Source organism: Eschrichtius robustus, chromosome 10 (assembly GCF_028021215.1).
Source record: "Eschrichtius robustus isolate mEscRob2 chromosome 10, mEscRob2.pri, whole genome shotgun sequence".
Taxonomy (NCBI): domain Eukaryota; kingdom Metazoa; phylum Chordata; class Mammalia; order Artiodactyla; family Eschrichtiidae; genus Eschrichtius; species Eschrichtius robustus.
The window spans coordinates 93554471-93842828 of NC_090833.1; the positions used below are offsets into that span (position 1 = coordinate 93554471).

The 288358-nt window shown below is 41.4% G+C and overlaps 5 protein-coding genes across 9 annotated transcripts; 2 read left to right on the top strand and 3 right to left on the bottom strand.

Moving 5' to 3' along the window:
• Positions 1 to 11090: 11090 nt before the first annotated feature.
• Positions 11091 to 18667, bottom strand: LOC137770988 (NUT family member 2G-like). Its single transcript, XM_068554014.1, has 7 exons — positions 18652 to 18667; positions 15981 to 16695; positions 14898 to 15026; positions 13678 to 13850; positions 12929 to 13224; positions 12407 to 12523; positions 11091 to 11885 (listed from the first exon to the last, which is right to left on the bottom strand). Exons 1-7 carry the CDS (start codon positions 18665 to 18667, stop codon positions 11091 to 11093), a joined length of 2241 nt encoding a protein of 746 aa, XP_068410115.1.
• A 3926-nt stretch (positions 18668 to 22593) lies between these two features.
• LOC137770365 (contactin-associated protein-like 3B) lies at positions 22594 to 187383 on the top strand. Of its 5 annotated transcripts, XR_011075167.1 has the most exons (7): positions 38329 to 46593; positions 71668 to 71737; positions 77888 to 78003; positions 136065 to 136258; positions 177708 to 177812; positions 178653 to 178782; positions 186120 to 187383. XR_011075167.1 is itself a non-coding variant. In XM_068553014.1 (4 exons), the coding sequence occupies exons 2-4, from the start codon at positions 26691 to 26693 to the stop codon at positions 177747 to 177749; spliced, it is 351 nt and encodes a 116-aa protein (XP_068409115.1). In that variant the 5' UTR covers positions 22594 to 22645; positions 26660 to 26690; the 3' UTR covers positions 177750 to 177899. The 5 variants fall into 5 exon arrangements, 1 of the variants encoding a protein (XP_068409115.1); XR_011075166.1 differs by lacking the exons at positions 38329 to 46593; positions 71668 to 71737; positions 77888 to 78003 and adding exons at positions 22594 to 22645; positions 26660 to 26805; XR_011075169.1 differs by lacking the exons at positions 136065 to 136258; positions 177708 to 177812; positions 178653 to 178782; positions 186120 to 187383 and adding exons at positions 84174 to 84265; positions 85725 to 85855.
• Positions 187384 to 192099: 4716 nt separating this feature from the next.
• LOC137770989 (NUT family member 2G-like) lies at positions 192100 to 199657 on the bottom strand. The gene is made up of 7 exons (XM_068554016.1): positions 199642 to 199657; positions 196972 to 197686; positions 195889 to 196017; positions 194671 to 194843; positions 193921 to 194216; positions 193410 to 193526; positions 192100 to 192888 (listed from the first exon to the last, which is right to left on the bottom strand). Exons 1-7 carry the CDS (start codon positions 199655 to 199657, stop codon positions 192100 to 192102), a joined length of 2235 nt encoding a protein of 744 aa, XP_068410117.1.
• A 63005-nt stretch (positions 199658 to 262662) lies between these two features.
• On the bottom strand, positions 262663 to 263157 carry LOC137770990 (uncharacterized protein FLJ37310-like). The gene has a single exon (XM_068554017.1). The coding sequence runs from the start codon at positions 263155 to 263157 to the stop codon at positions 262663 to 262665; it is 495 nt and encodes a 164-aa protein (XP_068410118.1).
• Positions 262943 to 270647, top strand: LOC137770349 (cyclin-dependent kinase 20-like). The gene is made up of 5 exons (XM_068552997.1): positions 262943 to 263193; positions 263678 to 263787; positions 265915 to 266103; positions 268028 to 268180; positions 269896 to 270647. The coding sequence occupies exons 1-5, from the start codon at positions 263184 to 263186 to the stop codon at positions 270271 to 270273; spliced, it is 840 nt and encodes a 279-aa protein (XP_068409098.1). The 5' UTR covers positions 262943 to 263183; the 3' UTR covers positions 270274 to 270647.
• Positions 270648 to 288358: the final 17711 nt, after the last annotated feature.

The window sequence follows — 288358 nt, forward strand, 5'->3', positions numbered from 1 at the left end:
TAGAAGAACTAAAGAACAAACAAACAGAGATGAACAACACAATAACTGAAATGAAAAATACACTGGAAGGAATCAGTAACAGAATAACTGAGGCAGAAGAACGAATAAGTGATCTGGAAGACAAAATGGTGGAAATAACTCCTGAGGAGCAGAATAAAGAAAAAAGGATGAACAGAATTGAAGACAATCTCAGAGACATCTGGGACAACACTAAACGTACCAACATTCTAATTATACTGGTCCCAGAAGAAGAGAAAAGGAAAGGGTCTGAGAAGATATTGCAGAGATTATAGTTGAAAACTTCCCTAACATGGGAAAGGAAAAGGCCCTGGGTTGGGGGGCGGGGGGCTGGGCCTAGGCTCAGTGCGACCAGAAGGGGCCTTGTCGTGTGGAGCATCAGGCCTGGGATCTGCAGGCTCCCCGAGGCCCACTGGGTGGGGGGAAATGCAGGCCGCATTTCCTTCTGGTCCTCCAATCCCCTGAGGGTCTCTCCCTGTCCCTGTTGTTCCCCTCGTTGTGAATGGGCCCCTCTGTGCATGGGAATCCCTCCCCTCCTCCAGCTGCCCCTCAGGGGCACCAGTCCCATCTGGCCTCCACTTCTCCTTCCCCTTCCCTCCCCCCATGTCCTACTGCGTCACTCAGGGGTTCCTCCAGTCCTCATAGGTGTCCGAGGTCCCCCACCAACACCTGGTAGGTGTCCTAGTTGTGAGGAGACGCCAACTCTGCATCCTCCTACTCTGCCACCTTGACTCCAGCCCCCCAGCTTTTTTTCTGATGGAGATTTCCTTGAAGTCTAGGAGCTGAAATAATAAATAAAAACATGTAAAAAGAGGGAACAGCCACCACCAATTACGGCAGATTGGCTCTGTGCTGGGGTCCTTGTTCACCACTTAGCTAGGCTTGCTCTGAGCCTAGGGATTAGCCTGAGGTGAAAGCTTGAGGTCTTCTCAGGACTTTTCTGAGCATGTCATGCCTGGTCCTGCATGTGGCTTTCTAAATTCCCCTGCATACAGGCTGCTTTGAAAGTCCTAATTTCCCAAATAGTCTCACTTCCAGCTTCTACCTTGGGCTTTAAATGGTCTATTATATTTCTCCACCCAGAACCTCTTGACCCAGGCATCTGTTCATTTAGAGTTGCCTTGTAGCTTTACAAGTAGCACCTGCCATTTTTCTGTGTTCTGTGTTATGCAAAACAGACAAGAGCATCTTGCTTCAGGCTTTCAGGCTTTCGGTTTTCCCCCTGACAGGTTGGAATAGTGGTACACAATAATTTGTAAATAAGGTCTACTCTGCTCCAACCAGTTGGAATCGGAGAACTGGAAACCAGGCTGCTGCTGGCTCAAGACTAAGACCACTGTTATGTTGGGAGGAGTGGAACAAGAGTAGGTAAATGGCCAGAAAACTTTCCTATCTCTTTGGAGATGATTTTTTCCAATTGGGCATTTGCTTGGTTGTGGAAACCTTTGATGATTTTCCAGAGCTCTTACAGAGTCGGTTTAGAAGCTTCTGATCGGTTTTTGTTTTGAATGTTTCTGTAAGGAAACGAGAGTTTGAAACTTCCTAGACCATCATTTTGCTGCCATCTTTCTTCCTTTAACTTTTGATATAAATTTTAGAATAAGCTTGTCTATTGTGACCAAAAAAAACCTGTTGGGAGTTGATAGGAATTGCATTTAAACCTACAGATCAATTTGTGAAGAATTAATATTTTACCATATTGAGTCTTCCAATCCATGAAAATAATATGCCTCTGTACTTTTTTTTTTTACCACTTGTTTAATTGTTTTCATCAGAGTTTTCTAGGTTTCATTATACAGATCTACATTTTTTAAGCATTTATATTAAACATCTCATTTTGAAGGCAGTTATTGTATACATTTATTTATTTATATTTATTTGTAGCACTTTTTATTTTTCTTAAACTGAGGTATAACTGACATACAACATTATATTAGTTTCACGTGGACACCATAATGATTCAATATTTCTATATGTTGCAAAATTACGACCACAATAAGTCTAGTTAACATCCACCATCATATATTGTTACAATTTTTTTCTTGTGATAAGAACTTTTAAGATCTATTCTCTTAGAAACTTTCAAATATGCAGTACAGTATTTTTAACCAGAGTTGCCGTGTTTTACATTACATCCACATGATTTATAATATTTATTTTATAACTGGAAGTTTGTATGTTTTGACTACCTTCAGCCTTTTTGCCCACCTTCCTCACGCCCCACTTCCAGCAACCACCAAACTGTTCCCTGTATCTGTGAGTCTGTTTTGTTTGTTTTTCATTATTCCATATATGTGAGATCATACAGTATTTGTTTTTCTGTGTGTGACTTATTTTGCTTAGCATAACACCCTCAAGGTCTATCCATGCTGTCACAAGTGGCAAGATTTTATTCTTCTTTATGACTGAATAATATTCCATTTTATATATATATATATATATATATATATATATACACACACACATATATATATATATATATACACACACACATATATATATATACACACACACACACACACACACACATATATATATATATCTCACATTTTCTTTATCCATTTATTCATCACTGGACATTTTGGTTGTTTCCATAGTTCGGCTATTGTAAATAATGCTGCAATGAACATAGGGTTGCATATATCTTTTCAAGTTAGCGTTTTTATTTTCGTTGGCTAAATATCCTGAAGTGGAATTGCTGAATTATATGGTAGTTCTATTTTTAATTTTTGAGGAAACTCCATGCTGTTTTCCATAATGGCTACACAAATTTACATTCCCACAAGCAGTGCACAAAGTTTCCCTTTTCTCCCTATCCTTGCTAACACTTCTTATTTCTTCGCTTTTGATAATAGCCATTCTAACAGGTATAAGGTGATACCTCATTGTGGTTTTGATTTGCAATTTCTTGATGACTAATGATGTTGAGCATCTTTTTGTGTACCTGTTAGCCAATTGTATATCGTCTCTGGACAATGTCTTTTCCGATCCTCTGCTTATTTTTTAATTGGAATTTCTTTGTTTGTTTTTGAGTTGTATGAATTCTTTACATGCTTTGGATATTAACCCCTCCCCTTATTGGATAGATGATTTGCAAATATTTTCTCCTATTCACTAGGTTGCCTTTTCACTCTATTGATGGTTTCCTTTGCTGTGCAGAAGCTATTTAGTTTGATGTACTTCCACTTGTTTATTTTTGCTTTAGTTGCCTTTGCTTTTGGTGTCAAATCCCAAAAAGAAAAAACAAAAATCATTGACAAGATTGATGTTAAGGAACTTACTGCCTATGTTTTATTCTAGGAGTTTTTATGGTTTCAGGTCTTACATTCAAGTCTTTAATCCATTTTGAGTTGAATTTGTGTATGGTGTAAGATACTGGTCCAGTTTCATTTTTTGTATGTGGCTGTCCAGTTTTCCTAACACCATTTATTGAAGAGACTGTCCTTTATCTATTGTATACTCTTGGCTCCTTTGTCGTAAATTCATTGACCATATATGAATGGGTTTATTTCTGGGCTTGCTATCTTTTTCATTGATATGTGCCTCCCTTTATACCAATACTATACTGTTTTGATTACTATAGCTTTGTAATATAGTTTGAAATCAGGGAGCATGCATTTTCCAGCTTTCTTCTTCTTTCTCAAGATTTTCAGGGCCTTTTGTGGTTCCATACAAATTTTAGAATTGTTTGTTCTGTTTCTGTGAAAAATGTCACTGGAATTTTGATTGAGTTTTATTGAATCTGTAGATTGTTTGGGGAGTATGGACATTTTAATAATATCAATTCTTCCAATACATGAGCATGGGGTATCTTTGTGTCTTCTTCAATTTATTTCATCAATGTCTTATAGTTTCAGTGTACAGGTCTTTCACTTCCTTGGTTAAATTTATTCTTATTTTATTCTTTATGATACAATTGTAAATGGGATTGTTTTCTTAACTTCTCTTTTGGTTAGTTTGTTATTAGTGTGTAGAAATGTGACATACTTCTGTATAATGATTTTATATCCTGCAAATTTACTAAATTCATTTATTAGTTCTGACAGTTTTTCGATGGAGTCTTTAGGGTTTTCTATATATTGTGTCATGTCATCTGCAAATAGTAACCGTTTTACTTCTTTCTTCCCAGTTTGGATGCCTTTTATTTCTTTTCCTTGCATAATTGCCCTGGCTAGGACTTTAGTGGTCGTCTTTGTCTTGTTTCTGATCTTAGAGGAAAAGCTTTCAGCTTTTCACTGTTGAATATGATGTTATTTGTGGGCTTGTCATATATGGTCTTTATTATGTTGAGGTATGCTCCCTCTATACCCACTTCATTGAGAGTTTTTATAATAAATTGATGTTGAGTTTTCTCAAAAGTCTTTCTGCATCTATTGAGAGGAGCATATGAGTTTCATTCTTCAAGTCGTTAATGTGGTATATCACATTGATTGATTTGCAGATATTGAACCATCCTTGCATCCTAGGAATAAATCTCACTGGATCATGTTATATGACCATTTTACTATATTGTGGAATTTGTTGTTTACTCTCCACATGTTTGTGAATTTTCCAGTTTTCTTTTTGTAATCAATTTCTAGTTTCATACCATTGTAGTCAGAAAAGGAGCTTGATATAATTTAAATCTTCTTCAATTTGTTAAGATTTGGTTTTAGCTTTACATATGATCTATCCTGGAGAATGTTCCATGTGTACTTGAGAAGAATGTATATTCTGTTGCTTTTGGATGGAATGTTATATATATATGCTAAATCCATCTGATCTAACATGTCATTTAAAGCCAATCTTTCTTTATTGATTTTCTGTGTGGATGATATATGTGTTGATGTAAGTACGATACTCAAGTCCCGTACTATTATGGTATTGCTATTTTTCCTTTGAGGCCTATTAATATTTGCTTTATTTATTTAGGTGCTCCTATGTTGGATGCATAAATATTTACAAATGTTATATACTCTTATTGGATTGACCCTTTTATCCATATGTAATGTGAATTACAAGAATTGTCTCTTGTTACAGTCTTTGTTTTAAAGTCTATTTTTTTCTGATATAATTATAGATAGCTACCCCAGCTTTCTTTTGGTTTCCATTTGCATGGAATATCATTTTCCATCCCTTCAATTTCAGTCTGTGTGTGTCTTTAGCTCTGAAGTGAGTTTCTTATAGGCCACATATAGATGGGTCTTCTTTTTTAATCCATTCAGCCACCCTATGTCTTTTGATTGAAGCCTTTAGTCCATTTACATTTAAAATAATTATTGATAAGTATGTATGTATTGCCATCTTGTTAATTGTTTCCTGGCTATTTTGTGATTTCTCTGTTCCTTTCTTCTCTTGCTCTCTTCCTTAGCGGCTTAATGACTTTCTTTAGTTGTATGTTTAGATTCCTTTCTTGTTATCTTTTGTGCATCTACTCTAGGTTTTTGCTTGGTGGTTACCATGAAGCTCACATATAACAACTTATATTTTTAACAGTCTATTTTAAGTTGATAACAACTTAAGTTTGAATGCATTCTATAGGTCAAAGTTTTTACTCCTCCCTCCTAACATTTTATGTTTTTGATGACATATTTTACATGTTTTTATGTTGTATATCCCTTAACTAATTATTTTAATTATAAGTCTTTTTACGAGTTTTGTCTTTTAACCTTCATACAGCTTTATAATTCATTAATCCACTACCTTTACTATACACACTTACCTTTACTGGTGAGATTTACACTTTCATGTGTTTTCCTGTTACTAATTAGCGCCCTTTCTTTTCAGCTTAAAGAAGTTCTTTTAACAATTCTTGTAAGGCTGAGTTAGTGGTGATGAACTCCTTTAATGTTTAATCATCTGGAAAACTCTTTTATCTCTCCTTCAGTTCTGAATATAACTGGGTGAAGTATTTGCTGGGTGAAGTATTCTTGGTTGGAAAGATTTTTCTTTCAGCACTTTGAGTATATTGTGCCACTCCCTTCTGAGCTGTAACATATCTGCTAAAAAATCTGATGATAGTCTTATGGAAGTTCTTTTGTATGTAACAAGTTGTATTTCTCTTGGTGATTTTAAGATTCCCTTGTTATCTTTAACTTTGACATTTTAATTTTAATATTTCTTGGTATGGATCTCTTTAGGTTGATCTGCTTTGGAGCTCTCTGGGCTTCCTGTATCTGGATGTCTGTTTCTTTCCCCAGGTCAGGAAAAGCTTTCAGATATTATTTCTACAAATGTTTTCTGCCCCTTGTTCTCTTCTCCTTCTGGAGTTCCTATAAGGTGAATGTTATTCCATTTGATGTGCCATAAATCCCTTAAGCTATATTAATTATTTTCATTCTTTTTTCTTCCTTATTCTCTGATTGGATGAGTTCCTCTGACCTGTCTTTGAGTTCACCTATTCTTTCTTGTGCTTCATCTACTGTATTTCTAAGTTCAGTTATTGCGTTCTCCAGTTCTGTGACTTCTATTTGGAACTTTCTTATATCTTCTATTTCTTTGTTGAAGTTCTCACTGTTTTCATCCATTTTCCTTCTGAGTTCAGTGAGCACTTTTATGACCATAACTTTGAACTCTTTATCAAGTAAATTACTTATGTTCATTTCATTAAGATTTTTTCCTGAGGTTTTATCTTGTTCTTTTTTTGGAGTATAGTCCTCTCTTTCTTCATTTTGCTTGACTCTCTGTGTTGGTTTCTAGGCATTAAGTGAAATAGTCACATCTCCCAGTCTTGAAGAGCTGTATGACAGATGAACCTTGTCATTTAACGCTGTCTACTCTTGGTTGCCTCTCAAACCTTTGTGATTGTCTAAGCAGTTTATTTTTAATAGACTTGGCACACCCTCCCAGCAGTTGAGGGTGTGCCAAGACCAGTGAGCATCCCAAACTGGAGGATCTCAGTCAGCACCTAGATTCAGGTTGATAGGAAGCCAGACAATTTGGTAACAGCTTTTAAAGAATGCAAATATATTCAGTCCTGTGAGATTGCAAGTGTAAGCCTTGCTGGGCCCCAGAAGCAAGCAATCTGAAGATATCCCCTGGGGAGCAGTCACAAGAAAACAGGGCTTCAGATAAGTGTACAAGCTCCATTCTGGGAGATACCAGTGAACTGTAGTAAGGCAGAGTGAGGGTGGAAAGATGGTACACCCAGCTTACCTTCCTTGAGAGCACATGCGTAGCCTCTAGATGTGTGCTGAACCTGAAGCCTGCTCTTAAGTCTTGTCCCTACTAGCAAATAGGCCTTTTTCATGTAAAGGCTGGGACTGTGTCTCAGTCTGATGTGTAGTGGTACATCCTGGGGGTGGTATCCTGCCAAGAACTGTCTCTCCAATTGTTACAGTCCCATGGGATGCAGGAAAGAGATCCCTCCTGGCCTCCAGAGCCAGGTGATCAAGGAGCATCCCCTGAGTGGAGGCCACAAAAGTGGGATCTCCCGTCTTGGAGATTCTGGCTCTCTGGAGCACATCAGAAGGAAAGTGTGAAGATGATGCTTACTGGCTGGAGTGAGGCGGTGGGAAGAGTGCAAAGATGACACCATCTGAATAAAGGGGAAAAGGGAAAAGAAAAAAAGAAAAAGAAGAAGAAGAAAAAAATATATATATAGCAAGACAGAGGAAGAGCAGGGAAGAAGGAGCCAGCTGGCTGGAGCACAAAGTTGTCACCTGCAGGAAAGGAAAAAGGGGGGAAAAGATGGCACCTTTCAGCTTTATCAAGGCAGAGAGAGAGCAGGAAGATGGCACCCGCCAGCCTCTGTCCCTGGGGAGTATTCCAGCAGGCCCCTGTTCCTCAGATTAATGCTTTAAAATTGGGAAGTGAGTCTCTTTCACAAAAAGTCAGAGTGCTTTTCAAAGGGCTGCTTCTGCACTTGGCCCTGGGGCAGGTGAGTCTGTGCACAGGCCCTTTAAGAGCTGTTCCTCAGTCCACCACAGCCCTGTGGGTCTCATGGGATGTGCCTTGTTGGTCTTCAAAGTCAGATGTTTTGGGGGTCTATCTCTCAGGTGCCAGCCTTAAAAGTTGGAGTGCCCAATGTGGGGTCCAAACCCTTCACCTCTCAGGGAGAAGCTCCAGGTTTTGAGCTCCTTCCTGATTGTGTGTCTCCACACCAGGGATGGGATTTATGGAAAAATTGTGTCTCAGCCTTTCCTACCTGTTTTGATGTGGTTTCCCTCTGGTTTTCCTGATGTGAAGGGGTCGCTCCACCATCTTTTAGTTTTTTTCAGAGGAAAGTTTTCCATATGTAGCTGTAGATTTGGTGCGTTTGTGGGAGGAGGTGGGTTGAGGATCTTCCTATGTTGCCACCTTGAACTGGAACCTATTTACTATGTTTTAAATTTTGGTTTTCAATTGTTCAGTTTGTTACTAGTATATGGAAATATGATCAATGTTGTGTATTAATGTTTACGTATAGATCTTATATTCTGAGATCCTGCTACAGCAATTTATTGTAATTTATTATGAGTTTTCTTATACATTCCTTGGAATTTTCTATGTAGACAATTATGTCATCTGTAAATAATGATAATTATATTTCTTCTTTTCTAATATGTATGCCTCTTTTTTCCTTTTCTTGCTGTACTACACTAACTAGAATCTAAAGTACTACATTGAAAACTAAGAGATGAGAGTGGACATTCTAACCTTGTTTTTGAACTCAGGGAAAAACATTCATTCTTTCACCATTTCATGTGATGTTAGAAGTAGGTTTTTTGTAGAGGTTCTTTATTAGGTTGAGGTAGTGACCTTCTATTCCTAGTTTTCTGAGCATTTTTAATATGAATGGGTGTTGAATTTCGTTAACTGCCTTTTCTGTATTAATTGGTGTGACAGTATGTGTTCCTTTAGACTCAATATGGTAGATTACATTGATGAATTTTTACCATTGAACCAGGCTTGCATCCCTGGAATAAATTCCACTTGGTCATAGTCTGTTATTCATGTGGATTCTGATGGTAGGTATTCTTGTGGATTTCTTCTAGTAGGGTAAATTACGGTTCCCCAAAAAGGTCCGTGTTTAACCCCTCCTATGACAATATGTGAATGTCACCTTGTATGGAAAAAAGGACTTTGCAGCTGTGACCAAGTAAAAAATCTTGAGATGAAGAGATTATCATAAATTTTCTGGGTGGGCTATATACAAACACAAAGATTTGTATAGGAGGGACACAGGAAGAGTCAGAGTTGGAGAGACCATGTGATGAGGGAAGCAGAGATTAAAGTGATGCACTTTGAAGATGGAAGAAGGGACTAATTCCAAGGAATGCAGGCAGCCTCTAGAAGACAGAAAGGGAAAGGAAACAGATTCTCCTGTAGGGCTTCAAAAGGAACAAGCCCGGAGACACCTTGACTAATAGACTACTGAGCTGCAAAAACTTTCTTTCACAAAGGGTCAAGGAGGGCTGGGAGCACATATGTGCTGCCCACCTGGACAGAGGAGGACCTGTGAGGCTGACCTACAGATTAGTGGAGGTGGAGAGACATGAGCCCCTTTCTTCTCCAAGCTCTTTGCAGGGTCCAGCAGAGAGCCATGCCACCTGTGAAAGCCTGCGGCCCCAGTTTTGCATGCTGATGGTGTAGGGGTCATGTTCAGGGAGTCCCTGTTGTCCTAACCCCTGCCTGGGTCCTGGGGAAGGAATCAGAACTCAGAACCTGGAGAAGAGCCTTTGGCCAGCAGGGAACGGGGGTGAGGCCCGGGGCAGGTCTACAAAAGATCAGAGCATCTGAGTGCTTTAGGAGGAAGGGGCTTCAGAGGTGGGCCAGCACAGGCTGTGACGGAAGCTAAGCAGACTGGGAGGGGGGGCAGTTCGGGGAGATAGCAGGGGTCTGCTCCCTGCCCTCATTGTTTGCTCGTCTCACCCTTATGAGCGGGCCATTTCCCCTGCTCTGATGATTCAAAGTCTCTGCCGGCAACCGCAGGACGGTGACTGAGGCCTCCACACTCCTCAGCATGGATGCCAGCTCCCACCCAGATCTGGGGCCACAGACACCTCTCCCCCACCCCTGCTGCCCCTGTGAGCAAGCTGTTCTTGCGAAACACGGTCATAGTTTGTCAGGAGGAACTGTTTTCTATGGGAATACAAATCAGTGTTGATACCAATACACACACATGTCCAGCCATGGGTGGAAAGGGAAGGGACAGTAGTTCTGGGGTGTCCTTGCACACCCCTAGGCCCCTAAGGCCAGTCCCCACAGCCACAGCCAGATGGGTCCTCCTCCCTCAGTTGAACGAGATGCAGCTGCACAGAAATCCCACAAGTTCCGCAAAGGGGCCCAACTGTCGTTTCCCTTAGACACACCTGCAACAGGTGCCCCATGAATTTCCCCGCGCCCATTCCCCTTGTTGCATCCTCACTGGGATTGAGAGGTAGCTGCCTCAACCGCTCTCCACATTGCCATAATCCCAGTGGGACTAGAGAACGCTCCCGCTATGACGAGGCAGACAGTCCTGTCCCCATGGCCAAGACTTTTCCTCTCTGGTCAGGCCACCCACACAGGAAACCCTGGATGAGCGGAGGGTCACCCCAGCGCCATCGCCTGGCCACTTCAGGGAAGCAGAGAGCAGCTCCATAAAGACAAGGGCCGTCTCCAGGCTCCGTCCTAGAAACTGGTTAGTGTCCAGAGGGCTGAGAGGCACAAAAGCAGCTCTCCCTCCCCAGACGGTTCCGGGATGCAGAAGATGCTACAGATGCCCCAGAAGGCCCCTAGCCAAGCAGGCTTCAGAGAAGCGGATGATGAGGGGGTCCCTGGGGAAAGTGAGAGCTGTGCGTTCCCAGGGGCAGCCTGAGGAGTCCTTGTCTATGTGGAGGAAAGGTTTGGCCACCTGGAGATCCATAGCTCCTGTGACCTCCCTCACCCTTCCTTCCTCTCAGGATCGCTCTCTGTGGAGCAGCTCCACACGAAGAAGATGACAGTGGCCTGAGAGCATTTCCCACCAAAACTATCTTTATTCACAATTTTCATACATCACTCCAAAGGTCCTGCCCACACCCACCTCCCCCACCTCCCTAACCCCCCACAATCCCAGGATCAGCACTGGGGTGAGGAGGAGCCCCTAGGCTCCCCTGGGGGCCGCCCTGGAGGGCCGGCCCAGCTGTTCCCTACTGGCTGCAGTGCTTCCTCTTCTTCTTCCTCCTCTTCCCTGTGACAAACGGGTCACGCTTTCTCTTTCTCGGCTGTGAGGGGCGAGCCAGCCCCAGAGCCAAGGCTGGCCTCGCAGAGACCCCGTGGCCAGCCCCGGGGATGGGCAGCTTCTCAGCAGCGGCTGGGCGCCCACACAGAGCCCGCTTCCTCGACTTGGGAGCGGCTGGTGGAGCTGGGCTGGGGCCTCTTCTCTGAGGGGAGGGGGCCTGGGGAGCACTCTGGGCCCCCCAACCTCCAGGGGAGGCCAGGCCTGAGGCAGGGGCAGGACTCTGGGACAGCCCGCAAGGCGGCAGGCTCTGCGGAGAGGCCAAGAGGGAGGCCAGGCTGGGGAGCGCCTCCTCGTCCTCCCTGGACGCGTCCCTGGGCCCTCGGGCCTCCGCAACAGGAGACGCCTCTCTGAGAACAGACGCATCCCTGGGTCCCAGTAGAGGGCCAGTGCGCCTTTGACCCTGGGGAGGGGAGGGCCGTCCGGCCCGGAATGGAGAGACCTCCTGACGTCCTCGACAGGGACCAAAGACTCTGAGCACGAACGGGCCAGTGTCTGTTCGGATGGGCCTATGAAGAGCCTCAACATCAATCTCTGGTGGGCAGGCTTCATCACTGACCCCTCGATGGCGGTCTTGGTCGTGCCTCTGGGCACCTTGGCCGGCGTGGGACTCAGAAGGACTTGAGCCCATTCCGGGTGCACTGTGGCTCGGGGCTGCCGGCCCACCCTCGTCCTCTTTCAAGGCCAGGAGTCGTTTCTGCACCAGCTGGTAGGAGGGAGGAGGACAGTGACGGCTCCACGCGCACGTGTGAGAGGAGGAGCACTGGGCAGTGGGACAATGGCCCTGGGGGGGAGGAGGGGACGGGTGACCCCAGGACTAGACTCCAAATCCAGACACGGTGGCATTCCTGCCATCCTCCTGCACCTTATTCCCAGCTGTGTGTCCTTCCCTCCACTCCCGGCTCCCCATCCTCTCCTTCCTATCACCCTGCGCTGCACCCACCCCAGAGAGGGCCCTTCCCCATGCCAGGCCTCCGAGGCAGGGAAGGGATGGACAGAGCCATGTGGGCCTCCTGCTCTGGGGCCCTACCTCTCCCCTGCTCACTGGGGTCCCTCCATGCCCTGGTCTTCCTAGGTGTCCCTTGTCTCCCCTGTTCTACCTGCGATCCCTCCCTCCTCTGGCTCCCCTGGGCCACCTGGTTTCCCCTGTCCCCTGGATCCCCTGGGGTCCCCCCTCCCCTGGAGTCCCCTGGCTCCCCAAGTGTCCCTCTCTCTCCCCTGGCTCACTTCTTCAGGGGTGAGTCCTTCCTGCTGCTTCAGCTCCTCAGCAAGGGCCAAGAGATCCAGCTGTGGGTCTGGGGAAAACAATTCTGCCGGGAATCGAGGATGAATGACTGCCTCCACCTCGGACAGAAAGAAGAGGCTGTGAGCATCCTTGGCCAGGAGTGGCCTGTGACACAAGAAGACCAGGAGGGAAAGGGAAAAGCAGAGACCCACCCCCACTCTCCTCCACAAGGCGGGGATGGTCAGCACACACACACACACACACACACACACACACACAAACATGCACATACACAGTCACACACAAAAGAGCACATATACAGATGCACATACACAGACACACAAAGGAATACACACAGACACAAACATATACACACATACACCTGCGTAAACCTCCCCTAACACCAGGCTCAGGAACAAGGAGCTGAGCTTAAGTCCCATCGGCCTGAGCAGAACCCAGATCTTGGGTGCTGAGAGTTCCATGCCCTGGCATCTTGTAGACCCCAGGCTCCAGGCCCAGCCTACCTTGGTGACAGAGTGTTCCCGGGAACGCAGCTCGTCAGTGTAGCTCAAGAGACACAGGTCCAAGTAGGTGTCGTCCTCTTCCTGCTTCAGCTCATTTCCGTCCTTTCCACATTCTGCATGTGACTTGCCCGTGGCTGAGTGGACGTGCCCCACCAGCGCCTCCATCCTGTCCACATACTCCCTCACAGTCTCAGGGGGAATCTCCTTGGGCGCCTTGGGCTCCGGGGGCCACTGGGATCTGTGTGGCTTCGGGTGCGAGGGCTGGGCCCTGGGGCCGGACATCCTGGGAGCACAGGCTGAGGCAGAGCAGGAGGAAGGGAAGGAAGGTGAGGGACTCCCGGTCCACCTCCTGACCACCGAGCGCACGTTGGTGAGGGCATTGTCTGGGGGACATTGATGTGGGTGTGGGAGGGGTCGGGACCATCTGAAGCCTCATGCACAGTTGGAGAGGGGAGGTAAGGGGGTCATCTAAGAGAGTCACAAGTAAGGAAGTGGGGAACCTCCAATTTTCTAAGGGTCTCCCCATCAAGCCCACTTCTTAGGCAGACTTCGTGTGGGGTCCTTTGACAGGGAGGTGTGAGAGGAGTTACAAAACTGACCAAGTCAATACCCCGTAGTGACAAGGGGCAGCTGAGACCCCACCCCCCCACCCCCCGCCTCGGTGGCTGTTTTGGTTGAAAGACCAATGCCCCTGTCTTGAAGGAAAAGGATCCACATGGGGACAGTGGCCAACCCTAGGTCCCTGTTACCTGTGCCTTCAACTCCAGTGGGAACCTGGGTGCCTGGCTGAAGGCCCACTTTCGGGGCTGGGGGCCCCTGAGGATCCAGCTTCGGTGGGGCTGGAGGAGGCAGGTCCTGCGCACACTGCATCCACTGCAAATGCTGAATGTGCATCTCCTCCTCGGCCGCAAATTCCATGAACCTGGGGGGTGACGGAGGCACAGGCCACCCTGAGAAAAAGGCCTGGGTTCTGGAGCCCAACAAAGGCAGCCAAGAATGAGGCATTGGGAGAGGATGTGCCTTGGGGCCGTCAAGGCCCTGTGAGGTGCTGTCCACAGCAGAGAGCTGCTCCTGGAAGTGATAACAAGATCTGGGACCCTTCCTGCCTCACCAGCACTGGAGGGCATTCAACAGCATAGACCCAGGTCGCTGAATTGAACCAGGTCAACGGGACACATGGCTGACCCAGGGGGCACCCTCCTCATGCCCCCCGTCTCCATCCAGAACCACATGAAGGGCTGACAGCCAGAGGCTGGAACAGGCATGTGTTCCCCACAGGGGTCCTTGCCCGAATTCAGGACCCTGGGCTAGGACTGAGCCTCCTGGAACATAGACCTGGAGACAGGGCCCAGGAGAGGCTGGACGATGTGGATGCTGAGCTTAGAGGAGAGGCCTTCCCTTCCTCTGAGAGGAGCTCGTTTGTTTGGTTTTGTTTCTTAAACCAAGGGGATTACCATGGAACAAACACTGGAAGGGCCGGAGACCCCTGGGCTGATGGCAGCTGGCTTCCCCAGCCTCTTGAGGGAAGCCAGGGTACCCACTCAGGCCACTGTTTGTAAGGAGAGGGGGTCCCAAGTTTATGTTAGTGGCCGCCAGCCACCCACCACTAAGGAAGCAGCAGGCTGGCGGGTGGAGCTCTTTCCCCGGCCCAGCCCATATGGCCGGAGTTGGACCCCTACTGGACTCACAGCTTCACCCTGCCCCGTCCTGAGACCTTCATGTCAAGGCAAGGGTAGGTCAAAATCAGGGGAAGGCAGAGCTCCTGGTGGAGGAAGGACAGAAGTCTCAAACTCTCAAGGTGAGGGATGGGTTTCTGGGGGACAGTAGGGCCCCTGGGCTGCGGGGACCCTGTGCTGGGTGACAGCCCTTCTCCTCTGTCCTCTCTGATGAGCACCCCCACGGCCAGACCCTGCCCTCACCCGCTCGCCTCACCCTCCACGCAGCCCCTGGGCCCAGGACGCTGACTCACTTTTCCGCCCTCTCGTAGTAGATCATCCGGTCAAGGTTGCTTCTGCACCGCCATTCCTGCACGGCCCTCCACAGTCCCTCCTCCTGCGTCATGGTGGGCTTCAGGCGGGCCAGGGATCGAAGCACTGGGCTGTAAGCACTCGGGGTCAGTCTCCGGGCCCAGCCCAGCCCCCACCTGCCTGACCCCACCCGCCAATGTGGACCACACATCACTCAACACAGCATGACTGAGCAACAGGAGGGTGAGAGGCGGGTGTCTGGGAGGGCAAAGACAAGCCTTCCCGGCCACTGCTGTCACCGCCTCACACTCACTCAAGGATGACCATCCACTCCCAGGCTAGAGCTGGGACATTGTGCCTTGGGGAGCTCTTTTCCTCCTCAAGGCTGCATTTTCATAATAAAAATCACTATCATCAATGAGGCGTGGCATGTGCCAAGCAATCTGCTCACACTTCATAGATTAGCCCAAGGAGTCTTCTGCACAGTCCCCTGAGTGAAGTGTAATTGTCCCCTTTTTACGAGGGACTGGAGGTTTAGGATGGAAATGCCTGCCAGGCTCACAACTCTAGTGGGAGAGAGCCCACGCCCTTAGGAGAGCTCTACCATCACCCTGTTCCTAGTGGAATTCTCCACAACGAAGTGGAGGCATGCATAAAGCGCTCTCCTGGGCCCCGCGCTCCTCCCCCTCCTCTGAAGTGACCTCCCCTGGCCATGTACGCTCAAGTCCTGTATGAAAGGAGACGGCACCACAGGAGAGTGCGGCATCCACTCCTTGGCTCCTCACCTTACACCACGACCCTCTCTGACTGCAAGTCTTCAGTCCGTATTACCATGAGAATCATGGAAGAGCAAGCTGGCCAGACTCACAGGGTGGTGGGGCCCGTTGAGATAGGGCACGTTTCAGTCCTGATGTCACGGACTGGCAGGCCCACCCATGTGACCGACAATGTGCCTTCTCATAGCATGGACATCGCCCTCACACCTTCCTTCCAGTATCCCTAGAAACCTAACGTGCGAGTCCATCGCCAGTTCCTCTTTATCTAAAAGCTCCCATAAGCTCAGGACCCCCTGAGCGTTCACTCACATGAGAAAGCAGGAAAAAGCTTCTGCATCAGGACTCAGGCGAAAGTGTCTCCGGGCCAGGGGCTTGAAGCACTGCCAACGTCGGAAGTTACTGTACTCTCTCTGGGTGTTAGAGGAGCCATCCTGCGAGGCGTTGGGCTGGTTGGTGGCCAGGCGGCCCTCCCTGGAAGTGCCATGTGGCCATGGCCCAGAGTTCACTGGGCGAATGATAGGGGCCAGCTGGGCAGCTGGTGGTGGAGATTGAGGAGGAAAGCATGGGGTCCAGCCTCCCTTGCCAGCCTGACTAACTCCAACAGCTGAAGCAGTCACAACGGTCCCCATCACAGGAGTTGCTATGAATACGGGTGCAGGACATGCAGCACTCCTGCTGAGGGCCCCTGGAGCGCTCCAGTTGAGGGGGGCCTGAGTAACGACAAAGGTCTGAGTCTGGGGGGCCTCCACTGTCCTCCCTTGTGACCTGACTTGGACAGTGAGGTTGCAAGCCCCAGGGGCACTGGGGCCACGGCCACCATTAGCCACCATAGGCATCCTGGGGAAAGCTGGCAGCAGCAGCCTGCTGCCAGGAGGGAATGCTGGGGTGATGGGACGTGGCAGGTGCTGCTGCCAGGGTGGCCGGTGCTGGGCTCCAGGAATGGGTGGAGGGAAGGGCACTGCCGTGAAAGTAGACAAGGAGGCACCGGGGTTCATGGTCACATCCGTTCCCAGCACTGGAGATGCTGTTGAGGAAAAGGAAAGGAGTGAATGGAGGAGGAGAATGGGCAAGTGGGACTGAGGCTTTCTGTGGCATCAGAGTGTAAATCTCCACAGGTGAGGGACACTTGGACAAGGGAAACTGTGCAGCGTGCAAATGTCTTCAAGTGATTTTCATGCCCTGACCTCCAGTTGAGAATTATTCCACTGGTGACCCCGCGCCCATCCACCAAGGTCCCTGACCCCTGTCTGCCGAGAAGAAATCGCCTCAGCAAGCACTGACTTGGAGAGCCTCCCTAAGGCACCCCCTGACACCTAAGCCTCACAGGCTGTCTCCCAAGATCTGGAACTGTGTGGACATCCGCTCTGTGAGAAATGCCCCTCAGCCGGCGTACTAGCAGGTAGGGACCTTCTCCAAGGTAAGTTCTAGGCACCCAAAGGCCCTTTGTGGACAGGTATTGTGTAAAATATTAGGGCCCCACCTCCTCCTCAGTCCTCCTTTTCCTGATGCTCAGTAGAAATCCCCTCTTTCTTTCCTAGCCTCACAAAACAAAACAAAATGCTGGAAAATATCTCTCTAATGGAATCCGGATACAAACCCATAACACTGGCCCAGAATGCACCTGCATCTCAGAACAACCCACAGCAGACACGTAACATGGGCCAGGTCCTGCCACCCCCTCCCCAGTGCCCAGAGTCACTGTCATCACTCAGGAGTTCTGATCCTAGGAGGCGGGGGTGGGGGGGGGTGGTGTGTGAGAAGTAGGCGTGTGTCCCTTAGATTCTGTCATTTCACAGCCAGTGATGGCTGCAGAGGATTAAACAAGGGCCAGGGAATTGTCATGTTACATTGGTCGTGGGAGTACAGACCGCCTGTGGTCCTTCCCCTTCCAGCTCCCAATAACGGAAAGACAATCTGAGAAGCAGGCATAAGGCAGTTGCCATGGCGATCAAATTGCCTGGAACACATCCCTGTTCAGGAGAACAAGGTACACAAAACGATGCACCTAATTAATCAGAACAGGTGTCATAGGACGTGTAATAATAACACAGAAGATCTTCTTCCTGCCCCTGGGCTACACTCCTTCCCCCTTTAAAAGAGGAAGCAGCCTTCACACACATTCCACCCGAAACAACCCCACTCCACATCTGTCCCCTGTCCATGAAGGAGTGACAGGAAATATGAACAAACTCTTCCTCTCAAGGCAGCCTGAGGGTCCACCATGAGAAACTGGATGAGATGAAGTAAGTCTGAAGAACTGCGATTCCACAAAAGGAAGAACAATTCAGAGCAACTCAGGAACCTGAGCCCTCTCTTGGCTGAAGTTACACGGTTGCCCATCCCCTGTTGAATCCAAAGCAACAGTTGCCTGAACTGAGATGTGAGCTCTGGGCTGGGAGGAGTGGACGCGGTGTGGGCTGCGGCAGTTAGAGTAACCTCCTGCCTAGCTCTCGGAGAGGACACTTCACTGCAGGTGTGGCCACACACAGCCCCACTGAACAGTTTTCTCACCAAGACCATCTCTCCCCACGGCCCCCTTAGATACAGCATGCTCCTGTTCAAATCCCTTAGAAAGATATGGTGAGGCAAGCTTCAGGTGCCTCAGGAACACAAGACACGTCTAGGCTTTCCTCATGACCCTCCCTGTGTCACCACCAGGACATCACACACATCCTTACACACACGTTTCAAAGTGGCTTGTCTCCCTTCTAGAAAGAATCAACCTGCCTGCTGCCATCCTTTCTCCATAGCCAGGGCAATTCCTCTTGATCCACCTCCAATGACCCCTCCTCCCCAGTGCAGTCTCAGGTTTCTTCAGGCTCCCCAGTCTCCCCAGGTGAAATGTCCTCGTGTGTCCAGTGCTCTCTTCTCCCTCTACTTCAGTCCAACTGTGTGCCCACCGTGAAGTGTCACGTGTGAACCCGAAGGATGTGAGGGATGGCAGGGTCTCTGAGAACACACCCCCAGCCTATAGGCTTACCTCCTTCTGAAGCCATCCTGCAGGCTTGGGCACGGACTACTGCTGCCTGGTAGCCTCAATGAGAAAAGTCAAGACCAGGACCCAGAGAGTGACCTGCTTCAACAGACGCTCAGGATCCAACTGAAGGAGGGGCAGGTTTGAAACATAACAGTAGAATGTGGCTGAAACATTCTGCAGTGGGGGAGGGGCAGAGGGCACGTGGGTCTGGGTAGGGTGGGGGTGGGGAGACATTCCACGAGGGCTCTGGCAGGTAGGCAAGAACCGGAAGTTCCTTCCACCTCACACAGTGGCAACACAATTGGCGTGTGCCTCTTTACGCAGTTGATAGACTGTTTTTTTGATTCACGGCACCGAGGTTGGACTTGACGGTCCCTTCCTTTCACTTCTTTTTCCATCAACCTAGTTTTGTGTCCCTCAACACACTCTGCTTCCTACCTGGCTCTTGACTTACTTCAACAGAGACTAGACTTTCTGAACAAAATTCAGAACTGTTAGTCTGATAAACACTTGGGTATTTATGGCCACATGGAACTGAGTATTTGAAATTAGGATTGTCTCAGCAGATCCAGTGTCTTTGACTGCTGTATGTACATCACTCCTAAGGGAGCGGTCCTTGTGCTCCAACCAACATCCAGCAGGACCAGCCTTACTAATGATCCTTTGTGCTGGGAAGCCCCCGTCCATCAAAAAACCGTCATGCAGCCCCCATGTCCAAGACCAGAATTCACTAAATGTCTTTCTCAGAGTATTCCATGGTTGTAAAAGATTTAGTTTTTTACCTTTTAAATGATTTTAGTATAATATTTTAAGCGAGCAACACCTTCTCATGGTTCCAAATTAAATTGTGCAAAATGGAATATGCAGTGGCGAGTCCTCCTCCCACCTCTTTCCCCTGTCAACCCAATCCTCTTTCCCGGAGGAAACCAGTGTTATCTCTTTCACTAAAATCTTCCCAGAGATACGTCATGCAACTAAAAACGAAGGCAATCTGTTTTCAGTTTTTAAAATGCCTTCATTTTTTTTCTAGTTGAAAATTCATATATGTTCCAATATATCTGAGGATATTTCCAATGATTGTCTTTGTACGGGTATCGTGGCTCCTCTGTTTCTGCACTCGATTCCTAGAACAAGACTTTCTAGTCTCTTAAATTTCAAAGCACCTGAAAGAATAGGGTGGCTCGATCTAGTAAAGAAAAGTAACAAATGCCTAACTGAATTTGACTTTTGAATTTCACATAAACAATGAATTCATTTTCAGTACAACTTTGTCCCATGCAACATTTTGGACATAGTTTTACTGCAAATTCTTTCCCTGTTTATCTGAAATTTACATTTAACTCGAAGTCTGTATTTTATCTGGCAACACTACCAAAAAATCAGAACATACTAAGCTATTATCAGTTACTCATCCTTATGAGAAAGAGAACTTGGAGTGATGAGACTCAAGTGTGCACCTTGGCTCCAACAGAAAACACAACTGTAAACATACACAAAATCTGCAGGCTCTTTGGATGAAATGGATTTGGAAGAGCCATCATATAGTACCGAACATCTTGGCTTAGTAGGGGTAAGGACAGAAGTAAGGAACAAGAAGGCAGAAAATCTTCTTCTCTTTCCTTATGTTAAAGGGACTAAACATCCTAGAGCCCTGGTTTTTCTAGGTGTTAAAAGTCCACTACTCATGAGATGGATGTGCACCTTGACACAATGCCAAGAGTTTATCCACCAGTGTCCAATCCCCATTCAGACAAGCCCACTTCCATCTAAATGCTAGCCTGCAAGCCCTGCTTACAAGTTTGTTAATTTCCTGTCTGCATTACATACACTTGCTCTTTACAATCTAGGCTCATCGTTGCATATGGCCCCATCTGCATGGGAATCATGGTAGCATTCCTTTTACAAAACTTGTTTGATTATTATTTTCATATTGAGAATCCATGTCAGTCAGTTTACCACTATCAAAATGATATGAAAGAGTATTCGTGTTTTGTGTTGTGAGAAGAGAGGACTGTTAGGAAACTTGTCAAGGGAGATGAAGGCTGAAAACCTCAGAGGATGGCAACCAAATCTCTTGGGAGACGAGATTCTCTCACTGCGGTAGCTGCAGTAGAACTCCAACTGATTGTGGGGTGTTGGGGAAGGAAACAGAGGTTTAGAAGGACTGTTCCACAGTGTGAAAAAGACTCCTGTTGGTGCTTAAGAAGTTCCTTGCCCCTTGTCAGGAAAAACTGACTCAGAAGAAGGTGAGAAGATAAGGTGAGACTATTTCAAGCAACATCATGGTGAAACTTTATATCTAAAGAAACTTTAGACATAAAGTTTCTAAATGAACTTTCTATCTAAAGAAACTCCTGTTGGGGACTGAAACAAATAAACAGTTTGGGAATATCGCTCAGTACTGGAGCTTCTACAATGAAGGAAAACTCATATGATTTTCAACCAATAACTTCACACTAGAGGGATAGTGAGGCAAAATATTGTACCCAGGCACTCGAGAAAGGCAGGCTTCCTTGTTGCTTCCTCCCTTTGTTCAGTCATTCAACCAATTATTTACAAGATTCTCACTCATAATTCTGATACAGTATTTGAAGGACTCTTCTTAAGGCCACTGATACAAAAATTGCACTGTGCAAAAATTAGCCAGTCCCAATTCTGCAATCACTTTTGTAATACTTCAAAATCCTACACCCCAGGGACAGTGATAATCAAATTAGCCCAAATGTAATTTGGGAAGACCAGTCACAGAAGGGAGTATCTAAAAGTCCTTTGGATCATGATCTCTGACTATTCCTGCACAGAGGCTGCGGGCAGGCATTGACTACTGAGAAAAAACAACTCTGGACATGCATCACAAGCCTCAGAAGACAGTTCATCTTCCACTCAATCACGAAACATTAAAGAAACGAAGCGATACCATGTTTGTGTCTTGTGGAGTTTTCAAGTCTGTGCACTTGGAGGCGCTTAGTGCTGTTAGATGTGAGGGGTCTTCAGAGGCATCCTGTTGAGTGAGAAATGCTCTAATCTTGCAATTGACCAGAAAGAGGATCTGATGATTGAAGTTTCTTTGGGAAGTATTACAAAGTCAGGTCAGTAAGTTGATCCCGCTACTATTTTTGTTGTTGTTGTTGTTTTTAATGCCAACTGAAAGTCTGCAAGATATTACAAAAAAGGAGGGAGGGAAAGGAAAATTGTTCCCATACTACCTGCTGTGTTGAAATTGGCCCAGATTGTCCACTCTCTCTCAAAGTTATTTAAAAAAAAAAAAACCGTACAAAGGAAACACCTGTGAATCAACATTTATTGAAAAACCTCCATGTATTAAATACACTGAGAAAAAATATTCTAGTAGAGTAAATGCGTTTGGAAAAACTCTAGGAACGGAGTCAGGAGACAGTATCTTAAGACTGTTTCCCAGGTCTGAATTCTTTGCTAGAATTGTTCTTTAACGGAAACTTCAGGCTTGCTAGGAAAAAGGACCTACTGTTTTTTGAAAGGCATAAACAAGAACCAAGGAACTGCAGTCCAAAGGGCATGAAAGCACTTGCCCCAATTTGAGGCTACTGTGCTTAGAGGGGAGCTCTCCAGAACTCTTTGTAGCTAAGTGCCTGGGTTTCACGTGTGCAGTAGAAAAATCACGAGTGCACATCTCACAAGAGCTGGTTTTAAGAAGAGACCAGCACGAAAGTTCCCGGCGAGAAGCGTCGCCAGAGACGCTCCGCAGCGTGCCCGACACTCCACCTCTCTCCTCTCTGGCAGAGAGCTGCAGGACCAGATGCCCGCGTGCCCCGCGCCTGCACGCCTGCGCACGCCCACTGGGGCGAGGCTCTCGGGCACGCGGACCGCCGTCCTCCCACGGCTCCTGGCGTCTGTTGGGGCAGTCGGCTCCGGAAGAGAGGAGCGCATGCGCAAGCGCGGAGGGTGGGGCCTCAACGGCCGTCCGGCGGGGGCGGGGCCTGTCATGGCGGCCTCGAGAGTCAATTCCAGGAACCCTGAGGTAAGGGGTACGGGGACTTTTCACCCCTCAGGTGTCACCGCTCTGTGCTGGTGTTCACCCTGTGGGTTATTTGTGCCCTTGTCTGTGTACGGAGACTCCCCACAATGTGGATTCACGCCCCCATAGAGCTCGATTCCCTTGAGGGGTTTACCCCAGGGTTATTGGGGAGCCGGCTGCATGAAGGGTTCAGTGATTGCGGGGCCTACCGTCGGGGGGAAATAGTGTGTGTGAGCTATTAAACAGGTGCCCAGGTGCCGTTCTAGGCTGCGCGTTCTGAAGAGTACAAAAGCTAGAGGGACGTACTTGCGAGTTGAAAACCCTCATCTGGTGCCAAAGGTGTAGCTCAGGTGATTGGAAAATGAGTGAAGATCGAAGGAACACACTCATGGTTTCACTAGTGTCTTCCTTCTTATAAAAACATCAATCACCACCTATGTTCAAACTGCATTCTTTTGTCAGTGATGGGAGCAAGTTTGCTGAATGTGGTAATAAACATGTATTTGTAGTCTGATGTCAAATCATGATTGATTTGCAAGCATAGATGGGGTCTGTACATATTTAATTGGTTGGTGGGAATCTGATATGTAGTCAAATGTGTGGGTTGGTTTTGTCTGTGGATGTTTGTGTCTGAAGGGAGGTCATGCCTGTGTTTTTGTGAGAGTGTGTAAGAGTGAGTGTTGTACTTGGAGGGTGTTGAGATGTGACGCAGGCATACTCAAGGAGTTGGTGGGTAGGTGTTTGTAGTTAGGTGTTTGGCGAATATGTTTACATGTGTTTTTTTCACCCATGAATTTGGGGATTTATGTGTGTCTAATGGTGGATTTGGAAGGATTATCTGCATATGCATAAGGGCAATGTCAGGAAAAGTAGTGGTGTATATTACTTTGGGTGTCCAGTCTGTTTATTTTGTATATTTGGGGAATGTAGGATGATCATTTGTGTATTCAGGGCATGTTGTATGGTTATGGGGTGTTTGTGTGTGTGCATTTTCAGGAGCTGTCTATATTTGGATGTGTAGAGGGCAAGTCTGTGACTATTTTCTGGGACTGGTGGATGTTGTATATGTAGGTATGTCGTGTTTGTATGATTCTGTATTCTGCAAGATGGCAGAGTTAATTCTGTGTGAGAGGTTGGGAATGTGGGGTTATGTATATGCCAGTAGTGTGGTACTGTATGTGTATTTGGAACAAAGGGCATATAGGATGATATTATTGCATATTTGTAGTGTTCTGGGTAATTGTGGTTGCATTTGGGACTTGTGGAGAGTTATGTGTTAAATGAGTTTGTGTGTGTATTCAAGGGGCATGGCCACTTGGAGGAATATTTGCTGAGGTTGTGCATTTGTAATTTTCAGTAGGAGCCTCTGAAGCTTATGTATTTTGGGAAGTGAGTATATGTGTATCTGATAAAGAGGTGGGGTTCTATGTTTCTACAGGGAAGTTGGACAATTGCATTTCTGTGTATTAGAAATATGTGATATGGGTATTTGTTAGAACTTGCATATGTGTGAGCTGGCTCCTAATAGCTAGGGATAATTTGATATATGGAAGTTGTTTCATAAATGGTTTGCTGGAGACACTTCCATGTATCTTACTTGTGTATTCTAATCTGTGTGTGTGTCCATCATCAGGTTCATGCATTATCAAAGTTTGTTCATAAGGTATGGAGTTGTTAGGAGTATTCAAAGTGTATTTCTTTGGAGATTGCAGGGTGTTTATACATGTGTTTGGTAGGAGTAAGAGGTGGTCTGTCTATATATTCAGGGTGAGGGTAGAAATATATATATATATAAACACCCCCCCACACATATACAGTTTATATGTTGGGGTAGTGGTGGGGAGCTTGTATTCTGGAGAGGTAGCATAATGTATAGTGTTTGGGAGGGGATCTGTATGTTCAGGGCTTGGGAATATTTGCATGGGTGTGTCCATAGGTGTGTGAGAATTGTGTATGTATATTAGTAAGACTGCAGAGGTTGTCGGTGTTTTTCTGTTTTGAGTGTGTCTGAGCATTTGGGGTGTATAGTCATGAGTAGTTTGTGGGTGTGTGTATTTGTGATTTGTGAGTATATCAGGAGGCTTAGAGTCCTCTATGTGTCTATTTCCAAATGTAATGCCTGAAGAATTTAGTGGTGTTGCTTGTTTGTGTGTTCTCAGTATTAGTGAGGTGGACTTATATGTACAGTTGACCCTTGAACAACACACGTTTGAACCACACGGGTCCACTTATAGTGGATTTTTTTTCCAGTAAATACTACAGGACTACTACACGATCCATGGATGCAGAACCACTGCATGGAGGGTTGGCGCCCTAACCCCCAAGTTGTTCAAGGGTCAGCTGTATTTGATAAGAATAGGTTATTTGTGGCTGTGTGTGTTTTTGAGTTCCTGGGGCTTCTGGGGTATGTATTCTGGGGGATGTGAGAGTTTAGTTTGTGTGTTTGGAAACCAGTAGACGGTGTAGGTTATGTGTGTGTGCAGGAATCCTGGAGTATATGTATTTTAGGGCTGTGGGATTGCATATGGGTCTTTTTTGGGTTGCCCATGAGACAGTTGTGTACTTGGTGAGCCTGTGTGTTTAGGTACTCAGTGTGTACATCTGGATGGCATATTGGTTGCACGTGTTTGTTTTCAGGCCCATGTTGTGTGTGTATATATAGTTGTGAGAGTGGAATGTGAATATTCAGGGTGAGTAAGGTTTTGTCTGTAAAAATTTAGGTAGTAAGAGGTAGTCTGTTTGTGTATTTATTCAGGGTGAGGGTAGAAATGTACGTGTGTGTTCAGGATATATATATATATATATATATGTATATGTATATGTACAAACACATATGTGTATGTGGTATCCTTTTGGTTATATATCTGTGATGGGAGTTGAGGGTTCTACTTGGGGTGTAAGTGGATTGTGTGCACAAATTCATAGGAAAAGGTATGGGATGTGCTGGAACTGGTTCATACTATCCTGGGATAGTCAATGGTGCATATCTCTTCCCAGCTCTGTGTTCAGTGATGTCAGGTGGGTAGCTTGAAATTGGTCATGCTGGGAATATTTATACCACGTAGATAGCATAGGTGAAGTCTTTCCCACCTTTCTCGGAGAGTTTTTTAGCACTTACCAGCACACCACTGATGTGCGTGTTTGGATGTATGTATGTATGAAGCAAGAATATTTGGGCATCGGTGGGTACGTATGGGACACCCATGTGAATTGTGAGTGGGGCATCTGGGGCTATGGGCCCCTGTATATGTGCATTGACCCTGGTAATTGTGAATCATTGCATTGCTTCTATCAGGTTGGTCTGTTCTTTAGGGCCAAAGAATCCTGATAAATGTTGTTGATTCCTAGTAGAAATCATGCAGATGGATACAGGAGTGTCTGTACCTTAGGCAGGTGGACACTCCTTCAGCATTTGTGTGGTCCTAGCATCTGGGTCCCTAGAAGGGGGGGCCTGGTGGACAGATGGCCATGCAGAGCAGAACCTTCACAGGTGTGTTGTTGGCATGACAGGCAGCAGTCAGAAAGTCACGGGGCTTCCTGGATAGGCGGTCAGATGACCAAGGGCTCTCTCCCAGGAAAATACCCTGAGAATCAGTTGGACAGCTACAGGTGTTACTGGCTCTTCTGGGGCACAGCTGACGTGCAAGGACACCCTCCACATGGGGTCCAGAGCCACGTGTCCCTGAGCCCAACTGCCCCAGGGTGGTGGGAACTGTTGCGTATCAGGCTGGTCAACTGTATCACTAGGTCTCAACCAACCTGTCTCCATGGAAACCTAAGTCCTCAGGGATAGGCAGGACCTCTAGGGATCAGTGAGCTGACAAGGACAGAGGTGAGGAGGCTTTGTCCCTGAGGGAGAGTTGGGGACTGAGACCTGGAGAGCCTGGGGAGTCCCACTCTGAGGAGATATGGCTCTGATGTTCCCAAACCCTTTAGACATGTTCTCTGTTCTTTTCTGAAGGCTCATGATGCTTCTAGCAGTGGGAAGCTTATCTCAGTTTCATGTTTCTCTGATAGGATGAACTGACCCTTTTATTCACTATTCCACATGGAGCTGCAAACCCATCAGATGAACCCACGTGATCATTGTGGCCACCAGCTGACCCCACAGCCACCTTGTGCCTCCCTTGGACCCACCCAGGAATTTCTGCGCCTTCTTTATGGTGAGTCTTGTGGCCTTTTCTCCCTCATTGTGAATCCTCCTGCCAATAAAACATGCTGTGAATGTTAACAAAAGGAAACCTCAACTAGAACTGGAGTCTGGAAGGCCCGTAGAGGGAGCTCTCATGCCGTGTCACTCATCGTCAATTACCCCAAGAGGAAGAGGTCATTTACTGACCCCAAACAGGAAGTGCAACCACTTTACTACCCCAGCTGGAGGAGGGAAGACTTCCTTCCTGGCCAGCAACAGGAAATAGAAAATAGAAATAGCTAATAGAAAATTCCGCAGTTTAGCCAATGAGAAGCCATTGTCACCTGAAGTTTCACTTTCCTCCAGTGAACTTTCATTTTTTCCCTTGATGATGACTTTCTTTCCTTGTCCCACCCTCTTTACTTTAAAAGCCTTCTGGGACTTTCCTGGTGGTCCAGGGGCTAAGACTCTGCTCTTCCAATGCACGGGGCATGGGTTCGATCCCTGGTCGGGGAACTAAGATTTCCACATGCCATGTGGCGTGGCCAAAAAACAAAAAGCCTTCCATGTTGTGTAACCCGTTGGAGTATCTCCCTTTCTATCAGATGAGATGCTGCCTGATTCATGAATCGTTTAATAAAGCCAATTTATTCAAACTTCAAAGTAAATCTTCAAATTTACTCAGTTAAATTTTGTTTTTTAATACATTGGTGGCATTCAGAGGTGGCCACTAACAGTTGAATATGTATCCCTCCAGAAATGTTCTGTATAAAAATATGTATGTGCACTTTTCTAAAATCCACTCTTATGATTCCTCTTGCTAACAGGATGATTTTATGATTAAATGCTTATCTTTTTAAAAAGAAAAAGATAAATATATTGGTGGCAGTGATGGGATCTGAAGCAAATTTCTGATAACATTTGGGACAAAGAGAAACAGGTGTGGTGCCCACAACTGCTTTGAGTTCACTGTCTTTCTTGCCATTCCTGAAGGTTGTTGGTAAGCTCCTCTTGGTTTGAGCTTCATTCTCTTTGATTGAGTTTGTGCTCGCAATCTAATTGGCTTTCCTTTACAGGGCAGGTCAGTTTGGCTGGTAGAGGATTCTCCCTGAGGCCGAACCCCTAGCCTTTCAGATGGAAATTCCCAGGACACAGTAACATCTCTTGGTTATTGCCAGTATATTTTTGAGTGGTAAACCCTAGCCCCTAATTTTGTTCCCTGGATTCCACATTGGGCACTGCTGGCAGTGTAGTCTGCACTTCCCCATCTGTTTGGCATCAGCCCTCAGTTTCCATGCTTGGAACTGGTGGTGGCGGCTATAGTTCTCCATTTTGTTAGGCATCAGTTTGCAGTCCCCATTCCTTGGGATTTGCTGGTTGGATCTTTTTCCTCAGTCCAAGGATCCCTGGGAATTGGTGGTGGTGCATACCAGGCCTTCTTTTGGCCAGGACATAGTAACATCTCTTTGTTACTGATGATATATTAAGGCGCAGTTCTTTTGTGTGTTCTTTTGGATTGACAAAGGCTAGCTAAGGAAATGAGATCCTTTATCACCAAAGAGTTGAGAATGCCAGCTTCTGGCACACCTGCTTATTTTATTTTTGAGAACTATGGTCCTGGAGGCTGTAGATATTTAGAAAGATGGCAAAATTATACTAATATTGATCTAGAATTACAATGGTCATTGTGGGGAATGTTCCAGTTAGACAAGATTGTTCACTTGAGGAAAACACTGGAGAGCAAGGGTTCCCAAATTGGACAGGGAGAATGAGATGCCTGCTTTAATTGGTATGTAAAAGTTTACAGAAGGTTTCAAGATTCCAACATAGCTTCGTTTAGAGCTATGTTGGAACAGAAAGCTAATGAAAAATTAAAGAGACAAAAGGTACCTGAAACAAAAGACCATAGGACGGATGTGACTGCAGATTTAACTCCTACTGTCCCCCCCTTTCCTTTTTCACCTGAGTACTCTTGTTTTACTCATTTTCTGTCTGAAATACTTTTCTATTCCCAAGAGAATATTTAACAATTGCCATTTAAAGTAAAACTAGCTGAGGTTGCAGGTGAGCCCCCTCAGGTGTCCTTTACCCCTTGGTCAAAGACTGAACTGAGAGCTATAGTCAAAGAATTCTCTAAACCTAGGGAGGAACTCCCAACAATTTTTGAAGAATTTAGAGTCACTGTCACGGCCTATGTCCCCAAACTGCTAGATCTTTATCCGCTTGTACACATGTTGGTAGGACTGGGGGAAGCCCCAGAATGGACGCGGGAAGCAAAATGACATAATCCCTAGGATGATATTCAAGATCCTCAACCTAAAAAGGCTTGCAGAATAACAACTAACCTTTTATAAGCTATTCCTAAAATCTTCCCTGCTCACACTTGGTCTATTATTAATTGGCCTAATAATGATTGGCCTGTTATTCACTCATACAAACAAAAGAGGGGTGAATCTGTGGAAGACTTTAGAGCCAGTTTGTAGGCTCTCTTTTTACAGCATTTGGGGTTGCAAGCAACAAAAAGGCCACTCAGCCTACTTTAACTGCCCTCTTTGTAAATGGATTATCTTCTGAGATTAGTGGATTGATAAAAGGGCAGAAAATAGGCTGGGAGGCTGTAGGCCTGACTGAACTCCTGACTATAGCTGAGCATTTTGAAAGGACCTTGGAGCAAGATTACAAACAGAAATCCACCAAGCTCATAGCCTTACAGTTACAACAGCTCTAAGGCAAGAGACACAAAATAACACCTAGGCCTCCCCCCATTACAACCTCCTAGGGGTCCATGATCAATTCGATGACCCAAAGTTGATGTTTCATTTGTAATCAGTGAGGACACTAGAAAATAAGGTGTCCTCAAAGGTCCTATGCAAACTCTTCACAAATGCTCTCATATCTGTCTTAAAGGGAGGGCCCCCCCCATGACCCTCTCCCCTAGTTGGCAGAACTCCAGAGGTTCTCTGGGAAACTATTACTAGCAATTACCTTAAACAGCCCAGAGGAAAATAGAATGAAAATTGATGAAAAACTGCCAAATTTTAGTTGATACTGGAGCTATGCTTTCTACTTTAAACCCCACTCTCATATTTTACTTTGAAATCTGCATTAAACCCTAACCCTAACTGTAAACATAATTACCTAACCCTTTAACACCCTAGCCCTAGCCCTAACCAGAGCTGTGCTTTCTACTCTAAAGCCCACCCTCAAAGAACAACAGGTCCCTCTGAGTCAAGAGGATGTTTCCATAGTGGGAGTACCTAATAAAGTTCAGAGAGAATTTTTATCTCAACCAAGATTCCTTTTTGCTATGCAATATAGCCCCAGTTAATCTATTCGGTAGAGATCTCTTTTCTAACTTAAAAGGGCCAGTACATTTTGCCTCCAGTGGAGATCTCACCTTAAAATTTCCTGATCAACCTGAACCTGATTATTTATGTTCCTTACAATCTGTCCTGGACATAAAAGAGGAAGTTCAGCAAAAGTTCTCTAATTTGGTGGAGATGCCTGCAAATTTGGGGGCTACTTCTGACAGTGTTAACATCAGAAGAAGAAAAAAAATGCAAACCTATAAAGATTCAGATAGATGTAGCTAAACCTCTCCCTAGGTTTCCTCAACAACTATTAAAGCCTGCGGTCATACAAGGTCTCACACCTATTGTAGAAAACTTAATTTCCCGGGAGGTAGTCACTCCTGTACTCGTCCCTGCAGCATGCCAATCTTGCCTGGTTGGAAACCTGGCAGGATGGCGATTTGTCCAGGACTTGGGAGCTGTTAATAAAAATAGTTATTCCCTGTTTTCCTGTTGTTCCAAACCTAGCCACCCTTCTGTCACAAGATTCAACTGACTTGGAATGGTGTACTGTTGGAGACCTTTGTTCACCTTTCTTCAGCATCCCGGAGACCCAACAGCCAATATCTATCTGCCTTTACTTGGAACAATCAACAATATACCTGCACTTTTATGCCTCAAGTGTTCACTGGGACCCCTTCTTTTTTCTCCCAAGTACCTCACCAAGATTTAAGTACTCTCTAGTTCCCTGAGAAATCAACCTTTTTACCATATGGAGATAACCTCCTGCTGTACTCAGCTACTGTAAAGATTCCATAAGGCATGCATAAAAGATTCCATTTATTTGCTGCAACAGTTAGCTGAGAAAGAACACAAAGGAAAAATTACAGTGATCTCTAGACACTGTTCATTACCTAGGACATAATCTAAGCACTGAAGGAATTCAGCTATCTCCAGAGAGAGTTAGGCTGATACAGGAACTTCCTAGACTCACAACTAAGTGCTAGCATTGTGGATTTCTAGGTTTAGCTGGTTATTATTGCAAGCTCTGGGTTCCAAATTTTTCACTGTTACCTCTTCCACTCTATGAACTTATTAAAGATTTAGTTCCTGAATCCTTTGCTTGGGAAGATAAACATAAGCAGGCTTTTCCGAGGCTAAAACAAGCACTGCAAGAGCTGCCTGCCTTAGGGTTACCCAAATGATCAGGTTCAGGTTGATCCGGAAACTTTAAGGTGAGATCTCCACTGGAGGCAAAATATATTAGCCCTTTTAAGTTAGCAAAGAGATCTCTACCTAATAGATTAACTTTAGGTTATTCAAAACCTTTTACTTGATTTGTGCATGAATGGCATAATCAGGCCCCGCGGAACTATGTGAGCATGGTAGTAAACATAGGCCTTTTGCCTATTATAGCATGCAACTTGAGTCAGTTGCTTATGCCTATCTCAGTTGTCTTAAGGTTATAGCCACAACTGCAAATTTAGTGGAAGCCTTGGCAGATTTGACTCTAGAAAATGAAGTTTATTTGCAAACTCCACACATTGTCCACAGTCTTCTTAACTCTGAATTGACAGCATTTCACTGCAAGTGTCACTAGATTCACTTCCTGTGAAATCCTGCTTTCACCACCTAATCTTTATCTTAAACTTTACAACGTTCTCAATCCTGCTACACTACTACCTCTGTCTCACAAAGGTGAGGGCCATGACTGCACTGTAACAGTGTCCCATGGGAATTCCCTGGTAGGCCATCGCTTAGGACTCCGAGCTTCCACTGCAGGGAGCGCGGGTTCGATCTCTGGTCGAGGAACTAAGATCCCACAAGCCACGTGGTGCAGCCCAAAACAAAAACAAACACAAAAACAAAACAAACAAACAGAAAACAATGTCCCATTTTGTGACACCGTGTCCTGAGTAAAGATGTTACCAAGTCCAAGCTTGCTGTGCTTGCCGCACGACAGGCCAATAAATCGGAGATGAGGTGTTGAGGCAAGGAATATGACTTTATTCGGAAAGCCAGCAGACCGAGGAGGTGGCGGACTAAAGTCTCAAAATAACCATCTTATCGGGGTTTGGATGCCAGTTTCTTTTATAGCACAGAGATGGGGAGGAGATGAGGAGGTAAAGTAAAAGGGCCATAAGTTTTGCGAATATCCCCTGGAATGGCCAGCCTCAGGGAGGGGATGTGTTAATTTCTTCTTAATTGCAGCCATCCACAGGTGGACAGAGTCCGTATGTTTCCCTGAACAAAGGCACTTTGGTTTAACGTTCAGGCAGAGGAACAGGGTTCCCCGAGGCAGGCCATTCTGTACAGACAGTATCCTTTTAGTGAACAAAAGCAGCGGAAGGCAAAGGTTAAAGTCAAAATAACAGATCCAACGTGTAGTCAGATTTGGCTCCTCCCTGTTCCAATTCCCTACTGTCAATGTCCATTCCACAGTCTTGTGGAAAAAGGGGTGACGGCCCTTCTAATTGCTTCGTCAGATGGAACTTTCCGGGAGTGTCCACCATCGGTGCCAGTGTTCCAAACATTGTTTTTTTTTTTTTGTTCCTCTCTGGAAAGTGTCTCCTTTACACCTGTAGCCTTAAAAAAATATTCTCAGCCTAAAAATTGAGAGTTATGATCTATTTGACGGGAATTTTGAGAGCTCCAAGCCTGGGAAGCAACATCTCAAGTTAAGGAATTTGGCAGTTTTCTATGTATGGGAAGATGCAAGAGTCTGGGCTCACTGAAATCATTCATTTGATATGTACCTCAGCTACCCGGGGCCTGTATCCTATATTCTCATATCCTGAGTTTCGTCAGGGCTCACCGGCTCACGTTGGAGGGCTGCAATCGCTAATGACTGATGTGTCAGGCAATATTCCATTTCTCAGATCCTCTCCTCTTGGTCAGGATTTTGACCAATATTTGGGAGACATTTCAGGATCAAATTTTGTCCCACGGTGCTGGGAGGCTTATCCCAGGTCAGGGGAGAATTCTTGATATGCCACTCCAGGTGCTAGTTTTTGGACTAGGCCCTATTGATAATTAAAGATCCTCTGGATCCTCTATCTAATTATGACCCAGGAGACATTTTCCCTTGTTGCTTCCTCCCATACCTAGAATCACACTATTACAATTATTTTATGTGATAAATGTGATCTATTTCCTCAAGATGTTTAGCCATAGAAGTATTGTTGGAGGCCTGGTTACATACTGGGTACTGTAAGAGACACCAATCTTATAAAATAGACAGGATATAACTAATGCAGCTAGTAACGTTAACAAAGACACAGTGCAGCAGGGAGACACAAAGAGCAAACAATCTGGAAACAAAGAACAATGATCAGTATAACTACTTGTAATCCAATTGCAATAGCGAGCGACCAGAGGTACCATAACTGAGTTAGTGAGTCATCCGCTGTTTCAGTGTACCAGCAGTGCACACTTAGACATGCACGGCTTAATCTTTGAGACAGGCATACGCTACTGGCAGGATCAACCAGGTAGAGAGAAAAAGATAAATGTTTCAATTCTGCTTACAAGGGTATAATTTAACAAATTACTGTAAGTCATAATTAGTTTAAGGGGAGACTTTTGCTTACACCTGGAAAACACAGATTCAAAACAGTCATTTTTCAGATAGAAACCATACAAATTATAACCATAGTCACCAGTTTACCCAGTTATGTGCAACTAATCGTTTTTGTTAACAGCTTTATGAAGCCATCAGGTTTCCCATTAGAATTCTTCAAGATCTTACCCAGTTCACCTTTATGGTCTGAAAACCAGAAACTTGTATTTATCCGAAGGTCCCTTCTATAAATCTTCTTGAAGAGGAAGCATTTTTGCAAAGGCATCAGAGTGAAACCATAACTGTGTACAATGACGAAAGACTTAAGAAGGCACTTTTTTTTTTTGGGGGGTGTGTAATTCAGATTTTATTGCGTATTATGTCATTCCATACAACTTTAGGTAAACACGTTGAGAAAATATACTGGGAGTATTAAACAGATGATGGCAATATTGATGAAAATGTTCAAGTGTTATACATAAGGTAGTTAAGAGGCACCGCTGCCACCATCATCCCCCCCCCCCCGAAATTTGTACATTTCGTATAAAAAGAGTAAAAATAGTTCATTGGCATTTAACTAGCATTATTCCTTGTAATCTATGAACCACGATATGCCTGAATAACTTCAGAATCTTCAGAGCAAAACAAAGCATTTTCTTCCACTAGCAGACATAGCAGTTTCAGTTTCTTTAAAAAACAAGCAAACAAATCAGCACAACAAAATCTATACACACAACCCCAAAACAAAAAAGTTGGCATATTCCAGTGGTCCGGAATTTTGACCTTTCTATCGCATTAATTCAAGAAATAAAATGTGATTCAGCATTTTAAAATGAGACAAGCTTCTTCACCATAGTTATACTTACTTTATAATTGAAACGATTTAACTGAAGCCAATGTTAACCCAGCAAAAACCATGGCTAGAACTCAAACTGCTCTTTTGATAAAGAAACTTCTTTAAAAGTTAACTATTCTTTAAAAACTCAGACCCGAGCTGCACAGGTGTAATTGAGGAACCAACAACTGACTCTTCCAGAAACCACAGCAGCAGTTCTAAGTGTTTTTGAAGCTGGGGAGTATATACAGAATCACTGTAAACGGCACATACACATCAGTAACTTCCTGCTAAAACAGCATTTGAAAGACTTCTATGTCTATTTTTACAAAGATGAGTGGGCTGAGACATACATTTGGCTACTTGAAAAGAAACAAAGAGAAGGCACGTTTAAATCTGATTACGATGCAGTTGACAAAGTAACGTGGTTACTGCGGTGACATGCAACACTTTCCGATAATAAAGAGAATTCTGACTGGTAACATTTTACCAGGACATACCAGATTTTAGGAACTCCATATAATCTGTAGAATACCTGTATCATTTGGCATACAATGTAACCTAAGAAGATTTATTGCTTATTTGACAACACTTCCCGTGTAATTCAACATACCAAGTCAACCGAATTAGTTAATATCTCTCTTTGGGATGTTTCAGGGGCCCTTTGAAGCACCCCAAAGTTAGCTAGAGGTCAAAGGAACTTCATTATAATTTGATTTGGGAAGTTTTGTTTATATAACATTTTATTTATTTATTTATTTATGGCTGTGTTGGGTCTTCATTTCTGTGCGAGGGCTTTCTCTAGTTGCGGCAAGTGGGGGCCACTCTTCATCGCGGTGCGCAGGCCTCTCACTATTGCGGCCTCTCTTGTTGCGGAGCACAGGCTCCAGAGCGCAGGCTCAGCAATTGTGGCTCACGGGCCTAGTTGCTCCGCGGCATGTGGGATCTTCCCAGACCAGGGCTCGAACCCGTGTCCCCTGCATTGGCAGGCAGATTCTCAACCACTGCGCCAACAGGGAAGCCCGATTTGGGAAGTTTTGTCCGAAAAATAAGAAAAGGGTTTAAAACAGTCAGATAGGATCACGTGTCACTGTGAAACAATAGTTATTCAGTTAGCCAAAGTAACAATAAAAGATTTCAAAGGCAAGTACAGAACAGATCTCTTAAAAGGTAGAAAAACTTAAAATCTGGTATCAAAGGCAGTCCAAAATCTTAAGAAACCTTGTCTTCTTAACAGAGAGAAAAGCGAAATTCAAGTTTTGCACCAGCTTACTTTTAAAATTTATTGACTCAATTCAACTTATTTTAAACTTAGTCAATCCTGACCACGTACAGAACTCTTTTTTTCAGGGTCCACTTTCCATAAACCTTCTGTCACTTATTTTAGCACAATTCTGACTTTCAAGTGGTCAAATATCTGGAGAGACTAATTTTAGATAGACCTTCCTAAAAGATAAGTATTTTAAAAAGTTCACCTAAAGCTCTTATTTCATTTGCATTTTCTTTCCTTAAAAGTGTCTTCACATCAGGTTATTTCCTTGCTGACAAATTTGCAATAGATATAACAAGATTTTATTTAGCTTATATTAAACCTAGGCACAATAAAAGTATTATACTTAATGTTGATGACTCTAACAGCATGTCTATATTAATTAGATCAACAAACGAACGTTAGTACCTGGTCTTAATTAATACTATTTCCCAGTTCACATGAACCTGAAGCTCATTTAGCTCAATTTCTCTTGTATTTCGAATAGTTTGTTTTGTAAGTGCTCACTTTTCTTTAAGCCAATTAAATAGAGCTCATCCACAAATCAACCTCAGCAATGTTATCCAAAGACAAAGACACATACGAGGACACAAACATACAGAGACGTCATAGTTGTCATTTCCAAATTTCAGCAGGGAGTCAGGTACAGCCACGTGAAACCCATCAGTTTACAAAAAGAGGTTGGATTCAAATTAGGTTTCTGAGAGATGGAAAAAATCAAACTCACTTGTCTAGATGGCTGAATTTTTACAGAAAAGACACTTAGGTTTTTTATTTATCCTTGATAAGTCAATTTCTAAATTACTTTACCCTCTTTTAAAAAGATGCATTTTAAAAAGATGGCAGAGATGAAGGTTCCGGAGCAGACCAGAAAGGACGTTTGCATCTCAAAGATACAGGCAAGTTTTTCCTAGGATGACTTTGTTCCCCCTTTGTTTAATATTTACAAGCCTCTTAGATAAACAGGGAGGGTTTGAGGAGTGGTATCTATCGGAGAGTCAATCAACTCGTTCCCCACTGTCAAAGTTCCCTGGGGCTCCTGTGGGGAAATTAGAATCGACGCCTCAAGTCCAAGGGCGTCGCCTGGCCTCTTATAGGTTGTCAGCACAAGGGAAATTGCCCTGCTGTGGAAGTGGCTCCCGGTCCAAATTGGGTGGCCTGTGGAGTCTTAGATGGTGATACTAAATCCGGCTCCTGTGCTCTGGGGGTTCACACAGAAACTTCTATTTGATCCCCGTGGGTAGGGGAAACAGGAGGTGGTGAATATGATGGCGGCATGGGGGGAGGGTGGGCAGTTGGAACAACTGCCGGTGCAGCTTGCTGTTTTGCAAAACACTTGTAACTGCGAGATCCTATAAAAGTTGAGTGAGCCATTCAGGGGCTACCGCCCTTCTGATCCTATATTTTGGGTCCGCACCCTATTACAATAGTATATCATGTGTTTCTTAGTCATAGGCTCAGGGCTATGTTTCACCCATTTATCTAATATAGGCCCCAAAGGGCTCTCCTTCAGGGTAGATGGAGTATTTCCCATTGTGTACACCAAAACGCAAAAGACGCAAGCAAACTCTGGCATCAGTGCACACCAAACCAAGACCAAAACCAACGAACCAGTTCCCAAATCGGTTCTGAGGGGGTGTAGTGGTGTAGAGAGCAGCCGTCTGGTCCAGAAGCCCACAGGCAGCTAGGAGGAGCTGTGTTAGTCCAAAGGCTCCGGGACACATAGTCCATTCTCAGCCCAGAAGGAGCAGCCAGGGGGAACCAGTGGGAGGGCTTGACTAATTGACCTTTGTGCCTGCTATAAAGCTTATTGTTTAGCTCTTCGCCAGTAAAATATGGAGGGTTTGTACGTGGCTGCGTAAATGGGTCTACGAATGATGGACAAGTGTGGTATTTGTTGCCTCCGGAGTGTGAAGAGACCTAAGTAAGACGAGTTGGGCTTGCTGTAGTGTGTTGGGGGGCTGAATAGTTAACAGCTGAGGTTTAGCTGCAAGAGGAATTTCCTGGCTTTTAGAGGATCAGTTAATGCCCAGAAATGTAATAGTTGTGGAGAGCCCTTGAATTTTCTGTGGGGCAGTAGCCCACCTGGATGTTATAGATGGGTCACCAACCATGTTAGGGCCTCGTGCACCAATCTCCTGAGGGGCTCTGGATTAGAACATCAGTATAGTGCCAGACGGTGCAAGGGGACACCAGGTCTTGCCAGCAAAGACTGTGGGCAATAGCTGGGCTGTTAAAATAGCCAGTAGGCAGACAGGTTAGAACATACTGGGTGCCTTCTGCAGTAAAAGTAGACTGCAGCTGGGACTCCTCAATAACTGGTACTGAATAGAACATAATAGCTAGATTGTCCCAGCAAAGTAATTCCCTGGAGCCCTTTGGATAGCCTTAATTAACTGGACAGTATTGGAAATGGGAGCCTTAATAGTGGGGATCAGCACTGATATTTCCGTAGTTGCTTATAAGGCGCCACTCATTAATAGCAGGCTTTAATAGCAGCCAAATGGGGGAATTGAAAAGGAGAAATGGTGTGTTTAATGACTTCTTCTTGTCATAAATTTTGACTTTTGGGCTGCAATCCCACAGCCCCCTGTCATACATGTTATTGGGGGATATTTGCTGTCTTAGGTGGCAGTCTTATGGGCTCCCAATATTCAGCTTCCACCAGGAAGACCAGGGATTTGGGTTTGTTCCAAATGGCGTTGCGGTACATCAAGGCATCCATAGCTGTAACGGGAAAGGGTAGGGCCAAAGGGGCTACCACCACTAAACGATTTTTAATAAAGATTGTTTCAGTAGTGACATTCAATGGAAGTTGAATGCCTTCTACTCCCCTGACTATTATGCGTTGTAATCTAACGCGTGGCCCTTGCTTATAATTGAAGGGTTTCCCAGGAAGCACTGTAATTTGAGCTCCAGTTGTCAATGAGAGCCATAAGAAAAGTTGTTTATGTGTGTCCCAAGGATAATTAGAGAAGTATATGGGCAGTTGTCCCAGAGGAGGGCCACGCTCCAGGGATCTGCCAGGTCCCTAAGGCAGAGGCCTTGGCAGAGGTCAGGGTATAGGATTCGGAGAGGTGACAGCTGCCCATCACTCCAGTCTGCTGAAGAGTCTGTAACGCCTGAGCAAAAATTTCTACCTTGTGCTTGGGCTGTCCCAGGGTTACGTCATTAGGGACCCCGATCTCCAGAGCTGCCAATACAGGGAGGTCTGTTAGTCATCCCATGAAGGATGGAGCTGTGTGAAGCACCACCCCTTGGTGGAGACCAGTAAGGGTCCCAGAAGCCCCTATATCCCTTAAGGGTCCTCTGTTGGGTTCCTGGCCGATGGGGCAGCGGGGCCCGTGTGCCTTTACTGGCAAGTGAGATTTGGGGCTTCAGAAAAATTATCTTTCTCATATCTAGCTACAACATGGATGCAGTCCAATGCCTGTTGTACTGTATCTGACGTTTCTTTGAATTATAACAGCATGGCTTTATAATTAGGGGGAACACAGTTCTCCCCCTTCCCTTGGAGAAATTTTTTCTAGAAAAATTTGCATTTCTATCATGGTATAGTTACATGTCTCTGTTTCTTGTTCATGCTGGTCATCCGATGTTTTGGTGCAATGGATGGTGACAGGGAATACCTGGAAGGGAGTTTTCCTCTTCCCTGACTCATATGCTGCCACTTCCCGTTTAGGGTGTCCCAGTCAGCCTCGGTGGGGTCAAGGGATGATTTGCAACAGCAGCAAGAATTGCAGCAACATAGGAGGCACTTACCTCAGCGGCATTTGCCCGCTCGGGGTGCCATGATGCCCCTGGTAGAGCTGCCTCTGTCATGGGTTAGGGCTGTGTGGGGAACTCATGGATGTATGTTTGGGGTATAGGACGGTTTGGGGTAATAGTAAAGCTGTGCAGAGACTGTATATGTGTGATCTGGGGAGAGATGAGGGGCCTGAGTGCCTTTATGAGTGTACGGTTGGTGTAGCATGGTGCGGCTGGGTGGTGGGGCTGGTTCTGGGTGTTTTGAGGCTGTGTGTGCAGGCATTTGAGAAGAGGTAGGGGTATGCATTTTAATGTTTTGTGTGTTGGATCTGTGTGTATTCCGAGTATAGGGGTTATACATATGCTCATCCTGTAGGGTAAGAGTTTAGGGAGCATATTTTTGGTGTGGAGGAATTTGCAGAGACTGGGGTTGTCAGTGTAAATTGGGGTTGCTAGCTGTGTGTGTATAATCAGGGGATGTGACAGAGGCTGTTTATAGTATCTCAAGAGGGAGATGGGTGTATGTTTGTATTGGGGGTGTGAGTTCATCATGTGTTCTGGGGGGAGTATTTAGGAGAAGGTTGGAAACATTGTGTCTCTGTGATGGTATTTTGTGTTTGTCTCAGCTTCTGAGGCATTGTACATACGTGGATGTTCACAGCTGTGGGGGGACTGTATGTGTTATATTTGGATTTGGGGGGTTGTGTCTTATATTAAGAAGTATGTGAGTTTGGTTTGAATGTATTTGGCTATTGTTGAAGGGTTTGTGTGTTTGCATTGGGGGGTTATATGGGGTTGGGTGGATTTTTGTGGGATATGAGGATTTAGGTGTTTGATTATCGGGGGCCGTTGGGGGTGTGTTTTTGTATTCAAGACTGTGGCTGTGATTTTATTGGGGTTTGTAGCGCATGTATATTGGAGCAGGAGGGTTCTGGGCACACAGGCATCTGCTTATAGGTAGGGAGTTTGTGTGTTTGAGGATGTTTGGAGCTCTGTGGGGCTGTGTGATGGTGGCACAGGCGACTGTGGGCAGGTGGAGTGTGTGTTGGGCTGGAAGGGAAACTCGAGGGCATGTTGGTGACTGTGAGGCGCCCATGTGAACTCCCACGTGGACTGACTTTGTTCCTTCTGACCTTCTATGGCTTGTACACATCCTGATCTTCTGTGGCAGCTACTCCCCTGGAAAAGTCAGCAATACTCTGCTCATTCTTAGCCAGATGAGTCAGGAAATGTCACTTCCTCTGGCAGCTGGATGTGTCTCTTGCAAGTGAGTGGTCCTGGAGTCCAGGGTGCAGGACTGGTGGACAGATGCAGAGTGAGGCTGATTCCCATTCCCCCATGAGCCCTCTCCTCAGTGAGGTGGCCAGGAGGTCAGGGCTGTATCTCCAGAGGGTCAGACATGGCCAGTCCTCTCTAGAATGTGCTGGAGGGGCCAACTCATTGAACGGACCCTGCCAAGAGATAAACAGACCCCGAGGACAATTCCTAAGGGAGAAGTCTATACCTACCCATCTTCCACTTTCTCCTTTGGATGGCCTCTACCACAAGGTAAAAGCTAAGCCCCCTCACACGGCCCTTCTTGGCCTGGTCTTACTGACCGGCCAGTCTCTCCCCACATCCTGGCTCACTCTGGGCCCTCTGGTGATACCAGCATGAGGCCCCCCTGCATGTCAGTTCTCACCTCCTTGCCTTGGCCCTTGCTGCCCTTGCTGTTTGTCCTGCTCTTCCTCCCCCAAGGCCGTGAGTCACCTTCTCCAGGTGGGAAGGATCCACTGAAAATGCAAATTTGGGTAATTACTGCATCACCTGAGTCTCTAGCACGTGCCAGGCACTATGACGCTTGCCAAATCCATAAAAACCCCACGGTTTTTAGCGGGTGTGCTATTAGTTGCACTTTGCAGGTGATGAAGCTGAGGTTCAGAGGTGAGCAACCATGACCAAGTACCCTGTATGTACCAGAATATCAATCAGACTGGTCAGCGTATCCAATGAAGCCAAACATTAAGTCTGATCAGTACGCCTAGATGCCAGGCTGTAAAGGCGCAAAATATGTCCCAGCAAGAGAAGGAGCAGTGCCAAGTACCCCAGCAAAGAAGCAGAGTTCATATCCTGCTTTCCTAATCAAAATAGCTGCAGATCAACCCACAATTTCCTACTCTGTTAATAGGAGGAAAATACCAATGTGCGTTGTCCTATAAAACTACCTTAAAATAATATGTATGATCCCGAGTGCTTTGGTAATGACCCCAAATCATCATCATGAAGTTGGGATACTTCTTAAAACACTGCAAGTCTTACACACTGGCATATAGAATCTGTAAAGTCAGTTCTTTGGGTAATGACGGTAGATAGAAGTGGCCCAGAAGGACAGAAGACAGAAAATAGAGCAGAAACTATTTGTCCAGAGGTGACAATGGGTCATAGCAAAGGTTCAAGCATTGCTAGGGAGGTGGTGAAAATAGTAATGGGCATAGAGTGTAATAAGTCAAAGATATCGAATGTAGTTTACAATGAAAGTTTGTGAAAGACATATAACTAAAAAGATAATAGGCTGGGAGGTGAAATAGTACAAAACATTTGATATATTTTTTACAAGGATAAAAGAAGATAGAAATGAACATTAAAGAGGAGGTCAAATAGAAAAACTGTAAGATGGTAATAACCTCACAATATGATGAGGCAACTTAGATTTATTTTGTTTAAATAAATTGGTAGCCTATATTTAGAGTAGTTTTAAGTTTAAAGAGAATTTGAGCAGAGTATAGAGTTCCCATACACCCCCTCACATCTATTCCCCAAACCAAAGTTTCCCCTATTATTAACGTCTTGCATTAGTGTGGGGCATTTTTTACAATTGATGAGCCAAAGTTCATACATTCCTATTAACTAATATCCATAGTTTACATTACAGTTTACTCTGTTGCATATCCTATGGGTTTTGACGAATGTATGACAAGCATTGACCATTACAGTATCATACAGAATAGTTTAAGTGCCCTACCTTTTCCAGGATGTCATATAGCTGAAATCATACAGTATGTATCCATTTCAGTTTGGCCTCTTTCATTTAGCAATATGTGTTTAGGGTTCCTCCATGTCTCTTCCATTTAGTACTCTTATAGCTCAAGCTGCCATAACATAATACTATAGGCTTGGTGACTTTAACAACTCACAGTTCTAGAGGCTTGGAAGTCTAAGATCACGGTGCTGGCCAATTCAGTGCCTGGTGAGGGCTCTCTTCCTGGCTTGCAGACAACTGTCTTTTTCACTGTGTCCTCACATGGTGGAGAGAGACAGAAAAAACTCTCTGGTTTCCTCTTACAGGGGCACTAATAGAGCCTAATCCTCATGACATCATTTAATCTAATTACCTGCCAAAGGCCTCATCTCCAAATACCATCACTTTGTTAGAGCTTGAATATATGAATTTTGGGGGGACAGAATTCAGTTGCTAGCCTCATTCTTCTAACAGTATAAAATATGACGAATAAAGAAAGCTCATCATTAAATTATCTCTTTTCTAGAGTTTCTGTCCCCATGTAGTTATCAACTCCTGGGTAAGATAGCCTAGGAAAGCAAAATTTTAAAAAACACATGAAGAAGTTTTTTTGAATCTCAAAATGATTTGAAGGCAAGAAACAGTGTTTGAGAGAAAATTGGGGAACCTTACTTGCATAAGAAAAGGTGATATTCCTGTTCAGAGTTGAATGCCATTTTGGAGCCAGTCAAGCCAGGCTGAGGAAGCACATTCTAAGCAGAAGCAATAAAAATTGTGTGCAAAGAGCCAGGCTTGTTCTAGAAATTAAACAAGCCCCACTGTGAATGTGGAAGAGTGAATGAAGGGATGAGAAGCAGGATAGGTGAATGGAAACTAGGTTACAGAGGCCTATGAGTACAGATGGGCATATGCATGTAAGAACACTACTCATGGCAGGGAAAGAACCACCTGGATGTATGAGAAGGAACAAGTTCTTAACACTCACAAAGGAAAAAAAAAAAAGAAAGCCTGGTCTTCCCAGCTAGAATGGAAAACTGTTTAATACATGAGTATTCAGAATAGTTTTCAATCCTGAAATGTGGGGAAAAACTTAACATGGTCTAAACATTACTTGGGTTCCACCTAAAAAGCTTAAAAGCAAGACTCAGAAGGATAAAATTATTTTTAAGTAATTTAACTGCATCCCAGAACAAAGTTCAAGAATATGTACAGAAACACTAAAATATTTAGCACCAGAAAAGGAAAATCTACAGTGACTGTCATCCAATAAAAAAATTACCAGGTATATCAAGAAGCAGGAATATAGAACCACAATGAAGGGAAAAAAAACCTAATTAAAACTGACCCAGAAATAGAAAAATTAAAGCATTAGTAGACAACAAAACTAAAGTAGATATTATAATTATATTTCATATTTTCAAGAAGCTACAGGAGGGATTGGACATGTAAAGGAAGGTATTTTTAAAAAAGCAAATCAACGTTTTAGAGATTAAAACTAAAATAGCTGAGATTAAAAGTACATTGGATAGAATTAACAGTAGATTAGACATTGCAGAAAAGAATTAGTTAACTGAACAAAAAGCAATATACATTATTCAAAATAAACACACAAAGAAAAGAAAAAAAACTTTAAAAAGATATGAATATCAAGAGAATGGGAAGTCAAGTCATAGATGGGGAGAAAAAATTTGTAAAAGACAAATCAGATAAAGGATTGGTATGAAAATATACAAAGAACACTTACTGCTTACCACTAAAAAAAGAGGACAACCTGATTAAAAGTGGACAAAAAATCTAAACTGACACCTCAGTAAAGAAGATATAAACTATCAAATAGGCATATGAAAAGATGCTCAACACCTTATGTGTTTGGAGAACTGCAAATTAAAACAACAATGAGAAACCACTATGCAGCTATGAAGAGGACAAAAATTCAGAACACTGACAACACCAAATGCTGGTGAGGATGCAGAGCAATAGGAACTCTCATGATTGCTGTAGGGAATGCAAAATGGTACAGACTCTTTGGAAGACAGTTTGGCAGTTTAATAAAAGAGTAAATATACATTTACCATAAAATGCAGCAATCAAGGTCTTTGGTATATACCCCAAAGAGCTGAAAATTTACGTCCATACAAAAGCCTGCACATGAATGACTGTGGCAGCTTTGTTCATAATTGCCAAAAATTAGAGGCAACCAAGGTGCCCTTCCATAGATGGATGGATTAAAAACAAACAAAGAAACAAACAAAATCCTGTTCCACATTCATACAATGGAATATTATTCAGCAATAAAAGGAAATAAACTACCCATGAAAAGACATGGAGGAACTTAAATGCATATTACTAGGTGAAATAAACCAATCTGAAAGGGCTACGTACTGTATAATTCTTAACTATATGATATTTTAGAAGGCAAAGCTATGGAGACCGTAAAAAGATCAGTGGTTGTTGGGGGTTTGGGAGGAGGAAGGGAAGAGTAGGTTGAGTAGGTGGAACACAGGGGATTCTTAGGTCAGTAAAAGTATTCTGTGTGATATTACAGTGGTGGATACATGTTGTATTAGTCAGAATTCTCCAAAGAAGCAGAACCTATAGAATACATGCATGTGTCTGTAACAGGGAATTAGCTCTTATGATAATGGAAGCTGAGAAATCCCACAGTCTGCCATCTGTAAGCTGGAGACCCCAGAAAGCTAGTGATATAATTCAATCCTAGTCCAATGGCCTGAGAACCAGGGGAGGTGGTGATATAAATTCCAGTCTGAGGTCAGGAGAAGATGAAATATCTCACCTCACACCATGAGGCAGGAAAAAGGGGCAAATTCTTCCTTCCCCCAGCTCTTGTTCTATTCAAGCCCTCAACAGACTGGATGATGTCCACCCACATTGGCGGGGGGGGGCAATCAACTTTACTGAGTCCACCAATTTCAATGCTAATTTCACCTGGAAATTCCCTCACAAAATATACCCAGAAATAATTTTTAATCTGGGTCCCCCATAGCCAGTTAAGTTGACACATGAAACTAATCATCACAAGTCGACCCTGTGTCAACATGACACCCATATGCATCTCCTCAAATCTTACTTAATCCCCAAATAAGACAATAACAAGGTCTTAATTCCACTTAATATGATACAACAATTCTGAGTCCAATCAAAATACACTAACCCTATCCCCAGAAGAGGAGGTAAATCCTTGTGATATAACTTAAAGTACTATAATGTAAAATTAAGAGTACTTACATATTATGATATAAAATCCATACAACTCATGTTACATAATAAGGGAATATGAGAGAGAAAAAACAAATACACACTTAACACAAATATATTCATAGCAAAAAAAAATGGTGTACTCATGACAATTACAGTCCTCGTTTCTGTAAGTGGTCAGTTACAGCTGGTCTTTGTAACTACTTTCTTATACCCATTCTGTATTCTTTCTATCTTCAGCAGGCGCCTCAGCAGATCGTGGTTCTTCCCTGGTGGGTGACCAAATCCTTCCTTCTTGAATAGTCTGGGTCATTAGTAGCCCTGCCTAGACTGGGTTGTTGTAGTTTTCCACTGAGCTTAATCAAAGAACATGGTAATACTAAGGGATGCCTTAAGCGATCTACTATATCCAGATACACTTTTCCTTACTTCCGTGTGGAAGAGTAGTCCGCAAGTAGTATCCTTGTATCAACAAACACTTTCCTTTCCTTCTTTGTCTGTTGATTCAGAGGCATGAGGAGCCCAAGGTAGCTGGGTGTTAGTCTTAACTCCCAGTTCTTTGGAATCATTGCTGTGTCTCCTGGTAGAAGCATTTTCCCCTTTGGAACTCAGACCAGCAGAGCATAAGGTCACAGGAACAAAAAGCAAAAATTTGATAGTGGGTCACTAGGGATAATACTGAAGAGTTGAAAATAACTCTTCTCATTTTTGTCCCTTAAAATTCCTGGACCCGAGAATCCTGGCTATGGAAGAAAGAGGACCATATATTGGACTCCAATTGAGAGCATATACAACCCTCTGGAGAACCTTGCCCTGGGACAAGCAGAGGTATTGTCACATAGCCAGCCCTGTAACTGAGTCTTCAGAAGGCCATTCCACCATTCTATCAAGCCTGCTGCTTCAGGTAAGACTAGTGAATTCCAAGGGCCCATTGCCTCACTTCATCTGCTGTGCAATGTATTCCTTGATCTTGAGCAATGCTTGCAGAATCCCATGACAATGATAAGTCATTCTGTAAGATCATGGGTGGTAGTTACGCAGAAGTGACGTATGCAGGAAAGGCAAATCTGTACCCAGAGCAAATGTCTATTCCAATAAGAACAAAATACTGCCCCTTGCACAATGAAAGCTGTCCAGTGTCATCAGTCTGCCACTGACTAGCTGGCTGATCACCCGGGGAATAACACCATATTGAGGGCCCACTGTTGGTCTCTGCTGCTAGGTGATTCTTTTTGATTGGGAATTCAGTAGTGGCTGTAGCCAGGTCAGCCTTGATGAGTGGAAGTCGATATTGCTGAGCCCATGTGTAACCTGCGTCCCTGTCACCATGGCCACTTTGTTGATGAGCCCATTGGGCAATGACAGGGGTGGCTGGGGAAAGAGGCTGACTGGTCTCCACAGAACAGGTCATCCTATCTACTTGATAATTAAAATCCTCCTGTGCTGAGATCACCCTTTGATGATGAGCATTCACATGAGACACAAATATCTTCATGTTTTTCAACTATTCAGAGAAATCTGTTCACATACCTCTTCCCCAATTTTCTTTATGACCAACTTTCCAGTCATGCTTTTTTCAATTCCTGACCACCCAGCGTGTCTGACCATTTCTGCTTCCAAGTGTTTCTCCCTCAGCCAGGTGCATGGCCTCAAGTTCTGCCCACTGGGAGGATTTCTCTTCACCACTGTCCTTCAGAGATGTCTCAGAGAGGGGCTGAGGGCAGTAGCTATCCACTTTTGGGTAGTGCCTGCATATTGTGCAGAACCATTTGTAAACCAGGCCTGCCTGAGTCTCCCTCCGTCAATTAAGAGTAGGGAAGTCCCCTTGACGTCATAGGTGCAGGCTGGGAGAGAAAAGGTAGTGTAGCAGAAGTGAGGACTGTGGGCCTTTGAGCTACTTCTTCATGGAACTTACTTGTGCCTTCAAGACCTGCTCTGGCCTGATCACATATATACCATATCCATTTGACGATGGAGTGCTGCTGTGCATGTCCTCTGTTATGGCTTGGTGGTTAAGATACCACTTAGTTCATGATGGGCAGCTCAGGTCACATGGTAACTTGATGGCCCAAGGTTAAGTGTTCAGTCTCTACAAAGTTCAGTAGCAGACCTCTTGTTTCTCAAAAGGAGACTAGTTACCAAAATGATGGAAGGGCCTTGCTCCACAGTTCTTAAGGCCTGTGCTTTGATTCACCTATGCGGGCCTTCGAAAGGCTCCAGACAGCATCCTTATTTGCCACAGACATGTCAACACCATTGTGTCTTCTGGATCTTATGGCCCAAGTGGCAAAGCAGCTTGCACTGCAGCCTGGACCTGTTACACAGCCTTCTCTTGTTCTGGCTTCCATCCTAAACTAGCAGCTTTTGGAGTCACTTCATTAAAATGTCTGGAGTAACACATCCAGATGAGGAATACGTTGCCTCCAAAACCCAAAGAAATCACTAAGAGCTGTGCCTGTGCTTTGGTTGTAGGAGGTGTCAGAGACGACAACTTATCCTTCACCTTAGAAGGGATATCTTGACATGGCTCATACCACTGGGCCCCTAGAAATCTCACTGATGTAGGAGGCCATGGCATTTTGTCTTATCTATTTTCTGTCCTCTGACACGTAAATACCTTACCAACAAATCTAGAGTAGTTGCTACTGCTCGTTCACTAGATCCAACCAGCATAGCGTCAGCAATGTAATAGACCAGTGTGATATCTTATGGAAGGGAGAGTCAGGTGTATTTTCTAGCAAACTAAATAATGGCATCAGGCTGGAAAGTTGATATACTCATGAGGTAGGACAGTGAAGGTGTATTACTGGCCTTGCCAGCTGAAAGCAATCTGCTTCTGGTGGGCCTAATGGACAGGGATGGATAAAAAGGCATTTTCCAGACCAAATCCATATACTTACATACCATTTACCAGGGTGAGTGTTAACTTTCTCAAGCAATGAAACCACATCTGCAACAACAGCTACAATTGGAGTCACCACCTGGTTAAGATTATGATAATCTACTGTCATTCTCAAGATCCATCTCTCTTGTGCACAGGCCAGATAGGATGTTGTAGGAATCACCACCCCTGCCTCCTTCAAGTCCTTGATGCTGGCCGTAAACTCTGCAGTCCCTCCATGAATGTGGTATTAAATTTTATTTATTGTTTTCCTAGGTAGAGGCAGTTCTCCTGGCTTTTACTTCGTCTTTCCCATCATAATAACCCTCCCTCCACAGGTCAGGGAACAAATGTGGAGAATCTGCCAGCTGCTAAATATGTCTATACCAAGTATACATTCCAGAACTGGAGAAATAACCACATGATTGGTTTGGAGAACCATTGGGCCCATGGTGAGACAGAACTGAGCTAAAACTCCATTAGTCGCTTGACTTCCATAAGCTCTACTCTGACTTTTGGGCCCCTGCAATGTTTTAGGTCTCTTGGAATTAGTATCATTTCAAAGCCAGAGTCCGTTGTTCCCCAAAAGGTCTAATAATTTCCTTTTCCCCAATGCACAGTTACTCTGGTAAAATGCCAAACATCATTCTGGGGAAGGCTGGGGCAAGAATTGACAGTATAAACTTTCAGAGTGCACTGGGGTCCTTCCTTAATGGGGCCCAGCCTCTCCTTCATTCCAGGGGTTCGGGATCCATAAACTGGCTCATGTCTAGGAATGTATTGAAGGGATGTGACTCTCTGTGTTTATGATTCAGGTTCGACTTTTATTCACTTGACCTAGAACTTTTCTGCTTATACAGAGAAGTACAAATTTAGTAGGCTTCCTATCTATTTCACTTCTAGGAACACCATGATCAATTAATCAACACCATAAGTCAGCATGAGTCAGACTATTCTGATTGCTGCTTTGACTCTGCTGTACATTAAGGTAACCATGTCCACTTTGCCTTCAGTGGTTGAATATTGTCACTTGGCCCCTACCACCTCAGGATTCAATTACCCTCTTTGCATTTAGGTTTCCCAATGCAGTGATTGCATTTCGCACTGTGAGGTCTGATCTACAGAGAAAGCAACCATAGAGTATTCAAGGTGTCAACTGAAAAAAAAATGCGCAACTTAAAAGTTGAAAATTATGTTGCATTTGGAACATAACTGAGGACTTAAGCCTGGGATACAGCCTCTCAGATAGCTCTGGGGACAGTTCCAAAGAGAAACAGAATATATAGGAGTTTTGCCAAAAAAACCCAAGTAATCAAACATCAAAACTTTCCTGCTAATTAAAGGAAAACCAGACATCTCAAGTTAACGATTTTAACACTTTTCTATGTATGGGAAGATGTAAGAATCTGGGCTTAATAAAAGTATTCCTTTGATATGCACCTAAACTATCTAGGGCCAGTATCCTGTTTTTCTACATCTTAAATCCCCTCAGGGTGCACTATCAGGGGTGGCTGCAGTGGCTGGTGGCTTGGTGGCTGCAAGATCCTTTGTTTACTGGTATGGCAGGTGACATTCTTTGTCCACAAAGGATATTGGGGATCCTCTCATAGATTTATTCCTCACAGTATTGATGGAAGGTAAAACTTCTGGAACCCCCCAGTCAGGTGAGCAGGTTTTAAGTGACAAATCTACTCTAACATTCCTCTATCCCTAAGCCTCTGAAGTTCTTCTCTAGCTTAAACTGAGGCAAGTCCAGCATTTCCAGGGTACTCATGGGGGGCCACCTTTTGGCCTATGTTTCAGCCAACCAACCAACAAAACTGCTAGAGCCCTTTCTAATTCCTCAAGCTGCAACAGTAAATGCAGAAGCCCTATTTAGTGAGCCCATACATTCAGCCTCATTCAACCTTATAAGGAATTCCTTCTTCCATTTTCCCACACCTTTAGTACTTATTCCCACACATTTGCCAAGACTTTGTCTGTGTAACTTAGAACATGGAAGTCATTATTTTGGAATGTAATGCACTTCCTCATGAGTCACAGATTGTATCCCACCTTTAGGGACCTGCTGAGCTTGAGTCTAGTTAAAGGTCCAGAAGTAAGGTGGGGTGGTAGGGGTGGGTCCTGAGGAGACTAATAATTCTGTTACATGACAATTGCGTCAGGGGAAGCTATGACCCTTTCCTCAGGCAATGCAGGGTTAATCCCCTCAGAAGGAGATGGAAAGGCTGATACCCTGTATGTAGAGAGGCCGCTTCCACTGGGGTTGAGGAAGCCATCTCTGCTGGGGCCGGGGAGGCCAATACCACTGGTAATAAAAGATTCATCACAGTTTAGGGGCTCAATATCCCCAGCTTCATCAGGATCTTCCCACGGGTCCCCATCCCGACTTATAAGATCCAGTTCTTTCCCAATCAATACCCTCACATTGATTCAACAGTAGATGCCCTTCAAAACTGGGAGTTCAACTTGCATTGTAATTCAACCAGTTGCACGATGAGGTTCTGTGCTTGATTTCCAGCCCTGTAGCTACAGGAGACAGTGGTCTCCTTCAGGGCACATGGTCATTTATGTGGCACTTGAGCTGGGAGTTCAAATCACCAAGTTCATCCTTTTCTTTCAGTGACATAAGAAGCAACAGAACCACATAAGTATATACACTGGTTTTCCAAAAATGTTCAAAAGTATCATATACGTTCATCCCAGAGAAATTAAATTTTATGTCCATGCAAATATCTCTACATGATTGTTTCTAGCAGCTTTGTTTGTAATAGTCCCAAACTAGAAACAATAAAAATGTTCTAGAATAAGTGAATGGTTAAACAAACCGTGGTACATTAATACTATGAAACACTACTTAACAGTAAAAAGGATTAACTACTGATACATGCAAGTACTTGGATGGATCTCAAAAAACATGCTGGGTGAAAAAAGCCAACATTTGAGGTTGGTGTTTGAAGGTCACATATTATATGAATACATTTATATAGCATTCTCAAGATGACAAAGAAGGAGACAGATAAGTGGTTGCCAAGTTTTAGGGATGGTGCATGGGGGCCAGGGTGGGAGGAAGGTAAGTGTGACTATATATCGGGGTAACAGGAGGGAGATCTTTGTGGTGATGGAACAGTTATGTATCTTGATCTTGGTGGTGGCAACACATGTGATAATATGGCACACATATACCTTGTAGCAATGTCAATTTCCCAGCTTTGATAGTATCCTATTGTTAGATAAAATGTAACCAATTAGGAAAACCGGATGAAGATTACTTGGGGCTTTACTGTCCTATTTTTGCAACTTCCTGTCAGTTTATAATTATTTCAGAAGAAATCATTAAAAAAAGTAATGTGTTCAAATAAGAAAAAGTCTATATAGAAGTGTTTTTTTGAGGGTGCTAAACTCTTCAAGACAACTTCAACTTTCAGGCAGTCATTTTATCATTTGTAACATAATAAGAGAAGCAAAAATTGTATTAGGGACTATATCTTGGGGAAAATTTAATGTAATTTTTGACACACTGTATTAGAAACATTCGTTTCTGCTGAATAATATTTGCTAACTTTTGAGATAGGTTAACCACAGGTAGATAAGTCTAGTAACCAATGAATAACATGAACAGAAAGGCAGTCTCTTAAGATACGTGATATCATGCTCTACGGAATTTTTCATTAATTTAGACAATTTTGTAGAGCTCCGATGTCAAGGTAAGTGACAAGTCCAAAGCTGCTGAAACCTAATGAGAATTACAAGAGGTTACATGGTAAATTGTGGCAAACCGATTCCAGCGGTCCCCAACTTTTTTGGCACCAGGGACCAGTTTCGTGGAAGACAGTTTTTTCCACGGAAGCAGGGGGGATGGTTTAGGCAGTAATGTGAGCTACAGTGGCGGGCGTGATTCAGGTGGTAATGCAAGCAGTGTGGAGCAACAGATGAAGCTTCTCTCTCTCTCTCTCACCCACTGTTCACCTCCTGCTGTGCCCCCTGGTTCCTAACAGGCCTCGCACAGTGGGTTGGGGACCGCTGGATTAAGCGATGAAAATAAAGAGTTACAGAGCTGGTATAGAATTTAAAGACTTCACAGTGACATATTGTTTGAGAGACTCTGAAGTGATTTCGTGGTGTTTCCAAGTTTGCTGGGGACTGGGGACCAGGCCCAACCCAGACTATTTGGCCCCTGTACCGTGATCTTCCCTGAGAGCCAGGCTCTGTTGCTTTCCTGCACACTCCCCGCTCTTTCCTCACAAGTTGTCTTCGTAGCACTGTGCAGCTTTAGCCAGATTTCAGGGCACAGAGAGCCTGCCTTGAACTGAGAGCATCTCTCCCACACATGCGCTTGAGGGCAGCCTGGGCTCTGCTCAGCTCTGAAGAGTCAGTCTTCAATGAACCCTATTACAGTTAAGGAGCTTCTCTGTAGCTTAAAATACTTGAGAAAGAGGAAAGAAAACTATTTTAGAAAGTATCTAATTGGAGCTATCCCAATCATATTTTTCATCAATGACTTTTGTGATTCCAGGCTTTTATAAGCACAATGATTCTGACACATTTTTAGGGAGAAAAGAGAGTGTTCTTTCCTACTTTAGTTATACTCTTTCAGTCACTGTAGTTTCATATTATTGAATGTACAAGACCAAAAACATCCACATATTCATATTCGCATTTGGAAAGATGTGCTTTAAAAATGTTTCTTAAATGCATTCTCACTATCAAAGTCACAAGAATACCTTCTGCAATAGGGAGGAAAAGGTGACTGTTATTTCTCTGTAAAATCAAATAGGATACAGACCAAGTGGTAGGCATTCAATGAACGTGGCCCCCGAGACCATGTGTGGTGGTGATAAAGCCCTGGGATAGGAGTGCTGGCCAGGTCCTTGGTCTCTGGGTGAGTTCTCTTCATCTGTTCCATTAGAGCACTGGTCCAGAGTCCTTTCGGCTTACGCATTCAATGATTCTGTCCCACTAGTTCTTAGGCAAGATAAAACAGAACAAAACAAAACAAAATCAATAAAAACCACTTAAAAAGTAAATGAGCAAACTCTGCCTGACCTAATGTGAAGGAGTCACTTACTGTTCCCTATTTTGAATGGTATCCTTGTAATACCTATAAGTGGTTATCTATCTGGGTATTAAAATGTTTTCATAAGGACCTGCTGTACAGCACAGGGAAAACACTCAATATTTTGTAATAACCTATATGGGAAAAAATCTGCAAAAGAATATATATATGTATATGTGCATATATATATATGTATGTATAACTGAATCACTTTGCTGTACACCTAAAACTAACACAACATTGTAAATCAACTATACTTCAATAAAATAAATAAATAAATTTTAAAAATTGTGTTTTCATGAGTAGATGCTCCGTGAGCGAGCTGCTGGCAGGGGAAAATGCAGTGTGCTGCATCCGTGTGCTTTTTCTGTGCCAAGTATTATTTGAGGAAGGAAAAAAACCTGCAACAATTCTGCTTTTGCAACATGACTTGAATCACCAGAATGTCTAGAATTCCTGTGTTCTCAAGGTGCTATCTTTCAGTTAGCATGGAATTAAGGAGATGAGGGGAATGGAAGTCTAAAATTCAGTCCTTAACTGTGAAATGCTTATGAATGGAGGTACATAAAGCTTAATATATTGGAAAGTGTGTGGACTCGGTCATTTAGTAAAAAATATTTGGGGCTTACTATGTGACAGGCACCGTGTGACTTGCGGTGGATGTGTAAGGCTTGGATGGTGTTCCCAGGAAGCTCAATGTTTAGTGTGGCCTCTTCACTCTAGTTCTGCCAATAATTAACCATGTGAGCACTTTGGAGGGTGTTTCGTCGGCACTAAAAAGGAAAATGAGAGCACAGGGCCTGAGTCTCTCAGGGGTCCCTGTTTGCTTCTATGAACCTGCTGAGAGTAAGGAATGTATTCATGTGTCAATTGGAGGATAAACTGTTACGTTCTCTTCTTCTTTTGATGTATGTACATATGTATGTATGTGTTTATTATTTATTGATTTAACTGAAGCTTAGGATTCTTTTTTTAATTTGGTTCTTCAATTATACTCTAAATAGAGTTTGTTTACAATAGGCTGTTCCTTGACAGCTTTCTTCTGGGAAGACATGAAAATACAACAATTAGGTGTATCAACTCATTCAGAATGACAATGAATGAAGGGAGCAGATTCCCCTTCTTGGTGCCTCTGGCAGCCAGTGTGAGGGCCTGAACCTTGGGCTCGGCCACTGGGATCCTGCAACCCAAGACTGAGAGTCAGGAACAAGTGGGGAAAAGATTAAGAAGCAGTCGGATTTTATTGTTGTGATTGCAGGTGTGGAGTTCTTGGGGGAGGGGGGCACCACAGCAGGCAGAAGCAATGGCCTGTCCAGCTACATGGATGGGTCCAGGGCAGCTGAGCTAGAGCTCTTCAGTGGCAGAAGCAGTACTCTGGGTCACATCTTTCTTTTTTTTGATTGGTATCATTTATTTTTGTTAATTAATTTTTATTGGAGTATAATTGATTTACAACGTTGTGTTACTTTCTGCTGTACAGCAAAGTGAATCAGTCATACATATACATGTATTCACTCTTTTTTAGATTCTATTCCCATATAGGTCATTACAGAGTATTGAGTAGAGTTCCCTGTGCTATACTGTAAGTTCTTATTGGTTATCTATTTTATATATAGTAGTGTGTATATATACATCTTGACCATTTCTATGACACATTGTTTTATAGGACCTGACTATTCTTCTGAACTAGTGACCACTTCCACTTTCACTTGTGAACCATTTAATGACCTGCTTACAAACCCTTTTCTTCCTGTCACTAAGTGGCGACTCTGATTACTTAGAGATGGTCTGACCCATAGGAGGGATGCGTCCACCAGCTGGCACAACAGTGGCTCCACTGAATGAAAGCTGGTGCTGCCCCTGGCATCCTGGGCTCTGCTGATCACTAGGCAAGCTGGGAAAAAAGTGTTAGGAGATGGGTGGGAGAAATCCTTTCTGATGATCAAAGGGATCTTGTGTCCTGCCTCCCTACATCTATAGCTTATGAAAATCCAAGAGGCAACAACACCACATTGGCTGGGCTGTGAAGGTCTCAGTTCCTTCAGAAATGAAGGTCTGGATCGTGTCACCAAGTGAAGACACCAATGAGCCTGGTGCTGGCTGAGAACAAGGTGACCATGGAGCAGAGAGTGGCTGAGGGACGTCACAGTATCACGAATGATGCAGACGCACATGCCTACACATGTTTCCTTCCATGCTCCATAACTCATCTTCCTCCCCCATCCCTTTCCCTTGTCAGACCATTTTATATAGACCACTATAGTGATGGTTACATTCACCATTACTCTGTGGGTTTCTGATGATGTAGATGTGCCTGTGACCGTCTTAGAGGAGGATTAGACAACATCCAGAGATCCTAGGATTGGGGCTGGATGCAGAGACTTGAGGTTTTCTGCCTTTGGTGAGTGGGTGGTACCCTTCCTTATCTGAAAGAGAATTGTGTTCAGCAAGACTTACAATTTCTGGAATTTGAAGTGTGTATGTTACTGACCAGGGTTCTTGGCCTCCTTAATCAATAGAAATTGATCAGAGACCAGACAAGAAATTCAGGCAAAGCTTTATTGGGACCCCTGCTGCAGCAGGGGGAGCGAGAACAAGCAACAGGTTCCCTTGCTCGCTTCCTGGGGGTGGGGGTGGGGGCAGCTGGTTCCTTATATGGGGGGGAGGTAGTGGTGTGTCCCGGGGTTGGGCCGGAGGGGTGGCTTAGGTGGTCTGCCCACCCCTTGGGTGGTGCTGAGTGCAGGGGGCATGCGCAGAACCCAGCCTTTGCTCCCGACCCCCGTTTTTGCTTCTAGCTCTTCAGAAGTGGCAGTTGGGCTTTTTTGGTCTTTCTGTATCTTTTGTCCAGAATTTGCCCCAACTGTGCATGCACGCAGTTATTTTTAGTCCCTTATAGTTTCTTTGCATTTTGTTGCTCTAAGAGACATTTGTCCAGGTGCAAGCACTGCAGCCCTGCAGCAAAGGCTCCCAGGTCCCAGCCTGTTTCATGTACATGAATAGATGTAAATTTGGGAAACTGTGCTTGTTATTTTTCGACTGTCCAGCACCCACCCGCCCCTGACTCTGTGGAATTAACCCAGATGTGATTTCCTCTTGAGAGGCAGCGTGTTTCCTGCTACTGTGGAAACCACTTCACCTGCAGATGAGAGTGGGGCTGTGACCTGCACTCTGTATTAAGCAGGTTGTTGTTCTTTTCTTCCACCCTTTTTCTTCTCCTTCTTCTTCTTCTTCTTATTATTATTTTGGGATAAGAACACAACGTAAGATCTATCCCCTTAGCAAATTTTTAAGAGCACGTACAGTGTTACTAACCAGAGGCACTATTCTGTACAGAAGATCTCTAGGACTTATTCATCTTGCATAACTGGAACTTTGTTCCCTTTAACTAACACCTTCTCTATTCCCCCTCCCCTCAGCCCCTGCCAACCACCATTCTACTCTGTGCTTCTGTGATTTGACGATTTTAGATTCCTCACGTAAGTGGTATCATGTAGTATTTGTCCTTCTGTGTCTGACTTACTTCACTTAGCATAATTTTTCCACATTCATTCATGTTGTCACAAATGGCAGGATTTCCTTCTTTTTTAACACTGAATAATAGTCCATTATATATATCTCACATATCTTTTATCCATTCGTCTGTTGATGGACATTTAGGTTGCTTCCACATCTTGGCCATTGTGAATAATATTGTTGCAGTGAATGTAGGAGTGCAGAAATCTTAATGAGATCCTGATTTCAATTCCATTAACTATATACCCAGAAGTAGGGGAGGTTCCTCAAAAAAAAACTAAAAATAAGAGGATTGTTAGCTCTTGGTTGGTCCTGAACAGGCAAAAATAAAGGGGGCAGCAGGGTCCAACCAAAAGGCAAATATGGTCCTGCCCCCTCACCCACTCCCACCCTTGATCCAGGGGTATTTGGTTTCTACTTATTTCCCAAGCCCAGTCCTTCAGCCTCTTATTGATTCTGTGAGCCCGTAAGATGCTTTAATAAATTCTCCGTTTCTTAAGAAAAATTGTCCGATAATGTTGCTCCCAACAAAGAATTATGCTACTCCTTACTGTCAAGAGGAATTTTAGCATTTATAATTCAGAGTTTACTGAATTGCAGTATAGTGCAGGCCTTGTAGTTTCATTACGAAGGAAATCCTGGTTTACTCCATTAAAAATCTGAGACCTAAAATAGAAGTTGAGTCAGATTTTTATTGACTCAAGCAACAAAGAAGAGTTCTGTTCTTGTGGAGTTTTGATAAATGCCTTAAGAAACTTAAGGATACCAAAGTGATTTAGAGAATTTCAATAACCTTCCCAAAACATGTTCATACATGCTATCCTTATTCTAAATTGAGAAATGTGTAATGCAGTTGTATTATTTTGTGTGTTGATATTAATAATACATAGAGGTTTTTCTTTACTTTCTGATCATGAAACTCCACCTCTAGGGAATTCTGGCCTTTCCATGAAAACAAAATTCTCCATAAAAAGCTGTGGGGTGGGACCCTGGGATCCCACTCCAGCAGATGCCTTTATTTGATTTGATTACTTGTGTTGTTCTTCATCCCATTAGTTCCTTGCAATAAAAATTTCAAATGTTGCTTGTGAGACTGAAATGCCAATTAGTTGAATCAGATGAGAATCTGGGTCGATGATGATGAGTCCTTATACCCTTCCCACCTCCTAGGGTGTGAAATAGGCAGTTTTGCCACATGGTATTTCCATATAAACTCTATCAAAACATAAGCTTATAAGTAATGACAAAAACTGAGACAATGACTTACCTCTATAAAATATATTTTGAGATAGAAAGATATATGTGTAAGTCCAGCTGTAAATTCAGGCTCAGTCCTGAAAGATGATTATTATTCAGACCCTGAAAGAGTTTTTTGTTTTAATTTATTTTCTTGACGTATAGTTGACTTTACAATGTTGTGTTAATTTCTGCTATACAGCACAGTAATCCAGTTTTTTATATATATATATATATATATATATATATGTATATATATATATATACACACACATATATATATGCATTCTTTCTCATATTCTTTTCCATTACAGTTTATCACAGGATACTGAATATAGTTCCCTGTGCTATATGGTAGCACTTTGTTGTTTATCCATCCTATATATACTAGTTTGCATCTGCTAATCCCAAACTCCCAGTACTTCCCCCCACCCCCCCACATGGCAACCACAAGTCTGTTCTCTACAGACCTTGAAAGTGTTTTGAATATTTTGGATTAGATAAACAGGAAAACAAACATTCCATATTCTATCCAGAAGGATGAGAAAAAGGAATCAGGTAGATGTGTTCCAAATTTTGAAATTTTAACTTCAACTAAATATGAATGCATGTCCTGTGCTTCCCCTCAAACAGATTTACATTTAATTGAGAGTAGGAGGAAACATTCTGTTCGGAAAGAGACAGAGACTGTTTATGGGAATCGAGACGATTACTTCTGAGGGTGGGAACAGTAATAATAATAGTTGAATCTATAAAGATCCTGCTATGGCCAGGCATTGTACCAAGTCTTTCACATGCGTTAATTCATTTAGTCCTCACAGCACCTCTGTGAATCTGACATATTATTATCCCCATTTTACAGATGAGGAAACTGAAGCACAGACAGGTAAATGACTTGCCCAAGTTCCACAGCTTCTGTGAAAAGCTAATTTTCAACGTAAACATTTTAGTGCTATTTGATTTTTTAAACTATGTGCCTCTATTAATTTTGTGACTAAAATTTAAAAATTCCAATTGAATAGAGATTTTTTGCTTCCATTATATTTTTTTCTGGAAAAAATATTATTAAGTTTGCCCCCAAATACCACTGAATTATAAAGTTGCTTTTTACAGTTATACATCCAAAACTTAATGCAAAATTGAGATCTAAAGATAATAGGCAATATTTTATATTGGTGTTTGTAATATCAGGGCACAAACTTTTAGAAGTGACTTTGTTAGCCAGCCCTCCTGTAACTAAATCTATTTGGAAATCTCAGCCTATTATCTTAAGGTGTCTTTAAAATGAATTATCAGAGTGGCTGGGTACATCTGTACTTAAAACACTATTTGTCTAATTGCTTCTACTTAAGTAAACATTACATATTACTAGAGATTTCAAATTGATTTTAAATTAAATAAGATCTAGTAAAACAAAGAGCAACATAAAATGTTTTAACTTGCCCCTTGCTTTTGTTGTTTTGTTTTGTTTTTTTCTTCTTTTCAAAGAGTTTCTTACTGATTTCTTCAAAGGAAATCAGGAAACTCTACATGTTTAGATAAAGTTCTAGCTATGTCATAAGACCCAGGACTTCAGATGAAAAAGGTTTTATAGAGAATCCTCCTCCTCTTGAAATATTTATAATAATCCAGGACATACCTTCTGGTCAATCATATCATCTAGATAAATACTATTTTTAGTTTTTATTACTTATTCAGTACCTATGGAGTATTACATAATGCAGTGTAGTCCAATTTATATATGAAATACAAATTTAAATAACAGAATTTGGTGTATAGTGCACCTTTATTTCTTTTAAACATAGACATATTTTAAGAGGTGAGCTTTATCAACTTTACGTGGACATATCTTTTTGGAAGTGGAGTACTAAGTTTGAATAGAATAAAGGTTTACAAATGGATATTGGCTAATATATGCATTTATATATATACATATGTTATAAGAATAATTTTGTTTTATTCTCTAAAACATCACATACATGTTTTCACCCTGGGAATCATTCCTATGTAAGTCAGTGCCTTAAAATATATATGCTAATAAACAATATTCAATGTGCTACAAAAATAATTTAGTTAAATTTTTAAATGAACTTACCTTCTAGTTACCTCATTTCAATATTTATAGATTATAGGAATGAAGTACAGGAAACTGAATTTTACCTTATAGGGAACTTGCATTCAGGAGCGCCATCAATTTTAGCCTGCAATGATTGTGCAAATATGTCTAAGAAAAGAAGCATTCACTTAGATGCAGAAATTCCTCCATCTTACAGCCTACAGTGTTTAAGAAGTTGATCTATATATGCATATATAATAAGAAAGCTTTTAAAAATATGCCTTTGAAATTCAGTTGTTTATACAAATATTTTTAGGACAATAAGTTTGAAGAATATGACAAGAATTTAGAGCACCAAAGTGTTTTGTTTTTTTTTTAATTGCCAGGTGGTTAAACATCTTTGTCATAAAGCTACAGTAAAGGCACTCATGTGAAATGTACATGTGTGAGGTGTAAGAAGGGATCTCCTCTCTTGGTTACACTATTGCCAATAGCTATTTCAGTCTCGTGAATTCAAACATAATTGGTGGATGCTCCAAGCTTAGAGTCCAAAATCATCCACATGTTTTTGATTTAAATCTCCCAAGATCTTAGATAATACTAAAACAAGGGTGGGAAGATGTTATATGGAGAACAAATGGAGCACAAGTACAATGAAATGTGATTTTTCACTTGATGAAACAGAGGTGAATTAGAAACTATAGAAGAGAGTGTACAAAATACCCCAAATAACAGCGATCTAAAGTCCCTATTAAAAGCTAGCTTTTCATAGGATATTTTAAAAGAATCAAAAGAAATCATTTTTTTTGGTTTTAGTTCTTCAGCATTTTTTTTTTTTTTTTATTCCTCTGTATGTGTTGTGTCTTTTATTTTCTGGATATTTTAAAGATTTTCTCCTTATCTTTACTCATCAGTAATCTGAGTATGATGTGCCCAGGCTTGGTTTTCTTTGTATTGATATTTATCATGTTTGGGGTTTTCTTTTTTTTTTTTTAATTAATTAATTAATTTATTTATTTTTGGCTGTGTTGGGTCTTCGTTTCTGTGCGAGGGCTTACTCTAGTTTCGGCGAACCGGGGCCCCTCTTCATCGCGGTGCGCGGGCCTCTCATTATCGTGGCCTCTCTTGTTGCGGAGCACAGGCTCCAGACGCGCAGGCTCAGTAATTGTGGCTCACGGGCCTAGTTGCTCCGCGGCATGTGGGATCTTCCCAGACCAGGGCTCGAACCCATGTTCCCTGCATTAGCAGGCAGGATGTAAACCACTGTGCCACCAGGGAAGCCCCCGAGTTCTTCAGCTTTTTTATAAGATAGCCTCAATTTAAAATAATTACACTCATTAGTTTCACTCAGTAAGAGAATGCGATTCTGTGCAATCAGTTTGTCAGACATATATCACAAAATAAAACAACCGAATAAAATAATTGAGCATCCCTTCTCCAAACCGTCTTCCTCTCCGCTGCGCTCATGTTCCCTCTTTCTAACATCTAATTTCTATTCGTGGCAAGCCCTCCACCTCGGGTGACGCTTACTGTGTGAGTCCCCATAAACCAGACGTCCATCTGTTCTTTCTTTCTTTCGATTACTTCCGATGATAAAGCCACTCCTCTGTTACTGAGGTGGTGGCAACAATGGATATTTGTAGTGCGCTCCATCTTTTGTATGCCCTTCATTGAAGGCTGCTGAGTTGGTAGCTTCTCGAAGAAGGATGCACTCTTCGGCATTTGTATGTGTGTGTTTGGGGAAGAGGGTTTTGTAATCGTTTTCATTCAAAAATAAATGCTGACAGCTTCACTCCAAATTAATAGTGTATACTTTTCCATGTCATCAATATTGACATTTGGAAATCTTATTCATTAGTCCGTGATCTGGAAGGAAACTATTTTAATGGCTCTTGGCCCTTGCATCTGTGATTCTCTTGTCATTGAAATCTGTAAAAAATTGATATTAACTCTGAAATTTTATACTTTTAAACATTATTGACTTCCTGGGAAGAAGTCATATGTTAGAACCTTACAGCATACACTTGAGCTATAGAAAAACTATTAAGTGCTGTTTATTTAATTTAATAACACAGATCTAGGCCATTTAATTTTTTAGCCAGATTTATTAAGATATAATTCACATATGATTATAACTCATCCATTTAGAGTGTAAAATTCAGTCGTTTTTAGTATATTCACAGATATGTGCAGTGATCACGACGGTTAATTTTAAAACATTTTTGTCACCTCAAGAAGAAATCCCATACCTATCACCCTACTATCCCCACAAGCCTCCTAGCCCTAAGCAATCACTTACTGCATTTTTGTTAAATCTCTAAAACCTTCATGAATCAGCACTTTGCTACAAATCTACAACTCTCTCTGCCACTATTTCTTTAATTAGAAACTTTATTTTTTTGAGCAGTGTTAGGTTTACAGAAATATTAAGCAGATATAGAGATTCCATTTATTCTATTCTCCTGCCAACGCCCCATTCCCTTTTCCCCAATTATTAACATCTTGCATTAGTGGTACATTTTTACAATTGATGAACCAATACTGATATATTGTTGTTAATTAAGTTTTACATTAGAGTTCACTATTTGTGTTGTACGTTCTATAGGTTTGGATAAATGTATAATGACATGTATTGACCATTACAATCTCATACATAATAGTTTCACTGCCCTAAAAATTCTTGTAATCTACCTGTTCATCATTCCTTCTCTTGTCCCTAATTCCTGGCAACCCCTAATCTTTTTAGTGTCTCCATAATTTTGCCTCTTCCAGAGTGTTGTAGAGTTGGAAGATTTTCTTCCATGTTATCTTCCAGAAGTTTTATAGCTTTGTGTTTTATATTTAGGTCTGTGCTCTATTTTAACTTAATGTTCGTGAAAGGTGTAAGGTTTGTTTCTAAATTCACTTTTTTTTTTTTTTGCATGTGGATGTCTAGTTATTCCAACATTGTTTGTTGAAAAGACTATCTTTGTTCATCATATTGCCTCTGTTCTTTTGTCAAAATCAGTTGACTGTATTTGTCTTGGTCTGTTTCTGGGCTTTCTATTCAGTTCCATTGATCTATTTGTCTATTCTTTTGCCCATACCACACTGTCTTGATTACTGTTAACTTTAGAGTAAGTCTTGATTTTGGGTAATGTTAATCCTCCAACTTTGTTCTCTCCCTTCAATACTGTGTCAGCCATTCTGGGTTTTTATAAACTTTAGAATCAGTTTGTCAATATCCACAAGATCACTTGGGATTTTGATTGGGATTAATTAAATCTGTAGATCAAGTTGGGAAGAACTGACATCTTAACAATTTTGATCATCCTATACGTGACCATGTAGTATCTCTCCATTTGTTTAAATTATTTGATTTCTTTCCTCACAGGTTTGTAGTTTTTCCTCATATAGATATTACACATATTTTCTTAGACTTATACCTAAGTATTTCATTTTTGGGTGTTAATGTAAATGATATTGTGTTTTTAATTTCAAAACCCAGTTGTACATTGCTGGTGTACAGGGAAGCAATTAATTTGTATATGTGAAAAATGTATCCTGCAACCTTGCTATAATTGCTTATTAGATCTCAAAGTTTTTTGTTGATTCTGTGAGATTTCCTACATAGATGATCATGTCATCTACAAAAACAGTTTTATTTCTTCCTTTCCAATTTATATACTTTTAATTTCCTTTTTTTGTCTAATTATATTAGCTGTGAATTCTAGGACAATGTTGAAAAAATGTGTTGAGGCGATATCCTTGCCTTGTTCTTTTTTATTTATTTATTTATTTATTTTTGGCTGTGTTGGGTCTTCGTTTCTGTGAGGGCTTTCTCTAGTTGCGGCAAGCGGGGGCCACTCTTCATCGCGGTGCGTGGGCCCCTCACTATCGTTGCCTCTCTTGTTGTGGAGCACAGGCTCCAGGCGCGCAGGCTCAGTAGTTGTGGCTCACGGGCCTAGCTGCTCCGCGGCATGTGGGATCTTCCCAGACCAGGTCTCGAACCCGTGTCCCCTGCATTAGCAGGAAGATTCTCAACCACTGCGCCACCAGGGAAGCCCCCTTGCCTTGTTCTTAATCTTAGTGAGAAAGCATCTAGTTTCTCACGAATAAATATATTAGCTGTAGGTGTTTTGTAAATTCTCATTATTAAGTTGCAATAGTTCCCTTCTATTTCTAGTTTACTGAACGTTTTTGTCATGAACGAATGCTGGATTTGTCAAATGCTTTTTCTGTATCTATTAATAGGACCATATAGTTTTTCTTCTTTAACCTGTTTATATGATGAATTACACTAGTTGGTTTTCTTATGTTGAACCAGCCTTGTATACCTGGAATAAATCCCACTTGCCCATGGTGTATAATTCTGTTCATACATAGTTGGATTTGATTGACTAATATTTTGTTCAGGATTTTTGCAACTATATTCATTTGTCTGAATTTTTCCTTTTTTTTTGTAATGCTTTGTATGCTTTTGGTGTTAGGATAATGCTGGTTTCATAGAATGAGTTAGAAAGTATTCATTCTAGTTCTATTTTTAGAGAATAAGCATACATTTTCCCTAAAACATTTGTTAAAATTCACCAGTGAACCAATCTGGCCCTAGTGCTTTCTTTTCAGCAGGTTATTAATTATAGTTTCAAATCCTTTAACAGATATAGGCCTATTGAGATTGTCTGTTTCTCCGTGTGTAATTTTGGTGCTGGAACAACTGGACAGCTACATGCAAAAAAAAAAAAAAGATAAAGAAGATGTGACACATATATACAATGGAATATTACTCAGCCATAAAAAGAAATGAAATGGAGGTATTTGTAATGATGTGGATGGAGTTAGAGTCTGTCATACAGAGTGAAGTAAGTCAGAAAGAGAAAAACAAATACAGTATGCTAACACATATATACGGAATCTAAGGGAAAAAAAAAAAAAAAGGCCATGAAGAACCTAGTGGCAAGACGGGAATAAAGACACAGACCTACTAGAGAATGGACTTGAGGATATGGGGAGGGGGTGGGGTGAGATGTGACAGGGTGAGAGAGTGTCATGGACATATATACACTACCAAATGTAAAATAGATAGCTAGTAGGAAGCAGCCGCATAGCACAGGGAGATCAGCTCGGTGCTTTGTGACCACCTAGAGGGGTGGGATACGGAGGGTGGGAGGGAGGGAGATGCAAGAGGGAAGAGATATGGGAACATATGTATATGTATAACTGATTCACTTTGTTATAAAGCAGAAACTAACACACCATTGTAAAGCAATTATACTTCAATAAAGATGTTTAAAAGATGTTTAAAAAAAAAAATGAATCTAGACAAAGACCTTACACTTTTCATATACATTAAATGGATCTCAAAATGGATCATAGAACTCAATATAAAATGCAACAGGACTTCATTAAAATAAAATAATAATAAAATAAAATGTAATGCCCCCGGTAAGCCTTTTTAGATTCTTAAATCATGTGTTTCTCCCTAATTATGCCTTAATTTCACCTGGTTTATACCTCTGCAATATTTATAAAAGAAATCTTGCATGTTATATGTACATGCCTATCAACTCCATTGGACTGTGACCTCGTTGAGGGCTGGTAGGATGTGTCATTTATCTTTGGTGCCAGTTCAACATTTGTTCTGGTACAAAATAGTAAGTAGAACATATCCTTTGAATTGAACAATGCAGAGTTTTTGTTAATTTAAAATTCAGTTTCACAGGCCTACAATTACTAAATGGTATAGGGACACAAAACTCTTTATAACTAAAACATTCACGAGTACATTTATGAAATCAGTGTCCTCTCAGCTCTCCTTTGCTCATCATAGTGGAATTGATCCCCACCCACCAGGTCAGGTGTTTGATTAGTACTTTTTGATAGGGGAATGGTGCCAATAACCACTAATCAAAACAATTGCAATGAAGTTGATTGCAAGGGAAATAGTCCCATCAAAGGAGTATGATTAGACTTGGTAAAAGAGGGGCAAAGGGAAGGGAGAAGGAAAAGCAGAAGTGTACAAGCAATCTCCCCAAGTAAGGGGGAAGACCAAAAAGAAGGAAGAGTGGGGCAGTGGTGGAGGTTCTCCCCAGGGTTCTCTCCAGGCAGACAGCGGGAACAAGCAGGGCAGGGAGGTGGTGGTGAGTAAGGACACCTCAGTGTTGTAGGTGTAAGGACACCTACAGTATGGAGCTGCAGGCTTAAACTTTCCAGAATAAATCTCAGCTTTGGATAGGAGCCTGTTACCAGACCCACCCTCAAATCACTAGGCACTAACTATCCTATGGAAAAGGGCAGAGTCCAAAATTTTGATGAAAAATAATATATGAGCTTAAAACAAATATAAGCCTACATATTTTTAACAGAGAAACTTAACATATCTACTAGATATTGGGAAATCTGAGCTCTTATGAACCCAAATAAAAGCAGGGAAAAGATAGCAGAGATACTGTTTGAAAGTGACCGGTTTTTTGGTGTGTATGTCCATGCAGGTAGCCCTTACTTTGTGTGCCCATGGTTTGTTGACTGGTGCACATTGTGCTACTCACAATTGCTCCTTGTCAAAGTATCATTTTCATAAATTAAACTCATGACTCTCATGCAAATGTAAAATGAGTATATGGCACAGATTTAATGAACCCATTAATAAGAGAACTGGCATGATGGTAGTGCTGATTCAAAAGAACTAAATGGGGTAGAAGCTTTTATAGTAGCTGGAAGAATTCTTAAATAGGATTACTGATTTTAGATAAAAAATAGCTAATGTTCTGTAGGGAAAATCAGCTAACATTCTGAATTTTGGAAATTGTATTTTCCATCAGAAAGGAATCATTTGCATCCCTACTGAACAGACATTATTTGTATTGCTATCTGACAGAAATCAAGGTACCAATTAACATCAACCCCTTCAGAATTACACCATACCTTTATCAATAGTAAATAACAAGTTAAACAAAGATGCAAAGGTACATGCCTAGAGATTCAGATAATCCGCAGGCAGGCCTGATAATCAAACCCTAGCATAACTAAGAAAGAACAGGCAAAAGTCCCTTTAGTTTTTTTCAGGCTTTTGGATAATTTTCCTTAACACCATTTTACAAAGGTTTTTCTCTTCCGTATCTTACTGATGTCAAGGAGACTAGAATTACTGGGAAGGGTATTCTCAGATATATTATCAAGTTATCCCATTGTAAAAAATACCAAAAACCAAAAAACTAATCTTGAAGCTATCCACATGATTAAAGAAAAACTATACCATGTGGGGGACAATTTTGAGTGAGAGCAGAAACTGCTCTTAGAAAGCATAGTATTAGTGAGTTCTTACAGGCTCCCAGGTAGCTACATCATCAGAGAGAAGGAAGCACCAGAAGAGGTATTTTACCCATGTTTGGTCAATACGAGGGAGTGCAGAATTGCTTTTGACACAGTCTAGAGGCTGACATTGATACCATGCCAGAGACCCGTAAGCATGTTGTGCTTTCTCAAAGGTCTTCTCTGTGAGCTGAGCTGCCTTCGAACTTAGAACATGAATTGTATGGTTTTACCTTGAACAAGATTCTGGAAATAGTTTATAAAATAATATCTGCATATAGGCCTCACCTTGGAGAGAGCTCATTACATTCCTGGGCACTGCAGTGCTACCAGATATCGTGAGAAATAGAGGCAGGACAAGAATACCAAGGGAGGGCTGCTCAGCATAGATGACTGATGTGACCATTGTGATGATTTGACCAACTCCAAAGTTCATTCCCATGTCACCACTAAAACATTTTTTCCCCTTCATTGCTAATGTCTGAGAGGAAATTTCTTTCCTCTACCCTCTTAGGTTTATTCGTAGGGGCCTGCAAAGTAAACTGACAAACGACAGAATAATGGAAGAAAAAACATAAATTATTTTAATTAATATTTTCTGTGTGAAAGAGTCCAACAGGAAGGAAGTGAAACTCAAAGAAGTAGTTAGACTTGGGGGCTTATATTCCATTTTTAAGAAAGGAAAGGGGGTTTGGAGGAAAGTGAGTGGGAAATATATGGGGAAACTGATGGGAGAGAAGCGCTATTTTCATAAGGTTTGTTTATGTAGACTCACCTCAGTGCCCATTCTCCAGCTTTGGTGACAAGAGTCACTCTCTTCTTCCTGGTTCGGGAGAGGGGGCCCCGGTCTCAGGGAAAATTCATGCCCTGCTTTTAGGGAGAAAAGGGGAGGGAAGATTTCTTCCTGCATCTGCTGATTTTCAATTGCTTTCAGCTCAAAACCATATTTATTCCAAAGTGGCATTTTTTTTTTTTAATTTATTTATTTTTGGCTGTGTTGGGTCTTCGTTTCTGTGCGAGGGCTTTCTCCAGCTGCGGCAAGTGGGGGCCACTCTTCATCGCAGTGCGCGGGCCTCTTATTATCGTGGCCTCTCTTGTTGCGGAGCACAGGCTCCAGACGCGCAGGCTCAGTAGTTGTGGCTCACGGGCCCAGTTGCTCCGCGGCATGTGGGATCTTCCCAGGCCAGGGCTCGAACCCGTGTTCCCTGCATTGACAGGCAGAGACTCAACCACTGCACCACCAGGGAAGCCCTCCCCAGAGATTTTTATTGTTCCTTTATAAACTTGCCCTCCCACCCCTCTTTGCTCTTCCCATCAACTGACCATTAGACATGATGCCATTAGACGTCAGGTTAATTTGCATATAGAATTTTATATAAATAGAGTCATACAGTATATATTGTTTTTTGCCTGGTTTCTTCCACTGCATAATTATCATGTAATTAATCCACATTCTTGCACTTATCTATAATGTATTTATTTTTATTATCGACTATTCTACTATATGGATTTACCACAATCTGTTTATCCTTTCACTTACTGATAAATATTTGTGTTGTTTCCAGGTTAGGCATTATAAATAAAACATTTGCTATCATTAATCTTTTTAATTTTAGCCATCTAATAGGTGTGTAGAAGAATACCATTGTGACTTTTGTTTGCATTTCCCTAATGACTATCATATAGAATAGCTTTTTATGTGCTAAATTGCGTTACATATATCTTTGGTAAAGTGTCTGTTCAAAATTTTTGGCCACTTTTTCAAAAGGTGGGTTTTTAAATTTGTATTATTATTTTAAAAAATTAAAGTATAATGACACACAACATTATATTAGTCTCAGGTGTACACATAATGATTCAAAATTTGTATATATTGCAAAATGATCATTGCAATAATTCTAGTTAACACCCCTCACCATACATAGTTACAAAATTGTTTTCACTTGTATTGACAACTTTTAAGATTTACACTCTTAGCAACTTTCAAATATGCTATACAGTATTATTAACTATAGTCTCAGTGCTGTAGTTTACATTCTAATGACTTATTTATTTTATAACTGCAAGTTTGTACCTTTTGATCCCCTTTACCTATTTCATGCATACCACCATCCCCCACCTCTGGCAACCACTGATTTGTTCTCTAAATCTATAACCTTGTTTTGTTTATTTGTTTGTTTCTGTTTTCCTTAGATTCCACATATAGGTAAGATCATATGGTATTTGTCTTTCTCTATCTGACATATTTTTCTTAGCATAATGCCCTCAAGGTCCATCCAGGTTATCTCAAATGTCAAGATTTCTTTCTTTTTTTATGACTGAATAATATTTCATTGTGTATATATACATTTTTTTTATATATTCATTCATCAGTGGACACTTTGTTTCCATATCTTGGCTATAGTAAATAATGCTGCAATGAACATGGGGGGGGGGGGTGCATATATCTTTTCGAGTTATTGTTTTTATTTTCTTTGTCTAAAAACCCAGAAGTGGAATTGCTGGATCCCATGGGAGTTCCAGTTTTAATTTTTTGAGTAACCTCATACTGCTTTTCACAATGGCTATACCAATTTACTTTCCCACCAAGAGTGCAGAGGGGTTCCCTTTATTCCACATTCTTGCCAATGCTTATCTCTTATGTTTTTGGTGATAGCCATACTAACAGGTGTAAAGTGATATCTCCTTGTGGTTTTGATTCCCATTTCCCAGTAATTAGTGATATTGAGCATCTTTTATGTGCTACCTGTTGGCCATTTGAATACCTTCTTTGGAAAAATGTCTTTTCAGATTCTTTGTTCATTTTTTAATTGGATTATTTGACTTTTCTGCTATTCAGTTGCATGAGTTCCTTACATATTTTGGATATTAACTCCTAATCAAATGTGTGGTTCGCAAATATTTTTTCCCATTCCATAGGTTGCCTTTTCATTTTGTTTATTATTTCCTTTGGTGCTCAGAAGCTTTTAAATTTGATATAGACTCACTTGTTTGTTTTTTATTTTGTTGCTTGTGCTTTAGGTGTCATATCCAAAAAAATCATTGCCAAGATCCTTGTGAAGAAGGATTTTTTTATGTTTTCATCTGGGAGTTTTATGGAAGCCTGGTTTCAGGGCTTACATTCAAGTCCTTCATCTCTTTCGTGTTAATTTCTGTGTATGGCGGAAGACACTGGTCTTGTTTTATTCTTTTACGTGTGGTTGTCCAGTTTCCCCAGCACCATTTATTAAAAAGACTGTCCTTTCCCCGTTGTATATTCTTGGCTCCTTTGTTACAAATTAATTTACCATATACATGTGGGTTTATTCCTGGTCTCTCTATTTTGTTCCATTAATCAATGTATTTTTTTTATACCAATATATAGCATAGTTTTGATTACTATAGCTTTGTAATATAATTTGAAATCAGGGAGCATGATGCCTCCAGCTTTGTTCTTCTATCTCAAGACTGGTTTGGCTATTTGGGGTCTTTTGTGATTCCATACAAATTTTAGAATTTTTTGTTCTATGTATGTGAAAAATACCATTGACATTTTGATGAGGATTGCACTGAACCTATAGATTGCTTTGAGTAGTATGGACATTTTAACAATATTAATTTTCCCAACCCATGAGCACAAAATATCTTTTTCTTTGTTTCCTCTTCAACTTCTTTCATTAATGTCATAGTTTTCAGTGTACAGGTCTTTCACCTCCTTGGTTAATAAAAGTGTGGGCATCCTTGTCTTGATCCTGATCTCAAAGGAAAATCTTTCAGCTTTCCACCATGGTGTATGATGTTACCTGTGGACTTGTTATATAAGCCCTTTATTATGTTGAGGTATAGTCCCTCTATACCCATTTTGTTGAGAGTTTTTCTTAAATGAATGTTGAATTTTGACAAGTGCTTTTTTTCTGCGTCTATTGAGATGGTCATATGATTTTTATCCTTCATTTTGTTAATGCAGTGTGTCACATTGATTGATTTGTGGATATTGAACAATCCTTGCATCCCTAGAATAAATCCCAGTTGCTCAGGTATGTGATTCTATTAATTACTGTAGAATCTTGTTTGCTAATGTCTTGTTGAGGATTTTTGCATCTATGTTTACTGTTCATCAGGGATTAAATCTTTGGGAAAGAAATGGGTGATCCAAAATGATTAGGTTATAAAACATGTTCTTATTAGATTCTTGTATTTATTTTTATTAGTCATTATATGAGCCATTTATTGATTTTATTTTTTTGGCATCCTTTTCTGGTTTTGGTATCAGGGTAATGCTGGCCGCCTAAAATGAGTTTCAAAGTGTTTCCACTTCATTTTTTGGAAAATTTTGAAAAGGATTGGTATTAATTCTTCTTTGAATGTTTGGTAGAATTTACCAGTGAAGTCATCTGGTTCTGGACTTTTTTGTTGGGATATTTTTGATCACTAATTCAATCTCTTCTTGGTTTGTTCAAATCTTATTATTGGGTTTTAAGAGTTCTTTATATGTTCTTTATAGATACAAGTTCTTTATCAAATATGTTACTTACAAGTATTTTCTCCAGTCCATGGCTCCTATTTCGATTTTCTTAACTGTGAATGCTTTTTTCAAAGAGCAGACATTTTTATCATGATGAAGTCCAGTTGATTGATTTTTTCTTTTATGTATTGTGATTTTAGTGTCATATCAAAGAAATATTTGCCTAACCCAAGGTCACAAAGATTTTCTCCTATGTTTTCTTGTAAAAGTTGTATAATTTTAGGTTTTACAATTAGGTCTACAATCCATTTTGAGCTAACTTTTGTATAAAGTGTGAGATATGAATGAAAATTTATTTTTTGTTTACACAAGGATCAAATTGCTCCAGGACTATTTGTTGAACAGACGATCTTTTCTCTACTGAGTTGCCTTTGTAGCACAAAATCAAAACTATTATGTCATGAGTTTTGCCCAAACCCAGCCAGATTCCCATCTTGAAAATCCACCTTAAACCATTGGAGTTCAGACCCCTAATCTTGTAAATATGTTCCCACAACTCCTGCTTCTGATAACTGCTAAGATTCTGCCAAGGTGGTGTTCTCACTCGCTGATGGAGGTTTAAAAAACTTAGCGGTGCTTCATGGAGAGATAACCAACTGACAAATTCCAACCCAATCTGATAATTTCTCTATTTTAAATTGAAATAATTATTTAAGAATGTGTTTAGATAGGAGATATTATACATAATTAGGGTTCATTTTGTCAGGTGTGATTTCACAAGGAATTTTTTTATCATAACTTAAGATTTACTGTTGTGAAAAATATTTGACAGTAGCTTTTGAAAAGCACAATTAGTCAAATTTGCACTTAAAATTATAATTCTTTTATTTTTAAATTAGAACTGTTTATCCTTTAATATTTAATAAGGGCTTCATAGGAGTGCCTCTCACTTTTATTTGTTTATTCATACAAAAATTACTTTTGGGAAACATTAGTTTGTAACACTGCAACAAGAAACTACAGGAACTATAGAACTAAAAACAGTAACATTTGGTCACAGCAACTCGTGGCAAACATAATAGAAACTACGGCTTAGAGACCACGATGGTATAGATTAAACCTTTGGGATAGAAATGAGTGATCCAAAATGCATTAGGTTATAAAACATATTCTTATTAGATTCTTGTATTTATTTCTGTTAGTAATTATAAATATAAGCCATTTATTGAAGTCTCATGATATTTCTAGCCGTGACCATTTTGCAGGAAGTGTTTTTATAAAATACACGTGATTTTATTCTCATATTAAAAATGTGGATACTGAGGGCTTCCCTGGTGGCGCAGTGGTTAAGAATCCGCTTGCCAATGCAGGGGACACGGGTTCGAGCCCTGGTCTGGGAAGATCTCACATGCTGCGGAGCAGCTAAGCCTGCAAGCTACAACTACTGAAGCCCGCGCCTAGATCCCGTGCTCTGCAACAAGAGAAGCCACCGCAATGAGAAGCCTGCGCACCGCAAGAAAGAGTAGCTCCCGCTTGCCGCAGCTAGAGAAAGCGCACGAGCCCGAGGCAACCAAAAATAAAATAAATAAACATAAATAAATTTTTTTAAAAATGTGGATACTGAGATTTAGAGAGCTCTGGTGAGGAGCAGAGCTCCAACGCCTTCCTTGTCTCCTATCCTGTTGGGCTCTGTACCCTCTCCTTCCCTAGGTCCACAGAGCCTCAAGTCTATTGAAACTGATTTGGTCCTCTCTGCTCAATGTCAACCTGCCTGTTTTCTTTGTTACTTCTTTGCTCTAATACACTACCCAGATCGTGGCTTGGAGGATTTGTATGCAGGGTTATTTACCATACACAATTAGGAAACCCCTCCCCGTGTGTTCTTCGGTCTCTGGCCATGGCGTTGGCAGTAGTCTGGGCTCACTCTCACTTATCACTGAGCCTCTGATTGGAGTCCTGGCGGCCGAGGCACTGTCACTCATGACAGCACAGCCTTTCTCCTTCGATACTTTCATAATCTGAAAATGAAATGCACATCTTTCACTGGTAGATTAGAAATAGAATTTTCTTCTCTACTTGTCATTTGCAGACTAGGTTTTAAAGCCTCAAGTGACTGTGTGAACTTTATCTTGTCTCTGCCAGCTGTCTGCATCAGCAGCATGGGGTGACTTTGGTTGCCAGACCTTTCTCATGCTATCCACCCATCAAATGGCTTCAACCCAGGGTCCCAGGAGTGTGTTGGTTTCCTGAGGAACAAAATCCTATCTTCCAATAGAACGCTTACTTCCAGCTACGCACTGGCACATAACACAGTCATACAGAGTTTGTAAACCTAGCTTTTCTTCTTACTACTTGGAGATTAATCCTATAATGCCCTCATTCTTCCAGAACAATAGTTCTCCACATGAGAATTAAACAATTGCTTCTTTAAGCCACATTGAGCCACATCTGGCAGGAAATGTTGTACTGAAAATTGGAAGATCTAACTGGTGGCTGGATTTGACATCGCTGAGTCTTTTGTAATATTCTCTGCTTCATTTTGCTGAGAAATGAAAGTTTGCATTAGGTGGTCTGGAGTTGTGAAACACAAATGTGGACATATGGAAAAAATTCTCAAAGCTCTTTTTATTTTTCTTGAAGTGACAATATTGCCTTATGTTTAAATCCATTGAGTAGAATAATATTACTTATTTAAAAGCCTACATATTTTCAGCTTTATAATATCAGGCATGCCTATGGAAAGAAGCCTTTCATCAGAGAGGGGAAATAGTGAGTATTTAGAATGACAATTGTAATTTTAGCAGTTTAACTGGGACTTTTTATTTTTTATTATTTGGTTAAAGGGCCAGATAGTAAATATTTAGGCTCTGTGGGCCTGCAACTACTGAACGCTGCCACTGCAGAGTGAAAGCAGCCTTGGACTGTACTTAATGAATGGGTGTGGCAGTGTTTCAATGAAACATTGTTTAGACAGGAACAAAGCAGATTTGGACCTCATGCCAGTTTGTTGACCCTTACCCTAGAAAAAACTCTGAGTTTCACATTCTTTTTTTATATCCCCATGACCCTCCTGTTTTAAAATCATCTGCCATCTATACCATGCAGTGCAATGTTAGGTTGCCAGATTTATGTTTGTTGATTGTAAGTATGTCTCCCAAACTATATATCTATATGAAATTCAAATTTATCTGGGCATGGTGTATTTTACCTGGCAACCCTATCCCAGTGACCTTTTTCCCACATATTCCACCTTAATTTGGAGCTTGATGTCCTTCCCTAGATCAAAATCTTATTTGGAAAATGTCTGAAGTTCTTAAAGATCAGCTGAGGGGGAATTTAGGGCCACACTGCCTTTCCTACAATTGCCTTTGTTGCATGTTAGGAACAATAATGGAGGAAAAGGAACAAAGTTTTTGTCTCAGGCTAAATACAAACACATCTGTACTTGTGCAAGAGAGGTTTGGTGGAGCCGTAATTTCCTTTCTATTCCCTGAACATCTGCCCTGGTCACAGGTTACCTATTGTTTCTAGGTAAGTGAATCCTGATGGAGTCAACATGGAGGACGATATTCAGACAAGAGGGGTCTTAAAGGGACACCTATAAATTGTTTTAAATTTTAATGTTTGGTGGCATTATGATATGATACAGAAGAGAACCTACCTAGTACAGAGTAAATGCTTCAGTGCATACATGTTCATTATCATCCCCTAGTCCTTTAACATCCCAATTATTTCAATTCATTCAATATAAAATATTCAAAGAAAAATTCTGCCCATATACTCTGTACTTGCTTAATAAATAAGCATCATTAAAGTTAAAATTTAGAAGAATGAGACTATACAAGTCACAAGATCAAGGTATTATTTCAGTCATTCTAAATGATGTTGGTATTTGAGTTCAAATTACATTGCACGCTGGCTCTGAAAGGGGCAGAATTATTTTCCAGAAAATGCTGGCAAAGATCTGCTAGGCTGTGAGAAGTTGGTTCTCATGTACTCTGGGCTGTGAGAGAACACTGTGTCTTTTCCCATAAACACGAGGGAAGGTGAACGGGCTCTGGGGACTTCTGATGGGGAAGATAATGAAAGGTGCCTTCATACCTCAGCTGTTCAGCACCATTAACCTTCCCAGTAATTGAAACACACAAAAGGGGGTGGTAAGTGAGAGGCCTCCCTCTCGTCTATTACCTGGCAGGTACAATTACTTAAGCCTTCAAATAAAGGAACGACTTTAGGTTCCTTTTAAACCATTCTTTACAAAAAAATCAACCAAAGCTTTTTGTTTTTTAACTCTAATGTTATAATCATTTCTTTCTTTTGATTTGTGCCTGTGGATTAAAGCATACCCAGCTCAATAAGGTGGGCATTTGTTATTTAATTAATGTAACTAATAAAGTCCACCATGTAGAAAAGGTTACAGCAACAAAAAAAAGAGGTCTTAAAAGTTTACCATAGGAGACCAATTTACGATTCAAAGTGGTTTTAGATTGACAGGCAAAAATAAGATTTCATTTTCCACATGGAAATGAAAAATACAAATGCAAAATTTTAATCTAGTTCAAGCTGAGGAATAACATCATATTATAATTACAATACAAGGAAAATGAACCTAATCCTATAAATGTGTGTATGGACATGAAGCAAACTAGTTTTCATCAGTTATGTCAATGACATAACAATAGAGCAATGGAAGTGTGTGTGTGTGTGTGTGTGTGTGTGTGTGTGTAGGGAGTTGTTATTAACACTTCTTATGCGAATTATACATGTACATATAAGAATGTATTTCTGTGATAAGACAAGAACATCTAGAAAAGCATTTTAAAAAGTAGTTATCTTTGCAAAAGCTAAAAGTTCCTATAATTAAAAAGCAAGTCATCCAGCTCATGTCACGTACTCACAGTATCATCCAGTGGCATTTATATCAAAACTTGCTATTATAAGTTAGATTCTATTTGCTTTTGAATCTACTTGAATTATGCAGCCATTATTTGAGCTAAATTACAAAAATGTTAAATGTTTCTATTATCTAAATCAAGATGAAACAGATATTTCAAAGTTTCTGATACAATTTTTTTTTCTTTTTTAAAGGGGAAGAGGAGGAAATGAGTCTTTTTTTGTTAACATTGATTGATTGATTGATTGCTATGTTGGGTCTTCGTTTCTGTGCACGGGCTTTCTCTAGTTGCGGCAAGCGGGGGCCACTCTTCATCGCGGTGCGCGGGCCTCTCACTATCGTGGCCTCTCTCGTTGCGGAGCACAGGCTCCAGACGCGCAGGCTCAGGAGTTGTGGCTCACGGGCCTAGTTGCTCGGCAGCATGTGGGATCTTCCCAGACCAGGGCTCGAACCCGTGTCCCCTGCATTAGCAGGCAGATTCTCAACCACTGCGCCACCAGGGAAGCCCTCTGATACAATTTTAAGTGAAAATGGTGAGAAAGTGAAGCTGCCAGATGGCAAATATTTAATTTCTGCTCAGTTTTCTTCCATCACAAATACCCTGTGCTGGGCAGAGACTGAGGTCTAAATGGTCCTCATTCTTCACGCTCCTGGATTCACCCTCTTTGCCACATGGCTTTTCAGCTCCTTTTACTGAAGAGGCAGAATCTGTTCTCCCGACTCTTGATCCCGAGTTAGGTTATGAGATTTACTTTGGTCAATGGAATGCCAGCTGATGTGACACACGAAGATCAGAACAGACTTGTATTTTTCTGCTTCTTCTCTTAGTTCTGTGCCACCGCTGTGAGAGGTGCCTGGGTTTGTTTGCTGCGCAATGATACACAAGTCCAGTCATCTCAGATGGGGCCATTCTCCATCAGCGGACAACAGCCTCCCCAAGGCAGGTGAGCAGGAGACCAGACCACCTGCTGAGCCAAGGGTGTGGTCTTGAGACCCCTGAGCTCAGTAAAGTGGTGTCTGCCACTGAGGTTTCTGGTTGATTCACAGCATTATCATGGCAGTAAATAACGGATATTGCTGCTTATGTTTTTTAACTCCCATTTTTCAGTTACATTTCTATTTGGAATAGTGTGGTAAAGTAGATGTCAATGGATTCAATGTTTTTCTAGAGTTTCTGTATTCCTTTTTAAAAACAGCTTTGAGATATAATTCACCTACTGTACAATTCACCTACTTAAAGTGTCCAATTCAATTGTTTTTTTGTATATTCACAGAGTTGTGCATTCATCTCCACAATCTATTTTATCAATTTTATTGATAAAAAAAATTTTGGAAATTTTATCAATTTCCAAAACAAGAAATCTTTCTTTTTCTAGCCTACAAGTCTCCCATCTCCCACAGCCCCAAGCAAACACTCATCTACTTTCTGTCTCTATAGGTTTGTCCTTTCTGACATTTCATATCAATGGGCTCATATAATATATGGTTCCTTATGACTGACTAATTTCACTCAGAGTATTTTCAAGATTCCTCTACATTGGAGTACTTCATTCATCAGTACTTCAGCCTAAAAAAATATCACTGGAATTATGGAATAAACTTAATCCTTAAGGGTGTATTTTTTTAATTATCCAGCACTATTACGAGTTCTCAGTCTTGTTTTCAATTTAAAAAGACTTTTAATGATAATCATTAAAATGCTTATGGCTGAATTTAGATTCAATTCTGTGCAATAAAATCAAATTGGTTATAACACAATAAAGGCCGTATATGAGAAGCCCATAGCTGATATCATACTCTGTGCTTTTCCTCTAAGATCAGGAATAAGAGAAAGATGCCCACTCTCGCCACTTTTATTCAACATAGTATTAGAAGTCCTAGTCAGAGTAATTAGGCAAAAAAAAAAAAAAAGAAATCAGCAGCACCCAGCTGGAAAGGAAGAAGTAAAATTGTCAATATTTGCAGATGACATGATATTATATATAGAAAACTCTAAAGACTCCACCAAAAAAACACTGTTAGAACTAATAAACAACTTTAGTAATGTTGCAGAATACAAAATCAATATACAAAAATTGGTTGCATTTCTATATGCTAGTAATAAAACAATACCACTTACAATTGCATCAAAAGAATAAAATACCTATGAATAAATTTAACCATGGAGGTGAAAGACCTGTACATTGAAAACTATAAGACACTGATGAAAGTAACTGAAGAAGACACAAATAAATGGAAAGATATTCTGTGGCTCATAGATTAGAAGAATTAATATTGTTAAACTGTCCATACTACCAGAAGCAATCTACAGATTCAATTCAATCCCTATCAAAATTCCAATGGCATTTTACACAGAAACAGAGCAAAAAAATCCTAAAATGTGTAAGGAACCACAAAACACCCTGAATAACCAAAGCAATCTTAAGAGAGAACAAAGCTGGAAGCATCATGCTTCCTGATTTTAAGTTATATTACAAAACTATGGTATGGTATTGGTATAAAAACAGGCACATGGATGAATGGAGCAGAATAGAGAGCTCAGAAATAAACGCACACATATATGGTCACTTAATTTATCACAAAGGAGCCAAGAATATACAATGGGGAAAGGACAGTCTGTTCAACAAATGGTGTTGGCAAAACTGGACAGCCACATGCAAAAGAATAAAACTAGACTACTACCTTACACCATACAAAAATTAACTCAAAATGGAATAAAGACTTGAATTTAAGACCTGAAATCATAAAACTCCTAGAAGAAAACATGTACGGTAAGCTCCTGGACATTGGTCATGGCCATGATTTTTTGGATATGACACCAAAAGCAAAGGCAATAAAAGTAAAAATAAGTGAGACTACATCAAACTAAAAAGCTTTTGTACAGTAAAGGAAACCATCAACAAAATGAAAAGGCAACCAATTGAATGGGAGAAATATTTGCAAATCATGTATCTGATAATGGGCTAATATCTAATATATATAAAGATCTTGCACAACTCAATAGCAAACAAACAATCTAATTAAAAATGGGCAAAGGATTTGAATAGACACTTTTCCAAAGAACACATACAGTTGACCAACAGGTATAGGAAAAGATGCTCAACGTCACTAATCATCAGGGAAATGCAAATCGAAACCACAATGAGATATCACTTCACACCTGTTTGTATGATTAGCATCAAAAGATAAGAAATAACAAGTGTTGGCAAGGATGTGGAGAGAAGGAGACACTTGTGCACTCTTGGTGGGAATGTAAATTGGTACAGACAGTATGGAAAATAGCATGGAGTTTCCTCAGAAGATCAAAACTGGGACTACCATATGATCCAGCAATTTCACTTCTGTGAATTTGTACAAAGAAAATGAAAACACTAACTCCAAAAGATATATGCACACCCATGTTTATTACAGAATTATTTACAATAGTTAAGACATGGGAACAACTTCAGTGTTCATTGATGGGTGAATGGCTAAAAAAATGTGATACACACACTGGAATACTATTGAGCCATTAAGAAAAAGGAAATTTTGCCATTTGTGACAACATGGAGGGACTTCGAGAGCATTATGCTAAGTGAAATAAGTTAGAGAAAGATAACCTATGGTCTCACTTATATGAGTAATCTTAAAAAGAAAAAAAAGGAGCTCATAAATACAGAGAAGAGATAGTTGGTTGCCAGACTGGGGGGGTGGGGATGGGGGTGGGAAGTAGGTGACATGAGTGAAGGGGGTTCAAAAGGTACAAATTTCCAGTTATAAAATAAATAAGCCACAGGGATGTAATGTATAGCATGGTGAATATAGTTATTAATACTGTATTGCATATTTACAAGTTGCTGCAAGTAAATCTTAAAAGTTCTCATCACAAGAAGAAAGAAAAAAATCTGTGACTGTGTATGGTGATTGATGGTAACCAGACTTACTGTGATGTTCATTTTGCAATACACACAAATGTCAAATCATTGAATTGTACACCTGAAGCTAATATAGTGTTCTATGTCAATTATACCTCAATAGAAAAATTCTTAGGTCAAGATCAGATGTTGATTTTAATTTTAAATTAGAAAAGGACTTTTAAGGATACACTCAACTCTGCCTCCCTCTTCCTACCCCAAAGAAGTAAAGAAAAATTGTGACCTTTTACGCCTTTCATAAAATTAGAAATTTTGTTTAAAGGGTATAATATATCTCAATTTAAAAAGTTTAAGAAAAAAAAAGAATTTTTTTTCCTGGACACTCATGTAGTTGATTCTGTGAATTTATCCTTCTTTGTGATATGATAGAAGGAAGTTCTAGAATCTCCCTTTTCTCTATATGTATGCACCTCAGCTGCTGCCATCAGTGGACATGTGTGCAAGTTGATATTGGAGACTGTGGTGCTTGAATTGGGTAGAATGCTGGACAGCTGACTCTGCACTTCATTTTAACGTTAAGCCTCTCTGATTCTACTTGTGCCAGAATGTGAGGAAAAGTGTGTTGTTTATGCACAATCCTGTGAAATGTTTATTAAGCACTTTTGGAAATACCATGCAGTATTGCTTTTATACTTCAAGTTCTTAGTTGTGGTTTGTTCTATCTTAGATACCAGTGTTTGTTAGTCCCCAAAAGTCCTCCTGGGTTGAAATGGGCTGAATTGGAAAGAAATATTATAAGCAGATAAGGTAGGGGGTCTATGGAGAAAGAAAACCAGGCATGGCTTTCTGGACATAAGAGAACACCTATTAATTTAGTACAAGCCATTTTGTGATCTAAGCCTGGCCAGAGTGCTTGCCCTTGAACAGGTCTCAGTAATTAAGGATCTTAAGGGAAAACAAGAATGCTGACTGTTATCAGGCAAGAGAAGTAGCACTAGTAATAATGTATCAGTTGTAAAGACTTCCAGTTCTGTTTCCATGGTAAAGATTAGCCTGAAGCACTCAACCACCAGGTCAAACGGAACCTAAGGGATGATGGCGTTGACCTTTTCTGATCCTCCGGATTTCAATCAACTAAAGCCTGGGCTCTGCCTACCGCCCAAGCCCTTCCATGAATATACATGTACCCTTAGCTTAAAACTTCCCCAGTTTTGCTGTTTGGGGAGACACTGCTTTGGGAAAGATCCCTGGTGTTCTACTTACTTGCTGCAAGTAACAAATCCTTCCTTCTCTCACTCTTTGTCTTGGTTGTGTCTTTTGGCTCGACACCCACCAAGAGGCGAACCTAGTTTTTCGGGTAACAATATGAGGCTGACTATTCTCTAGCTGAGATTTATGTAATTCGATGCACAATCCTTTGGTTGTTAAAACCAGGGCTTCCAAGGGCTAGTTATAGGGAACATAGCTCATCAGAGATAACCTGCGAAGACACTGTGCAGTGTGTTTTTTATCACACATGTGACAATTCCTCTCCCTGCAGTCTGTCTCTCCATAATTGTTCTTCAGGATTTGTTGCCTGGGGGCTTATGGGAAAAATGACTCCTAATAGAAATACTATTATATTTTATTCACAGTATTCTTTCAGAGGATTTAATGATAAATCTGTTCCCATTACAAGAGTAAAGTTAAATGTATTCCCAGATTTAGATAAAACACGCAGAAATAATTTACAGGGAGAAAACTGCTGAATAAAGAAGAAAAATGAATGGAGTCATGTTTTGATCTATGGAGAGCATTGAGAAAGGATTTCATTCGGGTGGGGTGAGTTGATCCTTCCTCTTCTCGGCAGGGAATCCTGAGTGCACAGACTGCTCCCAGGTGAGCAGGAAAACAGAAGACTTTGGTCAGGAAATGCCAAGGGTGTAGTTTCACTTAGAATATACTTTCCTAGGCAGCCTGTCTGCACTTACACATATGAGGGTCCACACACTTCTGAACATCGGAAGTTGATTTCTTGTCTTTCATTTGTGACGTGTGCTGATTTCAAGTTCTCTTTTGTGTTTGGTGTGAATTCTGCAGACACATACATATATGCGCGTGCGTGATTTGTGGGGTTTGAATCATCACTTATAGAAATGTGCAAGATTAGATCTACACATTTTCTTCACCTTTCCTTTGTTTTGATTTTTTAAAATTTAATTTAATTTTATATTGGAGTATAGCTGATTTACAATATTGTGTTAGTTTCAGTTGTACAGCAAAGTGAGTCAGTTATACATATACATGTATCCATTCTTTTACAGATTCTTTTCCCATATAGATTATGACAGAATGTTGAGTAGAGGTCCCTGTGCTATACAGTAGGTCCTTGTTGATTATCTGTCATCTTTCTTATATAAAAGAGCAAAGGGCTGTGGAAACAGGTCACAGAATGCAGAGGACTGCCCCTGACCTGCAGGGATTTAGCTTGGAGGCCTTGGCGGTCCCGTTAGGCATCCTTTCTCCTCTGAGCCTGGAGCTCTAGCATCAGCCTACCTGATCCAGCACCCTGTGGATGAGCATGGTGTTAAGTACTTGACATTCATTTTCTCCTGTAACCCTTGGATCAGTTCTCTGCTGGTAAGACTTCTATTATCTTATGAAACAGACAACGAAGCTGAGGATCACAGATGCTGAGCAGCTGCCGGGGGTCTCACGGGTGGGTACCAACTCCCAGGGCAGCTCTGGGGCTGGTACGTGGAATGCTCAGCAGTTTCCATCCCTTTGTGGGGGTTTCAGACCTGTAATTTCATAATGGCTCTATGACTGGCTATCATCACCATTCTACAAACAAGAAAAGTGAAGCACAAAGCCACGAAGTCTCCAGCGAAAGAAGGCAGCTGGAAAGGGGTAAAACCAGGAGTCGCATCAGCTGTCTGCTAGCAAGTCCCTGCTTTGGGCCCTGCTTTGCCTGGCCTCTTCAAGCCTCCTCACCTGGGGCTGCCCTTGTCTTGGAAGATCATGTAACAGCCCCAGTGCTGTCCAGTGGTCAATGCTGTGCACTGCACAAGGACATCTGCCTGCAAATCTCAATCCCTCGTGGGCTGTTTCATCTCTGACTTGGAAAATCCATCCTGAATGTCTGCTCAAGTAATTTACCAGCATTGTCCTTTTTGGTTTTAATTGACATCAATTATTGAGGCGCCTTCTAACCCATTTTAAATGGATTTCCCAGGAACAACTGAATAGAGTTTTCACAGGTGACAACTTTTCTGTTTCAGAGACCTGAGGGCCAGTGAGAAGGGGTTTCAGAGCTCAGCTGACCTGGTCCAAGTCTGGCTTGCTTTGTGACACATCCATTAAACTCTCTGAGGTTAGTCTGTCTATCCATTAAATGGGCAGAGTAACATTTACTTCAAAGGAATGCTGTGACCATTTATTTAGATTACACACACACACACAGACACACACACACAGACTGTCTGTTGTATAGACTTTAAAAAATATTAGACACTTAATGTAAATCATTAATTTATATTTGCTTTAAAAATTAGAAATACCATATTCAGGTTCTGGGACATATATTAGGCACTAGGAAAATGTCTGACTAATAAATGAAGGTCACTCTACCGCTTGTGGCTTTTTTCAAGGTTCTAAATGCACCCTCCGAGCAAGCTTTGCTCAGTGTTTCCCTGGACTGCTGATTGATGGGGTGGGTGGGAAGAGTTCCTGATTCCCAGGGGCCCTGAGTAGGAGTGGAGAAAGCTGGAAAGTTGGGATCAGAATCTACATATTTTGGGTCAAATTCTACTTGTAAATTCTGTGGCCTTGCCAAGCTATTTACATTTTCTATTCCTGTTTTTGTTTTTTACCCAGGTTGCAGAATAGAAATAATAAAAACAGCTTTTCTGCTTTGTTCTCAGGCATATAATGCCCTACTCAAGGTTAAAGTTACTTTCATATTCTGATCACTTTGGATGGTGCAAGAATGCCTGGACACTGTTCCTAAGTCTCAGCACATTTGTCATGAGTCTGGTCACAGTTTTAGGAGAGTATTGATCATACCTCCTTCATTTACATCTGCTGGCAGCCTCTTTCGGAAGTAGAGGAGGCCATGTGACTTACTTCAAGGTCATGGATCTTGAAATCCTTCTTCCTCCATGGGCCATCAGGCCTCTATCTGTATACTCTGAAACAATTTATCTATTTATCTGTCTATCTATCTATCCATTTATTTATTTATTTAAGATGCCTTTTATATTCCATCATTTTTCAATATGAACTTTTGGGTAATTGTATTAAAGAATTTGAATGGAAAGGAATACACATACAGTATATAGAAGTTGATTCAAAACTCTTCATTCTTCAATTAAGTGTATTCAATTTACCTACTTAACATAAGGTCACTTCCCTGATGGTATTTGGAGTAAGATTCCTTCTCCCAGGATGCCAGTTTTTAGTTTTATATATCTGCTGACCACAATTCTCAAATCTCCAAGTAGGAATATATATAATAAAATGCTGACATTATAGTAGAAGTCGGGTCGGTGTTTTAATTAATTATTTTTTAATTTTAATTTTTTCCAGCTTTATTGAGATGTATTTTGACACATAACACTGTATATATAACCGTATATATTTCGAAATGATTACCATAATAAGGTTCTTTAGGTTTTTATTTTTAAATATGAATCATTAAATGAGTTGAGAAAACAAAAGCAGTCTTTTTTACAACAGTTCTCAGTACATGTAAATATTTTCTTCAAACCGGATTAGTTACTTGTCCTAACTTCTTTTCAACCAAAAAAAAAAACAACTCACATTTTTCCTAGCATCGGTGTTAATGCTCAAGCATCATCAGCGTGGTGAAGCTCGGTCTCAGACTGAAGTCCACTGAACTGCTCAGCTGTTCAGAGTGGGAAACCTGCCGGTGAAGGAGCTAGGACCGCGGATTCGGATTCGGAGCGAGCGCAGGTTGAAGACCTTCACCGACCTGACTCGCACTTCCTCCCGCCACCGCCAGGAGCGCCCGGGACGCGTGGAGCTCGCAGCGCGGCGGGAGCGGGTGGGGGTGGGGGTGGGGTGGGGGTGTGGCTGCAGGTTGGGGCTCCCGCCCCGCCGGCTGCGCGGGTTCGCCGAGCCCGGAGGAGGGAGCGCTAGCTACCCCGAGCGGGAGGGAGCTTGCAGACTCCGGCTCAGAGCAGCTGTCTGGACACCTTGGGTTTTGGGGTGGGGAGCCCCGGCGACTGTGAACATGGACTCCGCCGCGAGAGCCTGTCTCAGGATGCTCTTTTGTCTGCCCAGCCCTGGAGTACATTAGCAGCAGGGAATACTTGTGAGTACAGCAAATCTTTTAAAACTTATACTGACAACTGAGAATTCGTGTTTTTTAAAAAAATAATTGAATTTTACAAATGGAATCACTGGTCTGCTTCTGAAAATGAGGCATTTAAAAAACATCGCAAAGTCCCAACGCTTGGATAGGATGGTTTACAATGGTTTTTCCACTTGTCAAGTCTGTAATACACAAAACCTGTTTTGACTTGTCTGTGAGCTGAATTTTGTCTGTGTGCTGTTGTTTTGAATATTCATTAAGAAAGCTCAAATTCTAGTAAAACCTAAAATTAGCATGAGAATATTGAGGCGGAAAGAGACCAGAGAGAGAATAGCAGGAGATGAGGAGAGAAGAGCATGCCAATATGTCATTTATTTCTTTTCACTATGAATACATTTTGCAGGATTTATGTCAGAAAGGAAATCGTTGGCCGACCTGGCCGGGTCCTGCATTAGCGTAGATGTTTGCAGTTGGCGCCCTGCGGAATCGGGTACCAAGAACTCGGGCGCTGCAGCGGCGGGCAGGCTCCACAGCAGAGCCCAGGCGGCAAACCTGGTTAGTCCCCAGAATTACGAGAAGGATAGACCCCTCAGAATTAGAAGGCTTTTGCTTAAAGGAAAAACATAATCTGCCATTTGTATATCGTGAGGTGCTGTGTTTCTCATTTTGTTGGTTCAGTGAAGATGTATTAACCTCTCAGTTCTGGACTGGCAATGTGAGTCTGATCTAAAGATGCTAGCCAGATTGATTCAGCCGACCTCAAGGCATTTTAATCTGGAAATCGGAAAAAGTTTTCGAAGTGTTATTCAGATTGAAATCTCCATCATAGGGCTTTTCTTTCCTTGAGGGATTTGAAGAAAGCCCCTTTAGTCCTACATCCACACCCCATCCCCCTCAAGAATTTTTTTAAAATCAGGTTGTAGGGAGTAAGGCAAGCTATTATGCATTTCAAGAAAGTGCTAGTAGGCATGTTAGAAACCGACCTTGCTGCTGGGTATACAGTTTTATCTGGGGGTGGGGTGGGCTGGGGAACTCTGCCCTTACCAGGAAGTTTGTGCTAAAGTGAAAAGCATATTGTACAAATAGTTACCCTTCCAGCATTCATCCATATATGCCCCGAGGCTGTGATAAGTTTGTGTTGTCATCATTTAGTTTCAGCTCATTTAATGCCATATTATATGAGTCACTCCTGAAAATGAGCCTTAGTCTCCTTTAAGAAAATACTGCCCCGTGTTTCAGACAGAATTTTAATTTAGCTTTGGGCACAATTTCCATGAATTAATTAAAATGGAGGCATTTACATGAAATCCTTAGGTCCTGCAGTAAAGCATTTATCACTTTGCTAAGAAATTAAAAATGTAGTACTAAATGATTTGCTAGTATAAAAGAATTATAGAATAATTTAACATAGTACACTGAGGTGCAATTAAAAAGTCACCAGAGGTCACTCTTACTTAAAGGAAACATGGCTTCAAAAATCCTTCCCTTATAAGAGAAACAGAGTGCTGTGCTGCCTTTCTTGTCTCCTTAGTTGTGATTACAGGATATTGCAAGATCAGTTATTTTGATATTTCTTTATTTTCTGTTTGTATTTTATTCCCTGAAATCCACAGAGGTATCATGTTCTTCATACTGAGCATCTTTTTTAAGAGTCACATGCTCTGAGGTGCTCCATGTCTGAATATCCAGGCAGATATCCTTTTCTGAATTGAATATATCTCTAAGCTCAGTTCGTCTGGGTCTCTGGCTGACTCTTCAAATGTCAATGCTAGTTTTCACTTTTCAGCCTCTGTTTTATTTAGATGTGTTTAGTACTCTGATTAAAAGTTCAGTAAGTTAAAAGTACCTATGTAAATTTGCATGGCTAAGAACATTTTATTTATTTATTTATTTATTTATGGCTGTGTTGGGTCTTCGTTTCTGTGCTAGGGCTTTCTCTAGTTGTGGCAAGCGGGGGCCACTCTTCATCGCGGTGCGCGGGCCTCTCACTATCGCGGCCTCTCGTTGCGGAGCACAGGCTCCAGACGCGCAGGCTCAGTAATTGTGGCTCACGGGCCCAGTTGCTCCGCGGCATGTGGGATCTTCCCAGACCAGGGCTCGAACCCGTGTCCCCTGCATTGGCAGACAGATTCTCAACCACTGCACCACCAGGGAAGCCCTAAGAACATTTTAGATACTATAGAGTCCTTGATCACTGCAAAGATGGCTACTATAGTTGTTCAAGTGTCAAGTATATATTTAAATGTCTTTGCAGACTTAAAGATTCATAGAGGGTACACAAACTGTGTTTGATAATTGCTTGCTAATCTCATTTGACAGTATCCTTTGTAGCAGTAGAAGTAATGGTGAATGAATCTTATTATAGTCTAGATTAGCTAATTTGACCAATTGGATTTTTCCTTAACTCTCGAATATTTGGGAGGTGTTTGTTTGTATGTGTAGATGTATATACAAGCAAGGTATTTCAAACCCATATTTGAAATTTGTTACTACATAAGTCAAGGTAGAGGGTTCTTTTAGTCCTGTCCCATCATTTGAGAAATTCTAAAGAGGAGTTTGCCAGCAGGATGGGATTTAGGCTACCAACAAGAAATCACGAACACCAGCATTTGCTCAAGTCTTTTGATCGCTAACCTTTTATTCCTAAGAAGTGTTTTAAGAACTCAAGTAATCTTTTCAGACAAGACTTTAAAACTAGCAAAAATGAAATATTCTTAAGCCCTGATAAAATAATGAGAACTGTATGTAAATTTTTAAAAAGGTAAAGATCTTCTCCCCAAAAGGATACAGTGACATTTTTCCTCTATTTACAACTGGTTCTCAGTAGTAAATTAGTCAGACGGCGGGGGGGGAGGTCAACCTGGGTGAGGTTCTGGCATAAGACATACTCTCATACAGGGCTTGGTTGAAACATTTGACATCTCAGAAATTATCCATGTTTTGACATGAATCTTTATAATTAATGGGAAATTTTAAGTCAGGAGGAGTCTACACAGGGCGAGAGTAATGTTTCTAAATAGCCAAAAACATGGGCTTTTTTTTTTTTCTCTTATTCTCTTTTTGAAGATAAAACAAGTTGAATGGACAGCATCTTCTAGGACCTGATATTTAAAAATTGTGCATCTCTACTTGGTCTGCCTTCTAGAACTCTTTGTATTTAGTCAAGATGAAAGTGTTATTCTAATGGAGTTATCCTCTTAAATGGAACGCAAGAGGAAAGTTAGAATATAGATTCCAAGTTAGAGCCCTGTTTTCCAGAAGTTGTTGTGCAGACAGTGGTTGGTTTGCTCACTTCCTACCATGAGCCACAAGTGGAAGAGGGCAGTAGCTCTCTGTTTTAGGATTATCCCTGTGAATCTACTATTTGTTTATGAACTTTCAGATCTTTTGTGGGGGGGGAGGAAGAAGAGATATAATCTGAATAAGAAAATGTCAGTATTTTGATTGCATATTTAGTATTGTAAATCTGTCTCCTGGGTCGCATGTCACTTTGAGGAGTAATGTTCACTCTTTCCCGATTAAGGAACAACACAATTGGAAGTTAATTTACAGCTGAATTATTTTCCCCATATAAGTAAAGTACCAGCTATAGCTAGTAGCTGCTGTCCTCCCTAACTCTACTCCCCAGTGAAAAGAAAAAGGACTGAAGTCTCTGAAAAGGACTGAAGCCAGTGTTAGACATTTCAGCCGCTGTTGATGGTGATTATTTGACGTAAATGATGATATTTGTAGACCCAGGGGTTCAATTTAGTGAGTGTTACACACTCATCCGCACCTTGTTAAATCTCAGTACTTGTAATTTTCTCTAGAAGTCTTCTTTTGTTTCCTTCCCCTGTCAAAAGTGCCCTTCTTGTTGTGAGAATAAAAGATGTATTTCTGGCCCACTACAGGTGGGGCACACAACTTGAATCACTGTTCTAGGAGTGGTAATCAGGATTTGTTTTTATCCAACAATGTCTCCTCCCTGTTATGTCCTGCATATGTATGAGAGGTCTCTGCCCTTGGTTGGGGGAGCAGATCAAGCCCATTTTGTTGGCCAGCATGGGAGACAAACATGTGCTCTTCATGTAATACCTAGTGCTTGATCTAGGCAAATATATTAGCACCTCAATTTGAAGATTTGTATCAGATTTGAATCCTTTCTTCACTGGAGCAATGGCTCCTATGTGCTAAAGTGTTACTGTATCATCTTTAATGAAAGTTTATTAATATGATCCTCTAATAGATATTATCACACAATATTATTCTTTTAAAAGAAAAATAACATACACAGTATAATAGTGAGACACTTGTTGTATAAATTATCCTAACCCAATAACATGATTAACCTTAAGAATTTGGTATAAAAATACATGAATTGCAGAATGGAGGAACTGAACATAATGCTACAACTGCTAAGAAGTATAAAATCGTGAGAATTGATTTAAGTGAATGTCTAATAGTGTGTTTATCAAATGTCTCTTCTCAAGGGTATTGTTTGTCAGAACTCCTGTCATTTCAGTGGGCACAGATTCTTTGTAATTAGTTGCTAAGTGTCATCAACATATTCTATTGCTATGTGAGCACAGTCAATCTCAAGTAATGCCATGTGTGCTAAGACAATACAGTCCATAAAGAAGTTTTCACCTTGGGTAATATGGACTAAAATCCTGCTACTGTTTTAATTGGTGCAGGCTTCTTTTTGTCTCAGTAGTGTGCTTAGTGGTTTTCTAGAGTGAGTCGAATCCTCCAAGTTAATCAGGATTATCCCTGTGAATCTACTGTTTCTTTATGAATTTTCAGATCTTTGGGGAGGAAGAAGAGATATAATCTGAATAAGAAAATGTCAGTATTTTGGTTGATATTTAGATTGAATTACTTATGTCTACCTATTTCCGAAAGGCATTAGACCATATGTAATATGTTCCTTGGTTTAGGGAGGGAGCCTATCAGAAGATGTGCCCCTGGAGCAGGTGAATGGGGAATCCATTCGTGATTCAGTGAAACATGTTGGGGAAAATGAGCATAGAATATGGAGAGAGGTATTTAGTAAGCACTGGAGCTTGGACTTGTTGGAAAGAGTCTTCAACAAACTGGTAAACGGACCGTTTTTTTTTTTTAAATCATATTTGAATAAACTTCCCAGAAATACTGAGGTCAGAATATTTTTGAAAACTTCGGGAAAACAACAACATTTTTTTCTCCAAAAAAACTTACAAAGCCCATGTGACTGTCAACACAGAGTGACAGGCAAGGCTAGAGCTGTGAGGGTCCTGAAGCTTATGCAACTGGGGGAGACTCTTTAAGCAAACAAACAAACAAAATGACCCTAAAGACACATTATCAGTGACCCTCCCACGCCTGAAAGCCTGTTCTGGGGAGAAGACTGGAGCTCAAGAATGTCTGCTCCTTTGAGTTGATTTGGAAAAAAAACCCCAAATCATTCAAGAGTACTAAATAAAGGACATATTCACTGACAAAAATCTCAATTAACTGAGCAAATTTGAATTTGAATTTTTCCCTTTAAATCAAAATCAGAATTTGAATATAAAAGTATACTTATAAAAGTATAGAAGAGTTCAAACAATTTGGAATGACTAGATCCAGGGTTTACCTGCAATTCTAATTCTAATCCTGACAAACAAATATGAAATTAACCTCTGGATCTTCTCCCCACTTAACTTTTCAGAGCCTTTAAAGGCTTGGCTTCAACATACAAAGTTCTTCATAGTAACTTCCAAAGTGTCCCCACTCAATCTGCCTACCTGGGGCCCGTTGCGGTGCTGATTGCTATAGGCTCTGTTGCATCATATTGAATAATTTTTAAAAACTGAATTATTTATGTCTACCTATTTCTGAGAGGCAGGAAACCATATGTAATACGTTCCTTCAAAATATCATACTTGTTTTTTCCAGTTTGAGTTCTATGGCATAAGGTTAAAATCTGTGTGCTAATTAAAGTTATACACAACTTGTAAATACTGTAAAAACTAACACAACATTGTAAATCAACTATACTCCAATGTAAAATAAAAAGTTAAAAAAAGAGAGGGTATGATAGAGTGACCTTTTGACATTATGCAGGAACATTGTTTAATAGGCCCACATGATTCTTTAATTACCTAGAAGAATGCACCCATGTCTGACTTGGTCATTTACCATTTGATTGGAGTTTAGACGCTGAAATTGATGATTTCTTTTTTTTTTTTTTTTCAGGTACATATGGTAACTACAAAGGTTTTATTGCCCTGTAGGACATTGATCAGTTTTTTTGTAACCTAGCAATCTCATTCTAATGTTCTTCTATAAATGCCTGTAAATTCCTAGTTTCTCAAAATGCTCTTTTACTGGATTAGTCATTAATGAGTTTATGATTCTTTGGCATGCATTTGTTCTATATTTGTACGTGTTGTGTTTTTAACTTTTTGAAAATAATGCTTTGACATAGAGATTGCACATGTCTGGTAGGTGTACACATAACCTTGTGTGATAATACATGTGCTTAGTTTGAGTGTTGCTTTACAATAAATTTCCTTTCTGGTTCATTAGAAACTTTACTTTTCAATAATAATATAGGGAGTCTGGCTCGCCATAAAAAATAAAAATATTCTCCTTAGTTTCCAGGTAATGGGTATTTTCAGTGTACTGATTTGAAATAGAATTGAAACATAAAGTACTTGAAATTTTGAGTAGTTTAAAGTTAGAAACTATATAATTTTTATTTAAATATATGCCCGTTTAATGGACCAGTTTAAAAAAAAACCTCCCTCCAAGGCTGTTAATCACAAATGAAAAAATGATATATTTTATCTAGGCTATGGCTTTGATTAAGTTTTTACTCGGTAGTACATCAGGAAAAGATACTCATGGAGGATGTGCTAGTTATAGCTAACTCATGGAGAGAAACTTGAAAAAAGTTTGTTTTTTAAACTGGCAAATATGATCCTTTCGGATGAGTCATTTTAGGGATATGGTAAATGGTGTATCAGATATTTAAATTTATGTGTTCCTAAGTTGTATCACCTGTGGTTCCATCTCTGGCCTTAGTGGCTGTCACCTGTGGAGAAGGAATTTTTATGCCATGTGTTCACTGGACCACTGTGGGAGGAAGGGGCTGGTGAACCTTGTTTGGAATCAGTGGCAGTTTCGATAACCTCAGAAGCCACTTAACGCTGTGGCGTAGACCTAGGGTCCCCACATGCTCGTTTCAGTCGCATCTCATTACTTGGGGTGTTCGAGACCCAACAGAGGGTTTCTCTGGAGCTTAGGAGCAAGCAGTGACATTGCTGCTTGGATGATGCAGGAGCGACCTGCTGCCTTGAGACATAAGACCAGGTGCCACCTGCAGTTCTCAAGGTTGTAATTAGTTTTTATTTTAACATTTATAATCCTCAGGCAGCCAAAGAGCTTGATAAAGTTAAGCTAAATACACTCATCCTCGGAGTGGTGAATTGGTGGGAGAAGTGGCAGAATGAACCATGTGTGTGTACGTATGTTTGTGTGTCTTAAGGGAGGCTGGTTGGGTAGAGAGACCTGCTGAAGGAATTAAAAACCACTGTCAATAGTTGTAAGAGAGGCACAGATTGGATTAGGTGACAATCCAGTTACGTGGGATTGAGCTATTTCTTACTTGTTACCATGCAGAACGGATATTCTCCACTTTGGATTTCTGAGCATGTGAGCAATCAGGAAATACAAAGACATCTGCCCTGACCCAGTTGAACCCCAGTTGAAACTATTGCCTTCACGTGTCGGAGGTGTTTTGTGTTCTAGGATATTGCTCTGCAGCCACCGTTAGAACCAGCAGCACTTAACCTGCCTCTGAGGCCTTCCCAGGTCCTGGTTCCTGTTAATACAGTTCTAAGGAATGGCTGGTAGGATTTTGATTTAAAGGCGAGTAGATATAATAAAGGGAATCTGATTAGCATGCGAAAATAATTCAGTAATTTGATTCAGGTCAAAGAAAGTAATTTTAATATAAACTTCTATTATGGAAGAAAATATTTTAAGAACTGTTAACTATTTTAATGTCTCAGATTTGGCTGATGTAAGAAAAATAATATGTTTCTATAGACATCTGTTCAAATGTTTGGAGATTATCAAAGTTAAGGATTTGTCATATAGCTTTACGTTTGCTGTGTCTTTGATGATTAGAAACTTGAGAATAAGGACATTGCTATACACTAAAAGTATAATAATACAACATAAAAAGAAAAATATAGCTGTGTAATGTCATCAAGCTGGCTAGCTGCTGTGTGTCTGTGATTCTTAGGCTTCTCTGCAACGTTGTGTTAATTCATGGAAGTTTTCTTTTTTTAATTAATTAATTAATTAATTAATTTTTGGCTGTGTTGGGTCTTCATTGCGGCACTGAGGCTACGGGCTTTCTCTAGTTGCAACCAGCATGGGTTACTCTTTGTTGTGGTGCGCGGACTTCTCATTGAGGTGCCTTCTCTTGTTTCGGAGCATGGGCTCTAGGCGCAAGGGCTTCAGTAGTTGTGGTGCGTGGGCTTAGTTGCTCCGCGGCATGTGGGATCTTCCTGGACTAGGGATCGAACCCGTGTTCCCTGTATTGGCAGGAGGACTCTTAACCACTACTCCACCAGGGAAGTCTCGATTCACGGAAGTTCTGATAAGAAAACCTGTGAGCCTTGACATTTCAGAGCACATCCTTTTCTATGGTGTGAACCATGCCGTCATTGCGAGGGGTTAAAAAAATTGGGGAACTGAAAGAGGATATGTTGACTAGAGTTTAGTTAAGGTACGTATAAGAGAGCTTAAGGGAGCAAACGCCAAATTACTCTTTGCTTTCTTAAAGTGACAAGGAACATTTCTGAAAAATATTTTTTCTGGCATAGAACACAGTAGAATTGACAGATCTCAGAGTCAATTACCTATTAGAGGTAAGTCAAATGATCTATTTTGAACTATGGTACAAGGTTAACAAACATAATATTGATTTTCCAGTTTATAAGAATAAATTTTGGATCATAATTATTTACTATTCTTTTGTCATGATGAACTACTGATGTATTTTAAGAAACCTGAAAACCTGATCTTTGGGAGATTTGCATCGCTATGGACTGATTTCACTTGTTCTTCTTCTAAGTGATAGGATTCATTTGTTGGAAGATAGGCTGCCTGTTTGCCTAGGAAAAGTTCCTTTTCCTCATGAATATTGCTGCAAGGTGAAGCAGGAGTGGGGAGATACATCCTGCAGGCTATTGCGCATTTGAGCATGAAAAGGACATAATGTTGTATCTTAATCACCATCCCAATTCCCTAGGGATGAGACTGGCTTACCCACCCTCCCAAGGCCTCCTTCCCAACCCCCAGCATCAACATGCCCAGAGCCTTCATGAGCATCTTCTTCCATTTTCTTAGATGGAGGTGATGCCGAATGACTTCCTGGGTTGACTTGCGTGGATTTGGCCAGCCAAAGAGGTGTCCTTCCTCCTTCACTACTTCCTGTGGGATCCATCCCCCTGAGGTCTTCCACTGTTATTCCATTTCCCAGGTGTAAGAGGGACTGAAGTGGGAGGATGGCAGTGAGAATGAAAACGTGACACTGCACACAAAGAACACTTTCAGGACTTAATGGTTGTTTGATTCTATGTGGAGTAATAAGAAATGGGAGTGTGAAGGACTGGGGTATTGGCAAGTGACTTCAACAAAACGGGGAATTGTTGGTTCACATCATTGCATTTCAGGGAAGGTTAGATCCAGATGAGGCTGTGCCATCAGGATCAGCCTCTCTTCATGTTTCCGCTCTGTCTTCCCAGTGTCAGCTTGATGCTCAGGCAGGAATCTGCTTGGTAGCTCCATGTCCAAGGTCGACCTTCCTAATCACAGTGGTAGAGAGAATGCTTTCCTCTATTTGGACTTTGGTCCTTATTACCCTGAAGCACTAAGCATGTATTTATTTGTTTATTCCCTCAACTCAAGCTCCAAGAAAGCAGAGACTTCCTCTTTCTTTTTTGTTGTTATTCCTACTTCCTAATCCCCAGAGCACAGGGATGGTCCTGGAAGACAGTGGGTTCTCGATACATATTTGTTGGATAAGTAAAAAGGTGAATGATTCTCTTTCCCCAAACAACCAGCAAGATCCCCAGATCTGACTTCCACTGTTTTGTCTGTGTTGTGACTGCTCTTATCCAGCTACTGTGACAGGAAAGGTTGGCCCTCATGACCAGTGGTGGAGCCAGGAAGTGATTGCAACTTGATCCTTGACCAGGTGCTTTGACTGCATCACTTTGACAAGAAAGCAAAACGCACAGTCCATTTAGGTAATTAGTTTAACATCTATTATGAAAAGCACTAGCTTTCAGGCTCTTACTGGCTTCATAGAACAGATGCTTGGTTACATGTCTCCCTCCTTAATCAGATTTTAAACTTCCTGAAAACAGAATCACGCTTCTTTGTTCCTGCAGTGCTTTGCTGATGGTACTCAGTAAGTACCAAATAAATGGAGAAATTAATATATTTTAAATATGCTACCTTGAAAGTATATAGAATATCTGCAGAATCCCCCTGTGTATTTTATAATCATTTTTTAGGTGGCCTAATAAAAATGAACTTTTATGTGACTATCCCTGAGCTCTCTACTAGCCAACTGATTTGTTCATGGAAGGATCCATTGGCTGATTTTGAGTGTTTTGTTTTCTTCCAGTAGGAAAATGCCTGACATAACTTCTGACCCAAGGCTTTGATAAAAAGCATGGTGCCTGTTCTAAAAGTTGCTGGGAAGCCCTGAGGGAGAGCTTGAAAAGGCCAGGTGTCAGGGGAACTACCAAAGACCAACAAGCAGCAAAGAGGAGGCCTTCTGGCAGGTATTATTAGGCAAGATGACTGTTATCTAGGGAGATCTTGATCAAGTCTGATCTCAGCAAGGCTCCATATTCAGGAGGAGCCTGAAACAGAGGTGCCTGGGGGCAGTGTGTAATTGGCATTCTCCACAAGCCTGCTTCATAGTGTCTACCTGATACTTGAAGCAGCATCTAATCCAGGTGGGAAAGGCTCACTGCACATCAGGGCAGAGGGCCTGCAGGTGCACAGGTGGCCATTGCACTTCAGTGTAGGTGTCCAGTTGTCTCCTTGACACCCATGAGGCTAAATTCATTTGGGTCACAGCTGCCTCTGGGAGTGAGAACCATGGACTCTGTGTCCAGTAACCTGCAACATCAAGTGGAAGCTCCCATTGTGCTTGCAGACTTGACCCCCTGGTCTAGGGTGAGGCATTTCTGAGTCTGTTTATGGCTGGCCATTATTGTCAACAAAACCTGTTACTATCTTTGAGAAGTTTTATGACTAGCTAGCTCAAAGGCATGACAAAATGCACATGCTATCACTTAAAGACTACCTCTATTTTCAAACAAAGATCGTTCGTATTTTCAGAATTACATAGAAGGGCCCAGTGGAGGTATATAAATGAAGATGATTCCAGCAGCACTCCTTCAAACAGCATACAACTATAAAATTCAACAAGATGTACTAGCATAATGAGTCACACTTTCAGATAGGCAGTGGAGTGGAGTGGTTATGAAAGGAATGTTTGGATTAGGTTTCTGCTTCCACTGATGAATGCCAGCTGTGTGACCCTGGGTAATGTGCTTATCCTTTCTGTGTCTCAGCTTCCTTGTCTCCAAAAATATAAGTAATAATTATAACCCATCTCATAGACTTGTTATGAAGATTAAATTAATTAATATATATAAATAATGCCTGGAACATAGTAAGTCCTCAGTGAATTTTAGCCATTACTATTGCTCCTGTTGATCTCAAGTGTAAAATCAGAAATGTGACTTTGGTCCATGACTTTGGGTAGAATAATCAGATAAGGAATTTTAGGGAAAGGCATTTATACTGGGTATTTCCATTATTCAAAGTATTATCACTAATACTGCAAGATTAAGACAATATTACAAAAGAAGAATATTTAAAAATAAGTTTATGTCATAGAATTAGAAACTCTAACAGTACATTGATATGTTTCAGCTTTCTGTAATATTATATCTCTCTAAGCAATAAAGCTTTTCAGATTAAGCTATTTGGATTAAATTGTCACTAGCAACTTTGACTTCTTTCGGTTTTATATATTTTTCCATTAGCTGAAAAGGACTCCCCAGATCAAGACAATATGCTCCTGAAACATATACTGCTTGTTATCTGGCTGTTTTTTATGAAGTCTTCTAAGACATATAGTATCTGACCATCAATATGGGTTGTTTGACATTTATGATAGTGAAATGAGTGTTAGTGTCCAAGTCAAACATATTTTGTATGCTTTGGAATGTCATCTCACTTAGAATGGGTATGAAAACTTTGGTGTGGATCCTTGGAAAGAGAGCATTACTGTTTGATTGTGAAAGGTTAGGTTTAGCCCCATCTCTTGAATTTTCTCATGTCCCCTTTTCTTCAGTCATCCCATCACTGACTTATTCAAACCCTCTAAATCTCTGGCATTTACTATTGTTGTCTTCATGATTTTCCTGTGTCTACCTCACCTCCTTCTGATCCATTTGCTATCCTGCTGCCAGAATAATCTTTCTAAAGACCACTTACCTGATGATCTTGCTTTTCTGGGTAAAGGTTTTCGAATCTTCCCTCACATCACACACACACACACACACACACACACACACACACACACACACACTCACACACATTTATTCCTTGAAAGGTCCCTTCCCTTCACTTACTGTTCCTAGTCCCTCCTTTAACTGACCCTAAACTACAACCACCACCTAGCTACACTGGCATTCTTCCATCAGGACTTTCAGTCACCCCTCCCTCTACTTCTGGCACTTTGTCTCCATGTCTTGTCTTCCTGTTGAATATAGTCATCTAGGCTCTTACAGATCCATTTCCAGGAAACATATGCTCACAATAAAAATAAAAACATAAAATGCAAGAGGAAGAATCATCAGAAATAATAAACTACAGAATTAGACCAAAATAAATGTATATATTGAAATAGAATTAGGATATAAAATTTGTTTTATATGTATAAAGAAATAAAAGAGTAGAGGAATGGAAAGAATAAGAGACTATCAAAATGATCAAGTAGAATTGAAAAAGAGTAGTATTGAGAAATGAAAAATGTAATCAGTGAAATAAAGAATTTAGTGAATGCTGAAACAGCAGATTAGACACAGGTGAAGAGAGACTCAACAAATGAGAAGACACATTTGAAATAAATAACCAGCATGCACCACAGAGAGATGAAGAGATGGAAAATATGAAAGCCAGGTTAGGGGACAGGGTAAAGCGATTGATTTTTGTATCTGATCTGAGTTCTAGAAGGAAGAGCATGTGGGAAAAAGAAATACTTAAGAGATAATCTATGGGAATTGCCCAGAATTGAAGAGAGTCACCAATGTTTAGATTCAGGAAACCTCTCAAATCCCTAGTGATACAAAGGAAAATAAATTCCCACCCAAAACAACACTTTATATTGGAACTGTAGAACACCAGAATCAAGAGATGTTAAAAGCAGATAAAAGATAAGTATAACAAATAAACAAACAAAATCAGAGACAAGAACTGTTAAAGTTCTGAGAGGGAATAATTACCAACCAAGAATTGTAGACTCATTGACTTTCTCTTTCTTTCTCTTTGAAGAATGAAGGTAAGATAAAGCCATTCACAGAAATATAAAATCAAAGAGCATTTAAGGCCAATTAACCTTCACTAAAGAAGTGTTAATGGATATACTTAGCAAGAAAGAAAATTATTACAGAGGGCAGTTATGAGTACTTATAATCTAGTAGCTAGAAACAAATGGCAGGTCCTCAGGTATAATCACATATTTGAACAGTAATAAAGCTGTTTGTACAACAACATCTTTATGAAGTTGATGGAATTCAAAGGAAGAAGACAAGATAAATCTAAGTGAACAATTGAAAATATAGTTGGAAAAGGCTTACCAGACTTAAAGCATTCTAAGGTCCCTGCATTATTTTGTTTAATTTTAGGCTTTGTTAAATTGTTAAGCAGAATGCAGTGTAAAATTTTAAGGATGACCACTTAAAGAAGAGTAATAAGACATATACATTTCAAACCAGTAGGAAAAATGGAATGGGATGGGGGTAGATTTCAGTCTGTTCAACAGAAAGCAAGAAGAGAGGGGAGGAGAAAATAACTGAGAAAAAGAGACAAATTAAGCATAAAATAAAATAAAATGAAGTGATAAGGATATAGAGATTTGAATAAATTATTTCCAACTTTGATTTTAAGGATATATATATAACAGTTAGAAAATATTATGCAGGCTTTTCAATTACATGTGGAATATTTACATTTTTATTTAACCATAAAACCAGTTTCAATAAATTTAAAAGAATTAGTAACATAAAAATAAAATTTCTTAAAACCGAAAAGCAATAATGTATCTCACTTATAAAAGCTCATATTGTGCTGAGTTAGATGAATGGAAAACAATAATTAAAAAAAAAAATACCTAGAAACATGGTCACATTTTAAACCACCAAAAATAATGATATAAACTTATTTGCTATAATGGAATGAGAGCTAGTTTAACTTCAGCAGAGCTGTAATACAAGAAGCAAAAAGAAATATAGAAACAAGTATAAGTTCTGAAGGAAAATAACTTTTTTACTAGAAACTATTATTTAAACCATCGTAAAACATGAGTGGAGAGGATGAAGAGGGAGACTAAAATCTTGCTAATGTTCTTTGAGACATAAGTAGAATTTAACCATGGACATTGTTTAAAAATTGAGATACACCATTGTAAGGCAATTATACTTCAATAAAGATGTTTAAAAAAAAAATTGAGATAAAGTATTGCGTTATAAATAGAAGGATGATCAGTAGAAAATAAATTAAATGTGATATTTTGTGTGCTTTTCAAAATCATGAAACTGATTTTCCTCCTCAGAAAAAGTCCTGTTTTCTGTTTCATGTTTTAATATGATTGCATGTTTTTTCATTCATTGTCCTTTCATCTGATAGTGAGAATATTCTTGGTTAAACAGTGAAAGTTTGTTTGTACTTTAGAATAGGTGTATGAGGCTGTTTAAGCATGTGGATGTTTTTACCCAATCTATTTTTTTTATAGACTACTGTTGGCTTGCGGAAGCAGACCTGTGAAAACTGTTAAGGATGATGAGTAGCACCACTGGGTGGATTTGGGTGACACAATATAATTCATGTCCTTAACATCTTACTATTATTATACATAGAAACTTTCACCAATTATTGTTGCTGATAAATAACTGAAACATTTTCCTGTAAGTGATTAAAATATTTGTCGATTTCTCAGATTTTTAAATAGAATGAAATTGGATCTTATCATGAATTTTCTATAAAACTCTGGAGTTCCTTTTAGGTGAACAGATTTGTATCTTTTATAAACTAATTTTAAGTTCTATAGTCTTATATAATGCTTATATGTAGTCTTATGTATAATATACATATAGTCAGGTTTACGAAAGAGAAGGCCATTTCCATACCTGGTATAATTCAACAAATTCTGTGAATTTTTAATTTCCACTTGCTGCGGAATTAAAATGTTTCACCTTCTATTTGACATGAGTGCTGTACACCAGCACAGTTTGGAAGTTTTGTACAGAAAGAGAAAAAAACACCCTCTTCAGAAAAATTTTTAAAGAAATGTTTAGTTGTACCTTGTGAAAATAATACCAAATAGCTATTTTATCTTTTTTTTTTTTTTTTTTTTTTGCAAATATGGACATTTTTTTTATCATCTTTTTTGGAGTATAATTGCTTTACAATGGTGTGTTAGCTTCTGCTTTATAACAAAGTGAATCAGCTATACGTATACATATATCCCCATATCCCCCATATCTCTTCCCTCTTGCGTCTCCCTCCCTCCCACCCTCCCTATCCTACTCCTCTAGGTGGTCACAAAGCACTGAGCTGATCTCCCTGTGCTATGCGGCTGCTTCCGACCAGCTATCGGTTTTACATTTGGTAGTGTATATATGTCCACGCCACTCTCTCACATTGTCCCAGCTTACCCTTCCCCCTCCCCGTATCCTCAAGTCCATTCTCTAGTAGGTCTGCATCTTTTTTCCCATCTTGCCCCTAGGTTCTTCATGACCATTCTTTTTTTTTTTTTTTAGATTCCATATAAATGTGTTAGCATACGGTATTTGTTTTTCTTTTTCTGACTTACTTCACTCTGTATGACAGACTCTAGGTCCATCCACCTCACTACAAATACCTCAATTTCATTTCTTTTTTAGGCTGAATAATATTCCATTGTATATATGTGCCACATCTTCTTTATCCATTCATCTGTCGATGGACACTTAGGTTGCTTCCATGTCCTGGCTATTGTAAATAGAGCTGCAATGAACATTGTGATACATGACTCTTTTTGAATTATGGTTTTCTCAGGGTATATGTCCAGTAGTGGGATTGCTGGGTCATATGGTAGATCTGTTTTTCGTTTTTTAAGGAACCTCCATACTGTTCTCCATAGTGGCTGTATCAATTTACATTGCGAGAGTGTTCCCTTTTCTCCACACCCTCTCCAGAATTTATTGTTTGTAGATTTTTTTATGATGGCCATTCTGACTGGTGTGAGATGATATCTCATTGTAGTTTTGATTTGCATTTCTCTAATGATTAATGATGTTGAGCATTCTTTCATGTGTTTGTTGGCCATCTGTATATCTTCTTTGGAGAAATGTCTGTTTAGGTCTTCTGCCGATTTTTGGATTGGGTTGTTTGTTTTTTTGATATTGAGCTGCATGCGCTGCTTGTAAATTGTGGAGATAAATCCTTTGTCAGTTGCTTCATTTGCAAATACTTTCTCCCATTCTGAGGGTTGTCTTTTCGTCTTGCTTATGGTTTCCTTTGCCGTGCAAAAGCTTTTATGTTTCGTTAGGTCCCACTTGTTTATTTTTGTTTTATTTCCATTTCTCTAGGAGGTGGGTCAAAAAGGATCTTGCTGTGATTTATGCCATAGAGTGTTCTGCCTATGTTTTCCTCTAAGAGTTTGATAGTGTCTGGCCTTACATTTAGGTCTTTAATCCATTTTGAGTTTATTTTTGTGTATGGTGTTAGGGAGTGTTCTAATTTCATTCTTTTCTATTTAAAAATCTGAGAAATCGACAAATATTTTAATCACTTACAGGAAAATGTTTCAGTTATTTATCAGCACCACTTATTGAAGAGGCTGTCTTTTCTCCATTGTATATTCTTGCCACCTTTATCAAAAATAAGGTGACCGTATGTGCTTGGGTTTATCTCTAGGCTTTCTATCGTGTTCCATTGATCTATATTTCTGTTTTTGTGCCAGTACCATACTGTCTTGATTACTGTAGCTTTGTAGTATAGTCTGAAGTCAGGGAGCCTGATTCCTCCACCTCCGTTTTTCTTTCTCAAGATTGCTTTGGCTATTTGGGGTCTTTTGTGTTTCCATACAAATTGTGAAATTTTTTGTTCTACATCTGTGAAAAATGCCAGTGGTAGTTTGATAGGGATTGCATTGAATCTGTAGACTGCTTTGGGTAGTATAGTCATTTTCACAATGTTGATTCTTCCAATCCAAGAACATAGTATATCTCTCCATCTATTTGTATCATCTTTAATTTCTTTCAACAGTGTCTTATAGTTTTCTGCATATAGGTCTTTTGTCTCCCTAGGTAGGTTTATTGCTAGGTATTTTATTCTTTTTGTTGCAATGGTAAATGGGAGTGTTTCCTTAATTTCTCTTTCAGATTTTTCCTCATTAGTGTATAGGAATGCAAGAGATTTCTGTGCATTAATTTTGTATTGTGCTACTTTACCAAATTCATTGAATAGCTCTAGTAGTTTTCTGGGAGCATCTTTAGGATTCTCTATGTATAGTATCATGTTACCTGCAAACAGGGACAACTTTACTTATTCTTTTCCGATTCGGATTCGTTTTATTTCTTTTTCTTCTCTGATTGCTGTGGCTATAACTTCCAAAGCTATGTTGAATAATAGTGGTGAGAGTGGGCACCCTTGTCTTGTTCCTGATCTTAGAGGGAATGGTTTCAGTTTTTCATCATTGAGAAAGATGTTGGCTGTGGGTTTGTCATATATGACCTTTATTATGTTGAGGTAGGTTCCCTCTATGCCTACTTTCTGGAGGGTTTTTATCATAAATGGGTGTTGAATTTTGTTGAAAGCTTTTTCTGCATCTATTGAGATGATTATATGGTTTTTATCCTTCAATGTGTTAGTATGGTGTATCACATTGTTTGATTTGCGTATATTGAAGAATCCTTTCATTCCTGGGAATAACCCCACTTGATCGTGGTTTATGATCCTTTTAATGTGCTGTTGGATTCTGTTTGCTAGTATTTTGTTGAGGATTTTTGCACCTATGTTCATCAGTGATATTGGCCTGTAGTTTTCTTTCTTTGTGACATCTTTGTCTGGTTTTGGTATCAGGATGATGGTGGCCTCTTAGAATGAGTTTGGGAGTGTTCCTCCCTCTGCTATATTTTGGAAGAGTTTTAGAAGGATAGGTGTTAGCTCTTCTCTAAATGTTTGATGGAATTCCCCTGTGAAGCCATCTGGTCCTGGGCTTTTGTTTCTTGGAAGATTTTTAATCACAGTGTCAATTTCAATGCTTGTGTTTGGTTTGTTTATATTTTCTATTTCTTCCTGGTTCAGCCTTGGAAGGTTGTGCTTTAATAAGAGTTTGTCCATTTCTTCCAGGTTGTCCATTTTATTGGCATAGAGTTGCTTGCAGTAATCTCTCATGATCCTTTGTATTTCTGCGTTGTCAGTTGTTACTTCTCCTTTTTCATTTCTAATTCTGTTGGTTTGAGTCTTCTCCCTTTTTTTTGTGATGAGTCTGGCTAATGGTTTATCAATTTTGTTTATCTTCTCAAAGAGCCAGCTTTTAGTTTTATTGATCTTTGCTATTGGTTCCTTCATTTCTTTTTCATTTGTTTCTGATCTGATCTTTATGATTTCTTTCCTTCTGCTAACTTTGGGGTTTTTTTGGTTTTTCTTTCTGTAATTGCTTTAGGTGTAAGGTTAGGTTTTTTTATTTGAGGTGTTTCTTGTTTCTTGAGGTAGCATTGTATTGCTATAAACTTCCCTCTAGGACTGCTTTTGCTGCATCCCATAGGTTTTTGGTGATCGTGTTTTCATTGTCATTTGTTTCTGGGTATTTTTTGATTTCTTCCTTGATTTCTTCAGTGATCTCTTGGTTATTAAGTAGTGTATTGTTTAGCTTCCATGTGTTTGTATTTCTTACAGATTTTTTCCTGTAATTGATATCTAGTCTCATAGCGTTGTGGTCAGGAAAGATACTTGATATGATTTCAATTTTCTCTAAATTTACCGAGGCTTGATTTGTGACCCAAGATATGATCTATCCTGGAGAATGTTCCATGAGCACTTGAGAAGAAAGTGTATTCTGTTGTTTTTGGACGGAATGTCCTATAAATATCAATTAAGTCCATCTTGTTTAGTGTATCATTTAAAGCTTGTGTTTCCTTATTTATTTTCATTTTGGATGGTCTGTCCGTTGGTGAAAGAGGGGTGTTAAAGTCCCCTACTATGATTGTGTTACTGTTGATTTCCCCTTTTATGGCTGTTAGCATTTGCCTTATGTATTGAGGTGCTCCTATGTTGGGTGCATAAATATTTACAATTTTTATATCTTCTTCTTGGATTGATTCCTTGATCATTATGTAGTGTCCTTCTTTGTCTCTTGTAATAGTCTTTGTTTTCACGTCCAAATAGTTATTTTATCTTTATATATGTATCTAATGAGATACCTGAGAATGCACTGCTTTATTCAATAGTAATCTAATTTTTTATTTACTTGTTAAATATGTGTGTGCACGCATGCGTGTGCATGCGCACACACACACACACACTTCCTAAAATGATTGGGTTTTCTACTCTTGTAACAGCAGTGGCCTGTAGTTTTGAATAAACATGAACAATTAAACATAATGATTGTTTTATGGAAACTTTTTGGTCAGAGACCCAAGTTTTCAGTGAACTGTTGCTATTAATAATTAAATAATTTTTAGGTAAACATTACATTAAACAGCAATGCTATATTATAATAGTGTACCTCAGTAGATTAAACCTGAAAATATTTACCAGGAATTAATTGTTTTAAAACTTTAGGTGTCATTTGGATCCAAGTTCTAAAATATAAAATTTTCCTTTTTCCCCTATATATTTTGTGTATAATCTTGGAACTCTACAAAGAAGTTACTGTCTTGTTTTTTTTCCCCTCTGGCAAAATGAGAAAAGCGGTATTTTATGGAGGGATCATTAACAGGTACTTGTGCTTTGAATGGATTGATTGTACTTGCTGCCTTTAGCTATGAACATCTTTTTGACAACTGTCCCCTGTTGAATATCTTGGAGAAAAGAAGGAAGAGAGGAAAGGAGGAAGACAAGGAAGAAGGAGAGGGTGGGAGGAGGAGAGATGGATGGACAAAAGGAAAGTATTTCCAAATTGCAAGACAGCGTATGAATGGAGTTTTATCCTAGTTAGACAAGCTTTTTGAAACTCCCAGTTGATTATTTAAAGCACCAAATACACATTTCTTTGCAATGATGTGTATTCTCTTTTCTCATTCTACCACAAAGCAGTGAATCTTTAGCTTTGGAATATGTTGGTTATTTTATTTTAAATTTTTTCCGATGAAAATGCCCAAATTACCAAACATAGTGTAAAAATTTCTTGTGTAACTTAAATCTTGTCCTAAAATTTTAACAATTGTTATAGTATTTATGGATCAAATATTATAGTATAGGTGTTATTTTTTTGTTAAATTTTGTAAGTTTTTAAAGTTACATGGACTTTTAGAAGAAGCACTCCTGTAAATATAAAGGAACATCTAACCCTTTCATGTTCATCACAGGTTTTTAAAAAATTTGTGCAGCAGTTTTTAACTCTTCTACAATCATATAATACAGAAAGAAATACATAATTTTGTCTCCAATTTTTAGTGGAGAAAATTGAAGGATAAAAAAAAATCTCTAAAGTTTCAAAATAAATTATTCACTCAAAAAATATTCATTAGGGGGCTTCCCTGGTGGTGCAGTGGTTGAGAATCTGCCTGCCAATGCAGGGGACACGGGTTCGAGCCCTGGTCTGGGAGGATCCCACATGCCGCGGAGCAACAAAGCCTGTGAGCCACAACTACTGAGCCTGCGCGTCTGGAGCCTGTGCTCCGCAACAAGAGAGGCCGCCTGTGCACCGCGATGAAGAGTGGCCCCCGCTTGCTGCAACTAGAGAAAGCCCTCGCATGGAAACGAAGACCCAACACAGCCAAAAATAAATTAAACAAAAAAAAAAAATTTATTAGGTCCTTGCTCCATGAAGCAACTTATATAGCAGCAACATTTGTAGAAGGAAATTATGTGATTTTGGCAATTACAGTAATTTGGTAATTCACGTGAACAATGTATGAACAGAAAAATATAAAATTGCACACTTTTTTATTGAGTAAATTTGACTTGTAACATTGCATATGTTTAAGGTATACAGTATGTTACTTTGATACATTTATATATTGTTAATGTGATTGCTGAAGTAATATCACATTATATAATTATAATACACATGATCACGTTATATAGTTATAGTACAGTATTACTGTCTATTTATTATACTGTTCATTAGATCTTCATGGCTCATTTACCAATTCTTACAAGTTTGTACCCTTAAAGACCATCCCTCTTGTCCCTGTCCCTGGTAACCACCGTTTTATTCTGTTTTTCACAGGTTTAACTTTCAGATTTCACATGTAAGTGACATCATACAGTACTTGTCTTTCTCTATCTGACTTACTCTCTTAGCATAATGTTGTAGCAAATGGGAGGATCTCTTCCTTTCTCATGGCTGAATAACATTCCACGGTGTATGTATACCACATATTTTTTTACCCATTCATCCACTGACGGTCTTTTGGGTTGTTTCCGTATCTTGGCTATTGTGAGTAATGCTGTGATAAACATGGGAGTGCGTATATCTCGTCAAAATCCTATTTTCATTTTCTTTGGTTGTATACCCAGAAGTGGAATACCTGGAGTATACGATAGATCTACTTTTAATTTTTTGAGGAGCTTCCATCTTGCTTTCTATAGTTGTTAGACTAATTTACATTCCCACATCCTCACCAGCATCTGTTGGTCCTTGTCTTCTTGATGATAGCCATTCTCACAGGTGTGAGGTAATGTTTCACTGTGTTTTTGATTTGCAGTCCACTTAGGATTAGTGATGTTGAGCATCTTTTCATGTGTCTCTTGGCCATTTTGATGTCCTTTTCGGAGAAATGACTATTTACTTCTTCTTCCCATCTTTTAACCAGATTGTTTGTTTTTTGTTATTGAGCTGACTGAGTTCCTTATATATTTTGGATATTAATCACTTATTCGATAAATGGTTTGCAAAATTTTTCTCCCATTCTGTAGGGTGTCTTTTCATTTTGTTAATTAATTTATTCTTTTGATGTGCAGAAGCTCTTGAGTTTGATGTAGTCCCATGTTTTGATTATTTTCTTTTATTGTTTGTTCTTTTGGCATCATGCCCACCAAATGATTGCCAAGACCAATATCAATAAACTTCTCCCCTAACATTTTCTTTTAGGATTCTTATGGCATCAGGTCTTATGTTTAAGTCTTTGAGCCATTTTGAGTTAATTATTGTGAGTGGTGTGAGATAGGGGTCTACTTTCAGTGTTCTGCATATGTTTCTCCAATTTTTCCAGCACCATTTGTTGAAGAGGCTATCCTTTCTCCACCGGGTATTCTTGGCTTCCTTGTTGAATACTAGTTGACCGTATATGCCAGGGTTTAATTCTGGGCTCTCTATTCTGTTCCGTTGGTCGATTTGTCTTTTTTCCCCCCAAGTACAATACTGTTTTTCTACTATGGTTTTGTGGTATAGCTTGAAATCCAGAAGTGTGGTATCTCTGGCTTTGCTCTTTTCTCTCAAGATTGCTTTGGCTGTTTGAGGTCTTTTGTGGTTCCACACACATTTTAGGATTGTTTCTTCTATTTCTGTGAAGAATGCCTTTGGAATTTTGGTGAGGACTATGTTCAATTTGTTGATGGCTTTAGAACTATTGATATTTTAACAATATTAACTCTTTGGATCCATGAACATTTGTTTGTGTCTTCAATTTCTTTGATTTTGTTTGTGTCTTTCCATTTGTTGGTGTCCTTGATTTCTTTCAGCAGTTTTGCAGTTCTAATTGTACAGATCTTCCACTTCCTTGGTTAAATTTATTCCTAAGTATTTTATTGTTTTTGATGCTATTGTGAAAGGGATGGTTTTCTTTATTTCTTTCTCAGATGCTTTATCATTAGTGTAGAGGAATGAAATTGAGTTCTGTACGTTGACTTTGTATCCTGCCAATTTACTGCAATTGTTGATTAATTTCAATAGTTTTTTGGCTGATTCTTTGGGATTTTCTATATATTCAATCATATCATCAGCAAATAATGACAGTTTTACTTTTTCATTTCTGATTTGGATATATTTTATTTCTTTGTCTTGCATAATTGCTCTAGCTAGGACTTCCAGTACTATATTGAATAAGAATAGTGAGACTGGGCATCCTTGCCTTGTTCCTGGTCTCCGAGGAAACACTTTCCATTTCTCTCCATCAGGTATAATGTTACCCTTGTGTTTGTTATACATGGCCTTTATGTTGAAGTATGTTCCTTCTATACCCAGTCTGTTAAGGGTTTTTATTATGAAAGGATGTTGTTTTATGTCAAATGCTTTTTCTTTCTCTATTGAAAAGATCATGTGATTTTTATTTTTTCTTTTATTGATGTGATGTGTTGGATTTATTGATTTGCATATGTTGACCCATCCTTTCATCCTAGGAGTAAATTCCGCTTGGTCATCGTATATAATTCTATTAATGTGTTCTTGAATTTGGTTTGCTAATATTTTGTTGAGAATTTTTGCACCTATGTTCATCAGGGATATTGGTCTATAGTTTGCTTTTCTTGTGGTATCCTTATCTGGCTTTGGTATCAAGGTAATGCTGGCCTCATAGAACAAGTTTGGAAGTGTTTTCTCCCCCTCAATATTTTGAAAGAGTTTGAGGAGGATTGGTATTACTTCTTTAAATGTTTGATAGAATTATCCAGGTGAGTTTTCTGGTCCTGGAGTTTTCTGTGTTGGGAATTTTTAAATTACTGATACAGTGTCTTTACTCATTATTGGTCTGTTCCTACTTTCTATTTCTTCCTGATTCAGTCATGGTAGGTTGTGTGTTTCTAGAAATGTATCCATTTCTTTTAGGTTGTATAATCCATTGGCATATAATTGTTCATGGTAGTCTCTTATGATTCTATGTATTTCTGTAGTATCAGTTGTAATGTCTTCTCTTTTCATCTCTAATTTTATTTATTTGACTCTTCTTTTTTTTCCTGAGTCTAACTAAAGGTTTGTCAATGTTGTTTATCTTTTTGAAGAAACATTTTGTAGTTTCCTTGATCCTTTCTATTGTTTTTCTGGTTTCTATTTCATTTATTTGCATTCTGATACTTACTCTTTCCTTAGTTCTGCTAACTTTGGGCTTAATTTTTTCTTCTTTTTCTAGTTCCTTGAGGTATAAAGTTAGGTTGTTTACTTGAGATTTTTCTAACATCTTAATGTATTTATTGCTATAAACTTTCCACTCACATCTGCTTTTGCTGCATGCCATGATATTTGATATGTTGTGTTTTCATTTTCATTTGTTTTGAGATATTTTTTATTTCCTTTTTGATTTCTTCTTTGACACAATGGTTGTTTAGACGTGTGTTTACTTTCCACATGTTTGTCGATCTTCTCATCTTCCTCTTGTGGTGGACTTCTAGTTTCATACCAATTGTGGTCACAGAAGATAGCTGATATGATTTCAGTCTTCTTAAGTTTGCTAAGATTTGTTTTGTGACCTATATCATATGATCCAGCCTGAATGTTCTATGTGCACTTGAGAAGAATGTGTGTTCTGCTACTGTTGGATGGAATATTCTATATGTGTCTATTCAATCCATTTGTTCTAAGGTGTGGTTCAAGTCCAACGTTTCTTTGTTGATTTTCTGTCAAGACAATCTATCCATTGCTGATAGTGGGGTATTGAAATTCCTGCAATTACTGCATTGTTGTCTATTTGTTCCTTAATATACATTATTACATACTCGTATATTTCAGTGATCAGGTTTTGGGAACGGACATATTTATTATTGTTATATCTTCTTGATGTAGTGACCCCTTTACTGACCTTCTTTGTCTCTTCTTACCTTTTTTGGCTTGAAGTGTGTTTTGTCTGATACAAGGATGGCTATACCCACCTTCTTTTCATTTCTATTTGCTTGGAATATCATCTTCCATCCTTTCACTTTGAGCCTATGTGCCTTTAGAGCTGAAATGAGTTTTCTGTAGAGAGCATAGAGTTGGACCTTGTTTTTTCAGCCATCCACCCACTATGTGCCTTTTGATCGGTGAGTTCAATCTGCTTACATTTAGGGGTGATTATTGATATGTAAGAATTTACTATTGCCATTTTATCTTTTGCCTTCTGCTTATTTTGTCTCTCTGTTGTTCCTTTTTTCTTCTCTTTCTGTCTGCCCTTATAAGTTGGTGGTTTTCCATGGTGATTTGCTCACTCTCCCCTTTTTTATGTTTATGTTTCTGCTCTAGATTTTTGCTTGTGGTTACCATGAAGTTTACATAAAACATCCTACAGGTAAAATAGCCCCTTTCCTGCTGATGCCAGTTTATCTTCATTCACCTATAACGGTTTCATCTGCTTACTCTTCCCCTTTTATATTGTTAATGTTAGAAATGATCTCTATGCTGTGATTTCATTACCAAGTTGTAGTATCTATAGCTATTTTTAATGCTCTTTTCCTTTAACCATTATATTATAGTTAAGAATTTAATATACTGTTCTAGAAAAGCTTTACAGTATTCTAATTATGAGTATTTATCATCTTAATCAGAGTTTTGTGTACTTTTGTCTTTTTGTGTCAGCTTGAAGAGCTCCTTTCAACATGTCTCATAAGGCAGGTCTAGTGGTGGTAAACTCCCTCAGCTTTAGTTTGTCTGGGAAAGGCTTTAATTCTCCTTTATATCTGAAGGATAACTGCCACATATTCTTAGATGGAAATTTTTATCTTTCAATATTTTGAATATGTCATTCCACTATCTATCTCCTGACCTTCAGAGTTTCTGCTGAGAAATCTACTGTAGCCTAATGGGGGTACCTCTGTAGGTTGCTGTCTTTTTTTTTTTTTTTTTCCCCCTGGCTGCCTTTAAAATTGCTTCTTTATAATTGAATTTTGACAGCTTCATTAAAATGTGTTTTGGAGGTCTTTCTGTGATGAGATAACAAGATATTCTGTTAGCTTCGTGGATCTGTATATTCATCCCTTCCCCAGATTTGGGAATTTCTCAGCTATTATTTCTTTAAATAAACTCTGTCCCCTTCCCACTCTCTTCTCCTTCTGGGATGCCCATTATTCTTACGTTTCCCTTTCCAATAGAATCAGATATTTCTCATAGGCTTCACTTTTTAAAAATCTTAGCTCTCTCTTTTCTTCCACCTGAATTATTTCTATATTTCTATCCTTGAGCTTGCTAATTCCTCTTCTACCTGATTTGCTCTATATCCAGTGCATTGTAATGCATTCTTTATCTCATTTATTGAGTTCTTCAGCTCCAGAAATCTGTCTGATTCTTTTTTAGAATTTTAATCTCTTTGGTAAAGTATTCCTTCTGCTTGTTATTTTCATTCCTAATATCATTGCATTGCCTTTATGAGTTTTCTATTGAATTTCTTCATAACAGCTATTTAAAACTCTTTATCAGTTAGATCACAATATTCCATACCTTTGGGTTTGGCTACTGGAAAATTGTCTTGCTTTTTTCTGCGATACCGTATTACCATGATTCCCTAAATAAAAAATGGAACGCCATTTTTATTTAGGTAAGACTTTGTTTACTTTGATCCTAAGAATGCAACAGGTTGGCAGTTAGGAGCCTTCCTTTCCAGAAGGTGGCGCTATGGCACAAGTTTTTGGTTTCTCTTACCAGCGGTAACTAGCGGCTTCTAAGACTGGGAACCCACACAGTTAAAACAAAACAAAACAAAAACAACAACAACAAAAACAACGCGTGGTGGCAGAATGTGGGCGCAGGGGGGAGGTGTGTGTACTTAGCACTTGGGGCTTTGTGGGTGTCCATGGCCTGGTAGAGGTATCCTCAAGTTGGGATGGGGGCGGTGTCCCAGGGGTCCTTGGGTGGTCGGTCACCTTGCCTCCAGGGGCAGACAGCGGGAGACATTTTACTTCAGTTCTCTTTGTCTACTTACCTTTCCCTCTGCCCATTCACTGCAGTCTCTCCTCAGAGAGAGCAACTGGTCCCGCCAGCTGTAACACACGTGGCTGGGCAGACTTCCAGTCACTGCCTTCATCCTCCAGCTCCTCTGCCAGAAAAGTGGTGCTGGCTCGCTGCCAGAACAGCAGCCGCCTTCTGTGCTGTCACAGCCTCCTGCCACCAGCTCTGCAGCCACTTGCCTCAATCCCTGCTACCTACTCCATGGTCCAATCCACTCACTTTGGATGCACAGGTGGATGGATCTCTTGGATGTCGTTGTATGCTGTGGATAGGTGCTTTTTTTTTTTTTTTCTGGTTATGGACGTCCTAATAGTTGTAAATCAAAGGAGAGAGAGAAAAAAGGAACGATTCACACTATCATGATACTGACGTCACCCCAAAACTGCATATTTCATTGCTCTGTGACTATTTCAACAATTTGAGTAAGTTGTGTGGAATATTAGACTTTGCCCCTTAAATGGATATTTCAGATTTATATACAAGCAAGGAAGTTTTTCAGTTAATGAGCTATGGATAGTGAAAGTCTTTTTAAACTGAATATCTAAAGTAATATCAATACTAATATGAGTCAACAGCTGAGTTTCCCAAGTGCATCTTTCTGGGCACTAGCGTGATAGGGCTTCAGATTTTTGAAAGTATGTCTTTTACACTGCCCAACTCTCCAATTCTGGTTTAATAACCACAGAACATAATACAGATACCAGGGCTACTCATATGAAAACTGCAATTTAGTGCACACTCCTGGTGGCCACGTTGAGGGTCTCTCCTGGCACAGTTGAGGTTTTCATCCACTGCAGCGATCTCTCAGCTCCTGTCCCGAGTGTTGTACATTTCCTTCTCTGAAGAACAGAATGTGTCTGCCTTAAGTACACAAATAAATCCTCTCACTAAATCAAAATTTCAGGGGCAGGGATGGGGAATTGCCCCTTGGGTATCAGTGTCTGAAAAACTGCTGTGTCTATTTCTCCCCTGAATTTCATTGCACAAAATTATACAATCTTGATAAATCTAGAGATGTTACTTCTAACACAGACATGTTCTCATCTTTCCATTTGTGAATTATTTTTGAAAAAGATCTGAGTGTGTTGGATTGCTGAATTTTACTGACATGCCCTGTTTAAGCAGGAATGAGAATGCCTTCTGAAATGAATACTTCATTGGCAGTCCCTTCCTATTAGTGAGAACCCCTCTTCTCTATCTATATTTTCCTGGGTCCCACTATCACATACCTACCCCACACCCAGCCTGGAAATTAAGACCGCATGATTTTTCTGTTAGGATGAACTTGGCTGTTTCAATGTTTTAAGCTCAATATATGTCAGGGTTGAAATATAACTTAGATATGGAGATTTAAGAAAGTTGCTCTCGGACTTGTGATCAATTTAATTCAGCAAACATTTATCAAATGCGTACCATGTGCCAGGCACTGTGATAGAAGCTAAAGAAATAAAGATAAATAGTGGTTCTTTAAAAAAAAAAAAAAAGTGCTGTTCCTGTATGAGAAGCAGTATGATTCATTAAACTGGCACAAGTTATAATTTTAGAAACACTCCCACCACTGGGAATCTGTTTCTTTTGTCGAATATAATTTTTCAGCAGTCATGAGTGAATAATAATTGGGATAATTAAAATTGACCTTTAAAACAGATCTAAATCCTTGTCTGCTTAGGGTGCTGAAGCAGGACAATCCATGAAAAACTACAACCATTCTCCCTCCAGATATTTGATTCCTCTGAAGGCTGGTAGAGTCACACACCCTTGCACAATTTTAAAACCATGAAGGGATAGAACTAAGTTTTATAAATGGGCTCCAGGATGTATAACTGGGGAAAAAAAACCCTGAAAGTTTCTCTTCTTTCTCAGTAAGTTATTTAAATCATAGCACTTATTTTTAAGTGAATACTCAGGGTAGTTGATAAAGAGAAAGCCCCCCTGCCCTTTTTTAAAAATAAACTTTATTTTTTGAGCAGTTTTAGGTTTATGTAAAATTGAGCAGAAAGTACAGAGATTTCCCATATCCCCCCTTCCCTCACACATGCTTAGCCTCTGCCATTACCAGCATCCTTCTCCAGAGTGGTGTTGATCCTTTTTTTATTTTACAATTGGTGAACCTGTGCTGACACATGATAGTCACCCCAAGTCCATAGTTGATGTTTCACTCTCGGTGTTGTACATTCTGTGGGTTTGGACAAATGTATAATGACATGTATCCAGCATTATATTATTATACAGAATAGTTTCACTGCTCTTAAAATCCCTTGTGTTCCTCTTATTCATTCCTCTCTCCCATCTAAACACTGGCAACCACTGATCATTTTACTGGCTTCACACTTCTGTTTTTTCCAGAAGATCATATAGCTAGAATCGTATGGTATGTAGCCTTTAAAGACTGACTTCTTTCACTTAGTAATATGCATTTGGGTTTCTTCTGTGTCTTTTCATGCCTTGATGGATCATTTCTTTTTATTACTAATGTTCCACTATATGGATGTACCACAGTTTGTTTATCCATTCCCTACTAAAGGTGTCTTGGTTGCTTCCAAGTGTTGGCGTTTAATGACTAAAGCCGCTATAAACATTTTTGTGCCTGTTTTTGTGTAGACATAAGTTTTCAACCCCTTTGGGTAAATACCAAGGAACAGATTTTGGATTGCATGTAGGAATATGTTTAGTTTTGTAAGAACCGGCCAAACAGTCTTCCAAAAAGGCTGCACCATTTTGCATTCCCACCACCAATGAGAGTTCCTGTTGCTCTACATCCTTGCCAGCATTTGGTGTCATTCGTGTTCCAGATTTTGACCATTTTCATAGGAGTGTAGTGGTATCTCATTGTTGTTTTAATGTGCATTTCTCTGAAGACATATATGTGGAGCATCTTTTCATATGCTTCTTTCTCATCTGTGTATCTTCTTCGGTGAAGTGTCTGTTAAAGTCAGCTTAGGACCATTTTGTAATTGGAGTTGTTTGTTTTCTGATTGGTAAGTTTGAGTTCTTTGCATATTTTGGATAAAAGTCATTTGTTCGATGTGTATTTTGCAAATATTTTCTCCCATGCTATGGCTTGTGTTTTCATTCTCTTGACTGTCTTTTGCGGGGCAGAAATGTTTAATTTTAATAAAGTCCATCTTATCAGTTCTTTTCTTCATGGATCGTGGCTTTGTATCTACAAAGTCTTTGCAGAACACAAGTTCATCTAGATTTTCTCCTATGTTATCTTCAAGGAGTTTTATAGTTTTGTGCTTTACAGTTAGATCTGTGAACCATTTTGAATTAATTTTTGTGAGGGGTAAAAAGTCTGTGTCTAGATTCATGTTTTTGCTTATGGAAGTCCATTTGTTCCATTACCACTTATTGAAAAGACTATCTTTGCTCTATTGTATTGCCTTCGCTACTTTGTCAAAGGTCAATTGATTATATTTGTGTAGGTCTACTTCAGGGCTCTCTGTTCTGTTTTACTGATCTATTTGCCAGTTCTTTTGCCAATACACTGTCTTAATTACTGTACCTTTATGGTAAGTCTTGAAATCAGGTAGTGTCATTCCTACCACTCTGTTCTTCTTCAATATTGTTTTGGCCATTCTGGGTCTTTTGCTTCACCACATAAACTTTAGAATCAGTTTGTTGATATCCACAAAATAACTTGCTTGAATTTTGACTGAGATTGCCTTGAATCTACAGATCAATTGGGAAAAACTGAAATCTTGACAATCAATATTGAGTATTGTCCATGAACATGGAGTATCTCTCCATTTATTTAGTTCTTCCTCGATTAATTCCTCAGAGTTTTGTAGTTTTCCTCATATAGATCTCATGCATATTTTGTTAGATTTATACCTAAGTATTTTATATTTTTTAGGTGCTAATGTAAATAGCATAGTGTTTCAGATTCCTAATTCCACTTGATCATTGCTGGTATATAGAAAAACAATTGACTTTTGTATTTTAACCTTGTATCCTGTGACCTTGCTAGAACCACTTATTAGTTCCAGGAGTTTTTGCATAGATGATCTTGTCATCCATAACAAAGACATTTCTTTCCTAATCTGTATCCCTTCTATTTCCTTTTCTTGTCTAATTGCATTAACTAAGACTTCTGGTAGGATGTGGAAAAGGAGTGGTGAGAGGGAAAATCTTTGCCTAGTCTTGATCTTAGTGGGGAAAGTTTCCAGTTTCTCACCATTAAGTGTGGTGTTAGCTGTAAGTTTTTGGTAGATATTCTTTATCAATTTGTGAAAGTTCAACTCTATTCCTAGTTTACCAAGAGTTTTTACCATGGATGGGTGTTGGATTTTGTCAGATGCTTTTCTTCATCTATCGATAGCACCATGTGATTTTTCTTTGTTAGCTTGTGGATGCGATGGATTACATAAACTGATTTTTGAATGTTGAACCAGCCCTGAATACCTGGGACAAATTCTACTTGTTTCAGTATGTAATTCTTCTTCTATTTTTTAAAAATCTGTTAAAATTTTTATTTTATTTTACTTTATTATTTTGTTTTTGGCCACACCGTGTGGCTTGTGGGATCCTAGTTCCCTCACCGGGGATTGAACCCGGGCCCCCTGCAGTGGAAGCATGGAGTCCTAACCACTGGACTGCCAGGGAATTCCCTGTAATTCTTCTTATACGTTGTTGGATTTGATGACTAATATTTTGTTGAGGATTTTGCATCTGTGTTCGTGAGAAATATTGGTCTGTAGGTTTCATTTCTTGTAATATCTGTGATTGGTTTTGGTATTATGGTACTATTAGCCTCATAGAATAAGTTAAAAAGTATTCCTCTGTTTCTGTCTTCTAAAAGGGATTATGGAGACATGGCATGATTTCTTCTTTAAATGTTTGGCAGAATTCACCAGGGAAGCCCTCTGGACTTTGTGCTTTCTGTTTTGGAAGGTTATTATTATATTATTAAAATAATTATTTGAATTATTGTTTTAAATTTTTTCATAGATATTTGTCTTTCTCCGTCTGACTTATTTCACTTAGTATGATAATCTCCAGGTCCATCCATGTTGCTGCAAATGGCATTATTTCATTCTTTTTAATGGCTGAGTAATATCCCATTGTATATATGTAGCACATCTTCTTTATCCATTCATCTGTCCTCAACAAAATACTAGCAATCCAAATCCAACAATACATTAAAAGGATCATACACTATGATCAAGTGGGATTTATCCTAGGGATGCCAGGATTTTTCAGTATCTGCAAATCAATGGCTGTGATACACCACCACAAGTTAAAGAATAAAACCCATATGATCATCTCAATAGATGCAGAAAAAGCTTTTGACAAAATTCAACACCTATTTATGATTAAAGACTCTCCAGAAAGGGTCCTAGAGGGAACATATTTCAAAATAATATAGACCATATACAACTAACCTACAGCTAACATCATACTCAACAGTGAAAATCTAAAAGCATGTCCTCTAAGATCAGGAGCAAGACAAGGATGTCCACTCTCACCACTTTTATTCAACATAGTTTTGGAAGTCCTAGCTGTGGCAAACAGAGAAGAAAAAGAAAAGGAATCTAAATTGGAAAAGAAAGAAGTAAAACTGTCACTGTTTGCAGATGATATGATATTAGACATAGAAAATCCTAAAGGTGCTACCAGATAACTACTAGAGCTCATCAATGAATTCAGTAAAGTGACATTTTCTTTGCTGAGGAATTTTTAGTCTACTTTAGAACATAATGCATATTGAAAAGATGCCATTTATATACAGTTTTGTATAAACTGGATTTGAAAGTTCTGAAGAAACTAAGAGCATGCATCACCAAGGAGCTGTAGTAATCCAAAGAGGTTTGTCTGGGACTGTTTTTTATTTATGGAGGGGGTAGATTTAAGTAGTTTTAGGAGGAGGTCAAGGGTCTGGAAAACACTCAGATAGTGTCACTTAGATTGAGAGGATTAAGGCAACTATGTTTTCCCCAGCTATGGGAAGTTCCAAATTTCTAAGATTTTACCTGGAGAGAAGAATATATATATAATTTTTAAAAACAGAAGCTGAAATATTGTTTAATAATTTCAGTATAAAGCTGTTCTGTTGGCAGGACAAACAATAGGCTATTGATTAAAATGATGTTACAATAGGTACAACTACTGAGACAATGTTTGCTCATTTAATACATTAGAACTTATTATAGAAGCATGCACACAAGGATGTTCCGAGCACTCTGATCTGAATCATACATAAATCATGAACAATTACGGTGTGTTTGTATTTTCTATAAGACACGTTACAATGAATCATCAGTTTTTACCCTTTAGAGTTCCTAAGCTTTTCTGAGAACATTTGAGCTTCTGAGTACATTTGAACTTTTGAAGGAATAAGTGCATTTCAAAACTGAGATTATTTCATAGAATAATTTCTTATTAATATGAGTGTTATTATGAAGAGAAATAAACTTGCTTTAGCCTATTGAACTGTAATATTATCTGTCTATTTTCATTTGTTAATTCTTACAAGATTATTACTTGTACTCACCTCATTTTCCCCCTAAGTGGTAAATAGTTGTACTTTTCAGTTGTTTTGCCATCTCGTTTTTTAAAAACAATTATTTATGAATAATTGTTGTAGCTTTGAAGCATTTCAGGATTCATCTTTTTTTTTTGGATAGAAATAGTATGTATCAGACTATTGATAAGAATAATATTCAGTGGAAATCAAATATTTTTTCATGATTCCAGAAAAAGAAAATTAAATTGTGTCTTAACAATTTTGGCTCCAGGAATCGTAGTATAAAATATAGACATTTCAGATTGAAAACAATGGTTAAGGAGATTTTTGGGTGGCATCTGAGACTTCACCTTACTTGAATGTAATTTAGTTAAAAACACAGTGAATGTACTGAAAACACTGTCCAAACACAGAGCCGCTCTTTTCCAAGTACCTTATTGGACATGGTCACGTTTTTTGATCACATGCATCCTCAAATTTGACTGTGTGGAAGTGAATTGGAACAACCAATTAGGGTTGTAAAGAAAATGATCACTTTTAAAATTGTTTCTCAAAGGCAAAGATGACTTCATAAGAGCGAGTACATCTTACTCTTTTTTTTTTTTTTTTTTTAAAGACTAAGATTCATATGCCTTCTTTTGAGGAAAGAATAAAAAATGAGAATATGGCTTGGAACGTTGAATGCTGCCTTCTATATCTCTCTATAGGGAAAACGTCCTTAGAATATTTTGAAGAAGCTTATGTGATGGCTTGTCTTACCATACTGAAAATAATAAAAGCAAACACTATTAATCCTCATAGAAACCCTATGAATTGTGTGATTCCCCTTTGTCCAGTTGTGTGATTCAGTTGTGTGACATCCTCATTGTACAGGTGAGGTAACTGAGGCTTAGGGAGGGCCAGTGGCTTCCCAAGAGTAGGCAGCTTGGTAAATGTCATGCCCACACCCTGTCTGGCTCCAGAATCTACACTTGGTCGTCACTGTTTCCAACCCAGAAAGGAGAGACCCCAATACGGTGAGATGAGAAAGATGTGAGCAGAGGGGACTGAGTGGGGAGCGTCTGGGGAGACTCAGAAAGGAAGCCGTGCTGGGGGGGGGGGTGGGGGAGGCTGGGAAAGGAGCAGGCTTCCCAAGCTAAACAGTTGATGGAGATAATCTTCACTTAGCCTCAACCAGCTCTGTGACTTTGAGCAGGTTACTTAGATCCCTGGGACCCCTTTACCTAAAGGGGGAATGATGCAGGCCTGGTCTGCTCAACAGGCAGAGAAATTGTCCCCTGAGAAATTGTCACGTTAACATTCGAGTTAGCACAGCTGACTGTGGATTGTGGATGATCCCAATCTTCTGGAATTTTCTGAATGGCTAATAATGCCCCAGTAATGTCTCAACAGCTTTGTACTTGCAGTGCACACACTCACAACGGGTGTTTCTTTGCTCTTCCTTGTGCCAAGGACCCTTCGGGCACTTTGCTGAAGCCTGACCCCTTCTCACAGCAATGCTTGTAAATGCATAAAATGTATACATAGGGTTACAAAGTAAATAGTTATATTGAAATGCTGATATCAATGTACTAGAAATTGTAACATAGTGTCTTCTTAGTTATTAGCGCATTCAAAAACAAGATCTAGTGGTGACTTTAATAAATACTGTTATTTTGAAGTAAAGGGGACCATAAACAATATTTCTAGATGTCTGTGACAACGATTGCTATTAAAATATCTGTAACTTATGTTGGTAACATATGCACGGGCACTGGTGAATATAGTCTGGTTTGTCTACATTTGTGACTGAAGAATATGCTAAATTTTAGCTAGAGGTTAGTGAAAATAAAGATGTAATTTTTTTCTATTCATCTCAACAGACCCCCTATATCATATTTGTACCACATGTTAAGAACCCCTGAGCTGTGTGGTTCACTGCTTCAAGTTCTGTGAAAAACCCTCCTGAGCTTTGATTGAACTTCTAATGAATCTTTAGATCAAGCTAGGGAAAACCAGTACCTTAAAAGTAGTCTTCCTATTTGCAATCATTGTAGTCTGAATTTATGTAGTTTTTCTTTAATGTCTTTCAGTACAATTTTTATAATAATCTCCATAAATGTCCTGCAAATTCTGTAAGATTCATTCTTAGATACTTTATATGTTTTGTTAGTATTTGCTATTCTATTTAATTTCTAACTATGGATAAGTTTAGAAATACTATCAGCTTTTGTATAATGAATTGTTAAGCTAGCCAATGACTTTCAGAATTTCTACCTCCATAATCGTATCATCTGGAAACGATAACGGTTGCTCTTTTTTATCCAATTTTGTGCTTTTAATTTTTAAATTTTCTCTTACGTACTGATAGGACTTTCAGTGCAATGTTCAATAGAAACGGTGGTGTCTGTGAAAGTGTTCTTTCTCATTTTCAAGGAAATACTTTTAATATTTTCCCATTTAGGAGTGATGTGCTGGAACCAATTTTTAGCAGCTAGCAAGAGCCAATCATTACCTTTTCGTGAATTTTGCATGAAAATACAATCATTATTAAAAATTAAATTATATAAACATAATTAATTAAATCATATTAAAACAAAAGTAATACATTCTGAAAACTCACCACTTCCTACTTTATTTTATGTCATCTTGCTGTTATCAGTGCTCTTGAGGTTATTTACATACCTTGTGTCTGCGTGGTGAAAATACTATATAATGATTCTTTTTCCAACTTCCTGGTCAGTGACATCACGTTGATAGCTTTGAATTGGCCATGGTACGAGTATTTACACCATGGAAAGTGGCAAATGCTACCAATCAGGGTTTTTAATTTTCCTTAAGAGCCTGTTGTTCAACGTTTACTAACACACCTCTGATCAAGACTGATGTTTGCCACAGGCTCTAGCATTTTCCTAGCCTGTTAACTAAAAAGAAAGGAAATGAAGGAAGAAGAGAAGGGAGGGTGGCAGGGAAATAGGAAGGAAAGGAAAGTAAAAGGGAAGGAAGAAGAGAGGAAGAGAGGACAGGAAAGCTTTAATCAGTGTATTAACCCGCACGTGGTGTTTCCCCCCAGATAGCTGTGACGCTCCTCTGGCGTCTGCCCTGCCCCGGGCTTCCTTCAGCAGCTCCTCAGAGCGGTCCAGCAGCCACGGCCCTGGCTTCGCAAGCCTTAATCGCAGAGACAGTGAGTCTGCAGCTGTCTGCTTGTCAATCCACCCTGATTCTTTCCCAGAGAGAATTATTTTCATTTTTAGTTCATATTCCTTCTTATAGGTCAAAACTTAATTATATTGAGTTTAGTGAAACTGAAGAAAGCAGCAGGTTCATCATATCAGCTAGTATTCCTCTGCTAGCTTTCTTCTTGCTTATGATCCATTTTTTGGTTTGTTTTGATATCTTCCTTCCCTATTGATTGCCAGCAAATGATCATCAATAAGATTTATGAGAAGGGAATTATTGGAGTCTAGATTTTTTCCAGGGTTATCATCCCTTTTTAGTTTTAGGACCGGCGACAGAAGGGTGACTAGTCAAGTGCGCTGGTCATGAATAACTAAAACAACACAAGAAGGAGCCAGTGCTGCAGCCACTGGGGAAGCCTGATGTTTGCAAGATGTGAAGCTGCCAAAGGATGTCATGGGAAAATGACTCCATTCCCAGGACTTGGCCTGGGAGGAGACCAGGTGAAGGCTGCTCCTGAAAATAAAGATTCCCTTCCTATTAGTGGGAAGGGAGTTAATGACTTACTTTTTGGAAAGGTCCATTTTTGCTACTTGAATGTTGTCGAGTGAATTACCTCTTCTATTGCACAAATACTAATTCAGTGGATTAAATAAGTGAATACATACACTTCAAATTCAAATGCTTTGCTACTTTTTTTGATTAACTTTTATTGGAGTATGGTTGCTTGACAATGTTGTGTTAGCCTCCACTGCACAACAAAATGAATCAGCCATACCCATACAGATATCCCCTCCCTTTTGGACTTCCCTCCCATTTAGGTCACCACAGTGCATTAGGTAGAGCTCCCTGTGCTATACAGTATGTTCCCATCAGTTGTCTATTTTATACATAGTATCAATAATGTATATATGTCAATCCCAGTCTCCTAATTCCTCCCACCCCACCCCTTTCCCCCTTGGTATCCATACATTTGTTCTCTACGTCTGTGTCTCTATTTCTGCTTTTGTTTTGCTACTGTTTTAAGGGATAGATTTTTTAAATGAAAGATTAATTCAGAAAGTAAAAGTTAAAATTAACTGTGTCCCATGTAAACGCACTGCTGTAAATTCTGGAGATACTACTAAGGAATTGAGTGTTTTCCTCCCTTTCTTTGACATTTCTAAGATCAGAGTTAAAGTCTAGCTTGAACTTTACTGTGTCCTTAAGGATCAAATTTGGGAACCTAGTAAGTGATCAAATAGATTGGCAGGGAAGAGTAAGAACACAGGTGAATAAATTCAATGAGCTCAGGATGGGAAGGCATGTCCATTAATTGTCCACCTTCATGGTCTTTTCCCAGGAAAAAGCATTTTGTGGCCAGATATTTACTCCTCAAAGCATCATTCATAATCATTTTTAGCACCCCAGTAAAAATATATATTCTCATTGAAACCAGATTTCAATGAGATCAGTTATCAAATTACCCATTTTCGGTCTGGTGGTTATTCTAATATCAGCTTAACATCTAAACTTTCCAGTGGTTTCCCTAAAATTGTAAAAACTAAAGAAGCCATATTTAATTAGTTTAAAGAGGCCCGAGGGGCTTGTGTGTTGTGTTTCTAATTTGCATGTGTAGAGTATCTTTATGATTCAGGCCTCCAGTGCTATCAATATGGTGGCACTGGGAAGTTTATAAACATTAGAAGGGAAAATCCTGAAGCTTAAGATGAACTTATTTCCATTATATTTAATTAAAAAACTAATAACTCAGAATATTATAAGCCATCATTATAAAATGGTAAGTACAAAGCTTATCTTTTATATTTAAACTAGTCTCTTTGCAAATTTAAATTAATTATTTTAAGAGTGGCAATCAACTGATGAGGGTTTTTTTTTCATGGTTGTTGCTACTCTGATTACATATAGTGTACATTTCACTAAATATCCCTAGGTATTACCACCTGATTTCAGACCCATTTCTAAAGCATGCGTTAGACAGCACAATTTATCAATATTCCTTCTGAAGGATTATCTATATGTGTTTTCTGTTAAAAGCCAGCATCCCAGAGTCTTTATTGACATTTCCTTTGCCTTGGTAAATGCTGGAGAACATATTAGTTCACTTTAGTTTAGATGATTATGATGTAAAATGTGGATAGTATGAAATGTGGATGAATATAATGAGGGCGATGATTCTTCATATATAGTAGTTTTAGCTTTTTGGAATATTTTGTGTATGATCTAGTGAGGAAAATCATGTTAGACTCCCTGATTGTATGGTTAAAATTTCCTTGGTCTGTGTTGTGGTATTTGGAAGTTTTAAAGAAGGTGGTCTGTCTTACACCCCTAGTTTCTTATTTTGCCCATAAGTCATTGCGCTTCTAGAATGTTCATTAAGAATTAGAAATGTCTCAAATATCACAGCTTCCACCAAGAACTTTATACATAGCAGCTGATCAATTCATCTACCTGATACATAAAGGTAGTAAGAGACTAGTCTATACATAATTTTTGATTGTATGTGTGTGCATATATATAAATTTGACCCACTGTATAACCCCCCAAAGCCAAATAATTCAAACTTTAAGGCATTTTATGATTTTAAAGTACTTCACTGATTCAACACATAACAAATGTTAATTAATTGACTAGAACTTATTGCACATTTCATGTTTTCTCTTTTACATATTTTTTACTTATGCAGTTTATGTATTTATTTTGTTTTCTATTAATTTATGAAAAGTAGTAAAATATTTCTTAGAAAAGACTTTGCAATAAATAGAAGAAAGAAGTCTATGAAGGATATTAAGAGGAATGAGCAGAGAAGTTAGGAGGGATCCAGGCGTTCCTAGGGACAGGTGGGCCAAAGCAGAGAGATGCAGACCTTGCATCTTTGAAAACCATGATTCCTGAGCATGTTACCACCTGTTTGCCAGTGTTTTCTGTGAGCTCCCTAATGGAAGTGTTGGTTATTGTAGAGATAGTAATGGGCTAGTATCATCACTCAACATTGGACTAAGTGCTCCTGGAGTTTACTTTTGAAATTTCTAGTCTGGTTCCTCTAGCATTCCCATTTTGAAGTCTGGGATTGGGTTCCAGATAATAACATTTAACAAAGTATCCCCTCTGAGGTCATACACCTTACCTTTTTACACAGAGAAACACAAATTACTGGAAATGCCTGAATGTATAATTTTTCAGAACTGATGGATTTTTTTAAGGGGTAAACCACAGACACGTACATGTATTCATATACCTATTCAAGAAAATTGATGCCATTAGATAAAAATGTAAAGTTCTTGAAGCTTCACATCTTTACAGTCAAATTGGGTTTGACTATTCACATTAGCTGAATTTGTTTCCATCAATATTAAATTGATATTTCCTAGAATTACAAGTGACCTAATATTTCTCATGTAAAATCAAGATTGCTGAAATCTGTGTATTCTAAATAAGAACATGCTATAATATTGACTTCATTTTTTTCTTCTCAGGAATCTCCTAAAGGAACTTTATGCAGTTTATCCAAGTTTATTCAAAACAAAAGTTAAAAAACCAAAACCAAAAGTAAAAAAACTACCTTAGAGTAAACCACGCTGGACTTTCATTCTAGATCTTGCATGTGAAAATAACCTTTTGTTTTTACAATTATTGTTACTGTAGGTGACCCTTCATGAAACTGGCTTTAGCATTTCAGATGCTGCTTTCCAACTCCGGATAACATGTTCTTTTTAGCCATGTGACGTGTTCTCGTTAGTCACCGCAGGCATGGTGGTGAGATGAGTGGTCTGGCCAGAGCTGATTGAGATTGATTAGGAGGAAGCGTACACACATTTTGTTCTCCTTTTTTGTTCCCCCAAAGTGCTTGCATAAACAATCATCCCCAGAAAGAGGGACAACTCCATTCACGGCCCAGATGCTGAAAACCACGCCCTCTAATGCGGCAAGCCACTCATCACTGACAGCGCAAATGAGACTGCTTTAAATTTAACTTGATCAAAAATGGCATATCAGATTACTATATTGTGTATTGCCAACAGAAAGTAGATGGAGACAAGCTGAACTGACTGGATGTTTTCTTTTCTTTTTGTAATTCTTCACCTTTCCCGTACCGAGACATTGATCATATTTCCTCACAACAGACTTATGTGTTGGTGGAGCCAGGAAAGATTTTGTCTAATGTTCCCAATACAATTGATGGCTGAGCATATTAGCAACAATTCTCAGCGTTAAGATATTTATTTCTCACTTTAGGAAGTACATTTACTAGTACAAGTTAATACTCCAGGTTTTAGCAGGAAATAAATACACATGATTCGATTAGCAGAAAATGCTTAGGCCTGGGCATCAGACACTAAATATTTTCTTATAACCTGGAACGTCTGATTATTTGGACTCTGCAATATCCCAAATAAGCTGTGATGTAAAATTCACTGTTTTTTACAAAGAAATGTTAGAAAATGGAAAGAGTGAATAATAATTTAAAATATCTAGACGTATATCAACTCCTGATATAAATCAGAATATTACTGAATACATCAAAAATGTTTGATGCAAATCTTATAATAATAAACTTGTCCCTCATATTTTTTCATAAAATCCTAGTTCTCCAGTATTTCTATCTTTTATTCACAGGCTAGGTGCCTGGTAGAACTGGTCAGTATTCCCAAATACTAGTCTGAGCAATTCAGATGGCAATAAAAGGGCTTGCAAACCAGATTTTTATAAAGGCATATGAATGTACCGGGGACTTTTTGCCTCTGGATGTCAGGTTTTTCATTCTGTTTATCTGTGCTTCCTAAAAGTTTTTAGACCTATTAGGGCCAAGACACATTCTTTTTCCGATTTTTCTTAACAACTGATCCTGCAGATGCAACTGTGGGTATTGAGTGCAGTGGACAGGCCCAATGTAATAGCATCCATGTAAAATACACCCATGTACTAAAGCACAGAGCACTGTCTTGGTGACCATGCAACTTTATTAAATCACGGCATGATGGTAGCATGTGAGAGGAGAAGCCCCCAAATCCCAGGGTTCGTGCAGACCCTGCCGTACAGTTGTCACACAGAACTCATCTGCTCAGGTTTTCCCATGGTCCTTTTCAAGGTCTGGAGTCTCCAGGTTACCTCCATAGAACCTAAGATGCTAGATGAGACAAACCAGAGCAAACCAAACGTGTTTTTCAGCGTTGTCAACAACCTTCAGGGAGGCAATGTTGTCATTTCTCTCTACCAAGTAGCCCAAATTATAGCACTACCCCCAGAATAAGGCAATCCTCAGTCTCTTTTGGATTCAGTGGACTCTTCTGAATGGGTGAGCATCTTCCAGGGATGCTCAGATTTCTTTGTTCCTGCTTCTTTCCAAGACAGTGTTTGGGTTTACAGAAGGGCTGGTGCCCTCATGGAGCTGGATGGTGGGGCTTCTCACGTTGGGGCTCAGCTCCTTGCTATCTGCTGAAGGGAGTTTGCCTGCTTTTAACGCTGAGGGTTACTTGGCACCTGCTCCTGAAGCCTGTGGCGGATTTACCTCTTGGTAAGACCGTGTTCCCAGGGAACAGGTCATTGTCCCTTCCGGGATCTTTGCGATGTCACTTCTTGCCTCCCTGAAGCCTGACCATGAGTCTCATTTGGTTTCCAGCCTGAGCAGCCTTGGTTACAGGTTTAATTTGCCTTTGCCAAGTTGACCTTCTGTTCAGATCCAGTCAGACTCTCATCTCACTTCTGTGCCCCCTTTTGATGGCCTGTGGGCAGTCTGGTTCACCATGCCAAGGGGAAAAAGTTCGTCAAATGGTTTTGTCCTGGCAGTTTAGTCCAGAAGTAACCTATCACTTCCACTCAGAGCTTGTTGGCCAGAGCTGGTCACATAGCCCCACCCAACCACCAGGGGGCGTGGAAATCGCAATCCTCCAAGTGCCTGGAAGGTAGAAGAAGGGAAATAGTTGGCGACCATTAGTAATGACTACACAGCCCCCTACAAGGTGATCTCCCAAAATTCCAAATGGAAGCCAAGACAAAGCCTTTCCACAGCTTGCTTGTTCCTCTCACTTTTCTGATCCCCCTGGGACTTCGCTTCTGAGCAAGGTGTCTGAATCACCCTCCCACCACCTTTTACCCTTCCTCCATTTCCTCTCTTTCCCACGATCGTCTGGGTTCCCATCTCTTCTTCCTGCCAAAGAGGGAGACATCACACGTCCTGTTTCCTCTTTTCTTAGTTGGTCCTTGCCCTCCCTGGCTTCGCTAGGGCTTCATGGGATAATGATCACCGGCTAACAGGATTTACCGGAGAGGAATGAAAAACACAACAGTTTATCCTTGCAAAATTATGTCTGTGTTTATTATCTGCCCAGTAAGTATCTTATGGTGGCCACAATTTTGCCATAGTATTTTTCCAAAAGTAAGTACTGCCTATGACGTACTTGGCAACTTCCCAAAAGGTATGTGGAAGCCCTTCTAAGCACTATCCAAATTCAAAAATAGTTGTCTAGCAAATTCTACTCTGTTCTTTTCCAAAGGAATCACTTTTATATCATGTATAATATACAAAAATGTTCATGAAAGTTATTTCTTTAACAGTATGTATCCTTGACATACACCATGATGTCTTTGTTTACTCCACTTTTAATAAATATTATTGGCATCTCTATGGAGATATATTTTATCCCATTACATACTGCTTTACTCATCCAATGCAATTACATTGCCTCTTGTAGGGATATTCCCTTTTTCTTGTTTGGAGTCACTGATGAAAGACGTACCAAGTGAGGTGACCTTCAATCCTGCCAAAGGGGTGAGGTTCAATTAGCAGCCTTTCATGAGGCATCTGGGATCACTCATGATCAAAGCACACAGGAGTCTTGAACTTCTGGTTTAACTTGTGGCACAGAGACTGGTCCAGGAAGGCCACAGCCAGTGACAAAGGCTAATGGACTATCTCAGTGGACCCTGTGGTCAGCTACTCCCACCTTTGCTCTGAACATTAATGAGGAGCTTCTGGACTAGGGGCTGACTGGAAGATGGTATTTCAGGGGTTCCCTGTTCTCTCTGTCCTGTGATCCTTGCAGTAGACTCTTCCCTTGTTGCCATGTTTCCTCCAAGGAAATCCAGTGGAGCAGGCTTTTCTCCGACACAAAATAATGCCATACTTTGCTGGGGATGAATGCCTACCCCCCAAAAAATGCACCTTTGTCAGTAGTATTTACATTTTGTGATGCTCAGACCTCATCCTTTTTGCATTCTCATTTTACCACTCTATTTTGTATAGCAGCTCGTCTGTACATATCTCTTTTTATCCAAGGCTTTCACAGTGTGCTTACAAATTGTAATGAATTCAGCTACATAACATCACTGAAGAAAATGTAACTTTTACCATCAATGGACTTTTTTTCCAAAGGCTTCTGGCTAACTGAGCAGTCAAGTATGGATGGATAATTTAGTACTCATGGTTTTATTTCTAAGCATCTCACCCTTGCATTTCCTGACATGATCCTACACTGAATTTAATTAAAAAGAAAAAGGAGCTATTGCCTTAAGAAGAGTAACGGTGTGTCCCTGGGAAGTGGTGGGCGCCTTGGAGCAGAACGCCTGGCCTCCTGCCTTCCCCACTGTTCTCTACATATCAGAGGGAGATGCAGCTATTCTGAGTGGCCTCAAGAATGATCTGGAATCATATCTGTTCTGAATAACTCAGGGGGCCTCTGAAAGACGCACAATGATGCTTTTATAGAATTAGACCAGATCTCAGAGCTGCATCTCTCATAAACATGAAGATTTCACGGGAGATGCACAAATAAACTTGGTCATACATTGTATTCCGTCATGAATGAGGTATTTAGTACATGTTCGGATGGTTTATAGGCTTGCTGGGCAATTCGTATTTTATTTCTAAGGTGAGAAATTAGCAAAATCATCTTATAGTCTTGTCAATACAGAACTTCAAACACATAAGAACTGCAAAGCCTGAGATCAGCTCAGATCTGAATGCCTCGCTACTGTGTGTTTCTTTAAAACTTGGTCAGGAGTGTCTATGAGAGAAGCAAAACAAAACACACAGTAGCAATGGATTTTTGTTTATTTTATGCAGAAAGAGCTGCAGCGATGAATGTTAATTGCCAAGGGCATTGAAAGTTGTCCCTCGGGATACTGCACACAGAACTTAAGGGAGTCACGTGTGAACAGTCACACTGTACTTTTTTTCTTTAATATCACTGGCATTTAATTTGAATCACAAATTAACAAGTATACACTTATTTTTTATTTAATTTTAAATTGTCTGTTTACAAAACCATTATAGGGTATGTCTGCATTTAGTACAGGAATCTGTTTTACAATTAGGCAGCTCTGTGTGATTTTTTCATTATGGATGCACTTTTTGGAAAGCTACCTGTTGTCTCCTGCTCAGGCTGCTAGCAGACTGCAGGAAGCACAGCAGAAAGGGAATCAGAGGTTACCTAGACAGGTCCAGAGGGAGGATTTCTGCATTTTTTACATCCTGATAGCCAGAAATGGTATATGTAGATAGTTGGAATTGCTCCTTAAGAAATCAGAGCTGGAGCAAATGCTTAAATTTCCCTCAGCAATGTAGGCAGGGTTGTGACAAAAACACCAATATATAAATCCCAGAGATCTTTGAGTGGGATGGTCAGGGAGCATCCCCAGGGCCTGCCGCCCTGTGGCCCCTTTTTCCTGGGAACATCTGTTACTCCTGCTTATCTCACCCTCTCCCCACTCACCCAGCCCCGCCTGGAATCTGGAATGAGTTTTCTGTGAATTAAGATGCATTTAAGTGAGGAAAGAAATACACAGAGCTTGATGAGCTCCCATTTGAGACAATGTAATGAAGATCTTGGAGGGAAACTTCCCTTGGTTACAATTTCAATTTAGCCATTTACTTGCTTGACATTTAGATGCCCTGGAGATAGGTTAGTCTGTTCACTTCAGATTATCCCACTTGACTTTGCTCCCTTCGGTATCTTTCTGCTCTGGACCTTGTTCCAACTTCAAGAAGGCATGAGCTAGTCTCCTTTTCACCTCTGGGTAATTTCCACCTCTGGGTAATTTCCCCCTCTACACAAAGCTGACACTCATTATGACAGTGCATGCCCCGTGGCCACCAGGGGCAGGGGTCATTTTCATCTTGATCAGTGACCAGAATAATTAAGGCCCTCGCTGAGAGTTTCCTGTTCAGCCTTTCCTCTCCCCAAAGACACCAGTCACTGCCTGTGTCTGAGCCAACGAAAGGTGGGGGAAACAATCACACAGGGATAACTAGAGACAGAAACCTTCCAATATATGTGCCAGTATATCAATATAAAAGACAGTCTGGTATTGATAAGCAAACAATACTGAATAACTGACAAATCACAGGGATATGTTCTTAGAAGGGGTAGAGAATGAAAAGGGAGCTAAGCTTTTATAAAATACCCTCACCCGAACCTAAAATGATTGTTTTTTGCTTGTCTGCAAAGCAGAGACTGTAACACCCGTCCCACTTGCCGGGTGCATGGAGGAGTTGTGAGGTAGCACTTAGAGCATCTGGGAGGGTCCTGAACACATCACATGCTTGTGACAAATTTTGACTTTCCTCATTTTCTCTCCTTTATCTAGTATAAAGTGGCAGGTAACGGGCCATTCAGTAATGAAAAGACTGCAATGCCCCACACTCTGGATGTCACCCCTCTTTCACCATGACTGTCTCCCGTCTTGCGATCGTGTATGGGAGAGAAAGTATTGTGCTAGATGCTCTAACACAGCTTCTTGTTGAATTCTCATTGCAGCCCTAAAGCATACCTATCACACTTTGCTGGGAGGGATGTTTTGTGTTCAGTGTCCTAAGCTGTGGAACCTTGTTCTGTGCAAGTCAGACCCTCTGGACATGTTTTCCTTTGTATGAATTGTGACACTTTATTCAACTAAGGGGCTGAGGCAGGAGACAGGACGGTGACAATGGAAAAAGACAGTCTGTGGTGTGGTCAGGGGAAGAGCTGGGTGGGAGGGCAAGTGCCTTTCTTGTGGGTTCAGCACTGGTGACTCCAAAACAGTAATTGCAAATCCCTGGGCTCTGTTTCAGGGGGTGTTGGTTCCCAGGGGGAATTTACTGAAGATTTGCAACATTGAATAATGCAGGCTGATCAGTTTCAGAACCACTGCTCTGCAGCTAAGAGCTGGTGGGGCGGCTGTGCTCAAGCGTACCCACTTTAATGTTGTTTCAGTGTATTTTGTTTTGTTTTCCATTACAGAACAGTATCTCCCTTACCCGTCAGTAAAACTGTTCGGGGCTCCCTAACAGTCCTCAGGTTATGTTTGTGCATTTCCCACTTTTTCCAGTCATTAGAAAAAAGGGCATCTACCCCGGTGGACTGCGTGCATGGGCGAATGCACAGTAATTCAACATCATCACCCTACAGGGGTCTGGGGCTTACGCCGTGGCTGTGTTACCCAGCTGAAATGAATTGCTTTGCAGCACAGGGAATTCTGCAGTTTCATTACTTTATCAGAATACCTACTTAATCAGATAGCTTAATTTGCATACCAGTAGCACCTTCTCACCACAGGTAAGGAATGTGAAATGTTCAAGGTTGATTACCTGCAGATGGTGAAGAGTGGTTGACAGAGACGTGGCTGCATCTGTGGGAGAGGCTGGTCCCAGGGCAGATGCTGGAAGCATGCTGACGCTTTTTACTCCGTTGCATTTCTGTACATGTGGTACCTGTGTTGATGATACTTCCCGCTTCAAGAGAGATTAAAGATGACAGAGAAAGATTGTGAAATGCAAAAAGAAGAAGTATCTTCAGTACATTCTTTACAACCTTGATACTAAGAATACAGGACATTTAGCAGTTTCGCAGAGATTGAAACTGATTCATATAAAACTTCAAATGTAGAACCTTTAAGTTAAAATGATCAGCTAAATGCCAACACCTAATTTCTGACTTCTTTTGGCAATTATTATAAAATTACAGGCAGTTGCAGAGTAATGTTACTTGGGACTGTTAGTTAACCCTCAGCTAGAACCCAGAAGGACTTAGCATTCATCAAACATTAGATGCGACCTTTGCACAAATCAGTAGAAGTAGCAGGGAGGTGTTGGGTGGTGATCAATCGTGTTATTAAAGACAAAGAAAGACTGAAAACTATCACAGGTTGGAAGACACTAAGGAGACAAGGTGACTAAATGCAATGTGGGGTTCTGGAACAGAAAAAGGGAGTTAGTTAGTGGAAAAACTGGAGACATCAAAAGAAAGTTTGTCGTTTTGTTACCATTGTACCAGTGTTAATAGCTTAGTTTTGATCAAAATACCATGGTGATGTCAGATATTAACATTAGGACACACTGAGTAAAAAGTAGACAGGAACTCCCTATCCCATCTTTGCAACTCGTTTGTAAATCTGAAATTATTTCAAAATAAAAAGTTTAATAATGCATTACAGAACAGCCAGAGTTGTGGCATGTTTAAGATGTGGTTCAAAGGAAAAGACATTGTGCTTGTGGTTGAGAGGAAATTTTGGAATTTTGGAATAAAGATTGCAGGAAATGAGGAAATCTTAGAAAGAATTTGAGTTTTAAAGAATTTGTAAGCTTTAAATTTTGCTAAGGGTTATACACGTAGTGCCGTTAGCAGAGGACATAGTGAAGCAACAGATGTGCCCACTTGCTAGTTTCACCTCCACACCCTGATGTAAGCGCTCCACTTCCATTTTCCTTTGAGCTGTCTTGTAACCATGTCACACACCTCCTGACATGTACTTGGTCGTAACAGCTTTTGTAAACAGGACATGGATGTTAATAATAGCCCCTAATAAAAAAGATAATAAATGTTGTCTAAAGTGTCAGACCTTATTATGAGAGCCTCAAATTAGATGTCAGGACAATGGGGAAAATTTTTTTTAAAGCTAGTTTTTTTGTGTTAGGGACTGTTTACATGACACTGTGTTTTCTAGACATGGATAATTAGCAAAATATCAGTTCCAGAATGCATTTCAAACCTGTTTCCCAATTTTTATATTGCATAATAATTTAAATTCAGAAAATTTAATATGACATCTGAATCCAAATTCAAAACTCATGTTTCTGTTAAACTAGAAGAACAAAATATATCAATAATACATTCACAGGTATCCCTAATTCTTCGGTGTCTCACAGGCACTGGAGAAAACAAAGCCCAGTAATTTCCACTCTGCGCCTATTGTCTTGAATACCTGAGAAACTCCTCCCCATTCACTTCCTCTGGGTTCTCGCTCACCCTCCTTGCTGCCTTCTTAGAACTCTCCCTGCCTGCACAGAAATCACTTTCACCTCCACCCCTCCCATATTGCATTTCAAATTGTTCTTTGAAATGTCTGCTTCTCCTATGAGTCTGTAAGCACCATGAGTGTAGGGCTATGCCATAGCCATCTTTGTTATCCCAACATTCAACATTGTACTTCCTCATGCTGGGAATCCAGAATTAAGGTTTTCTAGCTTTATTTTCCAACAAAGGAAAGTTTGTTATTTTCCAACAAAGGAAAGTTTGCCCTTTGTTTATGTCCAACAAAGGGCAAGTCATGCATTGAAGCCAGTAAGGACACTAGTTCCAAGCACTGATGTAATGGCATGGTGTTTAGTTGTCCACCTATTACATTAAGCAATTTCACTTAGCGGGACACCCCAATACCAGAGAGTCAGGGGTTATGAACTAAGAAACAAAACAATTAATATAGGCTTCATCCATTTACATTTAACCTGTGTTTTTATTTTGTGTTTGTGTGTGTGTATGTGAGTGTGTTTGTATAATTCTGAGGCATTATATAATGCAGAATTTGAAACTATGATTTTCATAAATCTTATTTATGACCCCATTCTTACAGGTTAATATAGATTTCAAAGATTTCTCTGTCTTTACCAGTTTTCTTCTTTTTATTCCCACAAAAAGGAGCTGGTGGCTGGTCTCCCCTTGTGTCAAATAAATACCAGTGGCTGCAGATTGACCTTGGAGAAAGAATGGAGGTCACAGCTGTGGCCACCCAGGGAGGATACGGGAGCTCCGACTGGGTGACCAGCTACCTCCTGATGTTCAGCGATGGCGGGAGGAACTGGAAGCAATATCGACGAGAGGAAAGCATCTGGGTATGTGCTTTATTGAAAAGCAGTCTGTCGGAGTATGAATTATGCCAGTTACTGCGTGTTGCTGCCCATCTGTCAGATCAAGTATAGAACCAGAGCCTCCTAAGTTACTTGAAAATGTTTCCACTGAATGTAAGCCACATGTGACGTTCCAGAATACACCGTCCATGGCTAATTTATGAAATAAGTAAAACAATTTTATAATGTAGGGAAATATTGAAAATGTCTTCCCATTATTCCTTTAAATAGTGTGAAGTCTAAGGAATAAATAAGTCACGTACGACTGATTTTATTTTTGTTTGATAACAAACACAATAGTTTATATTGCCTCAGCATTTTTAAATAAAGCAAATTCACTTTCTCTGTGCCCTCTGATAAACTGAAATTTCTGAAGGACCCTGAACATGTAAAAATAGATGTAATGGAGAGTCTCTCTGTGGAGGACTTGTTGAGGGATATGTTGAGTTCCTGCTCCAACAGGAACTTGGGCACCATGTGGCCCCTTGTAATTTATGGACAATAGATCCCTAGGATTCTTTGGAATCATAACTATTTTACATCAGTGACATAGTTTCTACTTCTGATTACATATCCATGCTTCTTTTAGAAGAATTAAATTTTGTTTGCTTAACTTTTTGAATATTAAAATTTATGTAATTTATTCTATATTTCGCATTTCATATCTTTAAATCACAGTCTGCTCTGAATGAGAAGCTCTAAAAGTAGAGTGTTGTAAAGGTCTGCAGCAGGTTTGCAATTGGCTGATGGGGTGTGGCCTGAAGAAGATTCATCAGGTGGAGAAGAAATTACTTTTTTCTTCTTATTAAAAATATAATTTAGATGGTTGCCAAGAGCCAGGGGAAGGGAGTAATGGACTGTAAGTGTTTTAATGGAGACAAAGTTTCAGTTTGAGAAGATGAAAAAGTTCTTGAGATGGAAGGTGGTGATGTTTGCACAACAATGTGAAGGTTAATGTCCAGAACTGTACACTTAAAAGTGGCTAAAATGCTAAACTTTTTGTTATGTATATCTTACCACAATAAAAAACACACAGTGTATCTTCCATTTAATTTAGGCTAAGAATGTTGTATAACTTAAGAAATTGTTTTTCTTAATTGTCAGAGTAAGAAGAAAATTGTCAGCTAAAAAGCCGTTATGTCTTAGCACATAGCTTATCTATAAAAGTAACAGGCAGGGCTTCCCTGGTGGAGCAGTGGTTGAGAATCTGCCTGCTAATGCAGGGGACACGGGTTCGAGCTCTGGTCTGGGAAGATCCCACATGCCGCAGAGCGACTAAGCCCGTTAGCCACAATTACTGAGCTTGTGCGTCTGGAGCCTGTGCTCTGCAACAAGAGAGGCCACGATAGTGAGAGGCCCGCGCACCGTGATGAAGAGTGGCCCCCGCTTGCCGCAACTAGAGAAAGCCCTAGCACAGAAACGAAGACCCAACATAGCAATCAATTAATCAATAAAATAAATAAATCTTTAAAAAAAAAAAAAGTAACAGGCAACAAAATGATACTATTCGTTGTGTAACAAACTGCCCTCATTTAAATATCCTTAGAACTCTGTAACTTATTATAACTTAATAGATTGTGGTCTACTTAATTTCTTATCCCTGGAGCTTTTATTAGTTAGTCAATAAATGTTGATGCAAATTGAATCAAGAAAAACTAGTTAGTTGTCTAATACTAGATAAAAGAACAAAGTGGGAAGGGCTATGTGAGTGTTTTTAGGGCTGGCTGACCTAAGGTTTCCAAACAAGTAATTGCCATGTGTATGATCCGAAGCAGATATTAATGTTGTGCTTATTCTAAGAACACCAAGTCCAAAGCAGGGTTAAGGTCAATATTGCTTAAGTAAGTTAAAGCTTAATGAAACATCTACTTACATAGAGAACTTTTGTTCAAAATTAAATATTATTTTTCAAAATTAGTTAACTAATAGTTAATGCCTACTTATTCTTCATTGTATTAATTAAGGTTCATATTTTCGCCCCGCTCCAATCCCATTTGATTGAGCAACTCTAACAATTCTTGTTTTTAGTTAAGCAGGTTGGAGAGGAATCATATGTAAGCATCACCCTCTGCTGATTTCTTTAAAGGTCAGGCACCCTTGGGGAAGTAGGGTCAAGAATATAGTGGCATTATTAACCCTAGATCATGCAGGTGAGGACAGAAGTGGACCCCTCAATCCTATCCATCCTATCACACAATAAACATGGGTAAAGTGGCCTGCCTTACACTCCTGCTGAGCTTGCATCCCTCCCTGTGTCCCCAGCACTTCATGGTGCCTGGGGCCGAGCACGTTGGTAAATGTTTGCTGAATTAAAACGAATGAGTGGAAGATCCTCACATCTTCTGCGTGCACCACCATGGGTTAAGTGAATTCATCTCCTAATCTGGGCCCGACTATACACAACTGGCATTGACAGCAGTAAATCACACTAGTTGATGATTCTGACATTATACTCACAGTTTCTTTAAAAAGATTGGGCTGGTTTGGCTGCTTTCCAGACCTCTCACAAAATGTCAGCTGCTCTCAAAAATCAACCATACACCTTACCAGAGGTTCTACCCCTTCTTCACGTGGTTGTTTTAGATATGAATTGCTGATGTTAACTTGAGAATGAATTTAAGATTTTAAAAAATGTCCTTGAGATATTATACTCTTCATTAGTGAAAGTAATATGTTTATTCATGGTGCCATTTACTTACTTTCCTATCACTGCTTTAACAAATTTTCATGGATTTAGTGACCTAATACAAGACAGAGTTATTATGTCATAGTTCTGTAGGTCTAAAGTACAGTAGACCTGGCTGGGTTCTCTGCTTAAGGCATTTTTCCTGGAGGCTCTGGGGAAGACTTGTCCTTCAAGGTGTCTGGAGATTCCCAGAACCTTCCCCAGGTTCCATGATTTGCTGGGAGGATTCACAGGACCAGTGTGTAGTCATACAGCTATGATTTAGCACAGTGAAAGGACACAGAGCAAAATGAGCAAAGGAAGAGGGTGCTTGGGGTGAAGCCCAGAGGAAATCAGGCCCAGGTTTCTACAGTCCTCTCCCAGGGAAGTCATACGGGACTAGCTTAATCCCCCAGCAGTGAGTTATAGAAACCCACATGGAATATTACCAACCAGGTGAGCTCATGTACTGGGGGCTGGTTATGTAGGCACCCTCTGCCTTGCATGTAACAAAATCCCAGACTCCCAGAAGGAAGGCAGGTATTGAGTATGAACCACACTGTTTGAACAAACATTAGGCACAGTAAGCCACCTTTATCATTAGAGTCTTGGGAATGGGCCAGCCTTGCAAGCAGGCCTTTCAGAGGGCAGCAGTCAGGACTGCCCTCCTGATGCTTCTGCATACACACTCACTCACTTCCTTGTGGGTGTAGGACTGAGACACTGATCTCCTGTAGGTTGCCAGCTGGGGGCCGGTCTTTGCTCCTAGAGGTTTCCCACATCCCTTATGCTTTCTGTGTGGCCTGTTCTTGCAGCAGGGGGTCAAGTCCCTTTCATCTTTAAATCGCTCTTTGTTCTTGTTCTCCTTCTGCTGCACCTCTCTGATTTCCTCTTCTTCTAGCTGGAGAAAGTCCTCTCCTTTAAGGGCTCATGTGGTTAGACTGGATCGACTTGGGTAATCCAGGACAGTCTTCCTAACCATAATCCCATCTGCAGAGTCCCTTTTGCCATGCAAAGTAACATATTCACAGTTCCTTTCTTTAGGGCCTGGACATCTTTGAGGCCTTTCTGCCCACCCCACTGTATTTATACATCTCTGATTTTTTTTTTTCTTTCTGCATTTGGTATCCTTTCCTAGCAAACACATTTCTCATTGGATCTGAAGATGTTTTCCAGAGTCATATGAAGTCATGTTGCAGGGGTATCTGAGCACCTGCTCGCAGTTGGTGTGTCACAGGTGTCCCTCCTGAGAGGCTGCTGCCCCGCCATCACTAGTGTAGCTCTCACCCACAGCAGTGTCCCCAGCTTGTGGCCTCGCTGATGTAACCTTGACCCCCAGCAAGAAAGACTGTGTATTGGCTTTCTTCTCAGGAAGCCTCCTTCTACTTTTATAAGAAAGTCCAAATCAAGCACTCCTTCTCTGGCCTTAAAAGTTTTGTGGATGTTCTCCCTGTCATAATTATTTTAAGTGACTTTTCTTGTTCTTCTGGGTCTATCTGCTGTCTGTGCTAACTCTGTCCGCTAATACACGTGAACTCTTTCCAAATTCCGAAAACTCTGAGAAAAAGGTCTATCCTAACTGCTTACTGAAAATGGACATGAGATGATAATAAGACAAAAGGTCTTTACTTATGTTACTTTGGGCAAGTTGTCCATATGCTTTGCCACATGTCTGCCATGGAATATTAATTAATATGTGAAATGCAATGTATACCTCTCTAAATTCTCAAAATTATAAAATTGAGACATGGCTGGCCACAAAGTCTTTGACTAAAAGATTTGAGGACTGCAGGTCCAGTTACTGAAGGTTAGTTATCCAAATTGACTTTCTTAAAAAAAGAAATTATGTTCTTCACTGGTGATATGTTCCACTTTAATATTTTTTCTTAATCAGTGACTGCTTCCATGGCTGAACTGGATTTCTATGTGAAAATAACCAAAAAAATTAAACAAATACTCAGATCTGTGAAATACATTCCAAACGGGTTTTATTTAAATGGAAATATAGGCATGTGTCTTACATGACAGAAAAGGCATCACCATCTCTCACCAAGGGATGCACTACATCTCAGGACATACAAACTCTTTTGATGTGCAGAGTAAATGTCCTCACTTGAAATGTAGTGGAAGAAGTATCACTGTTTGAACAAGTTTAGAAGGGGTGCATTTCCTATACGATGTGAACAATCATGGTTTATATCGGTCATTTAGTAAACCAGGTGGCTTGACCAAGCTTGGTGCTAAACGTCCATAGGACTTAGAAGATGAGTTTGCAACTTCAGCCCAACTAAATCAGGAAGTGGCCAGAGTCTTAGGACGCTGAGGATCATAGAACAGCATTGCAGTGAGCAGTGCAGCAGATCAGTGATCACTGACAGAGCTCACTAATGTTTATTTTCTACTGTTTCCCTGGGAATATGTCAGCCAACACTTACATCAATCTACTGTGACTCTTAGATTCATTACAAGAATTTTGTGGGGCAGCCCTTGCGAACCAGGATTCTTACCTGCAAGCTAAAGTGAGCTCTGAGCTCCCTGGGGGCCTCTGGACCAGGCTGGGGAGAGGTGTGGGCGCCAACCACTGTCCTGCTCTGAGTCTGGGTCTGTGAGCATCCCTTGTGGGCAGGAGAGGTCTGTGAGTGGGCAGCCTAGAGCGCTGGCAGTATTCTAGAGGGGTGTTGGGGCAGCTCCATCACCACCCTCCTGGGCACCTATTTGGTCTTCTTGGGACCCTATAGCAAGCCTTGTCCTTCCCAGACCACCTGCCTGCCCTGACTCTGTCTCTTCTCCCTCCCCGTTCCAGTTGTTTGGGAACAATGGGCTGACTCAGTGAGAGCCAGGCCAATACCCACCTCTCCTCTCGGGAGACCGTGCCTAATGGTGTCCACTGCAATGGTGTCCTCTGTTGAGGCTTATCTGGCCCAGGGACCACTGGGTCCCTATTGGCCATGGGGACCTTTCCTCCTGCAATTCCTGGGTGTTTTCTCTTCTATTTTATCAATACTTTGTCTTCATTCTCATCTCCTTACTATTTCTCCCTCTTCTCCTCTATCCTTCTATTCTTTCCTTATGTATTTTTTTCACCTATCATTAAATACTTTTCTCCTTATTTCTCTCTTCTCTCTCCATTTTTCCCTATATCCCTCTTCTATCTGTATTGTTACAAATTCTAGAAAATCAACTTGAATCAGTCTAGGTAATTTGGGAATCCGACCACACGGAGAAGGGGAGGATTTAGCTGGGTCTCTGGAATGGCTGTAACTAAGAGGCAGCCCTGCCCTGTGCCTTCTGTGGATTAGCTTCTGCCATTCATTTTCCTATATTGGTTCAAAAATCTGAGGAAATGCTCGGACTTACTTGGCTCTGGCTGAGGGGAGTCTCAGATCTCACCACCTGTGAAGAGCTGATCTGATCAGGACGGCTCCCAGGCCACCCTACACTTAGCACCGAAGCCCCTGGATTGGGGGGTGGGGCCATGTAAAGACTTGATGTCCACCCTAATGGGGGCACTTAGAAGGGAGGGATGCTGGGAGGGCCATATTATCAAATTTCCTGTTCTTTGTCTCTCTCTCTCTCTCTTTCACTCTCTCTCCCTGACCTTTTGCTTTCTTTTCTATTTCTCTGCTTTCCTCTTCTTATACATCTTATCTTTCTACTCCTCGCCTTCCTTTTTTCTCTATGAATTAAAGGACCTAGATTGCTATGAGTCCTGCTACTCAACATGTAACCTACGGACCAGCAGCATCACCCGGGATCTTGATACAAATATGGAATCTCAGCCCCCACCCCAACCTATTGAATAGAATCTGCATTTTAACAAGATGAGCAGGGGATTCCAGTACAAGCTAGATTGTGAGAAGCACTGACTGGGATGAACCAAGTCCCATCTGTGGGGGAAATTGTTTTGCCCCTTAACTATCCTCCAGCTGCCTGGATCAGAGGAGACTGTGCCGCCTGCTCAAGGATGCAGCTTATCCCACGCACGTGTTAGCCTGAACAGGTGATGCTCTCTGTAACAGGGCCTCAGGAAGCTTGCTCCAGTGCCCTCTGACTGCAAGACACCCTCTTTCTCCCTGATAGTCACCAACCTAGGGGGGCGGAGCCCAGGTATTTTCTCATTGTTATCAGTGAATAACAATCAAGTGGTTAAAGTTAGTCCTATCTTTGAGAACTATAATATTTCCTGAATCGCTATACTCTGCATTCATTAGGAGTTTATTCTTCATATTAAAAACTCATCAGAACTCTAATTCAGAAGTTATATCCTTTATGAATTTAAGATGGAAATTGTTATTCAAAATGCATTGAATTAAACTTAGAATTTAAGTGCTTTTTCTTCCTATGCAGGCCCTTTGTGTGAAAAAGGCATTCTTCCAGGAAAGGACTGGCAAAATATATTTGAGAAAAATAAGAAAAGAAATTACTTGAAATAAACATAAGTTCTAGTATAAATAATTCTATTTAATAGATTTCTTTCGCCTTGAAAAAATAGGTAGCAGTAGGTCCTTAAATGAATATAAAATAGACATAGCAAATCGTTTGAACCTTTGTTCTTCTTTAGATCATTTCCGACCTAGAACACCAAGTAGACTAATTAATAAGGCTAATTAATATTGTATTGAAAGATTCACAACAATCTCACAGTGCTCTAAGAGAGCAACAAAGGTGACCCCAAATTTGCAGGGCAGAAAAAAGACACGGAAATACTGGAAGCATGGGGGTTGGGAAGGGGACTGTTTGTTATACCTGCACCACTTCATTTATTTAAGAGAAAGAGCTGATGCACATATGGCAAAATATTTACCTTGTTAAAATAAATCTGGATTATCAGTACATGCATATCTGTTTTGGGGGGATGTTTGAAATATTGCATAATCAAATTAATAAAGAATATTGGATTCAGGTTTAAAAGAATTAGGTTTACTTGGTATAAATAGAAAGATCATATGACTGTGTAGTTTCAGAATAAAGAGGGATAAGAACAGTGTCAAATCATAATAAGAAAAACTGGACTCAGAGATAAGGAGGGTTTGTATGTAAGGAAGCAGACACTCTGCTAAGTGTGAAGCTCTATTGGTAGAAGGAGCGGAAATTCTCTTGACAGAGATTCCTGCTAATTCAGTCATTTAAATATATGTTGGTTTATTTCAGGTCTAGGTTAATACATTTATTGCTAATGAGTTGATCACTCAACAGAGCCAAGCCCCACATCAGGTAGGAGGTTGCAAAGAAGGGTCTGCAGAGTGTGCCTTGGCTGTCTGAGGCTTGTGCCAGCTCCAGGCTTGCCGATTTCAAGTTTGGCTCTGAGACTGGGTGGTTTTGGGCAGAATAGGAGCGGCATTTCAATGATTCTGTATCGATGTCTTCCATGTACTTGGCCTTGTCAGGGACACGGCCCTCTCCTTCCTAACCATTCACCTCATTACGTCAAGCGCATTGATCCCCGAGGCAGTGACTTTGTACCATGGACAGTCTTGTTGATTGCACTTGCCATTGTGGACCACAGTTGAATTTTCTGTACATGTCTCCCCCTTCTGGGCTCTGAGAGCCGTTAGGTCAGGGATTAATCTCCTCAGAGGGCCAGGCCTATAACAGATTCTCAATAAGGAGTTGTTAGATTGAGTTAAGGAAAAGTTGCTGTTCTCAAACAGACCTCAACCCAGATGGTTAGTTAAGTTAAAACTTAGCCAACTGTGTGATGCTGCTTGTGTGATGGGAGCCTTTCGGTGCCAAGCCTAAGTGTAACAAGAGGCTTAACACTTCTTCCCCACAAAGTTGTACAAGGACGATGCCCTACTGAACCTGAGAGAGAGGTGGTTCCATTTGCCCTTCATTGCAGGTCTCAGTGACAATAGAGATAAAAGCTGGATTTGGTCTGTCGAAAACTCTCAGAGCAGCTGAAAAGGTTGAGGCAGAGAAGTGAATGAGACACCTGAGCTGCTACCACAAAGTAGCCGATGGGTCCCTGGAAACCCAGGATCCAGTAACAACTGCCTCTTGCCAGGGCCAGCTGCATTCGGTGGGTGTGGAGCGTCCTTCCTTCCATTTGTCGATAACAATCCTTCCCAACTTGAAAACCTTCACTCAAATCCCTTTTACTCTGTACTAAAATTGTGTAGACACGCCCTTCTTTTTCTACTCCTAGGATTTTTCATTTTTATTTCTCAAGTATTACTTTTCTTTTGCCATATTTATTCACCTCGTGCTTATTTCACATCAATTCTGGCCTCAGGGACTACAGCTTGTTTATCCCGATATCCTTTGTACCTACTTTATTGCTTTGCAAAAGTAACGATTTTGCTCATTTGAATTGCCAGGTGTTATCAGGTTGGGAGGGAGGGGTGTAGTGGTGAGTAGAATTTTAAATAACGCAGCAGGATAAATAACAACTCTTGAGACATCTTACAAATTACAGTTTTACTTTTCCTGGAATGAAGTAGTTCCAGAAGTGGTGTTATTAGAGATATATGGAAATTAGGATATATTTTATGAAAAAGGTAAATCTTAAACAGTAATATGAACAGAGTATGGCAGAGTTGTGGGGGAAATAGCTTTAGAAGTAGACTTTTTTATTCATTTGGGAGATGGCAAAAGTATTGTTTTTGATCAAGAAAAGTAAATGATGGAAAAAGTGAATTTTTACCAAAAAAGGTGCTCCGGCAGCAGACTCATTGAAAGGAAGTGCTGCAGAGCCAAGTTTTGGGAAGGTGGAAGGCAGGACAGCCCAGGGAGCATCTCACCAGGGTTTCATGGAAATTCTTCCTCGTGACTGCAGTTCTGGCAGCTTAGCTTCATAGGATGTTGTACTAATAGTGGGTCTCATAGGGAACGACAGTCAAAGTCTACAAATTCTACAATTTGCACACATAATGTAAATGTACAGAAGGCACAGATATGGTATGTACTTCAGGCTATTCATGGGTGATTTCCTGGGTCTGTTGTTTTGACATAAAAGACTCAAGTGGTTTGGTACCAAACTAATTGGGATCTTGAGAAAATGGCCCACGCAGAGGTGGAGTGTTTAGAGCACTGCTGTGTTCACAGCCCTTGATAACTCCTATGGTTTCTGCACTCTGCAGTCCTATGCCACTTAACAGTTAGAACAATTTTCTGCCTTTGATGCAGACCACATCTTATATATTTGTATAGACAAAAGCAATGATGAAATTGTAAAATTTTGCAAAACAGGAAGACAGGCTTTGAGTACTTTTTTTAATATTAATATCACAGTCTCAAAACTCTGAGATGTTGAGAATTTCTGATCAGCAAACCTCAAACTTTCAGAGTGGCTAAGACTAGGGCAGCAGTTGAGAAGCTGGATGCTGTTCAAGCATGTTTAAGGGTCTCAGACAGAGAGAAATATTGGTTTAGACCAGGGGCCAGCCAACTTTCTCTATAAAGGGACAGATAATAAATATTTTTGGTTTTGTAGACCATGCAGTCTCTGTTGTGACTGCTCAACTCTGCTGTTGTGTGAAAGTAGCCAGAAGCAATATGTAAATGAACGAGTGTGGCAGTGTTCCAATAAAACTTTATTTAAAAAGCCACACAGCCAGCTGGTTCTGGGTTTAGGTTGCTTACCCCTGGTCTAGTCCACTTTGTATCTATTTAAGGTATGATGTATGGATTCAGTATGAAGAAATGAAAATTACAACATCAGTGTGACACAATGTAACCTCTCCCACTTGAACTCCACAAAACCTTTGCTAATACTCTTGCTTAGGACAGTCCTTTGCAAACTGTGTCCTAGAAAAACTTTCTTTTCATTTTAAATGTATGCATGTAATTTGATGTCTTTCAGAGTAAGATATAGATAGTATACATCTGATCTATGATATTATTACATAGCATTTAGCATAAAACTAAGGTTAAAAAGAGAATCAATTTAAAGAAAACTATTAAACCAATAAGAAGTGTTATACTGAGTACTTAGTGAGTGCCTGACACTGCTTCATGCGCTTTATACATATTTATTAAACACATCCTCACAACAGCCCTCTTATGCCCAGTTTACAGCAAAGGACACTGAGGCATGAAAAGTTCAAGTTCACTATCCTCAAATCACAGAACTAGTTAGTGATGTAACAAGGATTTGAACCCTAGCTTTCTGGCTGCAGGGCCCACACTCAAACCACCTTACCGCAGTACAGAGGATTCATGTTGGAGGTGAATAAAGTGATGATACAGGATGGGGATCCTCTTCCTCAGGGCATGGGAAGCAAGCACTCTCAGACAGTGCTGGTAGGAGCATAAAATGGCATAAGATGGGGATATGCCCAAAGCATATACCCAAAGCGGGATCTTGAAGAGATGTTTGTACACCCATGTTCATCACAGCATTATGCACGTCCTTGGAGGACAATTTCTATAAACTTAAGTGTTCAAAAGCACCCGCTATTTAGAGCGCTGAAGATGACAGCCCAAAAGGAGTAATGCTTTTAAGTCCTGTCCATATATCGTCTACACCAAGTAACAATTCCACTTCTAGGAGTTAGTCCAACAGGAACACTCAGAGGTGCACAGAAAGTGCCTGTAAGAAAAGTGAGTCCCACAGGAACACTGAGAGGTGCACAGAAAGTGCCTGTAAGAAAACTAAGTGCATTGTTTACAGTCAAGATCCAGTTTTCTGTCAATAGGTGAACACAAAGAAATTACGATACTCCATTTTATGGAATAATATAGTATTATATGGAATTCATTCCTTTGAAAACAATGAGGTTATTTAATTAATTGATCTGTTTATTTATTTGAGGTAACGTTGGTTTAAAACATTATATAAGTTTCATGTGTACAAGATTATCAAATGCATTTATTCATAATGAGATTTAAGAAACATTTTTTTTTTACAGCTAGGAAAAGGGATGTATTTATTGTGCTTCCATTAGACATTTCCAAGATGAACATATACGTATATGTGCATGTAAATATATATAGACTATTTCTGGAAGCATACAAGATAAATTATTAATAGCATTTCTCATTCTGGGTAAAGATATGCCATGAGTACGCGATGAATGGTATTTTGAAACGACATGCATATATTGCTGTTCAGTTCAATACCAGGTTTTGAAAGGATTAGAGGAAAAAAAGCAAAGGAAATACAAAATAGTTTTTTAATTGTGGTAAAAAAAACATAACATTAAATTTACCATCCTTACCATTTTTAAGTGTACGGTTCAGTGGTGTTAAGTATATTCACATTGTTGTGGAATAGATCTCTAGATCTTTCTCATCTTGTAAAGCAAACTTAAACCCACTAAACACAAATTTCCCTCCCCATCCCCTCAGCCCTTGGCAACCATCTCTCTACTATCTGTTTCAATGATTTTGACTACCGTAGATACTTCATATTAGTGAAATCATACAGTATTTGTCCTTTCGTGATGGTTTATTTCAAGTAGCATAATGTCCTTGAGTATCCATATTATAGCACATGACAGAATTTCCTTCTTTTTAGGGCTGCATAATATTCTATTGTATGTATATCCCAGATTTTGTTTATCAGTTGCTATGGTCTGAATGTTTGTATCCCACCAGAATTCATACGTTGAAATCCTAACCCCTTAAGGTGATAGTATTAGTAGGTAGGGGGTTTTGGGAAGTGACTAAGTCTTCCACTAAGAAAGGGCTTAGTGACTCATAAAGAGGCTCCAGAGAGATCCCTACCTGATTCCAACATGAGAGGATGCAACAAAAGTCTGAGACCCAGGGCTTCCCTGGTGGCGCAGTGGATGAGAGTCTGCCTGCCAATGCAGGGGACACGGGTTCGAGCCCTGGTCTGGGAAGATCCCACATGCCGCGGAGCGACTAGGCCCGTGAGCCACAATTGCTGAGCCTGCGCGTCTGGAGCCTGTGCTCCGCAACAAGAGAGGCCGCGATAGTGAGAGGCCCGCGCACCGTGATGGAGAGTGGCCCCAATTGCCGCAACTAGAGAAAGCCCTCGCGCAGAAACGAAGACCCAACACAGCCATAAATAAATAAATAAATAAAATAAAATTTAAAAAAAAAAAAAAAGTCTGAGACCCAGAAGAGGGCCCTCACCCAAACTTACTGGCACCCTGACCTCAGACTGTCAGCCTCTAGAACTGTGAGCAATAAATTTCTATTGTTTGTAAACCACCCAGTCTGTGGTATTTTGTTATATCAACTTGAATGGAGTAAGAGATCTATTCATCCATCTACGGGCAGTTGGGTTGTTTGCACCTGTTGGCTATTGTGAATAAGGCTGTGATAAACATGGGTATACAAATATCGCTTCAAGATCCAGATTTCAGTTGTTTTGGACATATACCCGGCAGAGGAATTGCTGGAGCTTATTATGCTAATTCTATTTTTACTTTTTTTGAGGAACCTGCATATTGTTTTTTATAGTGGCTGCACCATTTTGCGTTTCCACAAGGGTTCCAATTTCTCTGCATCCTCCCCTAAATAGTGTTTTTATTTGGTTCCCTTACCCACTGAAATAGCCTCAAGATATGTGGGGAGATGCAATCCACATGGACCCTGAGTGCTTGTGTGCTCTTTCTAGATAGGCTAAGAGTGAAGGCTCTAGCTGCATTTTATCCAGGCCATTCTCAGGGTGTGCTAGAGAAACAGCGGTCCTGAGAGATGAGAGGCCAGCCTCCCCCAGGCAAGGAGCAGGTCTGCATCTTCTCATTACAAGAGCAGTGAATCCCCCGAGCGTGGTGCTTGATCCTCTAAGGCAGCCCACTGCCTGCAGCATCATCCGTCCTGGACCCTTTGCATTACCTGTAGCACATAGGGAGGTTCATGGGAAACCGAGGCAGTATTCACTAAGCCGTGTCTCTGCCACGTGAACAGCTTCCAAAATGGTGCCATTTCTCAGATGTCTTTCTGGATGACCATGAACTATACGACGCTCAGTCTCTCTGTGCTGGTGTTTGGAATGCTTTCAGTTATCGTCTTTTCTCTTTCATGGTGCTTTTGTGCTGATCTTGTTTCCCAAATTATACACTCGACCTAAATTATGTCAAATATAAGATCTGTGTACTAACTGTTAGAAGTCAAACCGTTTATATGGCCTTTTTATTAAACAGAAAAAATATAAAAATATGCTCATGACTTACTTGAGATTTTCAGCTCAAATTGGGATTTAGACTCAAGTTTCCTTCATGTAAGTAGATTCTAAGTCATTTCCACAGTGAATATATTCCTAATACAGGCTTTTAGATGATATAGATAAGAGTAAGTACTATTTCAACTTAAGAAAAACCTTTTTGGGTGACTTTCTTCTTTTTTAAAAATTAATTTTATTGAAATAGAGTTGATTTACAATGTTGTGTTCATTTCTGCCATGCAGCAAAGTGATTCAGTTATGTATATATACACATTCTTTTTCATATTCTTTTCCATTATGTTTTATCACAGGATATTGAATATAGTTCCCTGTGCTATACAGTAGGACCTTGTTGTCTATCCATTCTATATATAACAGTTTGCATCTGCTAATCCCAAACTCCCAATCCATCTCTCCCCCAGCCCTCCTCACTCTTGGCAACTTCAAGTCTGTTCTCTATGTCTGTGAGTCTGTTTCTGTTTCCTAGATAAATTCATTTGTGTTGTATTTTAGATTCCACATAGAAGTGATAGCATCTGATATTTCTTTTTCTCTATCTGACTTACTTCACTTAATATGATAATCTCTAGGTCCATCTGTGTTGCTGCAAATGGCATTATTTCATGCTTTTTATGGCTGAGTAGTATTCCATTGCATATGTGTACCACGTCTTCTTTATCCATTCATCTGTCGATAGACATTTAGGTTGTTTCCATGTCTTGACTATTGTAAATAGTGCTGTAATGAACATTGGGGTGCATGTATCTTTTCTAATTATAGTTTTCTCTTGATATATGCCCAGGAGGGGGGGATTGCAGGATCATATGGCAACTCTATTTTTAGTTTTTTGAGGAACCTCCATACTGTTTTCCAGAGTGGCTGCACCAGTTTACATTCCCAGCAACAGTGGAGGAGGGTTCCCTTTTCTCCATACCCTCTCCAGAATTTGTTATTTGTAGACTTTTTAATGATGGCCATTCTGACTGGTGTGAGGTGGTACCTCATTGTAGTTTTGATTTGCATTTCTCTAACAATTAGCAGTGTTGAACATCTTTTCATGTGCATGTTGGCCATTTGTTTGTCTTCTTTGGAGAAATGTCTATTTAGGTTTTCTGCCCATTTTTCAATTGGGTTTTGTTGTTGTTGTTGTTATTGAGTTGTATGAGCTGTTTGTATATTTTGGAAATCAAGCCCTTGTTGGTTGCATCATTTGCAAATATTTTGTCCCAGTCCGTATGTTGTCTTTTCATTTTGTTTATAGTTTCCTTTACTGTACAAAAGCTTGTGTGTTTGATTAGGTCCCATTTGTTTATTTTTGCTTGTATTTCTATTGCCTGGGGACACTGACCTAAGAAAACATTGGTACTATTTACGTCAGAGAATGTTTTGCCTATGTTCTCTTCTAAGAGTTTTATGGTGAGGTGGCTTTCTTCTGGCATATATAAGGGTAAGCTAGGGCTTCCCTGGTGGCGCAGTGGTTGAGAATCTGCCTGCCAATGCAGGGGACACGGGTTCGAGCCCTGGTCTGGGAGGATCCCACATGCTGCGGAGCAACTGGGCCTGTGAGCCACAACTACTGAGCCTGTGCGTCTGGAGCCTGTGCTCCGCGATGGTGAGAGGCCCACGCACCGCGATGAAGAGTGGCCCCAGCTCACCGCAACTGGAGAGAGCCCTCGCACAGAAACGAAGACCCAACACAGCCAAAAATAAATAAATAAATTTATTTTTAAAAAAAAGGATAAAATCAATCAGTTCAATTTAAAAAAAACAAAATAAAAAAAAATAAAAGGATAAGCTGTCTCTGAGATTATATTACATTGGTTTGGATGCATGGACAGGAGTGCATCTGTCTGCCATGCACCCTAAATACCTATAGGGTGAGCTCCGGACCTGAAGCACATGACTCATCTTCCAGTCATTTTCCCAATTACCCTGTGGTATGCTTGAAAACCTCTGCTTATTTTATTGGCATACTCTACCTTTCACTTTGTCCTTGAGGAGGGATCAGTTAAGAGCTAAGGAAGAGCAGTTTTGAAGAAGAGTCGAAGGTCAGGGCATTTTTCTAGAAGGAGCTGTGCATAAGAAAGAAGAAGGGCAGGTGGTGGAAATACCAGAACTTAGCCTCACACTACAGCTATGGCCAAGGGAGAGAAGTTCAAAATAAATAATGTTTGATGTGCATTAGACAAATGAAGTTTATTTGGATTTGAACTCCTCTCTTCTCTTTTGTGTTTTTTAATGTTCTTAATCATTCAACCTGAATGGCTTTTCTTCCTCTCAGAGCTTTGAACATTTTAATGATTCAGTATCCTTCTTTTTTAGAAGAGAGAGAAGAGAAAAATCACTTGAGCAGTGGAAAGAGATCCCTGGGGAGCGCTTGTGTATGCTGCAGCAAATGCTTTATTAGCTAAAGTTCCCACTGATGGAAAATTCAGACATAGGAAAAGCTCCTACATATTGGAAGAAAATTTGAGAGTTACCAAAAAATATCGTCAGAATGGAATGCAAAATTACTGTGGGAACACTTTTGCATCCATATATACCCAAGTCATAATAAGTGAAATGGTCAGTGAATTACATCGCCAATAAGTTTTCTATCCTTAGATTAAATAAATAATAAATACATGAATCACTTATTAAAGGAACCTGACTGTGATATCTAGGGTCTTTTGAAAACCCTCCCCTGTCAAACAGTACAGGGCACCTTTAAACTGAAAGGAATTAAATCTCTCCCTGTATTAGTTTCCTAGGGCTGCTGTAACAAAGTACTGGAAATTGAGGGGCTTAAAACAACAGAAATTTATTCTCTCATAATTCTGGAGGCTGGAAGTCCAAAATCAGTGTCTTGGCAGGGCATGGGCAGGGCAAGGGTCTCAGGAGAATCTCTTCCAGGTCATTCTCTTAGTTTATGATGTTGTCAGTAATTCTTGGAGTTCTTTGGCTTGTAGATCATCACTCCAATCTCTGCCTCCACTGTCATGGGGTGTTCTCCCTCTGTGTCTTTATTTCATCTTCCCTCTGTGCATGTCTCTTCTCTCCTTGTAAGGACCCAGGTCATATTGGATTAGGGTCCACTGTCATGACCTCATCTTAACTCGATGACTTCTGCAAAGACCAGATTTCCAAATAAGTTCACATTCACAGGTTCCGGAGTAAGAACTCCAATATATCTCAACGTGAACATGACAGTGGCCTGGAAGGACAGAGGTGGCTATAGTCAAACGATGCTTATCGTAAAGGAAAAGAGGCACTTTCTCATTTTGTTTGTTGTGCCCACTTTTTGTAAGGGAAGAAGAAGATTAATCTGGAATTGATGAGAAATTGATAAGAAATGCTCTGGACACCAAGGCAAATGGAATGTGAGAAAATGAGCAAACAACACCCCTGAGTACTACAAGGAGTGGCATCTAGAAAGGGAGGCTGGAGTTTGTGTCAAGGTGAAGAACCGTGGTTGGTGTCTGACATTTACTGAGTGTTTATTGTGAGCCAGGCATGGTTTTAAGCATTTCAGGTGCATCATATCATTTAATCTTTCTCCATGAGTGTCTTCATTTTACAGACGAAGAAACTGAGGCTCAGAGTTACACAATGGTCAATTTCTCTGTTACTCTGGAATATTCTAAGGTATGATTGAAGTAGCCCTTTATTTTCCTGTTTATTATTATTATTATTATTATTAATTACGTGCAGTGAGATAGATTCCCAGAGCACACAGAAGAAAGAGAGGATGAGAGGGAGGAAGACTTTACAATGCAATTGTGTTCTTGGTGGGGCAGAGGCAAGTCTGGGTCACCTTAGGGCTGCGTTTAGGAGGTGAGGGTGCACCCAAGGGCAGTGGTCAGAAATGACCTGGAGAACTGCTGACCTCAGGATCCTGAATGGACACCTATGTGCTGTGGTTTTGCTGTTGTCCCAGCCCAGGCTGTGGCTCTGTTCTTAGGGATCTGCCATCTTTGCTCAGGGTTCCACATAGAAACAAAGATGCTGGATTGTTTGGTGCCTTTGTGAATTCTGTCTCCCTACTGGGAGTGAGATGTAGAATAGACACAGATGTTCCTGCCAGGTTTGGAAGCCAGCGATGAGGAGTTCAGCGTTGGACAAAACGCATTCCCTGCTTCATAAAGGGGTGTGGACTTGCTCAGCTCAGGACCTGGGGCGTCTTGGTTCAGGGAAATGAGAGGCAGAGCAGTTCCAGGCCAGGCTTTGCTTTTCTGCCCTCTTATCTGGACACAACCTCTCTGAGCATCAGTTTTTCCTGAGTCTTTGTCCTTTACTGGTCCTTTCCTCAGTCATAGGAAGCCCTCAAGATGCATCAAGATGTATATTATTCCCTAAATCGATCTGAACCCAATGCCTGGTCCTCAAGAACTACCTTAGGCCAAGAATCCACCAGGGAAGGGGAGAAAGGATGAAAGGAGGATGCAGGGGAGAGGTGCACAGGTAAGGGTCCTAGCTCAGCTGTCACCTGCAGAACAGAAGCAAGTGGCCTTGATTGTTCACACCTCACTTTACCTGCCTCCAGGTTGGAGCCTGAAGAGCTTGACTGGATTCAGTTCTCTCTATTAGAAAGTTGTTAGGTCATTTTCAAATTTCACTTTAATTTATTTTCTCATTTACACTTACTTTGGTTTTGCTTTCTGCTTTTTTCTCCTGATTTTGGCTTTATTACTTTCAAGTAACACTTTTCTTTCAATCACCATTTTCTTCTTCTTAATGCCAGTTTACGTTGTTTGCTAAGGGCTGATTTTGTTACCTTCACTCCTGTTTTGTCTATTTGACAGCCCCCTGAGATGATCTGTTTACTGCACTGTGTTCCCCAAGAAACAGTGGGGAAGCTGCCTAACAGACAATCTCCTGGGAGACTTTCCGCTACCCGTTTTCAGTGGGAAGCAGTTTCAGTCAGAACTGGCTCGCTCATCATAGCTGGGTAATATAAGCATCCAAATCACAGGGGGTGGGAGCACGTGGCCTCTCGGCGTTTATCTTGATTGAATCATGGGTGTGTAACTTTCCGTCGTTCAGCTCTTGATTTGTATTAATGATTCAGAGTTCATTACCTTAAGATAAAAAAGGTGTTCCTGCTGGCAAGAGCTAGATAAGATTGTGGGCAATTTGAGACTCTCACTGTGTGAAGTTGATGATGACTATATTCCCTGGTAAGAACTGAGAAATTCTGTCCTGTCCTGTCCTGCCACCGTGGGACACCAAACAAGGTACAGTCGCAATGGGCTTTGTGTCACTGACATGAAATTGAGGGTGGGCGTGGTGGCACCCACCCAGAGTGCCCAGGAAATCTGCAGCAGTGGCTGGGACGAGTAGAGTTTCCCATTACCACAGGGAGTTCATAGGCAGGAAACTTTCTGTTTCTCATTGTATCAGTCTGGGTCTCATTGCTAACACTTCACCTAAATGAAAATGCACTTTTACTTTGTTTAAATTTTTCTTGTGGTAAAATATACATAACATATAATTTACCCTTTTAAGTATTTTAAGTGGCATTAAGTACACTCACATTGTTGTGTCACTATCACCCCACTATTCATCTTCAGAATTTTTTTGAGAGGTAAAACAACTAATATTTACTGTGAATATTTTTCATACAATTTTTAAAGGTTACACTCCATTTTCAGTTATTACAAAATATTGGCTCTATTCTTCGTGTCGTACAATGCATCCTTGTAGCCTCTCTTACACCCAATAGCTTGTACCTCCCACTCCCCACCCTTTTTTTGCCCCCCTCCCCCCGGTAGCCACTAGTTTGTTCTCTATATCTGTGAGTCTGCTTCTTTTTTGTTATATTCACTAGTTTGTTATAGGTTTTAGATTCCACATGTAAGTAATATCATACAGTGTTTGTCTTTCTCTGTCTGACTTCTTTCATTCAGCACAATGCCCTCCAAGTGCATCCATCAGAACTTCTTTCATCGTCCCAAACTGAAACTTGCTACCCATTAAAAACTAACTCCCCATTTCCTTTCTTTCTCCAGGCGCTGGCAATCACCATTTTACTGGCTTTATAAATTTGAATAGATACCTCATATAAGTGGAATCATATAATTTTTGTTCTTTTGTAACTAGCTTATTTCACTTAATGTTTTCAAGGGTCATCCATTCTGTGGCATGTGTCAGAATTTCCTTCATTTTAAGGCTGAATAATATTCCACTGTATGTATATCCCAGATTTTTTTAATCCATTCATATGTTGGTAGATATTTGGATTGTTTCCACCTTTTGGCTGTGGTGGATAATGTTGCTGTGAACATGAGTGTACAGATATCTCCTTAAGACCCTTCTTTCAACTTTTTTGGATATATACCCAGAAGTGAAATTGCTGGATCATATGGTAATTCTATTTTTAATTTTTTGAAGAACTGCCATAACGGTCTTGCAAGTGGCTGCACTGTTTTACATTCCTACCAGCAGTGCACGAAGTTTCCTATATATCCTTGCTGACACATCTTATTTTCCATTAAAAAAAAAAAAAGCCAATCTAAAGGGAGTGAAGTAGTATCTTACTATGGTTTTGATTTGTATTTCCCTAACAAACATCTTTTTCTATGCTTATTGGGCATTTGTGTATCTTCTTTAGATAAATGTTTATTGCAGTACTTTGTGCATTTTAAAATCAGATTGATTTTTTTGTTGTTGAGATGTAGAAAGTTCTTTATATATTCTGGATATGAACCCCTTATCATATATATGATTTGCAAATATTTTCTGTTGTTCCATTGGTTGCCTTTTTCACTCTGTTGATAATGTTCTTTGATGTATCCAAGTTTTAAATTCTGTTGTTATATTTTGATATTTCTTCTTTTTCAATGTAAGCATTTATAGCTATATGTTATATTGTTATCTATTTTGGCTTATGTTGTCTGTACTTTTGGTTTCATATCCAAGAAATCATTGCCAAATCCAATGTGATGAAATTTTTATACTATGGTTTCTTCTAAGTGTTTTATAGTTTTAGGTCTTATGTTTAGGACTTTGATCCATTTTGAGTTAATTTTTGTATATGGTGTAAGGTAAGGGTCCAATTTTATTCCTTTACATGTGAATATCCAATTTTCCCAGCACCAATTGTTGAAAAGACTGTCCTTTCTGAATACATGGTACCCTTGTTGAAAATGATTTGTAGATCACTTTGTGAAACATTGACATCTTAAAAATATTAAGTATTCTAATCCATGAACACAGAATGGTTTTCCATTTATTTGTGTCCTTAATTTCTTTTAGCAATGTTTTGTCGTTTTCAGAGTACAAGTCTTTTGCCTCCTTGACTAAGCTTATTCCAAAGTATTTTATTCTTTTTGATAATGTTGTAAATGGAATTGCTTTCTTAATTTTATTTTTGGATTGTTCCTTACCTAGTGTATTGAATTGCAACTGATTTTTGTGTATTGATTTTGTATCCCGAAACATTGTTCCCTGATTAGTTCTAACAATTTTGGGGGGGGGGTGGTGGATCTTTAGGGTTTTCTACATATAAAATCATGTTGTCTGCAGAGATAATTTTTACTTCTTACTTTACAGTTTGGATGTCTTTCGTGCCTAATTTCTCTGGCTAGGACTTCCAGTATTATGTTGAACAGAAGTGACAAAATCTAGCATCCTTGTCTTGTTCCTGATCTTAGAGGAAAAGCTTTCAACCTTCACCAAAAATTATCATGTTCAGTGTGGGTTTTTCATATATGGCTTTTTATTATGTGGAGGTAGTTTCTTCTATTCTTAGTCTCTTGAGTGTTTTTATCATGTAAGTGTGCTGACTTTTGTCAAGTGCTCTTTCTGTATCAGTTGAGATGATCCTGTGCTTTTCCCCTTCATTTCATTAATACTGTATATGACATTGCTGGTTTTCTATATATTGAACCACCCTTGCATTCCAGAAATAAATCCCACTTGGTCATGGTGCATAATCCTTTTAATATGCTGCTAAATTTGATTTACCAGTATTTTGTTGAGGATTTTTGCATCATTGTTTATAAGGGATGTTGGTTACAGTTGTCTTTTCTTGTAGTGTCTATGTGGCTTTGGTATCAGAGAAATGCTGGCCTCAGAATGAGTTAGAGAGTGTTCCTTCTCCTTTAAGTTTTGTAAGAGTTTGAGAGGATTGGTGTTGGTTCTTCTTAGTTCTTCTAAATATTTGGTAGAATTCATCCATGAAGTCATCTGGTCCAAGGCTTTTCTTTGCCAGGAAACTTTTGGTTACCAATTAAATCTCCTTACTAGGTCTATTCAAATTTTCTGTTTCTTTTTGATTTAGTTTTGGTAAGTTATGTGTTTCTAGGAATTCATCCATTTCACCTGGATTATCCAGTTTTTTAGTGTACAGTTCATAGTAATCTCTTATAATCCTTTTATTTCTGTTAAATATGTAGCCATGTCTTTGTCTTTATTTCTGATTTCAATTATTTGAGTCTTCTTTTTTTTATTTTCCTTAGTCAATCTAGCTAAATAAAGATTTGTCAATTTTGTTGATTTTCAGAGAACCGACTCTTGGTTTCATGGATTTTTTTCTATTGTTTTTCTAGTCTCTCTTTGTTTATCTCTGCTCTAATCTTTATTATTTCCTTCCTTCTTTGAGCTTTCAATTTAATTTGTTCTTCTTTTTCTAGTCCCTTAAGGTGTAAAGTTAGGTGGCTGATTGTGATATGTTTCTTCTTTTTCAATGTAAGCTTTTACATTATATTTTGCTCTAAGTACTGCTTTCCCTGCATCCCATGCGTTTTGGTAAGTTGTGCTTTCATTTTCATTTTCATTTCATTGTTTTCTTGATTTCCTTTAGTTCTTTGTTGGTGTATTCCTTTAACGTTTTGAGCATACATAAGATAGTTGTTCTAAAATCTTTTTCCAGTAAGTCCAAAACCTGTTTCTTGAGGTATGGTGTCTGGATATTTATTTTGTTCCTTTGAATGAGCCTAGTTTTACTGTTTCTTTGTCTGCCTGGTGACCTTTGTTGAAAACTGGGCATTTTAAAAAACAGCCACCTCTCCCAGTCTTCTTATACTTGCTCTACACAGGGGAAGACCTTTGTAATCAGCCTAATGTGATGTCTTAGGGTCTTTTCAGACCTGTGTTGTCTCTGGACCAGTGCGTGTGTTTTTTTTCCCCCAGTTCTCCTATTTATACATCTGCTTTTAAATGTCTTGCTTTTCTAAGAGTCTCACTCTTGCTTACTCTTGGGGCCTTAGCTGTCCTATTGTACTCCTCAATCAGTAATCTCTTGTCCTTGGTGTCTGTGGGTCTATAGTTACCTTTGCAACCGTTTTTACAAATCATACCCGCTGCTTCCCATGGCTCCCTTATTCTGAGATCTGAGCCATTTTTGTTTGTCTGAACTCTGAGTTAGGTGTCAAAAGACCAATCCTTAGGCAGCCCACAGACAGGTTAGAACATTGCAGATCAGTCTGCTCTCTCTCAGGTTTGCAAAAGGGGGCTGGGGATCTGGCTGCCACTTTCCTCAAGCTGCACTAAAAAGTGACTAAAAAATGCCACAGGTTTCCTACCCTTTTAAATGTGACATTTTTTGATGGTGCGTTCGCTTGGTTGTTGTAGATCTTTGACTCATTTCTATAGTTTCTATAATGCCTTTTTAGTCTGTTTCTGGTTATGTACTTAAATCAAAACAGGAACATATTCTCGTCACTGCTGGAAGAAAAGAGTCTTTACTCTGCCAACCTGTCACGTGTGATGGATAAAAGGGCCCTTAGGACTGCACGTGGACACTGTCACTTTTTACAGAGAACCAATTGACCTTGTATAACTGGAGATGCTTCCCCTCAAACACAGCTCTGCTCCCTCTGCTGAGGGTGGTGTCAGTCTCTCCCGATGCTGCTGGAAATGGAACACTGCATGCCTGGACACCCCACAAAAATAAAGGGTACTGACGTGCTCCCAGGCCAATACTTGTTCAGGAAGTGAGAGAAGTACTATAGATATAAAAACATGCCAGTTTCTAAGGCAGCCTTCACTCCACATAGGAAGTACATGGCCAGGATTTGATTTGATAAAAAATTAGTATCACAGTTAGAAACCAGACCTGACCCTGAGCTCCCTTAATGACTTCATCTAATGTCTCCCTGTTGACCCACCCAGGCCTTATCTTATCCTGAGTCTGGCTATCATTGGCTCTGCCGGTCCCCTAAGCCCTTCCCTGCCCCAGGATCTCCTCTCTCTAGGTGCATTTCAGGTGACCTACACTTACCAATTTCTATCAGATGTTTCCTGAGGGCCATCTGGACGTGATCCTAACAACCCGGGCTGAGTGATGCCACTTTGTGGATTCACTAAATGACACATTTCTGTGGGTCACGTCCTCCCAGCCCAGCGGCCCTAACAAGCACCAGCACGGAAGCTGCTGGCAAACGCTGGGAGGAGCCCTTCGTACTGCAGGGAGCTGCCGGGGGCAGCCTCTCAGGGCCCCACACCCAGGGCTCATCCCAGGAGACACTCCTGAGGAGGGGAAGGCAGGGCTGTGCCCTTGAGGAAGGAGGGACCGCTCACCTCTCTGACCTCGGGCTGGAGAAGGACGAGGGCTCGGGACCGCCGAAGACGGCAGGGAGCTCGCCCTCCTCCCTGAGAGCTCGGTGAGCTGCATCCAGGCGAGGAGGTGAGACCCTGCTCACTGCCCCTCCCTCCGGAATGCAGTCACTGCTACTGAGAACTCTACCCCAGCCCTGATTTCATTGTGGCTGGTTAGAAAAAAGGGAAAACAAGCAAAACTAAAACCAAAACCTGACTCAGCACCAGAAGATAAATGAACTTCCATGTGTATGTAGCACCTTTTAAGGATTTGTCTAATTCCAAATGAAATGATCTCTATTTTAACTCATTACTGATTACTAATTTTCTTCATTTCAGATACAGTCTATAACAATAGATTCCCGTCTGTGTTCTGAAGCAGATCCCCCAGCCTCGCCTCCCACCCCTGTGGGGCCTGGGGAGAGGGGAGGCATCTTCCCCCAGAGAAGGTGGGCATATTCCCCCCTCTCCCCCGTGCCTCCCTGGGCACCCCCTTGCCTGGGGACTGCGGTCTCCCTTCCTTACTCTCACACTCAGGGCCCCTCACAGAGTGGCCCTGACCTGACTCCCCAGACTCTTCTCACCATCCTGTTTCCTAAACTTCAGCCAAGTTCCGCCCAGCATCCTGCTTGTCCGGAGAGTGTACCGCCTTCTTCCAAGTCCAGGCCTCTGCATGGAGGTTTGCTCTACCAGAAATGCCCCTCCTCTTGTGGCAACAGTTTAAATTCCTCGTTATTAAATTACAAATCTGCAGCCTCCTCCTCCTTGAGCGTTGCCTGATTTCCCAGCAAACGTATCTGCTGCAATTCCCTGCAGAATCACGTCAGGTCAGGGGCCACTTGGTGCTCGTTTCGGTTCCTGCATCCCAGCCCGTGCATCCCTGAGCGCACAGCTCCGTCTCATTTGTCTCTGCCTTGGGTGTTTCCTCATCAGTTAGTCTCCGTAAACGTTGTGAGTGAAGTAGTTTCTACATTTCCAGGTATAAGCAGCTGCCATCTCATAAGATAACTTTCTTAGAAGAAGTGATTCACGGTGTATAGAGCATATTGTAGTTTAACCAGTGGTGGGGGGCAGGGTTGATACAAGTTTCTTCTCATTATTCCTAATACCAGCTCACCAGAGTGATGCTTAAAGGCAAGGACAGTTATGCTAATTTTTGCAGAATAATTTTTAATTCACAAAAACCATTAATTCTAAGACTGAAAAGTTGTATGTGAGATAAGCGTATGGTTACTACATCCACAAGCAAATTTTTACAGCCCTGGGACATTATGATGCCCTTAAATCCTCTTGGAACGGGTTGAAAGTTAAACTGCATTGAGGATTTCTGAATTGCTGATACTATGATATACCATAGTTCTTTTTTTTTTTTTAATTTTATTTATTTATTTATTATTTATTTATTTATTTATGGCTGTGTTGGGTCTTCATTTCTGTGCAAGGGCTTTCTCTAGTTGCGGCAAGCGGGGGCCACTCTTCATCACGGTGCGTGGGCCTCTCACTATCACGGCCTCTCTTGTTGCGGAGCACAGGCTCCAGACGCGCAGGCTCAGTAGTTTTGGCTCATGGGCCCAGTTGCTCCGCGGCATGTGGGATCTTCCTGGACCAGGGCTCGAACCCGTGTCCCCTGCATTGGCAGGCAGATTCTCAACCACTGCGCCACCAGGGAAGCCCCCATAGTTCTATAGTTCATCTAAATTAATAAAATGAGATTTAAAAATCACATTCAAAATTGAGCAAAAGCCAAACTAACTCTTTTCGTATTAATTAAATGATAATAAGGAGAAGTATGATTGTCCCTGTCGTAAAACATACCAAAATTATATGTTAGATTACATTCACTTAGCACAAAATGTCTTTCAAAAATAAATTGTAAGCACTAAACAATCTGAGGGATACACCTGCACAGTTTTAGTTGCATATCTGCGTGTACATGACTGACATCCCTGACAGCTTGTAATTCATGTTTTAAAAAATGATTCAGTATTTTAAAAGAATATAGCAGAAGGATAGCTTCTTATGCCTAAATCACCTGTTGTGCAAGGTCCTCACTCTAGTGCATTTTACACAATAGGGTTTTATTAGTCATAAACCATGGCTGACAGTCATAAGCGCCAGTGTAAATGGGGAGAATGAAAATAAAGATGGGGCCTGAGAAACTGAGCTATTGTGAGCCAAGGTCCAGGAAGCAGACTCTCTAATAGCTTATTGGGTGTCTAGGAGCCAACAGAACCTTCTAGATAGTCTGTATAGGAAATCATCTAGCTTTCCCAAACTACATACATTTGGAATTAAAATTCCATTTGCTGCCAGTATCATTGTACATGGGGGAGTAAGTCCCCCTTGTAGGGTCTTTAAGGGCCACTGCAATATTTCTGCAGAAGAAATTACAGGGTTTATTATACTCACAGGTCCTAGAGGAGAAGACAGGGCGCACCTCACCATTCAGCAGCCACCTAGCAGGTGGGGAGTCGAGAGAGAGTGAGGACCTTGGGCAAGTCTGGGTGGAGCAGAAACAAGGCTTGAGGAGATTTCATTGTTTCTTGGAATGTCTAAGTCACAGTCGGGGAGGGCAAAAAGGGAATCTTGCGGCAGGAACCAGCCTGGGCACACCACGCACCTGGTCCCCTGGGTGTTGAGGCAGCAGGAAAATAGGAAATTAAAAAAAAAATTTACAATCCAATCATCTTCACTCTTTATTCTCATTTTCAACCTTATTTTCCAAAATATACAATCCTTAGTTCTCCAAAAGTTAGGGAGAGGAAACTGGCTTCCTCTTAGTTAACGGTGATGCAACATTGAAACACTGGACATCCCGCTGAGGTTTCCATGGTGTCCGCTGGGCTCTGCAGCACCCAGCTCCTGGAACTTTTCAGACTCCTCAGTGAATTCATTATTGTTTAAAAGAAAAGAACACCCCGTCTTTCTGTTTTTGTTCCTGCTGTCACTGTTTTTATACTACCTTGCCTCATTCTACAAACCATCGGCCATGGAACTCCTGTATAGTTTTTCATTGTATGTAAAACACCAATACATCTTCCATCGTGGAGGTAGTCAGGGCAATCACTGTTACCTCTCTTTTGCACAGAAAAATGGAGGTTCATGGAGATTAAGAGATGTATACAAAGTTGGAATCACAACAGGTCAGGAACTCTAATTTAGTTCTTTGGACTTAAAAAAATATTGTTTTCTCCACAAATTCATCACTGCCTCACTAACTTTATATGTGCAGCAAACATGGACAGAAGGCTCTTAGGTCTGGGCATTCATCACTACCTCCAGGGAGGGAGCCCAGGGGCAGCGGTGCTGAGAGCTCTCACTGCCCTCAATCTCCCCCTTTGCTCCCCTGAGCTCAGGTAGGACCCTGCGGGCAACTCATATGGTCCCCCAGGGCTCTCCTAATGGGTCCAACATTGAAGCCAGGGCACAGACCCCATGGGGCCTGTAAACTGCCTGCCCATCTGCACGAGGATGACAGGCAGACTCAGTGATGGGACAGGCAGAGCCCACACAGAAACAGTAAGGAAGTCACCTGCTCCTCTGTGCTTCATTGAACCTTTGAGAGACAGGCACGGAACCGAAAATGCCATCCTTGTATTAGGACACCTACCACACTTATGTCACTTTCAAACACAAAGTCAAAGAGACTTTATGTCACTCAAAAACACAAAGTAAAAGCTTCTTCAAGACAGGAGGTGAACAGAAGAATTCTATCTTTGAATATTCCTACAATATTTGTAGTGAGTATTTAACATGAAAAAAGTAGTCAAAGTATTTTTCTTAAAATCACCTCCTATGCAGCTATAAAAATCTTTAAGAAAAATAGTCCAGGATAGAAATTAGAGACTGCACACATTCATGAATTTATCTGCCTCCTAACAAGTCCAACTTGTGAAGTGTAGAGCATTTTATATGTTAGAGGCATAATTATAAATCGCTAAAATACCCGCTTGATCACACTGCAGTACATTTTCATTGCTTTACTTGAATGCTCACCTAAGATTTTTCTCTGAAATGTACTCAGAGCAGAGACAGTTATACAATGAAAGTGAGAAATTGTAAGAGCATAACACTGTCTTAGAAATAGTCCATGTAGAAACCACTTACCCCAGCACAATCTTGCCACATGTTTTATGTTCTGTCCACAGAGCCAGCCCATGGCAGCTCATAGTAAGGCGGTCAAAGAGAGTGTTCTGTCCTTTCCCTCTTACCTACTCAGACATCAACATTTTCTCCTGCTCTTTCTGTGTCAGCTGCTCTCAGGTGAGAATAAAGGAGGTGAAAATGTGAGCTTTCCTAGGAAAGCTCTGCCTCTGTCTCCCATCCTCTTCAGAGCCTTACACGGCGCCTGCTGGCAATTGTGGTTCAAGTAATATTGTTGGATGAATAAACGGATGAGAGACCCTGACTTAAAAGAGTCACTTTGTTGTACAACAGAAACTAACACAGTATTGTGAAGCAATTATACTCCAATAAAGATCTCTTTTAAAAAATAATTAACTAATTAATTTTTTTAAAAAAAGAATGCCACAAAGGGTAGTTCCATTTCAGAAAGACACTTCTTAAGATTGAAAAGTCTTTGAGATTCACAGTAAATCAATATTTCAATGCCATGGTGGCCCCTTAGACACTATGGGGAAGACTAGAAGGGATATTTTGAAAGACACTGACCATTTCTAGTATATTTCAAATCGTACCTCATGGTTTGCCCAGTGATCATAAATTTGATGCTGTTCATCATATAGTCCTTCTTTATAGTGAGGCGAGCGGGGGCTACTCTTCGTTGCAGTGCGCGGGCTTCTCATTGCGGTGGCTTTCTCACGTTGCAGAGCTTGCGGGCTCTAGAGCACAGGCTCAGTAGTTGTGGCGCACGGGCTTAGTTGCTCTGCAGCACATGGGATCTTCGTGGATCAGGGCTCAAACCCATGTCCCCTGCATTGGCAGGCGGACTCCTAACTACTGCGCCACCAGGGGAGTCCCTGTAGTTTGTCTTCTATAGACGTTTATTCATCTGTAGTAGCCTGTAGTAGTCAGGTGTTAAGTTTAAAGCATTAATTCTGCTATCTTGCTTTTTTAGCATTTTTGTGAATGAGATAAATCTTTGCTTTTACTTATTTGTAAAGAGTATATTATATTACATTATATATTTGCATTTCTGAAATTTTTATAGCTAAGACATGATAAAAACATGGGAAGATCTGCTAAACTAAAATGGGGAATTTTCTTCTAAAACTTCGATCTAATGTCTGTGAAATAATCCAGAAGAGAAGTAATAACAAGCAGTTTTCTTTATAAACCAGGGAACATCAGTGAACTCTTCCTTGCATTTCAACCAGTCAGACTGATTGAATTCATATTTAGGTGAGAGTGATTACGCTGTCGAGACAATTAAGTGAGGTGATCTAAGCCAAGTGCTTGGCTCAGGGCGTCATTTATGGGAAGCTCTCCACAAACACACAACATCATTATCATTATTATTTCATGAATAATTTGATAATATATTTGCTCCTGGCTTGGATTCTTCTCTCTTGGATACTTTTGCTAGCACAAAAATTTTTTTCAATTATTGTAAATTTCACTAAATTTTGGAAACTGATGATCTTTTGTTGCCTAATGGTAAAATACCATCGGATTCTGATTTGAAATGGTACATAGAAAAACTCCTCTCTCATGCAGTTAAGAAGTGATTAGTTAGCAGTGTGCAAAACTTTCAGGTAGAAATAGTGCCTCCAGGAGTCTCTATTTCAGAATTCCCCAGATAAGGGTAAACTCCCTACTCCCTCATGTAAACCGACATGTTCATGTTATTGTAGCATGGTTTGTCATCCCGTTGGTTTGGAAGGAAACTAGGATGGTAGAAAGAAAGATGCAGTCCAACTTAAGTAGAACCTGTTTTTAAAAAGTGACCCTGTGATACTAGCCCATTAAAAGCTCCCTTAGAAACCTCTGACATCCCCAGGGTCAAACGTGCATCATTCAGTGGCTGTTTCATTATCTCAGTCCAGTGGGTGTCATCCTAGGCACAAGCTCCACCATCACCTTTATTTTTGTTCTTCACTCTGCCCAGATCAGAAGCTGCAAGTTGTTAGGGAACCAAAAGTGCAGCCCCACTAGAAATGGGTAAAAAAAAAACCCAAATGTTTGTTTAGATGATATTATCTATCAGAGCTGGAGAGACACGAAGCCGATCATGAGAGAAGAGTCTCTGCTGTATATTAATGTGAACTTTTCTGGGACAACATGCTCTCTTTAGCTTTTCCACATGTCTATAATCACTAAGGGCTTGTCTAGCTACATGAAAAAAACAAAACCAAAAGCCCCACAACTGCCTAGAAGCTTATCAATATCAGAAGGGTACATCATTTTAAGTCCATTCAGTATAACACCATGCAGCTGTTAAAAAAGAATGAGCAACACTGAGATGTTCTGACATGGAAAGATCTATAAGACTTGAGTGCTTTAAATGGAAACAGGAGGTTGGAGAATAATTTGCAAAATATGATTCCATTTCTGTTAAAATGCATGAAGACAGCTCATGAGTGTTTGCACAGATTAAAAATATGTATGACTATGATGGTAAAGGACTAGAAACACATCCACTGATGGTGACCCCTGGGAAGAGGGTGGGCAGGTGGGTAAGAGGTGATTTACATGTTTTATTCTGTACACTTAGTCTTGGAATATTTTATAAGAATGCGTTGATGTCTATAAAGTAAATAATAATAAGAGCAGATACTTAGCACTTACTATGTGCCTGGCACTGTTCCTCAAAGCATGCTTCTGAAGTGAGTACTGTAATCATTTTACAGATGGAAAAACCGGGACACAAATGGGCTGAGAAAATTGTCCAAGACCCCCCATTTAGTGATTGACAGTGAGGTAAACAAATTTATTCAATAGCATAAAGAGGGTTGGATCACATGAGCTCTAAGATCTCTCTTATTTTTTTTAAACGTTTGTTGTTGTTGTTCTAGTTTAGTTTTGGCTGTGTTGGGTCTTTGTTGCCACGCATGGGCTTTCTTTAGTTGCACCCAGCGGGGACTACTCCTCGTTGCAATGCACGGGCTTCTCATTGCAGTGGCTTCTCTTGTTGCGGAGCACGGGCTCTAGGCATGTGGGCTTCAGTAGTTGTGGCCCACAGGCTCAGTAGCTGTGGCCCACGGGCTTAGTTGCTCTGCGGCATGTGGGATCTTCCCGGACCAGGGCTCGAACCCGTGTCCCCTGCCTTGACAGGCGGATTCTAAACCACTGCACCACCAGGGAAGCCCTCTAAGATCTCTTGAGTGATCATGTCTCAAAGGGCTAAGAGGCTGGGCTATGGATTCAGATGTCCCTTGTAATAATCCAGCTCTGAAACTGGCTAGTTGTTCACCGGGGGCAGGTAACTGAGTCCTTCTGAGCCAGTTTCCTTATCTGTACAAGGTAGAGTAGGCACTGCCTCACAGCATTACAAGTGAGGACATATAGGGAGGAATGCCTAGAGACCCAGTTGGACCCTCAGAGTTGGTATGGAGATTATTTTAAGCTCAAAACATTTGGGAATCAACAGATGCAGAAAGAGCTTTCCTTATTTGACTAAAAGCAGACATTTCTGAGAAATGAGGCTTCTATGATTCCCTCTTCAAGACAGGTCTACTCCCAGGAGAGAAATCAAGAGTAAACCTACCACAAATCCCCTCTCTGGGGAGATTCGCATAGAAGAAGGAAAGACCCCTTGAACGTGCAGACACAAAATAATCACAAAATTACTTATCGTTCATTTATTCTTCTAAAAGAATAGAAGTCCTTTCTTCCACTTTCCTTTTCTCTGCTAAGTTAGATATATAAACCTCTAACTTTAAACATTTAGTGAGATAGTTACTTCTCTTGTTAGCTCCCATATATATGAATAAACTTCTTCTCCTGTTAAACTATCTTTTGTCATTTTAATTTGCAGGCCCCTAATTACTAAACCTAATGGGGCAGAGGAAAAGTCTGCTTCCTGACACTAGCAATTGGTTGGTGAATGATACCATCATTGCCTGTGACTCTGAAATCACAAGATCATAGATTAATCTGCATATCTAAAGAGTCCAACCTGTACTCTGAGGTTAAAAATAAGATCATCAAAGCATACTGAAGTATGGATATAAACATTTTGAAATGATAAAGATCTGGCTGTACACATAACATGTTTCTTCAATTCTGTAAAATTTTATGTAGGTGGAAATTTTACTGCAGAAACAAACTCAAAGACTGAAATTACATGAATAGAATATGGTGTAGCAAAATTTAGAGCTGAGCAAATGTGACATATAGTTAACGAGATGCATGCTTTTTATTATGTCACATTTTAATTAAAAATGAATGGTAATCAGTTCACAATAGTGACTTCAGTTGATCCTGCTTCTAAATGGTTAAAGCAAAAATAAGCTCCTGATCTGCTCTTCAGAAGATTAAGTATGGCCATGGTAGATCTTTTTCTCTTTCCCTTTTGGAAGAGAAAAGGGGAGGGTGTCCCCAGGTGACAGGGACTGGAGTCTTGTGGGCCCAGCACACTTCCCTGTTGGGAAGAGGAAGGAGGAAGTATTTGCTTACGTTTCCCCCAGTGCCTGGAACCTAAGCTGCAGCTTCCCTAGAACATTGTTAATGATGAGAAGGATCTCATGGCAGAGGGATGGTGGCCGCCGTGCCTAAACCAGGAACCTGATGCCTTCCCTGTCTTAGATTGTGGAGTTTCCTACCAGAAAATCTGAAAAGAAAGGATTTATGGGCAGCAGTAAATGCAGAAGTAAAAGACAATTTTTTTTTAGCAGATATTCATTTTTAATTAATTATTTATTTATTTTTGGCTGTGTTGGGTCTTCGTTTCTGTGCGAGGGCTTTCTCCAGTTGCGGCGAGCCGGGGCCACTCTTCATCGCGGTGCGCGGGCCTCTCACTATCGCGGCCTCTCTTGTTGCGGAGCACAGGCTCCAGACGCGCAGGCTCAGTAGTTGTGGCTCACGGGCCTAGTCGCTCCGCGGCATGTGGGATCTTCCCAGACCAGGGCTGGAACCCGTGTCCCCTGCATCGGCAGGCAGACTCTCAACCACTGCGCCACCAGGGAAGCCCAGACAATTTTAATAAACCATAAAAATGGTTAAGTTGGTGCTGGGTTGGAAAGAGTGGCTTCTGTGTTCTTTAAGCTTTTCTGTACTATTTGAATTTTCTAGCCAAGTGTGCCTATGTCTATTATTTATTTTTTATGTCACCAGGGATTTTCTGACTAGTGAGACCACAGACTACATTTTTTTTCATTGTTATTTTCTATCAAAAAACAATGCAATACATACCATTTTTAAAAAGGAAACAAAGAAGAATTTCTAATCATGCATCAATAAAAAACAAAAGAGCACAAACATACATATATATTTTAACATACTGAGCAGATCAATCTGTTAAAATATATAAATGTTTGCATAGTGACCTGAAATAAATAGACTATTTAGTCATAGACCTTTTCATATGCATTCTCTAGTAAGTCTTCTGAGAGATGAACTTTAATCTTTCCATCCAGAACTTTGGAGTATCTGAGATTTTGCCCTATTTGCAACAAGTTAAGCTGCCGTTTTCCATGGATGCAGGTAGAAGATAGAAGACTTATGGGTCAGAAACAAAGGACTCTATTACTTACTTGGTTCCTCATAAACCACTGCAGCCAGCATGGGCATCCGAATATTTGCCTTGGTTCTCCTTGACCCTGACTCACACAGGGGCTGTGTGGATAGGCCCAGATGGATGCCTGCACACACAGTGGGTTATAATACAAGAGTTCAGGGAATCAGAATCTTTTGGGAGGTAAGCATGCTTGCCCTTACCTCTGGAAGAAGACATTATCTTACAAGGCTGTTTTCTATCTAAACATCCTTGGAAAGATAGCTGAGAGTAAAGGGCTGTCGGTGCTTCTGTCTGTAAGATGTGCAGAAATGTGAGAAACCCATGGAGAATTGTCTTATCTCTGCTCTAACACACAGCCTTTTACTTTTCTTATGAAATGGCAATTATATGTTGCAAAGGACTTATTTCACATTTACTTAAACTTAGTTTTCAAATATACATTTCTTTGTCCTATTCTAAGATTAACTTCTCTTGTGTAAGAGTTAATTTTGAAATTACAGTGTGAACCGTATGACCCTAATCATTTTGGTTTAACAGTATTGCTAACTCAAATTTAAAATGCTGAGAAAAAAGCATCTCTATTTTGTCACTAAAACTACCAAAACAGCTTTAAATACACAATTAGTTTAAAAACAGCTGTTTGATCTTGACATATTTTTTTTAAAGAGCTTTTTGATGTGGACCATTTTTAAAGTCTTTATTGAACTTGTTACAATACTGCTTCTGTTTTATGTTTTGCTTTTCTGGCCCTGAGGCATGTGGGATCTTAGCTCCCTGACCAGGGATTGAACCTGCACCCCCTTCATTGGAAGGCAAAGTCTTAATCACTGGACCACCAGGGAAGTCCCGATCTTGACCTATTTTTAAACATATTTGGCTAAATCCTATTTAAGTTAACACTTCCTCTGAAATCGGAATTGTGACAAACACTGTAAGAGAGCTACTATTTTTTGCATAAATGAGAGCAAAATCTTGTGGTAGTAAGTGTGTTTCCCTTACAAACATAGTGTAGGATAAATCTAAATATTCTGATTTGAGAAGAAAATTTTGAATGGAGGAATTTTTCATTCCACTGTTGCAGGATTGTCTACTTTTCCCTAATATTAAAATGGACAGTTAGCCTCTTGAAAGAGGTTAAAAATCCATACGGAATGTCTCAGAAGGGTTTAGTTGTTCAGTGGCTTTCACTCTTCCTCACAAATTATTTAAAAATGGAATTTTTGTTCAAGATGTCTACCATTAGCGTGAAATTTATTTTCCAGTTTTATTGAGACGTAATTGACACATGACACTGTGTAAGTTGAAAGTGTACAACATAATGATCTGATGTATGTATATATTGTGAAATGATTACCACAATAAGTTTAGTTAACAAACATCACTTCACATTGTTACACATTCTTTTTCTTGTGATGACAAGTGTGAAGTTTGATGCTTACCTGGTTCTCTTCTTTTGGACTTTGGCAAATCTAAGAATTAATCCTACCACACATAGCCTATACTAGTCTACCCAAATCTAACAGTTAGTAAAGACATTAACACATTTATCTGTTTGCATGTTTTATTGAGCACAAGATAATAATCTCATTCTCAGAAGCAATGAAATCACCGAAAGAGCCAAATCTTGAGAAAGCCTCGTAGAGTTGCCCTGTTACTAGATAAAGCGCTTGGAATATATAAGTATGTTGTGTCACGCGTCTTCCTGTGACCTGTAATTGTTACTTGAACGTGTGGAAATGCAGAACAGATCTCCTGTTATCATGAAAGGCCCATCTGTGACAGGTGGAAAGGAGGACGCTATGTTAAGAGCTTGTTCTGTGCAGTTCTCATGGAGGTGACTTGTGTCCTATAGGGAATGTCTCCAGGCTGCATTCCACTCTGGGTTCTTTGCCTCTGGCAGTTCTCCGTGATCACTCCTGTATTGGGGTCCCCCCCGCCACTCCCAGGCTCCATGATTCACTGGAAGGACTCATAGGAATCAGCCTAGCGTTATATTCACAGCTGTGATTTATTACAGCAGCAGGACACAAAGTACAGTCAACAAAGGAAAAGGCAAGTGGACCAAAGTCTGGAGGAAACCAGAGGCAAGCTCCCTCGAGTCCTCTGCCAGTGGAACCACACAGGACACGCTTAAGTCCTCCAGCCATGAGGACAACATGTGTGAAATGTTGCCAACCAGGGGAGCTTAGCCTCAGCCTAGGAGCCCAGGCTTTTATGGGGGATGGTCATGTAGGCACCCTCTCCCTGGTACATATCAAAATCCCAGATTCCAGAAGGAACGCAAGTGTTCAGCACCAACCACATTGTTTGCATAAACATCTTAGGCAGCAGTGAGCCACTCTTATCAATTCTGGGAGTGGTGAAAGCCCTCCCAAAATTCCGGTGCCTAGACACCAGCAAGCCTTTCTCAGGATGGTGACTCAGGCCTGCGATGTTATCACTGTTATCTCTTTTGGTTCTGATTTTTTTTTCTTCCTTTCCTTCAGTCTTTCTTACCTTCCATCTTATATTCTATTATTTTAATAAGATGATCTGATTTAACACCCTTAGTTTCTTACATGAAAATACCAGCATGGTCCTGCGCTAAGGTGGACAGAACACACCAAGTCCTTCTGAAGCTCTGGAGGCTCTGCTCCCGAGGAGGGCACGACCAACGCCCTTCATTCATTACCTAAGAAATGGTCATTCCCTAGTAAGGCGCTTAATCTGTCACATTTCAAAAATAAGGACTCAGGGTAATTTCCCTGAGTCCTTAAGAGTGATGACTGATAGAGGACACCTCTGAACTGGCCCTCTCTATAGGAGCAAACAAGGAGCCTGCACTAGAAAGAATGGAAAGGCCTAGAAATGACCAATTGGCCCTGAAAATTGAGTCAGTGAACAAGTGTCTGTTAGGCCCGGACGGTGTGGAATGTGGTTAAGGATGGTCTGAGTTAGCTAGGAGGTACCATCGTGGTCCTTCTCAGACACATACTCTTCCGGGAATTCAACTGGCAGACACAATTAAACTTGAAAACTTCCTGAATTTCAACAATGCCACCGAGTGCCTTCTGCTTGCCAGAACTAGACTGGTCAGTGATGGTCTGAGGAGAAACTTAAACTACTTTGGAAATAAGGCCGACTTAGAGAGTGGTAGCGAACATGGCACCCACCTAGCATACAAACCTTGTGAGACCCTGAGGGTCATGAGTATAATGGATTGTGGCTGAGCCGTAAGGGACTCACCGATCCAAGTCACTCAGCAAGGCCACCACAGGCCAATCCAGAAGCTAAGAGTATTATTTTCCTCGGGCTGCAGTAACAAAATGCCACATTCAGACGGTTAAACAACAGAAATTTATTTTCTCACAGTTCTGGTAGCTAGAAGTCCCAGATCGAGGTGTTGGCAGGGTTGGTTTCTTCTGAGGCCTCTCTCCCTGGCTGACAAATGACTGTCTCCTTGCTGTGTCCTCACATGGTCTTTCCTCCGTGTGCACACTTCCCTGGTGCTTCTCTGTGTCCAGATTTCCTCTTCTAGTAAGGACACCAGTCAGATTGGATTAGGACCCACCCTAATGGCCTCCTTTTACCTTAATCACCTCTTTAAAGACCCTTTCTCCAAATACAGTCACATTCTGAGGTACTGGGGGTTAGGGCTTCAACATAACAGTAGGTTAAAGGAATTCCCTACCATTTGAAGTAGTTTAATGTTGAACTAAACACATATTGGTATCACTTTAAGTCAATGGAACTTCTTAATGAGAAATCTTCCTAAATTTTGTACAAATGACCCAATTTGCATATTACTATTTTCAACATATACAGGAGGCCACTGGGTTAGTGCTATTCTCCCAGTAGTCCTGAAACAGTCTAGACTCACAGTTAAATACTTTAATTCCTTTAATTTCATTAATTTATTTAATTCCTTGAAGCTGCTAATAGAATATGCCCACTACCCAGCACTCCTTTGAGGCATTCCTTAATAACACTAACCATACTTCATTTTCTTCTTTTGTGTTACTCTTGAAGTTTAGAAGCCAATTCATTTGTCAGAACTAAATTTGTGCCATGTATCAAATAACATACTTTTATTTGCAGTGTTCTAGTATTGTTTTCAACAGCCATATATTGATTTTGAGACAGGCTGGGACCTGGGACCCTTTGCTGGGACCTGGGGCCCTTTGCTGCAGTGTTGCAGTGCTTGCACCTCGACACACCTCTCCTCGAGCAACAAAATAACAAAGAAACTGTATGGGACTAAAAATAACGACGTGCACGCCCAGCTGGGGCAAATTCTGGACAAAAGATACAAAGAGACCAAAAAACCCAACTGCCACTTTTGAAGATCCCAGAGCAAAAGCAGGGTACTGCACGTGCCCCCTGCACACAACACCACCTAAGCGGTGGGCAAACCACCTAAGCCACCCTTCTGGCCCGACCCCTGGACACACCCCTGCCCTCACGCCATATAACAGGGGTCCCCAACCCCCAGGCCGCAGCCTGGTAGGAATCAGGCTGCACAGCAGGAGGTGAGTGGCAGGGGAGCGAGTAAAGCTTCATCTCCTGCTCCCCATCGCTCACATTACTGCCTGAAACATCCCCCCACCCCACCCCCTGCCGGTCCGTGGAAAAATGGTCTTCCATGAAACCGGTCCCTGGTGCCAAAAAGGTTTGGGGACCACTGCCATATAAGCAGCAAGCTCGCCCCCGCTTAGGGAGCACGCAAGCAAAGGAGCCTGTTGTTTGTTCTCGCTCCCCCCTGCTGCAGCAGGGGCCCCAATAAAGCCTTGCCTGAATTTCTTGTCTGGCCTTTGATCAATTTTTATTGTTTAAGGACGCCAAGAACCCTGGTCGGTAACAATTTCAAAATACGGTCTTGATGTCATTGGAAGTAATTTTTTTCTGACTTTTTCTCTGTTTTCAACATCTTTGCCAGCAAAAGATATGTCCCCAGATGTCTTCTAAAATGTTTTCTTCCTGATCATTTAGAAAGATTGGGAAAGAAAGAGTATTGAGAAACTAGAGCTGTACTTTTGCTGCACAGGAAGGGTGCGCTGTGTTCCATCCTAGATTAATAATATTTCAAGCAGGAGGGAAAAAAAAAAGTAAAAGCCTATAACTTTAGCAATGTGTTTGAAAAATACTTGATTTCAATAATATTTCTATCATGCTTACGTTGCAGCTGTCTAAACAATACAGATAACAAAAGCATGTCAATTAAAAGCAGCATTTAGGACCCAGTTTCACAGATCTGCATTGGCCCTGGGTTTCGGATGATTTCAGGGCCAGGCGCTGTGAGTTCCTGTGTGGTGTAGTTGTGCTCAGCCATGGGGCAGGTGGGTTCCCTCTTGCTGTAGGAGAAGGTGGTGGGACACACGGAGATGGTTATCTCTTTCTGCTTTTGACTCTCCTGACTTGCTTCCACCAAGAGGCCATAAACCCAAACTGGAAATACTGATTAAGTGCATACTTTTTCCAACACATTGACCACAACTTGAGATTTTCATGGCGGAATATATTACATAAATGTCTGGAAAGCAAATATTTTAAGTGCACTTCAGGTAGATGTTTGCTTACTTTAATCAAGCAGAAGGAGAGATTATTCTTTTACCTTCTGGAACGTGTTGAGGTAAACTTATCTACAGAAGGGAAAACTTTAGAGTTCACCTGGTACAAAGCACCCGCATCCGGATAAACTAAGGTTGTTACCGAGTCCAAGCTTGCTGTGCTTGCCGCACGACAGGCCAATAAATCAGAGATGACGCATTGAGGAAAAGAATATGACTTTATTCGGAAAGCCAGCAGACCGAGAAGACGACAGACTAAAGTCTCAAAATAACCATCTTATCGGGGTTTGGATGCCAGTTTCTTTTATAGCACAGAGATGGGGAGGAGATGAGGAGGTAAAGTAAAAGGGCCATAAGTTTTGCGAATATCCCCTGGAATGGCCAGCCTCAGGGAGGGGATGTGTTAATTTCTTTTTAATTGCAGCCATCCACAGGTGGACAGAGTCCGTATGTTTCCCTGAACAAAGGCACTTTGGTTTAACATTCAGGCAGAGGAACAGGGTTCCCCGAGGCAGGCCATTATGTACAGACAGTATCCTTTTAGTGAACAAAAGCAGCGGAAGGCAAAGGTTAAAGTCAAAGAAACAGATCCACCGTGTAGTCAGATTTGGTTCTTCCCTGTAACAAGGTCTCAAAGAGTGAGTGACTCCCTCCAGGTCACATATAATAATAATATATATAATAATAAAAATTATTCTGGTAGAGAAAAGAATGCAGAACTCTAGCCACTCTAACTCCTTAGTTAAAAAATGAGATTTATTTGCAGGATAAGAATGATGCTGCTATTAAAAATAATAATAGCAATAGCAAGTTTGAAAACTTTCACGTGGACCTATTCAGGTGCTTCATTGGCATTTAAGGCCTTCTAAGTATCTGTACTAGCCTCCTTCAGGTCAGCCTGTGTTGCTGGGAAACTGCTTTTCTCACTACTCTCTGGACAAAACTCTGGGTCTAGTTGCCATTATTCCGTGGAGTGTTTTTAGATCCCACCCGTTGTTAAACACACACACTTTTGTTATTAATACAAGAACAGATTTTTCAGAGTTTTTTCTTTGTCTTTTATTGTTAAAATTTTTTTAATTGAGGTAACATTACATTGGTCGCAGGTGTACAATGTCATGATTTGATGTTTGTATATGTTGCAGAGTGATCACCACAATAAGTCCACTTAACATCCACCACCTCACATAGTTACAACACTTTTTTTCTTGTGATGAGAATTTTGAAGAGCCACTCTTCTAGCTACCTTTAAATATGCAATACAGTATTATTAACGTACATAGTCACCATGCTGTGAAAGTTCCATCCCCATGACTTACTCATTTGATAACTGGAAGTGTGTACCTTTTAACCTCCCTCACCCATTTGGCTCACTCATCCCCTGCCTCAGGCAGCCACCAGTCTGTTCTCTATCTGTGAGCTTGACATTTTTCTGTTTGTTTTTTAAGGTCCCATATATGTGAGATGATATGGTATTTATCTTTTTCTGTCTGGCTTATTTCACTTAGCATAGTGCCCTAAAGGTCCATCCATGATGTTGCAAACAGCAAGATTTCATTCTTTTTTATGACTGAATAATCAAAAACAGATTTTTTATTGGTTCTTTAGTAGATGCCAGCTTCTGATATCAGCTTTTAGGTGAAATTATTGTTAATCTTTTTATGTGTGATTTTATGAGTCAGAGTTCAGAAGACCATTTGGATTTGCTATTGTAGGCAGATGTTGAAAATTCAGTTTTTTAATAGAATCTTGTACTGTTTTGTAGATTTTACTTTTTGGATTTGATTCTCAAAAAGAAATCTTCACCTGTAAAATGTTTCTTACTTCCTTTTCTTACCAGGAAGAGATATTAGGAATCATCTAGGAAACAAATGTAGCAGTTTTATGCAATTTAAGCAATAAAAATGAGTTTCAAAATCCTCCTTTACTACCAGTAAAGCTTGAATTTTGTACTTAAATATAATATTTTCCCCCTTCCCCTTTTACCCAAGATTTACCCGCCTATTAATGTGCTGCCCTCGTTGTCTCGGTGAATGAAGTCTGCTACTGGAGAAGGTATGACCAGAAAGGATCACGCCGATGTATCTAACCAGCTGGTACGTATGTTTTCTCCAGGATTGTGTTTAAAGAAATGAATACTTTCTCAGTTCATGCTGCTGTCTTATACCTCTTGTCTTTCTTCCATATCACTTTTCTTCTCCCCCCATCAAAGTAGAATTTTAATATAGAATATAGAATATAGAATACTGGAATACAGAAACATTCATTAGAGCCAAACAGTCTTTTTCATAAGGATAACTGCTCATGACAAAGATTAAAGATCACATGCTTGAAACCCACCTCTAATGCTGTATGAGGTAGTTTTTAAATAAAAAAGGCATAAGACGATTAAGTTTTTATTAGTAACCTTTATTATAGAGTATTTCTGAAAGACTATTCTAACTAATTTTTTGTTTAACATATTAGGCAATCACCAGAACGCTGAGACAGCTGTGTATATTCTATGAAATCCTTGGTTTCTATAGTCCTGAGATTGTATACCAAGCATAATTAAAGAAAAATACATTTGACCTTAAAGTAGAAATGATAAATAAACCTACTGATAACCCAGATATTTTTTTTTGAATAGAATTTAGAGATGGATTTCTCCTATTGCGTAAGTTGTGATTTTTAAATGCTCTACAAAATGGAAGCTCATTGATATCTTGAGGGAGTGTATTTTTTGTAGAGTGTTAGTAATGTCTATGTATTGCATGCCTGAAGACTCCTTCCTTAGTGAGACTGCTGTATAATAAAGTCTTTCCAATACTTGCATATGTGAATTATGTTTGGAAATAATGTGAAATACTGTGAAGATAGCTACAGCAATACACTTATAATGCCCAGAGTCCCGTTACCATTTATAAAGGTTCATGTAAACCTTTTTTTCTCTTTAGTATGCATGCTATGCTATTGGTAAGGCTGTGCAGGCCATGAAAGCCGTAGTTGGAGAAGAAGCCCTTACCTCAGATGATGTGCTTTACTTGGAATTTCTGCAGAAGTTTGAGAGGAACTTCATTGCTCAGGGTAAGATTACTATTTTCCTATAAATAGAAACAGCATCATATGTAGTTTTGAGGACTTCTTTCCTAGTCTGAGAGAATTTACATTGGTCTCCATACAATTTTCCTTCTGATTAGAGAAGAGGTTCTTCCAGCCGCCTGCCATGTCTTTGTTCTTAGCCCTCTGGTTCCTTCCCCTCTACCTTCAATTTCTTTATCCATTTATTTAGCTCCTGTCTTATTTTTTATCTTCCTTACAACCGGCCTTCTGCTCTCCTACCTCCATTGCCACTTCTCCTCGCTCTTAACCTCTCTGCAATGCTCTCCTCTGGCTTTGGGGGTTTTGGACTTTCCCAGTCCCTCTGTTTTCATCCTCCTGATTTCTTATCTTCCTGCTTCTTAATTGTTAATGTTCCCAAAGGCTTAATTACCTGTTCTTTCTGTGCTTTTTTTCCCCTATGCTGATGACTAACTTGCTATGTATGAACCTTTACCCTCTTTCTGAAGCTCTAATCCCACATCTCCAGCTAGGAAGCCTGTGTTTATGCCACCATCCTCTCTGGCTCAGCGTGGTGAGAACCAAAGTCTTTTCCCAACTGACCACCTGCCTAGCAATTCCCTTTTCAATTTCTGTCTACCTCTGGCATGACCATTACCCTAGTTAGCCCAAGCTCAGGAATTGGGCATTCTTAAGCCTCTTCATTTATTCTCCAGTCATAAAATATTTGCTAATTTGCATTGTTCTCCTTTGAAACATCTTATCCTGTTCTCTTTTCATTCCTATTAAAAAAACTTAGGCCAGTGTTTCTCAAAGTTGAATATGCTTTTGAATCTACCAGGGATCTTGTTGAAGTGCAGATTGTGATTCGGTAGGTGTGGGTGGGGCCAGAGAGCCTGTATTTTGACAAGTTCCTGGGCCATGTTGAAGCTGCTGATCTCTGACCACTCTTTGTGTCCCAAGACCTAGTCCAGACCTTTGTCCCATCATCCTTGGCCGTTAGTGCCAGCATCTTCACCAGTCTCCCTGACTCTCTATGTGCCATTGCCGGGATAAATTTAGTATTAATTTTATTGATTGTCCTTCTGTTAGAAAGTCTATAATGGTTTTTATTACATAGCATGTGTAGGGCTTTCAAGCTGTTTTGTTTGGTCTCTTCCCTGCCACCCCTGCTAATGCTGGTGAACTCTATTTTTGACCTCAGTGATACTTACAAACAATGTGTTTATTTTGGAATAATGCATCAGCTGCACACTTAGGATTTGTGCACTTTTCTATTTGTGTGATACATTTTTTAAGTACCATTAAAATCCCCAGAACATATGATTGTTGGGTTTTCTAAAAAAAAAAAAAAAATTATGCAGAACCTTAATATCCCCTATTTGGTCCTGCTTTCTGACCTATCTGCCTTTTCAGGGTAATCTTGTGGCACAAGTGATAGCATTTAAAAGCTTTAGTCTTTTAATTCCTCCTCCTTCCTGCTGCGAGCCCTGAGCTGTCTTCTGTGCACTTCTGACATGTCTACTGCTTGGTCTCTCTGTGTTCTTTGTTACTTGGGTGCAGTAGCAACTTCTCTGTGCATTCCATCTTTCTTTCAAGTTGTGTAAAGTTCTTCACTTTTTTTCTCTGAGGGTATAGGGGGTGGGGGGAGTCAGCATGATTATATTTTAATGTAGAAAATGTGACCTGGATATAAAATGAAAATAAATATTAAATTAAATGGAAGTTACCTAAAGTGACTCTGTATCTTCTAATCAGAAAAGCAATAGCAACAAGCAAATATATAATAATGCACCTCTCTTTGATTGACAGTTTTGAACATCATAACCAGTATTGTGAACCAGCCCCTTGATTCACAATATTATGAACCATGTCCCCTTTACAGGGACATGGCCCATGTTCTGTACCCTCTGCCTTTTAGGCTGCCCTTTCAAGCTCTTTTCAGTAATACCTCTTCCAACATATTGTAGTTTGATCCAAGGTTGAGAGTTGCTAGGGTGTGGGGTTGTTTGTTTGTTTATTTGTTTGTTTTGCAGATCGTTAGTGGCTGTAAGTTCTCTGAAACTTGAAGTTTTGATTCAGGGTCCACTTAGCATTTTCGAGAGTTACTAAGGTGTTTTATAGCATTCTTTGTTTCAGACATTCTCAGGACCTCTAGAGCCTGTCTGCCATGAATGAAAGAGGGTGATAAATAGAAAATGAAATACATACTGAAGCAAGCCAAAACTTGCTTCAAATAAAATCTGAAATAGATGGTCCAGTATATAAAGGAAACATACTTGTTAAAGCACAGGGATGTGGCATCACGGTGGTCTCCCATTTCTTTCCCCTCTTCAACTCAGAGTGACATTTAGGAGATGTAGAGGAAGAGGCTCAGTCATAGCAAGAGTAGGTAGACCTGTGTTCTGATTCTGGTGCTGCCACTAACTGTATGGTCTTGCTTAGTCATTTAACAGATTTGTGTTCCTTTTAGGGTTATTATAAGGACTAGAGATTTTGCTTTTTATATCGCTTTTTAACTTATGTAAAAAAAAAAACAGTTTGTTGTATTGGCATGTGTCTATTTCTGTATTCTCTATCCTATTCATTGAACTATGGATCTATCCTTCCACCAATACCACACTGTCTTACTTATAGCTTTACAGTAGGTCTTAATATCCTCTAACTATATTCTGCTTTCTCAAAATTGTTTTCCTTATTCTGGTTCCTTTGCCTTTACCTTTTGTTCATACATTTTAGAATAAGCTTGTCCATGTTGACAAAAAAATCCTGTTGGAAGTTGACCTTTTATTATGTTGAGTCTTCCAATCCATGAATGCGATATGTCTCTCCATTGATTTAGGTCTTGTTTGGTTGTATCATACAGATCCTCTATTAAAATATTTATAATCAAATATTTCATGTTTTGGAAGCATTGTGTATGGCATTGTGTTGTTTTTTTTTTTTAATTTTTCTTTTTTTCTTTTTGTCTGTGTTGGGTCTTCGTTTCTGTGCGAGGGCTTTCTCTAGTTGTGGCGAGTGGGGGCCACTCTTCATCGCGGTGCGCGGGCCTCTCACTGTCACGGCCTCTCTTGTTGCAGAGCACAGGCTCCGGACACACAGGCTCAGTAGTTGTGGCTCACGGGCCTAGTCGCTCCACGGCATGTGGGATCTTCCCAGACCAGGGCTCAAACCCGTGTCCCCTGCATTCGCAGGCAGACTCTCAACCACTGCGCCACCAGGGAAGCCCCGGCATTGTGTTTTTAGTTTTGGTTTCCAGTTGTTCATTGTTAATATTTGGAAATATGACTAATGTTTTTGTGTTGATCTTGTATCCTGAGACTTTGTTAAAGTAATTGCCACTTATTAATTGCTTCTTAGAGATTTCTTGGGATTTTCTATGCAGACAGTCATGCTATCCATGAGTATGGACAGTAATATTTCTTCCCTTCTAATCTGTGTGTCTTTCTTTCTTTTTCTCGCCATGCTGCACTGGCTAGTACCTACAGTACTAAGTTGAAAAGGAGAGATGAATGAGGACATTCTGGCCTTCTTTTGAATTTAGGAGGAAAACATTCATTCTCTCACCATTAAGTATGATGTTCACTGTCGGTTTTTTGTAGATATTCTTTACTGGGTTGAAGTAGAGCCCTTCTATTCCTGAGAGTTTCTGACATGAATGTGTGTTGAAGTTCATCAAATGCTTTTTCTTCATTAATTGATGTGGCCATGTAGAGTTTCTTCTTCAATCTATTAATATGGCAAATTACGCTGATGATTTTTGAATAGTAAACCAAGCTTGTGTTCCGAGAATAGACTCCAGTTGATCAGAGTGTATTGTTATTTGCTTCCTTCTTCATGTGTTGATATTATTGTGCAATTTTTTTCCCGTTTCCGTGTGTGAAAGCTTAGATTATTGATCTGAGACCTTCCCTCTTTTCTATTATAAGCATTTAGTGCCATTCGTTTCCCTCTTAATAATGTTTTCTCTGGATCCTTCCACATTTTATGTGTTGTATTTTCATTTTCACTCAGTTCTATTTATCTTAAAAATTTTCCTTGAAATTCCTCTTTAACCATGGATTATTTAGAAGTGTGCATCTTAATTTCCAAATGTTTGGAGGCATTCTACTTCTCGTTCTCATTTTTATACAATTTAAAGCTTAGACTGTGGACACAGTGGAATAAAATGCGATTATGTTTGTTTGTTTAGTTATTTTATAGAGGTTCTTCAAATATCACTGGAGTGAAGTTTTCAAATATTAGTTTTACATAGTAGTTCTCAGTCTTTTGCACTTGTAACCATAAGAGAGTTCCCTAAAAATATGTAACCCTGGCTGCTGGAGCCATGTTTATCAGGGGCAGTTCACAGTCACAGGAATAGTGGGCAGTTTGTGGGTCCCCACTGCACACTTTGTTATGGGCCAGCACACAGGGATCCAGTAGGGATCCAGGGTCCAGGAGAGGGACCCAAACTTTGGGCTCTGGTGTTTATATTGCAGAATCAAGGAAGCCCAGGTCCCGTGTGGGCAGGAACTAGGACCAGCACTGGGACACACAGGACCCAGGTCCAGTCCCTCTCCATGGAACGAGCAGTCAGGCTGAGGGAGGCCCAGCCTCTCTCCTGCTGGTCAGGGCTGATCCAAGCTGCGGTTGCAGCTGTATTGCTCAGTAGGCCCATGGCTGAGTCACCAGCTAAGACAGCCGTAAGCCCTGGCTATGGGTAGTGTCCATGAAGTCTTGAGGAAGGCCGGCCTTCCTCCTGCAGGGAGGCAGTCTTGAACAAGTTAGCCCTGCCCTGTCACTACTTCAACAACCAAAATTTTCATTACTCCCTCTTGCTCCCCAACCCCACTCAGATAAAAGCATAGTTTCTCATGGGGTGGCCAACCTTTTATTTTTCAAACATTATCAACATCATTTCATACAAGAAAGGACATTCGAACCCCAATTAACTAAGAAGCACATATTGCAGAATAAGCTTGTTTGCCCTAAAACAAGACCCTTAGCTATTTCCATGGACCATCCTTGATTTCTCCATTATGCTGCTGAGTAGTGCAAAGTTGGTGCTCAAGAACTCCTTGGATGATGGTGTGCTATCAACAGCTGCTGTGAACGCAAGCAGCTGGCACCCTCGGTGGCTATATGGGCAGAGGAGTTGAGGAGACAGTAGGTGATGGCTCTGTGCTGTCAGTGAGGGCTGTCCTCTGCCCGCACCCCTTTTAATCCCTTTGTATCCCTACCACCTGAGGAATGAAGGCAGTGATGAGTTATTGGCAGAATTGCCCTGTCTAATAAGAGGGTCACCTGCAAGCCAGAGGGCCCAAATCCTCCCTGGAACACATCACTCCCTACCCACCACTTAACAATTCCCTTCAAACAAAGGTGCAAATTTGTAATAGCTGTACCGTTAAGATATGCCGTCTGTGATTCGGACAACTGTGACTCCTTGCCCTGTTCTTGGAGGAACATGACATTTTGTAGGGAGAACCCAGGCCAGGTGGCCAAAGTCTCTGTCAAGTCTGTTTCTTCAGCCAATACTTTGATTCAAGTTGAGGGTGGTGGAGATGAGTGGGCCTTCACCATGATAGCCTTTCCCTGGTATCACTGGCCAAGGTTCCCTTTGGTGAACATTACATACAAAAGCTTGCCCAGCACATGCCTCGCTCTCAGACGAGCCGTGGCCATGCTGCTCCTGGGATTAGGCACCTCCTTTGCACACCCTGTGGATGGTGCTCATTTCCTTGATTCTGTGAATGGGGCATTTGTTAAACTATTATTTCTTGAGGCCTGTAAACTATTATTTCTTGATGTCTGTGCAAGTTTCAATTCTGCAATTTCTATTTCCTTCTTCTTACGGATTGAAAAACACTAGTGAAATTCCTCATCTTACAATCTCTGCTCCTTAACATTAACCGTAGTCTTCTTAAAGTCCTTGGTCTTGCTCTCTCAAAGGCTCCCTGGGGCTTGTTTCCAGTGGGCTGGTGAGGTGGACACCACTGAGCTTGACAATATGCCATACTCCACCCAAGCCTGGAGATCTCCGGTGTCTGGGGGAAAAGGCAGGGGCCGTGAGACAGGAGACAAGGGTAAAGCCCAGGGAAGAGTCCATATGTCAGTTGCAGGTCAGCTTTGTGCCCTGTGTCCGAGAAGATGCCCCTCAGTGTGGGATGACCAGCTGCTCTCAGAGAGAGCGAGGCTCCTGGGCCCGGCTTCTCATGTGATACTGGGGCAGATCCTGTGCACAGAGGCTGTGGCCTGCAGGGGGCGTGTATCAGCACCTCTGCAGGGTCGAGGGGCCAAAGGGGGCCATGGGCAACCTCTCCCAGGAGAAGTCACCTGCCCTGGGGCTGGGGCATCAGTCCCTCAGACCCACACCATCTACCTTTCTACCTGGGTTCCAAGCCCAGCAAGGCACAATCCTGACTTCCCCAGTGTAGGATTTCCCCAGTGTGTGACAAGCCAGGCTGTGGCCACCTACCCCAAGGGTATAGTTCAGCGGGGCAAAGCCCGCCACTGCCCCCTGGTGAGGCAACTACAACAGAAAGGTGAGCTTTTGAGAGCAAGGGTCAGGAGTCAGGGAGGAGAGGCAGAAACCCAAGAAAGGACCCATCGCCTGAGCCCACATCCTTGTCCACCTCTGTGGGGTCAGTCAGCCTCCAGTGTCTGCTCTGAGATCACAAGACCCCACAGTACTGACCCTCACAACCACCTGCCTCAGAACAAAACAAGAGGGCACAAGAGCAGGAGGCCCATATGATAAGTGTGGTCCGTTGAGGAGGTGCTCCCTGGGCCAAGTGACAAGACATGGCTTCTCAGGGCACAGCTGCCCCCAGACTCAGCATAAATGTCTGGGCTGTGAGCCCATTGATTCTGGGAAGGGCACCAGCACAAGGTGAACAGATACTCCATACTTTGCGTCAGGCAAGCCAGGAGCCAAGCACTGACAAGCAGCCTGCGTTACACCCTCATGTTTCACAGGGCAGGAGCCTCGGGGCGGGGGGGGGAATGGGGCCTGCCCTGAGGTCACAGCAGAGAAGGTTTGCTGCTGGAGGGCCACACACAGGACAGCTGTATAGAATGTGATCAAAGGCTCTCTGGTGCTTCATGCCATTCAAAACCAGGGGCTCTTAAACAGCCCGAGGGTAAGATACCGCCAACTCCTTGCTGAAATTTCTGAGCCCATCCTCAGATCCCAAATTTTGCCCAGATTGCCAAAAGTTTCTTGGACTTCTGGTCAAGGACCCGATTCATCTGGACTGCTCAGTGCACAGCAAGATTGCCAGGACGGGGCCTAGGGATCTTGCCCACACAACCGTCCCTGACACTTGCTCCTGGAGAACCACCTGCCCAGCTACTGACATCTCCTCCTTCCCTCTCATCAGGCTAAATGCAACTGGGAGAAAGGCAACACAAAAGGAGGCAAATGTGGAAACATAAACCCGACAGTGCTGTCTCCCCCAGCCAAGACTAAGAGTCCATGAGTCTACCCACTGCACTCACCTGAAAGCCCCCACATATCACCAGAAGCACAGAGAGCACACAGGCCATCAGATACACCTGACCTCAGTTTCCTCCTGAGAGAGCACTCAGGGGCCTCCCTGGGATTTGGAGGTGTCAACAATTCACTGCATTGTGGCTTATGCCACAGAGCAATTTTGAACAAGAATTATAGTACCGGTAAACTTTAAGCACTGCTTTAAGTCCAATCACTTTCTGTTTAAAGAGAGAGGAATTGGGACTTCCCTGGTGGCGCAGTGGTTGGGAATCCGCCTGCCAATGCAGGGGACATGGGTTTGATCCCTGGTCTGGGAAGATCCCACATGCCGCCGAGCAACTAAGCCCGTGCTCCACAATTACTGAGCCTGCGCTCTAGAGCCCACGAACTACGACTACTGAGCCCGTGTGCCACGACTACTGACGCCCGCGCGCCTAGAGCCCGTGCTCTGCAACAAGAGAAGCCACCGCAATGAGAAGCCTGCTCACCGCGACTAGAGAAAGCCTGCGCACAGCAACGAAGACCCAACGCAGCTAAAAACAAATAAATCAATTAATGAATTTGAAAAAAGAGAGAGAGGAATGGAATATTTTAAACAGAGACATATGAGCCCTTTAAAGGGCAAAAACATGTTGCTTACAGCTTTTCACATGGAAAAGGAAACCAAAAGTGACTGGGTTTGCCGTTTTCCTTGAATTTGTCTAGTACTAGCACTAGATAATATTGACGATCTTCACGCTTGATCACAAACAACATGATGCTGTAATATTCAAACTGTTGGTGAAACTTTTTTAATCTCATGATTTACTCTGGAACAATTGTGTTGACATAGGTACTGACGGTGCAAAAGCAAAGGTGGCAGAAGTGCTGGCACCTTAACCCAAATCAAGGAGTAGCACCAAACTGTACTAGTTGGGCTTGTATTCACTATCATACACTTGTATTAACAGTGCCAGTTCCAGTTAAGAATGTTCTGTCTTCAACAGTAAAAATGATTGATGTTAGTAAATCTTGACCATTGAAATTGAATATTTTATAGTGGATGATGAAATTCAACATACAAACATCACACATCTGTATATCAAAGGGAGTGGGAAAAAGTTAGATCAGATACTGATAAAGAGGAAGTGGATGACATGGATGATAGATGTGAAAAATTAGCTAACATGTAGCACAGAAAAGAAACGGTCAGAAATTATGAATGAGAAATTTAGGGACCTAGAGTCTGCTGGTGGCTTGATTTTGGACTTTGCAGCCTCCAGAACTGTGAGAAATATACGTCTTTTGTTTAAGCCACCCAGTCTGTGGTAGTTTGTTATAGCCCTTTGAGCTAAGACATATTTTAGTACCAAGAAGTAGCAAATACCTAAATATGTGGAAGTGGCCTTGGAATTGGATAGTAGGTAAAGGCTGAAAGAGATTTGAAGTGCATGCTAAAAAAGAGCTGAAATCGCCATAAAGTCCTTTCAGCCTATACCTATTAAAAGTGATTCTGGTGATGGCTCAGAAAGCAAAGAGGCACACTGGAGAGAAAGTCTCCATCTTTGTAGAGAATACAGAAATAATCATGAACAGATAGAAATATGGACGTTAGATGCTATTCTGGTGAGGTCTCCAACAGAAATGAGGAACACATTATTAGAAATTGGAGGAGAGGCAATTCTTATTATAAAGTGGCAAAGAACTTGACTGAACTGTGTTCTAGCGTTTTTGGGAAGGTAGACCTTGTAAGTGATGAAATTGAATATTCATCTGAGGAGATCTCTGAACAAAGTTTGGAAGAAGTAGCTTGGTTCCTCATCACCGCTCCTAGTAAAACACATCAGGAGAAAGATGAATTGAAGACCAAATTGTTAAGCAAAAAGAAATCAGAACTTAGAGATTTGGAAACTTCTCAGCCTATCCATATTTGAAAGTGAGAAAGCTTGTTCTGAAGAAACTCTAAGGGTGCAGCTGAGCAACCCTTTGAAGAAGAGATCATAGGTGTGATATTAATTTAATTAGTCATCTCAGCAGAGGCCAGGAGTAGAGAAGGGACACTGCCAGTTTGAACTAAAGGGGACAGAGAAAGCCAGGCAGAATGAGGAAGGCTGTCAGAATTCTTGGATTCTACAGAATGGGAGACTAGAGCAATTTGGCTGTGAATGTGTACTCCTCTTGACGAAAAGGGAAGAAGGACCCCAAAGGTGATTGCGAGGTCATCGGGTCTGTCAATCCCACCACAGGCCCAGGGGGCCTCAGTTTCAAAGTGTGAGATTGTCGCCCTCACAGAGAGTCATGGTGTAGGTGGAGGCCCTACAGAGAGCTGCAGTGTGGGTGGCACCCCACCAAGCTGAAGGAGTGGGGCTGCCCCACCGAGCTGTGGGGATGATGTTGCCACCCCAGCGGGCCTGGAGGGCAAAGCATCAAACTAAAGAGGGTTATTCTCGTACCTTAAGATCTAATGGGATTGGCCTTGCTAGGCTTTGGACTAGCTTGGAAACTGTCACCCCTTCCTTCTTTCCTATTTCTTCCTTTTGGAGTAGGGATGTCTATTCTATGCCAGTCCCAACATCGTATTTGGAAACACTTAACTTGTTTGGGTCACAGATTTACAGCTACAGAGGAATTTTGCCTCAGGATGAATAGTACCTCCAGTCTCACCCATATGTGATTTAGATGGTGTTTAGATCAGACTTTGGACTTTAAATTTTACAGTTGATGTTGGAATGAGTTAAGGCTTTTGAGGCTGTTGGGATAGAATGAATGTATTTTGCATACAATAAGGACACGAATTTTGGGTACCAGGGGCAGAATGCTATGGACATATATCCCCCCCACCAATTCTTATGTTGAAGCCCTACCCTTCAATGTAGTTGTGGATAGGGCCTTTGGGAGGTAATTAGGGCATGGGAATGGAGCTTTCATAATGGGTTTAGTGCCCTTAAAAGAAACGACACAAGAGAGATCCCTCTTTCTCTCTGCCACGTGAGGACTCGGTAAGAAGACAACCATCTGAAAAGTAGGAAGAGAGCTCTCACCAGGAACTGAATATGGCACCTTGATCTTGGACTTCCAACCTTCAGAACTGTTAAGAAATTACCGTCTGTTTCTCAAGCCACCAGGTCTATGGCATTTTGTTATAGCCGTCCAAGCTGATGAAGACACCGAGAATATATAAGATGGTCTAATATACATATATCCAGGGTTCTAGAAGTAGAGACAGGAGAGAATGAGTAGAAGTAACATATGAAAAAGATAATATTATGTTCTAGATGAGATGAAGAATGTGTATTATCAGTGAATGAAGCAAAATAGATCACATGGAGGATACATTTTTTTAACCTGAAACTAATCACACGTCAAGAAACTGGAGAACACAAAAGACAACAGACAGTCTTCCAAAAAACAATTAGCAAGGAAACTGATCACCCACCATGAAAGGGTGTATTGATGGCATAATTTGAAAAAAACAGTAACAAAAGCCATATTCGATGGAATAAATACTCAAAGTTCTGAAAGGAAAAACTTTTCCTCTGGAACTGATTACCCTGTCACATTATAATTTATAAAAGTTCACCAACAAGGGAACTGATAAATTATTTTTAATGTATGCATACAATGCAAAATTATAAATAATTAAAAAATTAAAGAACATCTAATATATCCATTTTTCTTAAAGTAAGAATGTTGAAAGAAGAAGCCAAAGGCAATATGATTTACATGACACCATATATAACCAAAAATATTGTTATTATACATAATTTTGATTATCTACAGCTCTGCTAAAAGCATAAACATTTTTATAAGATGGATATATACCAAGTTCTTGATGGTGGCTATCTTTCTCATTGTTGGTGAGAGGTGTAAAATGGGACAACCCTTACGGAAAACAATATGAAGTTTCCTCAAAAAATTAAAACTATAACTACCATGTGATCCAGCAGTCCCACTTCTGGGTATGTATCCAAAGGAATTCAAAGCAGGATCTCAAAGAGATATTTGCACACCCACATTCGTCGTAGCATTATCCCAAATACCCAAGACGTGAAGAAACCAAATGTCCATCAACAGATGAAGGGATAATGGGGGACTAAAAACACAAGGAAATATTTCCTTCCTTGAAATAAAAGGAAACCATGTCTCATGCTACAACATGGATAAACCTCTAAGACATTATGCTAAGTGAAAGAAGCCACTCATCAAAGGACATATCATAGCCACTCACATGAAGTATCTACAGTAGTTAAAATCATAGAAACATACAAAGGTGATTGTCAAGATCTCAGGGAGGAGGAGGGAGAATTAAGGAGTCTCTGCTGTCCCAACCGCCGCCTGGGTCCTGGGGAAGGAATCAGAACTCAGAACCGGGAGAAGAGGCTTTGGCCAGCAGGGAAGGGGGGGTGAGGCCCAGGGCGGGTCCACAAAGGACCAGAGCATCTGAGTGCATTAGGAGGAAGGGGCTTCAGAGGTGGGCCAGCACAGGCCATGACGGGGGCTAAGCAGGCTGCGAGGGGGGGCAGTTCAGGGAGACAGCAGGGGTCTGCTCCCTGCCCCTCGTTGTTTGCTCGTCTCACCCTTATGAGCGGGCCATTTCCCCTGCTCTGATGATTCAAAGTCTCTGCCGGCAACCGCAGGACGGTGACTGAGGCCTCCACACCCCTCAGCATGGATGCCAGCTCCCACCCAGATCTGGGGCCGCAGACACCTCTCCCCCACCCCTGCTGCCCCTGTGAGCAAGCTGTTCTTGCGAAACACGGTCATAGTTTGTCAGGAGGAACTGTTTTCTATGGGAATACAAATCAGTGTTGATACCAATACACACACATGTCCAGCCATGGGTGGAAAGGGAAGGGACAGTAGTTCTGGGGTGTCTTTGCACACCCCTAGGCCCCTAAGGCCAGTCCCCACAGCCACAGCCAGATGGGTCCTCCTCCCTCGGTTGAACGAGATGCAGCTGCACAGAAATCCCACAAGTTCCGCAAAGGGGCCCAACTGTCGTTTCCCTTAGACACACCTGTAACAGGTGCCCCATGAATTTCCCCGTGCCCATTCCCCTCGTTGCATCCTCACTGGGATTAAGAGGTAGCTGCCTCAACCACTCTCCACATTGCAATAATCCCAGTGGGACTAGAGAACGCTCCCGCTATGACGAGGCAGACAGTCCTGTCCCCATGGCCAAGACTTTTCCTCTCTGGTCAGGCCACCCACACAGGAAACCCTGGATGAGCGGAGGGTCACCGCAGCGCCATCGCCTGGCCACTTCAGGGAAGCAGAGAGCAGCTCCATAAAGACAAGGGCCGTCTCCGGGCTCCGTCCTAGAAACTGGTTAGTGTCCAGAGGGCTGAGAGGCACAAAGGCAGCTCTCCCTCCCCAGACGGTTCAGGGATGCAGAAGATGCTACAGATGCCCCAGAAGGCCCCTAGCCAAGCAGGCTTCAGAGAAGCGGATGATGAGGGGGTCTCTGGGGAAAGTGAGAGCTGTGCGTTCCCAGGGGCAGCCTGAGGAGTCCTTGTCTATGTGGAGGAAAGGTTTGGCCACCTGGAGATCCATAGCTCCTGTGACCTCCCTCACCCTTCCTTCCTCTCAGGATCGCTCTCTGTGGAGCAGCTCCACACGAAGAAGATGACAGTGGCCTGAGAGCATTTCCCACCAAAACTATCTTTATTCACAATTTTCATACATCACTCCAAAGGTCCTGCCCACACCCACCTCCCCCACCTCCCTAACCCCCCACAATCGCACTTCCCCTCCCCGCCCTGCTGGTCCTGCCCTCCCTCCCTTCCCCCCACATCCTCCAGGATCAGCACTGGGGTGAGGAGGAGCCCCTAGGCTCCCCTGGGGGCCGCCCTGGGGGGCTCGCCCTGGAGGGCCAGCCCGGCTGTTCCCTACTGGCTGCAGTGCTTCCTCTTCCTCCTCTTCCCTGTGACAAACGGGTCACGCTTTCTCTTTCTTGGCTGTGAGGGGCGAGCCAGCCCCAGAGCCAAGGCTGGCCTCGCAGAGACCCCGTGGCCAGCCCCGGGGATGGGCAGCTTCTCAGCAGCGGCTGGGCGCCCACACAGAGCCCACTTCCTCGACTTGGGAGCGGCTGGTGGAGCTGGGCTGAGGCCTCTTCTCTGAGGGGAGGGAGCCTGGGGAGCACTCTGGGCCCCCCAACCTCCAGGGGAGGCCAGGCCTGAGGCAGGGGCAGGTGTCTGGGACAGCCCGCAAGGCATCAGGCTCTGCGGAGATGCCAAGAGGAAGGCCAGGCTGGGGAGCTCCTCCTCGTCCTCACTGGACGCGTCCCTGGGCCCTCGGGCCTCCGGAACAGGAGACGCCTCTCTGAGAACAGACGCATCCCTGGGTCCCAGTAGAGGGCCAGTGCGCCTTTGACCCTGGGGAGGGGAGGGCCGTCCGGCCCGGAATGGAGAGACCTCCTGACGTCCTCGAGAGGGAACAAAGACTTTGGGCCCGAACAGGCCAGTGTCTGTTCGGATGGGCCTATGAAGAGCCTCAACATCAATCTCTGGTGGGCAGACTTCATCACTGACCCCTAGATGGCGGTCTTGGTCGTGCCTCTGGGCACCTTGGCCGGCATGGGACTCAGATGGACTTGAGCCCATTCCGGGTGCACTGTGGCTCGGGGCTGCCGGCCCACCCTCGTCCTCTTTCAAGGCCAGGAGTCGTTTCTGCACCAGCTGGTAGGAGGGAGGAGGACAGTGACGGCTCCACACGCACGTGTGAGAGGAGGAGCACTGGGCAGTGGGACAATGGCCCTGGCGGGGAGGAGGGGACGGGTGACCCCAGGACTAGACTCCAAATCCAGACACGGTGGCATTCCTGCCATCCTCCTGCACCTTATTCCCAGCTGTGTGTCCTTCCCTCCGCTCCCGGCTCCCCATCCTCTCCTTCCTATCACCCTTCACTGCACCCACCCCAGAAAGGGCCCTACCCCATGCCAGGTCTCCGAGGCAGGGAAGGGGTGGACAGAGCCATGTGGGCCTCCTGCTCTGGGGCCCTACCTCTCCCCTGCTCATTGGGGTCCCTCTCTGCCCTGGTCTTCCTGGGTGTCCCTTGTCTCCCCTGTTCTACCTGCGATCCCTCCCTCCTCTGGCTCCCCTGGGCCACCTGGTTTCCCCTGTCCCCTGGATCCCCTGGGGTCCCCCCTCCCCTGGAGTCCCCTGGCTCCCTGATTGTCCCTCTCCCTCCCCTGGCTCACTTCTTTAGGGGTGAGTCCTTCCTCCTGCTCCAGCTCCTCAGCAAGGGCCAAGAGATCCAGCTGTGGGTCTGGGGAAAGCAATTCTGCCAGGAATCGAGGGTGAATGACTGCCTCCGCCTCAGACAGAAAGAAGAGACTGTGAGCATCCTTGGCCAGGAGTGGCCTGTGACACAAGAAAACCAGAAGGGAAACTGAAAAGCAGAGACCCACCCCCACTCTCCTCCACAAGGCGGGGATGGTCAGCACACACACACACACACACACACACACATGCACATACACAGTCACACACAAAAGAGCACATATACAGATGCACATACACAAACACACAAAGGCATACACACAGAAACAAACTTATACACACATACATCTGCGTAAACCTCCCCTAACACCAGGCTCAGGAACAAGGATCTGAGCTTAAGTCCCATCGGCCTGAGCAGAACCCAGATTTGGGTGCTGAGAGTTCCATGCCCTGGCATCTTGTAGACCCCAGGTTCCAGGCCCAGCCTACCATGGTGACAAAGTCTTCCTGAGAACACAGCTTGTCAATGTAGCTCAAGAGACCCGGATCCAAGTAGGTGCCGTCCTCTTCCTGCTTCATCTCATTTCCGTCCTTTCCACATTCTGCATCTGATTCGCCTGTGGCTGAGTGGACGGGCCCCACCAGCGCCTCCATGATGTCCACATACTCCCTCACAGCCTCAGGGGGAATCTCCTTGGGTGCCTTGGGCTCCGGGGTCCGCTGGGATCTGTGTGGCTTCAGGTGCGAGGGCTGGGCCCTGGGGCCGGACATCCTGGGAGCACAGGCTGAGGCAGAGCAGGAGGAAGGGAAGGAAGGTGAGGGACTCCCGGTCCACCTCCTGACCACCGAGCGCTCGTTGGTGAGGGCATTGTTTGGGGGACATTGATGTGGGTGTGGGAGGGGTCAGGACCATCTGAAGCCTCATGCACAGTTGGAGAGGGGAGGTAAGGGGGTCATCTAAGAGAGTCACAAGTAAGGAATTGGGGAACCTCCAAATTTCTAGGGGTCTCCCCTTCAAGCCCACTTCTTAGGCAGACTTAGTGTGGGGTCCTTTGACAGGGAGGTGTGAGAGGAGTTACAAAACTGACCAAGTCAATACCCCGTAGTGACAAAGGGCAGCTGAGACCCCACTCCCCCAGCCCCCCGCCTCGGTGGCTGTTTTGGTTGAAAGACCAATGCCCCTGTCTTAAAGGAAAAGGATCCACATGGGGACAGTGGCCAACCCTAGGTCCCTGTTACCTGTGCCTTCAACTCCAGTGGGAAGCTGGGTGCCTGGCTGAAGGCCCACTTTCGGGGCTGGGGGCCCCCGAGGATCGAGCTTCGGTGGGGCTGCAGGAGGCAGGTCCTGCGCGCACTGCATCCACTGCAAATGCTGAATGTGCATCTCCTCCTCGGCTGCAAATTCCATGAACCTGGGGGGTGACGGAGGCACAGGCCACCCTGAGAAAAAGGCCTGGGTTCTGGAGCCCAACAAAGGCAGCCAAGAATGAGGCATTGGGAGAGGATGTGCCTTGGGGCCGTCAAGGCCCTGTGAGGTGCTGTCCACAGCAGAGAGCTGCTCCTGGAAGTGATAACAAGATCTGGGACCCTTCCTGCCTCACCAGCACTGGAGGGCATTCAACAGCATAGACCCAGGTCGCTGAATTGAACCAGGTCAACGGGACACATGGCTGACCCAGGGGGCACCCTCCTCATGCCCCCCATCCCCATCCAGAGCCACATGAAGGGCTGACAGCCAGAGGCTGGAACAGGCATGTGTTCCCCACAGGGGTCCCTGACCGAATCCAGGACCCTGGGCTAGGACTGAGAGTCCTGGAACATAGACCTGGAGACAGGGCCCAGGAGAGGCTGGACGATGTGGATGCTGAGCTTAGAGGAGAGGCCTTCCTTTCCTCTGAGAGGCGCTCGTTCGTATGGTTTTCTTTCTTAAACCAAGGGGATTACCATGGAGCAAACATTGGAAGGGCCGGAGACCCTTGGGCCGACGACAGCTGGCTTCCCCAGCCTCTTCAGGGATGCCAGGGTACCCACTCAGGGCACTTTTCATGGAGAGGTGGTCCCAAATCTATGTCAGTGGCCGCCAGCCACCCACCACTAAGGAAGCAGCAGGCTGGCGGGTGGAGCTCTTTCCCCGGCCCAGCCCATATGGCCGGAGTTGGACCCCTACTGGACACACAGCTTCACCCTGCCCCGTCCTGAGACCTTCATGTCAAGGCAAGGGTAGGTGAAAATCAGGGGAAGGCAGAGCTCCTGGTGGAGGAAGGACAGAAGTCTCAAACTCTCAAGGTGAGGGAGGGGTTTCTGGAGGACAGTAGGGCCCCTGGGCTGCGGGGACCCTGTGCTGGGTGACAGCCCTTCTCCTCTGTCCTCTCTGATGAGCACCCCCATGGCCAGACCCCACCCTCACCCACTCGCCTCACCCTCCACGCAGCCCCTGGGCCCAGGACGCTGACTCACTTTTCCGCCATCTCGTAGTAGATCATCCGGTCAAGGTTGCTCAAGCGCCGCCATTCCTGCACGGCCCTCCACAGTCCCTCCTCCTGCGTCATGCTGGGCTTCAGGTGGGCCAAGGATCGAAGCACTGGGCTGTAAGCACTCGGGGTCAGTCTCCGGGCCCAGCCCAGCCCCCACCTGCCTGACCCCACCCGCCCATGTGGACCACAAATCACTCAACACAGCATGACTGAGCAGCAGGAGGGTGAGAGGCGGGTGTCTGGGAGGGCAAAGACAAGCCTTCCCGGCCACTGCTGTCACCGCCTCACACTCACTCAAGGATGACCATCCACTCCCAGGCTAGAGCTGGGACATTGTGCCTTGGGGAGCTCTTTTCCTCTTCAAGGCTGCATTTTCATCATAAAAATCACTATCATCAATGAGGCGTGGCATGTGCCAAGCAATCTGCTAACGCTTCATAGATTAGCCCAAGGAGTCTTCTGCACAGTCCTCTGAGTGAGGTGTAATTGTCCCCTTTTTACGAGGGACTGGAGGTTTAGGATGGAAATGCCTGCCAGGCTCACAACTCTAGTGGGAGAGAGCCCACGCCCTTAGGAGAGCTCTACCATCACGCTGTTCCTAGTGGAATTCTCCACAACGAAGTGGAGGCATGCATAAAGCGCTCTCCTGGGCCCCGCTCTCCTCCCCCTCCTCTGAAGTGACCTCCCCTGGCCATGTACGCTCAAGTCCTGTATGAAAGGAGATGGCACCACAGGAGAGTGCGGCATCCACTCCTTGGCTCCTCACCTTACACCACGACCCTCTCTGACTGCAAGTCTTCAGTCCATATTACCATGAGAATCATGGAAGAGCAAGCTGGCCAGACTCACAGGGTGGTGGGGCCAGTTGAGATAGGGCACATTTCGGTCATGATGTCATGGACTGGCAGGCCCACCCATGTGACCGACAATGTGCCCTCTCATAGCATGGACATCGCCCTCACACCTTCCTTCCAGTATCCCTAGAAACCTAACGTGCGAGTCCATCCCCAGTTCCTCTTTATCTAAAAGCTCCCATAAGCTCAGGACCCCCTGAGCGTTCACTCACATGAGAAAGCAGGAAAAAGCTTCTGCATCAGGACTCCGGTGAAAGTGTCTCCGGGCCAGGGGCTTGAGGTGCTGCCAACGTCGGAAGTTACTGTACACGCTCTGGGGTTTAGAGGAGCCATCTTGCGAGGCGTTGGACTGGTTGGTGGCCAGGCGGCCCTCCCTGGAAGTGCCATGTGGCCATGGCCCAGAGTTCACTGGGCGAATGATAGGGGCCAGCTGGGCAGCTGGTGGTGGAACTTGAGGAGGAAAGCCTGGGGTCCAGCCTCCCTTGCCAGCCTGACTAACTCCAACAGCTGGAGCAGTCACAACGGTCCCCATCACAGGGGTTGCTAAGAATACGGGTGCAGGACATGCAGCACTCCTGCTGAGGGCCCCTGGGGCGCTCCAGTTGAGGGGGGCCTGAGTAACGACAAAGGTCTGAGTCTGGGGGGCCTCCACTGGCCTCCCTTGTGACCTGACTTGGACAGTGAGGTTGCAAGCCCCAGGGGCATTGGGGCCATGGCCACCATTCGCCACCATAGGCGTCCTGGGGAAAGCTGGCAGCAGCAGGCTGCTTCCAGGAAGGAATGCTGGGGTGATGGGACGTGGCAGGTGCTGCTGCCAGGGTGGCCGGTGCTGGGCACCAGGAATGGGTGGAGGGAAGGGCACTGCCGTGAAAGTAGACAAGGAGGCACCGGGGTTCATGGTCACATCCGTTCCCAGCACTGCACATGCTGTTGAGGCAAACGAAAGGAGTGAATGGAGGAGGAGAATGGGCAAGTGGGACTGAGGCTTTCTGTGGCATCAGAGTGTACATCTCCACAGGTGAGGGACACTTGGACAAGGGAAACTGTGCAGCGTGCAAATGTCTTCAAGTGATTTTCATGCCCTGACCTCCAGTTGAGAATTATTCCACTGGTGACCCCGTGCCCATCCACCAAGGTCCCTGACCCCTCTCTGCCGAGAAGAAATCGCCTCAGCAAGCACTGACTTGGAGAGCCTCCCTAAGGCACCCCCTGGCACCTAAGCCTCACAGGCTGTCTCCTAAGACCTGGAACTGGGTGGACATCCGCTCTGTGAGAAATGCCCCTCAGCCGGCGTACTAGCAGGTAGGGACCTTCTCCAAGGTAAGTTCTAGGCACCCAAAGGCCCTTTGTGGACAGGCACTGTGTAAAATATTGGGGCCCCACCTCCTCCTCAGTCCTCCTTTTCCTGATGCTCAGTATAAATCCCCTCTTTCTTTCCTAGCCTCACAAAACAAAACAAAATGCTGGAAAATATCTCTCTAATGGAATTTTGACACAAACCCATAACACTGGCCCAGAATGCACCTGCATCTCAGAACAACCCACAGCAGACACGTAACATGGGCCAGGTCCTGCCACCCCCTCCCCAGTGCCCAGAGTCACGGTCATCACTCAGGAGTTCTGTTCCTAGGAGGCGGCGCAGGTTGGGGGGGGGTCTGAGAAGTAGGTGCGTGTCCCTTAGATTCTGTCATTTCACAGCCAGTGATGGCTGCAGAGGATTAAACAAGGGCCAGGGAATTGTCATGTTACATTGGTCGTGGGAGTACAGACCGCCTGTGGTCCTTCCCCTTCCAGCTCCCAATAATGGAAAGACAATCTAAGAAGCAGGCATAAGCCAGGTGCCATGGCGATCAAGTTGTCTGGAACACATCCCTGTTCAGGAGAACAAGGTACACACCACGGTGCACCTAAATAATCAGAACAGGTGTCATAGGACGTTTAATAACAACACAGAAGATCGTCTTCCTGCCCCTGGGCTACACTCCCTCCCCCTTTAAAAGAGGAAGCAGCCTTCACAGACAATCCACCCGAAACAACCCCACTCCACATCTGTTCCCTGTCCATGAAGGAGTGACATGAAATATGAACAAAGTCTTCTTCTCAAGGCAGCCTGAGAGTCCAACATGAGATACTGGACGAGATGAAGTAGGTTTGAAGTACTGCGATTCCACAAAAGGAAGAACAATTCAGAGCAACTCAGGAATCTGAGCCCTCTGTTGGCTGAAGTTACACGGTTGCCCATCCCCTGTTGAATCCAAAGCAACAGTTACCTGAACTGAGAAGTGAGCTCTGGGCTGGGAGGAGTGGACGAGGTGTGGGCTGCGGCAGTTAGAGTAACCTCCTGCCTAGCTCTCGGAGAGGACACTTCACTGAAGGTGTGGCCACACACAGCCCCACTGAACAGTTTTCTCACCAAGACCATCTCTCCCCACGGCCCCCTTAGATACAGTATGCTCCTGTTCAAATCCCTTAGAAAGATATGGTGAGGCAAGCTTCAGGTGCCTCAGGAACACAAGACAGGTCTAGGCTTTCCTCATGACCCTCCCTGTGTCACCACCAGGACATCACACACATCCTTACACACACGTTTCAAAGTGGCTTGTCTCCCTTCTAGAAAGAATCAACCTGCCTGCTGCCATCCTTTCTCCATAGCCAGGGCAATTCCTCTTGATCCACCTCCAATGACCCCTCCTCCCCAGTGCAGTCTCAGGTTTCTTCAGGCTCCCCAGTCTCCCCAGGTGAAATGTCCTCGTGTGTCCAGTGCTCTCTTCTCCCTCTACTTCAGTCCAACTGTGTGCCCACCGTGAAGTATCACGTGTGAACCCGAAATATGTGAGGGATGGCAGGGTCTGTGAGAACACACCCCCAGCCTATAGGCTTACCTCCTTCTGAAGCCATCCTGCAGGCTTGGGCACGGACTACTGCTGCCTGGTAGCCTCAATGAGAAAAGTCAAGACCAGGACCCAGAGAGTGACCTGCTTCAGCAGACGCTCAGGATCCAAGTGAAGGAGGGGCAGGTTTGAATCTAAACATTCTGCAGTGGGGGAGGGGCAGAGGGCACGTGGGTCTGGGTAGGGTGGGGGTGGGGAGACATTCCACGAGGGCTCTGGCAGGTAGGCAAGAACCGGAAGTTCCTTCCACCTCACACAGTGGCAACACAATTGGCGTGTGCCTCTTTACGCAGTTTATAGACTGTTTTTTTTGATTCACGGCACCGAGGTTGGACTTGACCGTCCCTTCCTTCCTTTCACTTCTTTTTCCATCAACCTAGTTTTGTGTCCCTCAACACACTCTGCTTCCTACCTGGCTCTTGACTTACTTCAACAGAGACTAGACTTTCTGAACAAAATTCAGAACGGTTAGTCTGATAAACACTTGGGTATTTATGGCCACATGGAACTGAGTATTTGAAATTAGGATTGTCTCAGCAGATCCAGTGTCTTTGACTGCTGTATGTACATCACTCCTAAGGGAGCGGTCCTTGTGCTCCAACCAACATCCAGCAGGACCAGTCTTACTAATGATCCTTTGTGCTGGAAAGCCCCCGTCCATCAAAAAACCATCATGCAGCCCCCATGTCCAAGACCAGAATTCACTAAATGTCTTTCTCATAGTATTCCATGGTTGTAAAAGATTTAGTTTTTTACCTTTTAAATGATTTTAGTGTAATATTTTAAGCGAGTAACACCTTCTCATGGTTCAAAATTAAATTGTGCAAAATGGAATATGCTGTGGCGAGCCCTCCTCCCACCTCTTTCCCCTGTCAACCCAATCCTCTTTCCCGGGGGAAACCAGTGTTATCTCTTTCATTAAAATCTTCCCAGAGATACGTCATGCAACTAAAAACGAAGGCAATCTGTTTCCATTTTTTAAAATGCCTTCATTTTTTTTCTAGTTGAAAATTCATATACGTTCCAATATATCTGAGGATATTTCCAATGATTGTCTTTGTACGGGTATCGTGGCTCCTCTGTTTCTGCACTAGATTCCTAGAACAAGAATTTCTACAGTCTCTTAAATTTCAAAGCACCTGAAAGAATAGGGTGGCTCGATCTAGTAAAGAAAAGTAACAAATGCCTAACTGAATTTGACTTTTGAATTTCACATAAACAATGAATTCATTTTTAGTACAACTTTGTCCCGTGCAACATTTTGGACATAGTTTTACTGCAAATTCCTTCCCTGTTTATCTGAAATTTACGTTTAACTCGAAATCTGTATTTTATCTGGCAACACTACCAAAAAATCAGAACATACTAAGCTATTATCAGTTACTCATCCTTATGAGAAAGAGAACTTGGAGTGATGAGACTCAAGTGTGCACCTTGGCTCCAACAGAAAACACAACTGTAAACATACAGAAAATCTGCAGGCTCTTTGGATGAAATGGATTTGGAAGAACCATCATATAGCACTGAACATCTTGGCTTAGTAGGGGTAAGGACAGAAGTAAGGAACAAGAAGGCAGAAAATCTTCTTCTCTTTCCTTATGTTAAAGGGACTAAACATCCTAGAGCCCTGGTTTTTCTAGGTGTTAAAAGTCCACTACCCATGAGATGGATGTGCACCTTGACACAATGCCAAGAGTTTATCCACCAGTGTCCAATCCCCATTCAGACAAGCCCACTTCCATCTAAATCCTAGCCTGCAAGCCCTGCTTACAAGTTTGTTAATTTCCTGTCTGCATTACATACACTTGCTCTTTACAATCTAGGCTCATCGTTGCATATGGCCCCATCTGCATGCGAATCATGGTAGCATTCCTTTTACAAAACTTGTCTGATTATTATTTTCATATTGAGAATCCATGTCAGTCAGTTTACCACTATCAAAATGATATGAAAGAGTATTCGTGTTTTGTGTTGTGAGAAGAGAGGACTGTTAGGAAACTTGTCAAGGGAGATGAAGGCTGAAAACCTCAGAGGATGGCAACCAAATCTCTTGGGAGATGAGATTCTCTCACTGCTGTAGCTGCAGTAGAACTCCAACTGATTGTGGGGTGTTGGGGAAGGAAACAGAAGGACTGTTCCACAGTGTGAAAAAGACTCCTGTTGGTGCTTAAGAAGTTCCTTGCCCCTTGCCAGGAAAAATTGACTCAGAAGAAGATGAGATCTTCTCAGAAGATGAGAAGATAAGGTGAGAATATTTCAAGCAACATCATGGTGAAACTTTATATCTAAAGAAACTCCTGTCGGGGACTGAAAAAAATAAACAGTTTGGGAATATCGCTCCGTACTGGAGCTTTTACAATGAAGGAAAACTCATATGATTTTCAAACAATAACTTCATACTAGAGGGATGGTGAGGCAAAATATTGTACCCAGGCACTCGAGAAAGGCAGGCTTCCTTGTTGCTTCCTCCCTTTGTTCAGTCATTCAACCAATTATTTACAAGATTCTCACTCATAATTCTGATACAGTATTTGAAGGACTCTTCTCAAGGCCACTGATACAAAAATTGCACTGTGCAAAAATTAGCCAGTCCCAATTCTGCAATCACTTTTGTAATACTTCAAAATCCTACACCCGAGAGACAGAGAGAATCAAATTAGCCCAAATGTAATTTGGGAAGAGCAGTCACAGAAGGGAGTATCTAAAAGTCCTTTGGATCATGATCTCTGACTATTCCTGCACAGAGGCTGCGGGCAGGCATTGACTACTGAGAAAAAACAACTCTGGACATGCATCACAAGCCTCAGAAGACAGTTCATCTTCCACTCAATCACGAAACGTTAAAGAAACGAAGAGATACCATGTTTGTGTCTTGTGGAGTTTTCAAGTCTGTGCACTTGGAGGCGCTTAGTGCTGTTAGATGTGAGGGGTCTTCAGAGGCATCCTGTTGAGTGAGAAATGCTCTAATCTTGCAATTGACCAGAAAGAGGATCTGATGATTGAAGTTTCTTTGGGAAGTATTACAAAGTCAGGTCAGTAAGTTGATCCCGCTACTATTTTTGTTGTTGTTGTTGTTTTTAATGCCAACTGAAAGTCTGCAAGATATTACAAAAAAGGAGGGAGGGAAAGGAAAATTGTTCCCATACTACCTGCTGTGTTGAAATTGGCCCAGATTGTCCACTCTCTCTCAAAGTTATTAAAAAAAAACAAAAAACCGTACAAAGGAAACACCTGTGAAACAACATTTATTGAAAAACCTCCATGTATTAAATACACTGAGAAAAAATATTCTAGTAGAGTAAATGCGTTTGGAAAAACTCTAGGAATGGAGTCAGGAGACATTATCTTAAGAGTGTTTCCCAGGTCTGAATTCTTTGCTAGAATTGTTCTTTAACGGAAACTTCAGGCTTGCTAGGAAAAAGGACCTACTGTTTTTTGAAAGGCATAAAGAAGAACCAAGGAACTGCAGTCCAAAGGGCACGAAAGCACTTGCCCCAATTTGAGGCTACTGTGCTTAGAGCGGAGCTCTCCAGAACTCTTTGTAGCTAAGTGCGTGGGTTTCACGTGTGCAATAGAAAAATCAGGAGTGCACATCTCACAAGAGCTGGTTTTAAGAAGAGACCGTCACGAGGAGCGTCGCCAGAGATGCTGCCTAGCGTGCCCGACCCTGCATTTCTCTCCTCTCCTGCAGAGACCTCCTGGAACAGATCCCCGCGTGCCCCGCGCCTGCACGCCTGCGCACGCCCACTGGGGCGGGGCTCTCAGGCACGCGGACCGCCGTCCTCCAATGGCTCCTGGCGTCTGTTGGGGCAGTTGGCTCGGCTCCAGAAGACAGGAGCGCATGCGCGAGCGGGGAGGTTGGGGCCCCAACGGCCGTCCGGCGGGGGCGGGGCCTGTCATGGCCGCCTCTGGAGTCAATTCTAGGAACCCTGAGGTAAGGGGTACGGGGACTTTTCACCCCTCAGGTGTCACCGCTCTGCGCTGGTGTTCACCCTGTGGGTTATTTGTGCCCTTGTCCGTGTACGGAGACTCCCCACAATGTGGATTCACGCCCCCATAGAGCTCGATTCCCTTGAGGGGTTTACCCCAGGGTTATTGGCACCGCTGGGGAGCCGGCTGCATGAAGGGTTCAGTGATTGCGGGGCCTACAGTCGGGGGGAAATAGTGTGTGTGAGCTATTAAACAGGTGCCCAGGTGCCGTTCTAGGCTGCGCGTTCTGAAGAGTACAAAAGCTAGAGGGACGTTCTTGCGAGTTGAAAACCCTCATCTGGTTCCAAAGGTGTAGCTCAGGTGATTGGAAAATGAGTGAAGATCGAAGGAACACACTCATGGTTTCACTAGTGTCTTCCTTCTTATCATAAAAACATCAATCAACACTTATGTTCAAACTGCATTCTTTTGTCAGTGATGGGAGCAACTTTGCTGAATGTGGAAGTAAACATGTATTTGTAGTCTGATGTCAAATCATGATTGATTTGCAAGCATAGATGGGGTCTGTACATATTTAATTGGTTGGTGGGAATCCGATATGTAGTCAAATGTGTGGGTTGGTTTTGTCTGTGGATGTTTGTGTCTGAAGGGAGGTCATGCCTGTGTTTTTGTGAGAGTGTGTAAGAGTGAGTGTTGTATTTGGAGGGTGTTGAGATGTGACGCAGGCATACTCAAGGAGTTGGTGGTTAGGTGTTTGTAATTTGGTGTTTGGGGAATATGTTTACATGTGTTTTTTTCACCCATGAATTTGGGGATTTATGTTTGTCTAATGGTGGATTTGGAAGGATTATCTGCATATGCATAAGGGCAATGTCAGGAAAAGTAGTGGTGTATATTACTTTGGGTGTCCAGTCTGTTTATTTTGTATATTTGGGGAATGTAGGATGATCATTTGTGTATTCAGGGCATGTTGTATGGTTATGGGGTGTTTGTGTGTGTGCATTTTCAGGAGCTGTCTATGTATATTTGGATGTGTAGAGGGCAAGTCTGTGACTATTTTATGGGACTGGTGGATGTTGTATATGTAGGTATGTTGTGTTTGTATGATTCTGTATTCTGCAAGATGGCAGAGTTAATTCTGTGTGAGAGGTTGGGAATGTGGGGTTATGTATATGCCAGTAGTGTGGTACTGTATGTGTATTTGGAACAAAGGGCATATAGGGTGATATTATTGCATATTTGTAGTGTTCTGGGTAATTGTGGTTCTATTTGGGACTTGTGGAGAGTTATGTGTTAAATGAGTTTGTGTGTATATTCAAGGGGCATGGCCACTTGGAGGAATATTTGCTGAGGCTGTGCATTTGTAATTTTCAGTAGGAGCCTCTTAAGCTTATGTATTTTGGGAAGTGAGTATATGTGTATCTGATAAAGAGGTGGGGTTCTATGTTTCTACAGGGAAGTTGGACAATTGCATTTCTATGTATTAGAAATATGTGATACGGGTATTTGTTAGTATTTGCATATGTGTGAGCTGGCTCCTAATAGCTAGGGATAATTTGATATATGGAAGTTGTTTCATAAATGGTTTGCTGGAGATACTTCCATGTATCTTACTTGTGTATTCTAATCTGTGTGTGTGTCCATCATCAGGTTCATGCATTATCAAAGTTTGTTCATAAGGTATGGAGTTGTTAGGAGTATTCAAAGTGTATTTCTTTGGAGAATGCTAGGGTGTTTATACATGTGTTTGGTAGGAGTAAGAGGTGGTCTGTCTATATATTCAGGGTGAGGGTAGAAATATATATATATAAACACCCCCACACACATATACAGTTTATATGTTGGGGTAGTGGTGGGGAGCTTGTATTCTGGAGAGGTAGCATAATGTATAGTGTTTGGGAGGGGATCTGTATGTTCAGGGCTTGGGAATATTTGCATGTGTGTGTCCATAGGTGTGTGAGAATTGTGTATGTATATTAGTAAGACTGCAGAGGTTGTTGGTGTTTTTCTGTTTTGAGTGTGTCTGAGCATTTGGGGTGTATACTCATGAGTAGATTGTGGGTGTGTGTATTTGTGATTTGTGAGTATATCAGGAGGCTTAGAGTCCTCTGTGTGTCTATTTCCAAATGTAATGCCTGAAGAATTTAGTGGTGTTGCTTGTATGTGTGTTCTCAGTATTAGTGAGGTGGACTTATATGTACAGTTGACCCTTGAACAACACACGTTTGAACCACACGGGTCCACTTATAGTGGATTTTTTTTCCAGTAAATACTACAGGACTACTACACGATCCATGGATGCAGAACCACTGCATGGAGGGTTGGAGCCCTAACCCCCAAGTTGTTCAAGGGTCAGCTGTATTTGATAAATATAGGTTATATGTGGCTGTGTGTGTTTTTGAGTTCCTGGGGCTTCTGGGGTATGTATTCTGGGGAATGTGAGAGTTTAGTTTGTGTGTTTGGAAACCAGTAGACGGTGTAGCTTATGTGTGTGTGCAGGAATCCTGGAGTATATGTATTTTAGGGCTGTGGGATTGCATATGGGTCTTTTTTGGGTTGCCCATGAGACACTTGTGTACTTGGTGAGCCTGTGTGTTTAGGTACTCAGTGTGTACATTTGGATGGCATATTGGTTGCACATGTTTGTTTTCAGGCCCATGTTGTGTGTGTATATATAGCTGTGAGAGTGGAATGTGAATATTCAGGGTGAGTAAGGTTTTGTCTGTAAAAATTAGGTAGTAAGAGGTGGTCTGTTTGTGTATTTATTCAGGGTGAGGGTAGAAATGTATGTGTGTGTTCAGGATATATATATATATATATATATATATATATATATATGTATGTATATGTACAAACACATATGTGTATGTGGTATCCTTTTGGTTATATATCTGTGATGGGAGTTGAGGGTTCTACTTGGGGTGTAAGTGGATTGTGTGCACAAATTCATAGGAAAAGTTATGGGATGTGCTGGAACTGGTTCATACTATCCTGGGATAGTCAATGGTGCATATCTCTTCCCAGCTCTGTGTTCAGTGATGTCAGGTGGGTAGCTTGAAATTGGTCATGCTGGGAATATTTATACCATGTAGATAGCATAAGTGAAGTCTTTCCCACCTTTCTCGGAGAGTTTTTTAGCACTTACCAGCACACCACTGATGTGCGTGTTTGGATGTATGTATGTATGAAGCAAGAATATTTGGGCATCGGTGGGTACATATGGGACACCCATGTGAATTGTGAGTGGGGCATCTGGGGCTATGGGCCCCTGTATATGTGCATTGACCCTGGTAATTGTGAATCATTGCATTGCTTCTATCAGGTTGGTCTGTTCTTTAGGACCAAAGAATCCCCATACATGTTGTTGATTCCCAGTAGAAATCATGCAGATGGATACAGGGGTGTCTGTACCTTAGGCAGGTGGACACTCCTTCAGCATTTGTGTGGTCCTAGCATCTGGGTCCCTAGAAGGGGGGGCCTGGTGGACAGATGGCCATGCAGAGCAGAACCTTCACAGGTGTGTTGTTGGCGTGACAGGCAGCAGTCAGAAAGTCACGGGGCTTCCTGGATACGAGGTCAGATGACCAAGGGCTCTCCCAGGAAAATACCCTGAGAATCAGTTGGACAGCTACAGGCATTACTGGCTCTTCTGGGGCACAGCTGACATGCAAGGACACCCTCCACATGGGGTCCAGAGCCATGTGTCCCTGAGCCCAACTGCCCCAGGGTGGTGGGAACTGTTGCATATCAGGCTGGTCAACTGTATCACTAGGTCTCAACCAACCTGTCTCCATGGAAACCTAAGTCCTCAGGGATAGGCAGGACCTCTAGGGATCAGTGAGCTGACAAGGATAGAGGTGTGGAGGCTTTGTCCCTGAGGGAGAGTTGGGGACTGAGACCTGGAGGGCCTAGGGAGTCCCACTCTGAGGAGATATGGCTCTGATGTTCCCAAACCCTTTAGACATGTTCTCTGTTCTTTTCTGAAGGCTCAAGATGCTTCTAGCAGTGGGAAGCTTATCTCAGATTCATGTTTCTCTGATAGGATGAACTGACCCTTTTATTCACTATTCCACATCGAGCTGCAAACCCATCAGATGGAACCATGTGATCATTGTGGCCACCAGCTGACCCCACAGCCACCTTGTGCCTCCCTTGGACCCACCCAGGAATTTCTGAGCCTTCTTTATGGTGAGTCTTGTGGCGTTTTCTCCCTCATTGTGAATCCTCCTGCCAATAAAACATGCTGTGAGTGTTAACAAAAGGAAACCTCAACTAGAATTGGAGTCTGGAAGGCCCGTAGAGGGAGCTCTCATGCCGTGTCACTCATCATCAATTACCCCAACAGGAAGAGGTCATTTACTGACCCCAAACAGGAAGTGCAACCACTTTACTACCCCAGCTGGAGGAGGGAAGACTTCCTTCCTGGCCAGCAACAAGAAATAGAAAATAGAAATAGCTAATAGAAAATTCCACAGTTTAGCCAATGAGAAGCCATTGTCACCTGAAGTTTCACTTTCCTCCAGTGAACTTTCATTTTTTCCCTTGATGATGACTTTCTTTCCTTGTCCCACCCTCTTTACTTTAAAAGCCTTCTGGGACTTCCTGGTGGTCCAGGGGCTAAGACTCTGCTCTTCCAATGCACAGGGCATGGGTTCGATCCCTGGTCGGGGAACTAAGATTTCCACATGCCATGTGGCGTGGCCAAAAAACAAAAAGCCTTCCATGTTGTGTAACCCGTTGAAGTATCTCCCTTTCTGTCAGATGAGATGCTGCCTGATTCATGAATCGTTTAATAAAGCCAATTTATTCAAAATTCAAAGTAAATCTTCTAATTTACTCAGTTAAATCTTGTTTTTTAATACATTGGTGGCATTCAGAGGTGGCCACTAACAGTTTAATATGTATCCCTCCAGAAATGTTCTGTATAAAAATATGTATGTGCACTTTTCTAAAATCCACTCTTATGATTCCTCCTGCTAACACGATGATTTTATGATTAAATGCTTATCTTTTTAAAAAGAAAAAGATAAATATATTGGTGGCAGTGATGGGATCTGAAGCAAATTTCTGATAACATTTGGGACAAGGAGAAACAGGTGTGGTGCCCACAACTCCTTTGAGTTCACTGTCTTTCTTGCCATTCCTGAAGGTTGTTGGTAAGCTCCTCTTGGTTTGAGCTCCATTCTCTTTGATTGAGTTTGTGCTCGCAATCTAATTGGCTTTCCTTTACAGGGCAGGTCAGTTTGGCTGGTAGAGGATTCTCCCTGAGGTCAAACCCCTAGCCTTTCAGATGGAAATTCCCAGGACACAGTAACATCTCTTGGTTATTGCCAGTATATTTTTGAGTGGTAAACCCTAGCCCCTAATTTTGTTCCCTGGATTCCACATTGGGCACTGCTGGCAGTGTAGTCTGCACTTCCCCATCTGTTTGGCATCAGCCCTCAGTTTCCATGCTTGGAACTGGTGGTGGCGGCTATAGTTCTCCATTTTGTTTGGCATCAGTTTGCAGTCCCCATTCCTTGGGATTTGCTGGTTGGATCTTTTTCCTCAGTCCAGGGATCCCTGGGAATTGGTGGTGGTGCATACCAGGCCTTCTTTTGGCCAGGACATAGTAACATCTCTTTGTTACTGCTGATATATTAAGGCGCAGTTCTTTTGTGTGTTCTTTTGGGTTGACAAAGGCTAGCTAAGGAACTGAGATCCTTTATCACCAAAGAGTTGAGAATGCCAGCTTCTGGCACACCTGCTTATTTTATATTTGAGAATTATGGTCCTAGAGGCTGTAGATATTTAGAAAGATGGCAAAATTATACTAATATTGATCTAGAATTACAATGTTCATTGTGGGGAATGTTCCAGTTAGACAAGATTGTTCATTTGAGGAAAACACTGGAGAGCAAGGGTTCCCAAATTGGACAGGGAGAATGAAATGCCTGCTTTAATTGGTATGTAAAAGTTTACAGAAGGTTTCAAGATTCCAAAATAGCTTCGTTTAGAGACTTAGAACAAAAAGCTAATGAAAAATTACAGAGACAAAAGGTACCTGAAACAAAAGACCATAGGACGGATGTGACTGCAGATTTAACTCCTACTGTCCCCCCCCTTTCCTTTTTCATCTGAGTACTCTTGTTTTACTCATTTTCTGTCTGAAATACTTTTCTATTCCCAAGAGAATATTTAACAATTGCCATTTAAAGTAAAACTAGCTGAGGTTGCAGGTGAGCCCCCTCAGGTGTCCTTTACCTCTTGGTCAAAGACTGAACTGAGAGCTATAGTCAAAGAATTCTCTAAACCTAGGGAGGAACCCCCAACATTTTTTGAAGAATTTAGAGTCACTGTCACGGCCTATGTCCCCAAACTGCTAGGTCTTTATCCGCTTGTACACATGTTGGTAGGACTGGGGGAAGCCCCAGAATGGACGCGGGAAGCAAAATGACATAATCCCTAGGATGATATTCAAGATCCTCAACCTAAAAAGGCTTGCAGAATAACAACTAACCTTTTATAAGCTATTCCTAAAATCTTCCCTGCTCACACTTGGTCTATTATTAATTGGCCTAATAATGATTGGCCTGTTATTCACTCATACAAACAAAAGAGGGGTGAATCTGTGGAAGACTTTAGAGCCAGTTTGTAGGCTCTCTTTTTACAGCATTTGGGGTTGCAAGCAATAAAAAGGCCACTCAGCCTACTTTAACTGCCCTCTTTGTAAATGGATTATCTTCTGAGATTAGTGGATTGATAAAAGGGCAGAAAATAGGCTGGGAGGCTGTAGGCCTGACTGAACTCCTGACTGTAGCTGAGCATTTTGAAAGGACCTTGGGAGCAAGATTACAAACAGAAATCCACCAAGCTCATAGCCTTACAGTTACAACAGCTCTAAGGCAAGAGACACAAAATAACACCTAGGCCTCCCCCATTACAACCTCCTAGGGGTCCATGATCAATTCGATGACCCAAAGTTGATGTTTCATTTGTAATCAGTGAGGACACTGGACAAAAAGGTGTCCTCAAAGGTGCTATGCAAACTCTTCACAAATGCTCTCATATCTGTCTCAAAGGGAGGGCCCCCCCATGACCCTCTCCCCTAGTTGGCAGAACTCCAGAGGTTCTCTGGTAAACTATTACCAGCAATTACCTTAAACAGCCCAGAGGAAAATAGAATGAAACTTAATGAAAAACTGCCAAATTTCAGTTGATACTGGAGCTATGCTTTCTACCTTAAACCCCACTCTCATATTTCACTTTGAAATCTACATTAAACCCTAACCCTAACTGTAAACATAATTACCTAACCCTTTAACACCCTAGCCCTAGCCCTAACCAGAGCTGTGCTTTCTACTCTAAATCCCACCCTCAAAGAACAACAGGTCCCTCTGAGTCAAGAGGATGTTTCCATAGTGGGAGTACCTAATAAAGTTCAAAGAGAATTTTTATCTCAACCAAGATTCCTTTTTGCTATGCAATATAGCCCCAGTTAATCTATTCGGTAGAGATCTCTTTTCTAACTTAAAAGGGCCAGTACATTTTGCCTCCAGTGGAGGTCTCACCTTAAAATTTCCTGATCAACCTGAACCTGATTATTTATGTTCCTTACAATCTGTCCTTTACATAAAAGAGGAAGTTCAGCACAAGTTCTCTAATTTGATGGAGATGCCTGCAAATTTGGGGGCTACTTCTGACGGTGTTAACATCAGAAGAATAAAAAAATGCATACCTATAAAGATTCAGATACATGTAGCCTAACCTCTCCCTAGGTTTCCTCAACAACTATTAAAACCTGCGGTCATACAAGGTCTCACACCTATTGTAGAAGACTTAATTTCCCGGGAGGTAGTCATTCCTGTACTCGTCCCTGCAGCATGCCAATCTTGCCTGGTTGGAAACCTGGCAGGATGGCGATTTGTCCAGGACTTGGGAGCTGTTAATAAAAATAGTTATTGCCTGTTTTCCTGTTGTTCCAAACCTAGCCACCCTTCTGTCACAAGTTTCAACTGACTTGGAATGGTTTACTGTTGGAGACCTTTGTTCACCTTTCTTCAGCATCCCGGAGACCCAACAGCCAATATCTATCTGCCTTTACTTGGAACAATCAACAATATACCTGCACTTTTATGCCTCAAGGGTTCACTGGGACCCCTTCTTTTTTCTCCCAAGTAACTCACCAAGATTTAAGTACCCTCTAGTTCCCTGAGAAATCAACCTTTTTACCATATGGAGATAACCTCCTGCTGTACTCAGCTACTGTAAAGATTCCATAAGGCATGCATAAATGATTCCATTTATTTGCTGCAACAGTTAGCTGAGAAAGAACACAAAGGAAAAATTACAATGATCTCTAGACACTGTTCATTACCTAGGACATAATCTAAGCACTGAAGGAATTCAGCTATCTCCAGAGAGAATTAGGCTGATACAGGAACTTCCTAGACTCACAAATAAGTGCTAGCATTGTGGATTTCTAGGTTTAGCTGGTTATTGCAAGCTCTGGGTTCCAAAATTTTCTCTGTTACCTCTTCCACTCTATGAACTTATTAAAGATTTAGTCCCTGAATCCTTTGCTTGGGAAGATAAACATAAGCAGGCTTTTATAAGGCTAAAACAAGCACTGCAAGAGCTGCCTGCCTTAGGGTTCCCCAACTGATCAGGTTCAGGTTGATCCGGAAACTTTAAGGTGAGATCTCCACTGGAGGCAAAATATATTAGCCCTTTTAAGTTAGCAAAGAGATCTCTACCTAATAGATTAACTTTAGGTTATTCAGAACCTTTTACTTTATTTGTGCATGAATGGCATAATCAGGCCCCGCAGAACTATGTGAGCATGGTAGTAAACATAGGCCTTTTGCCTATTATAGCATGCAATTTGAGTCAGTTGCTTATGCCTATCTCAGTTGTCTTAAGGTTAGAGCCACAACTGCAAATTTAGTGGAAGCCTTGGCAGATTTGACTCTAGAAAATGAAGTTTATTTGCAAACTCCACACATTGTCCACAGTCTTCTTAACTCTGAATTGACAACATTTCACTGCAAGTGTCACTAGATTCACTTCCTGTGAAATCCTGCTTTCACCACCTAATCTTTATCTTAAACTTTACAACGTTCTCAATCCTGCTACACTACTACCTCTGTCTCACAAAGGTGAGGACCATGACTGCAAGGTAACAGTGTCCCATGGGAATTCCCTGGTAGGCCATTGCTTAGGACTCCGAGCTTCCACTGCAGGGAGCGTGGGTTCGATCTCTGGTCGAGGAACTAAGATCCCACAAGCCACGTGGAGCAGCCCAAAACAAAAACAAACACAAAACACAAAAACAAAACAAACAAACAGAAAACAATGTCCCATTTTGTGACACCCTGTCCTGAGTAAAGATGTTACCAAGTCCAAGCTTGCTGTGCTTGCCGCACGACAGGCCAATAAATCGGAGATGAGGTGTTGAGGCAAGGAATATGACTTTATTCGGAAAGCCAGCAGACCGAGGAGGTGGCGGACTAAAGTCTCAAAATAACCATCTTATTGGGGTTTGGATGCCAGTTTCTTTTATAGCACAGAGATGGGGAGGAGATGAGGAGGTAAAGTAAAAGGGCCATAAGTTTTGCGAATATCCCCTGGAATGGCCAGCCTCAGGGAGGGGATGTGTTAATTTCTTCTTAATTGCAGCCATCCACAGGTGGACAGAGTCCGTATGTTTCCCTGAACAAAGGCACTTTGGTTTAACGTTCAGGCAGAGGAACAGGGTTCCCCGAGGCAGGCCATTCTGTACAGACAGTATCCTTTTAGTGAACAAAAGCAGCGGAAGGCAAAGGTTAAAGTCAAAGAAACAGATCCAACATGTAGTCAGATTTGGCTCCTCCCTGTTCCAATTCCCTACTGTCAATGTCCATTCCACAGTCTTGTGGAAAAGGGGATGACGGCCCTTCTAATTGCTTCGTCAGATGGAACTTTCCGGGAGTGTCCACCATCGGTGCCAGTGTGCCAAACGTTGTTTTGTTGTTGTTGTTGTTCCTCTCTGGAAAGTGTCTCCTTTACACCTGTAGCCTTAAAAAAAATATTCTCAGCCTAAAAGTTGAGAGTTATGATCTATTTGACGGGAATTTTGAGAGCTTCAAGCCTGGGAAGCAGCATCTCAAGTTAAGGAATTTAGCAGTTTTCTATGTATGGGAAGATGCAAGAGTCTGGGCTCACTGAAATCATTCATTTGATATGTACCTCAGCTACCCGGGGCCTGTATCCTATATTCTCATATCCTGAGTTTCGTCAGGGCCCACCGGCTCACATTGGAGGGCTGCAATCTCTAATGACTGATGTGTCAGGAAATATTCCATTTCTCAGATCCTCTCCTCTTGGTCAGGATTTTGACCAATATCTGGGAGACATTTCAGGATCAAATTTTGTCCCACGGTGCTGGGAGGCTTATCCCAGGTCAGGGGAGAATTCTTGATATCTCACTCCAGGTGCTAGTTTTTGGACTAGGCCCTATTGATAATTAAAGATCCTCTGGATCCTCTATCTAATTATGACCCAGGAGACATTTTCCCTTGTTGCTTCCTCCCATACCTAGAATCACACTATTACAATTATTTTATGTGATAAATGTGATCTATTTCCTCAAGATGTTTAGCCATAGAGGTATTGTTGGAGGCCTGGTTACATACTGGGTACTGTAAGAGACACCAATCTTATAAAATAGACAGGATATAAGTAATGCAGCTAGTAACGTTAACAAAGACACAGTGCAGCAGGGAGACACAAAGAGCAAACAATCTGGAAACAAAGAACAATGATCAGTATAACTACTTGTAATCCAATTGCAATAGCGAGTGACCAGAGGTACCATAACTGAGTTAGTGAGCCATCCGCTGTTTCAGTGTACCAGCAGTGCATACTTAGACATGCACGGCTTAATCTTTGAGACAAGCATACGCTACTGGCAGGATCAACCAGGTAGAGAGAAAAAGATAAATGTTTCAATTCTGCTTACAAGGGTATAATTTAACAAATTACTGTAAGTCATAGTTAGTTTAAGGGGAGGGTTTTGCTTACACTTGGAAAACACAGATTTAAAACAGTCATTTTTCAGATAGAAACCATAAAAATTATAACCATAGTCACCAGTTTACCCAGTCATGTGCAACTAATCGTTTTTGTTAACAGCTTTATGAAGCCATCAGGTTTCCCATTAGAATTCTTCAAGTTCTTACCCAGTTCACCCTTATGGTTTGAAAACCAGAAACTTGTATTTATCCAAAGGTCCCTTCTATAAATCTTCTTGAAGAGGAAGCATTTTTGCAAAGGCATCAGAGTGAAACCATAACTGTGTACAATGACGAAAAACTTAAGAAGGCACGTTTAAATCTGATTACGATGCAATTGACAAAGTAACGTGGTTACTGCAGTGACATGCAACACTTTCAGATAATAAAGAGAATTCTGACTGGTAATATTTTACCAGGACATACCAAATTTTAGGAACTCCATATAATCTGTAGAATACCTGTATCATTTGGCATACAATGTAACCTAAGAAGATTTATTGCTTATTTGACAACACTTCCCGTGTAATTCAACATACCAAGTTAACCTAATTAGTTAATATCTCTCTTTGGGGTGTTTCAGGGGCCCTTTGAAGCACCCCAAAGTTAGTTAGAGGTCAAAGGAACTTCATTATAATTTGATTTGGGAAGTTTTGTCCGAAAAATAAGAAAAGGGTTTAAAACTGTCAGGTAGGATCACATGTCACTGTGAAACAATAGTTATTCAGTTAGCCAAAGCAACAATAAAAGATTCCAAAGGCAAGTACAGAACAGATCTCTTAAGAGGTAGAAAAACTTAAAATCTGGTATCAAAAGCAGTCCAAAATCTTAAGAAACCTTGTCTTCTTAACAGAGAGAAAAGCGAAATTCAAGTTTTGCACCAGCTTACTTTTAAAATTTATTGACTCAATTCAACTTATTTTAAACTTAGTCAATCCTGACCACGTACAGAACTCTTTTTTTCAGGGTCCACTTTCCATAAACCTTCTGTCACTTATTTTAGCACAATTCTGACTTTCAAGTGGTCAAATATCTGGAGAGACTAATTTTAGATAGACCTTCCTAAAAGATAAGTATTTTTAAAAGTTCACCTAAAGCTCTTATTTCATTTGCATTTTCTTTCCTTAAAAGTTTCTTCACATCAGGTTATTTCTTTGCTGACAAATTTGCAGTAGATATAACAAGATTTTATTTAGCTTATATTAAACCTAGGCACAATAAAAGTATTATACTTAATGTTGATGACTCTAACAGCATGTCTGTATTAATTAGATCAACAAACGAAAGTTAATACCAGGTCTTAATTAATACTGAATATTTCCCAGTTCACGTGAACCTGAAGCTCATTTAGCTCAATTTCTCTTGTATTTAGAATAGTTTGGTTTGTAAGTGCTCACTTTTCTTTAAGCCAATTAAATAGAGCTCATCCACAAATCAACCTCAGTAATGTTATCCAAAGACAAAGACACGTACAAGGACACAAACATACAGAGACGTCATAGTTGTCATTTCCAAATTTCAGCACGGAGTCAGGTACAGCCATGTGAAACCCATCAGTTTACAAAAAGAGGTTGGATTCAAATTAGGTTTCTGACAGATGGAAAAAATCAAACTCACTTGTCTAGATGGCTGAATTATTACAGAAAAGACACTTAGGTTTTTTATTTATCCTTGATAAGTCAAGTTCTAAATTACTTTACCCTCTTTTAAAAAGATGCATTTTAAAAAGATGGCAGAGATGAGGGTTCCTGAGAAGACCAGAAAGGACATTTGCTTCTCAAAGATACAGGCAAGTTTTTCCTAGGATGACTTTGTTTCCCCTTTGTTTAATATTTACAAGCCTCTTAAGATAAACATGGAGGGTTTGGGGAGTGGTATCTATTGGAGAGTCAATCAACTCGTTCCCCACTGTCAAAGTTCCCTGGGGCTCCTGTGGGGAAATTAGAATCGGACGCCTCAAGTCCAAGGGCGTCGCCTGGCCTCTTATAGGTTGTCAGCACAAGGGAAATTGCCCTGCTGTGGAAGTGGCTCCCGGTCCAAATTGGGTGGCCTGTGGAGTCTTAGATGGTGATACTAAATCCGGCTCCTGTGCTCTGGGGGTTAACACAGAAACTTCTATTTGATCCCCGTGGGTAGGGGAAACAGGAGGTGGTGAATATGATGGCGGCATGGGGGGAGGGTGGGCAGTTGGAACAACTGCCGGTGCAGCTTGCTGTTTTGCAAAACACTTGTAACTGCGAGATCCTATAAAAGCTGAGTGAGCCATTCAGGGGCTACCGCCCTTCTGATCCTATATTTTGGGTCCGCACCCTATTACAATAGTATATCATGTGTTTCTTAGTCATAGGCTCAGGGCTATGTTTCACCCATTTATCTAATATAGGCCCCAAAGGGCTCTCCTTCAGGGTAGATGGAGTATTTCCCATTGTGTACACCAAAACGCAAAAGACGCAAGCAAACTCTGGCATCAGTGCACACCAAACCAAGACCAAAACCAACGAACCAGTTCCCAAATCGGTTCTGAGGGGGTGTAGTGGTGTAGAGAGCAGCCGTCTGGTCCAGAAGCCCACAGGCAGCTAGGAGGAGCTGTGTTAGTCCAAAGGCTCCGGGACACATAGTCCATTCTCAGCCCAGAAGGAGCAGCCAGGGGGAACCAGTGGGAGGGCTTGACTAATTGACCTTTGTGCCTGCTATAAAGCTTATTGTTTAGCTCTTCACCAGTAAAATATGGAGGGTTTGTACGTGGCTGCGTAAATGGGTCTACGAATGATGGACAAGTGTTGTATTTGTTGCCTCCGGAGTGTGAAGAGACCTAAGTAAGACGAGTTGGGCTTGCTGTAGTGTGTTGGGGGGCTGAATAGTTAACAGCTGAGGTTTAGCTGCAAGAGGAATTTCCTGGCTTTTAGAGGATCAGTTAATGCCCAGAAATGTAATAGTTGTGGAGAGCCCTTGAATTTTCTGTGGGGCAGTAGCCCACCTGGATGTTATAGATGGGTCACCAACCATGTTAGGGCCTCGTGCACCAATCTCCTGAGGGGCTCTGGATTAGAACATCAGTATAGTGCCAGACGGTGCAAGGGGACACCAGGTCTTGCCAGCAAAGACTGTGGGCAATAGCTGGGCTGTTAAGATAGCCAGTAGGCAGACAGGTTAAAACATACTGGGCGCCTTCTGCAGTGAAAGTAGACTGCAGCTGGGACTCCTCAATAACTGGTACTGAATAGAACATAATAGCTAGATTGTCACAGCAAAGTAATTCCCTGGAGCCCTTTGGATATCCTTAATTAATTGGACAGTGTTGGAAATGGGAGTCTTAATAGTGGGGATCAGCATTGATATTTCAGTAGTTGCTTATAAGGCGCCACTCATTAATAGCAGGCTTTAATAGCAGCCAAATGGGGGAATTGAAAAGGAGAAATGGTGTGTTTAATGACTTCTTCTTGTCATAAATTTTGAATTTTGGGCTGCAATCCCACAGCCCCCTGTCATACATGTTATTGGGGGATATTTACTGTCTTAGGTGGCAGTCTTATGGGCTCCCAGTATTCGGCTTCCACCAGGAAGACCAGGAATTTGGGTTTGTTCCAAATGGCGTCGCAGTACATCAAGGCATCCATAGCTGTAACGGGAAAGGGTAGGGCCAAAGGGGCTACCACCACTACAAGATTTTTAATAAAGATTGTTTCAGTAGTGACATTCAATGGAAGTTGAATGCTTTCTACTCCCCTGACTATTATGCGTTGTAATCTAACGTGTGGCCCTTGCTTATAATTGAAGGGTTTCCCAGGAAGCACTGTAATTTGAGCTCCAGTTGTCAATGAGAGCCATAAGAAAAGTTGTTTATGTGTGTCCCAAGGATAATTAGAGAAGTATATGGGCAATTGTCCCAGAGGAGGGCCACGCTCCAGGGATCTGCCAGGTCCCTAAGGCAGAGGCCTTGGCAGAGGTCAGGGTACAGGATTCGGAGAGGTGACAGCTGCCCATCACTCCAGTCTGCTGAAGAGTCTGTAACGCCTGGGCAAAAATTTCTAACTTGTGCTTGGGCTGTCCCAAGGTTACGTCATTAGGGACCCCGATCTCCAGAGCTGCCAATACAGGAAGGTCTGTTAGTCATCTCATGAAGGATGGAGCTGTGTGAAAGCACCACCCCTTGGTGGAGACCAATAAGGGTCCCAGAAGTCCCTCTATCCCTTAAGGGTCCTCTGTTGGGTTCCTGGCTGATGGGGCAGTGGGGCCCATGTGCCTTTACTGGCAAGTGAGATTTGGGGCTTCAGAAAAATTATCTTTCTCATATCTAGCTACAACATGGATGCAGTCCAATGCCTGTTGTACTGTATCTGACGTTTCTTTGAATTGTAACAGCATGGCTTTATAATTAGGGGGAACACAGTTCTCCCCCTTCCCTTGGAGAAATTTTTTCTAGAAAAATTTGCATTTCTATCATGGTATAGTTACATGTCTCTGTTTCTTGTTCATGCTGGTCATCCGATGTTTTGGTGCAGTGGATGGTGACAGGGAATACCTGGAAGGGAGTTTTCCTCTTCCCTGACTCATATGCTGCCACTTCCCGTTTAGGGTGTCCCAGTCAGCCTCGGTGGGGTCAAGGGATGATTTGCAACAGCAGCAAGAATTGCAGCAACATAGGAGGCACTTACCTCAGCGGCATTTGCCCGCTCGGGGTGCCATGATGCCCCTGGTAGAGCTGCCTCTGTCATGGGTTAGGGCTGTGTGGGGAACTCATGGATGTATGTTTGAGGTATAGGACGGTTTGGGGTAATAGTAAAGCTGTGTAGAGACTGTGTATGTGTGATCTGGGGAGAGATGAGGGGCCTGAGTGCCTTTATGAGTGTACGGTTGGTGTAGCATGGTGCGGCTGGGTGGTGGGGCTGGTTCTGGGTGTTTTGAGGCTGTGTGTGCAGGCACTTGAGAAGAGGTAGGGGTATGCATTTTAATGTTTTGTGTGTTGGATCTGTGTGTATTCAGAGTATAGGGGTTATACATATGCTCATCCTGTAGGGTAAGAGTTTAGGGAGTGTATTTTTGGTGTGGAGGAATTTGCAGAGATTGGGGTTGTCAGTGTAAATTGGGGTTGCTAGCTGTGTGTGTATAATCAGGGGATGTGACAGAGGCTGTTTATAGTATCTCAAGAGGGAGATGGGTGTATGTTTGTATTGGGGATGTGAGTTCATCATGTGTTCTGGGGGGAGTATTTAGGAGAAGTTTGAAAACATTGTGTCTCTCTGATGGTATTTTGTGTTTGTCTCAGCCTCTGAGGCATTGTACATACGTGGATGTTCACAGCTGTGGGGGGACTGTATGTGTTATATTTGGATTTTGGGGGTTGTGTCTTATATTAAGTATGTGAGTTTGGTTTGAATGTATTTGGCTATTGTTGAAGGGTTTGTGTGTTTGCATTGGGGGGTTATATGGGGTTGGGTGGATTTTTGTGGGATATGAGGATTTAGGTGTTTGATTATCAGGGGCCGTTGGGGGTGTGTTTTTGTATTCAAGACTGGGGCTGTGATTTTATTGGGGTTTGTAGTGCATGTATACTGGAGCAGGAGGGTTCTGGGCACACAGGCATCTGCTTATAGGTAGGGAGTTTGTGTGTTTGAGGATGTTTGGAGCTCTGTGGGGCTGTGTGATGGTGGCACAGGCGACTGTGGGCAGGTGGAGTGTGTGTTGGGCTGGAAGGAAAACTCGAGGGCATGTTGGTGACTGTGAGGTGCCCATGTGAACTCCCACGTGGACTGACCTTTGTTCCTTCTGATCTTCTATGGCTTGGACCCATCCTGATCTTCTGTGGCAGGTACTCCCCTGGAATGGTCAGCAATACTCTGCTCATTCTTAGCCAGATGAGTCAGGAAATGTCACTTCCTCTGGCAGCTGGATGTGTCTCTTGCAAGTGAGTGGTCCTGGAGTCCAGGGTGCAGGACTGGTGGACAGATGCAGAGTGAGGCTGATTCCCCCATGAGCCCTCTCCTCAGTGAGGTGGCCAGGAGGTCAGGGCTGTATCTCCAGAGGGTCAGACATGGCCAGTCCTCTCTAGAATGTGCTGGAGGGGCCAACTCATTGAACGGACCTTGCCAGGACATAAACAGACCCCGAGGACAATTCCTAAGGGAGAAGTCTATACCTACCCATCTTCCACTTTCTGCTTTGGATGGCCTCTACCACAAGGTAAAAGCTAAGCCCCCTCACACGGCCCTTCTTGGCCTGGTCTTACTGACCGGCCAGTCTCTCCCCACATCCTGGCTCACTCTGGGCCCTCTGTTGATACCAGCATGAGGCCCCCCTGCATGTCAGTTCTCACCTCCTTGCCTTGGCCCTTGCTGCCCTTGCTGTTTGTCCTGCTCTTCCTCCCCCAAGGCCGTGAGTCACCTTCTCCAGGTGGGAAGGATCCACTGAAAATGCAAATTTGGGTAATTACTGCATCACCTGAGTCTCTAGCACGTGCCAGGCACTATGACGCTTGCCAAATCCATAAAAACCCCACGGTTTTTAGCGGGTGTGCTATTAGTTGCACTTTGCAGGTGATGAAGCTGAGGTTCAGAGGTGAGCAACCATGACCAAGTACCCTGTATGTACCAGAATATCAATCAGACTGGTCAGCGTATCCAATGAAGCCAAACATTAAGTCTGATCAGTACGCCTAGATGCCAGGCTGTAAAGGCGCAAAATATGTCCCAGCAAGAGAAGGAGCAGTGCCAAGTACCCCAGCAAAGAAGCAGAGTTCATATCCTGCTTTCCTAATCAAAATAGCTGCAGATCAACCCACAATTTCCTACTCTGTTAATAGGAGGAAAATACCAATGTGCGTTGTCCTATAAAACTACCTTAAAATAATATGTATGATCCCGAGTGCTTTGGTAATGACCCCAAATCATCATCATGAAGTTGGGATACTTCTTAAAACACTGCAAGTCTTACACACTGGCATATAGAATCTGTAAAGTCAGTTCTTTGGGTAATGACGGTAGATAGAAGTGGCCCAGAAGGACAGAAGACAGAAAATAGAGCAGAAACTATTTGTCCAGAGGTGACAATGGGTCATAGCAAAGGTTCAAGCATTGCTAGGGAGGTGGTGAAAATAGTAATGGGCATAGAGTGTAATAAGTCAAAGATATCGAATGTAGTTTCCAATGAAAGTTTGTGAAAGACATATAACTAAAAAGATAATAGGCTGGGAGGTGAAATAGTACAAAACATTTGATATATTTTTTACAAGGATAAAAGAAGATAGAAATGAACATTAAAGAGGAGGTCAAATAGAAAAACTGTAAGATGGTAATAACCTCACAATATGATGAGGCAACTTAGATTTATTTTGTTTAAATAAATTGGTAGCCTATATTTAGAGTAGTTTTAAGTTTAAAGAGAATTTGAGCAGAGTATAGAGTTCCCATACACCCCCTCACATCTATTCCCCAAACCAAAGTTTCCCCTATTATTAACGTCTTGCATTAGTGTGGGGCATTTTTTACAATTGATGAGCCAAAGTTCATACATTCCTATTAACTAATATCCATAGTTTACATTACAGTTTACTCTGTTGCATATCCTATGGGTTTTGACGAATGTATGACAAGCATTGACCATTACAGTATCATACAGAATAGTTTAAGTGCCCTACCTTTTCCAGGATGTCATATAGCTGAAATCATACAGTATGTATCCATTTCAGTTTGGCCTCTTTCATTTAGCAATATGTGTTTAGGGTTCCTCCATGTCTCTTCCATTTAGTACTCTTATAGCTCAAGCTGCCATAACATAATACTATAGGCTTGGTGACTTTAACAACTCACAGTTCTAGAGGCTTGGAAGTCTAAGATCACGGTGCTGGCCAATTCAGTGCCTGGTGAGGGCTCTCTTCCTGGCTTGCAGACAACTGTCTTTTCACTGTGTCCTCACATGGTGGAGAGAGACAGAAAAAACTCTCTGGTTTCCTCGTACAGGGGCACTAATAGAGCCTAATCCTCATGACATCATTTAATCTAATTACCTGCCAAAGGCCTCATCTCCAAATACCATCACTTTGTTAGAGCTTGAATATATGAATTTTGGGGGGACAGAATTCAGTTGCTAGCCTCATTCTTCTAACAGTATAAAATATGACGAATAAAGAAAGCTCATCATTAAATTATCTCTTTTCTAGCCATACATAGATATTTACTTGCTTTTTATAAACTATTTACATATTTTAAGATAAATGAATTAAAGATTTTAAAAAGTCAGGTAGAACAAGATAAGAAATTGTAGGTACAAACATGTTGAAGCAAAAACACGTAAACCCCGCCATTGCATGGTCTCAAAAATTCAGTTAGAGTTCTAAGGTCTGATTTAGGTTTCCACCTCTGGTTCATGCCATTTGCTCTACCACAACAATAGGGATGGGGTAGTATGCTAAAGTTAGGGCATTAAAAAAAACCATTAGAAAACAGATACCTCGTTAAACTGAATGTTTATTTGGTGTGAATTGAGGCTGTTTCTTCTTAACGATATGATTCATATTAAAACTTGTCAGGACACAGTAAATTAACTAAACGTAACTTGGGGAGAAGTTTTACTTTTTACAGAGATAAAATTAACCGTTTTAACTCGCACGATTCAATAGCATTTAGTACCTTCACCATGTTGTGCAACCCTTACTTCTACGTGGTTCAAAAATATTTTTATCGCTGTAAAGGGAAGACCTACCCATGCTTTCTTCTACCTAACCCCTGGGCAGTCACCAATCTGCTTTCTGTCTCTATAGATATATCTATTTGGATATTTCATATAAGTGTAAATTATACAGTATGTGACCATTTATGTCTGGCTTCTTTCACATAGCATAATTTTCAAGGTTCACCCATATTGTAGTATGTATCATTACCTCATTTCTTTCTTCTTCCCATCTTTAATGAGGTATAATAGAGAAATAAAAATATATATTTAAGATATACAACTTGATGTTTTGATATGCATATACATTTTTGAAATAATTGCCACAATCAAGCCAATTCACATATCCATCACCTCATATAATTACCACTTTCTTTTTTCTTTCTTTTTGGTGAGAACACTTCAGATCTACCCTCTTAGCAGATTACAAGTACACAATACAGCATTGTTAACTATATGCACATTGTTGTACACTAGATTTCCAGAAATTATTCACCTTGCATAACTGAAACTTTGTACCTCGTGATCAATACCTGCCAATTTTCCCATCCCCTCATCTACTGTCAACCACTGTTCTGCACCCCACATCTATGACTATTTCAGATTCCACATAAAAGCAGCATCATGAAGTGTTTGTAGCTGTCTTTCTGTATCTGGCTTATTTCACTTAACATAATCTCTTTCAGGTTCATCCATGTTGTCACAAATAGCAGCATTTCCTTCATTTTAAAGGCTGAATAATATTCCATCGTATACAGGCATACCTTGGAGATACTGCAGGTTTGGTTCCAGACCACCAAAATAAAGCAAATATTGCAACAAAACAAGCCACATGAATTTTTTGGTTTACCCGTGCATATAAAACTTATGTGTAGGGCTTCCCTGGTGGTGCGGTGGTTGAGAATCCGCCTGCCAATACAGGGGACACGGGTTCGAGCCCTGGTCTGGGAAGATCCCACATGCCGCAGAGCAACTGGGCCCGTGAGCCACAATTACTGAGCCTGCGCGTCTGCAGCCTGTGCTCCGCAACAAGAGAGGCCGCTATAGTGAGAGGTCCGCTCACCACGATGAAGAGTGGCCCCCGCTCGCCGCAACTAGAGAAAACCCTGGCACAGAAACGAAGACCCAACACAACCAAAAATAAATAAATAAATAGATAAATAAATAAAAACTTATGTGTATACTATATTATAGTATGTTAATATGCGATAGCATTATGTCTAAAAAACCAATGTTCATACCTTAATTTTAAAGTAATGCTAATTGGGAAAATGGCACCAATGGACTTAATGCAGGATTGCCACAAACCTTCAATCTGTAGACAACGTAGTATCGGCAAAGCACAATAAAATGAGATATGCCTGTTTATATACCACACTCTATTTATCCATTCATGAATCTACAGACACTTCGGTTGATCCAATATCTTGGCTACTGTGAAAAGTAAACATGGAAGTGCATATGTCTCTTCACGATACCAATTTCATTTCCTTTTGCTGTATACCCAGAAGTGGGATTGCTGAGTCATAAGGTAGTTGTATTTTTAATGTTTTGAGGAACTTCAATACTGTTTTCCTTAGTGGCTGTATCAATTTACATACCCAACAGAAACGCACGAGGGTTCCCTTTTCTCCACATCCTCATCAACACTTGTTATCTTTTGTCTTTTTGATAATTGCCATTGTAACAGGTGTGAGGTGATATCTCATTGTGGTTTGACTTGCATTTCTCTGACAGTTAGTGATGTTGAGCACCTTTTCATACATCTGTTGGCCATTTATATGCCTCCTTTGGAGAAATGTCTATTCAAGTCCTTTGCCCATTTTTAAAACTAAATTTATTTAATTTATTTATTTATTTTAAGCTGCGTTGGGTCTTTGTTGCTGAGCGTGGGCTTTCTCTGGTTGAGGCGAGTGAGGACTACTCTGTTGTGGTGCACGGGCCTCTCATTGCAGTTGCTTCTCTCATTGCAGAGCACGATCTCTAGGTGTGCGGGCTTCAGGAGTTGTGGCTCACAGGCTCTAGAGCGCAGGCTCAGTGGTTGTGGCGTGTGGACTTAGTTGCTCCACGGCATGTGGGATCTTCCCGGACCAGGGCTCCAACCCGTGTCCCCTGCATTGGCAGGTGGATTCTTAAGCACTGCACCACCAGGGAAGTCCCCCATTGGGATTTTAATAGGGATTGCACTGAATCTGTGGATCACTTTGGGTAGTATGGATATTTTAATGATAGTAAATCCTCCCGTTTATGAACATGGGATGTCTTTCCATATTATCAGTGTCATCTTTAATTTTCCTCATCCATTTTTTATACTTTTCAATGTAGAGATCTTTCACCCCTTTGGCTAAATTTATTCCTAAGTATTTTATTCTTTGTAATGAAATTAAGAATGGGGTTGTTTTCTTAATTTCCTTTTTTGGGTAGGTCATTCCTTTTGTATAATGACTTCTATATGCTGATTTTATATCCTGCAACTTTACTAAACTCACCTATGAGTTCTAACAGTTTTTTGGTTTTTATTTATTTATTTATTTATGATTGGGTGTGTTGGGTCTTCGTTTCTGTGCGAGGGCTTTCTCTAGTTGTGGCAAGCGGGGACCACTCTTCATCGCGGTGCGCGGGCCTCTCACTATCGCGGCCTCTTGTTGCGGAGCACAGGCTCCAGACGTGCAGGCTCAGTAGCTGTGGTTCACGGGCCCATGTGCTCCGTGGCATGTGGGATCTTCCCAGACCAGGGCTCGAAGCCGTGTCCCCTGCATTGGCAGGCAGATTCTCAACCACTGCACCACCAGGGAAGCCCCTCTAACAGTTTTTATTGCTGTTGTTGTTGAATCTTTAGGATTTTCTACATGTATGATCATGTCATCTGCAAACAGAGGTAATTTTATTTCTTCCTTTCTGATTTGGATGCATTTTGTTTCTTTTTCTTGCCTAATTCCTCCGTCTTCCAGTGCTATGTTGAATAGAAGTGGTAAGTGTGGACATTCTTGCGTTCTTCCTGATATTAGAGGGACAGCTGTTAGTTTTTCACTGTTGAGTAAGATGTTTGCTGTGGTCTTTTCTTTTTCATATGCCTTTATTGTGTTGAGGTACATTCCTTCTACACCTAATTTGTTTAGAGTTTTTATCATGAAAGGATGTTGAATTCTGTCAAATCCTTTTCTGCCTCTATTGAGATGATCATATGATTTTTCCTTCATTTTGTTAGTGTGGTGTATCACATTGGTTGACTTGTGTATGTTGAACCATCCTTGCATCCCAGGAATAAATCTGACTTGAGCATGGGGTATGATAATTTAAATTTATTGTTAAAATCGGTTTGCTAATACTTTGTTGAGGATTTTTGCATCTATGTCTATCAAAGATATTGGCTGTAATTTTCTTTTCTTGTAGTGCCTGTGTCTGGCTTTGGTATCGGGGTAATGCTAACCTTGTAAAATTAGTTTGGAAGTGTTCCCTCCTATCCAATTTTTTGGATGAGTTTGAAAAGGATTGGTAGTAATTCTTCCAATATTTGGCAAAATTCACCAGGGAAGCCATCTGGTCCTGGATTTTCTATTTTGCTTTTTTTTTTAAATTATTGATTCAATCTCCTTATTTGTTATTGGACTGTTCAGACTTTCTGTGTTATCTTGATTCAGTGTTGGTAGGTTGTATGTTTGTAGGAATTTATCCATTTCTTCTAGATTATCACATTTGTTGGCATAATTGATAATGGACCCTTATGATTCCTTTATTTCTGAGGCATCACTTGTATTGTCTCCTCTTTCATTTCTGATTTTATTGAGTTGTCTTTTGTATTTTTTTCTTAATTCGTGTAGTCAAGAGTCTTTCAAGTTTATCTTTCCAAAAAACACCACTTAGTTTTGTTTCTATTTTCTATTGTTTTTCTATTCTCTATTTGATTTATTTCTGCTCTAATCTTTACTATTTCCTTCCTTCTGCCAAATTTGAGATTACTTTTTTCTTCTTTTTCTAGTTCCTTGAGGCATAAAGTGAGATTGTTTACTTGAGGTTTTACTTCTCCTTTAATGTATGCATTTATCACTACAAACATCTCCTGTAGTACTGCTTTTGCTGCATCCCATAAATCTTGGTGTGTTGTGTTTCATTTTAGTTTGTGTCAAGATTCTTTTAAAATTCCCTTTTGATTTTCTCTTTGACCCAATGGTTGCTCAAGACTGTATTATTCAACATGATAAATATAATTAACATTGCTGTGTGTTATGTATGAAGGTTAAGAGAGTCAATCCTAAGAGTTCTCATCACAAGGAAAACATTTTTTTCTTTTTCTTTTATTTTGTGGCCATATGAGATGATGTTCACTAAACTTACTGTGGTAATCATTTCTTGATGTACATAAGTCATATCTTTATGCTGTACACCTAAAACTTATGCAGGGCTCTATGGCAGTTATATCTCAATAAAAGTGGAACGAGGGAAAAGAGTATATTGTTTAGTTTCCACATATTGGTAAATTTTCTTGTTTTCTTTTCTTTATTAGAATTTTGTTTTTAATTTAATTTTTTGCTGTGTTGGGTCTTCGTCGCTGCGTGCAGGCTTTCTCTAGTTGCAGTGAGCAGGGGCTACTCTTTGTTGTGGTGCACGGGCTTCTGATTGCGGTGGCTTTTCTTGTTGCGGAGAACAGGCTTTCAGGTGCACAGGCTTCAGTAGTTGCAGCACTCGGGTTCAGTAGTTGCGGCACATGGGCCCTAGAGCGCAGGCTCAGTAGTTGTGGTGCACGGGCTTAGTTGCTCTGCATCATGTGAGATCTTTGCTTACCAGGGATTGAACCCATGTCCCCTGCATTGACAGGCAGATTCTTAAAGCACTGTGCCACCAGGTACGTCCAGATATTCCTGTTTTGTTACTATGATGGGATTTCTAGTTTCATACCATTGTGATCAGAAAAGATACTTGAAATTATTTCAGACTTCTTAAATTTGTTAAGACTTGATTGTGGCCTAACATATTATCTATTCTGGAGAATGTTTTGTGTGTACTTGAAATGAACGTGTATGTGCTGCTGTTGGATGAAATGTTTTGTATATGTCTGTAAGGACCATATGGTCCATAGTGTTGTTCAAGTCATGTGTGTTGATTGATTTTCCGTCTGGGTGTTCTATCCATTATTGTAACTGGGTTATTGAAGTCCCTTACTATTCGTGTACTGCAATCAATTTCTCCATTTAATTTCAATATTTCCTTTAGAGCTTTCTGTGCTCTGATGCTGGATGCATATATAATTGTTATATCCTCCTGTTGAGTTGACTCTTTTCTTATCATATAGAAACCTTCTTTGTCTATACAGACAATTTTTGACTTAATGTCTATTTTGTCTGTTATGCATATAGGAACTCTCACTTTGTTTTGGTTGCCATTTGTATGGAGTATCTTTTTCCATCCCTTCACTTTGAGCCTGTATGTGTCTTTTAATCTAAAATGAGTCTCTTGTAGACAACATAAGGTTGGATATTGTTTTTTTATCCATTCAGCCACTCTATGCCTTTTGATTGGGAAGATTAATCCATTTATATTAAACTAATTATCAATCAGTAAGGACTTACTATTGCTGTTTTGTTAATTGTCTTATGTGTGTTTTGCAGCTGTTTTGTCCTCTTTCTCTGTAGCTTTATTTCATTGTTGTTTGATCTTTTTTTGGTAATGATATACTTTGATCCTTTTCTCTTTATCTTTTGTTTATTTATAGTAGGCCTTTTCTTTGTGGTTAGCTGAAGGCTACATAGAAACCTTGTAGTTCTAAACATCTATTCTTTTACTCCCACCCAAACTTTGTGTCCTTATAGTCAGTTTCCTTCTTTGTATATTGTTAACAAATTTTAACTTTTATCTCAGGGTTAAAGTACTTTATACAGCACCATTACAGTGTTATTATGCTATATTTGTCTGTGTGTGTATGAGTTTACCATTGAAATTTATGCTTTTGTTTGCTTTTGCATTTCTGTTAACATGTTTTCATTTCAAAGTGATCTCCCTTAAGCATTTCTTATAAGGCAGGTCTAGTAGTGATGAACTCCCTTTGATTTTGTTGACTTTATCTCTCCTTTATTTTTAAAGCATAATTTTGCTAGGTATGGTCATTTTTGCTTACAGGTTTTGTTTTTTTTTTTTCGGTACTTTGAATATATCATCCAACTTTCTCCTGACCTTTAAGGTTTCTGCTGAGAAATTCACAAATTGTTTTCTGGGAGTTCCCTCATATGTTCCAAGTCACTTTTCTCTTGTTCCTTTCAATATTCTCTCTTTGTACTTCACACTTAAGTTGATTATAACGTGATTGCGTGTAGTCTTCTTTGTGTTGATCCTATATTGAGCCCTTTGAACTTACTTCTACTGCTACACTATTTATTTTCTAGATATCTTATATCCTTTTTGTTCTTCAGTTCCTTCATTATTACATTCTTTTGTGGTTGATGTGTTTCCCAGTTTACCATTTTGATTCTCTTCTTATTTCTTTTCTGTATATTTGTGAGGTAGTTTTCTTAGTGCTTATCCTAGGGGTTAAAGTAAACATCTTAAGTTTATGAAAAAACAAATTTGAAGTAATAACATTTTCATTTAATAATAACACAAATTCTGCTTATTTACATCCCGCATCCTCGTTTACACTGCACTTGTCACAAATGACATCCTTATGCATTGTGTGCCCATTAATAGCCTTATAATAACTATTTTATATATTTGTCTTTTAAATCACATTTTGAAAAGAGGCATTACAAACCCTAACTGCAAATGTGTTGGCCTTTTAAACTTAGTGTAGTTACCTTTACCATTGTTCTTTAATTCTTCATATGGTTTCAAGTTACGTTTCATTTCAGCCTGAAGGATTCCTTTAACAGTTCTTATTGAGCAGATCTACTAGTAATGAACTTCATCAGTGTTTCTTTATATGAATGTCTTAATTTTCCTTTATTTAAAAAAAATCTGGTAAAATATACATAACATAAAATTTATCATCTTAACAATTTAAGAGTGCAGGCCAGAGGCATGAAATATATTTACACTGCTGTGCTATCATTACCATCATCCATCCACAGAACTTTTCATCTTGCAAAACTATAATAGTCTGTACTCATGAAACAACAACTCTCCATTTCCCTTGCCCCCTCACCCCTGGAAACCACCATTGTACTTTCCATCTCTGTGAATTTGATTACTCTATGTACTTCATATAAGTGGGATCATACAGTATTTGTCCTCTTGTGACTGGCTTATTTTACTTAGCGTAATGCCTGAAGGTTGATCCATGTTGTAGCATGTGTCAGAATTCCCTTCCTTTTTAAGACTGAATATTGACTTATTGTTTGTATAGGCCACATTTTGTATATCCCTTCATCCCTCAATGGACTCTTGAGTTTTTTCACCTTTTGCCTATAGCGAATAATTCTGCTATGAACATGGGTGAACACATAACTCTTTGAGTTCATAATTTCAATTCTTTTTGAGTATTTAATAGGAACTCGAATTATGGGATCATATGGTAATTCTATTTTTAATGTTTTCAGGAATGACCATACTGTTTTCCTTTCTGTGTGCACCATTTTCCATACCCACCAACAGTGTACAAGTGTATACATACTGGATATTAACCTTATCAGCTATAGGATTTGCAAATATTTTCTCCCATTCAGCAGGTTCGTTTTATTTTTTGATGAAGGAAGTATTTTTAAATTCTGAATACCTAGTTTATCTATTTCTTTTATTACCTCCACTTTTGGTGTCATATTCAAGAACTCTTTGCCAAATTTCATGTCATGGTTTTCTTCCCAGAACATTCTTCTAAGAGTTTTATAGTTTTAGGTCTCACATTTAGGTCTTTGATTTACTGAGTTAATTTCTGTATGTGGTGTAAGGTAAGGGTCTACCGTCATTCTTTTGAATGTGGATATTTTTTTTCCAGTACCATTTGTTGAAATCGCTATCCTTTCCCCATTAGGTGGTCTTGGCACTCCTGTTGAAAATCATTTGGTGATGTATATACGGGTTTACTTCTGGGTTTCTATTTTGTTCCACTGGCCTATTCTCCGTCCTGTATGTGTGTTTATGCCAGTACTATGTTGATTACTGTGGTTGTGTAGTAGGTTTTGAAATCAAGAAATTTGAAACTTCAAATTTTGTTCTTTTTACACATTATTTTGACTATTCAGGCCTTTTAAATTCCATATGAACTTTAGGATGAATTTTACTACTCTGAAAAAACCTCACTGTGATGTTTAAAGAGATTGCTTTTAATCCGTACATCCCTTTAAGTCGTGTTGACATATTAACAACATTAAGTCTTCCAATCTGTGAACACAAGATGCCTTTACATTTATTGGTGTCTTCATTAATTTCCTTCAGCAACGTTTTCTAGTTTCCAATGTACAGGTCTTTTGTCCCGCTGGTTAAGTTATTCCTCGTTTTTTACTATATTTCATGATATTTTAAATGGTATTTTTTTTTTTTTTTACTTTTCTTTTCAAACTTTTCATTCTTAGTGTATAGAGAAACAACTGATTTTTGAGTGTTGATTTTGTATCTGGCAAATTTTCGAAATTCATTTATTAATTCTAACAGGGTTTTTTTGGTGCATGTGTGTTGTCTCTGAACAAATATAATTTCATTTCTTCCTTTCCAATTTAGATGCCTTTTATTTTTTATCTTGCCTTATTTATTTGGCTAGGAATTCCAGTACTTTGCTGAATAGAAGTGGTGACAACAGGCATTCTTCCTTTGTTCCTGATCTTAGGGAGAAAGATTTCACCACTGAATATAATAGCTGTTGGTTTTCTATCTGTGACCTTTGTTATGTTGAAGTCATCAACTTGTATTCCTGGTTTGTTGAGTTGTTTTTTTTTTTAATCATAAAATGGCATTGAATTTTGTCAAATGTTTTTTCTGCATCAATTAAGATGATCACATGGAGTTTAGTCCCTTCAATCTGTTTACATGGTCTACTACATTGATTGATTTTCATATGTTGAACCAACCTTGCCTTGCAAGAATAAATCCCATTTGGTCATGATGTATAATCCTTATAATGGGCTGTTCTGTCTCTTATTATTTTTTAAAGGGTTTTTGCATCAGTATTCATAAGGGATATTGGTCTGTAGTGTACTTTTCTTGTAGTGTCTTTAGGTTTGTAATTGATGTAATGTTAACCTCATAGAATGAGTGAAGATACATTCTCTCCTCTTAAATTGTTTGGAAGAACTTGAGAAGGATTGGTGTTAATTCTTCTTTAAGGTGTTGGTAGAATTCACCATGAAGATACCTGGTGCTGGGCGTTCAGTTGTTGGGAGATTTTTGATAACTGATTCCATATCTTAACTTCTAGATCTGTTCAGATTTTGTATTTCTTGGTAGGATGTGTGTTTCTAGGAATGTGTTCATTTCATCTAAGTTATCAAATTAGTTGGTATACAACTGTCAATAGTACTCTATTGTAAGCCTTTTTATCTCTACAAAATTGGTAGTAACGTCCCTTTCTTCATTTCTGATTTTACATATTTTATTCTTATCTCTTTTTTTAATAGTCAATCTAACTAGTTTTGTCAATTTTGTTGATCGTTTTCCTCTTTTTACAGCTAGTTTGAGGCATAACTGACAAAACTGTAATATATCTAAAACGTATAACATGATTATTTGATATACGTATATATTGTGAAAGGATTCTCACAATCAAGTTAATTAACATACCCATCACCTGTCATATATTTACTTTTTGTGTGTGAGGACACAAATTCTACTCTCTCAGAAATTTTCAGTTACAGAATACAGCATCATCAGTTAGTCCCCATGTTATACATTAGCTCCTCAGACCTTATTCCTTCATTTTATCCCTCATGTTATAACTGAAAATTTGTATCCATTTACCAGCGTGTTCCCATTCCCCCCCCCCATGCCCAACTGCAGGCAACAATTCCTGCTCTGTGTTTCTATGATTCCAACTTTTTTTTAGATTCCACACATAAGTGATACCATGCAGCATTTGTCTTTTCTCCATCAGGCTTATTTCACTTAGCATAATGTTCTCCAGGCTCATTCATGTTCTTGCAAGTGTAAGGATTTACTTTAAGGCTGAATAATATCCCATTGTGTATGTTATGTATGTATATTTGTGTGTATGTGTGTGTGTGTGTGTGTGTGTGTGTGTATCAGATTTTGTTTATCCATTCATCTGTGAGAGACAGGCACGTTCTTTCCATACCATTACTGTGAATGACATTTCAAAGTTTGTTTTTGTTTTGGTTTTGTTTTTTTCCCGTACCACGTGGCTTGTGGGATCTTAGTTCCCCAACCATGGATTGAACCCGGGCTCTCCCCTCAGCAGTGAGAGCACGAAGTCCTAACCACTGGACAGCTGGGGAACTCCTAAAAATATATTGTTTCTTTTTGCTATATGACCAGAAGTGGAGTTGCTGGATCACATGGTATTCTAATTTTATTTTCTTGAGGAATCTCCATACTGTTTTCAGTACTGCTTGTACCAATTTACATTCCCAAAAACAGTGCACACACATTCCCTTTTCTCCACATCCTCACCGGCATTTATCTCTTGTCTTTTTCATAATACACATACTAACAGGTGTGAGGTGATATCTCATTGTGGTTTTGATTTGCATTTCCCTGATGATTGGTGATGTGAATCACCTTTTCATATACCTGTTCCCCAAATGTTTGTCATCTTTGGAAAAATGTCTTTTTAGGTCCTTTGCCAATTTTTAAATTGTGTTATATGGTGTTTTTGCTACTGAGTTGTATGAGCTCCTTGTATACTTTGGATATTAACTTCTTTTTAGATACGTGATTTGCAAATATTTTCTCACACTCCATAGGTTGCTTTTTCTTTTTCTTAATGGTTACCTTTGCTGTTCAGAACCTATTTCGTTTGATGTAGTCCCACTTGTACATTTTTGCTTTTGTTGCCTTTGCTTTTGGTGTCAAATCCAAAAGAACAGTGATGAGATTAATGTCAAGGAGATTACCCCCTATATTTTCTACTAAGAATTTTAAGGATCAGGTCCTATGTTCATGTCTTTAATTAATTTTGAGCTTATTTCTATGTCTGGCGTAATGTGACTTTTGCATGTGGCTATGCAGTTTCCCCAAAAACCGTTTATTGGAGAGACTCTCCTTTTCCCATTGTTTATTCTTGACTTCCTTGCTGAAAACTAATTGACTATATATGCGTGGGTTTATTTTTGAGCTCTCTATTCCTTTTTGTTGATCTGTGTTTCTGTTTTTTGCCAATACAGTACTTATGTGATTACTATAGCTTTGTATTATAGTTTGAAATCAGGAAGTGTGATGTCTCTAGTTTTGTTCTTCTTTCTCAAGATTGCTTTGGCTCTTTGGAGTCTTTTGTGGTTTCATATGAGTTTTAGGATTTTTTTTCTATTTCTCTAAAAAATGCTTTGGAATTTTGATAGAGCTTGCATTGAATCTGTAGATCACTTTGGATGGTATGGGCATTTTCACAATATTAACCCTTCCAATCCATGAACACAGAATATCTATCCATTTGTTTGTGTCTTCTTCAATTTCTTACATCCGTGTTTTATGGTTTTTAGTGTATAGATCTTGCACCCTGTTAGATAAATTTGTTCCTAAGTATTTTACTTTTTTTCATACTATTGTAAATGAGATTATTTTCTTAATTTTTCTTTCTGATAATTCATTGTTAGTTGATATTCGTTCATATACAAATGCAGCTGATTTTTGTATATTGATCCTGAAACTTTACAGAATTCAGTTATTCTAACAGGTTTGTTTTTTTTTTTGCAGTGTGTTTAGGGTTTTCCACATATAATATCATGTCATCTGCAAACAGACTTATTTTACTTATAAGTTTACAATTTGGATGCCTTTTATTCGTTTTTCTTGCTTAATTGCTGTGGCTAGGACTTACATTCATATGGTGAATGAAGGTGCAGAGAGTTGCATCCTTGTCTTGTTCCTGATCTTAGACGATCCTTTTCCTTGCTTCAGCTTCTCACTGTTGCGTGTGATGTTAGCTGTAGTCTTATCATATATGGCCGTTATTACGATAATGTACATTACATCTATACATAATTTGCTGAGTTTTTTTTCACACACCACACACACACTGTATTTTATTTTTACAAGAGTTAAACTAACACGATGCATTGTAAATGGATGACCACAACAAAAGCAACAATGATTGCAATTACCAAACACGAAACACACTCATACTGTGTCATAATATTGACATTCAGTCCAGCAATCCTCCACTGTAACAGCTCCTTTACTTTGCAGTGAAAATTGATTTGTATATTTTTTGCCTCTGAGTCCTTGTGGGATTTTTTTTTATTCAAACAGAAAGTCACAGAAATTATAATCATCCTCATCAGTTCACTCAGTCCCATATAATTAATTTTTTTTGTCTTGATCTTTTGTTAGCACTTTTATGAATTCATCATTTTTTCATTAGAGTTCCGAATATGCTTATTCATTCAGTTCAGCAGTATAGTTAGTTACCAGAAACCTGTACTTGTCAGAGTCCTTTCCATGAATGCCTTGAATATGAAACCCTTTTATAGGAATATTTTTGCGAAAGCATCAGAGTACACCCAGAACTGTCTGTAAATGACAAAAGACTTAAAAATGACCACGGTTAAAGATTTGATGAAAGTTCATAATAATGCAATTGACAAGGAAATTTAGTTATTCCTGAGATATACATTTTAAAGTAATAACTAGAATTATGACTTATAACATTATACCAGAACATATAAGATTTTTAGAAATTTCATGTACTGTCTGAAACATTTATATTAACATATTTCCATACAAATAACCCAAAGAAAGTTTCGTATTAGTTGTTTTTTTGTTTTTTTTCTATACTGCAGGTTCTTATTAGTCATCAGTTTTATACGCACCAGTGTATACATGTCAATCCCAATCACCCAATTCAGCATACTACTATCCCCACCTCACCGCGGTTTTCCCCCCTTGATATCCATATGTTTGTTTTCGACATCTGTGTCTCAACTTCTGCCCTGCAAACTGGTTCATCTGTACCATTTTTCTAGGTTCCACATACATGTGTTAATATATGATATTTGTTTTTCTCTTTGTGACTTACTTCACTCTGTAGGACAGTCTGTAGATCCATCCACATCTCAACAAATGACTCAATTTCGTTCCTTTTTATGGCTGAGTAATATTCCATTGTATATATGTACCACATCTTCCTTATCCATTCATCTGTCGATGGGCATTTAAGTTGCTTCCATGACCTGGCTATTGTAAATAGTGCTGCAATGAACATTGGGGTGCATGTGTCTTTTTGAATTACGGTTTTTTCTGGGTATATGCCCAGTAGTGGGATTGCTGGATCATATGGTAACTCTATTTTTAGTTTTTTAAGGAACCTCCATACTATTCCCCATAGTGGCTGTATCAATTTACATTCCCACCAACAGTGCAAGAGGGTTCCCTTTTCTCCACACCCTCTCCAGCATTTGTTGTTTGTAGAATTTCTGATGATGCCCATTCTGACTGGTGTGAGGTGATACCTCATTGTAGTTTTGATTTGCATTTCTCTAATAATTAGTGATGTTGAGCAGCTTTCATTGTACTTCTTGGCCATCTGTATGTCTTCTTTGGAGAAATGTCTATTTAGGTGTTCTGCCCATTTTCGGATTGGGTTGTTTGTTTCTTTAGTATTGAGCTGCATGAGCTGTTTATATATTTTGGAGATTAATCCTTTGTCCGTTGATTCGTTTTCGAATATTTTCTCCCATTCTGAGGGTTGTCTTTTCGTCTTGTTTATGGTTTCCTTTGCTGTGCAAAAGCTCTGAAGTTTCATTAGGTCCCATTTGTTTATTTTTGTTTTTATTTCCATTACTCTAGGAGGTGGATCAAAAAAGATCTTGCTGTGATTTATGTCAAAGAGTGTTCTTCCTATGTTTTCTTCTAAGAGTTTTATAGTGTCCCGTCTTACATTTAGGTCTCGAATCCATTTTGAGTTTATTGTTGTGTATGGTGCTAGGGAGTGTTCTAATTTCATTCTTTTACATGTAGCTGTCCAGTTTTCCCAGCACCACTCATTGAAGAGACTGTGTTTTCTCCATTGTATATCTTTGCCGCCTTTGTCATAGATTAGTTGACCATAGGTGCGTGGGTTTATCTCTGGGCTTTCTATCTTGTTCCATTGATCTATGTTTCTCTTTTTGTGCCAGTACCATATTGTCTTGATTACTGTAGCTTTGTAGTATATTCTGAAGTCAGGCAGTCTGATTCCTCCAGCTCTGTTTTTTTCCCTCCAGACTGCTTTGGCTATTCGGGGTCTTTTGTGACTCCATACAAATTTTAAGATGATTTGTTCTAGTTCTGTAAAAAAAATGCATTGGTAATTTGATAGGGATTGTATTGAATCTGTAGATTGCTTTGGGTAGTATAGTCATTTTCACAATATTGATTCTTCCAATCCAAGAACATGGTATATCTCTCCATCTGTTGGTATCATCTTTAATTTCTTACATCAGTGTCTTATAGTTTCCTGCATACAGGTCTTTTGTTTCCATAGGTAGGTTGATTCCTAGGTATTATATTCTTTTTGTTACAATGGTAAATGGGAGTGTTTCCATAATTTCTCTTTCAGATTTTTCATCATTAGTGTATAGGAATGCAAGAGATTTCTGTGCATTAATTTTGTATCCTGCAACTTTACCAAATTCATTCATTAGCTCTAGTAATTTTCTGGTGTCATTTTTAGGGTTCAGTATGTATGGTATCATGTCATCTGCAAACAGTGACAGTTTTACTACTTATTCCTTTACAATTTGTATTCCTTTTATTTCTTTTTCTTCTCTGATTGCCTGGGTAGGACTTCCAAAACTATGTTGAATAATAGTGGTGAGCGTGGCCATCCTTGTGTCATTCCTGATCTTAGAGGAAATGCTTTCAGTTGTCCACCATTGAGAACGATGTTTGCTGTGGGTTTGTCATATATGGCCTTTATTATGTTGAGGTAGGTTCCCTCTATGCCCACTTTCTGGAGAAAACCCATTTATCATAAATGGGTGTTGAATTTTGTCAAAATCTTTTTCTGCATCTATTGAGATGATCATATGGGTTTTATTCTTCAGTTTGTTAATATGGTGTATCACATTGATTGATTTGCATATATTGAAGAATCCTTGCATCGCTGGGATAAATCCCACTTGATCATGGTGTATGATCCTTTAATGTATTGTTGGATTATGTTTGCTAGTATTTTGTTGAGCATTTTTGCACCTATATTCATCAGTGATATTGGTCTGTAGTTTTCGTCTTTTGTAGTATATTTGTCTGGTTTTGGTATCAGGGTTATGGTGGCCTCATAGAATGAGTGTGGGAGTTTTCCTTCCTCTGCAATTTTTTGGAAGAGTTTGAGAAGGATGGGTGTTAGCTCTTCTCTAAATGTTTGATAGAATTCACCTGTGAAGCCATCTGGTCCTGGACTTCTGTTTCTTGCAAGATTTTTAATCACAGTTTCAATTTCATTACTTGTGATTGGTGTGTTCATATTTTCTATTTCTTCCTGGTTCACTCTTGGAAGGTTATACCTTTCTAAGAATTTGTCCATTTCTTCCAGGTTGTCTATGTTATTGGCATATAGGTGTTTGTAGTAATCTCTTATAATCCTCTGTATTTCTGCAGTGTCTGTTGTAACTTCTCCTTTTCCATTTCTAATTTTATTGATTTGAGTCCTCTCCCTCTTTTTCTTGATGAGTCTGGCTAATGGTTCATCAATTTTGTTTATCTTCTTAAAGAACCTGCTTTTAGTTTTATTGATCTTTGCTACTGTTTTCTTTGTTTCTATTTCATTTATTTCTGCTCTGATCTTTATGATTTCTTTCCTCCTGCTAACTTTGGGTTTTGTTTGTTGTTCTTTCTCTAGTTCCTTTAGGTGTAATGTTGGATTGTTTATTTCAGATTTTTCTTGTTTCTTGAGGTAGGCTTGTATAGCTATAAACTTCCCTCTTAGAACTGCTCTTGCTGCATCCCATAGGTTTTGGATCCTCGTGTTTTCATTGTCAGTTGTCTCTAGGTATTGTTTGATTTCCTCTTTGATTTCTTCAGTGATCTCTTGGTTATTTGGTAATGTATTGTTTAGCCTCTAAGTGTTTGTGCTTCTTACTGTTTTTTCCCTGTGATTGTTTCCTAATCTTATAGCGTTGTGGTCAGAAAAGATGCTTGATATGATTTCAATTTTCTTAAATTTACTGAAGGTTGATTTGAGACCCAAGATGTGATCTATCCTGGGGAATGTTCCATGCGTACTTGTAAAGAAAGTTGAATCTGCTGTTTTTGGATGGAATGTCATATAAATATCAATTAACTCTATCTGGTCTATTGTGTCATTTAAAGGTTGTGTTTCCTTACTTTTCTGTTTGGATTATCTGTCCATTGGTGTAAGTGAGGTGTTAAAGTCCCCCACTATTATTGTGTTACGGTCGATCTCCTCTTTTAGAGCCGTTAGCAGTTGCCTTATGTATTGAGGTGCTCCTATGTTGGGTGCATATATATTTATAATTGTTATATTTTCTTCTTGGATTGATCCCTTGATCATTATGTAGTGTCCTTCCTTGTCTCTTGTAACATTCTTTATTTTAAAGTCTATTTTATCTGATATGAGTATAGCTACTCCAGCTTTCTTTTGATTTCCATTTGCATGGAATATCTTTCTCCATCCCCTCGCTTTCAGTCTGTATGTGTCCGTAGATCTGAAGTGGGTCTCTTGTAGACAGCATATATATGGGTCTTGTTTTTTTATCCATTCAATTTGCTGAGTTTTTATCATGAAATAACGTTCACTTTTGTCAAAAGCTATTGCTGCATCCATTGAGCTGATCATATGATTTTATCCCTCATTTTATTAATGTGCTATATCACATTTATTGATTTACATGTGATGAACCATCTTTGCATCCCGGGAATAAACCTGCTTGGTCATGGTGTATGATTCTTGCAATGTGCTGTTGAAGTTTGTTTGGTAATATTTTGTTGAGGATTTTGGCATCTGTGTTCATCAAGGATGTTGAGCATTAATTTTATTTTCTTGTAGTGTGCTTGCCTGGCTTTGGTAGCAGGGTAATATTGGCCTTGTAAAATGAGTTTGGGAGTTTTCCCTCCTCTTCAGTTCTTTGGAAGTGTTTGAGATAGAATGGTTAATTTCTTTAAAGTGTTGATAGAATTTACCAGTGAAGCCATCTGGTCTTGGAACTATTTTTGGTTGAGAGGTTTATTATTTACTGATTCAATCTCCTTACTTGTAATTTGTTCATATTTTCTATTTTCTTATGATTCAGTCTTGGTAGGTTGTATGTTTCTAGGAATTTATCCATTTCTTCTAGGTTATCTAATTTGTTGGCATAAAATTGCTCATAGTAATTTCTTCTGATCCTTTATCTTTGTTGTTACTGTTACGTGTGGTGATAGATCCCCTTTCACTTCGGATAATACTGAGTCTTCTCTTTTTTGCCTAGTTAGTCTAGCTAAAGGCTTGCACATCTTTTTTTTTTTTTCCTAACTTTTAAAAAACCAGCTCTTAGTTTCAGTGGTCGTCTCTTGTATTTCTAGTCCCTGTTTCATTTATATCTGCCCTAATTTTTATTTCCTTCCTTCTGTTAACATTAGGCTTAGTATGTTGTTTAGTTCCTTGAGGTTTTTTAGTTGTTGTTTTTTTAGGTTGTTTATTTTAGACCTTTCTTTTTTCTTAATGTAGACTTTTATCATTATAAACTTCCCTCTTAGAACTGTTTTTGCTGCAGCTCATAAGTTGTAGTACATTGTGTTTCATTTTCATTTGTCTCAAAATATCTTGTCAATTACCCTTTGATTTCTTCTTCAGCCCTTTTGTTTAGGAGCCTGTTGTTTAACCTCCACATATTTGGGATATTTCTGATTTTCCTCCTATAATGTATTTTAGTGTCAAACCATTGTAGTCGGAAACGATACAGTGATTTCAGTTATATTATGACCTAACAGATGATCTATCATGGAGAGTATTCCATGTATGCTTGGGAAGAATGTGTATTCTTCTGTTCTGCATATGTCTGTTAGGTCCATCTGGTATTATGTGTAGTATGTGTAGCTTAAGTCCAATGTTTCCTTATTGATTTTCTTTTTGGATGATGATCTATGCATTGTTGAAAATGGGGTATTGAAGTCCCGAAATACTGATTTGCTGCCTATTTCCGCCTTCAGGTCAGTTACTATTTGCTTTATATATTTAGGGTGCTTTGATATTGGAGGAATACAAATGTATAATTGTATGTCCTGTTATAACTAAATTTATTCTTTATCTTTATATAATGACCTTCTTTGTCTCTTGTTACAGTATTTGACTTCAAGTTTATATAAGTATAGCTACCACTGCTCTCTTTTGTTTTCCATTTGAATAGAATATCTTTTTCCATCCCTTTACTTTCAGTGTAAGTGTGTCATGAAAGCTGAAATGAGACTCTTGTTATCAGCAGACAGTTGGGTCTTCTTTTTAAATTCATAAAACCACTCTATGTCTTTTAATGCGAGAATTTAATTCATTTGCATATAGAGGAATCATTGACAGGTAAGGACTTACTAATTCCATCATATTAAATGTTTCCTGGCTTTTTTGTCATTCTTTTACTCCTTTCTTCTTTTCTTGCTGTCTTTCTTTGTGAATTGATAATTTGTTGTGGTATGCTTTGATTCTTGTCTCTGTTTTTTGGGCATCTACTAAAGGTTTTTGATTCTTTGTTATCGTGAGCCTTTCATACAACCTCTTAGACTTATGACATACTATTTTAAGGTGATAACAACTTAATTTTGAATACATACAAAAGCGCTACAATTTTACACTCTCCTTATTTTACGCTTTGATGTCACAATTCACATCTTTTTATATTGTGAATCCATTAAAAAATTATTGCAGTTATAGTTGTTCTTGTCTTTAACTTTTATACTAAAGTTATAAGAGGTTTACCCGTCACCATCACAATATTAGAGTATTCTGAACTTAACTATCTTTTGACCCATGAGTTTTATACTTTCATGTGTTTTCATGTTCCTAATTAAGTAACATGCTTTCATTTCAGATTGAAGAACTTTTAACAGCTTTTGTATAAACTCCTTCAGCTTTTGTTTGTCTATGAAAACTCTGTCTCTCCAATTCTAAAGGACAAGTTTGCTGGATAGAGTATTCTTGGCAGTTTTTTTTTTCTTTGCACACTTTGAATATATCGTTCCTATCCCTTATGGGCTGCAATATTTTTTGCTGAAAAATCTGTTAATCTTATGAGGATTCCCATGTATTAAACAAGTGGCTTTTCTGTTCTTGCTTTTACGATTCTGTCTTTATCTTCTGATAATTTCATTATAGTCTGTCTATGTGTAGATCTCTTTGGATTAATCTTTGGAAGTTTTTGGGCTTCCTCAATCTGGATATCTCTTTCTTTCCCCACATTAGGTAAGTTTTTAGGCATTATTTCTTTGAATATGCTTTCTGCCCTTTCTTTCCTTCTCTTTCTTGAAGACCTGTAACGCATATATTGATCCACTTACTGGTGTCCCTTATGTGATCTTCACCTTTTTCTAGTCTTCTTTCTTTTTGCTCTTTTGATTAGATGACTTCCACTGCCTTGTCTGATTCTTTCTTCCATTTGGTCTAGTCTGCTTGTGAAGCCCTGTATTGAATTTTTCGGTTCATTTATTCTTGAAATCTATGATTTCTGTTTCGTACTTCTTAATATTTTCTGTCTCTTTGTTGAAACTCATACTTTGTTCATGCTTTATTCTCCTGACATCAGTAAGCATCTTTATTACCATTATTTTGAACTCTCTGTTGGGTAATTCACTTATATCCACTTCATTAAGGTCAGCTCCTAGACGTCTGTTTATTTGTTTGAAACATCCCCGTTTCTTTACTTTCCTTGACTCTCTGTGTTGGTTTTTGTATAAAACAGCCACTTTTCCCAGTTTTGACAGATTGGCCTTGTATAGGATATGAACCTCCTTAATCAGCCTGGCCTGGTTGTTGAAACCATTGTCTTTGTTCTTAGTGACTTCCAGTAGTTGAGGGTGTTCCAAGACCCATCAGTGTCCTCAAAGATGTGGTTGATGCTCATATGCCTGTTTAGGCTTCTGGACAACTGCCAGTTGCCTGCTGCTTTAACTCCCTGATGCAGGTTAATTGGAAGCCCAATTATCAGGCAGGAGTTGGAAAAGTCAGAATATGACATATGTAGTCTAGCCCCTATGAAGAAGAATCCAGAGCTGGAAGAGTTTTTTCTTCCTCACTCTGTGCTGAGCCAAGGGAAATAGTTGCTCTGAATGCTTCTCTGTCCAAGTAAAACAGCCTTTGTTTTTAGTGGTCCCAGGGACTCATGAAGGCTGAGCCCTTTCAGCTCCCAGAGCTAGGTGAATTGGGGGCTAGTCCCTTAGGTGGCAGTTGAAAACTGTGGTGCTAGATGTGTGGACAAGCTCCTTCCAGGAGAGAAGATAAAAATTTGGTCTTACTTGGAGCTGGGGGAGATGGCAGGGGACATGCCCACCATACATTTAGTACAGCTAGCCTGACCAGGAAAAAGAGAGAAAATTCAAAATACTCTAATCAAGAATGAATGTGGTGGTAGTTGTTAAAACTCTTAGAACTCTACACCAAAAGGAGTGAATTTACTGTATATAAGTAACAAAAGAAAAAAGCAGCCTGGACTTTCCTTAAGAAATTGCAAGTACAGATAAGTATAAGTTTCTTTTAATGAGAAGAGTATTATAAATCCACATAAATTAAAACTCCTAAAAAGTGGCCCTTGGACAGCGTGATGGGTCTGGACCCCTCCTGTATACTAAGACACTTCCAGTTCTACACTTACTAGGGGTAGAGTTTAAGCAGTACAGAAGCATAAGCTGTGCAGAAGATGGCCCACCTCACGGATAGAGAAGACCCTGTAAGTCAGCACGGACCTAAGGGCTATACTGAATTCCCCATTATGAGCAAGCAAATTATACCAAGAGTTTATAACCTACTCATTGGTTGGAATTAATTAATTATTGACTCATTCCTCCTGAAATTTTTTCTGACACAGCTGATTTATTTACAAACTGTGACTTCAGATGTTACCTTGTGTTTGTTAGGAATTTCGTGTCAGGTTCCAGAGAATTAAAAAAAGGGAGAGGAGGGGACTTTCCTGGTGGTGCAGTGGTTAAGAATCCACCTGCCAGTGCAGGGGACATGGGCTTGAGCCCTGGTCTGGGAAGATTCCCACATGCCACAGAGCAACTAAGCCAGTGAGCCACAACTACTGAGCCTGCGCTCTAGAACCTGCAAGCCACAACTACTGAAGCCTGTGCATCAAGAGCCTGTGTTCTGCAACAAGAGAAGCCACCACAATGAGAAGCCCGCACACCACAAGGAAGAGTAGCCCCTGCTCACCGCAACTAGAGAAAGCCCGCACGCTGCAACAAAAATCCAACGCAGGCAAAAAAAAAAAAAAAAAAAAAAATCAGTAAAATAAATAAGTAAATAAATTAAAAAAGGGAGAGGAGAGATTTCCATTTCCCCATTTTCTATGACCCTTACTTAGGTTTTCACTAAGTATGGGAATATATCAGTTTGGCACCCAGAAATAAAACCAGATTCATTCAATATTATTCCACAAAGAACAAAATCTATAAACAAATAAAAAATCTTAGCTGTAAAAAAAAAAAAAATGAACGAAAAACATCACTACTGACCTAACAGATGTAAAAAAAAAAAAAAGGATTATATTGGAATACGATGAACAATTGCATGGCAAAAGAAGCTAGATAATCCAGATGAAATAGACAAATTTACAGAAAGACATGGACTCCTGAAATTGTTCAAGAAGAAAAGAAACTTTGAATATATACATAGCAAGTAATTAATAATCATAAAACTTCCCACAAAGAAAAGCCCAGGAATAGTTTCACTGGTGCATTCTCTGAAATGTCTAAAGAATTAACACCACTCCTTCACATATTTCAAAACATAGAAGAGAAGGGAACACTTTCCAACATATTTTATGAGTCCAGTATTACCCTGATACCAAAATCAGACAAAGATATAAGAAGAAAACTATAAACTAGTATCCTTTATGGATAAAGTGGATATGGATAATGAAAATGGACTTTAAAAATCTTCAACAAAATACTGGCACAGCAAATCAAGAAAGTATAAAAAAGATTATATCAAAATAATGAGAAGACAAACCACAGACTAGAAGAAAATATTTGCAAAAGACAGCTGATAAAGCACTGTTATCCAACCTGATTTTAAAATGGGCAGAAGGTCTGAGAAGACAGTTCACCAAAGAAGATATACAAATGACATATGAAAAGATGCTCTACATCAAATGCCATTAGGAACTGCAAATTAAAACAACAATGAGGATACCACTACACACATATTAGAATGGTGAAAATCCAAAACACTGACAACACCAAATTCTTGTGAGGATGGAGAGTAAGAGGAATGTTCATTCATTGTTGGTGATAATGCAAAATGATACTGCCACTTTGGAAGACAATTTGGTAGTTTCTTACAAAACTAAACATACTCTTACCATTCAGTTCAGCAGTTGTGCTCCTTGGTATTTACCCAAAAAAGTGGAAAACTTAATTCCACAAAAACACCTGCATGTGGATGTTTATAGCAGCTTTGTACCATAATTACCAAACCTTGGAAGCAACCAAGGTGCCCTTAAGTAGGTGATTGGGTAAATAAACTGTGGTGTATCTAGACAATGGAATATTTTTCAGTGTGAGAAAGAAATGAGCTACCAAGCCACGAGAAGGCATAGAGGAACTTTAATTGCATATTAGTAAGTGAAAGTAGCCAATTACTGTGTGATTCCAACTGCATGATATTCTGGAAGAACCAAGACTATGGAGACAGTAAAAATTTCAGTGGTTGCCAAGGGCTGGGGTGAAGGGAATGAATAGAATGAGCACAGGGGACTTTTAGGCAGTGAAATAATTATATATGATACTATAGTGGTGGGTGCATGCCATTATACATTTGCCAAAATCCGTAAAATATACAACACCAAGAGTGAACCTTAATGTGAACTATAGACTTTAAATGATAATGAAGTGTCAATGTTGGTTCATTAATTGTAGTAAATGTACAGCTCTGGTGCAGGATGTTGATGGTGGGGGAAGCTGTGTGTGCAGAGCAACAAGGAGTATAAGGGAACTCTCTGTACTTTCTGCTCAGTTTAGCTGTGAACCTAAATCTTCTCAAAAAATAAAGTATCTGTGTGTCTGTGTATGTGTGTGTGTGTTTAAAAGACTATACACAGCAACCAAGTAGGATTTGTCTCAGGAATGCAAAGTGCTCAACATAAGAAAATCAATAAATGTAATATATCATATTGATAAGGGACAAATCTCACATGCTAATTTCAATAGACACAGAAAAAAGCACTTGACAAATCGAAACCCTTACAGGATAAAAATATTCAACAAAATAAAAATAGGAGAGAACATCCTCAACCTAATAAAGGCGTCTATGGAAACCCCACAATTAACATCATACTTAATGGTGAGAGACTGAAAATTTCCTCCCGAATATCAGGATCAGGACAATAATGTCTGCTCTCTCCACTTACATGCAACATTTTACTGGAGGTTCTAGCCAGGGCAATCCGATAAGAAGAAGAAGTAAAAGCTACCCAGATTAGAAAGCAAGAAGTAAAACTATCTCTATTTGTAGATAAAAAATACTAAGGAATCCACAAGAAAACTATTAAGCTAATAAAGTTCAACAATGTTGTAGGACACAAGATCAATATACAAAAATCAGTTGTATTTCTATAAAGTAGCAATGAACACTCTGAAAATAAAATTAAGAAAACAATTCTATTTACAATAGCAAAAATTGAATAAGCTTCTTAGGAATAAATTTAACAAAAGTAGCACAAGACTTATGCACTGAAAACTACCAAAAAAAAAAAAAAAAGAAATTAAAGAAGATCTAACTAAATAGAATGATATCCTGTCTTCATGGATTAGAAGACTTAATATTCTTAAGATGGCAATACTTCCCAAATTATGTACAGATTCACTACAATCTCTACAAAATTGACTTTTTTCCCCACAAATTAGCAAGCGGATCCTAAAATTCAGATGGAAATGCAAGGGACCCAGAATAGCCAAAACAATCTTGAAAAATAGGAATATAGTTTAAGGATTCACATTTCCCAACTTCAAAACTTACTACAAAGCTACTGTAATCCAGACTAGGTGATACTGGCATAAGGACAGACATATAAATCAGCAGAGTAGAATTGAGACTCCAGAAATAAATCCAATCATTATGGGGAGCTGATTTTTGACAAGGGTTCTAAAACAATGCAAAAAGAGAAGAATAGTCTTTTCACAAACACTGACGGGACAACTATATATCCTCACGTGCAAAATAATGAAGTTGGACCTCTACCTCACACTATCTACAAAAGATGGATGAAAGACCTAAGTGTAAGAGCTAAACCTACGGAACTCTTAGAAGAAATTATAAGCATAAATCTTTGTGATCTTGGATTAGTCAATGATTCCTTAGATATGCTACCTAAAGCACAAGCAACCAAAGAAAAAAATAGATAACCTGAACTTAATAAAAAAAAAATTGTGCTTCAAAGGACGCTATCAAGAAAGTGAAAAAAAAAAAACACACAAAAAAACAACAACCCCTGAGTGGAAGAAAACATTTGCAAATCATATATTTGATAAGAGTCTAGCATCCAGAATACATAAAATACTCTTACAAGTCTACAATAAAAACACAAATATCCCAAACACAAATTGCTCCAAAACACAAATTTCTCCAGAGAAGATATACAAATGGCCAAAAAGCACGAGAAAAATGTTCAACATCATTGGTTATTTGGAAAATACAAATAAAATGCAGAGTGAGATACTACTAGGATGGCTGGAATAAAAAAGATGGTCAATAACACATGTTGTTAAGGATGTGGAGAAATTGGAATCTCATACATTTCTGGTGGGAATGTAAACTGTTGCAGTTGCAACTACTTTGGACAACAATGTGTCAACTCCTCAAAAAGTTGAACATAGTTAACATATGATCCAGCAATTCCACTCCTACAAATACACCGAAGAAAATTGAACACATAATTTCACACAAAATCTTGTACATGAGTGTTCATAGCAGCATTCGTCAGAGTCAAAAAGTGGAAACAAATGTCTATCACCTGATGAATGGATAAACAAAATGAAGTATATCCGGATAGCGGAATATTATTCAGCCATAAAATGGAATGAGTACTGATGCATGCTACAACATGGATGAACCTTGAAAACATTATGCTAAGTGAAAGAAGCCAGACACAAAATGTCACATATGTATGGTTTCATTTATATGAAATGTCCAGACTAGGAAAATTCACAGTAATAGAAAGTATATTAGTGGGTGTCAGGGGCTGGGGCGAGAGGGGAATGGGAAGTGACTGCTAATTGGTATGGGATCTTATGGAGGGTGATGAAAATATTCTGGTTTAGATAGTAGTGATGGTTGCAGTCTTGTGGACATATTAAAAATCTTGTGAATATACAAAAAACGACTTAATGTACACATTAAAAGGGGAAATTTTATGGTATGTGAATTATATCTCAATTTAAAACAAAAACATTTGACCATACTTGTGTTGGTCTATTCTTGGACTCTATTCTATTCCATTGATTTATGGGTCTATTTGTCTGCCAGTATCACACTGTCTTGATTACTATAGATATACACAACTCCGTAAATTTGGGTAGGGTGAGTCTTCAAACTTTATTCTTCATTTTCAAAACTTTTAAAAATAACTGTTCCAGTTTCTTTGCCTTCCCACAAAATCTGATAATCAGTCTATCGACATCTACACAAAATACTGTAGGCATTTTGTTGATAGTGTCGTTCTTCCATACCCTTGCTGCTTTTATCTGGTGGTTCTATCGATGACTGTGAGATGCGTGTCAAAATCCCTGCCTATAATTGACCATGTGTCTGCTTCTCTTTTCAGTCCTATCAGTTCTGTTTTTTGGTGCATACACATTTTGGATTATATTTTCTTAGTGAATCGACCCTTTCATCATTATCATCTCTCTCTTTGACGCTGGTAATTTTCTTTGTTCTGAAGTCCATTTTGTCTCACATTAATATAACCACTCCAGCTTTCTGTGATTAATGATATTAATCACAGAAATCACAATAATGATATTACTGTTCTAATGATATATTTTTAGAGGAAACTTTAAAATTTAGAATAGTTTTAGATTTACAGAAAAATTGCAAAGATAATACAGCTTGCATATACCTCACATGTAGTTTCTTCTATTAACATTTTGTATTAGTATGGCACATTTATGACAATTAATAAATGAATATTGATACATTATTATTGACTAAAGTCCACACTTTATTCAGATTTCCTTAGTTTTTTAAAATAAATAAATAAATTAATTAATTAATTTATTTATTATTTTTGACTGCATTGGGTCCCCGTTGCTGTGCGCAGGCTTCCTCTAGTTGCAGCAAGCGGGGGCTACTCTTCATTGCAGTGCACGGCCTTCTCATTGCGGTGGCTTCTCTTATTGTGGAGCACAGGCCCCAGGCACACGGGCTTCAGTAGTTGTGGCACATGGACTCAGCAGTTGTGGCTCATGGGCTCTAGAACACAGGCTCAGTAGCTGTGGCGCACGGGCCCAGCTGCCCCGCGGCATGTGGGATCTTACCGGACCAGGGCTTGAACCCTTATCCCCCACACTGGCAGGTGGACTCCCAACCACTGCGCCACCAGGGAAGTCCCTAGATTTCCTTAGTTTTTACCTAAAGTGTTTTTTCTGTTTCTAGTATTCCATCTAAGATACCAAGGTACATTTAGTCTCCTTAGGCTCCTCTTGGCTGAACTGTTTCTCAGACTTTCCTTGGTTTTGAAGACCTTGACAGTATTGAGGAGTGTTGGTCACCTATTTTGTAGAATGTCCCCTATTTGGGATTTGCCTGATGTTTCCTCATGATTAGATGGAAGTTATAGGATTTGGGGAGGAAGACCACAGATGTAAAGTGTCATTCTCTTCACATATCAATGGCACATACTATCAACATGACTTTTCCCTAGTGTTGTTGACCTTAGTCTCCTGGCTGAGGTGGGCTCCTGTCAAATTTCTTCACTGTATAGTCTGTTTATTCCCTTTCCATATTGTCTTCTTTGACAGTATGACACAATGTACAGCCACAGTTAAAAAGTGGGGAGTTACACTGCACCTCCTGAGAGCAGAGTGTCTATATAAGTTATTTGGAATTCTTCTGTACAGGATACTTTCTATTATCCTTCCTTCCTTCCTTCCTTCCATCCTTTCTTTCTTACTCATTTATTTATTAATAAGGATTCATGGATATTAATTTTATACTTTGGGTTATAACCCAATACTAAATTATTTATTTTATTCGTCAAATTGCTTCAGCTTTAGCCATTGGAAGCTCTTTTAGTTGGCTCATGTAGACCTTATTTATTTATTTATTTATTTATTTATTTAGAAGTTTCTTTTTATTTTTTTGAAAGTCTGTCTTTAATATTTTATTTATTTATTTTTCTTTTTTTAAAAAAATCTTTATTGGAGTATAATTGCTTTACTCCAATAATGGTATGTTAGTTTCTGCTTGATAACAAAGTTAATCAGCTATACATATACATATATCCCCATATATCCTCCCTCTTGCATCTCCCTCCTACCCTCACCATCCAACCCCTCTAGGTGGTCACAAAGCACTGAGCTGATCTCCCTGTGCTATGTGGCTGCTTTCCACTAGCTAACTATTTTACATTTGGTAGTGTATATATGTCCATGCCACTCTCTCACTTCATCCCAGCTTACCCTTCCCCCTCCCCATGTCCTCAGGTCCATCCTATACATCTGTGTCTTTATTCCTGTCTTGCCCCTAGGTTTTTCAGAACCTTTTTTTTGTTTAGATTCTATATATATGTGTTAGCATATGGTATTTGTTTTTCTCTTTCTGACTTACTTCACTCTGTACGACAGACTCTAGGTCCATCCATCTCACTACAAATAACTCAATTTCGTTTCTTTTTATGGCTGAGTAATACTCCATTGTATACATCTGCTACACCTTCTTTATCCATTCATCGGTCGATGGACACTTAGGTTGCTTCCATGTCCTGGTTATTGTAAATAGAGCTGCAATGAACGTTGTGGTACATGACTCTTTTTGAATTATGGTTTCCTAAGGGTATATGCCCAGTAGTGGGATTGCTGGGTCGCATGGTAGTTCTATTTTTAGTTTTTTAAGGAACCTCCATACTGTTCTCCATAGTGGCTGTATCAATTTATATTCCCACCAACAGTGCAAGAGGGTTCCCTTTTCTCCGCACCCTCTCCAGCATTTATGGTTTGTAGATTTTTGATGATGGCCATTCTGACCGGTGTGAGATGATACCTCATTGTAGTTTTGATTTGCATTTCCCTAATGCTTAGTGAAGGTTGAGCATCTTTTCATGTGTTTATTGGCAATCTGTATATCATCTTTGGAGAAACGTCTATTTAGGTCTTCTGTCCATTTTTTGATTGGGTTGTTTGTTTTTTTGGTATTGAGCTGCATGAGCTGCTTGTAAATTTTAGAGATTAATCATTTGTCACTTGCTTCATTGGCAAATATTTTCTCCCATTCTGAGGGTTGTCTTTTCGTCTTCTTTATGGTCTCCTTTTCTGTGCAAAAGTTTTTAAGTTTCATTAGGTCCCATTTGTTTATTTTGGTTTTTATTTCCATTTCTCTAGGAGGTGGGTCAAAAAGGATCTTGCTGTGATTTATGTCATAGAGTGTTCTGCCTATGTTTTCCTCTAAGAGTTTGATAGTGTCTGGCCTTACATTTAGGTCTTTAATCCATTTTGAGTTTGTTTTTGTGTATGGTGTTAGGGAGTGTTCTAATTTCATTCTTTTCCATGAAGCTGTCCAGTTTTCACAGCACCACTTATTGAAGAGGCTGTGTTTTCTACATTGTATACTCTTGCCTCCTTTATCAAAAATAAGTTGACCGTATGCGTTTGGGTTTATTTCTGGCCTTTCTATCCTGTTCCGTTGATCTAAATTTCTGTTTTGGTGCCAATACCATACTGTCTTGATTACTGTAGCTTTGTAGTAAAGTCTGAAGTCCTAGAGCCTGATTCCTCCAGCTCCGATTTTCTTTTCTTTTTTTTTGAATTTTTGAATTTTATTTATATTTTTATACAGCAGGTTCTTATTAGTTATCCATTTTATACATATTAGTATATATATATCAATCCCAATCTCCCAATTCATGACACCACCACCACCACCCCTGCTGCTCTGCCCCTTGCTGTCCATACGTTTGTTCTGTACATCTGTGTCTCAATTTCTGCCCTGCAAACTGGTTCATCTGTATCATTGTTCTAGGTTCCACATATATGCGTTTATATACGATATTTGTTTTTCTCTTTCTGACTTACTTCACTCTGTATGACAGTCTCTAGATCCATCCACGTCTCTACATATGACCCAATTTCGTTCCTTTTTATGGCAGAGTAATATTCCATTGTATATATGGACCACATCTTCTTTATCCATTCGTCTGTTGATGGCATTTAGGTTGCTTCCATGACCTGGCTATTGTAAATAGTGCTGCAATGAACATTGGGGTGCATGTGTCTTTTTGAATTACAGTTTTCTCTGGGTATATGCCCAGTAGTGGGATTGCTGGATCATATGGTAATTCTATTTTTAGTTTTTTAAGGAACCTCCATATTGTTCTCCATAGTGGCTGTATCAATTTACATTCCCACCAACAGTACAAGAGGGTTACCTTTTCTCCACACCCTCTCCAGCATTTTTTGTTTGTAGATTTTCTGGTGATGCCCATTCTAACTGGTGTGAGGTGACACCTCATTGTAGTTTTGATTTGCATTTCTATAATAATTTGTGATGTTGAGCAGTTTTTCATATGCTTCTTGGCCATCTGTATGTCTTCTTTGGAGAAATGTCTATTTAGGTCTTCTGCCCATTTCTTGATTGGGTTGTTTGTTTTTTTAATATTGAGCTTCATGAGCTGTTTGTATATTTTGGAGATTAATCCTTTGTCAGTTGATTCATTGGCAAACATTTTCTCCCATTCTGAGGGTTGTCTTTTTGTCTTCTTTATGGTTTCCTTTGCTTTGGAAAAGGTTTTAACTTTCATTAGGCCCCATTTGTTTATTTTTGTTTTTATTTCCATTACTCTAGGAGGTGGATCAAAAATATCTTGCTGTGATTTATGTCAAAGAGTGTTCCTCTTATGTTTTCGTCTAAGAGCTTTATAGTGTCCGGTCTTACATTTAGCTCTCTAATCCATTTTTTAAAATTTATTTATTTATTTATTTATTTATTTATTTATTTTTGGCTGTGTTGGGTCTTCATTTCTGTGCGAGGGCTTTCTCCAGTTGCAGCAAGCGGGGCCACTTTTCATTGCGGTGTGCAGGGCTCTCACTATTGTGGCCTCTGTTGTTGCGGAGCACAGGCTCCAGACGCGCAGGCTCAGTAGTTGTGGCTCACGGGCCTAGTTGCTCCGCGGCATGTGGGATCTTCCCAGACCAGGGCTCGAACCCGTGTCCCCTGCATCGGCAGGCAGATTGTCAACCACTGTGCCACCAGGGAAGCCCTCTAATCCATTTTGAGTTTATTTTTGTGTATGGTGTTAGGAAGTGTTCTAATTTCATTCTTTAACACGTAGCTGTCCAGTTTTCCCAGCACCACTTATTGAAGAGACTGTCTTTTCTCCATTGTATATCTTTCCTCCTTTGTCATAGATTAGTTGACCATAGGTGCGTGGGTTTACCTCTGGCCTTTCTATCCTGTTCCATTGATCTATATTTATATTTTTGTGCCAGTACCATATTGTCTTGATTAGTGTAGGTTTGTAGTGTAGTCTGAAGTCAGGGATTCTGATTCCTCCACCTCCATTTTTTTCCCTCAAGACTGCTTTGGCTATTCAGGGTCTTTTGTGTCTCCATACAAATTTTAAGATTTATTGTTTTAGTTCTGTAAAAAATGACATTGGTGTTTTCATATAGATTGTATTGAATGTGTAGATTGCTTTGTGTAGTATAGTCATTTTCACAATATTGATTCTTCCAATCCAAGAACATGGTATATCTCTCCATCTGTTGGTATCATCTTTAATTTCTTTCATCAGTGTCTTATAGTTTTCTGCATACAGGTCTTTTGTCTCCCTAGGTAGGTTTATTCCTAGGTATTTTATTCTTTTTGTTGCAGTGGTAAATAGGAGTGTTTCCTTAATTTCTCTTTCAGATTTTTCATCCTTACTGTATAGGCATGCAAGAGAATTCTGTGCATTAATTTTGTATCCTGCTACTTTACCAAATTCATTGATTAGCTCTAGTAGTTTTCTGGTGGCATCTTTAGGATTCTCTATGTATAGTATCATGTCATCTTCAAACAGTGACAGTTTTACTTCTTCTTTTACAATTTGCATTCCTTGTACTTCTTTTTCTTCTCTGATTGCCGTAGCTAGGACTTCCAAAACTGTTGAATAACAGTGGTGATAGTGGACATCCTTGTCTCATTCCTGATCTTACAGGAAATGGTTTCAGGTTTTCACCATTGAGAATGATGTTTGCTGTGGGTTTGTCACCTTTATTATGTTGAGGTAGGTTCCCTCTATGCCCACTTTCAGCAGCTTTTTTATCGTAAATAGGTGTTGAATTTTTTTAAAAGATTTTTCTGCATCTATTGTAATGATCATATGGATTTTATTCTTCAGTTTGTTAATATGGTGTATCACATTGATTGCTTTGAGTATATTGAGGAATCCTTGCATCCCTGGGACAAATCCCACGTGATCATAGTGTATGATCCTTTCAATGTGTTGTTGGATTCTGTTTGCTAGAATTTTGTTGAGGATTTTTGCATCTATATTCATCAGTGATTTTGGTCTGTAATTTTCTTTTTTTGTAGTATCTTTGTCTGGTTTTGGTATCAGGGTGATGATGTCCTCATAGAATGAGTTTGGGAGTGTTCCTTCCTCTGCAATTTTTTGGAAGAGTTTGAGAAGGATGGTTGTTAGCTCTTCTCTAAATGTTTTATAGAATTAACCTGTGAAGCCGTCTGGTCCTGGACTTTTGTCTCTTGGAAGATTTTTAATCAGAGTTTCAATTTCATTACTTGTGATTGGTCTGTTAATATTTTCTATTTCTTCCTGGTTCAGTCTCGGAAGGTTTTACCTTTCTGAGAATGTGTCCATTTCTTCCAGGTTGTCTATTTTTTTTGGCATAGAATTTCCTGTAGTAGTCACTTAGGATGCTTTGTATTTTTGTGGTGTCTGCTGTAACCTCTCCTTTTTCATTTCTAATTGTATTGATTTGAGTCCTCTCCCTCTTTTTCTTGATGAGTCTGGCTAATGGCTTATCAATTTTCTTTATCTTCTCAAAGAACCAGCTTTTAGTTTCATTGATCTTTGCTATTGTTTTCTTTGTTTCTATTTCATTTATTTCTGCTCTGATCTTTATGATATCTTTCCTTCTGCTAACCTTGGGTTTTGTTTGTTCTTCTTTCTGTAGTTCTTTTAGGTGTAAGGTTGGATTGTTTATTTGAGATTTTTCTTCTTTCTTGAGGTAGGCTTCTATTGCTATACACTTCCCTCTTAGAACTGCTTTTGCTGCATCACATAGGTTTTGGATCGTCGTGTTTTCATTGTCATTTGTCTCTAGGTAATTTTTCATTTCCTCCTTGATTTCTTCAGTGATCTCTTGGTTATTTAGTAACGTATTACTTATCCTCCATGTGTTTGTGTTTTTTACATTTTTTCCCATGTATTTGATTTCCAATCTTATAGCATTTGGGTCAGAAAAGATGCTTGATATGACTTCAATTTTCTTAAATTTACTGAGGCTTGATTTGTGACCCAAGATGTGATCTATCCTGGAGAACGTTCTGTGCGCACTTCAGAAGAAAGTGTTATTTGCTGTTTTTGTATGGAATGTCCCATAAATATCAATTATACCTATCTGGTCTATTGTGTTTCCTTATTAATTTTCTGTTTGTATGATCTGTCCATTGGTGTAAGTGAGGTGTTAAAGTCCCCCACTATTATTGTGTTACTGTTGATTTCCTCTTTTAGAGCTGTTAGCAGTTGCCTTATGTATTGAGGTCCTCCTATTTTGGGTGCATATATATTAATAATTGTTATATCTTGTTCTTGGACTGATCCCTTGATCATTATGTAGTGTCCTTCCTTGTCTCTTTTAACGTTCTTTATTTTAAAGTCTATTTTATCTGATATGAGTATTGCTACTCCAGCTTTCTTTTGATTTCCATTTGTATGGAATATCTTTTTCCATCCCCTCACTTTCAGTCTGTATGCGTCCCTAGGTCTGAAGTGGGTCTTTTTTAGACAGCAGATATATGGGTCTTGTTTTTGTATCCATTCAGCAAACCTGTGTCTTTTGGGTGGAGCATTTAATCCATTCACATTTAAGATAATTATCAATATGTATGCTCCTATTACCATTTTCTTAGTTGTTTTGGGTTTGTTTTTGCAGGTCCTATAATTCTCTTTTGTTTCCCACTTAGAGAGTTCTTTTAACATTTCTTGTAGAGCTGGTTTGGTGGGGCTGAATTCTCTTAGCTTTTGCTTGTCTGTAAAGCTTTTGATTTCTCCATCGAATCTGAATGAGATCCTTGCTGGGTAGAGTAATCCTGGTTGTAGTTTCTTCCCTTTCATCACTTTAAGTATGTCATGCCACTCCCTTCTGACTTGTAGAGTTTCTGCTGAGAAATCAGCTGTTAACCTTATGGGAGTACCCTTGTATGTTATTTGTCATTTTTCCCTTGCTGCTTTCAATAATTTTTCTTTGTCTTTAATTTTTGCCACTTTGACTACTATGTGTCTCGGCATATTTCTCCTTGGGTTTATCCTGTATGGGACTCTCTGTGCTTCCTGAACTTGGATGACTATTTCCTTTCCCACGTTAGGGAAGTTTTCAACTATAATCTCTTCAAATATTTTCTCTGGTGCTTTCTCTCTCTCTTCTTTTTCAGGGACCCCTATAATGTGAATGTTGTTGCATTTAATGTTGTCCCAGAGGTCTCTTAGGCTGTCTTCATGTCTTTTCATTCTTTTTTCTTTATTCTGTTCCACAGCAGTGAAATCCACCATTCTGTCTTCCAGGTCACTCACCGTTTTTCTACCTCAGTTTTTCTGCTATTGATTCCTTCTAGTGTATTTTTCATTTTAGTTATTGCATTGTTCATCTTTGTTTGTTTGTCCTTTAATTCTCCTAGGTCTTTGTTAAACATTTCTTGCATCTTCTCGATCTTTGCCTCCATTCTTTTTCCGAGGTCCTTGATTATCTTCACTGTCATTATTCTGAATTCTTTTTCTGGAAGGTTGCCTATTTCCACTTCATTTAATTGTTTTTCTGTGGTTTTATCTTATTCCTTCATCTGATATATAGCCCTCTGACTTTTCATGTTGTCTATCTTTCTGTGAATGTGGTTTTTGTTCCACAGGCTGCAGGACTGTAGTTCTTCTTCCTTCTGCTGTCTGCCCTCTGGTGGACGAGGTTATCTATGAGGTTTTTGCAAGTTTCCTGATGGGAGGGACTGGTACAGCTCCGTTTTTCTGTCTCAAGATTGCTTTGGCTATTTGGGATCTTTTGTGTTTCCACACAAATTGTGAATTTTTTTGTTCTAGTTCTGTGAAAAATGCCATTGGTAGTTTGATATGGATTGCATTGACTCTGTAGATTGTTTTGGGTAGTATAGTCATTTTCACTATGTTAACTCTTCCAATCCAAGGACATGGTATATCTCTCCCTCTTTTTGTATCCTCTTTAATTTCTTTCATCAGTGTCTTATAGTTTTCTGCATACAGGTATTTTGTCTCCTTAGGTAGGTTCATTCCTAGGTATTTTATTCTTTTTGTTGCAATGGTAAATGGGAGTGTTTCCTTAATTTCACTTTTAGAGTTTACTTCATTAGTGTGTAGGAATGCAGGAGATTTCTGTGCATTAATTTTGTATCCTGATTTTTTTTAGCAGTTTCTTGCTTTCTGTTTTAAATATTGTTTGTGTTAAATGTTATCTGAATACACTGAGAACTACTTCAAACAATGCTATATATTTTGTTGTTTTTCAATAGCAAACAATTTTTAAAACCTCAGTGGAGAATAATCTAGTATCCTCACCAATATTAACCCTTTCTATTCTTCTTTTTCACTCTTGACATTCCCTGTTTCCTTCTGTTATCATTCCCCTTCTGTCTCAAGAACTTCCTTTAGCAATTTTCAAATTAAGTCTGCTGGCAACAAATTCACTCAGTTTTCCTTCATCTGAGAGTGTCTTCATTTCACTTTCATTTCTGAAGGATATTCTCACTGGATATAGAATTCTGTTCACAGTTCCTTTCTCTTAGCACTTGAAAAATGTGCTATTTCCTTCTGGCCTCCATGGCTTCTAATGAGAAATCACAGGAATTAGAGACAATCTGCCCCAGGAGGCAATGTGTCATCTCTCTATGGATGTGTTCAGGAAGGTTTTTTTTGTTTTTTGTTTTTTTTTTTGCTTTTTTTTCCTTTAGTTTTCAGTAATTTGATTATGTTGTTTCTGGGCATTATGATGTTTTGGGGCTTATTCTTACTCAGCTTCTTGAATCTGTAGGTTGTGCCTTTCCCCAAATTTGTGAAGCTTTCAGTCATTATTTATTCAAATATTATTTCTCAGCCTTGCCCTCTTCCTCCTCTCCTAGATGTTAGATCTACTGCTATTTTCCTACCAGCCCTTCATATTCTGTTTATTAAAAATTTTTTTTTTATTTAAATAGTTTTAATTGTGGAAAAGAACATATATAAAATTTACCATTTGAACTATTTCTAAGTGTACACTTCAATAGTGTTAAGTATATTTACAGTATTGTGCAACCAATATCCAGAAGTTTTCATCTTGTAAAACTGAAACTCTATACTCATTAAAAAACAGCACCTCATTTCATCCTCCCTCCAGGACCCAGTAACCATCAATCTAATTTCTGTTGATATGAATTTGATGTCTCTACATATTTCATATAAATGGAATCATACAGTATTTTTCTTTTTGTGACCTGCTTATTTCACTTAGCATAATGTCCTCAAGATTCATTCACATTGTAGAAAGTGTCAGAATTTTCTTCCTTTTTCAGAATGAATAGTATTCCATTGCATGTATATACTGCATTTTGTTTATTCATTTCTCTGTTTATGGACACTTGGGTTGCTTCCTCCTCTTGCCTATTGTGAACAGTGCTACTAAGAAAATGGGTGTGCAAATATCTCTTCAAGATCCTGCTGTTAATTCTTTTGATATATACCCAGAGGTGGAATTACTGGATCACAGAGTAATTCTATTTTTAATTTGTGAGTAACTGCTATATTGTTTTCCGTAGCAGATGCACCATTTTACATTATTTTGTGTCAAGTTTCTTTGCTGAACATTGTGTTTGGGATTCATCCATGTTGTTGCCAGTAGTTATGGTTTGTTTATTCTCATTGCTGTGTAGCACTCCATTAGGTAAAAATCCCACAATTTATTTATTTATTTTACTATAGACTTTGGGGTTGTTTCCAGGTTTGGGCTATTAAAAAGAGTGTTGCTGTGAATATTCTTGTGTGTTTCTGGTGAATATATATGTGTATATATATATATATATTTACACATTTCTGCCAAGTTAAATTCCTAGGAGTGGAATGATTCTGGTGATTATAGTAATATTGTATTACAGTTTTGATTTGAAATTTCCTGATGACTAGTGGAGTTAGCACAGACCTTTTCAAATGCTTATGGGCCATTTGGGTATCACCTTTTGTGAAGTGTCTATCACAGGTTTTGCCAATTTTTCTGAAGGTTTGCTTCTTCTTTATGATTTTGTAAGAGTTCTTTATAAGTTCTGGATATGAGTGCTTTGTCAGATACATGTGTTACGATACCATGTCCCTTTTTGTGGCTTTGCTTTTCACTCTCTAAATGGTTTCTTTTGATGAACAGATGTTCTTACTAATGACGAAGTCCGACTTCTAATTTTTATTTCCCTTTTAGTATTCTCTGTAACCTTATTTAGAAAAGGCTTGCCTAACCCAAAGTCATTAAGATATCATGTTTTCTTCTAAGAGCTTCATTGTTTACCTTTTATATTTAGGTATGCAGTCCATCTGGAATCAGTTTTCGTTTATGATTTCAGATTTGGGTCAATAGACATTTCTTCCTCATATGACTTTTCAAATGACCCGTACTATTTTTTGTAGACCATCTTTTCCAATTCCACCACTGTGTCTACCCTCACCATTTATAATAGCTGTAAAGCATGCCATTCTAAGTTACTCTCATAACTTATTCAGCCACTCTTCCATGGGATATTTGGGTTATTGTCTGCTCTCTGCCATCATCAAACAGGGTGAACATCTTTGTATGGACATCAAGGCCTTCTTCTGAAGTTGTTAGAACAGAGTAGAATTTCTGAGCCTGAAAATTCTTACTTTTTTAAGGAATTAATAAATTATACAGTTCACATCTCAAAGAATACGAAGAGCCCCAGTGAAACATTTGCCTCCTACCCTGTCCACAACCCTCCCAGTCCCTTCACCAGGTAAGCACAGTCATGAAATCTTGAGTATTTTCCAGATATCCTGTAATGCACAAAAATTCATTCTTTATATTCTTTTCTTCTTTTCTTTTTACACGGCTAGTGGTACTGTATATGCTCTGTTCTTCATCTTGCCTTTCTAACTTAACAATACATCTTAGAAATCTTCCTATTATTGTAATAAAAAAGCATCCTTGTTCATTTTTAAGGTAGTGAGCATAATTTTTCATTTGATGGGTGTATCAGAATTTAGACAGTCTCCTATTGATTGGCATCTATGGTGTTTCTAATCTTTTGCTATTCAAACTATGCTTCAATGAATAACTTTGAACATGTCATTTCGCTGTGTGCAATATATCTGTTGGAGGTACTTCTAGAAGAGACCTTGCTGGGTCCAAGGGGATATGCAGATATAATTTGATTAGCAGTGCCAATGCTTCAGCAATATATGAAAGCTCCTGTTTTCCCACAGCATGGCCAATGTGAGGCAGGAGATAGAGGGGCTCCAGGCTAGACATTTACAGCTGGCCTCCTGTTTGCCCTTCCTGGGGTGAGAAGAAGTTGTGCTCCAGGCCAGACATTCATAACCAGCCCCCTGTTTACATTTCCTGAAGCAAGAGATAAATGGGCTCCAGGGCTACATATTTATGACTGGACTCCTGTCTATATTTTGAGATGTGCACCTCAGTATAAAAACCAGCAACAGAAATAGGGTAAATAACTGGACACTGGACATTTTTATGGCAGGGACAGAGTGGGACTAAACCCTGTGAAAAGATCAAGGGGTCATACATTTCCCACCCTTGGGGCACATGTGCAGAAAGGCTCGTTGGGAGTCAAAAGGGAGGGGGCACCACCCCATAATATGTGATGCTAAGGTCATCCCATAGGCCTCTGGGCTGTAATCCATCTTGGAAAAAAGTTGCACATGCACGTTGGGGAGGGTCCTAGGGCAGGTCAGGTGTGGAAAAGGGAACCAGATAATTGGCCAAAGGTACACAAAGACCCAGAAGAACTGCCCTATATAAATGACTTAACCTCCTCTTTACTGTGCTCCTCCTCATTAGGGAGGACACCCACACCCTTTGTCTCCAGGTGTGCATCTCTGCCTTGCTTCTATCTTAACTAAACAAACTGTTTCTCTGTGTGCTCTCCCACTTGTTGTTGTTGTGCTGTGTCTCTATTAATAAACTTTGTACCTGTTTTTACAGTTTTGCCTCCATGAGAAATGCATTTTTCCCAGGGGGCAAGAGCCAAGGGGTGGTGGTTAGGATTCTTGGTTTTCATCTAGGCTACCCAGGTTCAATTCCTGGGCACGGAATTAAGATCTTGCTTCACGCCACCACTCACTGCTGCCTCTCCAAGATTAAATGGACTGTTAGATCTGAGATCTTTAGCTATCCCAAAGATGGAAAATTGTAGATTATTTTACATTTATCTCATTGTGTATGAGATTGAGCACCTTTTCAGAAGTTTAAAAAGCTAATTGTGTTTTTTGTCAACATCCTTTCATGGCATGAACTTCTTAAAAATCACTCAGGCTGCAAATTCCTCCAAATGTTTCCTCATGAGAAGCCCTTAGACATGGACTTTCTGGGTCAGACTTTTTACTCTTTAAACGTTGTCTTTACATGTTGCCAACTGACGCTCCCTCCACAATGCAGACCCGAACCCGTCTCGCTTCAATCATCATTGGCTTTGGGGCTCATAGGTGGAAATGGCACCTGTACGTTCTCACAGGTGGAAGCTTGCACCTCTAGGTATGGGGGCGAGGGTACCCTGGCCTGCCAGAGTAGCCGGCCCCGCCCCATCACCTTTCGGCCACGCCCCCGGCTGTGCGGCCCCGCCCCGTGCCCCGCTCGCGCCGCTGAGTGCCCCGCCCGCCTCGCTGAGTGCCCCGCCTCCACCCCGGGGAGCGGCTCCACCCTCCCGCCTATGTAGCCCGCTCCCAAGGCTGTTCCGCCTTGCTCCTTGGCTGCATGCCCCCGCCCCTCTGCGTAACCTGGCGTCACTCGTCACGTGACGCCCGGCAGTGCCGCGAGGGGTCGGCGGTGGGTCTCGCTCCCGCTGGCACAGTCTGCGCACGGGTGATTCCCGCCGAATGAAGCGCACTGAGGCGTGATGGCGAGGGCCTAGGGGAAGGCGCAGACAGGCCTGGACGCCGCCTGTAGCTGCCTTCGGCCTCCCGGCCTCTGCGCTCTTTCCTGCGCCGTTGCTAGGCAGCCGCATCTGGGCGCGGGAGGCAGGGCGGGCTAATGCGGAAAGGTACGGGTGCCGGGGAGGGGCTGTGATTGCAGAGGGTCCGGGTGTCTGGCAGAGGGCTATGGAGCAGTAGTGCATCCTGGGCCGCATTGGGGAGGGCGCGCACGGCATCGTCTTCAAGGCCAAGCACGTGGAGGTGAGCACCCAGCCCTTCCTCCTTCGGTTCCATTGAGATCTACCCGTTGTCCCGACCCACGCTTGGGCTCCTGCCTCCCCGCAGCTTTTCGTGGCGTTCTCCCGCCTCCTTTGCTCTCTTGAGTGGAGGGCGTCCAGCAACCAGCGGTGCTTTCTTCGGGCGAGTGCCCCCTAGGAGCGTGGCGTGGATGTCTCTGAGCTGCTTGCTCAGCGCTGCGCCTGCTGGCCCTGATTTCCCTCCAGACCGGGGTGGGGGGCGCGTCCCACCCCCACGAGGGCCTCAGGCCTCGGCGTCGCATCCCCTTTTCCAGCCGGGGATGGGCCTGCAGTGTCTGCGTCCTGTCCCAAACAGACTGGAGAGATCGTTGCCCTCAAGAAGGTGGCCCTGCGGCGGCTGGAGGATGGCATCCCCAACCAGGCCCTGCGGGAGATCAAGGCCTTGCAGGAGATCGAGGACAGTCAGTATGTGAGTGGGGCTGGTGTTCTGAGGTGCTGGTTCCCGCCCTCCTCCACTCACTCCCACTCTGAGGTCCTGCAGTCACTCTGTTCACTCATTTGCTTCCTCACCCCTCACTCACTCCCTTTTTTCTCCACTTGTTGTTCACCCTCATTCACTCAGTTACTTCACTCATTCATTTCCTGTCGTTCACTCGCTTATTTCTTCGCGTACTCGTTCGCTCATTCACTAACTTATTCCTTTTTTCTCAAAACACTTGGTGATTTCTGATGATAATGATAATTGCCACCTATTGAGCTCCTGTTATGTTCTGCATGCCAGGTTAACTGCTTTATGTATATTGTCCTTCTGAGTTTCGTCCTCTGCTCCGCAAGGCACGCTCAGGCTCTCCCTATCTCAGGCCAGGGGAGGAGGCGCAGCCACCAGCTTACGGGTGCTCAGCTTGTTCCGCTTGTCTGTGGAGGCTTTGGCCCAGGTCTGATCGCAGAATCAGGACGGTTTAACACTGGGGCCTCCCATAGACTCTACCCTCTACTGGCTACTGGCAACACAGAAACCAGCCCCTACCCTGCTCTTGAGAACTGAAGTGTGGTAGGGGAGATGGCCAAAGGCTACAGCGCCCATCTGGCGTGGTTTGTGCTGTGACAGGCCTGGGAGGGGCTGTGGGCACACGAGGAGAGACACCTCACACACCCAGTTTCATTCTCTTTGTGGTATTCTCTCTTGTCCATGTCCTGAGTAGAGGATGTGCTTAACTTCCCAGGGAGTGACAAGGGTAGGTCCACCCACCTAAGGGTGGGTGATACTCTGACTTGTTTCTTATTCTCTGGAGATGTCCTTGATATATTGCGTGACACAAGCATGTTATAAAACTGCGTGTGTCATCTTGGTTTTGTATGAAAATATTTTGTATATATATACGAATACATGTCTGTGTGTACCATGTCTCTTGTAAAGTCTGGTGGAATAGACTTCTAAGGTTGACTGTAGGTGATAGGATTTTTCTTTTGCTGTTTTTTTCATTATAATTTTGGGTATTATCTGAATGTATTTGTTTGTCCCAATCTGTAAAATGAGTGTCTACTACCCTCAACATCAGAAAAACAGCAATATGGCCATTCTTGTTTTTTGAGGAAAGTAAAAGGGCTTTGCTGACAGCTTGTGTGTGGGAGAGGTGGAGGGCCCATAGGAAGCTGGTGATATGGTCCCATGTCCTGTGCATCAGCAGGCCTGAAGAGTCTACGTTCAAAACACTCCAGATCTTACCCTGGCCCAGGCCATCCTCACCTCTCATCAGAACAACTACAGCAGGCTCCCCTGCCCCCCCGCCCCCCCGCCACTGCCTCCACTCCACAGTCAAAAACTGTGCATGAAATCATCCACTCCCTGGCTAGAAAAGCTCCAGAGGCTTCTCTTCACTCTGAAAGAACTGTCACCATCTGCTTCCACCCCACTCCAGCCTCTTTTTTCATTCACAACTTCTTAAGTGTCTCGCCCGTGATAAGCACTGTCTAGGCTCCAGGAGTGCAGAACAGAGCAGCCTCCTTTCTGTTCTTGCCTCCGGGCCTTGTGTTTGCTGTCCCCTGGCCCAGAGCTCCTTCCCAGATGCCTTCTCTTCTTTCTTCATCAGAATCTTCATCAAAATACCCTATACGTTTGTTGTTTGGTCATTTGTCAGTCATTTGTCCCCTGAGCTCCTTCAAGTCCTTCGGGACCCACCAGCCCTTGCTCCTGTTCACTACTGTGCAGCCTGCCCTTGTGACCTCGTGGGCCCTCAGGAAGTATATGTGACATGTCTCCTGCTCTCCCAGTGCTGGGAGTTGTGATCACCTGTGTGTGTGTGTGTGTTTCCAGGTGATTTTCCAGTTCGTGGGCTGGGTGGGGGACCAGACACTGCCCTAAGTCGCCTTTCTTAGACCTCCTTTTCCCTGAGTGTTTACTGGAGCATTAGAGTAGGGACTTGCCTTCTCCTGGGAGAGGGAAGCAAGAGATCACCAAGCTCCCTGATTCTGAGCTCAGATCTCATGCCACCATCTCTGCCTGCCTGGTCCTGTGTTGGTGCAAGGGCTGAGGGTCCCAGAGAGAGTCTGAGCCACGTGAGTCTGGAGGCTGACAGGATGCCCCGCTTGCAGGTGGTACAGCTGAAGGCCGTGTTCCCGCATGGCGCAGGCTTCGTGCTGGCCTTCGAGTTCATGCTGTCAGATCTGGCTGAGGTGGTGCGCCACGCCCAGAGGCCGCTGACCCAGGCGCAGGTCAAGAGCTACCTGCAGATGCTGCTCAAGGGGGTCGCTTTCTGCCATGCCAACAACATTGTACATCGGGTCAGTTCCAGCATGGGCTGGGGTGGGACCGGGGGGGTGGCTGGGCTGTGGGTAGGCCATCCCTTGATGAAAGGTATGGTTAGAAAAGGGACAGTGGGGGCAGGGCCTATGGGTAGGAGGCCAGGGCTGGGGCCCTGGAGGAGGTCGGGTCTTGCGCTGACCTGTGTGCCCAGCCTGCCAAGCCCTCCTGCCCCGAGGTCCTGTGGGGGCTCTGGAGGAACTGATGCCTCTTTGGGTGCTCTCAGGACCTGAAACCAGCCAACCTGCTTATCAGTGCCTCGGGCCAGCTCAAGATAGCGGACTTTGGCCTGGCCCGGGTCTTTTCCCCAGATGGCAGCCGTCTCTACACGCACCAGGTGGCCACCAGGTAGGGAGGACCAGTTCCCAAGCAGGACCTGGCAATAGACAGGCCCCAACCCTCCTGCTGGGAAGAGATGCTTCTGGACCTTCTGTCCAAACAGTGCTCTTGGGGCTGGTGTGGGGGCCAGGATGACCTTCCGAGGCAGCTTCCTGACAGACCGGTGACCTGGCTGTGACCACCTGCCCTCCTCTCACGGGTGGTACCGAGCCCCTGAGCTCCTGTATGGTGCCCGCCAGTATGATCAGGGTGTCGACCTGTGGTGAGACGCCTATGGGCTGGGCAAGGGGGAGTGTGGGTCGTTGGGTCACCTTTTCCTCCTGGGCATTGAGATCTCTAAGCCATTTGGGGGTTTTCCTGCTGTGAGCTCTAGGTTGCCATGGGGGTGTCTCCCCTGGTTAGAGTATCTCTGCGGAGTTTGGGATCAGTGTTCCTCCCCATGACAGTTTTGAGCTGGGAGGGGTCAAGTGGGATCAGAGTGGTTGTCCCAGTAGGAAGCTTCTGGGCTGAGGTCGGGGAGGTGGTCCGAGGCATGGGGCGTCTGAGCTGCTATGCAGGGGGTGATATCCCAGGATGCAATGTTCCTGAGCTATCTAGAGGCCTGGGTCCCTGGATATGAAGGCCCTGAACCTTTATTTGGGGTAGGATGGTTTGTATATGCCTAAGAGTTTGAGATTTGGGGGCCGTTTTGGAGTCTGCCCCAGAATGGGAGGAGGTGGCAGTGTGTCCCAGAATGTGAGGCTCTGAGAAGTCTCAGAACTGTTGAGGGGTTGATGTGTGTTCCAGAGTTGAGGCCTGAGAGCTGTTTAGAGAGGGGGATATGCTCTGTGTTCTAGGCTTGAAGTCTTTGACTGTTTGGGGATCTGTATCCTTAGCTATGAAGCCTGAAGGCTACTTTGTGGGTATCTTGACCACAGTGTGAGGTGTGGGTGCTGGTGTGGGGGGATCTGTTTCCATGGTGTGAGATCTCTGAGTTGTTTGGGTTCTGTATCTGCAGGGCTGTGGGCTGCATCCTGGGGGAGCTGTTGAATGGGTCCCCCCTTTTCCCAGGGGAGAATGACATTGAACAGCTTTGCTGTGTGCTTCGAATCTTGGGCACCCCCAGTCCTGAAGTCTGGCCGGTTTGCAGGGGCCTACAGTGGGAAGGGGTGGGGGCGGGTGGCTTCTATTACCCCAATAGCTAGTGACTCCCCTGCCCCGCACCTTCTCTCTCGTGGCCCTATGCCTCCTTGACTTGCCGGACCTCGGTCCTGGCCCAGCGTGGGGTCTCCTCCTCCCCTGCCCTGCTGGAGGTGCGAGGGCCAGGGCCCAAGCCCTATCCCTTCCCACCCGTCCCCAGCACACACGCATCCAAACCGAGCTGGGCATGGAGCAGGCGCCTGAGATGTGGAGGAAGCACTGAAGGACTGAGTGAGCACGTGATGTCATGAGTGACATGTGAGCAGGGGTGCATGGATGGGGGAGTGATGAGTGAATGGGAGCAGGTAGGTGACAGGGAGCGAGAACTGACACCTAAGGGGGCTGGCGGGGTGGGTGCCGGCTCTGATGGACCCCCTTCTCCTCCAGGAGATCAAGGACCTGCCTGACTACAAGACCTCCTTCAAGGAGCAGGCTCCCGTGCCCCTGGAGGAGGTGCTGCCCGATGCCTCTCCCCAGGCCTTGGACCTGCTGGGGCATTTCCTCCTCTACCCTCCACGCCAGCGCATTGCAGCCTCCCAGGTAGGGTGACACCCGTTGCCCTGACCCTCCTCGTCCGTGTCCTTTTGACCAGGCAGGTTGAGATTCTCAGAACCTGTGATGGGCTGGGACCAGAACCCCTGGAGCCAGGGTTAGGAGGGTGCAGGGCAGGTGTGCCTCTCCTGAGTGGACCCTAGAGGGCAGGTGGCCAGGGGTGGCCCATTAGAAGGGCATGCACACGTCGCAGAAGAGCGAGTCTTGGGTTATTGGTGACTCACTTCTTCGTCCCTTCATTCCTTCAACAAGAATTTACTAGCATCTGGCACGTGCTGAGCATTGTCCTGGACCCTGATCCAGAGTGAACAGACGTGGCTTGTGCCTGTGGGGTCTCCACCCTGTGGTGAGGCAGGGCCGTCAGTCTGTGGGAGCTGAGGGGAGGGATGTTGGGACTGACTTTGGGGTCATGTAAGGCTTCCTGGAGAAGGGCAGGTTTAAGCATGGGGAGCTCTTTTCCCAAGAGAAATGATGAGCAGAAGCCTGGAGAGGAGGACCCAGGAGGGGTGGGTCGTGGCTGGAAGGCAGGGGAGGAGGGGAGGACCATGGGCTGATGGCTGATGGTGTGAGGGCCTCTGTCGGGTGTATCTGTCCATCTGGCCTCATGGCAGCCTCCCCTCCCTGCCCTCGGCACTAGCAGTGTGTGTTTACACATGCCCCTGGCGAGTTCCCATGTCAGCAGCACCTTCAGAGTGTACTGAGGCCAACTGACCACCTCTCAGCCCCCTGCTGCTGCCCCCATTCTAAGCGCCCCCCCCCATTGCCTCCCAGAATCTGCTTCTCCTGCCCATTTAGTCTTTCCTCCACGTGGCAGAGAGAGGGACCTTGTCCAGGTAGGCTGTCGCATCCTCGCCTGCAGGGCCCTCCTGGGGCTCCCTCAGAGGAGAAGCCAGGTCCTAGTGGCCCACAGCCATCACACATTTGGGGCCATCACCTCTGTGACTCTGCCAGCTCCCATTCCCCTTGCTCACTCCCCTCGGGCCCCAGGGCTTTTCCATGTCCTGGGGGTCTGTGCATTTCTGTCCCTAGGCCTCACTCATTCACCTTTCAGGTCTCTGCTTGAGCGCCACCTCCCAGGGGCCTCCCTTCACCATTCTTCAGGCCTGCAGCCCCTCCAGTATTCCTTATCCCCCGCCATACTCTCTCTTTCCCACAGCACTAATCATCTGATGCACTGTTTGTCTTACTTCTTTATCGTGTTTATTACCCCCACCCCTCACTATGTGGAAAACTTGAAGGCAGAGCTCTTTGTTCTGTTTACTGCTGCATCTCCTGTCTCTGGAGCAGTGCTCAAACAGTGAGCACTCCGAGGTGTTGGAGTCACCTGAACGATGAGCAGATGAAGGAAAAATCCTCTCCAGGGCAATGTTCACATCTCCTCCTCGGAGGGAAGTGGCTGAAGCTGGGACGGGGAAGTGACCAGTTTCCTTTTGCTGCCCCTCGCTTGCTACCCGCAGGCCCTCCTGCACCAGTACTTCTTCACAGCTCCCCTGCCTGCCCACCCCTCGGAGCTGCCGATTCCTCAGCGCCCAGGGGGACCTGCCCTCAAGGCCCCCCCAGGACCCCCCCCACGTCCATGACCTCCACGTGGACCAGCCTCTCGAGGAGTCGCTGTTGAACCTGGAGCTGATTCGGCCCTTCATCCTGGAGGGCTGAGACGTTGGGCCAGGCCCCACAGGCGTGTCCCCCCCTTCCCTCCCCAGGACAAGCCAGACCTCTTGTTCTTCTGCTCCGGCCTGATTCGACCACAGTGGTCCTGCTCCTGGCCAGGCTCATCCAGCCGCAGCAGAGGGGACCCTCGGCCTGTGCTGTCGGCCTCCCATCTGTTGCTGGTAACAGATCCATCAGAAGGAGGCAGTGAGTTCCGCTGCCATGCCTGCCATGGGGCTGGTTCTCTAGTTGCTGCCTTCCTGGTCAGGGACAGTCCTGGTAGAGCCATTTGGGGGAGTGCTGAGTGTAGGATGTCCTCATGTCGGAAATCCAAGCGGGAAGGAAAGTGTGGTTTGATTTTGTTCTCAGAGACATTAGACACTAGTTCACTTTTGAGATTTATTATAAAAACGCCCGGTAGTCCTACGTGACGTTTGCCCCTCTTCCTTTCCAGTTGAGGGAAGTGGCTGAGGTAGCATCATCCCCTGGCCCTTGCTTCTCTGTGGTCACTGGGAAAGTGGCCCCATTCATGGCGACTTTAGTCTTGGGGGATTGCTAGCTGCTTCATGTGACAGAGCTCCCTTTTGGAGGTGAGTTGGCAGCAATCAGGACCCAGGAATGGCTCAAGTTGGGGACCCAATAAGTGACCCTCCACACCTTGAGCTGGTTTACCAACATCACCCTCAGGATACGGGTGAGCCTGGACCACATGGGCCTCCTCTTTACCCAGAGATACTGGGCAAATAAGAAGACAGACATTCCTGGAACTCATTTGTTAATTCAGTAAATCCCAATACAATCTGAACTGGCTCTTGTTTTTCTTATTAAATAATTTGGTAAGCCAATTCTAAAATATATGCGGAAATGAAAGGGTTAAGAGGAGGCAGAAGCAGAAGAAAAGGCAAAAAATGATGAAAGGACTTACCCTATCAGATACCAAGACTATCATAGGGCTGTAATAAATAAGCAATGTGGTATTGGTTCACAGATAGATAACAACAGATAAGTCAGAGAAACGTATTCTTAGCAATCTTGTATTCTTAAAATATTCATTTTGTGCTCATGTGGCTAAAATTCTGTAAGCACTGCAGTCACAGAGGTGACTAACAGTGCCACAGTCACTGCTCTCCAAGCTCTTAGAGGGCAAAGCACAGTAAACTTTAGTTGTTGCTTTCAGGGAAGAGTCTAGTGTCCCATATGTCTTTAAAGATGTTTTAAGGATCTGGCCTCTGCCTGTTTGTCCAGCCACATCTGTAGACTCTAAGCTTCAGTCTAGCTCAATTTCTGGTGTCTCTCACCTTCGTATGAACGCAAGTCTGTACCCAAACCCTGACCTCTGACCCTCAGCCAGTTCCACTCACAAAGACTCTTAACGCTTACTCCACCCTGACATTGACCCTCACCTTTACCTTAAACCTTACACTTAACCTGACCCTATCACCCTGACCCTGACATATACACTGACTCTCACCCTCACTCAATTCTTTGCCAGCCCCTTCCCCACCCATGCCTGGCTTTGATCTTGGCATTGACTCTGACCCTCACCCAAACTCTGACCCCGTTTGACCTAGAACTAAACCTTGTCCATGAACTTGGCTCTCATCTTAACCTTAACCCTGAGTCTCTAATTGACATTCCTCTTACCTTGATGCTCATTATGATCCTGATCCTGACCGTTAACATGTCCCTGACACTTGCCCTGAGCTTGACTTATCTTTGACAATGACAGCTTCTCTCACACTGATTGTGAATACTGTGATAAATGAGATACTCACCACCTTCAATCTGATTCTGTCCCTCAACTTCACTCTGCCCCTAGACTGAATCCTCACCTTGACAAGGACCATCATACTGACACACCCTGCCCTTGGACTTGCGCCTTGATGCTGAACTACACTGTACACTCAAGCTGAAACTAGTCTGCACACCAAGCCTGACCATGATCCTGATCCTGACCCTCATCTTGACCTAGACCTCAACTTCATCCTGACCTGGGTCCTCATCCTAATGCTGAGCCTCACACAGAACATGGACTCACACTTGGCTGTCACCATTGACACCCTAATCCCATCATGACCTTGAACCTAATCTAGACCCTGACCCTGAATTGAACTTCACACTGACACTGACTTTCATTATTATGATGACTCGTCTTCAGCCTGATCGTCACCTTCATCTTGACCCATCCTCACTTTGAAACTTAACCTTGAACTTGATTTTGACTATAAACCAAACTCTGACCCTCTGTGGTAAGCAGAATAATGTGTCCCCCCCCCACCAAAGATGCCCATGTCCTAACCTATGAATACATTGCCTTACACACAAAAGGGACTTTGCAAATGTGATTAAAGCGTACAGACTTTGAGATGGAAAGAGTGTCCTGGATTATGCAGATTGGGCCAATGTAATGGGGGTTGGGGGGAGGGAGAGTTGGAGGAGGAGGACTTAATTCCTTCCAGCAGCAATAGAAAAGGGACCCACCTTGACTTTTAATTGACCTTGACCTTCACAATGAACATCATGCTCACCCTGACCCTGACACTACCTCACATTGATCTTGACCCTGAACCTGACACTGACTCTAATCCTGAACATCAACCTCACCCTCACCTTGACCCTGAATCCTACACGGAACTGGACATCCACTGTCAACTTGAATCCAACTTTCAATCTTACTTTCACCCTGACAATAACCATCATCCTAATCCTGACATTCATCCTCTCACTGATCCTCTCTAATGGAGCCTCAACCTGATCCTAACCTTGGCTCTCACACTGATCTTGAACTTGATCTTGAACCTAACCCTGGATCTAAAATTTCCCTCATAGTGATCTTGTCCTTGAACCTGATTCTGACACCATGACCCTGACCATTGTCTTATCTTGATCCTTAGCCTGACATAGAATTTTACCTTGAACTGGACATTCACCCTCACGCTGATTCTGATCTTCATCACTCTGTCTCTGATCTTACCCTCATCCTGACTGTGACCCTGGCTGCTCTGACATTGAGCTTGATCATGACCTTCACCCTTACACTCACTCTGATCTGATCTTGGCCAGGGCCACGACCAAAACCAGGGTGAGGTCCAGGGTTGGGGCTAAGGCTAGGTAGGGTGAGAGCCTGGGCAGGGGCCATGATGAGGGAAGTACCATGTTAGAGCCAGGGCTTGGGCAAGGGCCAGTGCCAGTGTAAGACGGAGGCTGAGGGTCATTCTGAAGGTGATTGTGAAGGCCAGGGTCGGGGCTAGGGCAAAGCTCAGGATGAAGGTGTGTATTAGGGTGAGTCAGGGTCAGGTGAGGGTAGGGACAGGAGTATGGTAGATGTCAGATGCTAATGAAATCAAGGGTGATGATTAGGGCGAGGTTGAGGAAGAGGGTCAAGGTCTGGATAAGGGCCAGCACCAGGGCAAGGGCTCGGGAGGTGCTGGGTTCAGGGGCACCACAGGGTCCCGCGTGAGGGTCAGGGCGAAGGTCAGAACGAGGTTGAATGTCAGTATAAGGGGGTGGGCAAGGGTCTCAGCGAATGTCAGGACAAGGGTTGGTTAGAAGCCAGTCTAAGGCCAAGTAGAAGCAGGGCCGGTGAGCGGATTAGTAGAAGTGGGTGTTCCGAACGGAAGCGCGGAGGCTGGGCGAGGATGAAGCGAGCGGGCGGGGCTCGGCCTGCGGGGGCGGAAGCGCAGCGAAGGCGTAGCCCGACCCAGGCAACCACGGGGGCTGGCGCCGTGGAGCCGCAGATGGGTTTGCCCGAGCTGCTGCACGTCTTCTCCTTCTTGGAGGGCCGAGACATGCTCTGCGTCGCCCAGGTGGATAAGGTAGCGCGTCCTGTCCCAGGCGGGAGGCAGGGCTGGGCTCCTGGTCACTGGCGTGTCCATGGTCGGCCCGTCCCCTCGGAGCCTCCGTTTCCCAAATCTGGGAGGGGGCGTCGGACGGCCCTGAATCCGCGATCTGCCGAGGACGCTCTTGGCCCCCGGGGTGGCGACCTCGGCGACCTATGAAGGGGCTGCTGTGGAAACCTCTTATTCCTCTGTTCCTCCGTCTGTCGGTGTGTCCAGAGCCCCTGCGCGGTTGGCTTGCACTGGGCACCTGTGAACAGGGTTCACCCCTAAGATTGGCCTAGGGATCCCACCTCTTCTGGAATATTCTGGAATTTCCCTTCTGGGGCCTGCCTGGAAAGCCGTGCCCTCCCTGTGAGTGGCACCTCCTCCTGCGGGCTCCGCCTGTCCCTTCCCAGCCAGTCGAGCTCCTGTACTGGCTGTGCTCCCTAAGTGCCTGTTTAGTGCGTTAGTCTGATCTGCGCTTCTGCCCCTGTTGTGCTCCGAGCTCTTCCTCCTCTGTGCTCTTACTCAGCACAACTGTGACTAAATGATCACATACTGTGCTTGTTAAATGTTTGCTTCCCCCCCACCCCCGCTAGACTCATTCTTTTGTCTCTTGCATCACTGTGTGTATAACCACTGTATGATCACTGTGTGTATACACTCAGCGTATGGCTTGATATTTAGTGTACCCTAAGTAAATGTTTGTTGAGTAAATGAATTTCTTTACTTTTAAAATACATTATTATATCATTTTACAAAAAGATTAATAAACAGACCTGAATTGTGTAATTATAACTTAAATGTATCAAGTAAAATACTGGGTTGTTATCCCCATTTTTACCAATAGGGAAAGTGAGTATCGTGCCGAGAGTGCATTGGCTGAGGTCACCCAGGTAGTCTCCCAGCAGATTTTGAAAGGGAGGTGCCTTTTACCCTTTGAGAGCAGCAACTTCTCCAGGTTCTGGTTTCCCTGTTAGGTAAAATGAGGTCAATAAACCCTGCCTCACAGTGTCATCATGAAGATCAGCATCTAACAGAGGCATTCTCCAAGGTGGTTAACACCCATTTTGCAGGTTATATTACATATTATAATTTTATGTTAGGGAAGTAAGAACATCTCAGTTGGGTTTTGAACTGGGAACTATAGAAAAAAAGAATGCGGAAATCTTCTTACCTGGTTTGATTATTGCAAAATATCAACTTTACATTCCTACTAGCCAAAAAGATTTCTTAAGGACTGAGAAACTTTGATCTCGGGTGAGTGAGGGCTGTGCAAGTAGGAACCTGGGCTCAGACAGGGTGGTTGTTATTTCTGCCAGGGCCTGGAAAGCCACGTATCTGGCTGGGACCCTCAGTAGGTCTGGGCCACAGAAAGCTCCAGAGTGGTTTCTACTGAAGCTGTATAGGCTCCAGAACCCAGGGTGGCCCAGCTGGAGAGGCCAAGAAGTTCCAGGATGCAGGTGTGGGCCTGAGGGAGGGGGAGGCAGGGTACTATGATCCCTTCCCAGGGCCACCTGAGCCTCTTCCAGATACTTCTGCAGAGAGCAGTTTGTGGGAATACGGCCTGTGTGCCCTCCCCAGGTAGCAGTTCTGTTCCTCCACCTTGGCATCTCTGGGACATCCCTTTAGCCGGAGCCTTAATTTACTCCATTGCAGCAGCCTTCTTATGGGTCCTGCTGCTCTGCCCTCGTTTCCAGTCTTTCCTTCTCTCTCTCTTTTTTATTCAATTGGCCCTACCACGTGGCTTACAGGATCTTAGTTCCCCAACCAGGGATCCAACCCGTGCCCCCTACAGTGGAAGCTCAGAGTCTTTTTTTTTTTTTTTTAATATTTATTTATTTATTTTGCTGCATTGGGTCTTAGTTGCGGCACATGGGATCTTTGTTGTGGCACGTGGGATCTTTCGTTGCAGTGCACGGGCTCTCTAGTTGTGGCGCATGGGCTCTAGAGCGTGCATGGTCTTAGTTGCCCCAGCATGTGGGATCTTAGTTCCTCGACGAGGTATCCAACCCATGCCCCCTGCATTGGAAGGCGGATTCTTAACCATTGGACCACCAGGGAAGTCTCCAAGTCCTTCCTTCTCATAGCAGCCTAAAACACAGTTTGACTTGCCACTCTTGCATTCACAGTTCTCAAGTGACTTCTCACTGTTTTTGCCCTTCTGACTTCCAAGAGTTGGTCTAAGCCTGTCTCCAGCTCCTTTCTCTATGTTCTGATTAAGGCAACTTACTCATCATCTTTTTCATACTTCTGAATCTTTGCCCAAGCGGATCTTTCTCTCCCTGAAATGCTTCAGCCGTTTTCTTAGAGGATAACTACTCATCCTTCAGGAGTTGATCAGTAGTTACTTCTGAACCCCTTGGCTCCAACTGAGTTGGTCATTCTCTCCTTTGTCATTCATTATTTGGTGTGTTTTATTTGATGGTCTGAATTTGTCTCTAACTCCCCAGGGTGAGAGTTCTTGAGTGCAAGCACTGGGTCTCATTTAGCTCTCTGTCCCCTCCACAGGGCCTGGCAGGCTAGGCACTAATTGCATGTTGACTGACCAGCTACTCTTCTAGGTCTGGAATGAGGCTTCAAGGACCAAGGAACTGTGGAGGTGAGTGGAGGAAGAGCCAGGCCTGCTCAGGAGAGTATCCCTCAAAGGAGAGAGGGGTGTACTTTTCAGCACTCACTGCGTTTCTGTTAAGTAGACAAGAAGGGACAATCCACAGCCCTTACCAGCAGGAAACTCCTCCCTAGTTGGGGGTGTGAGACTTTTTTTATAGTATATTGAAATATAAGCGATTTTGTTAATCAAGTGGAGGTTGATGTAGGTGGGGGTACCAAACTCAGGGGCAGAAATGTACAGCAAATTGAATGCAGCTGGCTGATAGACAAATCAATAGACAAATAAACCACTTTTATTTGATTTCAACTTTGGTGTAACAACATAGTTATATAAGCATGTTTGATATTAGAACTTAAATAAAATTCAAAAAATTAAAAGTAGAAAATAAAAAATATTTTAATCATTAAATTATTAAATTTTTCTTTTCTGTTCATTCCTCCTTTGGAACCTGACATCTTTTCTTTTGTCCCAAGAGGTAAGTGTCAGATCTTCTGCCTCTTGCAGAATATAGGACAGACTATATAGCCTTGACTATCAACTAGGAGCTATATTTAGTTTTAGTCTTTCCTGATGGAAAACAACTGTTCACATGAAGTTTTCTCCAAACATGGAGGGAATCTTTGCTTGATGGTTTTTATTTTTAGAATAACTGTGAATTGATATATTTGAGAATTGTGGAATGCCAATCTTGCCATATTTATTTTTCAGTATCATATAGCACTGTTCTGTTTGTTGCTTTTTATTCATTTTTTTATTGCTAATAATATTAATTAGAAAAATGATGTTAATCTCTAGTCAATTTTGAAGTAAGGGAACTTTTATTGGATTTCAGTCTTTATCTCTACAATTTGGGGGATGTACTCTAGATAGAACATTCAATTCTGGAAAGTGATTTCTCTGTAGATAAGTGGACAAGAGAATGTCTTGCCAAATGTGATTCTCAAAGACACTGTGTCACTAGAAATAAATGAGTTGACTCATAGATTGGTGTAACTATTTGTGGAAGCCCTTGGAGGGCAGTTCTCACAGTTGAAATGGGTAGGATGCCAACCCTAAACCCTAGTCTTTGTTCTCATCTTTACTGATAAGCTGGGGTAGGAATTTCCCTTTGAGTAACATAAGTAATATATTTCTTTCAGCAGTTCAAAAAATCTCTTGTGCAGCTTATCACCTAACCCCCACATGTATGCATCTGTTACCATATTGTGTGTACCTCCAGGTTCCTCAAGCAGATTCTTCAGCTGTCTGCAAGCCAAGTCACAAATGGGTTTTCGGTTCACTACTATTTTATAGTTTTTGGTGCTAAACTCTTTTTAGCATACAGTCATTCTTTGGGATGGTATCCTTGACCTATGTTCATATAAAAAACACTGGGTTTATGTTTCTGGAACTGGGACAACTGCAACAGCATTCCAGGAGCATCGTGACATGCACGTGTCATTTCTAATGTTGTACCTGTCATGGGTACTAGGCCCCAAAACTCTCCAGGCCCATAGGAACTCTTACGGACACAGTAAATGAACATAGTTAACCGGTCATATGTTTTTAATATGTACTCTATAATTCTGATTTAAAACACTGCAAGTTACTTCTTTAAAATGCTTCATGACCTTTTAAATTCTGCCATCTCTTTCACACACTATGTGTTAGATTTTTGGTTAAAAGGAAAATTGCAAATATTTGCTTTTGTTTAAGGTACAAATATTTTTTTTGGTTTGTGTACAGTAGATTGTTTTGCTGTTAATTGCTATCTGAAAGGTTTTGGTGCCATGGTGTTTTTTCACTTGATACATCCTTGTATTTCAGAGGCTTGTATTTCTCATACTTTACTCATGTGCACACTTTAGCCTTGTTGACAGTCTGCCCTTTTTTTGGTCAAATCACTTGGTGTTATTTCTTCTGAATATTGGTCATGGTTCCTACTTATGGTTTGATGTATAATGGCCTTAAATATGTAGAAATAGACTTCACTTCCACAAAGAAATGTTATCCCCCCTTTTTCTTAAACCACATTATCTTCTTAGTCTAGCTTTTATTTTCACACTGTTTAGGTTGAGATATGGGTACAAGAAATTTCCCTTTCCGATTATTTCAACTAAAAGAAAATCAACAACATAAGAATGATGATGTGAGGCAGCTGATACTCAGCCTCTTAGTCCAAGAGATAAAAGGGATGGTGAAGGCCACGGTGGAGCTGAAAGCTCATTCTTTTTTTTTTTTTTTTTTTTTTTGGCTGTGCCATGCGGCTTGCAGGATCCTAGCTCCCCGACCAGGGATAGAACCCAGGCCCTCAGCAGTGAAAGCGCAGAGTCCTAACCACTGGACCACCAGGGAATTCCCTGAAAGCTCATTCTTGTCCGAAGAGTACCGTTCTGTGTGGCCCCAGATAAATTTTTCCAGGTGAGAATTTGATTTCAGTATAGTTTGATCTTCTTCTTTTACCTAATTAGTATGTGAAATCTCTTGATTTTTAAGTATTGGCAGCTAGTTCAACTAGGCCAATCCTATGCAGGCCAGACAAGGTAAACTGGATGCCCATTCTGCCTGCAGGCTGTGAGTATGTTACTTCTGGTAGAAGGAACAGGGTTTCAGTGGGTACAGGAAAACCCATATCCAACATAAGCACTGGATCCTTCACAGTGTGTTAGAAGGTCACTGGTGCCTAGTACAGAGCCTGACACATAGGTGCTCAGTGAGTGTACAGGCTTTGAATGGAGAGAAACTCTTTGCGTTGTACTTATTGGGACCATGGGCTGTGAGCTACTTATTTCCCAACCAGCCTCATTTTTCTCCTCTGTGAGATATGACTGGAGTCCTCTGATGCTGTATCAACTCTGGTGACTGTAAATTTTGAAAGCCTTTGTCCATGGGGCCTCCCTAATCCTCTCCCAGATGTTCACTTTCCTTGTGTTTTACTCCCATGGCACCATAGGCTGCCCCTTCTGAAACTTAGCATTTCTCTCTAGAATTTTAGTTGTACTTATCCTCCTAACCACCAGCTGAGAGTACTCATAGGGCAAGGGCCATATCTCACTCACTTTGGGGTCCACAGACTAGGTGGGGATTCAGTATTCTCCATAGTGTGGATGAGCTAATGTTTTATCTTCAACAACCTTATAAGCGAGTTGCTATCATAGAATTGACAGTAGTTATTGATACATACAAGTTAAGGATGCAGACTCTTGGAAAATGGTGGATTAATGACTTCTGAAAATTTTCTCCTCCGTAAAAGCAATGAGAAAACTGGCATAAATTGTCAAAATCAACTTTTACAGAACTCTGGAAATTAACCAGAGACTTACAGTAGTCTGGGAAATGTTTATTCAAGAAAAAAATGGCTTATTCTCAGTAAGAGCAGCAAGTGTTCACTTGCCCTGTTCCCATAACAACCTTCCAGCTTTGTGTTAGCCTTGAATACCAACAGTTCACAATCACAGTGAAACCAGGAGCCGCAGTCACTGGAAGGGTAAGAATGGGATGAGAGATTCTTCAAAGCCTTATTCCCAGAGAATTGTCATTGTTCGACCTGTCTGGTGTTTCCTGGAAGAGCTCACGTGTAAGCTGTCTTTATTTTACCTTGCTTGGTGTTCATCCAATGTGAAAAACCTTTACCTTGGGGCATTTGTCAAAACAACTAAAGAGAATTGATTAACTTTTTAATTAGTCTTTAATCAGAGTTGATGAATGATAGTTAAGGAAACAATAGGCTAACCAAAGAGTTTAAAAGGAAAAGCTGGGAATGTGATGTCCTTGGCGGTTTTGGAAAGCCCCAACACATTCCTAGGAATCTAGAAGGCCAAGTGCTTGTGCAGGGCTGTGTGCTAACTCAGGGAAGATATAAAAGGGCTCTAAACTTTTACCTCTGGTTAACCTTGAGGTTCTGTGGAAGCAGGAAGTGAAGACTAAGGCAGAGAAGTCAACTGCCTGGCTGAGTGTTGCACACATGCCCCAACCTGCACATAGAGCCTTTGGCAATGACTAGGAAACTTAGTGGTTCCAGAAATTTAGGAAATCTCTGTCCTCTCATTACTGCACATTAATTTAACTGAGCAGAGACATAAGTGGCCCTACATAACAAAGAATACAGACTTTCAGAGTTACTTCAGAAACTTTTCAGAGTTACTTCACTAAACAAACAAAAAATAATAACAGCCATAATAACAAACCGGGGGTGGGGTGGAATCAGATTTCCAGAGTTCTGCATTATGTTATTTAAAATGTTCAGTTTTCAACAGAAGTTATAAGTCATGCAAAGAAATAAAGTGTTGCTAATATGCAGGAAACAAAGCAAACAATAAAGACTGTCCCCAAGGAAGCCCAGGCATCAGACCTACTAGACAAAGACTTTAAATCAACTATTTTAGTATGTGCAAAGAACTAGAGGAAACCACGTGCAAAGAACTGAAGGGAAGTATGAGAACAGTGTCTCATTTAATAGAGAATATTAATAAAGAGAAATTATAAAAAAAATAGCTAAACAGAAATTATGGAGTAGGAAAGTACAATATCAAATTAAAAATTCAAGAGCAGATTTGAGCAGGCAGAAGAAAGAATCAGTAAACTGGAATATAGGTCAGTTGAGATTATCCAGTCTGAGGAATGCAATGAAGCTAAAGATGAAGAAAAATGAATAGTGCCTAAGAGACCTGTGGGACACCATCAAGCATGCAAGCAACACATAACTGGGAGTTCCAGATGAGAGGAGAAAGAAAGTAGAAAGTATTTAAAAATATGGCTGAAAACTTCCCAAATTTGATGAAAAATGTTAATTTACACATCCAGAAGCTCAGTGAGCTGCAAGTAGGATAAAGTCAAAAGAGTTCCATGTCGAGACACATTATAATCCAACTTGAAAGCCAAAGACAGAATCTTGAAAGCATCAAGAGAGAAGCAACTCATCATGTATGGGACAACCCCAATGAGAGTAACGGTTGATTTCTCATAAAAAACCATGGAGCCCAAAAAGGAGTGTGCTGATATGTTGAAGGTGTGGGAAGAAAAAGATTGTCATCAAGAATTCTATATCCTTTGCTGTGCAAAAGCTTTGAAGTTTCATTAGGTCCCATTTGTTTATTTTTGTTTTTATTTCCATTACTCTAGAAGGTGGATCAAAAAAGATCTTGCTGTTATTTATGTCAAAGAGTGTTCTTCCTATGTTTTCCTCTAAGAGTCTTATAGTGTCTGGTCTTACATTTAGGTCTCAAATCCATTTTGACTTTATTTTTGTGTATGGTGTTAGGGAGTATTCTAATTTCCTTCTTTTACATGTAGCTGTCCAGTTTTCCTAGCACCACTTATTGAAGAGACTGTCTTTTCTCCATTGTATATCTTTGCCTCCTTTGTCATAGATTAGTTGACCATAGGTGCCTGGGTTTACCTTTGGGCTTTCTATCTTGTTCCATTGATCTATGTTTCTGTTTTTGTGCCAGTACCATATTGTCTTGATTACTGTAGCTTTGTAGTATAGTCTGAAGTCAGGGAGTCTGATTCCTCCAGCTCCGTTTTTTTTTTTTTTTTGCACAACAAAGGAAACCATAAACAAGACGAAAAGACAACCCTCAGAATGGGAGAAAATATTTGCAAACGAATCAACGGACAAAGGATTAATCTCCAAAATATATAAACAGCTCATTCAGCTCAATATTAAAGAAACAAACAACCCAATCGAAAAATGGGCAGAAGACCTAAATAGACATTTCTCCAAAGAAGACATACAGATGGCCAAGAAGCACATGAAAAGCTGCTCAACATCACTAATTATTAGAGAAATGCAAATCAAAACTACAATGAGGTATCACCTCACACCAGTTAGAATGGGCATCATCAGAAAATCTACAAACAACAAATGCTGGAGAGGGTGTGGAGAAAAGGGAACCCTCTTGCACTGTTGGTGGGAATGTAATTTGATGCAGCCTCTATGGAGAACAATATGGAGGTTCCTTAAAAAACTAAAAATAGAATTACCATATGATCCAGCAATCCCACTACTGGGCATATACCCAGAGAAAACCGTAATTCAAAAAGACACATGCACCCCAATGTTCATTGCAGCACTATTTACAATAGCCAGGTCATGGAAGCAACCTAAATGCCCATCGACAGATGAATGGATAAGGAAGATGTGGTACATATATACAATGGAATATTACTCAGCCATAAAAAGGAAGGAAATTGAGTCATTTGTTGAGACGTGGATGGATCTAGAGACTGTCATATAGAGTGAAGTAAGTCAGAAAGAGAAAAACAAATATCGTATATTAACGCATGTATGTGGAACCTAGAAAAATGGTACAGATGAACTGGTTTGCAGGGCAGAAGTTGAGACACAGATGTAGAGAACAAACGTGTGGACACCAAGGGGGGAAAACAGCGGTGGGGTGGGGATGGTGGTGTGCTGAATTGGGCGATTGGGATTGACATGTATACACTGATGTGTATAAAATTGATGACTGATTATAAATAAATAAACAAATAAATAAATAAATAATTCTATATCTAGCAAAATGAAGGAGAAAATTAAGACATTCCCAGATTAACAAAAGCTCTGAGAATTTGTTGCTAGTAGACTTGCCCTACAAAAAATACTAAAGAGAGTCTTTCAGATTGATATGAAAGGACATTAGACAGGAACTTGAATCCACGTGAAGAAGTAGCACCAGTAAAGTAACCATATGGGTGTATATAAAAGGCAACATAAATGAATTCTTTTGTTTGTAACTCCTTTTTTCCTATGTGATTTAAAGGACAACTGCATAAAACAATAATTGTGACTCTCCATTGGGTACATAATGTATGAAGATGTAATCTGTATGACAATAACAGCATGAATGAGAGGGGCATAAAATGGAGCTACACAGGAGCTAAGTTTTTTGATACTATTAAGTTGATATTAATCAAAACTAGATTGTCATAAATTAAGATTTTTATCCAGTAATCCCCAAGGCAACCACTAAGAACTAAAAGAATATACAGTTGAAGAAATGACAAGGCAATAGGACACAAGAAAATACTTAATACAAAAGAAGGCAGTAATAGAGGAATAGAAGGAAAAATGCATAGAAATAAGCAAAATGACATGTAAATCCTATCTTATCAGTAGTTGTATTAAATATATTTGGATTAAACACTCCAATGAAAAGGCAGAGATTGGCAGAAGGGATTAAAAATATCCAAGTATATGCTGTCTACAATAGACACACTTTAGATTCAAAGATACAGGTTGAAAATAATAGAATGGAAACATATACCATGCAAACAGCAACCAAGAGAGAGCTAGAATGATTATGCTAATATCAGACAAAACAGACTTTAAGACAAAAAGTGTTACTAGGGACAAAGAAGGATATTTTATAATAATAAACAGATCAATCCATCAAGAAGATCTAAAAATTATAAATGTAAATGGACCTAATAACAAAGCAACAAAATGCATGAAGGGCTGACAAAATTGAAGGGAGAAATAGTTCAACAATAGTTGGCGGCTTCAAAAAAATGCAGACTCTTGAGTTCCAGTTGCATGACCAAGGCTGCATGACCCTGGGTTAGTTGTTTAACCTCTCTCTCATGTCTAAAATGGAGATGAGGACCTACCTTATGGGGTTGTTATATAGATTGACTGGAAACACGAAAAGCACCTATTCCTGACATGTGGTGAGCACTCGTTCAGTGTCATATCATTATCCCCATTTAACAGTGGAGGAAACTGAGGCCTACATAGGCAAAGTGAGTTGTCCAAGCTAGTAGATGGTGAAGCTGGGAATCAAAGCTAGGCCTATTGATGCCAAAACACCTTCTAATGACTCCTTTTCTGCCTGGGACTGTGGGTCTTTGTTTCAGGCAGCTGTGTCTGAGACACTGGTCCTCCTGTAAAGCCTCCCAGACGACCCTGGGCACACAGACATGGAAACAGTACTATCTCTGATGATCCGAGCTGGAGTTCTGAATGGAATCTGGGTGGCCAGAGAAGGACTTTATCTGCAAAGCCATTGCTGGGCACAAAGGTACGGGGTGGGGAAGGTGGTAACTCTGTGCATTCCCACTCTTTCCCTGGTCAGATCTCTAGGGATTTGGTTTTTCAGCCAATTAGTTGGAAAATGCCACATAATGAGGACATACCCTGCTATGTTCTATACCTGTGTTATCATTTGATCCTCACAGAGATCATTACATCTATTTCAGAGTAGAAAGAAACAGAAACTAAGAGATAAGGATGTTGTAACTGTTGTTCACAGTAACATGGCTGGTGGGTGGTAGGCAGTCCTGGGCATGATACCCAAATTGTAAGTCTGAAGTCCCAGCTCTTTCTGTCCACCACTGTCCCCAGAATCAGCACCTGTCATGCTCCTGAGAGAGAAGAGGAATGAATTGCCTGCCTCCCCTTCACCAAGTTGAATGTTCACATGCCAGGCATCCATGTGTGTGCTTAAGGCAAGTCTGTGTTCTCTTTCAGGAGAGATAGATGAGCTGGCCTACATCTCAACCAAAGAGTACTGGTTTGATGGGCGGGAGAAGTCCGTGGTGTGCACCGTGTCATCAGATGGCACCGTGTGTGCCTGGGATCTGCAAGAGGTGAGCTGTCCAGGAGGGGGCCAGGATGAGAAGTGACCAGATGCTGCTATGTCCTCAGTCTTAGCGAGGCCCTTTGCCTTTATTCTCTTTAACCATCACAGCCAACTTGTGAGGTGAGGAGTGGGAGCCCCATTGTACAGATGAGAAATCTGAGTTGCAGGAGGCTCAGTCGCTGTGCCAGGTCACACTTCAGACTTGAGTCTGATTGATCGCAAATGCCCTTGACTCTCTGCTGTCCTGCCTCAGGGAGATGGGCATTTTTGCAGTGCCTGATGGAGGCTGTTTATGCAAGGGGATGACAGCTGCCATGCCCAGTTCTGTGATGTCCACATTGGAGCCAATGCCAGCCTCTGCGTGGTTTTGCCCAGATAATGCAGCTTTTACTCACCCCACTTGCAAACTTAAGTGTTACAACCTCGATAACTTGATTAGTATTTTGGACTTGGTTGGTACTAATTGTTAAAAAGCTATCCTATCCATTTTCATATTCTCTGATTGCTCTTTTTTGTTGTTTAAAGGATACAGTTATTTGCATCATATGTCTTTCCTCCATGGTCAGTTTTTCATTTGTTTATCATGTTTTTTTTTCTCTTCCACGTGCTTTATTTTCCTCATATACAGTGATGTTTGACATTATAATTTCGAGTGAAGGTCTCTGGTGACTGATGGGTGCAGGTGGCTGGTCTCTGTTTCATTGCAGTTGTGTTGCCCTGAAAGAGACCCACCTTAGGCTGTGGACATGAGACCACACAGGCTTAGATGAGGGGCTCTTGGGCAGGAAGAAGACCTGAAGGCTGGGAGGTTCCATAGTTGCCAAAACAAAAAGGTCTTGACTTGAACATAAAGAGCTTTGGTGCTGGGGTGGCAGACCTTTTCTGTAAAGGGCCAGAGAGCAAATATTTGAGGCTTTGCAGACCACATGGTCCTGTTGCAACTACTTAACTATGTGGCTGAAATGCAGAAGCAGCTGTAGACAACAAGTAAACAAAAAGGGAGTGGCTGTGTTCCAATAAAACTGTACTTATGGACACTCACATGTGAGTTTCTTGTTTTTTTCATGTGTCATGAAATATTCTTTGATTTTTTTTTTTTTTTAACGAAAATACAAAAATGGTTAGTGGGCTGGGTTTGGCTGCAGGCTGTGGTTTGTTGAACTCTAGTGTGGTCCGTTGGTCACAGTGTGGGACTGTTAGACAGGGCTAGACCCCTCTGCACCCATTCTGCCTGGCTTGCCAACCTTAATCCTCTTTGTGAACACATCTCCAATCTTGTTTTATTTTTAGAAAGCTCAATCATTTTGTTGGAGTCATGCAGTATGTAGCCTGTTTCTGCGCTCTGTTCCCCTGGTTGCTACTTTCTATTCTGAAATGGGAAGGGGAGTTTCACTGCTTCTTTGCCCACTTCCATACTACTAGCCACTGGTGAATAATGTGTATTCTCCGAGACCTAGTTGACATGACCCAGTCACCGGTGCCGAGTTCCTACTAGTAATAGTCTTGTTAGCTGTTTAAGCAACAGAAATCAACTGTTGATTTGTTGATGTGAGGGGGAAGAAAGAAAAGAATGGAAGAATACTGGGATATCATGATTGGAAAAAGATCATGCTAACATGATAACACCTGATAGAAAAAGAACCGTAATAACTCCAAATTGGAGAGAAACCCCATGTGGCAACTCTGAGAAACTCAGAAACAGCAATTAGAGGATTGGTTCTCTGACGCCCTGTCCTAATGTGCCGTGGGCCTGCTGGACCCGGGCTCTTTACCTCGCTGTTCTAGCTTTCAGAATCCTGGGAGAGACCATGTATCTGGGAATCAGCCCATCTCGGACCAGTCATTTTCCTCTGTGCTAATGGCCGTGACAGGGCATGGGCCTTTGCCAGGCCTGGCCCGCGGTGGCACTGCTGGGTACACCACTGGGAAGGGCATGTTCTGAGCAGGGCAGTTGCAGATATGCAACAGAAACTATTTACAACCACAAGGCTGAATTAGCTTATCTGTAAACCTGGGTTCCTTGGGGACCAAGTGAGACGTTCCACGTGGAAGTTCACTTTATGCAGCCCTGCAAAGCCCAGGTCCTGAGTACAGCCCAGGTCCCCAGCACAGCCTAGGTCCCAAGCACAGCCCAGATCCCGGGCAGGGTGGGTAGTGTTGGGTCCTGCCTCCCTGCCCAGCCTTCTTCAGTTGAGCCATAGGTAACCACTGGGAGTGCTTCAGACATCCTGTGCCCAGTGCACATGAAGGACCCCACCCTCAATCCCCCTGCAATGGCACCAACCCCAGGCAGTCTCAACACCCACACTCAGCCACTGCTCTCCTCCAGGACACACCTGTCTCCTCTATGGTGGAACATTGCTTCTGTGTTGTGTTCCCTACCATGCTGTGCAGCCTGTGAGGATGGGGATCATATCCTTTACACCTACATGTCCCCAGTGTGCACTGGGTGATGGTCGAATGAATGAAAATAATAGGTGTTTAGGAAATAAATGGGCCCTATGTGAGTTGTTACATTAATTTTGTTGTTGTCTAGGGCACGGAGATCTGTCGAGCCCTCTACAGCCTGCAGCTCTGGTGAATTTGGTGACTTACCCTCGGCCGCAACTGGTTGTCACCGTGGACGAGCGGGGACTGATCAAAGTATGGAAAGCAGAGAACGGGTGTGAGCAAGCCTCCTGCCTGCCTACATACTCGTCTTCATTGGAGGCCTGTGACTTTCCAGAAGGCCCCCTCCTGCTGGTGAGTGACCCAGCTCTCAGGAACCTCTGCTGTTTCCCAGAGTCTGTGGACCTGGCACCAGACCACTGTGTCAGGTGGCACTTCAAGCCAGGCCCTCCACATGGCCGACCAAGTGACCACATAATTCTGCTCGGTCCCCCAAGCTCCTCCTTGCCTGCCATGTGGAGGGCAGACTCCTCATCCCCCTTAGGCTCTAGTGTGCCACAGCCTGTTCCTTGGCCCCATCTCTGCAGCCTCTCACCCTTTCAGAGTGAGGTCCAGCCCTGTGGGCTGCCTGTGTTTTCTTGTCCACGGGCCCCTGCTTTCCTGTCTCCTGGTCCTACTCATAGTCTTTCTTCCCCTTGCAGTTCCTTCTCACTACTGCATTCTCACCCTTCTTTCCCCCTTTTCAAGTCTCCACGAGGGCCCAACTCAAAGGAAAACTGAGGCATGTTCGACAGAATGCAAGCATTTGCCTCAGATGATGAAGGCCTTCTGCTGCCAGGACATTTGTTTTAGAGGTGATTCTTGGGCATTGGGAGGGAGCATTTGGCCAGAGAGAAATGGCAAAAGTGGGTGTTAGCTGGCAGATTGAGGAAGTAGCTCTCACCTGGGGGCAGTATCCTCCTCCTGGAGGGAAGGAGGTCTTTGCAAGTGTGGGCAAACTGGCATCCCAAATATCAAGATGAGCAGACATCCAGGAACAGTTTCATATGTAAACAGAACTAACTCTGTAAAAGAACTAAGCTCGTAAACAAAAAAAGTAAAACCTGATGAAACAGATTTCACATAAACAACTCTA

Bases quoted from the DNA above. Each gene is read 5' to 3' on its own strand.
- LOC137770988 (XM_068554014.1), bottom strand. The intron at 15,027-15,980 runs GTGAGTGAACGC...GAGTGCTTACAG, and splicing joins GCTTTTTCCTGCTTTCTCAT to CCCAGTGCTTCGATCCCTGG. The intron at 13,851-14,897 runs GTGAGTCAGCGT...GTCACCCCCCAG, and splicing joins TACTACGAGAGGGCGGAAAA to GTTCATGGAATTTGCGGCCG.
- LOC137770365 (XM_068553014.1), top strand. From the start codon at position 26,691: ATGGAGCTGCAAACCCATCAGATGAACCCACGTGATCATTGTGGCCAC. The intron at 26,806-136,064 runs GTGAGTCTTGTG...TCCCACAAAAAG, and splicing joins ATTTCTGCGCCTTCTTTATG to GAGCTGGTGGCTGGTCTCCC. The intron at 136,259-177,707 runs GTATGTGCTTTA...CTTTTACCCAAG, and splicing joins GACGAGAGGAAAGCATCTGG to ATTTACCCGCCTATTAATGT.
- LOC137770989 (XM_068554016.1), bottom strand. The intron at 194,217-194,670 runs GTAACAGGGACC...GCTCTGCCTCAG, and splicing joins CACTGGAGTTGAAGGCACAG to CCTGTGCTCCCAGGATGTCC. The intron at 192,889-193,409 runs GTGAGCCAGGGG...CCCTCCTACCAG, and splicing joins AAGGACTCACCCCTAAAGAA to CTGGTGCAGAAACGACTCCT.
- LOC137770990 (XM_068554017.1), bottom strand. From the start codon at position 263,157: ATGCGGCTGCCTAGCAACGGCGCAGGAAAGAGCGCAGAGGCCGGGAGG.
- LOC137770349 (XM_068552997.1), top strand. The intron at 263,788-265,914 runs GTATGTGAGTGG...CCCCGCTTGCAG, and splicing joins CAGGAGATCGAGGACAGTCA to GTGGTACAGCTGAAGGCCGT. The intron at 268,181-269,895 runs GTAGGGTGACAC...TTCCCTCCCCAG, and splicing joins AGCGCATTGCAGCCTCCCAG to GACAAGCCAGACCTCTTGTT.